Below are 288,358 nucleotides of genomic sequence, written 5' to 3' on the forward strand. Positions count from 1 at the left end.
TGCTATGAGCCTTCTAAAAATGTATTACAATGATGGGATTAGCTTATACGGCAGAAAAAAAAATATTTTGTCCATGGTAGCTTAAAAAAGCAGTGCCTCCTGTGTGAAATTAGAAAATAGATAAAGCACATAATGGCACAAAAGTAGTAAGCAGAAAAGAGGTGCACAATTATAAAGGCCTCCCTTAAACTACAATAATCATGTGCAGGGGTGCCCCTAGCAGACTTCCTTGGGGGTGCAGCAAAGTCTTCACTTCCACATACTGTAGATGCACCTCATCCTATCTTGTACATGTTCACATACAGTAACCTTCTCAAGCCCACGTCACAGTATTGCACACATCTCAAATGATACACAATTAGATACACACTTAGAATGCAGCTTTTTGGAAACAGTAATAAGCCTCCTACATTTGATGCAGTACAATTAAGGTGGTACTAAATGCAGTAGTGCTGTAGTGCAAATAACTGCAGTCTTACAGAACTGTCACTCTGTTGTAACTCTACAACACTGCTTCAGTACTGCAGTTTCTATTTTTTTATAGTACAGTGACTTGTTTTATAGACATAGCTTATTGAAAGCAATTACACTGAAAATGGTACTAGTGAATACATATTTAGAAAAATATCTATTCAGAAAACAACTAATTAAAATTATTTTCTCTTGAAATTTAATGATTCTAGAAGTTGTTCTGTTAAAGATTTTTGCTCTGCACGTTGTATTGGATAATGTCTTCCAAATACAACGACAGTATAGTAATAGAAAATCTTTAAGCAAAAAGGCTACCTTAAAGCTATTGACTACACGGCTGCAAAAGAGGAACCTAGCAAACTTCAGAGAACACGCAATCCCCTGAGAAGCAGTTATTGATGGGTCTCTCCGCGACTGGCTGGAACCAGCTGCCCGGGTTTAATGGTGTTTCCAGTAGTACAGTAGTGAAACGAGGTAGGATGAGCGCCGCCTGGCAGTTCGCACATGCTCAGTGTGTGAGCAGGCAGGCAGTGACGACACGGGCGCCATATTGAAGTGCTGATTTTTTGTCTCGGACGCTGCTTGCCAGCTTTCTGTTTCCTGTTGGATTCAGGAGGAGAAAGAGACGGAGTGAAGAGCTTCAAACATTTCACGCCACAATCATGGAAATCGACACACTTCTGGAGGCCCTGAAAGGTTGTAACACGTAGACGTTACTGGCTCTTTCGTTCCGGCATTCGAAAAAGTGTGAATAGAAGTGGTCGGAACGGGATTAGGATTGAAGAGTAGTAAGGTGTTGAATGTGGCTGTTGTTGTGTATGCAATTTTAGAATAAATTTAACTAAGGGCTATGTGGATACCTTATTATACACTTTAAAACAATAGTCTTCTTTTAGGGAAGTGTTTTGAAGCGTTTTGGTGTAGTCTAGTTGTGTTATAACGTGCACTTTTAACCCAAAACCGGTAACCAACGTTTGTAGCTGTTGTAAAACTACATACTCATATTCAAACATTTTAACTTTAATGGTGTGATTTTCTTCATGTTGCGCCCGGAAAGTTTGAGAATTTCCTGCAGACAGCTGATCCTGATGTGGAGTTTTATTTTGCTAGTTCCTGTCAGTGGCTGTAACTTTCCTTGCAGCATACGGTTAACAGACACCAAGCCTGTGTGTGACTGCCCTGTGTGACCCAACTGCTGTGGCTCTTACTTTCCCCCCCCTTTATCTGGCTTTATGTGTAGATTTTGAGAAGAAAGGCAAGAAGGATGTGTGTCCGACGCTGGACCAGTTTCTATGTCATGTCGCAAAGACTGGGGAGACTATGTAAGTATATTTACTGACGAACCGCACGCAAGAGGCCTAATGTGTCTCAGGAGTAGAGTAACAGACATGGTAACGACTGTCTCCCCAACGGGGATCGAGAGAACTGCAGTTTGGATATACATGTCTCATGTCTGTAGTAACCTAGACTACTGCTGACTTACTTTGTGGAGAAATATCTGATAAAATTAGGTTTTGAAGAGGACAGCCTGCTGAAAACACCGCTGTATACTTCTAAAGGGATCATGGGAACCTCTGGTTTTAAACACCTGTTAGCAAAACAAGACCGTATAAAAGCAGATGCACGGTGCAGTTATGTGAGCAGTTAGAAATTAAACAATATATGGCACAATAGTCGTTTAATTTTCTATCTGATGCGTGGTAGGTGGGAGAAATGCTGATTCAAGTGTGGTTTTGTTACAGTCTTAGGATAAAGATATTGATTAGTGCCCTTCGATTTAAGTTTCCATGCTTCGTTTAGATAGAGGAATCCTAGCATTGTTTAATTTCTCACCTGAGTGAGAGAACCTTTTATTGCTTGCAGTGAGGTATTGCAATATGTAGAATATATGAAGATATGTGTTGGAAACACATTTTTAATGCACTTCTTAATGCAGTCTTTATTTAGAGCACTTTCCAAGTGAAGAACAACTCCTTACACTCTGCAGCATGTCACATTGCACCAAGCTGACCTTTTTTGTATTTTATGCTAGTGTCTTGGTTTTGGTTTAAGTCACGGTGTTGCACTGACTGTGACCTTTGCATTGTGTGTGCACTTTTGTTCCTCTTATTTTATTGATGCCCCTCCTTCCTAGATTTGAACAAATATGTAGGACATGTTTTTGCTCTTTCATAAAGCAACTAATATGGCTAATATGCTTGATATTGTGTTTAACAAGGGATTAAAATATACATTTTCCCTTAAAACACCCCTTCATCTATTATCATGCCCAAAGTGCTTTTTCTTAATTACTGAAATTGAAATTGGAAGTGAAAATAAACTTGGCTTTACAAAATTGGAATATGAGATTTTCTATATTTTTTTTTGGGCCCGTTTACGAAGCTGAGGTGGATCGGTGGTCTGTTCAGTGTTATTTAACAATCTGGCTTTACAACAGCTGAACTGGAGCATATGAGCTGTCACTTCAGAAGTTTGAATTGGTTCAAATTTGAAATTTGTTTATTAATCGGTGAAATAAGTTCCAAAATATTTAAGTAGATTGTAGTGCTGTTACTAAGTCACTGATGATTTATACTAAGCCATGTCCATGTGTAATTATTAAACAACTGTAGGTGAAGGGAAAGAAATATAAATTGTGTGTTGGTGACCCTGGATTATTTGTTATGTCAGGCATAGTGAATGTTATGATTAAGATTGCAAAAGTAGCATGTTGTGTTTTCTGAATACTTTTGAATAAAATGATCAGACCTTAGATTGCTGTTAATTGCATCTCAACTAATTATTGTGAATATTTTAAAGCATTTTAGATGCTTCTCATTATCTTAATTTTAAATTATGCTTTATTAAATAGTTAGAACTAGTTTAGTATGCTGTAGTGCTGTAAAGTAGACTTAAGTCGCATTTAAGCAAATTAACTCAAGATTTATAGTAACTGATTATTGTACCTTTGATCAAGTTCTCAGATCATTTTAGTCCTCATATTAGGATCAATGCTTTATAGTGAACAAAACTAGTGTAATTTCTTTTTTTTTAATTAAACTGTATAGGCCTAAATTTGTTTCAGTTAGGTTGATATACAGTATGTAGCAGTAAAGTGAGCTGCTTACATAGTGAACTGTAGATGTATATCCATATAGGTAAAACAGTATAATAAGCAGAAATCTGGCAGTCCTTTTTAAAGAAATGCAAATGGCAGTTTTTGTTAAGACATTGACTGTTGTGTTTTGCAAGTCTTTGTGGAGAGTTAATTATACAGCACACTTTACACATGTTATTTTGTTTGCAATTATACATTCCTTAATATATAATTCCATGTGTTTTGATGATTATTTCAAGATTTCACTCTTATAAAAATAATCTTGTTCATAAACAGGCAGTTTGTCTCAGAATGAATAGCAAGTCAAAATACACAGAACTGGCCTGGATTTTTTTGTCTAATACAATGATGTTTGGTTTCTCCAGGGGTGTTGCAAAAATATTTTCTGACTCTATACAGATGTTAAAAAAATACACTAGGATTGTTCTGAGGATTACATTGTTTGTAATTGGAAGGTCCTACTTTTGGTTAAGAATGCAGACCATCCTGATAAATGTTCATAGTGGAAACAGACAGTGTTCTAAACGCTATGATTTTTGCACTTGTAATGTTTATAACAATTTTCAGCTTGTGTTTATAGACCTTTTTATCTGAAACCAAGTCTTTCAGTCCATCACTTTTTGACACAAATGGAGATCAGAAGGGTTTTCCACCAAAAATACCGTAACAGTACTGTTCATGGGTCAAAAACAGGTATTTGCATGTGATGAAAATGTAGTTAAAACTGCAATGCATGCTTCCAGTATCTCTTTATTCCTGTCATTCCCTAATCAAATCTTTCACATTAACATGCCAATTTCAAGATCAAAGAAAATTAATATTGTTTTAAAAATTACTTACCGGGCAGTTATCTGTGATAACCTCTGAAATCAAATGTAGGTGATGTGGCCAAGAGATTCTGTAAGTGTGGCAGTTATGAATGTAACCTTAAGGGGATCAAAAATTCAAGGACAGCATTATTGTTAATATTTTAATATTGTCAATATTAAAAAAAATAGAACTAGTCTTTTTTATCTAGTGTCTTTTTCAACCTTTTTTCAGATCCACAGATTTGGTTCTCATTAGCATGTTGTAGTGATAATGCACAAAATAATGTACTCCACCAGGCCGAAACAGTGATAAACAATAGGGAACCACTACCACATATTATTCTTGAACTGTTATTGTGTACAAGATTTTTTTTTTCCCATGTAGAAATATTTTCAATATGTTCACCATTTGCTTAGAGAACTTGAGCATCTTATTTTTAGGATCTGGTGTTTTTCCAAGATTTATGCAATACCTATTGTGTCTCGGAATATCCTTCTTTTTCAGTCTGAAATTGTTCATGGCTTATTTTTCTTTTGGATTGTATTCATAAATCTTTATTGTATACATTTACCACTTATTTTGAAATATAAGAACAGACCTAATATTGCAACATATATGTAAAACATTTAAATCTAGTTAAGTAAATTCTAAATTAATATCCTGTAAGTTTTCATTTCTCGATCTTTTTTTTTGTGGGGGGGGGGGGGAGTTAATTTTGCACAGCACTAAAAGTTTTATAAATATAGTCCATCTGTCTTTTAAGGTACTATCTCAGGAAGAGTCACATGGAACTGGTTAAAGGAAATGACAGCCTAGATAAACTTACCAAAGCGTCTCATGTAATGATCTTAATTGTTTGGACTTTTTAACATAGCCCATGCCGAAAGTGCTCTATGGACTTACTGTTACAATGGTACCTTCAAGCATGTCTTCTTTGAATGCCCTGCTATATGTCTTAAGTATCTCAGTCCCATACAAAAAAGCATTTGAAGTGTTTCAGCTTAGATTTGTATCAGTTTAACTTTGAAATGTTTTTGAAAGGGTGGCGCAGTGGTTAGCATTGGTATCTGGCAGCACTGGGTCCCTGGGTTCATTTCCTGACCTGGGGTGCTATGTGTGTGGAATTAGTATGGTTCTCCCTTTGTTTTCGTGAGTTTCCTCCATGTGCTCTGGTTTCCTCCCACTGTCCAAAGACATAATGGTAGGTTAATTGGCTTTTGGAAAATTGTGGCCCTGGAGTGAGTGTGTTTGTGTCTTTGTGTATGCCCAGCAATGTTCTGGCATCCCATTCCGTGTGTATCCCACACTTATTACTTTCAGGATAGACTCTGGCTCCCCTGAATTAGATGAAACAGTTAGGAAGGTTAGACAGATGTTTTTGGTGGGTCCGAAAGTGTAGAATAACCTTAGTGTCTGAGGATTTGCCATTAATACTATACCACATCATTTGTTTTCCCCGTTCAGTTGTTCTTTCAGAACTAGAGAACATGGCCTGGGCAAGCTTGGTATCTTACCTAAAGTTTGACTAGTAGAATAATTTCAGCTTAGAATACGTAACATCAGATGAGGGTAAATTTAATGATTTTTCAACGATGTCTCTGCGTTCTATTATTCATAAACTAGGAAGGACCAGAAGGGGTGGGGGTTTTTGTTTACAGTCACAGATACAATAAACACAGTTACTATGGCACTGTGTGGGATATTTATTTCTAAGCACTGGAACTCAGTTATTTTAATGTGACATTGTTTTATGTTAGAAACGATTCTTAAAAACTGAAATATGTTGTTCTAACATAAAACACTGTCACATTCAAATTGATTTTGAGTTTCAGTGCTGTGAAATAAAAATATCACGTAGAACAAAATTTCAATGTAGGATTTGTAATTCAGTAAAATGAGAGAATTGGTCAAGGGTCTGAATACCTTTGCAAGGTACTGTATCTAGAATGTTAATTACCCTGTTGCTTAAACATACTGTGCTATATTTGTTGGCTTTAGGTTACGTTTGAATTTAGTTTGTTTCCTTTGTCTAAACACTGGCACTTGTGTATCCCCTTAAGCATAAGGAAATATAAAAAATATATTTTCATTTTAAGATATTAATGACATTTAATTTTAGTATATTTCAAGATTGATGGAAGAAGTTTATAAATTCTAAAAGGTTTTTGCATCTGTGGTGGATTTATTCAAAATTCATGAATTCCTAACCAACCTGTTTTGGAAATCAGTGCTTTGTGATGTTTGAACAAGTATGTTCTCCACACTGATTAGCTTAAATGCTGTGGCATACCTGACCAGATGAATTGGAATTGTTCTTTGTCATGAAGTTTAAGATGTCACTTGTCTATAGTACAGATAGTATAATCAAAGCTCACAGTTCAGGGAAAAAGCATTGCTCATTACTTAAGGGTTTTCCTTTTTTAAATATTTGACTGAAACTAAATTGAATTTGCGTGTTACATTTTTAAGATCAAAGTGCATCAACTTACCAAAGTGGAAGCTTTTTAGTTTTACCAAATCATACTAGTTGGCAGCACATGCAGTGCTGTGGCATTATTATTCCAGTTCTGTACATTGCACTTCACTGTGTTATTTGGGTTGACTTTACTGACATCTATTCATTTATATCCTCTAGCTATATGTTCGTATTTCATTTTCTTTACCGATATCAATGGCTGATAAGCTATTGTGGACAATGCCAATATTAAGCACAAGACTAGAGCATGCATGATTGTGTGTCACTGACAAAGTAAAATAAGGTGTAAATGTTAGTGTACTTCAGTTTTTGCATTCAGTATTATTTATCCATGTCACAAATTAAAATAAAAGCAAATATGTACAATTAACTTTGAATTGGCTTATGGGGAAATGTTTGTATTAGCATAATGCATTATATTATATAACATACATTAAAATGGTATATTTGAAACATGAAAAACAGAAGACCTTTTTGCAATTCATATACCCTGTAAGATACAATTCAAGAGCTGAATTACAGAAGTAAATTTTTGTGGTAGTTTTTCTAAGAATGCATACACTTTTAAATAGATGCTGCAGATTTGTCATTGCTCCTACCCGTGTTAAGTAGATGAGTTACAACTGGTGAGTGGAAGCAGGAAAAGTGCTAGAATCACTTGCAGTATTTGCAAACCTTCATGCAGATTCAGCATATGGAGCTGGAATGAGCTAGAAGACATGTTGGTCAAACTTGGTATTTGCTTCTTTCACTTTCTTCCCAAAAAGAAGCATAACTGCATTCTCAGTTTTAATATTCTATGCAAAAGTAAATCCAGCTGTCAAGTCTACATCAGATCAAGTAGCTGACAGAAAAACTAAATTACTTTTTGCATCATATCAATTGCAATTCCCCATCTCAAATATTTCCATTATTAATAATCACTTCCCAAATCATTTAATTGTATATTGAACATCTCAACACCAAATCCATGGAATATTCCAAAAAGTGTTCTATTAAAGCAACATTCTATATCAATAGATCACCTTAATTTTGCATCTTAATTTATTGTAGTTTGACTGTCTTATTTTGCTGGAAAAATACCTGGGTTTTTTCGGGCCTGCGGAGCACGGTGATTTGAGTCATTTTTGATCATTTGAGCAAAATTTTCTGGCACAGTCCTCACACATTTCTGGATGGCATAGGATGACCTCATACTGTCTTAACACAAGACTAATTGTTGAATTACTAAATATAACAATAGATGTAATAAAAGTTTGATATCCATATAATGAGCTGAAAAGCAACATATTCAGTTGTCTCAATTATTTAATTTCCCAACTTTTTGACTGATCATACAAAACTACTTTTGTATTCAAGAATGTTTCATTACTTTTAAATCTAAATCACTCAAAACTTAAAGATTTCAAAAGGGACTCTGCTGTGTATGTTTCTTGAGACAAAACCATGTTTTCGCATACCCTGTTATTTCTAATGTCCCTAATTTAATGGAGAAGACCCAGTATTATCTGAATAAAAGGGAAAGAAGGGGGTTCATGTTGAAATTAGCCGTGCATGCATTCTCTGTGCTGGTTTTGCTTATAAGTGGAGACAATGGTTTCCATAGGTAAAAAGCGTGCATGAGAGACAATCACACCTAAAAAATGCATGCGGTGTTGGCTTACACCTTGTCTGATTACATGTTTAGAGCACAGTGTTAGGCTGGTGTAATGAAGCTGTGAAGTATAAATGTGGTGTGCTGGTGTTGTATTGGTCCTGTCTGAGCTGTTTAACCTTCATCCATATCCATAGAAAAGATCAAATAGGGTCAAATATCGTAACCTTATGGGAAAAAATATTGAGATATACATTTAAACTAGCTACTTGCAGATCCCCATGACTGAAAAGTGGTGCCGATGTAGCACTATTCATATTCACAATTTTGCATGCCCCAAAGCTTCCATACCACAAGCTCATTTGCGTTTTCACACGATATGTGGTTTTTCCGTTTGAATATGGGTGGGGTTTACGGCACTCATCACTTGTTTGAGGTTTTCTGTCCTTCTCTGTTTTTTCACCCATAGTACTGGTTTTTTCCCCCTTTTGTTGTGTGAACGTTGCCAATTCACATGTCAGTAACTGAAACACTTAATCTAAGTGTCAAGTTCAGAAATCCAAAAGGCTTCTTTTTCTCAGAGGCATACATTTTTGACTACTAGAAATGTATTCGATTCTCAACTATAACTGTAACTAAAAATAACTTTATGGATCTGTTTCATAAAATGCTCGGTTACATAATTTTCTACATCTTTTCTACGTGTTGGACTTCTGTGTTCAGCAACATTGTTTAAGCTATCCTGAAGATTTTCTTACAAATCTGTGAGCACACTTGAGCATATGCATGATATTTGTGACACTTTAACGTAAAATGTATTTTTCCCTCTAAGTGGTTAGTAAAGGTTTTAGTCACTAATGTAACACTGTGCACTGTTCATGAAAAGCAGCTGGCAATCATCATTTGGATGATTTCTCCAAAAATCAGATTTAGTATCTTTCATGTGCAGTGGTGTCTCCCATAAACTCTTCCTATTTTGGTGGCTTTTAAAAAATAACTTCAAGACTTGGATCACTTGCCAAAATAAGCTCCTGTTTCTGTAGCATGTTTTCTACCTGTGTAGATGGCCCAAGATGAATAAGAGCTTGCTATAGCTAATGGTTTGTTTCCTCTTTAAGAGATAGTTGCAACTGGTTTTGAGAGTACAAAGTGTATTTTTTTTAGCCACTGGTGAGGGTTAACAATGATTAGTCATATCTGCTGCCTGTATTCTATATGTGCCATTTTTGTGATTCTCTTGGAAGGGTGGCTTACTCTGGTGACTGCTTTTATCATCAGATACTTGAAAATATTTCCACACTGTGCTCTTTGGAGTCCTGTTTACAGTAGGTTCCTCCTATTGCACACTGCACCATGGTAAGCACACCAGGCAGAAAATGAAATTATATATGCAAGGATAAAATGAACCAGTGTTATAATTGAACAACATTTATCAACTGTGTCATTTTTCCTTGCCTTGACTTCATGCTATTATTAGTATTATTATATCAGTACATCCCATAGCAGTTATATGTAATTCTAATTAAGAAATGTTGACAGTGGTACAAATGAAAGAAAATTGTATGATTCAAGTGTTTCTTAAATGATTCTCATTCTCTGATGACCCCTTATAGGAACCATATAAAGATAAGACTGAAACAGCTGAAAGCCTTGCTCAGGTTTCAGAAGTGAATGGAAAAATAACCATTAATGGAAGTTTATCTAATAGATGTATTAATATATGTTGAATTCTTTTTCATTATATTTAAGTAGTGTTGGGTTTGACATTGGTATAGATCAAAATAATGCTTAGTGCATCATCCCACAAGTATGTACTTATGCTCTCCACTCTAGGATTCAGTGGTCACAGTTCAAGAGCTATTTCCTCTTTAAACTGGAGAAAGTGATGGATGATTTCAGAGCTTCAGCCCCTGAACAGCGAGGACCTGCTAACCCCAATGTAGAGTACATTCCCTTCGAGGAAATGAAGGAAAGGATACTCAAAATAGTCAACGGATACAATGGGTAAGTAATTGTGGCACTTAATAGTAGTCCTCATTTGGTCTCTGCAAGTTTTTTTTGTCTTCCAGAAATATATCACAAACCCTGGATAAGCTCTTGTATGTGATTTGCCTTGTCTAAAGATGTTGTATCATGAAGCAATACTGCCATCTAGTGTAATTAAAAGGTATGCCATGAGATTTATCAATTTAAAATGTAACTTGTATCCATAGAGCTCTGTTTGTAAATTTCCACCTTCCTAAACGGGACCTTATGTTCCTTTTTTAAAAAGAGGTGCAATTACTAAAAAATATTTGTATTCCTTTTGTGTTTTAAGGATTCCCTTTACTATTCAGCGCTTATGCGAGTTACTGACTGAACCCAAGAGGAATTACACTGGCACAGATAAGTTTCTCCGTGGTGTGGAAAAGGTAATTATAATTGCCCTTACTTCAAAAGCATTTCAATCATTTTTAAAAAAAATATGATTTGTAGTTTTTTTCCTTTTATTTATACTCTCACAACCTATTCAAGAAAAACTACTTCAGCAGTAAACAAAACAAGAAAAGGACCTGATCAGATATGATCCAGTAATATTTCAGTATGAGACGTACCAGCGTATTAATGCACCATGACTTTAGAAAGAGATGTAGAGAAGAACTTTTGTAAGCTATAGTACTTAATATATACTTTTCTTGCTCTTTAAGCACTTCAATAAATTGAAAAAAAATATTTAATAAAACTATTACTAGTATTAATTCACTCATCTAATGGACAAATGTGGAGGTGAACCATAGTCTTTGGCCTCTGTCACTACTTCTAGTTATAAACCTTTTTTCTAACAGTCTTTTTTGCTTTGGATCCATTGTGTTTGCGCACAACGAAAAATGTCAACATGGAATAATACAAAAGATGCAACTTTCTTAGCAGGTGGCTTAGGGCTACCAACAAATCTTTTTTACAAGAGGAAACTACGTGTTTCACATAGTATCAGTTTATATTTAGAGACCTTGTACATTTTTTCAAGTCCTAAATTTTCACTGTATCCAAAAAATGTCTACCTCATTCCGTTTGAGACTGATTTTAAAAGTTTCATTGAGTATTACTGGTATTTATCATTTAAATATAAACCATTTGGTGTATAAGATAGTGATTTTAGGACTATTTTCAAGGGGGGGATACTGTGACTTAAAAACGAGCAAATGGGGAACTTCACCTGCAGTTTAAGGATCTATTTCAGAAAAATATTAGCACCTATATCTTAAACTACACGTAGCTATAAGCTCCTGAACAGGTCAACTAGTAAAAGCGTTTCTGTTGTGCAAGTGCAAGTTGAGGTCTGAAGTCTAGGTCTGAAGTCTTTGGGTTGAGCCTGGTTTTATCTCAGTCACCAGCTGACTGGGTTTCTCTAAACAGAAGTGCATGATTGTCTGAGCTCTGCCAAGGGAAGAATAAGGATTAGTCTGCCAGGATCTCTGCTCTCTCAGACCTGTGCTACCTCCTGGGTCGTTGTAAGTGAGGGACACACTTCTCCTCCTGTCAACTCTGAACCTCCTTCATGAAGCTGTGCTGTGTTAAAAGATAAAAGCTTGAAGCTGGCCAACGTTAAAGGACTCAAAGGTTGGCCTGCACTTCCTCCTTCTCCTCTGTGTGTGGTGGCAGGGTTCAGGGCCATGATAGATGTACCACTGACAATTTCAGATTGGGTGAGTTTCTAGCAAACAATAATTTAGCAATTCTAAATAAAAAATGTCTATATCTGGGACTGAGAATATTGCTTGGATTCATTGTTTACAAGTTTACAAAATTAAATATTTACAAGTGTTTTGTTCTGTTCTTTACTTTTAGAATGTCATGGTTGTCAGCTGTGTATATCCAACTTCAGAGTAAGTAAACCAGACAATATGTAAAGAAACCTTTGCAGTGGATTTTGAAATTCAGTGTTTTTTTGTTACGGAGTTTTATGTCCACTTTAACTCCCATTAAACTGTTAATTGATGTGTTTGGGGGAATTCGTTATTCCAAGTTAATAAAAAATGTACTCATCTGTATATTGAGGATAAATTCAATTGATAACTTTTCTTTGCTATAGGAAAAATGGATCCAGTAGCTTGAGCAGGATGAATGGTGTCATGTTTCCTGGTAATTCATCTGGTTATTCAGACAGGTAAGATTGTAACAGGATATACTGTAGCTCTCAAATATTTTGTGAATGGATATCAAGCTGTTTGTAAGTGTATTTTGTTTATAAAACAAGTTTTTAATTAGTGTGGCTTATAGAGTAGAACTATAGTTTTTTTTAGAATATGGTAGTTTGATTAGCTAACAATCTAATTGTTGTAGGATGGTGAAAAAAGTATTCAGTATACTATAGTACTCCATTCATGTAAGCTAGTTTTAAGTGTATGAATATAAATTAGTTGTGTGAAGGTTTGGACTGCATACAGTAGTAGTTTTACATTTTCCTTTTTGGTTTAAGGAATGTAAATGGACCTGGAACACCAAGGCCGATGAACAGACCAAAGCTCTCTTTATCAAGTTCTTTAGCAACAAATGGTTTACCTGACAGTACGGAAAACAAAGAGCCTACAGCAGAGCAGGCAGATAGCAAGCCTCACAGGTATTTGTTTAGATTTCTTTCAATGGCATTTCTGTGTTTAAATATCTGAGCAGTAGAAACCAATGAGATGTATGGTGCTTCTGTGACGTGGCAATATTTTGCATGCCAGACTCTCTAGCTTCAAAGAAACTACAGGCACCTCCAGTAAATTCAGCGCCTTAACAGCTGGGATAGGCATGGGTTGACTTGTCTTGACAGGGTATCATGGAGAAATCTTCATTGTGGCTTCTTGCTCTCTGAATAGAAGATTGATTTGTTATTGGTGCCCCCACCCCACCCCCTAGCTAGCTTAGTTTACATACTAGTACAGTAATCTGTCTTCTTATTGCAACTAATCCTGAGCAAAACATTTGTCCTCAACAGTTAATTTGATTCGTCAAAGATGTAGGCTACCCTTGATGCTGCCTGAGGAAGAGCGTTGTGCTTGAAATGCATTGCTAATTGTTATTGTCTGTATGCATCAAGCCATCATTGTTCTTTTTGCTATTGAGGTACTGTTTATTTAACACTTGTTGAGGCAGTGAGTCTTTTCTGCACTTTCAAAATTAAGTGGCAAGTAATGAAGGTACAAAGTATCTGGCTGTAACCTGATGATTCTGCTCCGAAGAAACCATCTTTTTCTGCCTTATTAATCTCTCTCTCAAGGGTCCCAAACTCTAATGCAAAAGTTAAAAAAAATTGCTAGCATACTATATGTATCAATGCTCTCTTTTATTCGTTTTATGTAGCAAGAACACATGAACAGAATTGCAAGTCTCCACAGCAATTTCAGAATTTTGCATCCGATGCTTTTTTTAATCAGTCTAGACTTGATGCAAGTGCGTGAGATTTTCAGACAAAAGCAGGAGGTTGATATTTGGTCCCATTATGAGACTTGAGAGCTATGTTATTATGTACCATTGCATAATAAAAGTGGCTGAAGGCTGACAATTGATTTTTGGTGTATTAGTATTAAAACAGTATTCCAGTATGGGTTCTTGTCTACATTTTGTTAGGCGCTCAAGCATTTGTTAGCCAGGGCAGTGCCAATTTGCGGCCAAGTGGCCCACCTAGCCTGTATACAGCTGCAGGAAACCTTGGCCTTTGTAAATATGGGGTATTGTAAAAGAAGTGCTCTAACAGTACTTGGATATGATCTTTCTTTTCTTTTAAGCGAGTCACCAACATCAGAGGGAGAAAACACTCTGGGTAGTCCTGTGAAGAACAAGTATCTTGAGGAGGAGGAGGACCCGATGGAGGCAGAGGGTCACGAAGTGAAGAGGCTCAAGTTTGACCAGGAGGAGGAGGCGCTGCGGCCAGCTGCTGCCGAGAGCACTGCGGAAATGCCAGAGGAGGCCGAGTCGTCTTCAGAAGCGCAGGAAGGAGAGAAGGAAAGCAGCAGGGATGCTGAGCTTCAGTCTTCTGAAGAACAAGGTACCGTTGCGTTAAGAAAATTCAAAGTAAATTTGGCGCCTGTTGCTGTTCATTGAAAAATATCTTTAATCAGCCGAAATAGCTTTGCTCCCATTTTTTATTCTGATTTAAATCGTATGTGCTGCTGGAAGTAACTTTTAAGTGCCTAACAAACCTCCAGTAAATCAATATGCGATTTAGTTCAGGTGGGTAGCTGCGTCAGCATGCGTAGGCTGCAAAGGAACAAGTAATAGGTTTATTCCATGCTGAAAAAAAGAAGAAAGAGAACACAACGTTTTGGCCGTGGAGCCTTCTTCAGGTGAAGAAGGCTCCACGGCCGAAACGTTGTGTTCTCTTTCTTCTTTTTTTCCAGCATGGAATAAACCTATTACTTGTTAATATGCGATTTATGTTGTTTGTCCTGGAAGTACTATACGTTCCTTATATGCTTGTTGCTGTGGAAACACTGTTCTCTTCCATTGTCAGACTTTACTTGTTTTTTAGGATTTAGTAATATTGTATGTTCACCTGGTAGTGTTAAGTTCTTGCAGTTGTTTTCATTGTGCTGAGAATACTCTTCGAAATGAGGCAAATAAAGATAAAAGCACTTAGTTTTAAGCATTATATTTGAAAAGTTTCAGTATTTCTCATTTTATAAATTCTTGTGAAGACGTTTAGTAAGTTTGTTCGCATTGTCTTACATCTGCAGCAAATCACATGTTTGTGTGTACATGTACAGTATTCAACTTCTGGTTTTGGAAATGTACTTGAAACTCAGGACAATTGTGAACTAAATTTGCTAGTGAAGCAACTTAAAGGTGAAATACAAACTGTCTAAATTGCTACCATGATGAGAATGTTAATGAAAATGTAAGGTGAAGTTTACAGATACAAATGTATCTTGCTGTTAAAGTATAATTAAGGATAGCCTAAATACTGTAATGTGGAAACACGTAATAAAGGTACACTGTAGAAACTGAGTGAAAATAAGAACAAGAATAAAGTTTATGGCATAGAAAAGCCTGAGCTAGATTTCTTTTGGCAGTAGGTGTGACCCAAACCACAACTGTTGGTACAGCCTTCCTTCATGATAAGTGCTATATAGTAGCTTGCCAGTTTACTAATTTACCTCAGGTGACCATTACATTTTCAAATGAGTCTTGTTTTCTACATTTTTAGAGCCTTCAAGTACGCAGACTGAAACCCCAGCAGGGGAAAGCACTGTAGAGAATGCTGAAAAGGAGACGTTATCTGCCACAGAGGATACCTCGGAGGAAAATAATCAAATGGACCAGTCAGACCAGCCGTCTCCACTAGATAAGGATTTGAGCCGTGAAGATAGGGAACCTAGTGAGAATATTGACCCTGTCAGTAGCAGCAGCAGCAGCAGCAGCAGCAGTAGCAACAGTGAAGAAAGCAGTGAAAGTGGTGAGCCAGAGACGGCTTCTTCCAGCAAATCTCCTGAAACTCCATCGGAGAATGCAATGGAGAACAGTACTGAAGCTACAGAAACTGCAGAAGAACCTATGGAACAAGACTAACTGCAGGAATGTTTATGGTGCAGTATTTTCCACGAGGCTCTGATTTTACACTGTAAAAAAATTATGTAATAAAACGGACCTTTAGTTTCCCAGGAAAAAACTGGTTCTCCAACACGTCTCAAAAGGAGTAAACCCTGAAAGAGTTGCACATCTTTAGAACTGTGAATGCCAGCTCCTTCAGGCCAGACTGACCGCTGACTTTTTAGTTTGGTCAAATCAGTGGTTTGTGTATAGATTTTTATTTGGAATTAAAAGTTTTTAAACTGGAAGGTTATAATTTTGACTTTTTTGAGCTCATTACATTTAGTCATATGGTCTTGTCTGTTTTCTTTTTCTCAGTTTTGCAGGTTTTTCCAAACTTGGGTCATTGTTTCAACATTTACCAAATGTAGGTTTCCCTTTGAATTTCGGATTCATTTCTCACTTGTGAAATACTTAAGAGTTTGAGTGGCGCATTTCACATCATGTTCCAATGTATTTTTTTCTGTGTGCTAGTTAAGGAGTTCTTTTGTATGACAAACAAGCCAAGGTTCCAGGTATATCTCAGTCTCACGAAGGTCTGGCCGATACAGTCCCCTGGACATTTTAACCTGTGAAAGGCCAGGATGGGGAAAAAAAAAACATTCCAGGAACACTTGTCAATCTGGACACTGTTTTGTATTATAATTGGAGGTGCCCATATCAGTAAGTTTCAAATAACATGAGGAGAGCAGTTTTGTCCTTACAAGTTTGAAGCTTGGCTGATTTTAAAAGGTGTTCGACTGAAGCTTTGGTTGTAGAGTGAATGCTTTTTTCCTAGCTGACATTTGCATCCATTAGAGGGTCTACAAATTAGTTTTCCACATTGTGAGTATGTCACTGTAGGTTCCTTTCAGACTTTTGTTTTTGTAAAGGTTGTTATTGCAAAGACACTGCTAACTATTGGAAGAGCAATCTAACTTTACCTTGTATAAGAGTCTAATACAAGAAATATAATTTTAGGGTGAGTTGAACCACCATAATTTATATAAAACTTTTCAACGGAATGAACTATTTTTTGAACATACTACTTTGACAGCCAGTGGTTGTTGAATATCTGAAAACCAGCTCAAAGCACAAGAACTGCTTATAGTCCAAATATTTTCAACATACAGCCACATTGAATACCAAGTCATTTCGCATACAGATCTCCATTACAATGACTGGCTGCCAAATTTGTACCTGTTTCTGCAACTGTACTTTTTTGATATTTAGAATTTTTAAATTTCTGTAAAGTAGATTTTGTAGATTGTAATAAGTGTTCACTGCCTTTGTGAAACAGTATATAATTGTATGATTTCTGTGTAAACTGAATGCTTGGGCTTTCAATACAGTATTCATATAAAGCAATAAATGTTAATGTTATAAATGTGGGTATGCTTTATTTGTATCAGTTACAGACTTTTATTTTACTTGAACTTTTGGCAGCAATAAAAGCTTTTGAATATTTAAGCTTCTCTGTCTAATAGTAAGTTATAAGTATACCTGATAAAAGACTTTTTTATAGTACTGAATAACTTAATATTAATTCTAGCAATCAGATCTATTTAAATGAAAGTATGATTAGAAGATAGTTTACAACTTGGAGTAGCTATTTCCTATATTCATACTGCCAAATTGTTTGGAAGACCACTAAACACAATTTTGTATGGTTTTCAAATGCCACCATAGCATCAAATGCATTTGAAATGTTTAGCACACATTCTGTACATCCTGTAAGTGGTTTACAGTCTTCATTTAACACCTAAGGTGTGGATGTCTCAACCAAATGCTGTTCATAATTTTTTTTTGATTAAGTTGCACAGAGATTCACACAGTTACTCTATAGACATACTAGCTTTTTAGGTGGGTTTTGAAGGTTTATTTTAGTTGGTAATTTTACTGTGATATAATTCCATAAAAAACAAAAGACTCAAAAAGGGAATTAATCTGAATGTTTTCAGGTACTGTAGTTGATGCACTTAATTGAATAGAAACAAACTTTACATTAGTGTGGGATTTATAGTAGTGTACTTAAGGTCAATAGACAATATTCAGTTCCTATTGGTTTAATATATTTTGAAATTTGCTTAAGGTCTCTAGGGAAATAAAGCACCATTTTTCTGAATCTTGGCAATAGAGAGAGTCCCGAGGAGCCATTCAACTGTAGTCTTTGAATGCCTGTCTCTTAGGAAATAATGGAGGCTCAAATGGGGAATTGGCTAACAGTTAAAACAAAATGAGCAGTAATTTGATATGGTCACATAAAAGCCAGCAATTATTGAGTTTTAAGATGCTGACTAGTTGTGAATAGAGACTGAAAACAGGTGATATGGGTAAATTTTAATTAACTATAGTTCCTTAAAATGCTTGTACGTGCTCAAAATCAAATAGATGTTTGAATTGTCTTCACAGTAGTTATCTATAGAAAATTGTATATCATAAATATAAATCAAAAACCTTTTCAAATTGATGGCTGGAACATACATTTCTGGGATCAGAGTAGGTGATTGTTGAGGTATAGCTTTATTAGATGTTCTCTTAAAATTAGATATAAAGTTAAAACTTGCTCCATTAGAGGAACTACCAGTTTTCCACATTGATTATATCAATGTAGGTTCCATTCAGACGTATTTGAACAGGTCTTTAGTGTGAAAACAGCTACCTATTGGAAGAGGAGTCTAACCTTAATTTTACCTTATATACGAATCTAATACGAAAAACATTATTTCAGGGTGGATTCAACCATTATTTTTACATGAACCTTTTCAACTGATCTGAGCATCCTTAGTTGTTACTATACACTGCTGTGAACCATTAAATATGAAAAGAATTCAGTGCCTGAAGATGGTCTGCCATTCCATAATTTTAGAAAACCATTTAATTAAATTATCCAGTATTTTATTTGTTTAATAAAGCATGATCCATCGTAGTCTACAGATTTAGAAATAGTTTATATATTTCTAAATCTATAATATTTAGAAATAATATTAATTTTTCTTCATAACAGTATTTAGCATACAACTTGAGCAGTGTGCCGAAGCATATTTTCCAACACTTTTATGTTAGAAAACCAGATGGCAGTTCTTTAATATTAGACTTTAGTTATCTTACCCCTTGGGAACTCCTTGATTCATTACACACAGATAAGGAGGTTGGAGCTGAGGTAATATACAAGGCTATTCAGGTTTCTCACTAAGTATGTTCTTTATAAGGAATCCATTTCTGCAACATCCATTAAAAATCACTCAGAGGCTACAGCAACCCTTAAACTCATTATACAGAAAAGGCAGTCTATCAAAATATAATATTCTGTACATCAGTGACTTGAGTTGATCAGTGGAGCACCTTGGAACAGCAGTTTGTTTTTAAGATTTCATTAACAATAGAATTAATATATCCAGTATTTAAAATAGTAAATGATTAATGGGCTTAAGGGTAGACAGAATTTTTCCTTTAATTTGGCACTAGCTCTAATTTCATGTTAAAAACTAGCACTTTATTTAAGAGGTGTTTTACATCACCAATTACAATTTTGTCTCATCATTGTGATAACTTACAGTATTTACCTTTGTCCTTTTGTTTGACCTGTATATTCCATATTCTTTGGTTGGAAGTAATACAATCGCAGTATAATATTTTCTGGAATATATTTTCTTGAATTTGTAGATGCAGGTGTTACCTGGTTAAGTTCACTTGTGCTTTTTCAAGAATTCTACATCATCATTGGTGCTAATCGTTTTTAGGTTAACTTGGTGTTCTGAAAAAAAATATTTACAGCAAACAGATCATCACCAGATCACCAAATTTCTTCAGGGGGCTACAAACTGCTTCAAATATTATATCTTAAAGTGAATAATGTAGGCATATCATACTCAGTTCCTAGTTTCTTGGTTTTTTTTTTCACACAACCGCTGTTATAAATCTGTTATATTTAATTGGCCTAATTATTAATTAACCCAGGTAAGTGTTTTATAGGTAACTGTACTTCTAATTAAGTGAAATATTTCGGTTTGTAACTGTAAACGACATTAAGAAAAACCCTGTTTGTCTGAGTAGGAAAAACATTAGATTAACTGTTTAATTGACCTCTCAGGTTGGAATAAAAATAAGAAGACACTCAAGGAATAGAGTTTGACACCCCTGGAATAAATTGAATCATCAACTCAATAATTTGACCTTTGTTCAATATTTAGTGGCTATAAGGCAAATAATTCCCACATTAAAGACGGTAGTCTTGGATTTTAGCTTTGGGCGGTTTAGCTTAGGCTTCTGTAACATATCACTGATGTATAGCCAGCAAGGTAGGAAAACTGATATCAATGAAATATGAAAAGACCATATAATGAATGACAATGCAAAGGCAGCATTACTCTACAGATTTTTAGGCCTTTTTGCAGACTCGTCCTCAATATTGTATCAAAAATGTGTAAATAATTTTGCTTTGCTCAAGTCTTCACTGCAAAGCTGAACATGCAGTAACATACAGTTTACTTTGCACAGTTGCACCGCATAACGAATTGAGCTAATTACATGTGATCTGCATTTTAGATAAATTAAATCCATGGTGGAATTTGACATTGTCAGGCTTTCAATGATTATGCATTACTAGAAGTAGATAATTCGAGTCATAGACTTAATGCACAACCTATCATTAAGCCGTGTCTCATAGGTTACACTTGGCATTATCTTCTTTAAATTTCAGGTTGAAGATGATCCACTACTGTGAGAAATAAAGCTATATGTGGCTTGTATTCAGGGAAGACTGAATAGCATATTCAGTACCTCTGTGATGTATGAAGTGAAGTTTAATCACAGTGTTCATCAGAAAAATCCTCTAAATCATGGTTTGAATAGCCAATGAAGGCAGAAACTTGATGTATTATACTCTTTTGAAGTGATAAAAATGTTTCTAAAAAAAGATGTAATTGCCATGCTTTTAGAAAGAATATAGCTTCTTTCTTGTTAATCAGGGATTATGGCACTGTGATCACAGCTCTTTGGTGACATTAATTTTATCATATTCAAATGACTATTTTTAAAAAAAATATCAGTTAACAAGACAAATCTAGATAAATCTCAGCGCTTTAAGCACTCATGCTAAGAATGTAATATGATTTGGAGGAAAAGGATGGTTTTAAATGTTAAATGAACTGTTACTTCATCCTGTGAGTCAAATATTCTGCATGGTGTTTGGTGTTGGATGCAAAAGTCATATTTTGCATAAAACAATTGAACTGACAGATCTGAATCTTAAATAAATGTTCAGTGACAGATAACTTATTTAACTGTTGCACAAAAATACACACTCTTTGGCAAATAAACTCAAGAAATTACTTTCACCTTAAAATATAAATCAGCTCCTCAAATTAGCCTTGAAGTTCTTACTGGTGAAGTGTATAGCTGTTTGATTCCACTTTCTATACAACCTGATGATGACATAAATGTGGTAGTTATACATGCAAATGTCCCTGTGACCTTTATTGTAGTCAAATCAATAATGGATGAATTGGCACATATTTATTACTTATTCTTCCAATTTTAGATTATTTTAAAATATGTTTGCAATCTAATGCTGTTCATTTTGTAAAATGTTAGTGATCACATCACAGAAAAGATAAACTAACATTTACTCTTATATATATATATTACAGCATAGATTTGTGCTATGCTGCATAGTATAGAGGTAGACTCATTCTTAGCCACTTATTGTTAATGTGAACAGTAGAGACATTCACTCCTTGGAAATAAATGCTATGGTTAAATTTCCAAGGCTTTATTTAGGACCTTGTTTTTGGAAACTGCTTTAACAAATGGGAAAAAAAACCGTATTGTTGCCGGTAGAGAAATCTGCAACATCTTATGTTACAGTTTCATTTACATTTTTCGGATACTGGTCGAGGAGAAAATGTTTTGGTGATATTCGGATAAAGGATTGCAATAAATACACTACATTGTATGGTCCGGTCCTCGTTACCCGGAAAGAATGCAGTGAAGTGTCCTGATCAAATTTGAAAAGAGAAGCTGTACGTTGCAGTTTCTCTACTGCCCAATAGAGAGCACTGTTTAGTTTTCAAACAAATATTAACAGCCTTTCGAAATGAAGATGCAAGACGTCTGCCTGCGCTTGTTGATAAGAGCTGAAATGAATTGTGCCGTATTTTACACTTTGGTGCTCCCTGAAGAGAATTTACATGGTACTGGAGAAAATTTAATCATAAAGCTGAATTCCTAAATATGTTTTTATGCCTTAGTAAAATGCATAAAGAGTTAATATTTTATACCATTGACTTTGTTAGGCGGGCTGATCTGGTGCAACGAATTTAACTAGAAATTCCAATTAACTTAATTTCTGATGTATTTAGTGGCTCCAGGTAAACTCTTCTCTGATTAATTTATTGTGCATGGTACAATATATAATGTTGTCTCTTAATTAAATAACCAATTCTTCAAATGCCAGTGGGGTTTTATAACCCAGTTACTGAGTTCAATTCACTTACCTTTTCTGATGTGATATTTTTCACCAGTCAAGAGAGGAAGTGCACAAAAAATTTAGTCAGCCAGACGTCAGTGAAATATGTTAAATTTGTCAAATATGTTGAATTACAAAGCTGACTCTCCTTATTTGTAACATTCAGTTTCTGTCAGAGTGATTATTTCAATATAACGTGAGAGCCAGATCATTTTGAGTGATATGTTTATGTGACCAATGGAAACAGATGTTTTAACATCAAACATTGTATCCCCTGCAACTTGTCTCAGTGTTCCACCTAATGGTTTAAGTCTGGGAGCCATTGTATATCTTGTTATTCAGTTCTTCCAAGAGAAAAGTATAGTGGCATTTTTGTAAGTTTCATACATAAACAGTTTCATAACATAACGAAAAAGGTATTGACATACATTTAAGCACCTGACGACTCTAATTAAACTTGAAAGAGGTCATTCTTTGGTATCAAAGTATTGTAGAATTAATTGATTTTCATAGAAGTCTTTATGAAGATTGGGATAGCTAATATATGCAAGTCTCCCCTAAGGTTTCTATAACTGCATTCTCATAAAATCAGTTCTACTTGATTTTTAGACAGAAACAGTTCTGTTTCAATGCCAAGATGCAAAGTATGACAAATACATGGGTTAAAAATTCTGCACTGGACTGTCATATTGTAGACAGTCAGTCAGCAGTGGGTGCATTTTTTTTTTGCCAAGGCTGATGAATGTTAAGGGTTTGAGAAAAAGAAGATGTGTCTCTTTATTGCCATTTATAGATGCCTCTGAAGGTTAAGAACCTGAGTACTTAGAGTCTCCTGAGGAATAATTTAAGATGGGCTCAGTGCCTCCAGAAAATGTTAAATTTTATGACTTCATTACAACTGCACTAAAAGACAGAACCTGTGAGAAATGCTTAGGAATTGTATAAAAGAATTTCTTCCAGATTTGTATTGTCCTGGCTAGTTTTTGACAATGATTACTGAAATTCAGCTGTTTGTAGTGGCTTTAATGCCTAAATTAAAATAAACATAATACATTCATTATTAAGGGTGCCAAACGGGAAATGAAGAGACATTCTAATTTCTCAAAGCATTCTTGCAAAACCTAGTATGAGACTAGCTATTTGATTCTCATTTTCATATCTGGTTGAGCACTTAACACAAACAGGGGCTCAAATACTTTAAACACAAACATTTTGTAAATCTCTCCAATTAGGGTGTTCAGATGCTTGGCCTGTTAGCTTGTTTCATAGTTCATATGTTTATTTTAAAATTATTCTGTGTCAAGACTACCCATTGCAGCATTTTCTTCTACTTTTTTGTAGAGCTCAACTTCAGAAACCAAAAGTGTTTCGTTAACTCACCTTGATAAAATTGTTATTTAGGATTTCAGGGAGCAACAAAACTCAGCAGGCAGCCCAGTGACTACAGACATAGTGGACCTAAGTGCATTAATCTATGGTGAGGGCTGACTGACAATAAAACCAATTCTGTTCCATCTGCTCTGCTTTGTTGCCAGGGTTAGAACATATTGAACACTGCTTGGGAACTGAAGTCCCTGTGCCTGATCCTTTGCTTTAACACAGCAGTGGAAAGCTGTTCACCTGGGTCTATTTGAAGAGATTTCTTTGTGTGAATTTTTATTCTGACAGGCTTACAGTGCTTGAAGTGCTCACCAGTGTTTTGAGAGACCACTCAGGGCCAAAGGAAATTTGTTTATTTAATTTTAAAGGTGTTAAATGGTTCTTTTTTGCTTAAAGCAATGGCACTTTTTTTCCCTAGCAAAAAAAAAAAATCACATCAGTACAATCAGCTGCAAAAAAAAAACTAATTTCTTACTGCCCAAGGGATAACTTCCCATGACAATTGTCCAGCGCCATATGGATGTTTCACTGTCATTTACTATCAGGTTTAGCCTCATTCCTTATCACTTCTGTCTTTACAGCATTTCCCATTGGATGTGACAAAAACCTGCAGATTAAATTTAAATGCGAGACAATCGACTATCTCTTTTCTCTCTTTTTCATCTACTTTATCAATCCCTAATAGCATTCTGTAGCTCCAATTTCACATTGCTAGAGTTAATAACCTGCAAACATCGTCTAGCTATAAATTAGGACAAGTAATATGTACAAGGTGCATGGTGCACCTGTAAAGTGTTTGCGGGTTTTTCAGGTGTGTAGGGTACCAGCTCAGAATCAAGCTCCTGAATGCTGCAGGTACAACTTGCTGTGCAGAGGTTCACCTAGAAGAATGATCAGAATTACGGCTTGCATCTCACACTTCTGGATTTTCATCTCTTGGCTCTCTTTCTGAGGTTGAAACATCAGTGATGAAAACAAGGTGTAAATGTCAGTGCAGGAAAGGCTCAGAGACCAGTATGTAAATATGAGGGTATCCATGGCAGATAATTCACAAATTCATTTCACGTGTTGACTTACCCTCATATACTAGCTTGGCACAGAACGTTAACAATTACCTGAAAATGTTATTTGAGCCCTAACACCGAAATAAAGCATACTGGACTTTAGAGGTGCAGTCTAACCCTAATTAAGAGGAGGTGTGATTTGATCAGTGAACTTTATTAGAGAAGAGATTCGCTTGATTGAGGAGAACAACATGCTGGCCGTAAGGATGGGGCTGTCAGACCTCCCCACCCCCTTTAATGAAGGATGAGCCAGAGAGCTGCTGCAAGTGTGATGGTGGAGGGAGGGATGTGAAAACAAAATGCATGAGTGAGTAAGCAAGAAGCATGATGTTCATACTTAGGTTGGCGGACGTGGGCGAGATTAGGTTTTGACCTCCTCCCGAACTTTTGTTTTAAGTTCCATTTGCATTCTAAATAACAATATTGAGTGAGTTGCAAATACACCAAATAAATCTGTCCCTGAATGTCAAATGAAACATGTCTTACAAGACATGGGAAACTGCAGAGATGACACGATAATATCCCTCTGCTAAAGCACATCCGTGTATATAATTTAAGTATAGAGTAAAAACAGGGAGTGACACCCAACATCTTGTATTCTAAAGGTTTCCTAGGTGCAAATAAACGGAATATGTCAACAGAAATGATCAATCTTGGACATAAGTAATGTCTTTTGTTTACAGGTACAAGAAAGGGGAAAGAAAAACAAAATATACAGTTGAGCAATACAGTTGATCAATTAAACCTTGTGTTATATAGGATACTTGATTTAGATACTCTTATACTGTAAATGTATTTTGTATTGCAGTGTGTAAGTAAAGAAAGAGCACACAGAAATGCTTGTAGAATTTGTGAAGTTAAAGCAGGTGAGATTAAGTCACCAGCCGACATGAATCATTCAGTGCTGAAACATTGTTGACTCATTTCCAGCGATCTGTCTTAAAGTTTTTTTTTTCTAGAATCCATCTATCATTGTGGAGTGACTGTCAAATACTTGGCAAAGCCACCAGATCGTAGATCTGCAAATGCACACAAATACATACATGTGGACTATGGGTGCTACAGTATGTAATGTATACAGAAAATGAATGGTGCTCACAGCAGCTGTTTTCAAATGAGCCTTTTTTATCATCTTTACACTTTTTAATAAGGTAAATGCTTAGCTTCAGAGCAAAAGTGGTTCCAATAATTTTCCATCCTCCCTGTTAAAGTGTAAACTGATTTATTAGCTGGAATTTTGAAAAGTTATTTCATACTGTATGCTCTGAAAATTTCTGAAAAGGGTGAAGTGTACAATAAAAGTTCCCCCAGCAATTTAATCTGCAAGCGGGCACCTGTGATTTCTGACTGCTAAGGTAGCAGTCATACTGCTGTAGGGGCAATGACATGTAGGGAGGGTTAATCTTATGTATGTACACATCCTCCTTACTTTTAAAGATGGATTAGATTGTTCATGAGGAACAAGTGCTTGAGTATATATCCAGCTAAACCTTGGGTTACAAAAGAACAAATCGGTAAAAGCCTTATTCGCGGATTGCTACAAATTAAGTTTCCACCATCCAGGTGGGATGTAATTTAGCTAATGCAGCAGACGCTGAATTAATCCAATGAACCAGTCTAATTTGGGGGGTCACCCACAGTGCTTTGCGGGGGCCATTGTGTGCGAAGGAGAAGCTTGCTGTATAGCTACCTGTATCAGGGCTTTGCAGTCCATTGTAAAGAAAGCATGCTGCTTCACTTTTTTTTAAAAAAAGAGTCTAATCCACTCTGAAAGCAATTTCAGCTAATTGAGTGGGATTCTATGGTTATGCTATTGAGACAATGTTTTGAGCAAAGGTATAGTGGTAATGTAGGACAGAGGTCGAGACTGTACAGTCAGTGATGGTGAAATCATTCTCCAGGTACTGTACTTAAGTAAATGGGGCCTGATTAACAGGGATCTCTATTGACAGAGATGAGGGGCATTTACTGAAGAAACAAGGTCAGCTCTCAAGCCTCTTCCTATGGTTTTATGTTGTTGCTGCTGTACTTTTTTTTAAACAGGTGTGGTGGCTGGGTTAGGACCAGGGCAGCTGATTTACACTGCACACAGGGATGCTTTGTGTTAGACGAACAGAGACGAGCCAAAAGGAGAAGGGTTCAAACACAGCCAGGTAGTCAGTCCCTTCTCCTCTTCCCCAAAAGGCAACATCTATTACATTGAATCGGAGGTTTACATGCTGTGAGTTAAGAGAATTACAGTTGAGAAAAACAAAAATTTGAATGTTTTTTTTTATGGAGCCTGTTGTTTTGCATTGTATGTACAAATAGATAGCTCTGATGAATGGGGAAAAGGTTTTTCTGGACAGAAACTGCAATACGTTTATAAAATACTTCACTGATGCATTTCGTTGTTTTTTATCTTTCCTATTTTACACTGCTGCAGCCAGCATCTAAGTAAAAAACAGGTGATGCACTATTGTTTCGATTGAGTTTTTAAAAGCACGATGCACTGGACAATGTTTCACTCTATTTTAAATGTACGCAACATCACGCAGGGGTTGAGAACGATAACAGATCCATATTACAATGTATAAATATTGTGACTGAAATGAAACATTATCAGGTTGTGTCCCAGATTTGAATATTCTGCTGCAATAGAGCAGCATTATTCATGCCTTTTAAAGGTACTGTAATGATGACACTAGACTTTTTCCCCTTCTGCTACTTCAATTAATAACTGTAAAGGGTTTTGTTTATTAAGGTGGCAAGGCTTTTAGTAACCCTTTTTCTGGGGGGCACAGTGCTCTTTGCATTCAGCTGTAAACACTATGAATAGGAGGCTAATAAAGATGCAATTTGTGCAGTGTTGTTTCTGACACCAGCACTACTGTGTCTAAGTGGCAGGGCTGATAGCTCTGCTGTGCATTTGCCTGCCCATTAATTCTGCAAAGGGGAAACTGGTGAAGTGCTTGTTAGGCTGCCGAATGGAAGCTTATTTCATGACCAAGATGGCTCTTGTGAGCCTTCCTGTTTCATACCATTATAAACGACAGACAATGAAGCAGGAACATGGATTCTACAAGCCGGATAAGACTGAATATTTGTCTCACACTGCTCCTGGTGTTAACAAGGAGTAGACCTTGGATACCATATTAATGCAAGATACATAATTCCAAAACCATTATACCTATTTCACTGGTTTTATAAGGGGGTATTAATATATTATTTTAACTTAGCCTAACTACTGATTATCTTTTGACTTTGCAGAGCATATTGACTTTTCCCCATCACCCATTCCTAAATTCACTTTCATTTTACTGAATCTTCTGATAATTCTAGTAGTAATAGTTATTGAGCTCTGAGAAATATAATCCCTGTTGTCCTCCCAGAACCCTACCTTATCAAGGGCCCTTTGGTCATGGTGAGATAAATGAAATCAGACAGGTTTACATCCTAGTTCCTTAAGCACACAGAGAGATATCAAAAATAAATTCATTGGGTGTCTCCTACCCAAATAACCTTCACAGGATTATTCTTACCTACAACCGCTTCATATCTGGCTCACCTTACACACAAACTATACACTCTACCCTGTGAAGCAGCTGGCTTCTGAGAACCACAGTATGAGGGATAATTTTCTTTTGTGGTGTTTACAAAACTGTTAGAGACCCAAATCCAAAATACCTAATTTGAGAGCTTAGTTATCTTCCTTAGATATGTGTTGCATCTATGTTTTAAAATCTCATATGCAAAAGGACAATATATTCATGTAAAATTTATGCTTGTTTCTTCATGTCTTCAGTTTTGGTCATCTTAACACAAAAAAGATTTACACTTTACTCTTTAGAATACACTGTGCACTTTACACTACACATTAGAACAACAGAGATTGAGAGAAGATTTCATTTAAGTGAACAAAATGAGAAAAACAGTTCTAGGAGGTCGCTATGGGAATGGGAATGTATTTTGGATAACCAGAAATGCTTCTTTGCACAGAGTTATGTGTGTCTGGAACTGGCTTCCAAGCTAAAAAGAAAGTAGCTGGATTAATTTTAGATTCACTTTACTACCAAACTACCAGACAAACAAGATGTGTTTAATACCTCTCTCTCTCGTCTGTAACTTTTCTTATTTTCTTAAGTTACAGTACAACAAATAATTGATTACTGAGATTTTCCATTTACTAAATCAAGATGTTTATTCCACTCCATTATTATGAAGAATACCCTTTGCACATTAAATCCTTACTGTTATAAAACCTGAAATAACTGTGAAAAATATCAACAGAAAGGGGTACTTGATGAAGGACTGATGCACACCCTTCTCACATGATACTGTAGGTCTAACATAAACTAGGTGCAAAGGATTGTAAGTGAAATAATGTATTATTGATTGTTTTGTACCTGTCTTACCTGTTGTGGATCTTGTCCACAGCACAGTCTTGTCCTTATCTGTTTATTCCACCATGTTGTTTAAAGGTTATAGAGCCTGTCTCACCCCTAGGTTTAATGGAGGCTTCCTGTCCATCAACAGGCGCAGGGGTGGAGTTAAAGAGTATTTAACCTGGCATCCATGGTGTAGCAAGGCAGGTTTTGTTTAGCCTTTGTCTAGGGTAACCTGAGTGTTACCGTGTTTAATTGGAACACAGCCTGATGTTGGCTTAATTCAGCTAACAGCCTACAAACAGTTTAAAACATTAAAAGTTTACTACTTCTATTTTTTCACCTTTTGTAAATATTTTTTTCTGCACTGAACTCTGCAAATGAACATACAGTTTTTTGCACTTTGCTTTTTTATCTGTTTTTTATGACTCCTGTGACCACCACCCCTGGATTTACTTCCAGTAGTTTTATCACAGGTGGTTTATGGTCCTCTAGCTGTCGAATAAACCGTTTTGATTTAAAATGACCATCTTGCACGGAGAGTGTTCTTAGACAGATCCCAAGTTCGGGATAATTTTAGATTAAAGCTGATAAGAAAGGATTTAAGGTACATGTTACAATGCACGGTCCTTAAACCAAAGCAGAAATAAGGTTCTGAGAAATTTAAATTTTATACTATAAAAAAATTGCTCCTCGTAAATATTTGGAAATATATGGAGACTGGCCTGAAAAAGAAGTTCTTACAAAAGAAAATGCCTGGATGTTATTGTTATTATTATTTGCAAGTAAAAAGACATATGATTACAGCAACTCTATTTGCAACCTTTTTATTGGCATTGCCTATAATACACAGTACTGAAGACTGAAAAAGAAGATTGGAATTTTTTTTTAGGAGATTCCTTTTGTCTCCTACCTTAAAACAGTGCTGAATTGTTTATTTTCTCAACTCAGAAATTTCTCTGCTCATATTTGCAAACATAATTAGTGTTTCTGTGAAACTGAGGACTGCTTTGTTATTGAACTACAACAGAACAATTAAAATAATAAAGTAAATTGCTTGTGTCCATTTATGGTCACTGCAGCTAGCAATTGAAAATGGTGCATTTAAGTGTGAAAATTAAAACTATTGATTATATTCTTTTATATACGTGAATATAGGGAGAAGAATCAATCATTGTATGCACCAGGCTTTTGAGGTAAATATAAAAACCTGAGAAGATAATCCATTCTAAGCAATGGCTGTGAAACATGTAAAGATTATATTTTGTTAATTGAAAACAGAAAAGGTATGCTATTTGCCAACACTGTGTGCAAAACATTTCTGCTTTCAATAACACGGTGCTGGAGATCGACATATTAAGAAATTACGATCCTCATAATTGTGTTTAATGACATATTCATCATAATTTTGCATGCAGGGCATTTAGTGCCAAAGAAGGGAAGTGTAAAATCAATACCATATAACAAATACACAAATTGTTCCTGTCAAAACTGCTACATGTTGTGGTGAGAGAGCATTTCAAGACGCTATTAAATACTCACTACAACCCTATTCTCCCCCCTCTTGCTTTAAAGTTCTTCCCTGGAGAGATATTACCTCTGTATATTCAGCAGTCAGTATTTTTCTTTCTCAGAAACCAGTACGTACTACAGTATATACCTTCTTTATGCTCCTGAAAGCATAAATACAAGTTTCAATAGTAATAGTTCAATTCTGTTTATGAGGTGTCTATTGCTGTTAACACATTATTTTATCATTTTAATATGTTGTTCCCCTCTTGATTGTTACAATGGATAATACACTTCTCTTTTTTCAGTCAGGTATGTGAAACTCCATTTTAAGTAAGCATTTACATCTGTCACTTCATTTTCTTTAAGAACATACTGTAAGGACTGTTACAAACAAGAGAAGGCCATTAGTAACTATTTGATCCAAGAATATACTTGAAAGAAACCAGACTATTGTTTGCAATATTATGGTAGGGAATTCTGTACCATACTCCCACTTCTTTTTGGATAAAGAAATGCCCCCTTTTCTTGATTTAAAGTGACCTGGCATTTGGTTTTTTTTTTACTGTTTGTTCTGAAGAAATCTACTGTGTTGACCTGATCAATGCCTTTGAGGAGTTTGAATACTTGAATTAGGTCACCTTTTAATCTTCTCTGTTCAAACCTAAAAAGGTGCCATTTCTTCAGCTGGTCTGCGGGAGACATTCCCTTAAACCCTGAAATGTATCTGGTTGTTCTATACTTGACTGATTTCACAGCAGAAATATATTTTCTATAACATAGTACCTAGAATTGTACACAATATTCTAAATAAAGTCTTACTAGTTCATTATATAATTTTAACATCCTTTGATTTAAATTCTACTCTTTTAACTGTATATATCTTAACATTTAATTAGCTTCCCCGCAAATTGTTTAATTCCCTTAGTTCAGCTGTCCCAATCTCTACTACAAAACATCAACCTACTAATGTAGCTGACACATTTATCCAAAGCAACTTACATTTGTACCCAATTCTACAGCTGGACTTTATATTGGAGCCATTCAAGTGATTCACCTTGCTTAAGAACATCACTACAGTGGCTCACATGAGATTTGAACCCACAACCTTCCAGGTACGTCTCCAGAACCCTGGTCACCACTCGATGAAACACTGCCCTTGTCACCCTTCTTCTGCTCTTGTGCACCTTGTAGAAACAATGACAATTTCAACAGGGTGTTTCTCCTTAAAAAAAGGAAGAACATGTCTAGTTCACCCTACTTAACATGCTGCTTAACCAGGACAAGCAGACTGAAAATGGATGGATGGTCTGTTTGGAAAAATTGTGACAATGGCAGTGTGAAACAAATATTTTTTCTGGTCTTATGCTATATTTATTCGTGTGGCTGCAAAAACATTCAGTTGGATTATTGTGTTTCCATTAGTGAGTGGAATTGCTGCACCTAACAGATGTGGTTCTTAAACCCCTAGTATTCATACAAATACTCCTTAAGGGCATTTTTATAATATTTTACACTCAATTTAAAATTCATTTATCATTTAATGCAGAATGCATAGCATATATATATACATACTGCATACTGGGAGGCATTAAAATATGGTTCTTATACTCATTTGTTGTGGTTTAAATGCTTTTTAGTACATACAGTATGTTGTGTGCTAAATAATTATTTTGGCACAGCATATGCATATCTGTTTTAGCTGTGAACCCGAATATTTTATAAATATAAATACATATGCCACAAGCTATGATTTTAATTCCTTCCAGTTTAACTAACTGAATCGTCCACAGATTAGTATTGACAGACTTGCTAAAGGCAAAAAACTATTAAAATATCTCTAACACTCTAATATGCTTCAAATCCCTCACATTATGTTGCAGGATTGCCTTTTGATGTTATTGAAATTCTTAAAAAAATGATCTTGTGGAACGTGAGATTTTTTAAGTCTGTGGATAAAAGTCTAGTTTGCCAGACAACAGTTAAAAGTACTGGGTGACACTTTAGTTCAAGAATCTGTCATAACTGTCTATAACCATCATTATTTGAAATGTGATTAATGATTAAATAATAATTTAAATTAGAATGTTATAAAATATTATTTAATACCACCCATCACAGTGTTGGGTCAATGGTATGTTTTGACTATAGTCATAATTAGGTGTTTGTTTCTTATAAGCAATTAATCTACAGTAGAGTTTGGTACACATTTACAATACTATTAAGATATTTAATATCAATTTAATAAATACCATTACATTTTATTATTATAATATATTCAATGTATACAACATCTAGAAATTGCATTTGTAATCCTAGAATTTAAAGTATCAAGAACTGTAATGTAACAAATGCAGTATACTCGGATATATACTGGAATGTAAAACGAAATACACCATCGCTAAGGAGAAATTACTGATAAGGTATACTTTCTTTGAACTCTAGATTCGAGAGGTGTTATATGAAACAAGCAAATACAGTATATAACATTTTTTGCTTTGAAGTGAGAATGATATTTTATCTCTTTCAAGCTAATTTTGAATTAAGAATGTTCTTTGTAATTGATCAGCTTCTACAATAAAAATCAATGATTGATTAACTACTCAGTTATGAGGTAGATAAAACAAGCTTCAACTTGATCTCCTGAGATCAATTTTAATTCACCATTTATTATACAGGAGAAAAGCAATCTGTTATTCTGCATTTGTTATGAGTGTGATTGGTCAGACTCCAAGCACAAGGGACTGGGTGGTTGCAGGAATGCCCAAAGAGACGCAACTATTAGGAAATCGAGCACTCCAGGACAACCGAATGATAACAAAGGAAAGTGATGAGGGATTAAGTAATAATCTGAATACACTCATACAGTACCTCGGTATAAGAACGTTCGGTATACAAATTTTCTATGGCTAATGCGGACATGAAGAATTTGTACCTTGGAATTTGTTGCTAATCCAAATTTTGAAGTTCGTAAGTGATTGACTTTGGTCGAGAACCTTCTGCGAACATTTGAATTCAGCGAAACCGAACAGCTATTTGTTTCTGCGTGGACGCAGAATTATGGTTAAGGACACCATGAGGCAGCAGTACTTTGTTTACGATCACAGCGAAAGCTTTTGCTCTCATTTTCAAAGTGTTTTTTGTGTGTTTGTTTTATATTCTCTGTTCATTATGTGCCCTAAGGAAGAGAAAAAAGACCCTTTAGCATAATACTCGACAGTATGCACATCATTCTAGCCAATCACTTGGATAGCGATCTATTATGAAAGAATGAAAAATGTAAATATGATATCATTAATTATTTTATAGCTATAGTTGGCTTATTTGAGTAGAACTGCGTTGTTCACTGAGCTTGCTATAATGGTCTGTATGGTATTATATGTTTAGAGTGGTTTTGAGTGAACTTGTCTTCAGTTTGGAAAGGAATGGAATTTTCCCCTTAAGAAATGATGGAATTTTTATTTTTGATTTACTATCCCCCGCCTTCTGAACAGATTTTCATGAATGAAATAGGGTATGAGTGTAATTAAATGCTGGCCTGCAGAGCGGCAGAGCTTAGATAGCCTCGGCTGAACAGTATGGAGGATAGCGAACTTGACACTGGAACTGATGGACCTGGCGCTCGATCATTGCAAACAATGATGAACCCACCAGCAGTCGGGGCCAGTGCAAAGCTCCCGGAGGAAAGAGAGGGCACAAACAAAAAGGTTTAGCTCCAGGGCGATATGGAAGGCTGAGAGGTCAGGAAGAAGGACGGTCAGGACACTCATGCTGGGCACGGTCCACTAGAAGGCGTTCAAATGCCAGGCTGAAGGATATACACAACAGGAGGATATTTCTCCTGAGACCAGGCCAGCATGTGCTGTCACGGCTTCGGAGGCTTGCCTAAGACCAAGCCGGGAGCGTCGGCTGCTAAGACTGAATCCCAAGGTATATCCTGGTCTCCCGGTCTCTGGGTTCCTCTCACAGCTGCCTATGGGTGCCATGAACTGCACAGGCACAGGCACAGCTCCCAGATGAAGCCCAGAGAACTGAATCCCAGGAACAATGAAGGCTTTGCTGGGAAGCAGGAAGGTGGCCCTGGAGAGAAAGAAGAGAAAATGGAGAATGGAGGGTGAAGCAATGCTCTGGAAAGGTGGGTAGGTGTATGGCCTGTAGTCTGAGAAGAGATCTGGATGCCAGATGAAGCAAAGGCAATCTGCAGGGAGAGCTGGGAAGGACTTGGAGCGAAGCCTGCTATAACTGCAGAGAGGAGACAGCCCTAGATGATACCTGTGATCCCGGTTGAGTGGCACTGCTCAAGAATAGAGCTGGGTAAAAGTGAAGATGAGATAGGAGAGATGTCTGGGGTGGCAGGTAGAAGTGGACTGCTTGAAGTGAAGGCTGTTTCAGAAACGGAATGGGAACAGTCCAAGGCAAGCTCGGAGATCCCGGATGAGTGAGGCTACTAAGAAATGAAGCTGGGTTAACAGCAAGAGTGAGACAGCTGGAGAGGTCCAGGGTTCCAGGCAGGAGTGGACTGGTAGGACTGAAGGCTGCTTCAGAGGTGGAATAGGGAAAGTCCATGACGAGTACTGAGATCCCCGACAAGTGAGTCGTAGATGTCGAGTTAATGGCAAGAGTGAGAAAGAAGTTCAGGGATATAGGCAGGAGTGGGCAGATCGAAGTTAAGGCTGCTTAGGCGGCTGGCTGAGTAAGGGCAGTCTGAGGTGAATAATGCGGATCAGGAAGGAGAGAGTGAGACAGCAGGAAAAAGGACCAAGGTTCCAGGCAGGAACAGACTGCCCAGAAAAAAAGCAACCAAAGAGTCAGCCTGAGAGAAACTGCTGGATTATGGAGTAAAAGGCTGCTTTGGCAGCACTATCCATGAGTGTCCTGTAACAATGAAATGCTTCTGAACTGTATTGGGGCAGTAATAAAGAAATAATTGGAGTAAATAAAAGGATAAAGAATTAAAGGAATCATGATTGGTGATCAGGAGGATGGGCCAAAAGAAGGTCCAGTTGCAGTGGTAGGTCATGGAAAACCATGTGCCTTCGCGAGAATGGTCTGGTTTCCCAGGGCAACCACAGGCCGAGATACACTGCGGTATGGCAGTTCTAACAACATTTTAGTCTGTTTTTCTACTTGCCTGATTATTTTAATTAGTTTTACATGTTTCAAATGCATTTACCTTGAGATTTCAAAGTCTTTTATAACATTTAGGATGTGTTACATATTGCATATTGTTCAGTATTTCTACATTAATCTATCCTTAATTGGTGATTGGTGAGTGGGTTACAGGAGTTGTCCTACACTTTTTAATTCTCTTCTGTGTGTGAGTGGAAATGTGAACAGCTTACAATGGGCAATTCCAAATCAGGTGGGTATAACAAAATAAATTAATAATTCAAAATGTTTTAAAAAATTACACTTTTACACATCTGACACATCTTTATTACAGAGGGGATGTGCTATTCCAGAATGTCCTGCATGTGTCAAGACAAGGTTACATTATCAAAGGTTGGAAGCTGTTTCTTTTAGGTATGAGGAGTAACACACAATTCTGCATTAGCACAACCCTCCTGTTTCTCAAACATGAGCACCACCACTTTCTCTGATTCAAATTCTGTGGGGAACTTTACAATAGACCTATTATTTTAAATAATCCGAGCAATTATGTGTCAAATTACCTTCCCTGGCAGTTTAATGTTGGGTGCCTTAGTTATTCCAGGTGTGTTTTTATAGTCTCATTGTCACTTTTATAGTGTATTTCAGCACAATAATTATTGCACTCTTAGAGGGATCATAAACACAAGCTTTGTGTAGTATTAAGAGTTCATTGCATCTGGATAGAAAAAAAGTCTTAAGTTTAATAAAGGAAAAAAAGGGTTCAATCTGTCTAATCATTAACACAGTACTAGGGATTGGTAAGCAAATGCAGTCTTTCCAACAACAAACAAATGTAATCAATCTGATTGTTCTGAATGCTAAAGAATCATTAGAAATAAGGGGGAAGGAAAACCTATCAAATAAAGGTCCAGAAATCAAAACAAAGGGTTTAAAACCAAATCCTCCAGATATTCTGTCTGGCAAATGTTCAAGACAAATAAGGACAGAGAAAGATTCACAAAGTGTAGCAGCTGTCTCTCCTGAGCGGCAAAGCTATTTCTATTTAAGCATTCACTTCACAAATTGGTGATTGGGGTATAGGCTTCCAACAAGTGCATTCCTCGCTCCAGTACATCCTTGCACAGCTTCCTGAAGCTAGAGTACCCTGAAGCAGAACAAAACAAATGACATTTAAAAAAATACTGTTTGCTAATGTTGGTTTATTAATACTTATTTGCCAAACAGATGGTGTGGTGTCTCTTCAGCACTAAATGAGTCCTTACTTGTTTCTGGGAGAGTTGTCTAAATACGTGCCACATTTGAGTCATTAACAATTCATCTTTCTTCTCCTCTTCTGTTACATTGCAGTAATTGCATATGTTCAGGTGGGTAGCTGCGTCAGCATGCGTAGGCTGCAAAGGAACAAGTAATAGGTTTATTCCATACTGAAAAGGGAAGAAAGAACACACAATGTTTCGGTTGTGGAGCCTTCTTCGGGTGTAAGGGTGTAATTGCATATGCAGAATATCTCAGAAATAGATGCAAAGCAATATTTGTGCCAGACATACAATACAGTTTTCAGGCAAAGAAAGCAGGAAATAAAAGCATCTCACAGTAATCACTTAAAGCTTTGTTTTTTTCTCACCCTTTTCTAAAACCTAATATATTTGTTGCTGTCACAAGATCTTTGTATACATGGCCTTGTGAGTTAATTCACTATGTGTGAAATGATGGGGGAATTCAAATGGAGGGAAAGAAATCAGAATTGTTTGTCAACATCACCTCAACACTTTGTTACCAAGTTTACAAAGCTTGTGGTTGGGTTGTGCATGATTCCCTGCTGTTTTGAAAGCTTCCAACTATCACTCACCTCAACAGTCTTTCCAATGAACAAGACTTTGAAGAACGCTACTCTATAATTGAATCATGACAGAATTTCTTCTTCAGGATAGGAATCAGTCAGTCTTAAAAAATCTGCCTTGAAATACAGGGTTGGTTTGTGAGGAAACATGACTGTCAACAGAGGGTACTGACATCCTCAAACCCAGCCTATTTCTATTTTTCTAGAAATTAATTTATGCTGGAAATTAAATCTTAGGCAAGATTGCATAAAAAAAACATCTTGTGCTTTCAGTATGTTTACAAGAATGAACATATGCTTTTCTAATTAGCAGATTATAGAAGATAATGAGAACTGAAAAGCCTCTCTGTTAGTGGTTTTACAAGCCTCATTGTACTAGACCCTTTAGCCTGACAACCACAGCGCTAGCTTAAAAAAGTGAGAAAAAAAATCCCTACAAAATGTGACAAATGCTACAATAAACATCTGTTTCAGGAATGTTGCTCTTCTCTGTTTTTGATTTAAAACATTATCTCTTTTTTGAAAGTGTACTCTGCACATTGCTTTGCATTTTGGTTGAATTACTGTGTTAAGAATTAACTAATGAAAAATCAACCTAAACTAATAAAAGTGTATGATACCATCTTACACATTCATTTATAACCCCCTCCCCGCAGAAAACTCCCTCAAGGGATACCCATAGATGTTGTGTGACCATTAGTCTTCCTGGCAGTTTGATTTTTTTTCAGTGTTGCCTATCACACCTGACCTTGACATTTTCTTTTTGGTTTATTGCATCCTGATTCTTATTGGACAACCTACTGTAAAAACGTGGAGTACTGGATCTTCTTCATCAATAGTTAGAAATCCTGTGTTTGTTAACCTGTAATAAATGTCATTGTACATTTGTCTCCATGTTATAGTTTTTCTCCTGTATTACTGGGGAGCATTTTTATTTTGTCTAGGTGTATTTACAACATTCTACCCTCAGCTTTTTGTTCATGGTTTAAGATATTGTTGTAACCCCATACTAACAATATTAGATAATTTTGACAATTTTTGATGTGTTGTGCACTTGACATTTAGATGAGAAATGTGCAGATTACTACTTTATTTTTGTAATTTATTTAAAAGAATGTTTTATCCCTGGTTCTGGAGAACTGTGTGTATTCAGGTTTTCTAGGTCTCTTTAAACCGTCAGTACCTGAAAAGTGCTGGGAGAAACTGTTAAATTGTTCCCATAAAGCCAGTAATGATTGAATGCTGAATGAAGTTGTTAAAGAGTGGTAGCCTGCAGACATACTGGCTTGCAGGACCAGGACTGGACTATCTCTGGTCAATTTTATTTGTTATAGACAAATAAAGATATAGACTCTATCTTATTTTTACCAGTGATCCTCTGGGTTTCGAAATATTTTGCTAAAGAACAGTAAATACATTCACACATAATGAAAAATGAACAAAATTTAAAGAAGTTCATCCAATTGAACACATCTTACACATCTTATAGTTCTCCTTATTTATCTTGGAGTGACATACTGAGAAAAACACCTGTCTTGTAAACTAATTACCTGAAACTGGCAACTTAGCCCAGAATGACAAATATTTCTCAACAGTTTGAAAATAGACATTGTGATCTATTGTTTTGTTATGGTACAGTATCTACTTTAAAAACAGCTCTTGGGGGAGTATGGTTCTTTGGAGATAAATTTACGATGTCTCTTTAATTTTTTTGTGCTGAACTGCCTGGGATATCTGAAATTTCCCTGATTTCAATTATATTCTTACTTTAGTGGGATCCAGTGATATTTACTGTACAATCACCCCTGACTTTGTTCAATAACTTCCCATCAAGCAAACTTTAATTAAACACAATGAATAAATACCAAGATTTTGAAATATGTTTTTTTATGTAACTTTTTTAAAACATCTTAAACCAGATTTTTAAAAGCTTTTACACCATAGGCAAAGGTGTAATTGATTAAGTGAATAAAAATTTAAGCAGAATATAATTCTAGAGAAAGAAAAAAGGCTTTTAATGAAGGTAGTCTATAAATGATGATATAACATATCATCATTTTTCCAAAGCTAACTCCTACAACCAAATCTTCTAACGGGGCATATTTTTCTTTATGGGTTTACCAGGTTTAGAGTAAAGTGATTCTCATCACATGCATTCTTCATATGATATAAGGCTGTCACAAATAAAACTACTGTAGCAAACATACATTTAACATTACTAAGGAATAAACACGTATCATGCTGTTTGCACCACGTACTGTAATTTATCATGTTATTCCCATGAACTGCAGGACATTTCTTGTTTAAATGTGAGTGTGATCTCTGCCTAGAGCAAAATATTACTACAAATTGTAGTTTTAATGTGATGATCGTACTGCCGAATAGACAACTTCTTAAGGCACACACGTGAAGAGTAGCTGTGGAGCTCCCATTGAAAGGAACCAAACTGTAGTTTACAACCTCTTTATTTTAAATTTCTTGCAATGGAAAATGCACTGTATATAGAGAGTGAAGGGGGAATAATACCCCAGTTAAATAAGTAAGACTGGGTTATGACATCATTAGAAGAGCAGCTTACCCTCAAATAATGAACCTTACATGTTTTATTACTTCGGTTTTGAATATGTAAAAACATCTAACCATCTTTACAGTGTAAAAAACTTCCTAATGAACGGGAGATTTGATGTTCAGTGCTATAGATTCCACACAACATAACACAGAAAAATTATCATATTTTAAGTAAGCTCTTAAGTGTGAAAACACATATATTTAAGTGTGAACTTTTATTGATCTTGGAGATATCTACCTCCATTTATAAATCAACATTTTAATGTGTTCACTGTAGAGATGCTTGTGAGGTTTCCTTATGCCAAACCCACCCACATGCGTATTAAGAAACCGTGTATAGGTAACAGTCTCAGCTTCTACGTTGCTAACTACATGCAGGAGAAAGTTCCCTAGGAGAAAGAGCTCCTTGCTCATTGCTTGCCATGTAACCTTCAGCTTTAATAGACTGTTATTGAAAAAAGCTCTTTGACAGCCAGTTAAAAATTGGAAAGCAGAAAAAACAACATACCTCATATACAGTACAGAACTTGAATGTGCTTTGGATGGATAGAGATGTAATCTCTTCAGAATTGCAAATTACAATCCATTTTTGATTTTAATGAATTACCGAAGACACTGAGAATTACACAAGTGAAAGATTATGTATGCCTAGACATTGAATATAATATTCTCAAATCAGAACGATCATTTTCATTTGTTGTTCTGTTGGGTAAAAAGATTTTACGCAAGCAATCAAGATTAACTCAATATTTACAGTCATGCTTTTACTGTGATTTAACGGCTAGCTTTCTCAAACACTATAGGAAATTAGTTTGTTGTCATATGTGATTGTGATATCAATATTCTTCCCCTGGATATTCCTTTTGTTGTTTTTTTATTCTGGTAATTGACCTAAAATTGGCGAACCACCTCACTTGTGAGGAATGAACCAGGGACCTATTTTAAGGGCGCAGATGGAGTGGAGAGAGAGATGCAGAAAGCACACATAGTGTTGTGGGCATCCATGGAATATTTGTATGTGATTTGTACCGAAAATGTTTTGGATTAGATTTTGACCTCCTCAGAAAACTTCTGTTACACGACACTAGAAGGTAACATTTTCCTAGAAAATGGGTACATGTATTTAAAATGTGTCATGATGGCATCCTTCGGCTAGGGTTTGCCCTGTCACATTTTCACGAGGGGTCACGGTTTTCTTATTATTCAATTCCCGCTTTTCTATTTAAAGGCGAGCTACTTTGTAATTGTTTCTCTCACTCCCGGTTTTTACTAGCACTACAGTTCTTTCCGCATTTCTTCACTGAGCTAGATAGTCATTACTCTGCACATACATTGCAGCCTCAAGACTGCCCTATAACCCATTTGGTCCCCTTTTTCAGGAGGCTCACTATTCGGTTTCTCCGTTCCTGAGGCTCACTGTCTTTTTAATGACCCATGAACTGTGCTACAGTTTCTCTGCCTCAAGACAGCCCTTCATCTCAGTCTGGCACCCTTCTCAAGAGGTTTGCCATTCAGTTTCACCCGAACCCAAGTCCGACCAGTGGACCAGCAGAAATTTCAGCTTCGAGATAGCACTTAACTCTGCTCAGTTTAGGCTTTAAACCAGCTCTTCACTCTGTGTAGCAGTCTTAAGATCCAGCATCGCCCGATGCACCAAGCCAGCTCTTGCGCTGCACAGCAGTCTTTGCAGCCTCAAGCCAGCTCTAGCGCTGCACAGCAGTCTCTGCAGCCTCAATCCAGCGCTTCACCCTGCACAGTAGTCTGCAGCCTCAAGCCAGTGCTTCACCCTGCACAGCAGTCTCTGCAGCCTCAAGCCAGCGCTTCACCCTGCACAGCAGTCTCTGCAGCCTCAAGCCAGCGCTTCACCCTGCACAGCAGTCTCTGCAGCCTCAAGCAAGCGCTTCACCCTGCACAGCAGTCTCTGCAGCCTCAAGCCAGTGCTTCACCCTGCACAGCAGTCTGCAGCCTCAAGCCAGCGCTTTACCCTGCACAGCAGTCTCTGCAGCCTCAAGCCAGCTCTCACTCTGCATAGCAGTCTCTGCAGCCCTAAGTTAGCATTTCAGATTTGTCCGGCTCCCTTCACAGGAGGCTCGCCATTCTGTTTCACCGGTATCCAAGGCTCCCTGTTTCCAACCGGTCGACTGTGTTTGGTAGTCTCTGCAGCCTCAAGCCAGCGATTCACCCTGGGCAGCAGTCTTGGCGGCCTCAAGTCTGTCCTTCAAATCCATCCGGCTCCCTTCTCAGGAGGCTCACCATTCGGTTTCACCCTTACCCTTATTATGTTTGGCAGCTATTCCTGTTTGATGACATTACTTTGCTGTGTGCAGCAGCCTCAGCCCTCAGAGTCACCCAGTGCAGCATTTTCAGCTCTTGGCTCTCGGCGTTGTCTGGCACAGCAGACTCTGTTTCAGCATTGCCCAGTGAGCTCTTAGCCTGCTCTCCACATCGCCTGAGGCAGCCGTCTCAGATTCTAGTCTACACTTCTCCTTTTGACTGGTCACCATGTCAACCCTCCAATTTGCCGACCTGCACCCCTGGCACTCCTAAGGGCTGCCCTTCTAAGCCCATTTCGCTTCCTTTTTAGGGGTCTCACTATTAGGTTTCTTCCCTTTTTCCAACCACTGGGCTGTGTCTAGCAGCCTCTTCTCGCCAGGGATGAAGTTAGCCTGACTTCTCCTGGCATCATTGTTCCTTTCCATTACTGACTGGCCAGGGCTGATTAAGTCCCGCCAGTCAATAATCAATTATTTAATTTTCATCTTTCACTTTTCACTCTCCGGTCTCTTACGATTGGGTTCCGACAAATCACCAGCTGCGACATGTAACAATGTAACACATAATTACATGTAATCAAATTATTTACCTGTGCACATAATTAACTAATTAAATGCACACAAACATCATGGATAATGGAATGTCATTGATAATAAGGAGAAAAGTTGAGTTTACCAAATTTAGTCGGTTGACCTAATGTATATAAATAATCGTTTTCTCATGACAGGCTGGCCCAAGAAAGCTAACAATAAACATCATGATCACATGGATACTGACAGGAATTAGTCAGTTACCCTGGTAGCAGCCTCAGTTCTTAATATACTACTACTATTACTACATATTATTATGATGATGATCTAGACACAATGAATACATAATGTTTTTTTCACCCATTGCAATTAATTATTAAAAAAAACATTTGAAGTCCTTGCATTTTTTAACAACACTACTACAGCTACAATTTACTTATTATCGCTACAATTAACCTTAGGTTTGTCATTGATTCAGTCTCTGGGTTGCATCGGTTATGCTGTCGGTGACAGCTGTAGCTTCATATCATTGAGAAATCAAAGGCAGTTAAGAATATTTTCTTTTCATTGTGAAATTTTTCACAGCAAACAATAGCTTCTAGAGTTACTTTGGAAGGATAAATGTTCAGTCCAAGGAGAAAAAGAAGCAGGTCTCATTTTTTTTTTCGGTTTTCTGCTAATTAGTGGGTATTTTTGCATTGGTTATTAACTCAGTACACTGACACTGGTTCAGATTTCAGTACCGTTCCTTTGAGTAATGTTCCGTCATGAAATTCAATAATGTATGCAGTCTGCTGTCCCCTACCTGAACATATAATTAGTGATAATGACAGCAATTTCTTCATTCCGTTTATTGTTGATTTTTATAAAAAAGATTGAGTTAGGTGCCTGCTAATGTTTTCTACTGTATATCTAGTTTTCTTTTATGTTCACTGCTTTTTCTTGTGGTTTTTTTCATGGATATTTTAAGTGCATTGTATGGATTGCCAAAATTTCCAGAGGACACCTTCACCTTCCTTATGTAATTGAAATGTAGAATATCGTGCTTTTCAGAAATATTTTCTGAACTGTAGTTCTGTCAGTATGCTTTAGTAGAAAAGTTTTTCTACTTGTTAAAATCCTTTCCTTTTGTATTAGGGCAGTGAACTTCTGTTGTCAGTTTGATAAAATAAACATTTCTCAGATTCCATTAACAGGAAATATCTGCTTCATGGTATTTCTTTAATAAAAACATGGTTTTAAAGGCTTAAAGAAATATAGTAAATATGACATAAGTAATTCACAATAGCATTCTTGTGTGGATAACAAGGGTATAAGAAAAAAAAAAGATTAAATTAAACAAAAGATCCGTTCATAATATGCTTATATATTTTAGCAACATATTGCATTTTTCCAACCTATAAATGCAGTCGCATACAGATGGCACTGAGATGATATACATATACATATAGGTTGACCAAAGTGGAAGAACAATTTAATTAAAATCCCAGTCAATTAAAAAGATAAAATACCCTTAAACCCTTGCTACAAGCTAAACTAACTGAAATCCGCTTAGTGACAGTAGTACACATCGCTTCTTGTCATTTATATTAGTTACAGATAGCAGTACTAATGAATAGAGCCTTTGAGGATGGTAAAGGGTGCAGAAGGAATCTCAGACAGTGTTTGTGCATTTGCCTTCACCCTTTTGTTGCTGCTACCTAATATCCATGGCAATGCACAGTCTTACTTTTAGCAAGCTGCAGCTCCATAAATCTATACAAAGGTGAATAAAGGACAAATTAGAGATCCTTTCCATTCGGCTCCAGATAGGAGGCTAATTCCTGAATACTTAAAGGATCTTTTGCAAAAGTAGATTGGCATGCTACTCCATGGGAAATTCTGAAGACAAGAGTAACTGTACAGTTCAGTTAAAATGAATGTTGAGTTATGGCTCTGCAAAGCAATAAACGAGGACTGCAATGTCACCTTTGAACTTAACAAGTCCTTGCTGAGTTCAAAGGTTGTGTAGGTATTAATGGTGATTTATGTCACCCTGGCATTCTGAGTATTAAGAATTGTCTTTTATTTGTTTTCAGATTTGGATGCTTTTACTGTCATGGATAAAACCACCAAATCTACTGGTGTATTTTCATTGCATAATGCTTTAATTAACATTGATGATAATAGAACTTGAACAATTTCTCTTTCTTCTTGATTGTGCTTGATTTAAACCATCCACTGTTATATTGATGTCTGATCATTGTTTGAGTACCTCTGACAAACTTTTAAAAATATTCACAGAGAAAAATGCAAGGTGCTCAGGTTTGATATTCTTTTGTAAAGAAGTTGACCTATCTATTAAGGACATACCAATAACATTTAAATTAAGAAATGTATAACTTTCAAAAGTTTTGGTGTGGAAATTCTTTGGTAGATAAATATTCATATTTGTCTTCAAAATTACTTTGCTTTGACACTAGTGAAATAGCAACACTGTTTTCCTCAACTGCAAATCGTGGGGAATATTTCTTCTTTTATGCATTAAAAGTAAATACAAATGGCAAAGTCTTTTCCGATCCTCACTTTTATTGTGTTCCTGCACATATTGTAAAAAAACAAAACCAAAAAACATAACTCTTAAGCTGATTTATGGATGAAGACAATGTCAGTGTTATTATTACAAATTTCTCAGGAAATGGAAGATCTGTGCAATAAAGAATGACTAATCACATTACTGTAAAGTTAATGCACTCTCACAATTACCTCTTTTCATTTAGTACAGCTTGGCTACTGCTATTATATTTATTTTGACAAATTAGTTTTGCTTTTTCCATACAATCTTTTAACTGATAACTGTGCAGCTGTACACCAAATCTGAGATTTGAAAGTCTGACCCAAGGTCTAAGCATTCTTACATATCTTACCAGTAGTGCACTTTGCTATATTTAAATTTCTGGCAGTACTTAATGATTAATAATGTTAAAATTCATAAGTGACCAGCTTAAAGTCCTGAGAATAATCCTATTACCTTGAGGTGTCCTCAAATTCTGCCTTGGATAATAGATTAAATTGAGAAATACAACTCAGAATGTTCATATATGCTGAAGAAAGAATAGCACCATACCACACCAGATGCAGCTACTTGAATAATAACTTACATACTGTATTTCATCAAACAGTAACAAACTTTTTCCTTACTCAGGCCTCCTTTCTACATATTGTCTGATGACTTTTACGAGGCTAACAAATGGAGGTAAATAACTGTGAATTTTACAGTTGTTATTCCCACATTTCCTTACTATACTCTTTTTTTTTTCAGACACACACGGAAACAATCTCAGATAAAAGTAAAAGGCAGCTACTGTTCCTCGAACTCCCTCAATTAGAACTCTTCCGGTATTGAGTTGTATGTGGTTATATTACAAACATGCCAGGATTGGTGCTTGATGTGGGTTGAAAAGAATCCCCACTGTGACAACCATTGGAGAGTTTGTTTTTCAAAGAGCAATTATCATAGTAACAAAGCTTGGAGCAAAGTGTTGTCCCAAAAAAAGTTGCTGAAACCTGACCTTGCAAACAGTTCACTTCATTCCACTGTTTTTCTTCTACCAATGTTAGATGTGTCATTGTCCCTTATGGATTGCAGCTGGGTATTAGCACAACAAAGGGAAAGTAAAAAAAAAATCAGACATACTTTTACATTGGTGATGCTTGACATCCTACACTTGAAAAGCACCAAAAAAAGCACATCAAAGTATTGCAAGGCTTTTGTAATAATTAACCAAGATGTGAATTTATAACTGTAATCTGATTTGAATTGTCACTGTCAACAGCAGACACCAAGGATTATAATGCAATTTGAATGATAAAATAAAGATGTGTTCTGATTAGTTAAGGACTGTCTAAAAATGTGTTATTCCATTAGGTATTCATGGGATTACTGAAATCTTCCTTCAGGACAGTCAATAATAATGTTTAAGGATTACAAAATCTTTTAGATAGCATGCCTGGCTATGATTTTTTCTCAAAGTTCTTTCTGAATAACACCTAAGGAAAATCTGAATTTTTCCTGTTTTTACTCTGTGATTTCTGTGTTGCTATTCCTGGTGGGGAATTTTGCCTCTCTTCTAGTAGTGATGTGTAATAGGATTTGCACATTAACTGTACAGTATTTCATCTCACCTTGTCCGTCTGTGTTTTTTCACTTTTTTTTACAAGTATTATAGATACACTTGTAACAAGTTTCATATCTGTGATTTCCGATGCTCTTTTCTGGTCATTTCTGTTTATTACAGAAATCCTTGGGCTTCCTTAACAGAAAATGTAATACGGTATTGGATCATGCAATAGTTCTCTAACCTGTGTACAACCACATAATGCAGTTGCTGCACTGCTCTCTGACTAGATATTGTTTGCGTCACATATTGAGGCACTAATAAAACTACATATGCTTCTCAGCTCAGCTTCTTAACTTAATATGACTAATTTCCATAGGCATCAATCACAAACCGGCATTACTTGACAGTGTAATTGGATATTGGCAAACCCTTCTTTTATAAATGACATTAATGCTGTTTATAATTTGGTTATATTTTTGAAGGAGTACAGTCTGACATATTTAATGACAAAACAATTTGTGTTAGTATTCTGTAGCTATACATTGAAGCAGTTACTGGCAAGGGCAAGGCATATTTAACCTACTGTATTGTTATCAGCATAACAATATGGATGCACAATATACCATCTATCTAGGCAATCTATACTTCTGACCATCAGGCAGAGAAGTGCCAGAGCTACTCTTGACAGTACAGCTCCCCTGCTTGTGGGAACCAGTGATCAAACCATAGTTGCGACAATTAAAAGTATCAAATCAAACCCATTCCGTATTTTTTTTAAATTAACACCGGAAGAACATGTAAGCTCTGCAGGTACAGGTCCCAAAGTTTGGGTCCAATCGCAGGCACTGTGAGACAATACCACAAAGCACCGTGGCACTGTGCCACACAACATTTACTAATTAAAGACCCTAACGTGACAATGATGATTGCATGAAAAGTCAACTCATGGATACAAAAGTTGCAATAAAATACTTTAGGATAGCATTAGGCTTAGGGTTATAAAAATGTTTCTTATTGACCTCGGGTGTCAGGTCATTGCTGTTGACTCAAACTGTGTCGCTTAGATCATGCTATTTAATCTCTTTGTGATATATTCATCATATGAGACATTCTTCTGTTGCATGTGATTCAAATCAATTGTTGATGCATAGCTCACTCCTAAAGGCTTTGGAAGCTGATTGGATAACAATGTTTTAGAATGCAGAATGCCTATCATGATAGCCTGAATTACTTAACATCTGGTGTCATTATTAAACAAGTAAATGTAATATATCTTACTTAAAACCTATGCTTAAACATACATATTAAGAAAAAAAGAGTGGGTCAAAACATTATATTATTATAAAGTTAGAAACAACTGAAAAGCCAAATAAATCTTTGCAACAAAAGACAAAAATAGTGCTGCAGCTTAAAAGATACAGACCGAGATTTAGCCTATCCTATGTTATTTTCAAAGTTCACATACTGATTTGCTTAATTTTGCTCTGTTTGCAGGCGTCAGGGCTAGAAAACCTCAGCTTGTTTAATGAGTCAAATCCAAAGGGTTTTTTCAGAACCAGAGGCGCCTGTAAGGACTTTCCAGGACAGTCCACCTGTTTTTGTCGTTGTGCTGGGTAACCCTCTGTCCTCCCTCTCCCCACTCTGCAGCTGGCTTGACAGGGAGGAGGCTGCCTGGCCACCTGGCTTTCCTGCTGCTGTTCACCCCTCATTACACCCACAACTGAGAGGCAGCAGAGCTCTCCATAGGAGCCAGAGGGTCAGTCCCTAGTTCACTGTCCACTGTCCAAGATCCAACCAATAATAATCCAGAACATAACAATAACAGTGCTGGAAATAACATCAGTAAGAGCAATAATAAAATAATTACAAAAGTAGCAATGTTAAAACATCTCCTTTCAATCTTCTATTTTACAACTGCTGCTAAATGTATGAGGAAAATCAATGCAAAGTCTATCTTTTCTCAGTCGAGTGAGCTTACAGAAATGTGCAGATAAGCATTGTGGATTTTTTGGGATTTTACTTGCAAGCGCAACATAAACATCAATGTTTTGGGGTGAATATTTCCAGGTTAAAAAAAAATAAGTAGTGTAGACATTTCCTAAAACTAAAGCACAAAGTAAGCAACAATGTAATGATGGTGCTAAAAAAATTAGCTTAAAAAAACACAGGTTTCCATGCAGGCTATGCAAGAGAGCTTGTGCAACATGTGGTACTGTACCAGCGGAAAATGTTAATGGAATGTGAAACAAACAGAAAGCTGAAAACTCAGGTAACAATAAGTAAACCTCATTTAGAGCTGTAGCTTATCTGCTGTAAAGTAAGATCAGGTCTTGATTGCCCATCAGAATGCAAGGAGCTTCTTTGCAGTTTTAATATAAACATCTACTGTAAAGGCAGAGGTGCATTCACACACGGTCAGTTATCTTGCAAGCTAATTCCATTTGTAGGTGTAAGTGACATTGTTTTGAACACCTATAATGATCTGTGTCTGAAACCATTTTTACTTTTTGGTATTGAGAATTTCTGGCTCTGAGTATTATACCAGGTAGTCAGATTAAATTATTTATAATCTCTTCCTATTGTTTTTATGTTAAATGTGAAGTGATACAAAAGATTTATGGCACTGTCTTATAGCAGTAATAGCTCTAAGTGTAAGTAAATCAGTTAGGTGTACTGTACATCTTTTAATAAGATTTCGGAAAGGCCAAAAATACTGTACAAAAATTCTGAAAGTTACGTGACATCTAACACAATTTTAACACAAGTTTAATTCTTCCCTTTTTGATCAGCATTCATTAATGTGACAAATTATTTGGTTATGTGTAAGTGCAATGCCTACCGTTTTTAATCTGGTGGTTAAAATGTTTTCCATCATTGGATGTACAGTTTCACCTTTAAATAATGCAGTGTTGAGCAGAAGCACTTCCTGGGACTACTAGAATTAAGAGTCTTGTAAATTAACAACTGTAGTCTAGCCTAAGGGCTGCGTGTGACAGATGTAGTATAAGGGCTATTAAACTGCAAGCCACTGTTGTCTTAGCTTCCATAAGCAAGTGATAATAACACATGCAGATAGTGAGAGTATCAGTTAAAGTCTGACAAACCTGTGTCGCATCTTTTTTTGGTTTTCTGGAGCGGTTCTCCTGGGGTGTGAGTGTTAATAAAAATAATTAGGTAATTTACACTGGTAAATTGTCATAAATGCATCTGCAGGGAATAAAATAAAAGCTGCTGAAAATTAGCACCAGTCATGCAAAAATAAAAACATCTAAAATATACTTCAGCCCTGACCAAATTATTTTTACGGTATTATTTTTGTCTAGTGTTATCTTGCTGCCATTCAGGATTTATACTGTAGCAAAACACTTCCCTTCAATTACTGCTATTGTATTAGCACCTATGATCTATGTAAAACAAATGCTGTCTAAAAAGGGTAAACTGAAAAAAAAGACTTATGTGGTATATTATAAAATTCTAGGTTATATAGTTAATTACACTGGATTTTTCCTTAACAAGCCTCAGGACTAATGAATGGTATTTTCTTTTAAGGAATTCTGGCTGCTAAGGAAGTGGTTTATTTCTTTTATTTAGTTCTTGTACAGTTTCAGCAATTCCGATTTTCATTCAAGTAAGAGCACCAGCAAAGCGTGACATTTTTCAAAAGAGTATTTATTACTTCACTTCCTTTTTTCTTAAAAATAATTACATTGCTGGGATTTAATACACACATTGCTATAACCCAAAAAACAATCTTGTTTAAGTACATTGAGAATCAGTGTACAAAAATTTATGGATGTTTACTGCTGCACAGTTGCATGTATGCTGGCTGTGATTACATTTGACAACCGTTTGACAATGCCATAAGTCTTTGTTATATACTTTTGAAAAATTAATTCTTTCACGTTGAAAGTTAGAAGTCATGTAATGTTCAGAATTTCTTTTCTAGTTATTCATCTTAAAGATTTGCACTATTACTGATATTTCTGTCTTGATATAAAAAAATATGTTAAAGGAATTAAAGGACACCTATATTTTCCATTCATTTATTCAATTGTAATAAACCTTGCAATACACCTCTGCTAACAATAATGCCTGTCCTAAAAAAATCCACTACATTCTTTACATCGGGGTCATTAACAAACGGGGTCATTAACAAACTGCTATGAAATTGAACTTGAACTTTATTGCAATATGTAACCAGTACATGTACTGGTACAATGGAATTCTTACTTACAGAAAGTCCCTCGATTGTTAAAACAAGTGTAAAAACACAAGGTGCAGACAGTGCATCAAGACAATATACAAACAAACAGTAGACAATGTACAAGTAAACAAGTAAACAGTTTGAATGTAAACAACGCAGACATGTAAATAATGACTGGAGATGTGCAATAAATAAGAAATCATAATGAGGTAGATGGTATAGGTATATGTACTGTTTGATTTTAAGGTAGCATGATTATTTAAACGTGTACAGTGTTCCATTAAAATTAAGTAGTTTACCAGTCTCTGAAGTATTGCTGTAATCTCTAAACGTCTTGTTCACGTGATATTGTAACCTAATGCTGATGGCAAAGTCTAGTCACATACAAACACAAGGAGTGTTTGTTTAAACTTTGATTCTTCTGGGATCAATATATACACAGAAGTATTGACTTTGAAATGGAAGTGATTTCTTTCTGCTCTGGGTGTAAAAAGCCAAGGCATTGTGCTTTTAAAGAAAGATAAGCTAATCACCCAGGTGTCCCAGCTGCTGCCTGACCTGCTGCAATAAGAATAAAATTCTACTGAGTCATGGTGAGAGCATTGCTTCAGGACACTACAATGGCAGTAAGGGTGCATTGTCGATAGAAAAAAGTGAGGATTGTAAGAGTAAGTGTGGTAACAGATACTGGATGTGAGCGACAGAGACTCAATTCATTTGGCTACTGACCACTTCACTTTGCATGTAAAAAGTATAAGGGTGCCTGCATTGTAAACTGAGGACCTTAACTGATAACCCAAGGTTATCATCTCCAGATGCACTTGATGGGAACAAAATGAGGTGCACCTGTGAGAGTATTTCTGTTGCAGGCCTTTTTCAAAGACTTGCTTTATTTCAAAGATTGGCAATTTCCACTTTAAATATATACACACATTTGCATTAAATGTAAACTTAAAAAGTAAAAGGCTTGCACCAAAGGCTTGAAAAGAAAACTGTTGACGAGCTAAGGTGAAGAGTAACAGATTATAATTGAAAGGGAAAAGACTTGTGAGCTCAGAAGGCATAAACACTTTTACAAGCATCTTTTGTAGTAATACAATAACAGATAAACTGATCTGCATATACTTTTTAGCTCTTCTGTTTCTCTTACAGGTCCCTTGAAATATGCCTTAAAATAATAAATAATGATGTCTAGTTAACAGTTAACATGTTATTTGTTTTTAAACATTTACTACTTGGCATGAAAGCTGATTGCTGATGCCTCGTTTATTAAGTTGTCATTACTGAGAAGCGTCAGTGTCTGCACTAACAAATTCTTCCAAAAAAAACAAATGACATTGTGATGCACAATGAATGTAAATGTGTACATCTTGTAATTCTCCAAACCTAATTTATGAGGCATTGACTTCTACAAATTGGGTTTCTGCTCTGCTAGTTTGGAACAAACACCTGATGGAGTCCTTTCCCTGCAACTGCGATTAGAATCTAATATTCTTATGTAAATTTGTAGCTGAAAGGATGCATAAATCTTTAGATAGAAAGTGTTCTGTGAAGATTGGGGCACATAGTGTAAAATTACGTCAATGATAATGCATTCTTTTAGAAGTCTGCTCTGATAAACAGTCATAGGTTACAGGAATGATGATTACTTTAAAAGCATAGCTAATTGACATAATGTACTAGAACTGCATTATCACTGCACAAGCAGACTAAGTTGGCTTTAAATATTGCGAAATTTAACATGGGAATATTTGATATGGTGTATAACTCCATTGCTAGCTCATGGTTTTCTTTTATGACTTAGATTAAATTATTGTCTTCAAATTTAATTCAAGCACTTTGAAATGGGATTGAAGCTGGGCATGCTTCATATAAACTGTAAATTATTGTTAAATGGATTATCTATGAGTAAATATTTGACTTTCCTGGGTAATTGAAGTGGCAGATGACAGGAAACTGACATTGAATATGTTCATGGATTTGATGAAAGCCTGGGGGAGAGACGTCAAATTAAAAGTGCCCTAGAACACATAATTCGTCTTTGTTACAGTCTCAGATAAAAATAATCTGCAGTCAAATTAAATTTAAGGTATTAAAAATGCAATGCAATATAACCATAGGTCAAAGCATTCCTTCGAAATGACTGAAAGCACAAATTGTGAGGGAAATAGGAATAAAATGAAACTACTTACAGTAGCAAGCAATTTGCTCTTCATCTTCAAAGCTTTCAATATATTTTGTTTTTATGGGAGACAAGAAATATGAATTGTACAGTATGTACCAAGTTACTTACACTTTTTCAAACATGTCTGGATTTTATTTCCCTATGACTTTCTTATACAGCGGAATAATTCAATTGATTTGTTTAGGTTTGCCATTTTGTCCTGTAAATTACTGTATGCGAGAAGGAGAAGAATCTTTTCCTGAACTACAGGTTACATAATATGAAAGGGGATGACATATGACAGGGGATGATATGAAACATATAAGTTATGACATTTCATCACAGTGTCTTTATGACAATGATACTATATCTAAATGGCTTTCTACAAGAGTGATTGAAATTAAAACCACAAAACCCCCATGAAAATATCCTTAAAGTTTCTATAGAGCTGTCCCTATCACTGGAGTGAATGATTACGTGGATAGAAGCAGGAAGCTTTAACAGTTGCACATACAGTGCAATTTGCACACTCCTAAACTTTTAATGCTACTATTATAGCTGTTGGATACACTATTGAAACTATAAGAGGATGTTGCAGAAGAACATTATCTTGTAACTGCATTTAACTCACTGTTCAGCATATTTAATTTCTCGCCAATGCAATGTAATTTTGAAAGAGACGTTCCGATTAGGGAAATTTCAGCCTCAGCTCTCAAACTTCAGGGGGTTCTGTTAACGAATGAAGGCAGGATTTCTGAATGGTTAGCCATACAGCAGCTCAGCTTTCAGGAGAGCATTTGTGCTGGTGCTTTGCTGCACCTGCATTCCTCTACAGCTTGCTTGATCAATAAGTATGAGCTGGCATCTGGTTACAGCTGGGTCATGGGAATTGGCTGAGGTCACAAGTCGGTGAATTAAAATAACGTTGTTTGTTTCAACAGCTCACGTCATATTCCCTAATGATTGTGAATACCATTTCTAAAACAAATTCATCTCGTTAGAAAATTGTTTGTGGACAAAATGCATATTATATTGTGCATTGAAAATAAAGAAAAATACAGGTGCAGCTTAATAAATTGTTCACAATAGGAAGAAAATGCAAACAGGAGCAAGAAAACAAGTAACCTTTCGAATTAATTTGAAAGAAAATTAAAACATCATAAGACTGATTTTCAGTCAATGTGTAAATGGCAATCACATTTTTAGACTATACTTCTTCTCTGCTTAATTTTTCATTTATGCTTTGTCCAGAGACCACATGCCCGACAATAAACGAAAGCAGACAACAAGCACACAGACACATTGTCTTATACTCAGTTGTATCTATTCATAGACAGAAAGCTTGTAAACCAGTAATTTCTGTTTTTATGAGTGGGAGAATGCTCTATAAATTACCTCACAGGAGGCAAGTAAAGTAAATTTGAATCAGCTGCTGCTAATAAGGTCAGTCTATGCTATGTCAATAGCAGAAGGGCTTCACTGATGGGGCTTAGGTAGAGCTAATGTTAGACATAAAATCTAGTTAGGAGTAGGTTTCCCCCCTAATTTCCTTACAAACGAGTTGATTGTTTTTAGTATTCTAACACTCCAAAAAATATGGTTACTTTTTCGTTTTATTCCTGTACAAACATACAAATAACGGCAATTTAAAAATGGAAAGTTTCTTTGAATTAGAATTAAGAAAAAGCTTAATGGTTTCTTATTTGACTTTTTTAAACAAAGATGTTTATTATAATGATCTTTGATATTTCTACATATGAGATGTTTAGTACATGACTATATAGTATTTCATTCCCCATTCAGAAATGTAAATATACCATATCATAAATTGATTATGACGTAGAATGTATTGATCAAACAACAAATAATAGGCTGATGCCATGCGATTGCACTCTTGAGGCAGAGTGAGCGTCAGGAACCAGGAGGTGTCTATGGGGACAATGCAAAGGAGGAATGGGAAAAGGGGAGAAAAAAATCAACAAAGATAGACTGGGACCTTAGGTGAAGTGGGTGAGAAAGAGCGAGTGAAGCAAGCATGATTAGAAGAGAGAAAAGGGTGAAAAGAAATCAAAGCGGTTGATTGGAGGTCCAAGGTGGCTGGATGAAATCAACAGAACAAAAGCCAAAGAACACATACTGTAGCATGGCAGGTACAGAGAGCCGGTTGTTTATGGAGAATTTGAGGTTGAAAAGTAAGTGATTCTAGTCCTGGTAAACACCATAAAGATAAGGTCTAGAGTGCTAGAAAAGATTAATGCAGAATTGTGGGCATTCACCATTTATATGTGGGAGAGTTACAGTGCAAGATCAGAATTTGACCTCCCGAATTTCCACCATCTACTTAATTTTTGTAAAAATCAAGGCTTTCTTTCTTTTCCTTTGTTTTGAAATCCCAGTCTCTATAGATTTAATTAACAGATTTAATTACACTTATCTTGAACACTGTTGAATATGTTGTAGCCCCATAATTACATACTTAAATACAACAAAGATCAATGCAAATCCAGAAGACTAAATCATTAACTCCTAATAGTTCCTTTTTTTCCCCTTTTCCTCATTGCAGGACATAGGGATACAAATTCCAGCATATCTTTTAACAAGGATGGTTTTTGATCATTCCAGGAATTGAATTCTCAGCACCACCGTCCTAGCTCCTCTTTATTTACTTGCACATCTGTGCTGCGTTATGTTTCTGTAGAAATCCTTGAAGGCATAATACAAAATTTTTAGCAGTTGTTTCTATTTTTGATAGGGATCTGAATATTACAGATGGAGATATATCTTTCAAACTTCCAAAATTCCTAACCATCAGATGATTCCCTTTAATTTTTTTTTCACTGAGGAACATTGTCTCTTGTCGACCATTATTATATGAATCTCATTCCTTAGCCTCATGTGCAAAATATCACAAAGCACAATAAGCTTTTATATATATATTTTGAGAACGCCTGGATGTGGCTCATTTTTGGAGAGGGCTTTCTTCCTCTTCTTTCCACTATTCTAGTGGAACAGTATATGTACAGTATATTTCCTGCTTTCACCTCCTTTCCTAACCTTTCACCATGTTCTTGTTAAATAATGACTCTGGTCTTGGCCTTTCACAGCACTTCCAATCTGCAAAAAATAAAGAATGCATACTGTATGTGAAAACAGAAAATTAAAGTTTTTTAAAAGAAAAGCATTGCCTGTAGTCTTCCCTACCAGTATATTAGATAACTGTATGGTTGACAGGAGTGACAGACTATTTCGATTTAAAGTATTGGGAATAACCCAGCACGAGGCATGTCCCATGATTCCTGAGGATGGTGAGGTAGTAACAGACCAGATGTTTGTTTAGTGTGCTATGCTATGAGAAAGAAGGTCAGTGTACAGTATGTGACCTCACATTTGTCTTTCTGTGTGTGCCTGTGACGCAAGAGTTAGCATTGTTCCACAGAGCTGGAGCCCTGGGTTTAATTCCTGGGGTGCTTTTTGCAGAGTTTGCATGTTATCCCTACGTATTCCTCTGGGCGCTCTTATTTCGTCCCACAGTCCAAAAACATACTAGTTGGTTAATTGTCTTCTAGGAAAATTGGTTGTGTGTGTGTGTCTGAGTGTCTGTTTTGTGAAGGACTGTTACCCTGTCGATGGACTGTTACCCTGTCCAGGGTGCATCCTGCATTGTGCCCTGTGCTTGCCAAAATAGGCCCTGGCTCCCCCGCAACCCTGTATTGAATAAAGCGGTTGAAAAATGGATGGGTGTGCCTGTGGTGTATTACTGAAGGTAAACCATACCTGGCTAAGTGAGGCAGTCGTAGCAGTGTAAAATCTCCCACCAACAACAAAAGGCTAAATTTTGGTCACAAGTAGCTACTGAGCTATCTGATGAGACAGCAGATTTCGTGTCATGTCAGAAGATCACATACAGTATGCGAACATCTAGTGTTTAGATATTTTGTAAGTTAGCTGCACATAATACTTCCTTGCTCTTAAAACATTCCATATTTGTACTTAAAGTCATATAACAAAAATGTACCCATACTGTATGGACGTCAAGTGACTGATGAAAACTTTGCAAAACCAAGCAATATTGGTAATGCAATGAGGGATGCAGTTAATAGGGACTGAGCATTGAAGCTTTTATTCTAACAATTTGGTGGCATAAGTCCATGTGTATTTCTTTGGTGTCAGCTAAATGTTCTTGTTTTTCTGATTTAACAAAATCAACGGCATACTGAGGGATCTTTTTGACAGCATGAAATGATAGCCATTTCTGGTAAAGTATACTTCCACGAAAGACTCTTTTGTGAACCATCTTTTAAAATTCACAGGTTTAGACAAATAGCTTTTGAGCCTTAAACATTTTAGGCCATGTTTAATATCTGCAGGTTTAGCAATAGACACATCCAGCATTTTTGTGAAATGTAAAATTATCATATATGTCAATGTTAACATTTAAAGTTAAATATGTACTGATACTAATATACAAATTCATTGTTGTTTTGCCATCGTAATCTGAAAAATAATAAAATAATATTCTAAAAAGAAATGGGTTCTTTATCTTAGAAAGCAATACATGTTATTGCAGAATGATCTGATTTATGGGCAGCGTTTGCTTTAAGGCACAAGATAATTTATGAGGTTTCCACTGCTGCATGTCACTACAGCTTGATGAACAAATCCATTGAATTTCTTCATGAACACCCTGTTTAATGAGAAGTGTAAAGTCTTCAGTCCACAAGCAAATAGATTCCCTCGGAAGACAGATACAGCTAATCTGGCAGGAGGAAAGAGAATTTAGATTTTTTTTCATTTCCTTTTCTCACTCCTTTCAAATAGTGAGTCTGCCTGCAATGAATCACATTTCTAAAGTTACATTTCTAGTTGTCAGGCACAATTCATCCTAAGTCATAAAGGCAGGTCACTGGTGGCTAGTAAATTTCATTCCTGAATGTTTTATTTATTTATTTTCTCCAGGAATATTTTATCTCACCCTCAGGATATCCATAACTAAAATCATACATATTCTGGTGTGGATCAAGAAACATTAAATATAATCCCAATGTTCTAATATACTCTAATGTTCAATTGTGTGTATGATGGAAAATCACTTTTAATATTTGAATAACTCAGATGAGGCTTTATTTCAAGTTTTAAAACATGGCAAGCTTGCAGTGTTCCATATGGGTTATAATATAAAACATGTAGACATCTTTGCTAAGCTTTGTTCTGCTTTTCCATTTTGAAAAATATTCCAAATAAATTAACCCATTTATTAGTAGTTTTAGAAAAAAAAGATCACTATTGATACATATTTACCTTTTTCTCTTTAATCTCTTGAATCTCTATTATTTTCAAATGAACATTAAATAATATTAAGACTATTACTTTTGGAAAATGTTTCTGCACATTATCAGACATTATCCGATAAAACAAAATACAGATAAGTGCTTAAGAGTGATTGTTCTGATATTGACAGACAAAGATGTGACAGTCCTAAAATTTCACAGGTAAAATTGCAGACACATTAACTGTTTTAATTTTGTTTTCACACTTTAAAGACAAGAACACTTTCAAAGACACTTAAAATCGATGTAGCTTAAAATCAAATTGAGCGAGCTTAGTTTTGCAATAAAACAAAAGGCATTTATTCATTAAAAATAGTAAGTAGTGCAATAGCTTTGGGAACCCCTTCTTCATTATGAAAATAATTTATTTTAATATATTATCTGCATAATGGAATAAATATAAATTCTAATATATGCAATATTTTGACTTTCTGCACTATATAACAAATCCCCCAAAACAAGAATTCTATGCATCTACATTTCTAGACCACTGCAGTGTCAAAGGACATTGTAATTTCAGGTCTTAAACACATTTATATTATCATTTGTTTTTAATCTGCAATCTCAGTTCCTTATTCAGATTATTGCTAAGTTTACAAGGTAGTTAAGGCAAAAACTTTAGTCAAATGCTTAAACCTAGGAGTAATTTTAGGTTAAATAAGCCTTTCTTCATTTGCTTATGATAATATAACATCCAGTACACTGCTCTGTCACTAGAATGGTTTATTCACCCAGATTCTTACACATTTAATTGCCTGCACTAAACATTGCTGATGAATAAGACATCAGTGTAAGATTACTCATTTACAGTAAGTAAACTTATTAAAGTTTTATATTAAAATTTAAATAGAAACACGTGCTGTATTACTTTGCAACACAAGCATGGTTTGAATTTCGCGCAATGCTTGCCTTTCACATTTCCCCATTAAACGTCTAAATGAAGCGCATGTTAAAATATTAATCACTTGCATTTGTTTTCACGGAACATTTGCTAAGTGGGAGATGCGGTGGTGTGATCTCGGGGCAAACAAAAACATTGCAGCAAAGTAATACTGTCACTACAGAATCACCAATGTTAACAAAGCATAAATGATGTCTGTGATTGTGTGACACAAGTGCTGTGGAATCCCCAGGGGAATGTGCTGAGAGCAATGTCAGAGCCTTTTCCCCTTCATAGTCAGGAGTTTGTTAAATGTAAAAGGTTTGTCTTTTGGTGTATACACCCTGCAAAAGGCAATTAGGATTGGGATGCTTTTATTTATTGCTTTTTTCCCGCATGTTTGAAGGGGGAAGGGGGAGGGTGTGACAAAATACCGCTGCTATACTGATGTAAAACACGATCTACAAAGGTTGCTAAAATAAAACAAAAAGCACATTCGGAATTATTTCCCAAGTGAATTATGGTTTTATTGTATGAAACTAAACCTAATGAATGCTCTCTGTGAACTCACAGATCTCACAGAACCTACATCTTGTCACTTGTCTTAAACACAATCGTGGTATCGTACCACTAGAGACCGAAATAGTTAAATATGCTGGATCTCATACCTTTGTTTCACCAAGGGACCATGTCAACAAATTAAACTTTTTTTTTTGCTAAGATCATTCCTTTAAAAAAAGTTGTGTGTAAAGTATTGCGGATTCTTTATATCATTGAACGTGAAGTTATACACTCTGGTGCAGTTGCCTCTCTTTTGCTTGCAGCTGAATTATTTACAGACCCCTAATGGAGAATGACAGTCCCATTATGTGCTGTCAACCTTGTCTTTCAGAATCGTACTTCGTCTGTTCTTTTTTTTTTGCTTTCTGGATTTCTACAGCTCTTTTAAGCTGTTCCACAACAGTGATTATTCCATTTCTCTTTCTCTTCTGTCTTATCACAACCAAATTCAGATTATTTTCCCTCATAGCCATTGTAAGTATGGCCAAAATGTCATTTGTGCTTTAAAAAAAGCACCAGATTCCTTTCTCAAATTAGCACAGCACTGGGAATGCTATAGGTTTTCTCATTGTCTGCATGGTGTAAGTTTTCCTTCCAGACTCCATGCCTCTAGAGCAGTTACTCATATTACAGATTACAGTGATCACACAGTATCTGTTGGATTTAAAACAAAAAGCTGTCTGGCATTTCACTTTTATCCCCATTCTTAACATGAGCAGATGAAGGCAATTTCAGTTTTCATGTAGAGAACAAGATACGGAGATGTACAGTAATGCTTGTGCTTTAGATGTGGTTCAATAGATGGTCTTTATCTTGTATATGTAGAAATCAAACCTAATTTTCCATTTATCATCTTCTAAAACTGAAGACTTAAAACTGCATTTTGCTAAAGGGTTATTGTCATACACAAATAACCTACAAATACAGCTACAGTGATAGTACTAAAGCCTAAATTGCAAAGGACCCACTCCATTCACTTTTAAAACTTTAGCGCACAGCATTTTTACTTGGCGCCTCTGGATAATTAAAGGGGCTTAGTTGAACTTTCAATACTGTAAGCTGTGATTCAGATGTTTGGCATTTGTCCTGGTGTAGGTCATTCCACCTGCTACCTGTGGGTGAATGCCAAGCTAAAAGTACTGGGGCTGTGAAATTCACCTCTCCATACTAGTTTGAAAGAATAGAAACAGTGTTACAGTACTTTCCACTGTCAATGCCTTCACATTGAGGGGGATCTTTTACAGAACCACACAGACCAGAGTCTTCCCCTTATCAGGTGATAGACAACTGCACTGGAATGTCAGCTTCTTTGTTATGAGGGAATAAGGGAATAAGACCAGGAAGCACCACTGACAATGGGAAAAGATTGGCAAATGAATGTTGTAACAGTTTCATTCATTTTGATAAAGATAAAAATTGGAAATAGCCCGAGCCAAGCATGTGATCTAAACACATCAGAGAAGAATGTCCTAAAAATTGATTGCGGGTGCTTTGTTTGCTTTGCATGCCATATTGTTATCTCCCATTAAAGAGTTTGTACACACTACTCTCCCCAGACATAAATCATAGCAGCCTGTGCTCAGTCATCCCTGCAGAAGAGTAATCAATTACATTCCAGCAGCCTTAGACGAAAGGCCCAAGCTTTCTCTCTACAGTAGCTACACTTATTATAATAAGCAATCTCTTTTTACAATGCATATTCAACTGGTAAGAAGAATTCTCAATCCAATATTCTAACTTTTTAAACAAACAGGAAATGAAAGTTACTAGTGTCCTGTGCACAAAACTGCATTGCACTTCTGCTGTCAAAAAAGTTTTAAGAGTTAATATTACTATTATTATTATTATTAAATTACAATGCAGTAATTACCTTTTTCACATTTTGTCTTATTTATAGTCTGATCTCTACTAACTTAAAACAGGGATCCCTGTCCAGAAAATACCAAATGCATACACTTTAGATACACATACGTGTAAGTGTTTTGCTATTGCAATCAATGTGTCTCTGCTGTTCTTTGTAATTACACTGATTCAATACAAGTCAATACAATTATAAATAGAGTGGGGTTAGGATCAGGTTCTACTCTATTGAAATGAAAAAAGCCAGACAATGGGTCAGGTCAGTAACCTCTGGGTTTATGGTCAGTCCAGTGTGGACATCAGTCACCAGACTGTCCTGTCTGTGATCATGATGGAGACAATGTATAAAAATAAGGTAAGTCTGGACACATTAATTTTATTAAAGTCTCTTTCCTCAAAATCAAGGAATACAAAGAGAAAACATTTTAGAATGATGACTGATAATTTCAAATTCATGCAGATATTTGGTGACAGTCAGATTTTTCTTAAACTACACACATTTACTAATACAGTATCTACAGCACAGTTTAATAGGATTATATTTAATATAGTTAAATGTCAAATTTTGTCTACCGCCAAAAAGATTAAGTTTAAGTCTATAGTTTATATTTGTATTTTCTACAGTAACATACTTGTGTCTGAAAATATTGAAGATAGCCTTGCATTTGTTAATTATACATTTTCTTCTTGAATAGAAGGCATATGGAGAAAAAACTGCAAAAAAATGCTGTTATTGCATTCAGTAATAATCCGGTAATAACTATTGAACACAGAAATTATAACATGATCTAAATTTGTTGTAGGAATGATGAAAAGTGGTCCAAATTGGAGATCATCTGAGATTTCTAAGTACTCCTTGAGATAGACTAGAACTGTATGAAAACACAATGATGAATCTAAGGGGAATTCTGAACCAAATCAATTGTTTTGTCTTAACATAAGTGATATTGATAATGAATACAGAAGTCATTAGTCTTTACACATGAGAGGAGCCTTTCAGCCCATCCAGTTTATCAGGGTTATATTAGCTAAATGACCCAAAGATATCTCCCAACTGTTTTTTGAAAGAATCCAGGACAAAAACTACAAGAGCATGGTTGGATAGCTTATTGCATACCCCCACAACCCTCTCTGTAAAGAAGTGTCTCCTGTTCTCAGTTTTAAATGCACAATCCACAAGTTTCCACCTGTGTTCACTGGTTCGTATTTCACTGTCACTTTTGAAGAAGTCCATAAGATTAATTTTGTCAATGTCCTCACAGTCTTTTCTGTTTAAGCCTGAAAAGATTCAAGGTCTTTTATCCTGTCAGTCTAGAATCCTTTGATCCCAGAAATGTATCCGGTTGCTCATCTTTGGACTGATTCTAGAGCAGCAAGAACTTTTTTGTATGACTTTAACCAAGTTTGTATACGGTATTCTGTATAAATCCTACTAAAAAGTCCTATATAAATAAGCTAAAACCCATAATGGATACTTGTAATGCCCAGCACAGATTAAGCATCGCATTTAACCAACCTATCTCTGATAAGTATTTCAACAAACAGGAGAACTTGTCGGTGTAAGCTCTGTTATCTAGTGCTTGATTAAAACTATTTTAGTGCACAATGTGAGGAAGGCTGTAATATGTGTACAGCCACAATTGTTATGACTAGGAATGTGATCTGTAAATCCTATGTTCTTCAGGCCATCTGTTTTTGGTTCTGTGCCAGTATGCCTTTCGGTCTTTGTCTACCATAGGAGAATGTGTGCCTTAAAGCTGTTTGTAGAGTTTGACTGCGACTTTTTGTCAACTGTTAGAGGATTAGGGCAGGATTAAATGATGAGGGCATACCTGCTAGGTGGTACAGTTTGTGCCAGTTTTGGTCGTCTTTCATTAAAAACGAGTGTGAAAGTTGCATTTCGTTAGTATTTAATCCTTACAGTATCCATACTTGTGCCTGTGTTTAAGACTCCCTAAATAATAGTAAGGCCAGAACAAAAAAGGAGAATAGATGGACTTTATCTAAAGTCTTGTTTTCAGAAGGTATATACAGTGAATACATCAGAAACACATCAATCCAAGCACAACAATCCAAAAGCTCTAATCAATCTTACCAACCTATGTGTAGCAGAATGATTAATAGTCCTATGGTGACTCGGGAGTACAGGTTTCATCTTGCTTACTAAATTTGAAAAGTTTCAGGGCTGATTTGGGCCCATATCGAAACACGAAAGAAAAATTTTTTGCAGGCAATTTAGCACAGAAGTGAAAGTGCCTTTGAAGTGTGCTTTAAAATGCTTCGCTTCTTGTTGCTTTCTGAGCAGAAATTTTAATCTGTTTTCATACTGGGCTGACTTCACACCAGTGGGCTGGGGCAGGGAATGTCATGGGAAGCAAATAAAAATGAAAAGCGTATCTGCAGCCTCTCACAGGCTGCAGTGCTTTTGTCTGAAAGTCAGTTTTATTGTTATATTGTATTTAATTGTATTTAAAGTGATGGAACGTGAGTAGATTATACTCTGGATGCTCAGCTTTTCTTTTCAGACATTTAGATGCTGAGAAAGTTCACCAAAAGGGTATTTCGGTGTAGTCAAGATTGTTTAAAACAGTTTAAAACATTTTAGATACAAGGAGTATCCAATCCAAACTCTCAGTTCAGTTTAGGCAACAGCTGGAGTGTTCAACAAATGTGTACTGAGGTCTTCTAAAATAACTAATTTATGGAATTATGTTTTTATTTGTGAGTGATATACATTTAGAAAATATTGAAATCCACCTGCACAATCTTTTATAGGTTATATAGTATCACACAAATGAAATATATTTTCTAGGTGTGGATTCTGTCTTCCTGTTGTAATTTCCAAATATGCAAATGAGACTAAGGGCTTGTGGCCAGACTGTGATGAACAGATGGCTGCACCACCTTGTCAGTGATACTAACAAATACATCCTGCTTTAGGAGGGATAACTTGTTCAGGATGGCTTTTATATTCCCTGACATGTTAACAAGGTAATAAGTGTCTAATTTGGTTAGAATTCGAGATTTCTTTGTTAGCAAGGAGGCTATTTTTTCCTGTCTTAGGGCTTTCCCTAGATAATAAATATGAAACAACAATACTAATACTAATAGTTTATTATTATAACAGTATAAGAACTGTAATAATAGAATAATACAAGTAACCATTTAGTTTAAAAAACAACAACAAAAGCACTGTAACAACACCCAAATAGTACACAGGAGTAAAATTTAAAAGTTTTAGAGAAAATAGTGTTTTACCTACTTTTAAAATTATTGACTATCATTACATCTTCAGAAGGAATTTTATTATCAGTTCAATGTGCTGTATGACAAGAAAGCTATATTTCCAATTGGTTGGAGCTTGGTAAGAAAGTAAGAAGAGCTGAATTAAAAGAACTCAATGATCTCAAAAGTTAGACTGTCTGTGAATTCATAGTACTTTTAGTTAGTACATAAGCCTCTGAATTCTGGATAAAGCCCTATACAGTACATTGGAAGATACCTCAGTAAATTAGCTGTTACTGTAGTCTAATGTTGTTGTACATATACATTCCAAGATACCAGCCATTAAACACCAGCAAAAGGGTTTTGGGTTGGTTTGGTAGGATGTGCATATTGTCTTGCCTTGCTCAGCATTCAATACTGCAGCTCCATGTCGCTATAAGTCTATTGCCTGTCTACTGCCATAATGCTTTGTGGAGAATTAGATTTACTTTGTAATTTTGTAAGAGGGAGTCCAACAAAAGTGAAAGGGATTTAGTGTCAGGACCACAGTGGTAAAGGGCAGGAAACTGGCCACCTGCTTTCTCTGTCTCTGTTTATTTACAGCCATGAGGGACCAATATCATATTGATAGGCAGGCATGGGAAGAAAAGACTGTTCTCTCACACTTAAACATCATCTTTATAGGTTGAAACTGGTGGTCAGCATATGGTGCACCAAGTACACTTTGTGGTGTGGTTTTGTTTTCATTTTGATGATGGTCCTTCCCCACATTCAATATTGATGTAGCCCCCTCTAGTAGTCCCCACTATCCCCAGAGAATGCATTTGTTTTTCTTGCTCTGTAGATACTGTATGCTCTTTCCTTGGACTTCAGTGTTACACCCTGCTGTGCACATTCACTCTGTGTATGTTTTACAAGGTTTCTGTTCCAAATGGCAGCATAGGTTCAAAAAGCCCATACTTGAAAACCGAGGGGATTTACATTCCTCAAAAAGATTTTAATTGCAAATTGGGGAAATTGCAATGCCCATTTTTAAATATAACAAAGTGAAATGTGGCAATTGTAACACTGACTTGCTGAGCCTTGCAGCTAGGTTGCTTTCCAGAGCCATATTTTGCATCACTTAATTAGGACTGTGCAGTTGAGTGCCTGAAAACACAAATACTACTTCTTAAAAAAAAGATTCCTATTGTCTCTTTTTACAAGCAATACCAGTCCATTTCCTTTCCCAAAGCTGTGTTGTTGAATCCTTGAATATATTATGAGCTCAATATTTTAAGACATGCATTGCAGATTGAATACCCATAGTTAGATGTTAATTTTCCAATAACATGTACTCAGTCATATGGAGGTTATAAACTTCAAAATCTAATTGGATTTTATCGCACCTGAGAGCACTGGGAATTTCCCCTGAATTGTAGAAGTGATCTTTATTTTTGTTAGTAGCAGCATAATCATATATCATGCCAATTCATCAAAAGAGCAACAGCAAAAGATGAATATCTTTTGCAAATGACTTATGGCCAACAAATAATTGTGTTGTGTCTATTCCTGTTTTTCCCTTCTTTTCTTTTGTTGCCGACAGATTTTATCATGCATACAACAACAAAATTAGTCATTTAAATCCCCACAAGAAAAGAAGATAATAAATGAAACTTTGTTTTCACTGACAAAATAAGAAATATAAACAAAGGCAGATACCTGACGTCAATGCCTCTTAAGGCAAATCCAATTATCAGCCACCATAGAAACAGCCTGAACACCTTAAGTTACATACGACTTCACTCACAAGCTGTTAAGTCTGCTGCTCAGTCTGCCATCCTTGAGGGATTGTATATTTTTTGATTAGATTGCTTTCTTCTATGTTATTCAAATTATTTAGATATTGTCTGTAGGGCAATTCTTAGAACAACCCTGCTTTTCAATCAGAAGCAATCAAAGGCAATTAAAAACACAGCTCATCCGGTTAATTAAACCAATGTTTTTTTTTATTTTTTCCCAAGACTTGTTCATTTCCTCTTCATACATGCAAGCAATAGAAAAAGCAAGGTTATGTCTGCTGCCTGAAACTTATCTGAAGCTCGTTTTAGCGGAGAGCTAAAAAGGTACTGTATGCTGGGAATGAAACATCTTGAGTGTTCATAAAGCTGGGCTCCTAAATAAAAAGCATTTCTGACCACAATTAATTTTCTGTCTTGACACAACTTCTTATACAATTGTGCTTTCAGTTAAAACACTATGCAGATATTAAATACACGCCTTAGTAAAAGAACCTGTTAACATAACATCTGCAATGCTGGATATTTAAGAAAAAATCAAGAGTGAAGAGAGCACTCTATAGACCACCTAAAAGGGCCCCCAAATTTGAAGAATGAAAATCATTATACTGATTTACAGGCTACAGGCACAATAGAAAACTTTTGTTGGAATAATAGAGAAACAGAAAAAAATGTTTCAAAAGATCCCCCCAAAAAATGTAAAATAATACAAAATGTTTTTATGACTTCAACAATAAAGGAACTGTAAAAACAAAAGTATGGAGTTTATGTTAATGACGGGGGTCAATAAAATCACATGAAAAGAAACTGTAAAGATGATAAATGAAAATTGAATATAATGTTTCATATATAATCTAGAAGATATCAATAGTACTCTTCATGATATAGAAACTCCTAGAGTACAGAATAATTTCAGCCTAACTGACACAGTAGGTCTACAGGGGCTAGGTGAGTTAAAACTAATTAACTGAAAATCCTAATGGTATTTTCATAGTCATACTTAAGGAAATGAGTATCCTAACTCTCAGGATATGATATGATGCGTGTCTGTCTGTGTTGGTGTTGTCTGCCCTGCATAGGACTGGCGTCCTGTCCACAGTGCCTTGCCTGGTGTCGCTTGCCAGGACAGGCTTCGGTTCCCCCTTGAGCCTGAATTGAAAGCTGCAGTTAGAAAATGGATGGATAATATAATATAATCAGTTTTGTTTCTGTTAATGGTCCAAATTATACTTAGAGATAAACATGAAAAAAGAGATAACCAACATGGATTTAGAAGGCAACAGGATGATATCTTGTGTAGTTGTGGAGGAAGACAGAGCAGAACAACAAACATGGCCGTATCATATTCCAGTCCTCCTTCTGTTTTGTACTTATTGTGAAGGGTGGGTGCGGTCCTCTTTGCCACTATCTATAAAATGCTTAAAACCAAAGTATATAGTCGGTCTGCTTTTCCTCTTGCTACTAAAAATTGCAACACTTTCATACAATTCTTTCACAACAAAAGAAGTTTATAACAGAAGATTTGGAGTAAGGTTAGATGCTAATTATGCCTGCTTCAACTTTCATACATATACTGTATACAGTATATATACCACTTTCTGGACTTCCATTTGTGTATTCCTCTCAAACCCCTCAAGCTACCCCATCTGCACCCTTTCTAAAGAGAGCTGCCTCTCACCTCCTTCAGTTATGACATCCACACTCTCTCCTGCTCTCATAAGTATGAGTTTATCCAATTTTACTGTTGTAAGAATGTACTGTTGTTTTACAGTTACTGTTTTTCTAGCTAAAAATGAGACGTATGCTTTTGTCCTTTACCCCATATCTATATCTTTTCTCATAGTTAATTTCTCTTCTCTGTGTCCATTTGTTAATAACCTCATCAATGGGTTCCTAAAATATGGTCTTGTTCCTGTTTGCTTAAAGGCTGCTGGTGTCAAACAAGGCCAGGTCCCCCAAACTTATCAATTACTATCTGTCACGGATGTTGAAAAGGCATGCCTTGGAATGGCAGGAGAGCAAAAAAGACCCTATGTGTAGCGGCGAAACGGGTGTTAGCCTGGGTTCAGCAGGTCAGACGATGTCAGGTAGAAACCTATGCCCTCAGGCCTAGGAGGAGACGACCTGGTGCTAAGTGGGTCTCAAGACATCCTATTCCTCAATGTTGAGCGAGGAGGAAAGGGTGACCCGGAAATATATAGCCCCAAAGACAAACCGGAAAGACAAGCAAAGCACAGGGAAACTAGGAACAGGACAGAGTAGGAGCGCCCTCTAGCTGTAGAGGGCATGACAGTACCCCCCTTCATGGGTGGCTCCTGACACCCCAAAAATAAAAGAACTGCACAGCACTGGGGGGAAGAAAAACCTAATTTAACTGAAAGGAAACCTCTGGAAGTCCACGGCTGAGAGCTACCCCCTCCTCCAGGGTAAAAACATTTATTGGATAAAGGAAGGGGGGGCGAGGTGGGGCTCCAGGGAGCGAGACAAAAAAATGTACAAAAGCACACACAAACAAAAATAAACCTGGGAGACCAGGGCAAAAAAACACACACAACAGATAGGAACCAAGAGTCCATGGAAACAGGGGTTGGGGACCAGGGAACACAGAAACCAGGAAGGAAGCTCACGGGGTCAAAGTATGGCTCAACATTCTGTCACAGATGTTGGAAAGGTATGGAATGGCAGGAGATCAAAAAAGACCCTATTCCATGAAGTTCTGTGCTAACCTTTACTTCTAGTATTTATATGCTGCCTCTTGCTCATATGATTTGCCATTATGATCTGGGACTTCACTATTTTGCTGACAACACTAAAATGTACAGGTAGCTGTAGACCATATTAGAGCTGCAATGTCTACACTTTACAGTTTATCTGAAAATTAAGACATGGATGTAATGCAACAGAACTTTCTTAAGCTAAAAATGCGACAAGACCAAAACAATGATTATAAGTTTCTGACATTTTCCATTGACAGTGCTGAAATCACGCCTTTGATGAAAAGTAGAAAACATGGTGTTACTTTTGATCCTGTGTTACCTTTTGAAGCTCATGTTAGGACCATCACAAGGGATTTTTCTTCCATCTACATAACTTTGCTCATCTAAAATCCTTGATCTGATGCTGAATTATTGATACATGCATTTATTTAGTCAAGATTAGTCTACTGTAATGCCTTTCTTATTGGGGTATCTTCTAAGGTACTAAATGAACTTCAGTATGTAATGAATTCTGCAGTTTCTGTACTAACTATAAGTGCTCTTCATTAGCACATACCGGCCATCCCCTGTAAACATCACTTCACTTGCTCCTGGTGAAATTTAGAATGTACTTTAAAGCTCTCCTGCTACCGTATAAGACACTGAATGGTCTGGCTCCAAATTATTTTATACGCTTGTTGCACATGTTTAGCCTAGCTTTAATAAAAGATTTGCCTATTCAGGCCTTCTTACTCTGCTGCAGAACAGGCTTCATTCAATGTTCCCCCACAACCCCCCTGAATTGGAAAAACACTAATTATGTTTTGTCATATACAGTATACGGACAGGTTAAAAGGTGTAAATCTCTTCATGTTAGAACAAATGATATTGAGAATAGGTTTGATCCAAGAAAAATCCATAAAAAGTATTTATGCATGAATCTAACAATGTTAAAAATGTAGGCAACAAAATCTTTTACATCTGAACATCACTGTAAGTTTGTTGATTGGCTTTCCTTCACACTGCAGGAACTTTGGTTTCTGAATTGATGTCTCTGGAATCAGTCCAAGCACTCGGCTCATGAATCTTGATGTCATTTTAGATCCAAGCCTTTTATTTTTATGATAAGAACATGTACAGTATTTAAAAAAAAAATTGTAACATTGCCCGTATCCATTTATATTTCTCCTAATATTACACAGGAAAACTAATACATACAGTCCTTGTCTTTTTCAGACTTGATTGACTTTAATGCAGTACTTCCTGTACAGTATATCTAGATACCGCATGTTGAGAAGCTGTAGTAGAGAGAGTAGTGTAGTTTATTGCCATATGTACACATACATTGGAACTCTTGAATTAGTATGTTTAGAACAACGCTGGTCTCATCTTAACTAAAACTAAAAATGCATTAGATTCTATCACCTTTTTTGTCTTCCTTGCACTGGATCCCCGTGGATCTCAGAATGAAATTGAAAATACAGCTGCACACCTTTAAGGGCTTAATCCGCTGGGCTCCTAACTACACCAGTGGAATGCCTTCTTTTAATTACAAAAACAAGGCTCTGTACATTAAGAGTTTGCTTTCTGTTCTAAAACCCATGAGATTTTTTAAGTTAGTCAGTCCTTTTACATCTGGTCTTAAAACTTTTTCACCCTAGCTTTTAATTGTTTAGGTGTATTACAGTACCTTTGTGCAGTTTTTTGTTTTATTGTAAAGCGTCTTGGGGTACTGTAGTATGAAAGGCACCATATACAATAAAAATGAAGAGAATGATTACAAGTACTGTGTGAACTGAACCAAAACACTGTTTCTTATAGTTACAGAGAAAAGAAATCTTCCATTTTATACAGAGGAAAGCACAAAACCAGTACCTCCACATCACCAGTGATTATGTTTTAAAACTAAAAATTCCTTTAGAACCTCAGTCTTTTCCCAAATGGTTCCTACAGTAACTATCAATCAGCTTTCCTGTTAAAGAAATTTGATAGTCTGGGGTTCCCACATGTTTTATCCTTGTTAACTTGTTAGTATTAAGACATCCAGCATGGGTTTAGCTTCCAGTTTCAACCAAGGTTAACAATAATCAAAACTGGCTTCACCTGAGCCACTAGCCTAGCTGCTTTCAGTTCTCAAACTTCTTTGTAACCTAGTTTTCCTTAAGCAGCAAAAGCACAAGCTTTAGTGATTCAGATCTCCCAAACAAAAGACAAAAGGCAATTCTTCCCACATACCTTGAGAGGCAAGCTAATCACCCACAGCTGAGTCTCATCACACAGGAATCCAGCTAATCAGTGTTCCCTTTGCCCACCTGGTAATGTAGTTCCTGGAACAGGGAAGAGGAGGCTAAAACCTAGCAGACAGGGTTAGTGGGTAGAGGCTTCTCAGAATTCTAGGTTCAAAATATCTTGCATCTATAATCCTCTCCAGCTCAGACCCACAGATCTATTGTCCAAAAACATTGAACACTGGAGATGCCATAAACATTACCATATTTACAACCCTCTCTGTGTTAAACTATTACATTATTTGCCTGTAGGCTGAGAAACCATTGTGCTATTCTAGTGTCCTTTTTCTTATTATGCTGCACTGTAATGGGGCATAATCTTTGATCATAACAAATTTCCTACCAAACAGGTAGTATTTACATATTTCTGCTGCCCACTTTAAACTATACACCCCTACTGTCGAGTGGTATATCGTCTCTCCTGGGGACTAAGCTTCCTGTTAAAATACAATACAGGGTGTCCTTCTCCTCCCTGAATGTGACAACATTGCTCTTCTGACTGCATGTCAGAAGCATCTGTGTAGACTATGAAATCCTTGGAAAAATCAAGTGTCACCTTGCCCTAGTCAAATCAGTTAGGGGGGCCACAAATGTTGCAAACCCCAGAATTAAGCTCCAATTTAGGGAGAGCTCCCGTGAGACAAAGAAACGCCCTTCACAGGTCTCGGCCAGTTCTTAATTGCGTCCAGTTTCCTTACTCATGGTTTGACCTCTGCTCAGGTATTATACCTCCTCTAACCTGATAATGCACTTTAATGAGTGGGCAGTTAAACCAGGACACCTGAGGGAATACACAACACCTTGAACCCTGGGTAGTTGCTAATCCCAGCCAGGATTATCTATTGTACCCAATGAAGTATTTTACCTCCTGTTTTTGACTGGTCGTCATACTGTCAGCCATTTCATCACACAGAATCATGTCCTTGTCAATACTCTTGGTAGTTTGAAATGGATGTTAGTGCCCCTTTCTCCAAGGTTTTAATAAAACCACGTGATGGATCTGTTCAGGTTTTCTTCCAGGCCAACTTCCTTCATAATTGACCTCCCCATTCTTCTAAATCACTTCATAGGGTCCTTGCCACTTAGTCAGAAACATGCTTTTTTCGAAGGGAACAAGAACTAGTACCCTATCTCATGGCTGGAAAGTCCTTAGTTGTGTATTTTTACAGTTGTGCTGCTTGTGCTTTTCGTAAATATTCTTTGGAAGTATCACCGTGGTAATGCAGTCCTACACTTGTGAAATGTTCAATCACACTGTAATGGGGTATCAGTTGTTGTTTCTAGACTTCTTTGGCCATATTTAATAGCCTGCTCTAATAATTCTGTTTTCAATATAATAACTCAAAGGAAGAGAACTTAATGGATGCCTGCAGGACTTCCCTAGCTGCAGACATCAGATAGAGAATCAGAAAATCACAGTTCCTGCCAACCTTATCGGCGACCTTGTGCAGCGTGAATTTTAAGGCTTTATTAAATCTTTTGACATCTGTCTGTGAATGGTAGACTGATGTCCTCATGCGCTTTGCTTTAATTAACTAAACAACAGCATTATTTCTTTAGCAATAGTTTTGGAACATATGTCACAGAAAGGTACTACTTCTGGACAGCACAGGGCATAATACACTACTACAAGCATATGATGATCTCCCCTTGATGATGTAATTATTGGCCCCACCAAATTTTTTGCCATTCCTTCAAGCAGATTAAAGTATAGGTAGTGGGATCCAGGGGCTTCTAAAAGCTGGGGAAGGAGCAATTCTCTGGCATTCTGGCAATAATCACAGTACTCTGAAATGTAAGTAACTGTCCAGTGACAGAAAAAAGCTTCCAATATTCATTCCTTGGTTCTCTCCAAGGTGGCCCCCCAGATACAGTACATGACTATGGGCTATATCTAATACTGTCCCTATAAAAGGTTGTAGAACCAGCTGCTGGTCTGTTTCCTCAAGATACCTTTGATCAACATGATATTTTAGAAATTAAATGAGGCTATCTTATCGGTACAAAGGGATAAACTGGATTCCCATCAATTACTTTTACACTGGGTTGTATAATTGTCATGCCCAGTACACCTAGAGGGCACTCTACTTTCCTCCTGTTCCTACTTCCCTGTGATTATTCTTGTCTTTCTGGTGTGTCTTGTTGTGTAGCCTATTTATTTCCTGCTTCTGCTCTGCTACTCGCTCAGCATTGACGTTCGGATGTCCTGAAACCCGCCTAGCACCAGGTCGCCCCACGTCTGCTACCTGAGGGCATAGGTTTCTATATGGCATTTCCTGAACAGCTGAGCCCGGGCTAACCCCCATCTCGCCGCTACGCATAGGGTCTTTTCGCTCTCCTGTCATTCCACAGTTCGTCCTTTCCGACATCCTTGACAATAATATTAGTTAGAGTGGGGTCTCTTAACTGAGTAGTCCCAAAGTCCCATTAGTTTTTGGTGGTAATGGTCAAGATAATAATATCAATGGGCCCCTCTGGAAGGCCAGGTGTTGAGGGGCCTACTTCTTCAATTTGACTCATCTCCTACCTTAACTTGAATGAGGGTGGTATTTATACTCTCCTCACCATCCTCACAAGAAAAACAATCTAAATCACTTAAGGGAAATATTGTTCCCTTAAGGTTCCCTCCCTGATCCTCAGTGACAGGTGGGTTTCCACTATTGTTAGTTGCCCAGATATTATTTTCCCATAATAATCAGGGTAGTATCTCCCTATCATCACAGGTTTTGGAAGGGCAGGTACAACACCAGCCTGGCAGTTTACATTACCAGGTCTAGTCCTTATTTCAACTTTGGCAGTTGGATAGTGGTTGGTATCACCTAATATGCATTACGCTTATGTTATGTTGTTTTGTGAAGGTTTTACTAAGTTTTTCACCACCATTGTTGATCTTCAGCCATTACTGTACACAAAAGTTTATAGTCTTTTTTCCTCAGTGGAACCTGAGACCATAGAACGTATTTAAAAGAGGCTCTTTTTCTCACTTTTCCACATATTACAGTACATATTACAGTCCATGGACTCCTCTCTCCTCTCTTTTAGGGGATAATCACTGGCCTTATGGAACATCTCCTGTACCTATTACATCTAAATTTTTTTATCTTATTCTTATGTATTCCTTCTCAAATTTCTCACTTGATTGGACTCCCAATAGCAGTTCAGTCCTTCCTTGGGTAAAACTTTACTGGATCCATCCATATTCCAGGTCTTTAGGTTGAGGACATACAGTACACTCATATGCTGCTATTTAATAAGTCTCCTATGTCTATGTATTGTTCAGGCAACCTCCTTGTTTATGATCGGTAATTCTCCATGGGTGACATCTTTTCAAGGGCAAAGGCAGACTCCTCAGAAAACAATCCTGGGATGGGGTGTGAACCTCTGGCTGGAGCCATTTTCTAGCCAAGTGAATGAAGTCAAACATAGGCGACCTGGGTTCCAAGCTAGTTTAAATGGTCCAGGTTTGAAACCTTTTGACCTGTAAAGCTAAAATTACCCCTAGGCATACCAACATTTCTGCCTTCAATTTTTTAGTTTTTGGTCGTCAGATTTGGTCAGACCACTGTGTCACCTTTATTTTTACCTCTCTGCAGTCCTTTTAAAAGGCAACAAATACACCTTTGGCTGTAGTCATTTTTATGCAGATAATGGCTTTCCCAGATATTGAGGGGGCCTATTATCATCCTTGCAGATAGTTCCTCTACTTCTAGAGCAAGGAAATACTTTTCCTTTCGTAAATGCTGACGAATGAGTTTCTGCTCATCTCCATGCAGCAGACTTTGATCATGTTGCACAGCAGCCATCTGTTGGAGTGGTGCGGTAGCATCATCACTTTGAAGCATTTCTCAACATTTCCTTCTAGGTACAGAAAACACTCCTTGCACACAAACTGTATTGCCCACATCCTTTTCTCATTGGAACAGAGCAGAGGATTATAGCTTCTCAAACATCTTGTTCCAAAATGGATTCCTCTACAACCTTGCCCTGCATTCTGTCACAGGATCAAAATGTGGTAGAGAAAGGTAAACAAAGGATAAATGGGACTAGGAAATAAGAGGAAATAAGAGAAAATGAGAAATTAGTTAAATGTTCTTGTTCTCTGGCACAATGAAAAGAATGCCTTTAGGGTTTAGATATCGCATTCAAAACCATTTTGGGATTATTGGAATCACTGATTCTGGATTTTTCTAAGTATGGCTGTCATAGAATAATGAATTTCAGATTTTTAAAGAAATACTGTGATGTATAATTTACACATCAATCATGTGGAAGCAATTTCATCATCTTATTTCAAATTAAACCTTAAACCTTAACCTTGATGATTGCACACCTGTTGCCTACATAATGTTAGGATTAGTGATTAGATTTCAAATCCAAGCTTTGTCCAGGCCTTAAAGGCTGTGCTGCACCAACACCTTATTGACCTAATCAGAAAATCAATCAAGACTTTTGGTGTCGTTGTGATAAGCTCCTTCAACAAGAAAAGTTGAAAAATTAGGCATTCTGCAAAATATCCAGTAAGCATCCTAAAATTTAATTCCTTTTAGCTCCTGACAACTGTGATATTGCAATGACACAACCAAGTGCTGAAGCCTTACTGTTTTCACACTTTCTATAGCTCTACTTAAAAAACCCCACCATCTTTAAGCAACTCCAACTGACTGTTTAGTGGCATAATTGCACGTACCTGTAGCACACATGAAGCTTGATCAAGGGATTTGCGATCTCTGAAAGCACTCTGTGCCAATCATTTATAAAGTAGGCTTTCTAGCCCAGTTACCAACATACCAATATGCCATACTAATGCACAGCCTTGTATTAAAATATATATATGGCTACCTGTAAGCCCTCTGCTGCTGGAGAGTAACTGCATGCTTATAATCTGACAAGCAGAATAATGTAGACAACTTTATTCACTGTCTTTTTGTCTTTTTGTTTCTATAGTATCTCAGTAAATAAGAACGGACTAAATGTAAATTTGAACTAAGTCAGTTTTAGTTTTATGTGGACAACTGCCTTCATCTCCTGATATTCATTTGATTTTTCAATTAATTCCAAGAATGCCCCATTCATCATCCTGGTCACTTACAGACCTTTACCTGAATGCCTATTCTTTGTGTCAACTGGCGGTTCTGCGATTGGCTCCGCAGAATAACATGGAAGCCCTGAGGCAGACGATGGCAAAACACAACTTGGTACTGCTGAGATGAGGAAATACAGTAAATGAAAGGGCACATTTTTGTTTCCTCCCATGAATTTCTTGAGACAGTATCAAGAACAGACAGGAATAGCAGTGCTTTAGCAATGTTAATAATCAGCAACCAGTTAATTTTGGAAACATTTCCTGTTGTGCATGTTTATTTTCTGATATTAGGTTTTCGCTTTATAGATACTAGGGTCTTGATTCCAGATATCTGCTGGGAGGTTTTTGCTATTACATGAGCACAAACTGAAAATAATGAAAATACTGAGTCAGTCTGTATAAAAGGATATATTTGCTTTATGAAGAGATGTTGTTCTGAGTTACCATTTAGCACCTAGCTGCAATACAAATATCATCATGCATTGCAAAATGTTATAACATAACTAAGGATGCTGGACTTTTATAAATTTTTGTCCTTCAAATGAAGTTTTCTTTTGTGGTTTGGGCAAGTAAGGCTGTACTTACAATAATAAGCATAATGCATATTGCCTGTCTTGTATAGGTTGTAATGATATTTTTACTGCTATCAAAGTATTCTTGAAATTTACTATGCAGTAAACATTTCAGAAACAAATACACAACTTGTGTCAGATGAACTATAATATTGATTTGCTTCCAGTGGTTTGGGTTTATGGTTTTATATAGTGTTATAAAAAGGTGTATAAAAATGTCACATTTCATTGACTAGTGCATCACATCTGTGGCTGACAGTAACAGCAGGACAGTAAAGTCAAATTTTATGTATTGAAAACCACATAGTGAATTTTCAAGAATAAGAAAATAATGGCATTCTACATAGCAAACTGTAACTTTCAACTACAAAAAGTGAATCTGAATAGAGAAATTGTTGGGATTTCTTTTTGCTAGCATACAAATGCATTGATGCTACATGCTTAGATGATGGTTAAACATTAATATGAGGAAAGTGTACAGTATGTCAAGCATTTGGATGTGTTCATTTAATCTTTCCAGAATTGTGTTTATCTAGTTTTATTAAATAAAAATGAAAATATGCTTTTTAATCATAAAGCATATAGGTAATGTTTTAGTATACTATTTGGTTGAAAAGTTATTAGTTTTGCGGTGTGAGTCTGAGAATGTATAATTCTAACTGGGATAACCAAATATTTTTTAATGTTTTCCGATCATGCACAATAAGAAGCATAGTATCCTGGTTAAGCTTGTTGTTCAAGTACTAAAATCCAAATTCTGAAAATGTCTACCTGTTTTTTCAATTCTGTAGTGAGTGGCTGCCTATTGTTATGGAACCAAACTTTTATTCTATATTTTGTTTGCAAATAGATCTGCTCCTTAACACTACTGACTGCCTGAATCTGACTTTTAAACTGAAACAACTGGCTGTAAATCATAAATTGATAAAGGTGTGTTTACCTACTGTATATAGTTGCACTTTTACTAAAAAAAATGTAATAAAGCTTCCCTATGTTTAGATGCTTTGAGTCCTAAATGCTTTTCAGTGTATCAATGCCATTTTCATTTTCATGAAAAAAATAAAACATTCTTTCACCACTGTTTTGAAAGCGCATCAAATATAAAACAATAATTTAATATTTATCTCATTTTACAAGACATCAAAAGGTGTTGCTATCTAGGAATTCATTAAATTGTAATATTTAGTTCAGTACATCCAATCCTACAAAGCGCACAGTAACTACAATAGGCTCCAACAATAACACAATAAGCTTTTTATATATATAAACAAACAAATTACAGTAACTGTACATGCAAAACCTGTTCAACTGGCTACAGAGTTTCGCAGGCAATATTTCTAACAGGTCTGTCACAAAACAACTAATTTTTAGGAAAATGCTGATAATATGCAGCATCCCTTTTGTGGAACTTTAATACAAATTAAAAAGCTGGTTGTGTACAAAAATCATAAAAAGTACAGCCCAACATGACCACCATTGATTTGTTCGGAAAATCTATTAAAATGTACAAAAGTCCATTCAAAAAGGATCCCAATACTAACTTGAAGCTAAATACTGTTTTTTTTTTAAAAAATAAGCAAATAAAAGTACACATTAACAGTAAAATACTGATAGAAAATACTTGTTTTCAATAAAAATACATACATGTCGGTTGTTATCTGCCCTAGGCAAGCATTCTGTCTACAAATGCAAAAGGGTTTGCAAGCCTAACTCAGGATTATTGGTGAGACAATGTTATGGATATTGATGTATAAAGGCTCCAGAAATGAAACAGTTTTTTTACATTGTATTCAAAACTATGAGTACAAAGGTCGAAAGGTTATTGAAAGCAGATTTGAAAAAAAAAAAGTTTGTTTATGTATAATTTGCCTTCAATCTACACTGGATTTCATAATCTGTCAGTCCATATAACCATCCTTTCAAATTGTAGTTTTTTTTTAGATCAACTTATTTTATATTTACAAAAAACATGGTTGCCACATTTAACATGGCAGGAATTTCTACCCCAACTGGTAGTGTCTTATTTACATAATTTAGAAGGCCCACCTACACAGTGGTTACAGATAAAAGGGAATTGTACACTCTTGTTCCATCAGGGGATCTGGTGCCATGAGTTAGCAGTTCTTGGATCGTCATCCAGTTGTCAAATATTTTCTTGTTTCTCTTTTTCATCATCTTTTTGTGGCTCAGTTCGATGATGTTCAACTCTTTTTTGTCCTCTCCACCTCCTTGCTCCCTCAGACAGTCCAGTCTGCTCTGCTTCATGAACTCCCGCCTCTGCCTCTGCTCCTTCGCTCTCACAACGTGCTGCTTCCTCTCCTCTTTGCTCCAGTAGCGGCCCATCTTCATCTCGCTGATGGTGTCGTCGTCTGTCGTCATGCCGCTCCGTTCCTCCTTTATCCTCATTGCCCGCTCCTTGAGGAGCTTGTCCCTCACGGGTCTCTTGGTAATGTAGCGTGTGCCATCACTCCTGACCTTCACTTTCCACTCCATCTTGGGCTCCAGTGTGCTTTGTGAGCTGGGGTCTCTGCACATGCTCACAAGGCTCATTTGACTCTGGGCATACTCAACGGCAGACTTCTGCTGAATCAGCTGCATGTAGCTCTGGTAGTGCTGGGCATGAGCTGGGATATGAGCATGTTTGTAAGGAGAGTGTGGGTAGGTTAAGCAGGAGCTAGTACTTTTTGAAGGCTTATTGACTTCCGCAGTTTTCCTATCTTTTCCTTCTGATTGCTTGCTGGAGTCTGAATCCTTGGAGGAAGTGCGACCTTTAACAGAGGTTAACTCCTGACCTCCCACTTGGGACAACAAAGGCTTCTGAGCCACACTATTTGCCCCTGTCATACTGACAGCCACCCTCTCACTGCCCTGGCTGCTCTCTGCTGTTCTCCGCAGGGAATTGTCAGGGGACATCTCCAGTGTTAGAGGTGTGCTCCTGCAACTCTCACCGGTATTGTAGGCGCTTGAGCTATCCTTATCTGATTTCTCTGGCAGCTCTGTTATATCCGACAGCTCATGCCTGCGAACGTCGATGCTGGTGTTGTAGTTTCGGAAACCGCTGTTGTGTAGCATCCAGGACTCTCGATACTGCTCCTTCAGCTGCTGCATCTTGTGAGCTCTCACAATGTTGAGGCACTCCAGCTCAATGTTTCTCAGCTCTTCATTCAGCATCTCCAGCTCCTTGTCAACACTTTCTTGGTCACTTTTGTTCACATCTGTTGTACTGGTACTGTAGTAAAGACTGTACTGGTTGGCGCTCTTGACTTGACATTTCAGCTCAAGAAGCTCACGGAATCTCTCACACTCATCTGCAGGGATTCCCAGAAAGTCTGCATCTGTGCAGTCTGCAGATATAAAGGATTCGTTGCTGAACTGCATGTCCCCGCTACCGAGAGTGTCATGGCTGTAGGTCAGTTTCTTGTGGCTCCCTAAGGTATTGGAGGACGTGGTCTGGTCGTCTCCCATGTTCTCTTGCTCTGAGCTCTCATCGTTGCGTGTACTTTCATCGGTGCGCCCCACCCCGCTGTCCTTCTCGTGCTGGTTGGACAAAATTGTCGCTGTGTCTGTAGTTCCACCGTCTTCCTCATGCTTTTTCTGAAACACAGGTTTCATAAACAAAGGAAAAGGATGGACTCAGTATTCAGCATCAGAATCACATGGCTGTACATGAGAACAGGAAAAAAAATGACAAATGAAAGGTCATCTCACTTTGCTGCTGTTGCCTGAAAGACCCTGATTTTTTCAAAATGAAAAGCATTTTTTACCCTGGTTCAGAAATCCAGAGAAGCAGGAGAACTAATACTTGTAGAAACCTACTGTAAATATACAGTAGTGCCACTAAGAAATTTCTATATTGAAGTAAATGATGGGATACAGGGAGACCTGGACCTTGAGAACATATATTCTGTGAATTTCATCAGCTGCTTTTACCTTCTGAATGGAAATGCCATTTGTAATGACATATTTAGGACAATGTATTGTATTGCAAAATTGCCTTACCTGTTGAAGCATGCTGGCAGTGAATTGCATGGCCTGGTGGTGCTGCTGTTCCAGCATATCCATGTGTAAATCATCCAGAAAGTCATTCCTGTCATCATCCATCCATCCTTCATCCAGCTAGGAGAAGGCAATAACAGAATACTTCACTTTCCAAGATCATGAGAATACTAGTGATTCATACTTAACTATCACTGAGAAAAACTGACAATTACTTCAACCACCCTAAATGTTTGAAAGCAAATAATAATAATAATGCAGTGAGTTAATCCTTAAAAAATATATTTTAACAACATTGTACTGTATAGTTTAAGCCTTTAAAATATGACTAAAATGAGTAACACTGTGTCGTGGTGGTTTGTGCTGCTGCCTTATAGCTCTTAGGTCCTGGGTTTGATTGTGGTCTGAGATCTCTTCTGTGTGAAGTTTACATGCTTGGTGGAGTTTGAAGTTTATGCTTGTTGTGAAGTTTATGGCTTGGTGGGTTTTCTCTGGATGCTCTGGTTTCCTCACAACTTTCAAAGACATTCTGAGTAGATTAATTTGTGCTTCCACATTGTTCCTGCACATGTGTGCACCCTGCAATGAACAGATGTCTCACCCAGGGTATAGTTTCAGTCCTGTGCTTCTCAAACAGACTCTGGCTTTTTGTGACCCATACCAAGAATAAGTGGGTTTTGCTAATGGACAGATGACATTAAAAATTGTCCAGCTTCAAAAGAAGAACAGATGAAACCAGACACGTTCTTTTTTGCATTTTATACATCTAATGGTTGAATGTTTCATGTCATAGATAACCCTTGTCCTCGCCAGTAAATCTGCTGAGCTGGAAACTTAATTTTCTGCTACTCTTTTAGTGTCAAAACTCCACTGCCTCTCTCGAGCACGGAGGTGACGGTAGCAATGCTAAATTCCATCTTTCCTGTCTGTCTGTTTTACTGTTGTCAAAGTACTTGCTCTTTACAAGCATAATGGGAAATCCTGTCTTCTGTTGGTTTTTACACTATCCCCTGTTATATTCTCAGTTTCTACAATACCTTTACTTTAACTAAATAAAGGTATCATACTGTATAAGTAAAGGTGTCAGTAAAGGAACATTAACTTCAAATAAGAAATATAATTAATACTTGCAGGAGAACAAATATCTGAAAACATGTTCAAAGGTTAATGATAATTTACACAGGTTTCCTAGAAGGACAGCTATCTTACCTGAATTTCAGGCCTGGCCACAAGAAGAGACACATTTTTACTCTCTTCACTGGTCAGAAGAGCGACTGCTTCCTCCCTGTTCCGCACCTCTATACCATTGATCTACACAGAGAAAGTGAAATATAAAAATACATAAGAGATATTATAATAGAAAGGAATAGAAGCCAACCCTTCCTGAGGAATACAATCACATTAAAATATTAAAAAGCATTATAGTCCTGGTGTTTTACTTACTTGGATAATACGATCTCCCTCTCTGATTCGACCATCTTTAGCAGCGATGCTGTTGGGGTCAATCTAAAAAACAATTTTATAGACACGAAGAGAGTGAATATACTGTATGTAAAACCATCTTTTTCTACCATCTTGTAGCACGCTATAGAAGAAGGCACAAAAAAATGGCTAATATAATATTTATATGATTTTCAGGGTAGAAATAAGAATTCCAACGACCTTATATATATATTCATTTTGAAAAAAATGCCATTGTCCGTTACCATAGTGACAGTAAGATGATAAATGGACTGGTGGACAAATGTCATTCTTTATTCTTTTCTTCCAGTCTCTTGTAAAAAAAATATATCAGGGGTAGCATCCTCGATATAGGAGTAGTTTTGCTCATGGCTAATTTCTGCTTCTGTTGCTTTCTTTTGGAATGTGTATACCATGTTTTCCAGATTTTCATGACAACTCATTTTTCCCCAGCACTATTCTGAAACGCACCTCGCTTACGTAGATCCCTGTGTCATCTTCATCATCAGTTCTGTAACAAAGAGTGAGTCCAAGTTTGTCCTGACTGTTCAGTCGGTACAAGTCCACTTCCTAAAAGGAGGAAAAACACCACTCAGAACACTTAACTCCAACATTTACCTGAACATTAAAATAAATTCTAATCCTTTAAATGTAACAAAAGTTACAATTTCTCAAATATTCTATTGTCACTCACAAGTGCAGGTAATCTATATTGGAGTTATTAAGGTCTCTTTAAATCTTTTGTGAAACTCCGACTATTGCAGTGCTGTCATGATACAGATCCCACAAGGCTCAGGTAACAAGAAAGTATGATTACACCCTCTAATATATCTCACCATGTGAATACAACTGGGGTAGCAACAAAAGACCATGCTTCTTTTTTATTAATGCTTAGGATACTGACCAAAATAAATATGAATAATGTATTGACATGTCTGGAAGACAGCTGCCCAGCTCCAGCAGTCCAGCAGTGACTCCCTATTGAATTGTCAACATGTGTAATTTGTTAAATACCACAACAGTGTTTAAGTGACATGGCTCCATTTGTGACCATAGAAAATAGATAATAGTATAGTATAATCCTGTCACCAACACAGTTAACATTATGTACTTGTTTTAAAACATTTGTTACATTAATTGCTAGTGTACAACACATGCAAGAAGTACTTTTACTTCCTCTTCATCTATAAGTCTGATGTGTTTTTTGATACATTTCCTGTTACGATAAGAAATTTTAATGACAGTTTCAGTGAATTAATTAATGCAATGATTATTGTGATTACTTGGTACATAAACGGGACTACAATCTCTTCTAGAATGACATCTTACGTATATTAAGGAAGACAAATTATTACAGTGCACAAGCTCAGGTATTTTTTCTCATACAAAAAGAAGCACTCCAATGCTAGCCTGTGCAATCGCAAGGCTAAGAGGAATAGAACAAATTACAGGTATCAGAGACTTCCCATCCTGGCTGTAAAAAACAACAACTAGTGAAATCTTTATGACCTGCTTTAGTATATAGTCATTATGGTGTAAAATAGGAACATTTCCATCAACCTAAAATGTAAATCACATTAATAAAAGCTGATGTAAGCATACAGTTTGACGCTCAAGAGGAACAGTGTGACACATGAAAGACTTATAATACAAGAATTAAGTCTGAATTACATACTGTGTCACATCCAAAAAGAAAAACAAACGTCCTGAGAGTATGTGCCTGGGCATTTTTTTATTTTTACTGGAAGCATATCGGCATTTTCTTGGTAAATTATGATTCTCCTTAAAAAAAAAGTGCTTCTTTGCAGCCCATCTTCATGGCTGTTTTATAATGAAAACTTTCCACTGAAGAATTCCATTTGATTTACAAACCAACATATACATAAAATATTAAATTCTAAGAGTCTTGAATAAGTGTGTCAAAAGATTTTTGAGTGTGTTGGACATAGATGGCTGTGAGCTGCAAAGATTCAGTCATTCCCTATAATGAAGCCTCTGGGAACTAAGTGATATTTGTCTTGTTGTTTTGACATTTCCATTACAGTAAATGGAACAGTGGTAGGGTAGAGAGCATTTATCAATAGCAACAAAGCAAACACAAGAGGAAGACATGGGGGCTTTGTTATTGCCTTGACCCATCCATTGATCCTTGTTTCCAAGATATCCAGAAGATTCTTTAGCGGACTTAAGAAATATCATCAGGCCACTGGGAGAGTTCCTAGTGTTCAGCTGACTGTGTCATGCAGCAAGTTCACCTCTTGGCTCTACGCAGTACATCAAAGTCAAAGTTATTAATGCTAAGGTTTAGGGCAAATGGTGATAGGCCAATGACCTTGAAATTTTTATTTTTTTCAGGCTCTTTTCTCTGTCTGACTACACATTGACATAACAGTAAATTTATGAAGGATATGCATACTTAACTATTTTTTCCATACCCAATGCTCCAGGATGATTATTTTAACAGACCTCCTTACAAGTGTACTTTTGTCAACCAAATGAAAGGCATATTAGTAGTTGTCACAAATAAATAATGATGTTACCGTCTAGCATCTGGTAATGGTTTACTATAAACAAGCATCTCAGTTCGTGTCTGGCTTGTATTTAAATCTGTATACAAGGATAAATTAGCCATAGGTTCACAAATAAAAATGCTGTTCAGTGAAAAATATCTTGTGAGCTGCACAGAGTATACAATGTGTTGACAGTTAATCGCATTGCAGCCAAATGGTCTACAAGATATAGCTGTATTGTATAGATATTTAAACAGAATATCTTTATTTTAAGTAACAATGAACCACTGTAGAGACTGGCAATTTCTCTGACACTACCTCATATTCAAGCTCCTCTCTCTCCACATCCTGGTGCATGCCTTCCAAGAAGTCATTTGGGTCATAGTATTCATGTCCTGGGGAATGTCTATAAAAGCAACATTTGACAAAATGTGATACAAATATCGTAAACCTTTGATGCTCATTTCATATTCTTGGAACAAGAGCTCAGAACAGTTACTGTTTATACACAAAGTCCTGTAAATAAAAAGTTACTTTTTCACAGAAAACACAGACAAGACACAGAGACAGAAACAACTAACTTCTGTGGAATAATCACAGCAAGAGCTTGAAGTGTGATGCAGTTTTACAATTAGAGCAATCTACAACTTTTATAAGCAAACACTACCTTCTGGAAGAATTAATATACTGTAATGGGACAAACTCTCCTGAATTTTTTAGAGATCGTTTACTTTCTCAGTAACTGTCATGCATTTTCGTTTCTTTAACCACAGTGACCCAAAGCATTAAAGCATATTTTATTGTACTAATGGAAACAATTTTATAGTCTTATTCCCAGCAATTTATTATCTTGTGGATCCATAAAGAATTAAAAAAAACACACAAAATTTGACAAATAACTTATTGGCGCCAAAGGACGATAATGTACAAATCATTCTGTTTTATGATTAGACAATAAAAACAGTATAAAGGATGCCCACCCCTAAAAAAACAAAACAGTAATTTTAGATTGTCCTGGCACTCTTAAGTGTTAATCTAAGTCAATTTGCAATAGGAAAACATCCCGGATATTCTAAAATGTATTGTAAATACCTATGTCAGTAGCCACAATTTAATGCTTTTTCAGATACAGTAATACAGTATTATGACATATTCTCAGCAGACTTTTGTTCAATAAATTATTATTACAGAGTTTTTGTCTCAGAAAATAACCTGGAGAGTTTTTCAAGACCTAATTTCAAACATTTTATAATTAAAATTAATTTCAATAAAAGTAATTGTTTATAAGGCACAACAATCATAACACAACCTACCTTACCTTGCAGTTCTGACATATACTGTAATAACCAACACTAGTACATTGCTAGAGGCCACAGACTGAGAATTCTAGATATAGCTGTATGAAACCTAATACCAATATAAATTAGCATGAACCATAATTGTACTACCTGCCCTAGGCTTGGCTATCTCCCAGACTGACAAGTGTAATTTCTACATGGAACACAGCATATATAAGTGAATATTCAATTGGACTCCTGGGAGGATACAGTTTAATTTCCTGTTTAAAGGGCCTAGCAATATGTTTGTTAACTATAAAGGATTCAAGAACTGCACTGTTGTAGACCTAACATTTAACAGTACATAGCCCTTAGGCAAGATAGGAGTTTGCTTACAATTCAAAACAGCAACAAATATATACATATTTTATGACATTTGACTATAATTTGACAGTTTTTTTCTAAGATACACTGAATACAAACAGCACAGTAATTCAAGTATACCTCTTTCACAGAATATAGCTCCTTCACAGAATGCCATCCATGGCTTCTATAGGTTAAAGATGCTGAGATATGGATCAGTATTAGAAACCCAGCCAGTTCTACACCCTTTTGGTTTAATGACGACAGCTTCCAACTTAAGTGTGTGAGAAATGATTTTGAAATTGTGTTGAATCCTATTAGATGCAATATAAACAATTCTTAAATTCATGAAGCAGAAAATAAAAAAAGGAAACAATGAAGTTGCTGTAAAAGAAAAGAAACTGCAGTTTTCATGATGCTTTTAAATTCAGTATGTTGCAGTTTTACGGCTAAAACGTTATCTGTTAGACTAAAAAAGTGACCTGTAAATATTAAGGGAAGGCTATGCTTACCCTTCTGGCAAAAGGTACTGCTCAAGAACACCAACAGGTGTGCTGGGAGGTGGCAGTTTTGCCAGGGCCATGATGTGTTCGAAGGTGATGTCCGTCTGTGTGCTCATGTCTGCGAGCTGGGACTCCTGGGTGGCATTCAAAACTTTAGTGCGTGGAGCTCTTCGAAGCACCTGCACCACGATGGGCTCCTTGGCCATTTTGAAAGCTTCCACTGCCTGCTCATGGGTGGCTTTGGACAGATCTTTTCCATTGACCTGGTAAAAAAAAAATGTGCATGCACTGAATCAGTCACAAGCATGGTAATCTACATCTGCTCAGCACTGACGGGTTACAAGGCTGAATGACATTTCTTTAACTTTAGATTGGACAAGGGACAGTAAAATATTCGTCCTGAACTTCAAACTTCAATTGGAGTAGAGCGAAGAGAAACAAAGCTAAAGGCTACATGCAATTTAAATCACTTCTGTGCTCAATAATAAGTTACACCATTGAATTCAAATGAAAATAGCCATTATCAATGATTCTATTTGTGCCTGTTCTCCACATTTTACGATAGCTCAGTGAATGTATGCACACATTTATATGAAAACACTCAGTGCTATGGCTGGCAGTGTCAAAGAGGCTGGGTTAATCTGAGAAAAAAAAACATCAATATTGGCTTTGTCTGACCTTAAGCTGCCGAGTCTGTGAGCAGGCTTTTCAGATTACCCAGTTTAGCACACACACGCGCCACAGATATATTAAAAATGGAAATTTTTACTAACTCAATAATTTACCCAGATTAGTGTTGACCTTCATTTTTCTGCGTATTATATGTGTGATTTGCAATTCTCAACAGAGCTCCAATTAGCAGGACAGGAAAGAATTTACCACAGCAACTAATAATTAAAATCAACAGCATTAACTAGGAAGAACACAGGCGGCAGCCCGCCAGCAGTTGAATTTTTAAGAACACAAATGCCTTTCTTTGCCTTTGATAAACTAAAAGTACTTTGCGGATGATTTAATATTTTGTTATTGTACATTTGGTGGCAAGATGTCTATATTCACCATAGACCAAGGCTTTCCTTTAAGTATGTTTTTCAGGAGGCCAGACATATCAAGCAGTAATGAAAACATGAGGACTTCTGATGACTGCTTTCTGTATGGGGCTCTCTCCTAATTACATCAGGAGACATTAAGCCTCACTATAAACAAGGATATGAAGACAGAAGATATAGTTCAAAAGTGCACAGACACAGCTGCTCCAATCTTAAATAGGCTAAAAGATGCATACAGTATGTGCAATTTAGAACACCGTGCTGTCTGATAAGCTGTTTGAAGGACCTGAACTAGATCTTAAATGTGCCTTTAACAAGCCAACGCATTCTGTTACTTCCCTTCAAATAACCCTTAATTTCTAAGGAGTGGAAGTCCTTTCAAAACTTCTACTAAAATTACTTTATATCGGTTTTGCCTGTATTTTCACATTATTAGAGCACAGAATACTGATAATTACAACAACTTCTGTTGTCTATTCTAGACTGTTTAAAGCAATTTCTTCTTGGATTACTGAAGCATATGTCTTGTGGAAACTGTTTGTTTCCCCTGGATGTTTTCCCAATGCTGGATGTTAGCAGAAGCAAATCATTTGCAACAGATACTACTAACAAAAACTGTCCAAAAGTGTGGCAAAGACCAAGTTTAAAATTCAAAAAGTCAAAGGATAATGTATGATAACTTGCTAATACCCCTCCCTATTTCATAAAGTGAAAGTACTACTGAACCAAATGGGATATTAATTAGCATGAGCCTAGCTTTGATTAATCAAGGTCATTATACAAACTGAAATGAGGTGCCCTCATTTAATAAAAGTAATTTTCTCACTGTGAAAAAAAGTGACTTCCCTTTGGAAATTGACTGAATTCAATATTTTAACCTATGAAGATTAATTTGTGGAAAAGGGCTACAGTATGTTTCTATGAAGGAGCTAATTAAAGTCGGATTTGCCACTTGGCACATTTAAACTACTCCTTGGTGCTTTTACAACTCTTTAATGAAAGATGAAAGGACCGCCACAGTTCCAGCATACACCAAAATAAGGTATCGATCCTAAATTGACTCTTATTTATATCACAATTTGCTTGTACGAGACCAGTAGTAAATTGCTTTTTTCAGTTTTAAATATAGAAGGTACAATATTTTTTTTGTCAATATTCAGGCTTAGTGCAGGCACTGTGAAGCATGAGTGGTGCATTCACAATGATTAAATAAATGCCAATATTAAAATAAGTATGTCCACAAATGTCAATAAACTCAAATGTTCTGTTGACATCATTCCCTTCAGCAATATCTTTCATTCCAAGTTGTATATGAGGGTTTGCCTAGAGATAAGTATGAGATTAGTCTGTATAAGGAACACAGCAGCAGTGTCAATCATATTTCAGATTTATTCCCCACTCCACCTGAAGAGATGTCTACACAACCACGGCTCACACTCATTCATATTCATAGCTTACAGCACATGTATATACTTTCAAAGTTTAATATAATAATTCAATGTCTTTTAAGGATAGACCAATATGTTTCGTCCACTGTTGATATTAATATCTGCAGAAATCATGGTGTAAATGGAAAATGGAAATTTACTGTTAAACTTTGAAGAGGTTATGCAATTGCTAATAACTAAAAGGGATTAAAGCTAATCCATGCCTGAAGGATAATTGGATCATCTATAATGGCTCAACTTGTACTTCCTTAACATTGAAAATGGAAAGAAAAAGTGCTGGCTTAGAATGTAATTAGATATTACACACAATGTCAGGTACAAAACTAGTAGTTTGTTTAGTGCTAGTACCGTATATATACTGTACATGTACATAGACACAGAGATACAAATCCGTTAAATAAAGATATCTTTAGAGAACATACAAAAGCACATACTTTTTTTTTCGCAAGCCATTAGTCTTACTCACCTACAGTATATAATTATACATGTGGATTATGACCTTCAAACATAGACCAACAACAAAAAGTAATTGGGAACTTATCTTTGTTGTTGCACAAGCCAAGAACACAACAAAGTTGATTTTTTTCTCTAAACTAAATGCACTGGCGATAAGTGAACAATGCAGCATAGGATCATATAACAATACTAACAAAATGCTTCTTATTCAAGGTAAAATATGCATCAATTCAACTCAAGCCTTTTCCTTGAAGCTCAGAGGAGCAGCAATGACACCACAGCTCAGCTGTGAAAGATGAATGCCGACTGTGGCAACTTCTTTTTTTCTGCTTGCTCTCCTGCTTTTACAGGCTCACACAGCAATCATGACCCAGGATTCCCACTCCTTTTCAAAGGCACCTACCCCAAACAAAGCACTGCCACTCCCAATGTGGTCAGCACATCTCACTTGACTGAGCACGCTGGAAACATTAAAAGCACATGGTGAAGGGGCAGACTGCTAACATTCACAGACCTAACCTCTACCCCTCAGCATCTTTGTGCCGGACCGCTACGACAGTTTTCTTATAAATAAGTTAGCTCAAGATCTGCAGGTGGTAGAGATAAAAAAAACAGGACTATTACAAACTTAAACTGCAGTCTTTAGGAAATAATAAAAACTACTCTCAGATAGGCTAAAGTACGATGTCTATAATCATATTTATGTTGTAGAATTTAAATATTATATAGGTGAAAACATTTGCACTATCAGCCTAGAAAGTACAATATTAAGATAATTGGTATAGGGTATGTAAATGTATGCATTGTATATAACAAGTAAATCCTATTGCTGATTTTATATTATCTACTGCAAATCAACTCAAACCCAGTGTGAGGATGAAGGAATAGAGCACATACAGTACATCTACACAATACGAGCCTTTGACAGTAGGATTTATTACACCTTATATTGCAATGGGTAGTAATAACTCAGCAGTGTAAAGATACCACTAAATTACAGAAGAGTCATTTAATCTGAGGAGTAACACCTGAAGACGCGTGGCTTTAGAGAAAATTGCCATCAGACATTCACATTCAAATTCAAGCTGGTTGGATCAGATTTGTAACAGTTGTTACTTTTAACATTCTCAATACATTTCTTCATTTTACGGAATATTGTTTAAGTTACAGCAGTTTAAACTGTTTTTGTGATTTGGAATTGTAAGAATAAACATCACTTCTTGCAAGCCATAACCACAAAGTGTTTTTTTGCCCTTTTCCTGACAGATCAGTGATAACAAGTGAATGAATTAAAATGTACTTTTTCAAGAGTATCACAAGCACCCTGATTCTGTTAGCCTAGACCAGTAGTTCGGAACCTTAACTGCAGCCCGAAGTTAAATAAAAATAAAAGTAAAAAACTGTTGAAGTAGTTCAGTTCTTTAAACGTAAGATACTTAAGATCATAAATATGGAATGAAAGAGAATTCTATATTTAACCTTGCATTAAAATTAAGAATACATGAATAATTACACTTATTTTACGTTTATCATAAAATGTATAGGTTTGATGATACAGTTGTACTTACATGCTTGTGCTTCATTTGTGTTTTAAGTGATTTACCTTTTGAAGAAATCTGGCATGTCTCATACCCCCAGAAAGGGCATCTTGCACACCCAGAGAAAGACCCACGGGTCTAGACTGATAAAGCCAATGACGTCATGTAACCCCTCAATACACAGGTGGGGGACGGGAAACATAAAAGCAAACATTGCTTTATTAAATGGCTGACATTTGGATTTCGTTAAATCCTGGTTGTGTACTCTTCTTCCTAAAAGAACAGTAATGAAGTCTGGCTTTCGTTTGCCAAGGCAGGGTCTGAGATTTAAAACTTCCAAGTCTTTTTTACTGGGTGAAGGGATGAGGGAATTCTCAGCACATATTCTTTTATACAAACCACATCGTAGAGTCCCCCTGTTAATTAAGGATATCAGCTTTATAAGATCCTGGTGAAAAAAAAAAACTTTTTTTTTTCTCCAGCTGTAATTCCTCCCCCCACCCCATTACGTCAAGAGAGAAAGACAGACTGTTATTCTCAGCTGGGGGTGATGTTGCATACTGTGTTCCTCACTTCAAATCTGTGCCCCAGTCAAGGTCACAACATCTGTGATATCTCCAAACAGCTCATTATGTTGTTTTAAGCAAAAGCATTGTCCTGGAGATAATTTAAATTACCAAGCAGTGCCACACTTACACCTTCTTGCTAACTCCAGGAATTTAAATCAGGCATAATTAAAATCTGAACACAGGTTGACAGGTGTTCACATTTTAGGTTTCCTTTCATTGTTGACCTAATGCCAGGGTGGCTAAGCTGTTATCTTTTGTTGTTACATCTTTGTTTTGCTTTGTAACAGCTGCTGTTGGTTTTGGAAACCAGGGAATGGATAAGAAATCAAATCAAAGTTCTAGAAATTATTATAGAATAAATCTGTTTAATCACGGTGGTTATTGTAGTATTGTGGTGGTAACAATTTAATGATGCTTTACTAATTGACTTTTTATGAAAAGCCATCTATTGTTTATCTAAGCTAGGATAAGATGGTTTTCTGTTTGTAGATTAACTTTTTTTTCCTTGTTTCCTCACCTTGCAAATACACTTTTAGAATTTCTGTCACTTCAACAGATCACACTCATCTGATACTGGCCAATAAACACAGCTCTCCATTTCAGAGTCCCATTTAGAGTGACAAAAGATCATGAATAGTAAAATGGTAAACGGGGATAGAATTGATCAGTGCAGATCTGAGACACTGGTGAAACAAATCTTCTGTAAAAGAACGACTGAAGAAGTCTTTCATTTCTGGAAAGCCATGAAAAATCCTTGGGAAATACAGTCTACAAATGTGCATTCCAACAGGCCACAAGTGTCGCAAGCTCTTTATAAGATTCTCTTCATGGTTCGATACACTTCTTAAGCAAATTCTATGAAGTAAAGACAAAAAAAAATCTTCACAACTTTAAAGATTTCATACAAGATGTAGAGGCTTTAAGGCTTATTCCAGTACTTTATTGGTGGAGTGTCGGAAAGAAGGTTCAAAATGTAGGTTAATTCTGGTTGCGACAGCTGCTAATCCGCCTTTTATTTTACTTTTAACAGTCTTAAAAGAAGCGATACAATCTCTGTGAGCCTGGTAATGGACTTTCTTCATGCATGTGTGCCATTCTTTTCAGTGATTCAGGGAAACAGTTACTCAGAAGAAATTTCTCCAGCTTATTTAAAACACAGAAGCCTTTATTTACTGTAGTATGCTGTTTTACTGAAGAACAAAGAATAAACTGGCTACATGAAAGCAGTTAATTAGCATGTATATATAAAAAGGCAGCATTATTTATTCCCTCTCAATCTTATTTAGGTGTAGGACACTTTTGTTATCTTTCTTTGGTTTCATTTTTGTTCATTGTGATGACTGACTATTCCCTTAGGTGTTCATTAAAGAAATTGTGTTTTTATACTGACTGAAATCTGAACAAAATTTAGTTCTAAATGACAACAAGAAAAGCCCCTTTTATTTCTACCTGCCAAAACACAGATTCTTGTGTATCACTGTTATCACAGATAATACACATAAAGGAGTGGGTGATATTTTATAATCAGAAATGAATAAACCAGAAATCTAGAAAGCAAATTACATTCCATTCAGTTTAAATAAATAAAATGCTTCTTCTTAACAACAACTATAATAATATAGTTTTAGGCTATATAAGATCTTAGATTACAAACTACACCTTTTTGAAAACAGCAGACTTGCTGTTTCACATTAGTTACAAAAAGGCTTAACACAATTACGTAGCAGGTCTCTGAATCCACTCTTTGATTTCTGGTGTACGTCTTCAAACCTACTTCGTAAAAAAAGTAACAGATGAATAGATGCAGAAAAAAATGACTAGAGTCAGCCTGATGAGGCTAAAATCATAGGGAACAGCTTGAGAATAATGTGCTGTCATCTCTCATTAGCAATGTTATCATAGTCACCACTATGAATATCACATGAACTAGACAGAGAGGAGACCCATTTTTCTAAGGGTACAACACAGCACTTGACAGAAATTCCATATTTTATTTAATCCAAAATTTGTCAACCTGCCCCCACTGACTTGCACAATGATGATTTAAGGACTGTATCAAAGTAAGAGGCGCATCTTCCGGGCAGCAGCTGTGCTGTGCTTTCTTGGAGTCTAGCTCAGTCCAAGCATAGTACGCCTTGCTGTTCTGCTGTCGGGCAAACGCTAAAAGAGCTACTCAATTAAATTTATTATTCCAGTTCAGAAATGACACTGAGAAACGAACACATTACTCACACAAAGCATATGGATATTGCAATTAAGCTCTCTCTGCCTCAGTGCAGAAAAGAGAAGACATGTGATTTGGAGTCACAGGTCATGTCCAGATGTCAGTTTAAATACACATTTGCAACTGTATTAACTCTTAATAACACTGCCTCCGAAGCTGTTAAGGACTCCTTGTGACTGGCAGCTGGGTGAGTACACTGTCTAGAAATGCGTAATGAGAAATAATGAGTCTCTATCATACAAATTAAAAAGGCCTGCTACTTATTCATTTTAATAAGTTCTTAAAACCCGACATCTTGATGTTTTATTCATGATGATGTTGCTGCACAAAAAAGGCCTGTTTCTCAGTCAGAATATTTGTGTACACATAGAATAATTCCTTGTAAAGTATGCTGTGTCATGTTATGAAGCTTTTTTTCTTTTGGCCCACAATGGCTTGTGTCACAAGTAATAATTTATTTCTCATTTTTTTAATTAACCATAAAATCAATTACAACAGGTTTCTGTTAATTATAGTTTTCTCAAATTGCTAATGTCTTGTTCTGGTCTGAAGAACTTATGTTAACTTTCATGACCCAAATACAAATGGCATTTATACATTAATATTTTATGTTCTTAAGCAGACTCAGTACAAAGCAAAGCATAAGATGTATAACAGAAATGAATGCTGAATGATACTAGACCTTTAGTATTATAAGCAAATGAAATCTAAAATCACAGACTCTTTCACCTAATATGCAGTGTTAATGCTTCTTTTACTATGCTACAATTTGTACTTAAAGTAAAAGTCCAGAAGAATATAGTTTTGTGTTGAATGCTTTCATGCACTTAAAAAAACGTCATTTCCTGAGAAAGAAATGATACTTAATGATAAAGTGTTTGAAATTGGTGATGGATATTAAGTTAAAAAATTACAAAACTAGAGGGATGTCCTTTTCAGGTAAATTACAACAAAAAGAGATTAGGAAAACGAAACCACCTGTGGATTTTTGTCTCTTTCACACTTTATCCATTCTGAACACAGGCCTATTTGACTGCTCATGAGTGTTCTGAAAAAGGATCACGAAGCTTGAGTGATAGACCAGGCTAGGCAACAAATGCACTTCTTCTTGATACTGTTTCTAAAGCACACACCTGTTCAAACTGACCATACCTACTGTACACATAGCTCTCTGTAATCACCTTCAGTGTATTGAGAACATCGTTGTCTCCAAAGCTCCCTTGCACAACACATCCAGTGAAAGGGGTGGCAGAGATCTCATTACTCCTGCCTACACCCTTATCAGAAAACACTGTGCTTGCATTTTCCACAGCTACGAAACACATATTGCACAAAAACATATTCAACTTGGTTGTCTTTTCATTTCTCTGTATTAGCCCTCTTGGTATTTACCATTGATTGATATTGAGATTCACTTATAGTAATTCACTGAACTGGCTGTAAAGAAAATATCATCACAAAATACAGTAGAATGCTCATAAAATTAGATAACGGGGGAAAAATGGTATTGTTAACATAAGAATTCAACAGAATAACAGACAATGTGGGGTGAGAGTATTCCATTAAAATGCTGACAAACTGAAAGAGAAAAAGATGACATCATATATCATATCATATCTGGGGCACTCAGAATATCAATGACTAGTTTGTGCTTTCACTTAGATTCAAGCAACTCTCTTGCATTATTAAAGAAAAACACAACCGACACCCAGTTTTTAAGCTTTTGCGCACCCTCACTGCCTCCAAGTTGGAGCCTGTGTCTCTTCTGCCTCACTCGTATGTGACAGTATTGCGGTGAGTAGCAGTCTCCAAAGCCTGGTCCCCTGTGGTTCTCCGCCACCTGCTTCACAATATTAAACAGATGTGGAAATGTACCATCATAAACCTGCCTGTTATTAAATTAACTACATTGTATTATTTAGGCCTCACAAGCAAATTTCTTTCCTTTTTTTTCACCCTGCAACTGTCAAGCCTCATTAGGTGCACTGCAGAAGAAAGCAAAAAAGTCTAATTTGAGAAAATGTTTTTTCTTACAAATAAAGAGTAAGACACAACACAATAGATTCTTAGCATGAATGCTTTATCTCAGAATACTGTACTTATTTGCTGACAATTACCTTCTTCACATCTGCTGAGATTTGACCCTTCAGACGTCTCCTGGAGGGATTCCTGCACTTTCAATTTCTTTCCCTATTTTTTAGTCAACGTTTGAACACTTTTATTTTTCAGAACAATCCTGTGAAATATAACCTTCTGTACAGAAAACTAATATAATGAAGTTAAAAATGTTAGTTATTAAATGTAACTGTCTGACATTTTGAATAAAATTTAGCAGTTGGGTAGACACTATCGTGGTTAAGCCAAAGCTTGATTTTGTTTAGTTGTTTCTCAGAAAATTCAATAGATGATCATTTCTAAATATTTCTTTTGTGCTGCTCTTTTGTGAGGGATTAAGGAGCCAGATACAGTGGACTTACAGAACTGCGGCTTTTTGAAGCATTCATTTCCCAGCCCAATCAATTCTGTTACCTTCCATAATAAACAAAAGTGGGAAAATGATGCAAAGTATGTATAATGGCTATTTTTATTATGGTTATTATTATTTTTTCTTATTGAAAAACACACTAAACTCTTCCCCGAGGTTGATATACTGAATGTGCTCATTAAAACCAATACAAAAATGCAATGAGCAGAGAAAAAGAAAAATGGGCAAATAAAATTCACAGAGAAGAAATCTCTGTATACACAAGCAGAAGTAATACATTATTCAAAGCTAAGTCAGGGGGAAAATTTCAATTGCCAGTTTCTGGTAAAGTTCTAATTAAGGAAGGGACTTCTGAGCCACAGACAGGCGCCACAGTCATTAAAGGGCAGTTTTCTGAAGATTATGGGTCTATAGACTGTCAAACAGAGTTTTCACTGCACTAGCTCTGATTCACTGACTGTGGAACTACTGGAACAAGTATTATGGTGTAGCACATACTTTCTGACTTTGATATAAGCGTGTTGAGTTCACTACAGTAACCAAGGTCAAGTTAATACTGAATCACTTGAGCAGGCTGTTTATTGCCCTTTGGAGGTTTTAATTATCTCTCAGCTGCAAAAAAAACCCAAAACAAAACAACATTTTACAAGATTCTTATATACAGTAGTTCTGGATAGGACATGCAATCAAAAGCAGTAAAAGTGCACTGGGAGTAGGTTTTGCTCATTGCTTAAGCAGAAAAATTACTAAGATTAGACATCAAAATCTAAAAAACAGAGACACCACAGAAATTTGAAGTGCTAGGCAGATACAGGTAGACACAATGGGAGCGGGGACTACATAATCAAAATCCACATTTATGTATGTTATGCATACCATAAAGAGGCATATAATAATGTAAGAATATTGCAGATTTAACAGACTGGTCATCAGGAAAGAAGACAAAACCCCTTGAACTTTGAAAATGTAGAGCTTCTACATTCCACATTTTATTTAGTACACACAATCTCTTTCTAAAAACACTGGCAAGTATTGGCTGACTAACTGGACAGTGTGTGAGGAAGTAGGGCATTAGAAATCTTTTCCGTTACAAACAAGTTTGCTTTAGCTTCAATGCTCAGTTGTAAAAGATGACGATAACAGTACAGCAGTTACTACAATGCAATCAATAAATCCACCAGGAGAATTCAGGTTATAAATGAAGTACTGTATTACTTGGGGAGCAGACACTGTTTTACAGGGGAGAAGCATTCAGCTGAAATTGTAAAAGAATGATCTGCAGCTACGATGAAAGTGCTGAAATAACTATGATTGTTTTATGTATGATTAAAAGTGCAATAAGGTATGTGTGCAACAAGAGAGGATTCCATTGTTCTGCATCATTAAACTCACAGAGCTCTGAAAGGAAATTGTAGGCAGCATGCCAAAGCCCTTAATGAAGAGGATCTCTTTGAATTATCTGTGGGTGAGGCAGGAATAAAGCCTGAGTCCTAGTATATTTGATCCTTTTTGTGCTGCCTGTTACGAGGGTTTAAGAAGCCAGACATACTGGACCTACAGAACTGCAGCTTATTGAAGCATTAATTTCCCAGCCAAATCAAAGCTTCTACCTTCCACAACAGAAAAAAAAATCAAACACACACACAGCTGCCAAAAACTCCAATGGCATGCTACTCCTACTGTATATAAGAATTTAAAAGATGTGCACAAAGATGGTTTTCACACCACAAATGTGTATTTGACTATTTCACAGTTCATTAGACCATATTTTCAGCACAACAGTACCCAGCTCAATGGGAATTTTCTTAATTGGAAATGCCAAGACCTTGCTATTCACCAACAGGAGATTTTCAGGCTAAAGTGATAATGTCAAAATATGACTTTACAGTCTGTTTTCTTGATCCAAATAAAAAGGATAACACATTCTGTTCAATGTGTTATCCTTTTTATTTGGACCAAACATTCAAAAACATGTTTTTAAAAATCTATCAATGTCATTATTCTTTGCATCAACTCACTAGCTTAGTAGTAGTGAGTTTTGCTTTCTTGTTCATATCTAGACACTACTGTTTAAAAACTTGCATTTTTAATTTTATTACCGAACAGTTTTTCAGAAACTCATAGCATCATATAATACACATACTGTACTTTACACAATACAATACAGGTATAGCAACGTGTGTAAAATGAAAACAGACAAAAAAGAACAGCAATAGGTCAACTTAGCACTCAGTCAACCCATGAGTAAAACTTAAAATTATTCATTAAAAGCTCTTTAAACAAATTTGAAAGATGCTGGCAATAGCAGAGTTTCCAATGGATTTGGGCAATGAGTTTCACAGACGTTTTGCTCTACAACCCACTGTGTGAAGCCTTGTCTTCAGCAGAGTAAGAAGGCCTGAATCAGCAGATTTGAGAGTTGGACTATATTCATGCAATAAGTCCTTAACATAGCCTGGAGCTAGACCATTAAGTGCCTTATAAGTGAGATCAAGAGATCCTCTGGTCTCTAGGTAGAGAACAATTTTGTGAGCAATAGTACACCTTTGTCCCTTATACTGTCACTGAGTGCCAGAATTTTTTTTTATTTAACTGGGTGACAATTAATTTTAATGAGACAATATTATCGCTCTCTTTGTTACGATTTACCTAAAGGTTTTCTGGCTGGTTTTGACCTGGCTGAATTTTATTGGAAGGTATAAGGAAATTACAAATCTACAGTCAATGTTACATAGACATCTCACACAATATGGCAAGAAATATTGAAAAAGAAGGCAGATATTACAATGACGCACATTTACCTTCTAAATTAAATTCTTAAATAAAATATTTTGCATAAACAACACACACCATTTACAGCTATGGTTATTTTGGAGAAAGATAAAAGAGATCTTTAAGATTTCTTACAACAAAAGTGTAAAAAAAGAGTGTAGCTTTCAATTCTTGTGTGCAATACGCCTTTGCTTTCTCCCACTCACAAATCAGGTGATTCTCCCCATAGAAGCAAATGGAAGTCTACAATAAGAGAACCAGCATGGTACTATGGACTGAGAGCTTGCCAATCAGTGGTAATAGACAGACAGCACAACAGGTTCTGCAGTGGTTGAGCGTAAGCAGACACAAAAGGTTTCTTACAAAAGAAGATGAAAATGGAATAAAACTGTAAGCCCCTTTGATGCCTTCTAAGCTTGTATTATCTGTTGAATTTACCCTACCTATAACTCATTTACCTTTGCAAAACAAAGGCTGTACAGAAACAGAGAAAACCTTAAGTAATTTCAAGAGAGCCCAGATGATCAAAGCACAGAGATTTGCAGACAAAACACTGATATCCTCTGGTCTCTTGGTAATGTGGGAGAACCAATTTAAAAAAAAATAATGAGTGAAATTTACAAAACACTGATCATGACATTGACTAAATGTAAACCGGAATAAACCACCCCACGCGGTAATGGAAATAGAAATTCAGAACTGCATTTAAACAAAACATTTTCTTTAACAGCAGAGGAAACTGTTGTGTTAATACTGTACATTTCCTTTCAGTAAAAAAAATCTATTCACTGGCCTCTGACAGATTTATAAAGAACATCAGAATAAATTATTTTATCCATGGTATTATTTATAAACCAAACATGAATCTTTGTGTATATAATACTATTCAGAATAAAACACTTTTCTTTAGCATCTGTCATTATTTGTAAACAACAGTCAATTTCACTAATGGTTTTGAGTTAAAGCTCCCCCTACCGCTCTAACACATAGACACAGAAATATTATAGTACAGCTTCCAACACTAGCCTTTAGCGTAAAAACTGTGAGAAATATTAACAAGGAATTGAACAAACCCTGTTTATAACTTATCTCATATTTAATCTAATATCTAATATTTAAACAAAAACAACAAAAGCAAGTAAAAGATGCTTTGTTACACATCTGATTGGCTAAGCTAATGAAACACCCTTTACCCACTTAAAAGATAATTGCGAGTAAGTTCAGTATAGGTTGAACAACTGGAAAAAGGACACTTTGTGAGGAATCTAAAGTTCACGCCAACATTTCAGTACACCAAATGTGATTTTTAACATTTAAAGTAATTAAACATTGACATTTAAAATATCATACTTTTTTAGAAAACAAATGCCTTTAAGATGGTTTAAGATAACAAGATGTTCTTTTGAACCCAAATCCAACATGGTGTCTCAGTTTTAAATGCAGCAACGAAAAAAGACTTGAGCAGGTTGCTTATGATACTGTGCCTTTTTGGAAAATCAAATTAGGTTCTTGACCAAATAAGGTTTTCCAGATCGCCCCTCTTTTGTCAATTATGCAGGTTTAATCTAATTATAAAAAGTGTGTGAATAAAATCCATTAGCGAGTGTCTTGTTAGGCATGTGAACAGAGAGAGTGAGCTGACTTTTCCATGTCATAAACCCGTTGCTCTTAAAAGAAAATAAAAATTTGCTCCATCAGCCATCAGAAGTTAAACATAAACTTTGCTAAAATGTCAGAGAGGGGTTAGAGACACAGAACCCAACATCAGCACTACGTTCTATAGAATGAAGTAGCACAAAACTGTCTGAGAACACAGACAAAAACGTAAAAGGTATCAATCATCATTCCTGTCCTTTCTACTTGCTCCTTAAGTGCATGACCACACTGTGACCCTTCTGCAAGACCTCTTTGGTGGAAAGTGTTAAGCAATTAATTTGCAGTTTAAAACTAAATTATTCAAGTGAACCACATGCGTTACAAGTTCAAAATGTGCAAAATTAAGAAAAGCATAAACAGATTAAAATTCCCTAGTCATTACACTGTCAAACAACACGTGGGTTTCAAAACACATCAATGACTGACAGTTTCACTCGTGAAAAGGAAAGTATTACCAGTCTTCTTAAAATCTTAGCACAGGAAACTGATGATGCACATCTACTGCACAGCAGGTATCACTAGTAGCACTAGTATTATCATTATTAGCACTAGTAGTATCAGCAGAGCTTGCTTACATTAAGGAGCCAGTTACTCCAAGTTACCTGACAAACTTCATACAGCAGTTTGTATTGCTCCTCTTGCTTCTGAAGAGTACACAGACTGCATCCCATGATGAAGGTTATTGCAACATAAATTCTTCTAATCCAGCAAGACGGACAGGGAAGGAAAATAAACTGTTACTTGCTGAGCAGGTCCTTCATGTGCTCTAGGTAAATTAGTTTCACTGCAGATGATCTACACTGGTGCTGCCTGTCTTAGCAGGCTTGTGACTCCAGTGCTTACACTGTCTCTGGCTCTCATTCACTCAGTGAGCACTGCACTCCTGCTGCTGCCTCACACAAGCTACTGAAGCATGCGCCACGGCACAGCCTATATACGCCTGCTCATGCATATTAATCAGCTCTCATTGACTATTCATGACATGCACTGTTACAGGGGGCCATAATTGCTGAGTACGACAGATGAAGTTTCATTAATTAACAATCATTACATCTATTGTGCCGAAACAAAATGACAGGCACTGCAGCATTTTGTAGCTGTTATAAACAAACATGACTTTCACACGAGAGGTCAGCCAGGAGTTTTTACTTCTGCATCTTTGTCTGCGACAGGCTCTAAAATTCTAGATCTGGTTTCATACCCAAATGCACTAAAATAAGTGCATTTTTCAGGTTGTTGACTGTCATGATTATTTAGTACGCTTGCAAAAATGTAAAACCAATGTATAGCAGAGCAAATGAGAACTCTAAGGCAGGTCCATATTGTGAAATAAATCTGGCTATAATGCTAATTCCTCTTCTATTAATGCATGCATAGTTGTTTAAAAAAATGTGTATTCCAAGTGTGTAATATAAATGTACATCAACAATGTGTATATCTCTCATTCTATTTTATGATATTAACATCTTAGGAGAGTTCCAAACACTAGAAAACATATGTTTAAATATTGGGCACACTGTGTAATTTAACTTCATAAAGACTATTTAAGAGGAGTCTCATTTATTATTTTACAGTAATTCTGAGCAGGGGAGGAATGAACAGAATGATTTTGGTGTATCTGCTGTGCTTAAAATAGGCAATTTTTGCACAGTACAATCAGGTTCAAACCCGCTTTCACCTAACAAATTACATTCTGATGAAACTTAAGTCAGGTTCAAGCAGTTATAAGATTCACTTTTGAAACGTGAATGCTGTACAATGGCTAAGGTATTCAAAATTGATATGGGATCTGTTTTTGCCCCTTTCAATTGCTATTATCATATTCCGTTTTGATCTACTCTGGTTTTAAACCGCTGAACAGTATGTTTCTGAGGATATGATAGTTATCTCATTCATTGTACTTGAGTAGGCTGTGGTTGCATTTTCCAGTGTGCAAAGGATTTTGTGGAAATGTGAGATCATTTGCTTAATTAGTACATTATCAAGGGGCCTCAATACTCAGATTTCTCTGTTTTAATTTGTCTTGATAGGTCTGAGCCAAAGTTGAGCAAAAAATAAAAGTAACATTAATCTCTTTACAACACTGAATACAGTAATACAAGTAAAAAAGTAGAATACAGTGTTTTTTGGCACGACAAGCATTTCATTATATTTGCTAAGCAATCTTCACATAGGTCAGAAAATGCCCTTTCTAACACCATAGCTGACAAAGCGATGCCATCTCATCCAGCAGACCCGGCGTCAGCCCTGTCGAGGAGACTTGGTGCCAATCAGTCAACCAACACAAATGCCAATTAACAAACATAACTAGTGCTGAATGCAATTTGAATACAGTTCCAGCCATGCTTATTGCCTTAGGACGGCACCATCCCGGGAACACTGCAGCCCTGTCTAAGAATGCAAAATGATGAACTCATGCAATTACTGACTTGCATTCTATAGCTGATGTCACTTGACATTTCAGTTACGGTCTCAGTCGACACAGATGGAAGGTGGGAAAGTGGACTTTCTGCAAATTTGCAGAAACTTGCTTTCTATGAAGCGCCAAATAACAGCCAGAATAAGTTAGTGTATTTTAATTTGCCATGGACGTGGATCATGATATTTTCAGTGAAACAAAGGGAAGCGGAGCAATTTGCTGATTAAATCCGTAATGAGAGGGAGATTAAAGTCAGGCTGAATTTGTGTTTAGTTTGCATCAAAGAATTGCACAAAAGAATATCAAATTAAAACAAAAGAAAACACATTAACTCATAAATAAATCTAAATATCATTGACATTAACAATTTGCTGCGTCAAGATACTTATTTTCCCAAGACTATTGTTTTTTGTCTTCCAAGGTACAAAAACATCTTGTAAATAGAAGAAGCACCACAGAAGTCAACATTTCACATGAAATAGCCATTATTCACTCAGTTCGTGTTCACAGAACCTCTCTTAATATCAGCTCATCACTCCGTGATGGGATAGGGTCTCTGCATCACGTAAGTTTCATGTCATGAAACAAACAGCACTTACCAACATCATATTTGGAGGGAATGAAGTCACAGTGCCTGCTGAAGACTATTTGGTTGTTGTGATAAACAGAATACTACTTTTAAGTGGAAGAGAACCTCATAAGTAAGAGTGTCTCACTCTTTCAGAGTGCCTCACAAATAATAATGTGAGACATCGAAGAAAAAAACATGCCGTAGCTGTAGATGATTTTGGTGAATCAATCTGTGGCTCTTTTCCCTCTGGACAAGAATGTCCAATTGTTCAAGTAAACATGGTGACAGGAACACACCGTGCAAAGAGTGTCCTTTGGTTGTTAAACTGAGGTCCTGACTACTTGATCACTGAACATCTTATGTCTTTGTAAGAGTTAGCTCTGGTGTTCTACCTAAAATCCACTTCTACAATCTGGCTTTCCTAAAGTTTCCCCTTAATTCAATTTCTTGTTTCTCTACATAAAGTGCTGTATGACTAGGCTGTTGGTGCATCATGACTGCAGCACGTCACCCAAGTGAATGGTAGATGAAGTGGATCCCCTCCTTCATGAAAAGTGCTCTGGGGTTCTTTGAGATAAAAAGTACCGCCGAACAAAACCACAACCACAGTTTTCCTAGGCCCTGGTCTCAACAGGTTAATATTAGTTAGTATTACTGTATTATAAACTATAACAGGATAGCTGTACAGGTATGCCCTACAGAATGATTTTTAGTTGTCTTCCACCAAGAAATATACTGTAGTACTGAAAAAAAAACACTTTCCTTCAAAATTAAGTTTTTAAACTGTATTAATTTTCTCTAGCACAGTTCCATACTTAAGGCATAGTCACATTCTTCCAGGATTCCATCTGTTTTTTATTTCCTTTTAATGATAACCAGAAATCTAAAAAACAATATTATTAATTGCTTTTTGCTTACAGATTTATTACAGATGAAGCAATTATAGATTTTTTCTTTAATATGGAAAGATATGTTGTTATGGAAGCTAAAACAGTGTATTGAATTTTCATGCCTAGTTCTGTACCTACTGTTACCAACATTTTCATTTCACACCCTGGCTTTCTATATACAGTATGATGATCGTAAAGCTGCTCCAAATACATAGACAGTACAATAAATATTACAGGATTAAAAAATGTAATGAGAATGGTAAAATAGCCAGAGGCACCCTTTAAGGATGAGTTATACAATGTAATGCTTGCTATTATTCCTTGTTTTTCTCTTCCTTTGTCACAAGGCCATTTCTTGTTCACCTAAACATTTACCCTGCTGGGTGTAATCACGTACACAGCTCTATCAAACACAACCCAACTAGTACATAACCTTGTAACTATAGCCTAGGGTCAAGCTGTGTCAAAGAGTTATAGAAAGGATGCTGTGTGGCTACAAGTTGATATCAGTAATGTATTTCAGGAGAGACAAAGCTTCAAAATGATCTCCACTACCTCTTACTGGACAATCTCCTATATAAAAAGAAAAGCCCTCTGTTGACGCAGATGGATCTTCAATGTCTCACAGTCAAAACTACATTTCAGAATTTACAGAAAATGCACAACATGACTGATACATTCAAAAAGATGATAATTTGTTTATCAGTTAAAAAAAATGAGGAAAATACACATAAGATATTTTAACTCTTTTCTTGGCCACTATAAAAACACCAGTCCATTTCTGCACCTGTATAGCTTATCTTATAGAACTTTACTATGATATACAGTACCATGATATAAGAGAGAAGACTGAGAAATCCAAAAAGGATTCATTTTAATCCTTTTAATCCCTGGTGCTATCTGCATGGATTTTGTATGTTCTCCCTGTGTTCACCTGGGTTTCCTCAGGTGCTCTGGTTTCCTCCCACAGTCCAAAAACATGCCGGTAGGTTAAGCTAGCTTCTGGTAAAATTGGCCCTCTTGTTATTGTGTGTGTGTTTGAGTCTGCATGTGCCCTGTGATTGACTGGCGTCCCATCCAGGGTGTGCCCTCCTTGTGTCCGTTGGTTACCAGGAGAGGCTCTGGCTTCCCTGCTATGCTGGATTAGATGTACGGGTTAGAATATGGATGGATGTCTTAACCATCTTTACTAAAACACAGTCTTATGTACATTGGTGAACCAAAGAATACCATTAAACAGCCAGGGCATTTACTAGAAAAATCTCAGTTTACCTTGTTCAAGACAGCAGCCTTTGAACACACAATTCAGTAGTCCAGAGACAGGAGCAATAAACACCACTCCAAATATCACAATAAAAAACAATAACACATTGAGAGGTCTGATAAAGGGAGATACTGTACATACAAAGGGAAAGTGTTGGACTGAAAACTAAATGCATGGTATCAACATGAGAAAATTATGGGACAACCAAAACACACGTACACTTAACACGATAAATGTTAATAAGTCTTACTTTGTAAATGCCAAGCCTCCTACATTTATGTTATCTGTTCTGCCTATAAACAAGTAAGGATCAGTAACACAGCATTTAGTCTCAGCACCTCAGGATAAAGTATATTGTTTGCCAGCCTGTGTCTTCTTGTCAACATGCTTCAAACAACATTTTGATCTGGAGAAAGAAGCCAGCATCAGCAACAGTTAATTAGAACTTAAAATGTTCGCAAGCCATGGTGTGACTAACAAGTGAAACTAAAGTAATGATGTAATCTTGCTTGTCAAAGTGAAAATAAAAAGGGGACACAGAAGGCACGCTGTGCCATGGGACCCAAAGTGCCATGTCATTCTCTAATTAACTAGCTGATCCTTTAAACTGTCAAACTCCACCAGGAACAGCACGGTCCAATGTCTTATTAATATTCATATCTGGCCATTTAGAACTGTGATTTCAGTCCCAATGGTTATAGTTAAACAGTTGTCCATTTATTTTTTTAAACTAGCACTGATATAACGAGAGGCCAAGCCAAAATAGAGAATCACTAACGCACTGTTGGAGTCAGGTCTCTGAGGATGCATATTGATTTTTCAGTAATTGCAAACATGAATCTATTGAAAAAACAGTTATTTAGTATAACATTTGCTAATCAGTGGTGGTTTTATATTTCCTACTATGAAGCTCTACCACTCCTTTGTTTATACATAATGGACTTTTTTCTGATTCCTTTTCCAGTTGTCAACTAGATGCAATATTTCACACAGGCATCACACCCGTCTGATATTAAAATATATTTAGAGGCTATTAAGTTGGGTTTGTTATTTACATGACCAAAACTGATATAAACTGCATGTTCCATAAAACAAATCTGCAACACATTTAGCATAAACATATAAATTTAAACCCTTCTGTTTAGTGTCTCCTCTCAATCGTTTAGCATCTTAGCTACCCTGTTGTTAGAACAGCAAGTTAATTCATGTTGACCTTGGCATTTGTCATGCAAAGGGAGAATGTCAGCCTATCAGTTTTATCATCAGTCAGTCTGGCCAACAAAAAGTTGCTGAATGTTCTTGAATTTAATGTCTGCTGGGATTTTATGATCTGGATCAAAGAGTACACTTATTAAGCCAAAGAGGGTGACAATTTGGCAGCCCAAAGGCGACATGTCAGGAGATAGAAGTGACAAGAATGATGGAAGCAAGACAATGAATTTTTCATTCCTTTTTAACTACATACTAGGGACAGTCATCATATGTGATACACAGTGCTGTATATATTTTCTGTATGAACCCAAACTAATTGGACAGATGTGATCAATCTGATTTCGTTATAAATGCCATTTCAGGCAACAGAAAGTGCAACAACGACAGTAAATTACAAATGACTTTTTCTACTGCAAAGAGTGTTTTCAAATCAAATCTACAAATGACTTTTTCTCTTTCTTCAGTATGTATTTTACCCCCTAAAATCTTTAGCTAGTGGAAATAGGATGCAGTAATCTTTAGAACTCTCTATCATTGCAATCTTCTTTCAGTTGACATTGGCTCTTGACTGCATAGTCTGCTTATTATATTCTAATCTAAAGAGGATATGAGAGTACAGTATGAGAGCTGAATGAGGGACAGGGCCCCTTAATATGACCAAGTCTGCACTGTTTTAAGATTGTTTTTCTAATGGGGCTACACAATTATTGTTTTTCTGGAGTTTCAGTACAAAAAATATTAACTTAATGAGTTCTATAACAGAATGTAGTCCTCCCTAATGTATGGTTCAGTCTGTCCACTACTTGGTTTTTTTGTGCATAATTTATCAGGCAGCTGTCAAATTCAGGCTGTTGTTCAGACTGGATCCCAGTTCCCTCTAAAAAAAAATGGAACACGTGCCAGTTGAATTAAACCCTACACAAAATTCCAATTGGGAAAAATAAATTAAAGTTGTATCTTTCCATAAAATACATCAACGAATCAATCTGTGTGAGCAGTGCAGAACAGTTTGCAAATTAAGTGTTATTGTAGGATTTTTAATCTATCCATCTAACTAGAATGTTTCAGTTGCTTTGTGACACCTTTACATGAATGCCAATACTGTATATGAATGCAACTCAGCAGTATTTATTTTATTACTATCTAAATTATTAAAGTTTTGCAAAGTGAAGTTTGACATCTGTAGATTGTGGATTGTCATTGAGTTTTAAGACCCGCAAAGTTTGTTGCTCATGTACTGCAGTACAAAATGGATAGAAATGACTATTAAGACTTTACTTCAGCATCAAGTATATATAAATCACAGTAAAATTTAAATTGAATGCAATTAATTTATGAATACACACTTTTGTCAAAAGTGGTATAAAAATAAAAACTATACCACACATTCAGACATGATGACTGAACATAATATTAGGGCTTGACACATAACAAGATGGTGAAATATGCTTATGAAAAAAATACAAATTCATCTCAATAGAGGAAAGGAATTCAACATAAAATAATTAAATTGATGAAAAAGCACTGTACTGAACAATATAAAGGAATGAATAGAAGGTGCTCCTTAATTACATCTAAGTGACAATGGGGTCTGTTTTTTGTGCTTACGTTTTCAGTATTCTTATCAAAGAAAGTAAATACTGTAGACTACCTTCAACAAAAGGCTATATCACTGAGTAACACAAACACATTTAATCTCTCTTTTCCATCCTTAAAAAAGCTACATACTGTATACATTCTTTGTGCACTCTCACAAAGATTATGGGGGTCTTGAGGGGGCTAAAAACAAGCTGGTTTAATACTCTAGTCTGGTTGCTTTTTGTGAAGAAAAGCTTCCCATTAACACATTATCATGAGGTAAACAAATGATCCTTGCATGTCTACTTTGCAGCAGTCTGGTTATTACAATGATGTCACTATAAATGAGAAAAATGAGAAAAAGAAGTAATTCTGGGTAAGCATTGGCATAGGAAAACAGCACAACTGTGGTTTTCCTAAGGTAGCTTTAATGCTCGCACTTGTAACTGGTTTAAAACGTACGCATTGCCATAAATCCATCTGGTTTTGAGATTTTAAGTAAAAAATTGCAGGACACAGATGAGTCTGGAATCTTCACTTCAGATTCACTCTTATTTAGACTACATTTAGAGGAGGCTGGATTTCACCTGAGGGATAAAGATAGATTTGAAAGTAAAATATATTGAGGGGGGTGATGACAGCAAATGAATCTAGCGGCTGTAAATGTAATTTCCAAGCCCAGTTGACAGATTTAATATGTCTTCAGAGCTGGCGGTCTTCCAGTCCATAAAAGAAAGACCCCTGGCCAAATGAGAATTTGAGTGCATAATTGGTGCACTAAAACCATGACCCAACCTTTGGTACAATAAAGAGAGAAAGGTAAATGCCCATAACGAGACATAAAAACTATTTAGAATTAATTACCTAAATGCCATGACATTCCTACTGCAGGTACTGTAACTTATGCTGCCTGTCAACACAGTTATTCCATTAGAAATTATGAAGTTCACATTTCATACACTACATACTCCATAGCCCAAACAAAATAAAAATTTCAGTCCCTCTACCAAGCACAAATTACAGTACATACCCGTTGCTTGATAGCAGATTCTCCTTGATTCTGTTTAGTGCCCTGCTGTCTTATACTGGGTTTGTAAATATTGACCAACATGTGGATGGAAGTTTTGATTTAACTGGGGAAGACAGTATTTAACTAATTTTAATTTCAAATCGGCGAATATCTGGAAAACTGTTCTTCAACTTGGCGGTTTGGTCTAATCTAATGGCTTCTATTAATCTGTGGGCTCAGAAGTGCACCATATCAAGGGTAATGGTCTAATTCAATCACCATTTAACTGAGTGATCTAACAAACAGTACAACATGTCATCTTTTCTTTAAATGTAAGATTTTTGACAAGAATTGTTGGTCACACTCTTTGCTGCACACACCACCTTCATTCAATGCACATTCATTACATTATGGTGTTCTTGGAAACTGAAGGGGCTTTTGACAGATTAATTTAATTTTATCCCAGTGGATGATGAAAGCCTGGTAAATAAAATAAGTAATATCTCACAGCTGAATATGCTTAAAATAGGTGACTCAACTGCATAAACAAAAGGTATACAAGAAATCTATAATTTAATTTTATACTTCTTCTTGATTCTCTGTTAAAGGAAATATTTCAAGAAAAACTATTCTCTGCCTCAGTTCTTAAGCCTTTGGGTGAGCACAGGTGCTAAAAAATATTTGAAGAGTAATGGAATTTATTAGTGATTAAATTATTCAATTTTCTATTTATAATTAATTAAAATTATCAAGCACACAGGCCAAATAATTTTGGATTTAAATGGAGTACAATGTACTGTGGAAATGACTAATTTTGATGACAGACTGACAGGTGCACTTTTAGACTACACCTACAAAACTGGTAGGACTGTAATTTCTTTCAAGAAGCACTCAAAATAAAATAGGAAAACTGAATAAAAAACAGTAAATAACATTAACAATCAATGAGGAACTACTTTCATGTAGCAAAGAGTGTTTCAAATCAAATCACTAGGCTGTCACAGTCCATCAGACTTGAAAACCTCAGCACAGTACATCTGCTGGAAAGTAAACTGCTGTGCAAGAAATCCCATAGGAACAGGCCGTATGTATTGGGCTGCCAACTGAAGAGTCATGATTCAGTCTGGCAGGGGCAAAACTCTGACACATTTGCCTTTAATTGCCTAGTTCTCTTGGAAGAGACACTCCTGGGTGACACTGCTTCTACTGCAACAAAGGGTAACACCCATGGCTTTCTGTGGTTGGCAGGACTATGAATACCTAATTACCTAATCTGCTCTTTTTATGAGCAGACAAGGGAGCAATGTGCAATAGGAAACAGTACTAAAGCTCCCTGCATTTTTAGGATTAGTTTTTCCCAAAATTCCATATGTTCAAAAATGAATTTAGGGCAAAATTAGATTTTTATTTGTTTTTTTTCTAATTCATGTATTAAATTTTGATGAGGGCTTTGGTTAAATATTACTAAAGAGTTTCATTTTATAGCCAGATTAATTTGCCTAATGCATAGAGTACAGCTCCTGTATATATTACCTCCAGCTGAATGTACTGTACCTGCTTGCAGAGCAGAACTGAGTTATGCATCTTGTGTGAAACACCAATTTTGCTTTCTCGAGAAACAATGAAACTAAAGTAGCTGTCAAGCAGGTGGTATGTGTGAAATGCTGGAAGTGCTTGACAGAACTGCTTGTCAAAAAGGCACTACTTGTACTGAAATTAAGTGGTCATCTTAAAGGGAAGCACTTTTCACTCACAGATGCTGCTGTTAAGTCGATATAAAACGGTTTACTTTGACTCTTCTTCTAAATAAACAGCTTCAGGATGCTCTTATGAAATACAGACCCGAAGAAAGACAGTTTCTGTAATGACAAGGGCTCTGACAAGTGTAATAAATGGATCAACTGAATGCAGGCAAAAGCAGAAAGGCATCATTTGTGACACTTACCTTTTGGTAAAAAAAATTATTCCCATCCAATGTTAACTGTTCCATGAATTTTAAATTGAATAAGTTAGGACATATTTTTCTGTCATGTTATATTCTAGGCTTCTATATATAAAATTGTTGAACTGACGTCAAAAATGATATACTGTATATATATGCATTTTTAAAAAACACCAAGACCACTACAGGGTCTGAGCTGGAGCCTAACCTGACGGACATTTGGTGAAAGACAGGATTCAGCCTGTGTGGAACTCCGGCCCATTTAGGGGTGCGTATGATGCACAATTTAGAGATGCCAAATAACCTAGACACTACAGTATATCCTTGAATTGTGGGAGTAAACAAACACAGCTTTAAAGATGACACACAAAATTCACACAGCAGGCCACATACAGTACATCTATATTATATGTATCTACTGAACTTGGAAGTCAGATTAAACCCTTTGTTTCTTCTACAGGTGATAAGATCTATTAAAACATTTCAAACAACACTGTTACATTCATTAGCTATCCCTTGCTGTCAATGATAATTGTGCTCCATGAATCTGATCCTGAGGTGGAGCAGGTGTTGCGACACCTTTGGGTCTCCTGATGTTCTGGCCTCCTTCCCAGATTTTCCTCCTCAATCTGTTTTGGTGAAGGGCCATAATCTCCCATGAGTTAATACTGATGTTGGATTTCTTCATGTTTAAACATGTTTCTTATGTCCGGGTTTTGTGTAACTGACCTAAGCTGGGAGAAGAGATGTTTCTGATCACAGCTTCAGTGTTTGTGGTGCTTAGGAGAGATAACCAATTTTGGTGTTCACCCACTTGAAAAGTACAATCTTCAGCACACAGCATTAGTGATATGACTCAATTACTTTCAAGAGTCATCTTTATGCTATCCATGATTCAGCACCTTGCTATGAACAAGGAATGATGACTGGATGGTCAAAGAAATTTGGTTTCAGTTTTGATGTTATTATTCTCAAACATCTGCTTCCTCAGGGAGTCAAAGGCTGCACCTACAGATTTCAGAAGATGCTGGATTTCATATATATTGGCATTCTGGGTAAGATAACGTCTAAGAAGTGAGCTACATTCTTCAGACACTCATTAAAAACCTATATCGATGCCATAGAGATGCATGCATTTGAAGCTTGATGATGGAGAACTTCACTCTTCTAAATGCTGTGCAAGTCCCTTCTTCTCATACAGGGATCAGATTAGAAAACAATAGTAAGGAGTGTACATTTTCATTGTAAATACACAATAGTATAGTATTTTCTGACAACAAGAAAATTAAAGATGTTACCATAGAGAAAACATGCATCTTCCGTGTGACAGTTTTCTAGTACACGGCCATAAAATATACTGCTGGCAGGCACAAGTACAACTTAAACATTTTTATCTTAGCAACAGTAAAGTAGAGAGAAGATTTTAACAACTGATGGAAAATTCTTTTCTTCAATGAAAGACATTTCTTCATTTACAATCCTGTCACACAGTGGTTGCAAACAAAATGCTTCTGTAACCACATTGCTCATGTAAAGTATAATCTTGCTTGTCTAGGTTTACCTAAGAGGATCAATTCACTATCTCTTCAATTCCCTGTTTAAATAAAAATTCATAGAAAAACCACGCCACACTTAGCAATGGAATAACTATATTACATAATCATAATGGAAACAAACACCTCACTTGAACAATGTCCCACACAGCTTTACTTTTCGTCTCTGTGTTGATTAGACTATAAAGGGTGATAATATTCTCACATCCCAACAGAAACAGAACACAAATATAAGCTGTACTAAGACTTAATCCAAGAAGGGGCAGAGTGTTGATTTTAGAAAACTTCACATACATTGTCCTACTTATATTGTCTTTAACATCCCTTAACAATTAAATTCATTGTCTATTTACTATTGAAAACATGAACTTTGAACTCCAACCCCACACAAGATAAATATACAAATTAGCACACTAACAAACATTTATTTAAAAGAACAACTATATATGGAAGAATGGAAGATGATTTGAATAATCTATTTTCCATCCCCCTCTTTAAAACTTCTCCCCAGCCAATCTTTTCTCTAAACCAAGAGAAAGCTTTCAGCTGTCAAACAAATTAAATTTCTCTTTCCTGTTATTTGAAGGAGCCCCTGCCTTTCTCTCTCTTAAGATGTTGGTGTGGTGACAGATACATCTCTTATCTCTGATCCAGTCATTCATGCAATTGTGTACATTTGCCTGTTAATTATTACTATTTGTTATAATTCTGTTTGTCATGTCATTACATTAATGCAAAAATCACAGACAGAAATCCTTTGATCAAAAAAGCACTTCTTTCTTTTAACAGAAATAATCTATTCAAAATCGTGTTCAAACTGAGAACAATTTTATGCAGCTAACAGGTCTTGCTATTGCCACTATAAAATGGAAGTATCTTATGCTTCAAGGAAGACTGATAAGGAAATGGGAAATTCACACACTGGCTTGTTTCTTTAGTGAAACACAAAAGATCCTAGTGATTCTCCTAGCTAGTCTTTCAACTAAAACATGCTGCTTTTATGGCTTGCCCTCTTAAGGCCCGACCTCTTGTACTGCCATTACATGCCTTAATGCAAACACTGCAATAAAAAACGTAAAGTTCTTTGATATTTACTAACCACACAAAACCATGGATTTGTTCCTTACACACTGCATGAGTCAATATAAAAGTACGACACCTAAGTAATTTCACATACATGTGCCTATTATAATTTACAGTTAAAGGAATAATTTATTCATGTCATTTAGCAATTAAATTCATTGTATGAGGAAAATTGTCCATCTCCTTGCAGAAAAAAAAGCTATGTACATTGATATTAATATGATATCTGATACAGTTGGTTAAGTACCATGGAAAATCCTTCAGCTTTGCATTTTTGTGATACAAACCTTAAAATAAAATAAGATATTTAGGTCAACCTTGACTTTTTCTCCACCCACTGGAAAAGTAGAGCTACCATTTTTTTCCCTTTATTGTTATTTATGTCATACATAAACTTCCAACTCTAGGCCAGTAAAACACATTTATTTTTGTAAATAATGCCATGTCTACAAAATCTGATGGATATAAAAAATGCAATGATTTTCGAGTGTTTTACACTTAGAATAGTAAATCTTTTATTATAATGGTAGATGGTGGCACAATGTAAAAGATTGCACAGCCTCCTAAGGACAAAAAAGAGAACAGTTTTCATTTTTACCTACAGTCAATACAAACTATATTAATGAAAAAAAAACTACTTGAATCCAGCCTACAGCCATTTCAGATCCAAACCTTAGACATTAAACCACAACCACATAATGTGGCGAATGCACACTGTTTACAGCATGATATTGGTAAGCTTATCTCCCTTGAATAATAAAGCATTTATTTACGGAAGGCATGGGATATTTATCAAGAACATATAAAAACAATAAAAGGAAATACATTGATGTGCGGTTAATGTCAGTATTGTGCTTTTTTCCCTTAGGGGAGAAACAGTATTAAAAAAGAACACGCTCAAAATGTTATTAGTCCTTTTCCACGTGCTCAGCCCATTTGTAGATGTCGTCAAATTAATAGAGGTCCTCAAGTCATTGAGTCATTTGTCACTGGTTAAATTGCCCAGGGCAAAGTCTGGACATTTGCTCAATGCAAATGTTTCTGACTTTTTCAAGTACACCGTTGGGACAGCAATGACCAGTCAATATGGTTCTTCTGCAGGACTCACAATGTGAATGTGAACTGTCACGTCACAAAGCTGACTATGAACAATCACTATAGTCAAAGTATACCCTTACTTATAAAGGACTGAAGACGTTCTACTAGCCTTTTAATATGAATGGCTAAGACAATACAAACCTTATTTAAGTGAAAAGTAAATTCAATAATCCAATTACGACACATCAAAGACAGATTTATCAAGCTCACCCTTCCAGTTCCTGTATAGCACGCAGATATTTAAATGGAATTGCTTTTAGGCAAAAAGGAACTAATCCATTTAGCAGCATCAAAAAAATAATTTTGTAACAGCTGGCATTTATTGAACGTTCAATCTTCATTTTAGCCATTCAAAACTTACTTTATCACTGCACCAGGAAATGACATGGACATGCCCACCGTGCAGTGCTAGACCTTTTTAACTAATAAACTAATAACTAATTTCTAACTAATAAAAGGACTGGTGGCAGCACAGCACAAAGGCGTGAGACCAGTCAGAAAGAGCTATTATCAGGAAAATATTCAGAGTGTATAAGATTTCCAAAGATTATTTAGAACATTAGATTTTTCTGTGTACTGCTATGTGTTGCAAAGAAGAAGCTAAAATTTTACACAGCACGTTTCACTGATCATCTTAAGATGTTGTTCTCCTCCCAACTGTTAGCTGATGTGTGGGGAGCGTTCTGGCACACTATGGCTGCCGTCGCATCATCCAGGTGGGGCTGCACACCGGTGGTAGTGGAGGGGAGCCCCCATTACTTGTAAAGCGCTTTGAGTGGATTGTCCAAAAAAAAGTGCTATATAAGTGTAAGCAATTATTGTTATTATTAAGAGTTTGGACTGTAAAGTCATATGACTTCATCTTGTAATATAAGTTTCTGAAATGATAAATGTGTTTATTATATATATATATTTCTTGTCTCTTTGCAATTATATATATATGACTGATTTTTTCAAAAATAAAATTGTTGATAAATTTGCATTAAAAAAGATTAGATAAAATTGCATTACAAAGAGATGAAGAAAATTCATTTTGTACAGAAGGTAAAGCTATTTTTATAAGATTATCAAACATCTGTTCTGAGAAAACAGCGTCATGGAAATTCTTGTATCCAGAAGCATAGGGTACAAAGCTGGTCTACACCCTGGATGGAAAGCCATCCCCTTACAAACGTGACAAACACTGTGGTCTACACATGGCATAATGGCTGCAGAAATAGGAAAACGGGCCCCAAATCCAGGTTTTTTCAAGAGAATGCAAATATTTCTTATTAAAAGCTGAACTGTTAGACCTATTATTAGCAGGGCTAACAGAAAAGTAATTCTCTCAGTGCTATTTCCAGCACAGAAGCTGCACAATGTAGCAAATGTGTTTGAAGATAATAAGGCTCTCCAATTTTGCTCAATCTTCATTCCCCCCCCCCCAACCCCTCCCAAATTGAGTCAGGGAAATGGACGTCTGCTTTAAAAGAGTCTGGGCCTATAATTTTCACCCAATCTAAACTTCATTTATACTAAGAGTTTGCAGCAAATACTGTTATTATGGCGACACAATGCCCCTGCAAGGCTCGGGGACAGGAGGCCATTAAACAAAGGAAGGATCAGCGTGAGGTCCTTTCCATCCTTCACCCTTGACAAAAAAGGGAAATAAAACATCTTCTGGCAGCAGAGAAAAACAGATGAACCTTCAGGTGTAATGACGAGAACACACTGGGAAAATGAATCCTGGAATAGACAGAATGCCACACAACCTTTACACTCAAAAGGACCTCAGATGCACCTGAGCACAGGAGCAAACATGAGAAAAGAAGAGGCAGCCAGGTTACATGTGAAGAGAAAAGTTCATGAAAAAAGCAAACAAACACACACGCACACAAGGATCTTTCCTACACAGAGCTTCAAACTGTGCACAGTGAGATAAGGAGGCTGTAACAGCCGCAGGGACTCAGCTAAAAAAAATTGATGTCCCCACAGATAACTCCAGTCATTGTCTTTTTAAGACAGGCAATGAAAAGGAATTAAAATATCCAGGTGCTCAGGTTTTCAAAAGGCTCTGCAGGAAAGCCAGTGTGAAGAGGTGGTTAGCACCTCAAATGACATATGAGAAAACTAATCCACCATCTGCACAACAAAAAAAAAACCAACCCAAATCAAATTATTGATTAGATAAGTAGAAGGAAATGCCCATGTACTGTATAACTGTGCAACTGAAAAAACCAAAACAGAAATCAGTTACTACTGTGGGTCCACTTGATTTTTTTATGTAGTACTGCCTCCTTGGCAGTACTACAAGACAGTAATAGAAGGCTCCTCTGATCTCAAAATCAATTTAATTAACTCCTGATTTCACTGAATCAAAACTTCTACCAGCTGTTCTGAGGCTGCACAATGTCATGAGGATATATTCTAGCAGAAGTTACTGTAGACAAACTTGCCTAAGATGACTATAATGATCTCAGGTCTTGGGATTTTGGGAGGTGGTTTTCTGTGATGTCTGTACAGTGGAATGTACTGCTACTACTTCCAAAATCCCCTTGTCTTGCCCCTAGAACGTTTTGTATAATATTTTCTGAAGCATTATCAGTGTGTTAGGCATGAACAATGTTTGACACTATACTGTAAATAAGCGCCGTCCTTCGGATGAGACGTAAAACCGAGGTCCTGACTCTCTGTGGTCATCAAAAATCCCAGGGTGTTTCTCGAAAAGAGTAGGGGTGTAACCCCGGCGTCCTGGCCAAATTTCCCATGCCTCCTAATAATCCCCCTCTATGAATTGGCTACATTACTTTGTTCTCCTCCCCCCCCCTCCCACTCTGACGGCAGGTGGAGCGACGCGCCGGTTGGAGTATTTCTCAGTCGCAGTTAATGGCAACGTCAGCTCAAAGATTTGGTTCAAGCCACCAAATGGAGACTGGTGTCTCGACAAGCGGACCCTGCTGATGCGGGATTAACGCTAGGAAAGAGAGAGAGACATGGACAATGTTTGTGTGTTGTCCTGTCATTCTTTTAGATATTTAGCTTTGGCATACATTTCATGATTTGTACTGTATCTACAACTGATCCATTTAATTCTTTTGACATATAGACACTGATATCTTGGATTTCTGTTCAGTTCTGTTGTGTGCCTTATAGAAAGCAACACTCATTTTCAAAAGAATTTTCAAGAGAATTTAGAATTTTGATGTCTACACTTTAGATCCCCCCATAAGCACTTAAGCCTTGTAGTAGAAGACAAGAGAGGCAAGAATAAACAACAACATCTAATCATTTTATTGGAGTGGCCAATGGCACTTGCAAAATGTTCTATATCTGTTTATGTTGTGTGGGCAAACATCCCAGCTTTAGAAAGACACGAATCATCCTGATGGATGTATAAACAGTCAGCAGCCCCAGGGTATGAGGGTAAATGATACAATCATGAACACAAGATGAAAAACAATTTTTTTTAATCCCATCAAACCAGGGCAATGGGATAATGTTGTTTTTTTATACAAAAATGAAAAAGCCTTCTCTCAAAATCACTTGGGCTCCAGTTGGGGGAAGAAAACTCAAGTGATGGCAAAATTGCTTTGATTTAGCATTTTCAAAACATCTAGTCATGGAATGAATCAATCCCCATTTTAAAGTGAAATTTAATGCATCTTGTACTGAGTGTATCCACTAGTCAATTTAGAATTGAAGAGTTTTGAAAGCCTATCTAATGCGTATTTTATTGGTGTTATTACTTAGACACAGGGAAATTCTGTCTCTGAAACTAAATTCTTTGTTTTTACCTATGGAGTCACAAACATTATTGGTACTCAGTTGTACTGTCATTATAAATATAATACTTAACATAATCATTGCAAACAAATCAATGGTGCAGTTTTAAACACAAATTAGACAAAGACACAACTGTGTGGGTGCTGGCCTAACAAATAACGTTCCTTCATTTTTTTTCATGCAATTGACAGAAACCTTTATGACTTAAACCAGTATGTGACTGTACATTCGTCACAAGGCTTTTTAGGGTCTGTTAATAAACTTAACTGCAATTAGCAAATTAAAGCCATAACCAAATCATACCTGCACTTAGCAACACCCAAATAGCTTCTCATGTTGAAAGGTTTTGCTTAATGGTTTAAATGGATTCCATGGTGGAAAGAAAATAAATACAGGAATAAAATACTTTTGGCAAGGCAACTGCACCTTTTCATACATGTAAAAAGACAAAATTAGAATGTCTAAATTAACTCACAAATCTATAATAACCAAACTGTATAATGGACAGTACAGTTTCGCTTTCATTATCATAAACACATTGTTATATGTTCCACATATGAAGAAGCAGCTAAAAGAGCAAACTGATAATGAGATGTTTTGTCTTTTAAAATAGAACTGAATAAACCAGTACCATTTTTTGTCATTGTTTATGTTTCAATTCATACTGTTCCTGTTCACTTGAATATCAGAAAATCTTTCATCTTTCTTGCCTATATTGCACTTCTTTAATAATGAAATGAAAACCTGTTGAACATTTTTTAAAAAGTCTAACCATCCAGACCAGTTTTATGAAATCAATTAAATGTGGCATTTAAGCCTGAGGAAAGGACTGAAACTGCACATATAACACAATGTAGCATGGCATTTCCATTCTGGTTTTAAGTTTCTTATCATATGTAACTGTCCATTCTTATTTTTTCTCACCTCAATATTTTCAAGGAGTACAATGTCTTCTTTGTATGATGTTTTTCTTGTTACCTTTTCTCCAACATACAAAGCCACCTCCTTGTTGTAAATTGGGAAAAATATATACTGTATAAAACAAAAGACTAGTGGAACCATACTCCTATCTCCATTGTTCTCCGTGGATACTGTAGCTGATTGACAGAGATGATTCTCCAATTCCCCATCGTATCTCTCCAAGGGATGAAGCGTAGTGAATCATTAGTTTGTACTTGTCACTCAAAAGGTGACACCAAGACCTTTCTGGTTCTTTGAACTGTCTCTGGGATCAGTAAAGGGTGAAGCTTCCCAATGTACCTACATGCCTTTTGTTACGTTTATTTAATCATTAAAGAAACTGTACACCTCACAAACCTTCAACACCCAAAACACTTAAACTCAGTTGAAAATGTGGGCTTCTCAGACTTTAACGTTTTGATCACTGATTTCCTCAACCACATTTTAGAGTGAAGCCATTATTTTTTTAGTTCTCTAAAGTTAGAGATTTATGGTGGTTTTAAGTCAATCTTTGCACAATGTGCATTTAAAATTAACATTATTTCTGTAAGTTTTAGGACTTCTTCTTTAGGACATCTGTTCCCCTGGCACTAAAATCCCATGCCCTGACAATCAGGCCTTCCCTTATCTTTCGTATTCAGTTCTCTTAGTTATAACACAATTATAATAATGTGAAAAGTCAATATGCATTCTTCAACACTAAAAGAAAAAATCTATTTTTACTGATTAATGATATATGTGGAAAGCCATTATGTGCCAATCAAAGCTTCCAGTGCTTTTAAATTAATTAAAGGTTTGGGGGGGTTAGGGTCATTTCGAAAGCAGTGACTCTGACCTACCAAAAGTATTTTAAGAACTGATTACATTGATTAAATCAAAGCTTTTTAGTCAAAGGAATGCCTAAGAGAAATGACAGAGAAAAATAATGTCATATTTAAAATGCTTAAAATGTTAACAATAACTATTGTTACTTCGGTAAAAAGATAACAGGCATTTTTGAAGTTAAGGATATATAAAAACTATTGTAACTGAAATTATCACTTCACCATTTAATGACTCCCAAACTTTACAAACACATTTGGAAGCAACAATAGCTATGAGGATACCATTTCTTCCTTCCTTTTTCCTAAGATAACTTTAATTTTACTTACTAGCTCAAATTATGTAGAAAAAACAAGAATGGAAAATTATTCTCTTTGAGGTACAGAATAATTCGTATTGCATTTACAGCTGTGGAGTTAGTTTTTAATTTCTACTGCTCTGCTTTTGTTGAGATATCCTGCTGACCTCCATGAGTACTCTACCATACTGGTTTTACTTCCCTCACTAAAATAGCACATTATTTACATCATCTATTGTCATTTTCCTTTGGGGACAGCTACAACTTTGGAGCATTGGGGAAAATAATAGATGAATTTTATTTGAGTCTGGTAAGATTTTGAGCATTTGTTTTTATGTATGGACTTACTGTATAAGGGGTTATTACCAGTGGCAGAAAGGTAGCCTGGGGAAGGAGACTAATGCTTTCATCAGGGGATATACTGTACAAAAGAAACCATTAGCTACAAAGATTCAAGAAAGCCCAATGTCATAGAACACCTTTCATACCATCAACACAAGAGAATTAAGACATAAAATGTTCGGTGCGGACTTGATATTCTGTACACTCAAACTTGAGTGTACTAATTACTGACCACTGGAAGCTAAATTACAAGTTGTGGATTAGACATAAAAACACAGTGCTTTGCTGCAACAGAATGACCCAATTCTTCATCTCATCGGATTACTGAGCCCACAGAACGGTGTACCTTCACCCTTAGCAGTGCCACATGGAAGGAAATGTAGAACTGCTATGCATGTCTCATGACTAAATTCGCTTTTCACTTTTAGGTTTACCAGTCAGCTAATAAAACGTAATAAATCAGATCACTTTTAACACTCTCTTTACAAGTCTCAGATGAATTTCCACATATTACTGCAGCAGTTTTTGGGATCCTCCTCTGAGGCAATTATCGATAAAGGCAAATTACCTACTTAAAAATTAAGGTTTAAACAGTAACTTGAGCACATTAATATTGTTAAGGTTTATGACCCAATGTTTTTAAAAGCTTTACAAAAAGTAAAAGCAATACTTGAGTGACATGTTTAAGTAAAGCTAAGTAAGCATGAATAAGAGAGGGTTCTATTTGCATTTTAAAATTGTAAATATTTGTTTTAAAACAAGGTTTAACCAGTAGACTGACAAAGTATTTTAAAATGACAGCCTAACAGCTCAGTCTATAAGTGACGATAAACACATTCAGTAAACACTGAACACGCTTTCAATGTTATAGATTTTGTCTTTACACTTTCCCATGTACCCTAGAAAATAACTTTTTTAAATTCTGGACACTGTAACTCTGAAAACCAGCACTAACTGGCATTGTTCTACTAGTATGTATTTCCTTATTTTCATTTGTAAATAGTATAAATGCAGTCCTTAAAGAGGTATTAAAACTGCAGATGACTCCTTGTGTAAAATCAATACTTTTCTAAAACGTCAACAAACCTACTGAAAAAGACACACAAGAATCTCTTGACAACACCCGTGGGCTTAACAGGCTGAGAGTATTGTGATACCTGCCTACAGCGAGACAGTCGCCCGTCTGCAGATAACTGGGAGTACCACGACACTGCAGGAAGTCATTAGTGCTGCATCTGGGACTGTCTCAGAATTTGCAGTAATTGTGAGCAGAAGAAATTATTGGTGCTCATTACTATAAATCCACAATGCTTTGATGCTGCTTTCACGCTTCAGAAGACACCAATCTCTAATGAGGTGAACAGGTGAATGCCAAAAGAAACTAAAAAAAAAGAAAAAAACAAATGGTGTCCAAAGCAAAAATAATATCAGGCATGCCATTTTTACTTAGCAAGGGTTTTAAAGCTAAAACAGCAAAATTTTAGCATAGTTAAAATTAACACATTGAAAAGACTTACTGTAATTATGAAACTGCACAAACCCTTCTACATACTGTATGTACCCATATATATATAAGTATATATAGACAGAATACTGCTTATTCTTCAATCTATTTTTTGAAAACTACTTAAAGAATATTATTAAAAAAACTTAATAGCACACTTTTCACATTCTACTTAAAGATCCAAAAAAGGGCATGCTAAAGAATACAAAGGAAAGTATTTATGATTCATTAGCTATTGTAAGGAATGCATTGTATACCAAAAGCGGTAAAGCTGAGTGATGTTTAAGTTTTTGTGCAGGTCTGCATTGACCTGTTAATTTGAGATGGATATTTGCATTTGCTATGATAATCCATTAGAAAACAAAAATAAATGTTTTATTCATTGTAAGCTGTTAGAACTCTATCCTCAAAGCAAGCCTGGCAACTTCCTGGTTGAATGGTATTAAGTTCACAGACTGATCAAGCATTGTACAAATAACAGACTGTTTTTTACATGTGGGACAAAAATTTGGCTATAACCTGCAACACTCTATATTTTCACATCTGTTGGATGCAAAATAGGTACTTTGACAAGTGGTTGAAGGCTTAATCAAACAAATTATTTTTCTCAAGAAAGAAAAGCACAATACCTTTACAGTGTACTGTAGATACTGTAAAACTTTCTTTGGAGTAGCCAACAGACCAAGAAACCAAAAAGGACTTATTCCCTTTAATGTTAGCAGTTGTTTGTTCATAAAGGTACAATCATTCCATGTCAGGTTTTAACAACATAACTCAAACCTACAATAATCACCTATGTTATGCACCTATACCAAAGGTTAAAGTACCTAAGGTCCCCTACCATACACAATCAGCATTGTGCTTTACTGTATATCAAGTATGTAGTAACTCAACAGTATTCTCTATAAAGAGAAAAGAACACTCCAGTTTCATCCATTAGGTTCTGTATGGTATTTGGTTTAAGTAGATGGACAAAGTGAATATCTCTCTAATGAGTTATGAGTGGCAATAAAACAAGTACCTGTAGTTGCAGTAAGCAAGGCCTATGTCAGTTGTCAAGGAAACCTCATTTGTTACTGTCTGTTACTATGGTGCCTCATCTCACAAAGTGCCTAGTGCACTTGGTACTTAAGAGTGCACAGTTTTTAAGATATTTCTTTGGGTCACGACACTGTTTTTGCAAAAGTTCTTTTCTTTCATGCTTAATAATAAAATGCCAACCATAAAGTACAAGAGTGGTGAACATGCTCTTGATATTTAATCAGCCTATTCCAGGAAACATCAGGTACTAAATGTCACCTCTTCAAAAATCTCAATAGCCTGTTTAATTGATGCCGATAGCCTTCCATTTTTCTGCTGATTCAAGAAAACCGTCTTTGATTTCATTTACACAATTTGCTTATGATTCTCAAAAGAACAGTTGATTCGACTATTCTGCACTATGCCATTACCCACTGGAAAAAGTATGTAAACTATCTGAGGGAAAAAAGGGGGTTTTGTCAACAACAAAGAAGCACACAAAAACGCTGACCATGATGCTGGAAAGGCACTAGGTAATTGAGGATTTTATTGTGGACGATTTTCTCTGGAAATCCAATCTGTCAGTAAATAAGTGAATAAATAATCATCAGTTCACTCCCAAAATGGTAATAAAATGTATACATGAAAGTTTATGTCACATGAAACCCTTTTAATGTAAAGATAACATTTATTTATGATACCAATTTGGAAGTTATTCCTTTTGCCACACTTTTTGATTACACGTTTGAACACATTGGAACACAAAACCTAAAAAAAAACTCTTGTGTTATTATTGTGCAATTTATTCTGCTTATGTCATTAAGAGGCACCGTATGTGTCTTATGAAACTACTACATCGTTGCATAGATATGTAAGATGCTGCTCCATTACAGTTAATTTCTCCCACTTAGCATGTTTTAGCAAAATAACAAAGAAATGACCGGTCGCTGAAAGAAGCAGATCGGACTTTTAATTCTCAGAATAGTGGATGTCAACAGAGCACAGAACATAAGAGGGGCTACAAACAACTGGAGGCTTTTCCAACCACCTAGTTTGTTTGATAGTACTGTAGCTAATTCATCAGTGGATCACATCCAGTAAGTCCTTGACAGAAGTGAGGGTATTGGCCTGATTACATTTACTGGGTAGCCTTCCAGCTACCCAGGTACACTTACCCTTCCCAGATATACTTTACCCTAGGTGTACTTCTACACCTCTTCTGAGATCTGTTTTTACATTCAGTCATATAGTTTATTCTGGTTTTTTAGTCCAAGATTTTAAAAATGCCAGGACAATACCTCCTAAAAATCCATCATAACAAACTGTAACACAAGCCAAATATGTAGCATTCAAACAAGACAAAGACGTCCATACAAAACAAAGAAAGGGGGATTATCTTTCCCACATTTTTCAAAAGAGATATATTATGCTGGACTGCTAAAGCCACATGGGAGCTTAATGGAAAGCTCCTAATTAAATGAATAAAATTATGGCCAAAAATCATGCAATGGAGGGTGCAGAATGAGATTATTCTACTCTGTTAAAGCTCCTTTTTGAAGTATAATGAGTCTGCAGCTCAGGTAAATTACTGCTTTTGTTCTAACAGCATACTCTGTAATAAGATTATCAGTTAAAACCTGTGCTACAATGACTGATGAAGGTGTAATAGCAAACAGGGGCCATCTCAAGCAATGCAAGAAGCAGCTTGTTAGGGATAAAGAAATAAATCTTGGAAGAGAAAACAGAGATTAACAGTCAATTACATCAGGAACCATGTAGCTCAGAATTAAAAGAAAATGTTTCCTTTAACCAATCAACAGCAGATAAACTAGGTTGCATCTATAGTGTCTGGTTCAAAATGCCATAGGACACTCTTAATAGAAAAAAACATTTAGTCTTTTAATCATCTTGTAATTAATTTACTTTCATTGTTTGAAGGTCTTTTATGTTTTATAAACGTTCCATCTGAAATGTCTAATCTTGATTTTTTTAAAGTCTTCTTTACACTTTGACACTGTTGTATTAAGTAAAGTGAATGAGTTGACATTTTTAAATCCCAGACTAAGAGGATTAGGGCACAGTTTAGCAGTAGCAGCAGCAGCAAATCATTGCTTATAATTTATATCTATCCAGGCAAAAGTGATACTGTTTGAAGTTCCAGAACAGGTCTTTCCTATGCACACAATGTACACAGACCAAGAGTTAAACCAATGCACACAGTTGGGCCTATCTTACATTTATTAATGGCTGTTTTGGAATTATAACCAATGTGAACACTCCATAAACTTCTAGTTAAACTGAGAGAAAGTTGGATTAGTTGCTACAGATCTAGACCCATTACCACTCATGAGATTCCAGGCCACATTTTGAACATCACTACTCCTCTCCTTAAGCAATGCACAGACTCAGCTGCAGAATTGGGCTCCTGCATTACTTGGGGATTAAGCAGTAATGGATTAGAATCCTGTCCAAGGGGGGTCATGTAGTCTTACTTTGTTTGATGCTGCAGCAACAAGTATAAATCCAGACCCAAAGTGCCAAATAGTGTCACAAAGTATTTACATTATACCAAATTGCACTAAGCATATATTAACATCCTTATCACTTAAATAGTTTTGTTTATACGTATCCCAGAACAACAAGGCATAGGAAATAAATTGTTCTATAAAATGTTTGCATATACACTAAAACAATCTTTTGCTGAAAAACAGTGAAAATGACAAATATTTTTTTCTGATTTTAGTGCAAGACTCTGTTGTGTCCAAATTTAGTCAAGAGAAAAACATTTTCATGAGGGCCTGCTGATTATACAACTTAGTGTTTAATGGTGCTGTTTAGACCACTGCTGTACATTTGAGATCTCTGGCAGGGTGCTGTGACTGTGAATGAGTGAGATCAGCTTTTAGGGCTAGTTTCTATGAAGTAACAACTCTCTTGGCTCACAAAGGCTTGTTTGCATTATAATTCCACAAGCCATGCAACTTAAAGAGTCTGTATCAATAATATTTGTTTTTAATAGTACAGAACTAAGAAATGTACATTTTCTGTTCTGCTTGCTCAGATAATCACTCAGTTTGTGCTCTACATTTACTCTAGGGATAACAAACAACAAAATAAAACCTTTCAGAAAATCCTTTTGCTCTGAGACCCCAGACAAACATGTTGTTTTGAAACTGGTCCAGATGTAATTCTGGACACAAAGCAGAAGAAAAGGCAATTTTCTTCAAAAAATGTGAAAATGTAATTCTTGGTTAGCAGAATATATAACTGTCCTTAGATATGCGGATCAGAATACTGTTTGATTAAACCTGTGAAGAGGGTGTGGAGATTCAGACCTGCAGGTTTTCATTCTACAGGAACAATTAATTAACTGATCTGATTGTTGGCTTAATTAGCAGATCGTTTTGGTATATTCATTATCTACAAGCAATGAGCAACCAAACAAGCAAGATGGTCTAAACAGCCTCTTTTCATTTACAATCCTTCTTATGATCTTAGAAGCAGCATGTTTGATAACTTCTTCAGTGAATGCATGTGGCATACGCATGTCACCCATACCCCAGCAGAGAAGAAAAGCCTGAAATACCTGAAATGTTGCATTAAAAACACATTTTAATTGATCCCTATCCTTTAAAAAACTTAAGAGTGCCAAGATAATGCAAAGCAGGTTTGTTGTTTCACTGACTGAAGGCTTCTATGGTGTTATACTGCCCTCTACTTGTGCACTAGAAATACTCATTTTTATATTTATGAATCTACCATAAAAGCTGACTAAAACTCAGTGTGATAGTATTAATTTTCACCTTATTCTCAACAAAAGAGTACAAATGGATCTATAATGTGACGATGACAATATATGTTAAATATGATTTTAGTATAAAAAACGAGGTTCTAAAAATGTTCTCACCAAAGGAATTGGATTAGATTAATTGAAAAGAATTGGAGGATATTAATTTAATAAAATGATTAAATATCTTAACCCTCTAGTGTAATTTGCCAAATGTTCCATATTTTCTTACCGTACCATCTGCAGGAAAATCACAAAGATATTTAAAGATACTGATGAACATGATACTAAAACTAAATATCTAGAGAAACGCTGTAATTCTAAATTTTTACAGCTTGAATACTAAACCAAGAAGATCTGAAGAAAGATCTTGGGGGACCTAAAAACAAAATGTGTGACTGGAGACTACACATGAGGGGTTTCTAAAGTATGTATTAAAGCATTCCACATCTGTAGTGTGTATTATTTGGATCATGGTGTTACTGTCAAGGTCAGGGATTGGATGGGGTCTTGCTTTCTTCTCACACATTACAGCAAAAAACACCTTGTGAGAACAGGTAGGTTCCTTGTTTGCTAACTTGGCCTACACAGAAGACTGGAGCCAGAGATGTTCAACTTGCCCAGTTTTGTACCAAACTGAGAACCTGTGCAATTAGTTTCTACAAGTGGCTTAATACCCACTCTCCATCCTTCAGAAGATTTGTGGTGGCCTGTTATTTACTTGCAAGATTCTCCTTAAGTCATAAATCTGACAAAAGCCTCCTCTTTTAAAACACAGTCAAAACAGCTGGAACGATATGGAAAGACCTCTCTGGCACCGGTTTAGTGAGTCATCAACTGGTTATTTAAGCCTCTAGGAAAATATGATTGCAAACAGTGACATTGTGTTCCGCTTTTGACCTGTAATTAAATATCTATGTGATATTTAAAATAATTTGCAAAAGTGCTTTTCTTTAACACTGCAGTTTTCATGAATTGAGGTGTCCTACAGCTAAGAGTTGATTCTAATTACTGTTCAATATTATACCAATTTTACCACCATATGTTTTGTCTATTTCTACATGGAAGATTAATATATGCAATATGTTACACATTATAAGAAATTATAAGAATGACAAGGAGAGCCACTAAAGAGAAACATATTCAGGATAATACACTGCAGACCTCTTCATTACAATGAATTAACCACTGGCATAATAAAACAATATAAGCACATATCCACTCAGTAAACCCCACAAGTAAACAAAATTTAGGAATGTAGCACTTGAGACTACACTGGAAGGCAAATTGAGCATTATCAATGAAACTGACACATTTAGCTCAAAAGGAAGGCCACCTGTTCAAACAAGGATTTCACTCTAAAGAAAATGAAAAATTCCACCCATTTATACAACCATTTTAACAAAGAAGAAAATGGGTAAGATCCAAATACGTTTAACAGCTGTTCATTGTATCCATCTATAGCAGCATACAGTGCCTAAAAAAGTCTACACTCCCCTTGGACTTTTTCACATTTTATTGTGTTACAGCATGGAACTGAGAACTTTTGCCACTCATCAAAAAAAGCACTCTATAATGTCAAAGTAAAAAAAAATCCAGACATTTTATTAAATTAATTAAAAATAAAAAACAGAAAATAATCGAATGCATAAGTATTCACCCCCTTGCTTTGACACACCTAAATTACCTCTGAAGTAACCAACTCTTATTATTTCAGAATAAATACACCTGTGTCTGGGAGCTTCCCCACTTAATTAGTGCATGTTTAAGGAAACACTACACCATGAAAACCAAGGAACATTCCAAGCAGATCCGAGACAAGGTTCTTGAAAAATACCAGTCAGGGAAAGGATATAAAAAAATTTCCAAGGCATTGAATATACCTTGAAGCACAGTGAAGTCCATCATTAAAAAGATGAGAAAATATGGAACAACTGTGAATCTGCCCAGAACTGGCCGTCCTCCAAAACTGAGTGTCCAGGCAAGAAAAGCCGTAATAAGGGAGGCCAACAAGAGGCCTATGGCAACTCTAGAGGAGTTACAGTCCTCCATGACAGAGATGGGAGAAACTGTGCATGAGACAACAATAGCATGCGCACTTCATAAATCTGGCTTGTATGGAAGGGTGGCAAGAAGAAAGCCTTTGTTGAAGAAAACTCATATCACATCTCGGCTGGAGTTTGCACAAAGGCATGTGAGAGACTCAACAATTTGGAGGACGATTCTATGGTCTGATGAGACCAAAATTGACCTTTTTGTTTGGCACAAACTTAACACAGCACATCACACTGAGAACACCATCCCTACAGTGAAGCATGGTGGTGGCAGCAGCATGCTTTGGAATGCTTCTCTGCGGAAGGGTCTGGAAAACTCCTGGAGGAAAATGTGCTGCAATTCACAAGAGCACTTGGACTTGGAAGACGAATTATCTTCCAACAGGACAATGACCTGAAACATACAGCAAAAGCCACACTGGAGTGGCTTAAAACCAAAAAGGTTAATGTCCTAGAGTGGCCCAGTCAAAGACCAGACCTCAATCCAATTGAGCATTTGTGGAATGACTTTAAAATTGCTGTTCACAAACAGTCCCCATCCAACTTGATGGAGCTTGAGCAATTTTTCCAAGAAGAATGAGCCAAAAATTCCAGTGTCAAGATGTGCAACACTGATAGAGACTATTATCACCCAAAGAGACTCACAGCTGTAATCTCTGCCAAAGGTGATCTTACCAAGTATGACCTCTGGGGGGGGGGGGGGGGGGGTTGAATACTTGTGCATTCAATTATTTTCTGTTTTTTATTTTTAATTAATTTGGTAAAATGTCTGGATTTGTTTTTACTTTGACATTATAGAGTACTTTGTGTTGATGAGTGGCAAAAATTCTCAGTTAAATACATCATGGTTCCATGATGTAACACAATAAAATGTGAAAAAGTCCAAGTGGGGTGCAAACTTTCTATAGGCACTGTACAGTATATCTCAATACCAGGTATTGTTAACAAATGCAATTCAATTCAAATTTAATATTGCATTCTGGTTTTAAAATCCATAGAGAAAATTCAACTGTGAACGAGTAGTTATAGAAACTGTGCAGCGACGTGGAAAACTGCTATACTAAAACATTTAATCTACTCAATGGTTAAAGGAGTACTTGAGGCACAATCTTAATTCCTGTTACATACTGAAGGAGAAAAGCACCAATGTCTTTTATTCAATACTATATTAATCTGCATTGTGTCTTTCCAGACGGCTTTCAGGAGCAAAGAAAACTAAGTAACCGCTTAAGTGAGAAATCAGCTTTTTGTCTTCATTACACAAAGGAACCAAGTGCTAACACTTTCTGTTTCTTCACTGCAGGGACTTGACAACCAGTAATTTTCTGATTTCAGTGTGACCTTCTGCATTCTTAAAGAATCATAGAGTTAAGCAGCATGCTGCTGGGGTAATTACCCTTTATAGCCAGACAGGCACCAGATAGCTATCAGGAGAGCTGAATATGTTTGAAATGTCTATTCAAAACAAATGGCATGCAACAGTTGTAGAGCACCACCTAACTGAGGCAGACTCTGCTGATGTAAACAGAAAGGTAACAATTCTGTTCAATGAGTCAACTTCCATAAGGAAAAATCTGATAAGACCAATGTGGAACTGATGGCTGGAAAATGGCTGACATTAACTTGTGCATTACATGTTTAATAGACCAGTCTGTCTGTCTCTGGAGTTTATTGTTATTAGAAAACCTTTCACCAAATGGAGTGGTTTTCATGAGCTGGAAAACAGTTCAACATTTTGCAGTCAGATGCTCACATTAGGCCTCTTTTGATGGGCTGTAACAATATTCTGGCCATAAACCCTGAAATGGACTGCTGCTCTCTTTCAATACATTCTATGTTATTTCAGGTTTATAATTTCACTTTTGTATATGGAGCATTTATGTTTGCTGGATTTGTATGCTATATGATTGCATTAAAGTTTATGTACAGTAAATGCTTACCATGCTACATTGATATTGCATATTTGGGGTTTTGCATGTTAGGCACACAAGTATCTTATTTTCAACAATACAGTGGTTATAGGTAGCACAGCTAATTTGTTGTGCACTCTTTCATAACTGGGAGAAACTAGACACTTCTGAACTGCTCCAGGGATCCTATGGACAGTCTATAGAGACTTTAATCTGTTCCTGTGGTTTCAGTACTGCACCACTGGATTAGATTGTCATCCAGAGGCACCATGTGCAAACCACTTTTTTATAAATTGAGAGATAAATTCTGGAATCTGTGGAAAGTAGCTGTAGACATTTATTTCTTTAATCAGAATTTAAATAAGGCAATAGCTAGAAAATTCAGGTGGGTAGCTGCGTCAGCATGCATAGGCTGCAAAGGAACAATAGGCTTATACCATGCTGAAATGCTTTACTCCAGCCCTCACACCTGAAGAAGGCTCCACGGCTGAAACGTTGTGTTTTCTTTCTTCTTTTTTTCAGCATGGAATAAATCTATTACTTGTTCAATAGCTAGAAAGGCTGTCATTAAAGCTACCTACCAAAAGTAGTGAGCAGTTTTAAGATAACTTGATTCACAGTATAATGCTAGCAGTAAGGTCACTTAGTCACGCACTGTGTTGTTTGAGGGATGACACACACAGTGGAAGCTGCAATCACGCACTTTTCCGCTAGGGGGATTCTTGTTCTTTATTTGACTGTCCAAAACCCTCTAGATGAATTATTAAACTTGCAGATCACATACATTTCTCTGCTTCCTTTTGATGAAAATTGTACTTTGAATACCCAGAAAATTAAGGGAAGCAGCAAATTCAAATAAGGATTTATTACACGTAAAAATCAGTTTTGAAACACTAAACCTTCTATTGAAATATTGCAGCTTAGAAATAATACATTGAATACCATTGTGTTATTTATACATATGTCCTTGACCTTTGCATGTTTTAAAAGTAAGTTGTAATATTATGTAGTTTGTAGTATAAAACATTACATACTATTTAGAAAGACTCAATAAAACTTATGGCTGTGTATAGTATCAGAGAAGAATTGCAGGCAAAAGTTTAATCCAATAAAATTATAAACCAAGTTTTCTTAAATTTTCACTGTTAAATCACAGATTAACTGTTTTTGATTTGATAGAAAGGTATTTTATTAAAAAGCAACAGTGCAAGACTCAATTCTATAAGCCCATCATCAGCTTGCTAAACTGTTTCTACACAGCAGACAGGAAACACCTGGGGACTTAAGTTGGCATAAGAGCAGATTCCCCAATTTACTTCAGAGGACAAATCCTGTGAATGCTTAACAAATATTTGTCTTCGCTGTTGTACAACTGCTTAGATTTTCAGTCTCCAAATAATATTAATAAAGCAGTGCAATATTAGTCAAATCTCAAATACACAAATCTCCATTCCTTTAGAATCCAACTCCAACTTATATAACATGGTAAGACAACATATGGTATCTCTATTAAGAATTACTCAGGCCACACATCAGTTCCTTGGCACATTGTGTCATAAGTAAAATGTGGTTCTGTTTTTCCTCAGCCTGCATTAATTCATCCAAGAAATCTCTTATATTTACATGCAGGTGTTCACATTTTGACTGAGCTCTCAGTTTTGAAAGCTTTTGCACACTTGAACATGAGCACTCCTTTAAGCACACTCAAGAAAAGCAGTTTTAGATGCAACATCACCACATTGGCCAGCCACAAATGTCAAAATGTAAACAGCTCATTTTGGGAGAGGCATGAAAGCTGTTGTAATTATGTCAGTGGTATAACTGGTCATGAGAAAAAGTCCTACACATTGGTCATGATCTTAATCTGAAGCAAATTCCCAGGAATTAATAAAACCGGAGTTCATTAAACCACAGCCGAGAAGGAGAAAGTTTTGTTTCATTTGGCATACTGAAAAATCTATGTTGCTTTAGATACCACAGGCCTTAGATAAATTGTGTTCAGATGCTTGGAATTAAGAAGGAACACATCAAAACAAAGCAATATACGGAATATTAGTTTTCTCATGTGAGCCATTGTTTTTCATCAGAGGTTGCTTAAACTTTTTCATATCTTCAAGCAAGTGATCTCATGTGAAAGTTGGTTACATGTGGTATCAGTTTAAAAATAACTTCTGGTTTCCAAACTATCCAAACAAAAAAAGACATTTTTCGACCTTTACATTTCTGCAGTACACTGTAAGAACCTCTACTCTTCTCAATCCAAACTGCTCGTCAATGTTTACTTATGCTATTTTTATTAAATTTCACAGTTCAGTGTTCAAAAAGGTGAATATGTAAGACCATTAACAAGTTTTGTCATTCATTTGTATTTGCATAACTTATGCCTGCAGTATTAAACTGGAATGACTTTGTCAACAAATGTTTTTTGAAATTGTTTTCCCTAATTACTGAATGGCAAAGATGAACACTTAAATTACTTTGTATCATTTTCATATACTGTACATCTTTCAAAGGGAAAATTACAATGTACACTTTGTGGCCACTTTATTGTTAAAACCACAGTATACGCCAATTAATGTTTAAGCCACTTTTGTTTGGACAGTAAAGAAGCCTGATTCACAGGTTCATTTAGAGCAAGCAGTCAGGAGTGAAACACAATATTAAATCTGTTCTGTATGCAAGTTAGCACTTGCGGGCATGAATGAAGTTATTCTTTAACTCAGAATTACAACTTGTTAAACAGAAATGACTCTGATGTTTATGATGGGAACTACTACATCTGTATCATAAAACTGCAATAAGACACGTGCAACAAACAGTCTTACATCTGAAGTAGTGAAGTTTTCCTTTCTTGGATTTTCAAAGGTTCTTTCCAGGAATGCAGTGAATCAGTGAAAAACTACAAATAAGTTTAACTTTGATAAGTAGATTCCTCTTCAAACAATGACTTCATATCAGCAAACATGATATCTAACACCCATCACTTCTAAGCTGGTTTACATATGATCTTTGTATTAAAGGCTCCATTCTGTTGAGGCTAATCCTTTGCTCAATATACAGGTATCTAGGACTAAATGTTGGACTACTGGTGACCATGTCTTTTCTTTTGCTGTCCCTCCTTAATTCTTTGAGACACAAATCCTTTGATTCTTTTCACATCTAAACTTAAAAACTCACCTTTTTATTTAGGGCCTATGTCTAACCATGTATGTTCATGTTCCATTCTATTTTTATTGTACCTTTTCTCTCTTTTTCTTTATCGCAATGTATAGGCACCTTATAAATAAAGCACTAATAATATAATAATACTAATAAAGTAATATTAACAAGGTAATTGTTTCCAATACTTATATATCACCCAAATGTAAATCAATTAACGTAAATATATGACAATCATTTTTCATCAAATTCTTAAGACTTGCTCCTATATATATATATAATCCTATACATAATAATAAATGCCAAGTATAATAAATTTCACCCACTTCTTGTAGCTTAAATTAAACAAAAACACTTTGACTTTCCCACAATAATATTTTCTTATTACTTTAATATTACATTAATTTTTTTCTCTTTACAGATAAGATATGCTTTGTCATTTTTAGCTGGATTTGCATTTTCAAAGTTATGGTTACTGTCCAACACTCTGGAATATTAGCATATTTTAATGAGAAATTTGTTTTTTAAAAATTGTTTTAGATTCCTGTGAAGGAGTGAAGATGTTTTATATAAATCCAACAATGACCTGCAGTTTATTTCATGATTGGCAGATAGTCTTTGAGGATATATACTGTATGTACTCTACATTGCTACTTTACAAATTTCTTCAAGGAAAGAAAAAAAGAAACATTGACTAGCTTTCCAAGTCTTAATTAATAATAATGCAGATCGCCTTAAAAAGGGAAGTCCATATGAACTTGACTAGTCTAGTCATCTCTATGCATGTTTTGAAGTTAAATTTACTTTTTACTTTTGAGAGCAAAAAAAAAAGAGATTGCAAACTGCAACCTCATTTGAGATCTTTATGCCCATGAGTGCAGCAGTTCTTAGGCTATCACAGCCGGGTTTAAGCCTAGCTCTGATTAACAAATTAGTTAGCTTCTAAGCAGATCAGGTAGCAGTTGGAGGAGTCATTGACCCTTGAAAGCAGGATTAAGACTCCTTAAGGGCACTTATTACAGACCACTTACTCTATGTGCAAATCATGTCAGGTGTGCCCTGGTAGATTAGCAAAAATCTCTTTATAATGAATGAAAGAATACTTGGTCTTCATCTGTTCCCTTTGATGTAAGATCAGTCAATTTCAATAAAAGGAATTTTGAAGGACGAGACTCAGTAGAGTTCCAGCCAGATACAGGGTGCTGGGCAGATAAGGGGAGGTTTGGATTAACTGATCTACACACTCTGTGATTTAATTTAATTAAATTTATAAAGGGAAAATTATGGCCTTACTGACAGTCAAAGGTGGGGAGTACAGATTTAGAAGTGTTGTTAATCTAATTGAACTTAGTGTTTTGGAAATGGTCCAGCACTTTTATAAGGTCAGACATATCAGGAAAGGTAGATGAACAGCCCACAAAAGTGAAGTTCTGAATATATTACAGAAAGAGTAACACTGGGAGTTCTTTTCTTTATTCATACAAAGTAAACCTGGCTCAGAAATTTAGGGGTAAGCTTTCAATATTAAACTGACAGCATTGGCCCCTCACTTTCATCAAAGTAGCTGAAAAGAGAGGATGAGAATGAAAACAATTACCATTGCTTTATGAATTACCAATGCAAAGCACCAAAAATATGTAATTAAACTGTACATATGTAGCATTGAAAAAGAAACAAAATCTATAACCACAGCGTTAACAAAAAGTATTTTTTTAAAACAAAAGAAGGAAAAAAATCTTAAGGTACAGTACTAAATCCCAAGAGCAATCATTTAAAGCTTGTCTAGGAAACAGTAAAGAGCAAGACTGACAGACACATTCAAGATTGCTGTAACAAGCAGGCTGCATTTCTTAGCCTTGACATCACTAAAAAACACTAGAAGGGGTCCCAGAGTTCACTGCTTAGTCTGCCTGGGACAAAAAACAACTGCTGTGCTTCAGAACTGTTTTCCTTTCCTGTTCTTGCCTTACTATTCCTCAAAAAAAAAACCTACAATAATCCCTGGCTGATCAACAGCACTGTTTGAAAGCTCCTTTCTTCCGTAGCAATGATTGTGTTTATTAAAGAGTCAACATGTTTTTAATTTTAAAGCCCCTTTAGTAAAACTTACTGGTGTCTGAGTCATTGCAACTCCAGGGATTGGAATGTTCTAGAATTTATTTATTTCTACTACTCATTTCCCAGCTGGGCTCCATGACTGTTATTACACACAGCAGTCAAGGTAGAAAAAAAAACGTCAACAGGCTTAGTGCAGAGAACTAAATTTTGTGGTTTTTATTACTGTCTTTGTCTCTAAAGCATTTTTGTACAAATTTACATTACAATGCCAAAACTAATCCCCACAGAAGAAAATCTCCTATTGCTCAGTAATTTAGTAATTTCCTTTCTAGTTTTTAATTCTTGGTACCCTAGCACCCTTCCAAATTTTGTTCATCCTCTGTCAACTGTGTGATGCATTCTGGTGTCAATGAATTGTAAGAATCCCTCAACTTTGTAGATCTTTGTTTTAAAGGGGGATGATTGTAATACAGTATATCAAATAAAGAGTTCTCAGAGATTTCTCCTTCTGGACAGAATGGTAAATAATATATTCATCTGTACAGTTGCTGATTGTTGTGTTATCATTCTTACAGCTCATCATAGGATATTACACAAAGTTACAAATAGGAACAAATAGGGTATCCATACACTGTAGGACAGACAACACAAAATGTTTCTTAAAACAAAGACTTGGGAACAGGCTTCCCAGCAAGGAAGCTGAGGCCCCAACTTTGGGCTCCTCCAGGAGACAGACAATTAAGATTCACTTAGCTACCTTAACACTTAACTACCAAATCGGGACGATGGGACAAACAATCTTTTTTATCTCCAGCCTTTATAATATTTTCATACCTTTTATTAAAACCCATATTGTTATAGGCCTTTCAATACTTTTCAAATTTTCAAAACCAACAAGGAATGCCACTTATCCTTGAGTAGGATACAGCTAAATTTATTTATTCACTACTTCAAAAAGCAGAACCCTAAAACCTAATGATGCAATGATTACACTCATTCTCAATGCTCAATCCTGCAATGTGGCCAATTATTCAATGTCAGTGCCTGAAGCAAATTCCTTTAAGCATTGAAAATTACTGCATGCAGCTCAAGCTATTAATGTATTATTCATCAATATTAACTCTAACCATCTACACTATATAGAATGACTAGAGCATTTTTATGAACAGTCAACAGCATTAATGATACATAAAGTACACAGGTGAGTATCCTCTTTGCTCTCACTAAGCCAGCTATAACTACACACACATCAACAGTTGCAGCAGGACATTTTATGGTCCTTTATAGAAAAGAGCTTGCTCTGAATACCCAGTCCATATTACAAAAGCAGATGGTACTGACCATGTGTAGCTAATTATCCATACTATCTGCATGACTTGGCCTCTCTCTATGGATTACAATCTAGCTCTATTCCTCTGGTCCTTTGTCACAATGCTGTTTAAGATCCTACTGTTGTTAACTCTGCCACACCATATGATGAGTTTTTAATAAAAGAAGCCCAAGTGCTTCTCCTTTTAACTACCATTATAATTCAGCTATTAATGGAAACAATGTTTTTTGCTTGGCAGGAAGAAGGACTGCTTTCTACTGATGAGGTGTTTCAACTCAGTTTTTATTTGGTATTAAAGAACTTTTTTTTGTTCACAGTTCAAACTTTTAAATTCTTCAGAATTAGCAGGCAGCTGCCTAGAGGGAAAATATTTTCTTTTTTCCAGGCCTAAATCATTGAAATATTGGGAAATGGAAGCATCTGGGTTGTGCAAACAAAGCAGTCCAGTTATTCTTTTAATTCTTAGCAAGCAGAGGACCTTAGGCACACTTGATATAAACACAATCCAAATGCAGACATTTGAGCTCAAGATTACCTTCTATGTTTCCCATCTCTTAGTGAACAGACAGGGCAGTGACGCATACCACATACTGTATATACAAAGCCCAGCCAAAACTCAACAACATCACCACTTGTTTTTCATAATGTGGTATAAGGACTCAACATTAATATGTACAGTTTCCCAGCATTCCAGCTGCAACTACGTACAGTACGCCAGTCTGTGGAGTAAGGGTATGTAGTAGTTTGAGTAGCTTTAAACATTATATGTTAAATATCTCTGAGCATCAACAGATCTGATGAACTCATAAGTGCATTGGTGTACATTTGTAAGACTCTTCAAGGTTTTTTAAATGTTCTAGAGTAAAATAAAAGAGAACGTTTATTTAGAAACCACACAATGAAGCTGTACATGTGGACTGTGAGATGTTTTGAAGCCTGACTTTCTATCTTTGAACAAAGAAAGGATAAAAAGAAAAGAGGCCTTTGGAAGATCTTGCTTCACATTACTAATGCAGACAATGCATTTCTTTGTGATGTCTTGGATTGCTGACTTGATTTATCCTTAGGACTCGGAAAGAGAAGAGGTTTCAATGATAATCCTTTTTGTAAAAACTGAAAAAAAGGTAAAGGGATACTGAGAAAATACTAATAGGGAAGACTTCATGCAAAGGACATTTTGAGCTCATGTTTGGAGGCTCTAACGTGGAAGCCTTCTGAAACATTCACTATTGCTAGACGAGATGCATACAATTTCACTGGTAGATTGCAATGTGAAAAAACATTCATTAAGTTTTAGAAACATGGTCCATGCTCTGAAGGACAACAACAAAATTTACTTCAGTTTCACATGTTTGAATTCACATTGTCTTCAATAGCATTTGTAGGTTACATGAAAAAGGGGATTTGTGGTTTTGGTTTGGGATATTAAGGTCTGGAACAGAAACAAAGTAGGATGTGTTGCTTTTGAAACAATATACCAAAGACGCCCTACTGTTTAGATGGATATGCATCAAGGAATTAAAACTTTTTTTTCCCCAAACATCTTACTTGGTCTTACTGAATTGCACTTAAACATCTGTTACATGCAAACACAAATTATACCATTTGCTAAAACACAGCTGATGTCAAGGAAAAAGAAAACTACTTTAATAGCAGTGCAGGGTCAGACAGGAAGACCTTCTCAGCATGCATTTCTATGGACTTCTGTTTAAGTAATAGCAGAAGAAAGATGCCAACCTCTCAAAATAAGAAGGGCACAATACATTCTTGTTGCCCCAAAAATCAGACATAGACCTCTTTACTTTTGATAATTTCATCTTGGTTTCGTAGCCGAGGTCACAGTTTACTTTTTTTTTTGACTCCCCCAGATTTCTTTATTTCTTTGAGGTTCTGCCATTGAACCAGAGGCGTGGAGTGTGGGAGTGTCCTTTTCCTAGCTGCCAATTGAAACCTGCTTGAGACATCTTGTCTACTTGAGTGGTCAGATCAGAACTCCATTCAACCTCCTGGCTGGCTAAGGTTTTAAACATCCCAGCTACCTCTTCTTCCCAAAAGAGTCAAAACCCAAACTACCTGATCTTTTCTTGCACTACTCTTTTGAAGTCTATCCTATAATAGCCATTAGATTTTTTAAACCTTTAACTCAACACAAACTGGGATTAAAATTCTGGCAAGTTTATTTGCTCAACTTATGTTACAGTTGTAATAATTAAGGACGGTCTAGAAGTTACTGTTTAGAAAGGATTATGCAAAGCAGTAAGTCAATATAGGTTAAATCTCTATTACAGCAAGGCCAATACCGCAAGTAGGAAATTGCTTATAGTAAATGCTTCTTTTGTCCTCTGTGAAGAGAATAACAGAGATAGCATCAGGTTCTGGCAGTAATGATGAGCATTGTTTGAGTGACATAATGGTTTGCAGTGTTGTAGCATTCTTACATTGTGAAAGACAACTGAGAACATGAGCTGCAAGTTACAATCTCACACTTTTCCAGAACAAGCATTGGAAGAGTTTGTCACAACAAAGTTTCTTGAGATGGTATCAAATGTGCTAATAAAATTCTACACATGAGTATACAGTATGTATAAACAGAAAGGAGGATAGATCATAAAGTATAAAATGTGAAGCTGTACTTACACTCCAGATCAGGGATTTATAGAAAGGATTAAGTTCTTACCTATAAAAAAAAAAAAACAAGCCAGTCAGGCATGATTTCCCAAGAAGCTTTATGTAGAATTATGTCTAGACTCTCAGCGTTTCATAAAATGTTGGTTCTCAGAAGGTGTTTTGAGATGCCTAAAAATTATCAACATGCATTAGTAATCATTCAAGATATTTCAACAGGAGACTGCTAAAGGCACTGACGTGACTGTTTCTGGTTAATAACAGAGCAACACTGCCCGAAACATATTGGCTCATAAGCAGTACTCCAGAGATTTAATAATATTTAATTAATCTGCCTCCAGTAGATCACAAAACAGTCAACAGCTGTGACACATAACATAAAACATTATTCTGTCTTTTAGCTTAACGTCTATCATTTCAAACTTTTCTTTTTCCTCCACTTAACCTGAGTCCTTTTCACCCAGGATCATCCTAATTACGCTCCACCCATTTTCTAAATTCTGGACATTTCAAAGCCTTAACCTAATAACATAAATCTAATAACATTTTGTGTCCTGGTAAAAAAATACTAAAAATAGTTCACACAGTTTGTCAGCCCGCCATGGATAAATACAGCTTTCGTACAAAGGTACTTATTACATTTAAAGTTTTAAATTACAATGTCATGATTTATGTGCAATAGGGAAAATAAGTAATACATATTACTGTGAAACAGACATGAAAAACAAATGAAAAAAACTATGGAAGGTTTTGCAAAGCAAATATTTTAGCATTTCAGAAAAAATAAGTATATTTTTCTTAAGTCAGTTTTCAGCTACAGTACTTATTACTTTTACAGTATTGTAGTTATTTTCATGTTAATCCAAAGGAAGTAACCCAAGTGACTATTTTTTTTCTTTGAAATCCTTCTATATATACACATAGCTTACAGTAAGTTTGTCAAGCATCATGATTATAATTAGTAAGTTCACAGCACTCTCTTAGCCCTTGATATGATTAGCTTTTATTTCTGAACTGGGTTAAACTAAATCAGTAACAAACTTTGAATGTAATTATTTTATTCTTAAGATTTTACACATGTGCCAAATATAAATCTTTTGCTGTTCACCAAAATGTTAAAAACCATTTTGGTGCACTTGTTCAGGAAATGTTGGTCCACAGGAAAGACCATACTTACAGTAAGTAGTGCATAGTCCACCAGCACTACTTAAGAGTAGCAACCTGATTTTCCTTGGAGGTCTCCCATTCTAGTACCGACCAAGCCAAATAAATGAAGTTTTCATAAACAGTGTATACCATTATAGACATTTTCCCCAAAATATATACAGTGTATGGTTTTGATGGCTGGACAAAAATAATTGCTCTCAGATGTGTGCTAGCCTTATTTTCAACTTCAATCTCATCTTATAAATGCAATTATTATGTTGTATTTGATATAAAAATCTGATATCATGATTGGATGAATAAAATGATGTAAGTGCCAATGTGTGGTCTAAAATGTAACTGCTGAAACATCCACCATAATAAATAAAAAAATGTAACTTCAAATAGCAGAACTGCATTGCAAGAGACACCCCCATTGCTATACAGTATATAGCAAAATAAAATCAGAAATTTGTTGAAGTATTGTTTTTTCTTTCCTTATACAAGTGGGGGTACGCAGTTTGCACCCTATTCAAAAGACATTAAAGCGCTCTTGATTTATTGTGAAAAGGTGAAGCTTCTATATAATTCCCTCTCCTTCATCATGACCTAGGGTCTGGGATTTAACAGGTTAATTCCTAATCCTTCTTGCTAACATCAAAGAGGGATTAATTGACAAAATTAAATGAAGCAAGAACGAAGCACAGGAACATAAGACCAAAGCACACAGCAGTGCTTCTATCCTAATTTTACACGTTACTAAACAAATTTTCCAAAAGCTAATACCAAGCGTACCGTGAAGGTTTCTTGAGGGCTTTTGATTACTTCTATGGCATAATGAATATAACTACATTTTACTGAGAACTGTGATCTCATTTTCAACAACTTAGAAAGTAGGTATTGAAGGTATGCTTCATGTATTTTCAACACTAAAGCAAAGCACTGTTCTTAACAGTCAGTTATGCAGCCATTTTAATTTCTAGGACTCCCAGATAGCTTTTCATTGCCTTAAAATAATAAAAGCACCAACTGCTATGGAAAAAAAACATCATAACTTTAAATGTTAGATGCATGAAGGTTATTCACCCAAGAAAATGGGAGAGTATGAGTTTTGAGAAATTCATACAAGCAAATCCAAATAGAAAAATGGAAAAAATAATTTGCACGCTTTGGCAATGTCTGACCTAGCTATATTTCTATCCAGATTCGGCCAACATTTATTTTCCATCTTTAAAACAAACCAAAAGCTTGTCTTTTGTCCAGCTGTTTTCTCTTCATGGCAGCCTGAGACTCAGATAAACCTGACCCACATATGTTGGCCTGAAACTGGGGGAATTCAGGCACCAGACTTTTTATTCAGATTTAAAACACATTGACATGAAGTCTAGGCCTGATGCATGAAGAAAAACACTTTGACAGTGGTGTTAACTAAAATGTTTCTAATGTTATTAAAAAATACGGGAAGCTGCAGAACACCTCTGATTTTATTTTCAATTGTATTGATTTTATTTTCTATACTCTTGTGTTCTGTATATGTTGCTTTTTTTAATACATTTCCTGGTTAGCTTCAATACTTAAAAAGAATGAATGATTTGGTGACAAAGGACAGCCACTATGTCATCCCTATGCCATCATGTGTACAGGCTGTGGGAGGAAACCAGAGCACCCAGAGAAAAGCAGATGGACATGGGGAAAATATGCGAACTCCACACAGATAGCACCACAGGAATTGAACACAGGGCCCCGGCGCTGCCAGTCTGCAATCCTAACCTCTGTGCTCAGTCCCACCCCACATGCAAATATATTGTTCCATAATTATCCTAATAAATATCACAAATTACTTGTATTTCAAACAGGAAAATATAAAAAAGACTCATGTTCAGTAAGGGAGTCCACTACTCCCTTATATGGAGCTGTAAAGTATATATTTATTCATCTTTCCGAATTCCCCGAATCATTATGAAATATTTTTCCTGCTGTTATGAAAGGTGGTGATTAAGTGGAGGAGTGGCGACTAAGAGAAAATGTGCGTTACTCTGCCGAATATGTGGGGCACTAGCTGATACATGGCTTTCCAGCAGAGGCAGAGAATAGGAGCATTTCACACTCTCCTTTTTAAGAAAAATAACTACCCTGCAGGCAGATAGCTGACAGACTTATGCCCCTGGATTTTTAATGCTGCTTTGTTGTGTTGCAGTGACACATAAGGGAATGGACATTTCTAATCCACGTCTAACCATGCAGGGCATCAACCATTAAGATAAATGGACAAGTCCTTGTCTGAAACTATCCCTTTTTGTGGGATGTCTAATCTACATCTTTTTAGCTATTTTGCAAGACACAACTTACAACAAAATGAATAAAGAGGAAATATTTTACATCTGGAAATCTGATAAAAGGGCTTTTTTCAAGGGTGATACTCTGAAAGCAGGCTTAAACCTGACAACAGTGGAGAGTCTTTGATATGACAAGTCTTGTATTAGGAGGTGGACAGAATGCAGAAGCAGAGATACAAATCTCATTACTTTAAGGTGCCTTCGCCGCATATAATCAGCTCTGGGAAGGATACCAGGCTTTTGGCAAATGTGGTTTGTCTACAGGTTTAATTTTAGAGTGTATTAGGCTTTGAACCACTACGTCAAAACTAGTCAGTTTGCCTAGGTTGAAAAAAGAGAATTCACAACATTTGCAAAAGGAAACACTTCACACCTAATCACACCAAGCTGAGGCTGAGGTACATATAATATACTGTACCCTATATAATATAACTTACTTCCCAAAGTTATAATTTAAGTAATGTTGACATTATCAGTAAAGTATCCACCCATGCAAGATAAATACTATCAAACATTATTTATACTGTACATAAGAACTAATCGTCATTCCATATAAACAACAGAACATGCTAAGAACATAAAACATATTTGGCACAAAATAACAGAATACATTCATATAATGAAAAAACACAAATGTCAGAACAATAACGGAAAAGAAAGTAAAATTATCTTTTTCAAAAACTCTTTTTTCTAAAAAACGTTTTTCTTAAATTTTTTTTTCAAAAATTAATTCTAATTGCCTGTACAGAAATGGCCGTTTTAACCAAATTATTATGCAGATATATACTGTATAAATCACTCATGTATGTTTCCTCTATTCTGTACCAGCAATTTTGTGAAAACACACTCTTAGACACATTTGCATCTTCTGTAAAAATATTGCTTTGAACATGTACAGAAAGGTTTGCAGAAACACTTCTGAAAGCTAGTTCTTCTTTCCTCACCTTTTATTTATTTCTGTTTGTTTGAATGAGAAGCAAAAAAAAACAGAATACAAAACAGCACACTTGGCTATCTGCTTTTCCACTTCAATATTACAGTATAGACTCTGTGGAGTCAATACAGCTGTTTCCAGTGGCCATAAAGGCAGCTTTTAATTGAATCTGAATGCACAGCACAGGCTTTTAATTTTACCCTGCTATACAAGCACGCACTGGGCACGCTCTGAGCGACATTGTGGCTGTCTGAACTTACATAAATGGGCTGTTACAGCTTGTCAGACTTGACATTGCTGTGCTATCTATCCTGCATTAGAATAAACCTAGAACAATTGAGTTTGGCTATTGAAAAATGAAGGGTTGGTGGAAGGGGGAAAGGACAGTCTTTGTGAAAAATTATCTCTGCTTTCCTCCTGTTCTAAAAATCAGTTTTGTGAGGCAGAATAAATTAGCAACATAATGTCACAATTTTGTACCTTCGAAATTATCTAGCAAATGCTGCTTGCATTTTACTTACAGCTGTTTGAGCCAATGTGCTAGAAATGAAAGTGTTGACTCAAGTGTAGTTGTATTTAAGTTTCAACAAGCCCAGCCTATTTAAAACACAATTTAATTCAGTGATAATTCAATGAGGTCTTCAAAAGACATTATGACACAGCTTTTTTTTCAGGGCTCTCTTTTCTGATTCTTTTCAATACATTGCATGCTCTGAAAACAACGGAAAACATTGCATGGGCATGCAATGAAAGCCAAGAGCTGTGTAATTTCTCGATTCAGTAACTTACAAAGACTCGTCGATACTCATATGGATTTCATTTCAACTCTGCTGTAGGTAAGACAAAGGGAAAAAGGGAAGTTGAGTGCATTGAGTAAACATTTTAAGAAAACCAGCAAACCTAAATTTAAAATCTGGGCCCCCTACTGTACTTAATGTGTTGGTGGTGCTGTGAAAAGTATTTTTTTAAAGTATGTTGAAATCTGCAATCACGCAGGGCTAATAACAAAAATGCTGAGCAACTGTTCAGTTATTTTAGAAAATGTGGGATTGTTTGGCAGTGACAGTAATCTTAAGAGAAATTGAAATCAACCCTTTTCCATCAACTGTAAACCGCCCAATGGTGATGGTGAAAATGTATGTTTAACCCTCCATGCACCAACAAAACATTATTTGTGCAAACGCCTTTACTAAAAGTCTGAAGAAAAAAAAACCAAGTTGTTGCACTCATTTTTCAAAGAGGCACTGTTTTAATAAAAAGAAATCTAAACACATGTAGCAGGATGTAACTGTGATTTATAGCTGTCACAATTAAACATTTCTCTATTAGTATATGTTACTGCCTTATCAAACAATCCCACATTATTCCATTATTTCTTAGTGAATTGCATAGCAGTTTCAAAATGGAAAACCAAAAAAGCACACAAAAACCTACACACAAGAATCAGTAAATAACAGATCAGCAAATCATTTAAAGTGTAGGGAACGCTTTACAAAGGTGGGAGGGGATGAAGGGGTAAAGATTAACACACACAAATAGCAGCTATTTTGCTTAATATTTTCTAAGGTTTACAGAAAATAGGATGACAGAGATTAAGTAAATAACACCTTTAATGTTTTATCAAGAGTGCTAAAAGGAATAAAGTCAACATAAAAGCCTTCGGCAAAGTCATTTTTTACTCGCATTTTTGTAAAATTGCATCTGGAGATGTTTAAATGTCATTAAAATATGCACTGGGTGAACTGGCGGGGCTCAGATTACTGCCAAAAATGGTCTGTGAACCACAGATTCCTTGTGCTTTTCTACATCACCGAGGTTTGCTTTGAGGCCCTTATCTAAACATTTAGCACATCTTTAACAGTCAAAAAACAGCTTTTTACGATTCATATGTCTGCATTGTAATGTGGTACACAAAAGTGATGCCATACTAATTTATTCAACTAGATCTTAAACCAGGAAAAAGAAAAGCAAACCAGTCAAAAAACAAGCAGAAAGCGCTCTAACTTTCTTTCAGTTTGTCTCAGCTATACCAGTGCCAAGAAAAACAAGGTCCTAAGCAATGTGGGGATTTGATTTCAGCAGTGAGGCATTGCAGGAAACAGTGTTCCTCTGAGAGGGGAAGACAGTCTGCATGTCGGCGCACTAAGAAGAGAGCTAAACAAACTCCATTCTGTTTTCGGATTTCAAATAACTACGACGCGAAAATGTAAATGTTTATGGGCAATCATTCTTTGATCATGAAAAATGATAAAAGTGGTAAAAAAGATGGGCTGTTAGAAAATTCCAAATCTTATTTGGTAATCACCGTGCACTAAAAATTCTGCAATTCCACTAAAAAAATCTGACACCATCCAAATTAGGTGCTGGAATCCATTAGTGTTAAGTTCTGTTCTAATGTCTAATATTTAAACAGGGAGAATTCACTGAGGTTAACATGCTAGTTTTAACAGAAAGACTGATGCCTTTTGCATATTGGCTGCCTTTTTGTGAGGCAGTGAGAGTCACTTTAAAAAAACAATATCTTCAGGTTTAATTTCAGAATATGAAAGCCCATGTTTCAGGGTAGACTATATAAAAAATATAAACCGAGTGCAGCTTACATTACATAAACGTCACATACAGTAAAAGACAGATTACAGAAGAAGGCCATTTCAACCATCTATCTCATTTTTCTGCCTGCCTTACACTACTACACTATAAACTATAGGATTGATCTAGAATGTCCATTATGTTACAATCACACAATTTGGCGATTTTCTATCAATTTTCATTTGTTTATAAGCTATCTACATCAAATTTAGCTTGACTCAGCTTCGACTTTTAAGTGCCTATGCTATGATTTTTTTCTTCCTGTTATTGTATTGTAATACAAAATAATAATAAACTTGATTTTATATAGCGCATTTTAAGGTATAATCTGAAACTGCTTTCCAGTAGGTATAAAAAAGGATAAGGATAGCAAATTACAAAATGAGCATACGAGAAACACAAGCCGTTAGAGGTGCAGCGGAAGATACACAGTTACTAGAAATGGAGCAGACACGGACACTAATTAAATAAAAGTAAAAAATCTGAAAAGAAAGGTTTTGAGTCTAGATTTAAATGCCCTCAGGGTAGGTGAGTCTCATATCCCTGTGAGTTCCAGAGCTTTGGGACACAGCAATAGAAGGTCTTGTCACCCCTAGAATGTAAACGAACTTGAGGGACATCTAGAAGACCAGGGTCAAACGAACAAAGGTTGCAAGGTGGGAGTAAATAGATAATAAGTCAGATAGGTACTGAGGTGACAATCAATGTACGGCCTTATACAGAACATGCGCATGAGGATTTTGAAGTCAACTAGAAACCTGATAGGAAGCCAGTGCAAGGACTCCCAGTGAAGTATAAAGATTAATCCTGAACTTATATCACCTATGGTTCTATTTCATTATGGATTTCAAATACTTTTATACATACAAAGATTACAACATTGCAGGGCCCATTTGTATATGTGGCATGTGGTCATTTCAAACTCTTTGTATTAATTTACCATTTATTAAATCATACATGTTCCGATCCACTTTTTTTACGCAGGTTAATTTATTGTTGTGGAATTGGCAGAATCTTCCTTTTATCTTTCTTTCAGTGGAACTACTATTTACAGTGCCTCTGGAACTCCTAAAGGGTTTATTGAAACTCTGAAACAATGTATGGACATCCGTGAAGATTTCCGATCCAACTGTCATACACAGCATATGCTCTTTTACCTGATCATGAATCATGGGGGATGTGAATGTACTTCTTTACACTCAGGGTTGTAAATGACTGGAACAAGCTGCCTAGTCATGATGCTGAATTCAAAAAATGGATCGGAGCCTCAGAACAATAAGGTATTAGCAATAAGACAATTTTGATGGTCATACAGTATATTATTTTACAGTATATTACAATTTACTGAAGATGAGTTACCCATTTAGGGCAGTTCTTTGTTTTGTCTCATTGAGTCTTCTGCATTTTACAGATTATATAGACTGCAGTACAAGTTATGCACCGAAAGCCAAAGAAAACTTTAGAAATGGATTTTAACTGGGATGGACCTCTGAAACTTTGGTGCGATATCCTTCACTGAAAAGAAATGGATATGTGCTATGTAGAAAATACTGTAGATTTCCTGTATGTTTTCTTCAGGTTACATTTCAAAGTATGATAAACCAGAAACATGAGTATAAAAAAGAACCTTAACACTGCTCATAACTTTGTGATGTCAATACTGTAAAAGATAATGTTCCCATATGTGTCTAATTAAGCTGATAAAAAGGCAAAAATGGTTCAAGCTGCTGGACAGCTATATTCTTATCATTCGTGCCTGAGAGACGTGACTGTGAGAGAAAAGTCAATGGATTTTTCAACAAACCCTTCTTCTGCTGTCTGTTAAGAACACAACTGAAAATAGCAGGACAAGCTACAGTAAATCTATCAAAGATGCACGTAAAAAACATTTTTTCTACAGAAGACAGATTTGCTTTTCTTGGCAACTGGGTTGTAATACAAGGTCTTCTTAGAAACTGATAGCATTACAGCTGCAGGATTTGGGCCATTAACGTTACTCATTGTTAAACCTTCACTCTTTTGCTTTCTTTTTTCAAAGTAAAAAGGCAGTTTTAGAAAGCCTATACCACAGGTTGGAGATTTAACAAGATTTAACTACACCCACTTCTCCCATAATGCAGCAGTTATAATCATACATATTATGCAGATGTTCTTGCCATAAGTACAGACAATGCAAACCATATTACATGAGACTGCACCAAAAGCCCAATTGTACTTAAAGGGTGCTTTACAATATGGGTTCACTGCTTTAATGGCAAGAATCTGATGTCTTCCATATTTCACTGAAATTCCAAATTAATTGAACTTCTGCACTTTGCACTTTCCTCTGACAGTTATAAAAGAACAGAGACATTTTGGGGTTACTCACAGTTTAAGTGGATGCCACAGAAAAAAAGTTCATTTTCTGCAAATGTTATGCTATTGAATGCAGTTATCTGCCAAGACCCATCACAAGACAACACTGCTTTTGTTTTTTTTTCTTCTTTGATTTCTGACACTGTAAACACTGTTAGCTAAATTCCTCTATCATTCTCCTTTGACGTTGTCTTTTAGCTGCATTGCAGCAGCTACTGGTATAACCACAGCCAGGTCTAGATTCATGACAAATCAAGACAGAACGTGCCCTGTTGAGAAACAGTTACGTAACCATCACCCTTTTTCTGCTGCTGCTTGAAAAACATATTTTTAGCCCGGCATCTAAATTGTGTCAAGACAGACCTTTATTGCTGTCAAGGTGAAAATGTCACAAAAGCTATTATAAAAACATCATAATAAAGAATGACCTGAATAAATGCGAAATATGAAAGGCATATGAAAGTTCTACTAAACAATGAGCACACAAAATTTTTAAATTGATAGATATGTTCTCGTTCCGTAGCAAAACTTTAGAATTACTGAAGACAAAATATGCCAGGAGCTCTAATAAAAGAGACTGTATACTAGGAAGACTAGCATACCTTGCGCAAATAATGACTGCATGCACCCTAAGCCATTAGGCTTTTACATTCGGACTTTATACAAACTGAATCCAAATCCTCAAAATGTAATGTCCTAAACAGTAATGTACTTAACAGCTTGTCAAAGGCATTTCTCACATTTTTCCCCAGGGTGCTGATAGATTCAAATGTAAATCATACAAGGTCTGCACTGTTAAAATAGGCCCTTCTTAAATCTGGGCACCAAAGTAGAGCTACAGCATATTATACTTCAGTTTTACTTACTTGAACATGGCGAAATTTCACTGAGTTTCTATTATCAAGGGCATGGGACTGACAGAAGGTGTAATTTACTAGAAACACTAGTGCAATTAAAGAAAAAAAAACAAGTATGCAGACTTTTTAATTTCCCTTCCTTGCTTCCTTTTAATCCTCACCTCCTGGTTTCTGGCCTCTGTTACTTTCACATTTCCGTTCTGTGTTCCCACAGACAAGCTTCTTTGCCACAGGTCATGTCTGCCTTTCCTGTATGAGCTGTATTTTGGCATATCATGGCCCTTTCCCCATTTGATAATCTTAATGAACCTTTATTTCAAAATTCCTTTGGTGCCAACAAAAGATAATAATAGGATAGCTAGGATATAAACACACAGGGTGCAGCAGTATTATTAGAGTACTGTGTAACATGGCTGGGAACAGATCAGTCAGCACATTAAACTTCTAAAGGTTAGACATCAAGATGCCTTGTTTCACACAGAAATATTAATGGGATGCCCACAACAACAGAGAATGATTATTGAATTCTGTTTTTAGCAGTGGCCTTGGTTTCCTCAGATATTCTGATACATGATCTACAGTAACAGGTTGTGGCAGGAGTGAATAGCAAAATACATCTACTAAATGTCAAGCATTCGGACATACACAGCATACTTCTCCATTTGCGACAGCATTGTTCAGAAAGATTGATCAACCATTTTTAAAGAACTTGTTTAAGTCTGAAGAAGTTGATCAAAAAAGTTAAGGGACAAACTTGTAGCACTATACAAATAGAGCAGAGCTACAAAAAAAATCAACAAGTTACTGATTGTGAAAAAGGAGTCCTCAGCTTCAATAACAGCGGTGGATTAAGGGAATGACTGATTACTATGAAAAAACTGAAAATGTAGTGCTTTGTATTACGATGACTGTAATTACACTGACTTCAACTAAGATATTAATTAATTAGCCAACTGCAAAGGTCTCAAAAGAGTATCTAAACTGATAGCTACTTCTTTGTTTCTTAATTGTGCTTGACTTTCCTCTAACAAAGCACAGCAGAAATTATGCTTTAGCGTAGCCTTGGAATCGTTTTTAATAAGATCATTGTTTTAGCCTAATTACTTCACTGTCACTTCACTAATCTGTGCAAAGAAGCACAATGTAATGTTACATTAAAAATCTATATTAGTATTAAGTTAAACTATTCATTCTCATTACACACATCAAGGGAATTGGATTATCACTAATTTCTATTCAATTTTCTACCCATCAGTTGCCTTTAAATGCACATAACATCAATATCAGTAAGAACATTTTCAGTCTTTACAACAGATAGTAATGTTAACTATCATGCCAAATCTCTGTACCATATAGGCAACGGTAGATAGGAAGAGAACTCTAACTAGAGTTGACTCTAACTGTCAACTCTAAGGTTGACAGTATTGAGTTATAGATTAGGAAGGGATTACACAATGAAAATACCATCCAAAACCAGGAAAAGACAGACTCATTTGTGTTATGGTAGTGGTAATCATACAGACAGTACTATTTACAGACTCATTAAGAACATACAGTAAGTATGTAAGAAAGGTAACAAATGAGAGGAGGCTAATCTGAAAGAGATCACTTCAATATAAGAACTGCACTGAAAGACTAAGAATTTCAGTATTATACTGTTGCAAATTAAGACAGCCAAGGATGCTGTGATGAAACTGGAAAATTTAATGACAACACCAAAATGACCGTCATCTTTGACAAAACACCATTTTAAGCAGACTTTACAGAGTAAACTCAGTTTTATGCTTATCTTTCAAACAGACATTAATGTTGAAATATAAAAACACAGGTGGTCCCTAAAACAATTTAATAATTGTTCCCTGGACCAGACCAAAAGACTGTGCTATTCACAAGCACATGCAACTAAGAAGACATCACGTAGTTCACTCAAATCTTTCCTTTATATTTCTTATTTCAGTGAACGTCTTCAAAATTAGTCTCTTCATTTACTGTTCTATTTTGCGCTTCAAATGTCCTCCATAGTTTTTAGACATTAGGAGCAGCTTCGCCAAGCATGAAATTTACCCTTCAAAATTCAAAACGTCATGTTATTAAAGTATAAAATCCTTGAAGGTCTTATCTCAAAAAGAAGTTAGCATGTTAAAAAATAGAAATGAATGAACTGCTTTCTCATGGAAAATTCTAATGCATGGTATTTTTTTCAATATTGTATCTAGAAAACAAATAATTTCTAAATGACAGCTTTCAATGTTAGAGCAGATTTTAAGAAAAAGAACTGGACATGTTTCACTATGTCCAATGATGCTATTTAAATTAGTGTGACTGAAATTAAAATCTGAGGCAGTGTGACATGATTAAAAGGAAAAACGTTTGGAGTGCTCCAGGTACAAAGACATCTTGACACAACACTGCAAAATAGGACAATCATGATGATAATATCCTTGACATGACACGCAAAAAAGGAAACACACCGTTTATACCAAATATAAGCTGTCATTAAAAGGAAAAACCTTTGCAAAATGCACAGAGAAGAATTATAAGCCACAAATGTATATGAGCACAGAGAACCGAGGGTTGTTCTCATGAATTAAGAGTGCCATGGTTGCAGAGCACTTACTGTAGAACAGTTGATTGACAAATCTTGGTTTCCAAGTTCAATGCCAGACTAAGACATGTTCTGTGTAAAGAATGAATGTTCTTGTCTTATTTACAGTTCATGGGTTTTCATTGGGTTTTCCCATATGCGCCTAACTTCTTAGTGTATGCTACTGGTGTAAACCAGTTAATTACTGACAACAACTTGTGCTTGTGTATGTCCAAGAGCCCTTGTACTTCGCAGGCAGTGTATTGTGTGACCCTTTTCAGGTATTGGTTGAAAAGACTGACAGTCACAAATTCCAGCTTGACTACTAAACTGTTCGACTGCTGGCATTAGAACAAATTTACTTTATATTCAGAGACTTAAACATGGAAAAAGACATTACTTGCTCCACAGTAACATATTCTTTAGCAAGATCCAGAAGGGTCCTCAAGGTTCACGATCCATGCCAGTCTGTACCCTCTCCTAAAGTGCCCATTTTAAGAGTGTTGCGGCCTGGTGAAATTAATTTTCACTGCGTACCCACCCAGAGGGTTACAGGGGAGCCGGAGCCTATTTTGGCATACAACTGGCACAAGGCAGGATACACCCATCATAGGATGCCAATTCATTGCAGGGCAGGAACCATTAACCTTAATTCACAATTCAAACTGATTTCATTTGCTGCACAACCTAGAAGCATTAGAACAGCAATTTCATGTTTAACTGTATTATAATTATTGTTGTTGTTAATAATAATACTCGTAAAATGCAAAAAACAGATCTATATGTTTAGCTCCTTACCAAAAATTATATTACCATATGCTGACAAAGCTATTGAACATAATTCATGAACTGAAAGAGTCACGGATGGCTTGTCTTGCCCTATCATACCAAATTACCTCTTAGTAACTAAAAAATAAAATTTCACAGGCAATTTAAAATGTATTTCTAGACATAACTGTCAGAGCAGTCCTAACATTCTGTTCTGTATGTTATTACAATGACCAACTGAATGAGAACACATAGAATATTTGGGTAACATAGCCCCAGCAATTAAAATGATACATTATATATTAAAATTCTAAATGTTTAATACATTTATTTTTGTTGGAGGTATTAATCTGCTTGTAGACCTTTAAAGAAATATTTCATTATATTAATTACCTTCTTTCTGTGGCCTGATAAATTTTTAGAACAGTGGAAATACATATACACATAAATGCACCCTAATTATTAATATTCTTAAGCATACACAAGCAAAATAGCAATACCTTCTAGCCTAATCTAGGCAGACCAGGCAATGCTGTTATGATTCATTACGAATATAACAAAATTGATTAGAATTAAATAAAAGAGTCTCATTATCCAATCTGTAACTCATTCTGTTACAATTATGTTTTTTTGTTCCTATTTTACTTGGCGTATGAATAAACATATAAACAGCAGTGTATACAGTACATAATACAGTACATGTATCCAAATATATGTTGAAATATGTCTGTAAGTGTTTGCTAAATAAATAATACATTCTCCATAACAAATCCACAACAAAAGGAGTTTAAAATCCTACAGAAGCCCTAAAAATGGCAATAGAATGGAGCACTGCTTAGAAATTAACATTTATAACCATAACTGCAGGGAAAACCTACAAAATCTCCAAAAGGCTTAGACCACCTGATAACATTATCATACTGTATGTTGACTGAGATACCAATCAGATCTGACCTATGTCTGCCCTCTCTGGAACTGAATTATGCCCATACTATTTACTGTACTATTACTGACCAATTCAAAACTACATAAAGGCACTCAGCACTAAGTGTTTCTTCAAATCGATGAAAGGAAAATAGTTTCTAATAAGTGAACTGCTGTTTTTTATGTTGAAGGATAAAATAACAACAGACAACATAACTTTCCACCTATGTTTACCCTTACCTCATATCAGAGCATCTCAATAACATTCTCTATTCATGCTATTAAATGCGGCCAGCCAAAAACAGATTACTGAAACAGTAATGTCATTATCTTTTTCAGTTTTGTGGTTTTACAACACAACTTTAAACTTCAAAAGCCACAGTGGTATAAAAGACGAACACTTCATTTTACAACACCAGATATTATGACAGGTGTGAAACTTTGATACAGTATGTAGGAAATCCTAGTTATTTTCTAGTCAATCGCTTTGTTCTTATAAGAAAGGTTGCACATGAGGATGGTATTAGGTCCATCAGGTTTTATATGGAAAGCTTTTTTGTTTTTTATTTGGAAAGCTTTGCAAATTTGTGCACTATCTTTGTACAGGGGGTATGCTAAACTTCTCTATATCGTTTTAATTTTACCATATTTGTCTCAAAATCTTAATTATAGACAACCTAGTATGTATGTGGGGATGTGCATGGCCTATAGTAGTGGGTATGTCTCTGAACTCACAACTTGTAGATTGTGGGTTCAAGTCTCTGCTGTTGACACTGCTGTTGTACCTTGAGAGAGGTACTTCACCCCAGTTGCTCCAAACCACTCAGCTGTATAAGTGGTCCCTGCATTTCTGGGGGTAACCCCTACTGACAGACTCACATCCCATTGAGGGGGGGTCACATGCTATCTATTCTGCATAATACCATGGAAGTCAGGATAGGTTCTGGCTCATTGAGACACTGCGATTATGGTATGGAGTCTGGCATGGACCTTATTTTTACCTAGAGCTTAGAGTAAATAATATTTACATGTTCCAGGCATTTATATCTATTTATGTTTAATAAGCAGCACTGTATTTTAATTTTAAAACATGCCAGAAGACAGTTTTGCTCCACAGCATTCTGAGCTGTACTGAGGTCCTTGTTTGTAGTGGCAAATTTCCTGGTGCTGACTTCCACACTAACAGAAGAGCATGTGTTGGAAATTTGCAGGCGGTTGATGTTGATTAAGCTGGGCATGACATTTTGAGACCTCTGCTGTGTCTGACTGCAAATAAAGACATCATCCATTAGGGTATGAATTTTGCAGATCATGGCATTAAGGATAGGTTATTAGACAGCAACAAAATCTTGAATCAGAGAAATACCCTACACTGTACATTGAGGAAGCACAAGACAGTGTATATAATTCAGATCTTTCACATTCTGACAAAAACTTGTCCAAATACATTACGATTACTACGCGATCATTTGACAGCATATTCAAAAACAAAACACAAAAAAATCCCTGATGTTACATGTTCTTATGAAATAAGACAATATCAAACCTTTTTTTTCAGTGTCAACACTGGTTTGATAATAATACATTACAGCACAAGACAGTTTTAACATACTGTATATTAGAGATTTTCTGACTTTTTACAGGATCTACAAATATCTTCTGAAATGTGAGCAAACTATTACTTCCAAATTTACTTTTAGTTTTAGGTCAGCTTTTAAATGCTTTACAAAATGCACAGACATTAATTTTGTACCTCAGACTGCATGAATGTGGTATGGACTAAGATTTCTGAATATCACTGCCCTGAATAAGAACTTAAAAGAAAGACTATCTATATACAGTATTCTCTCTTGGTTGCAAACTGACCTGAAATTTCATTCCTATTCTATTACTTAGCATAATAAACATGCATGGCTATATTTATAATGTACAACAATAAGATGTGCTTTTCTTACTAACCCTTGAAAGTCACCTTGAGTATTAATGGCATGGACTCTAGGGTGCTAGAGTTAAGTCTGGGCTGGGACACATTATATGTAGAGTTTCTATGTTCTCACTTTGTTCATGTTTTCTCATGGTATTGCTGTTTCGTCTTTTCTCCCAGTGATATGTAAGTACAGTAAGCAGATTGGCTGTGCTAAACTGCATGGTCAATCCAGCACAGGAGATCAGCAAGTGTCTTGTCAGGGTGGAGGATAAGTTACTCATTGATTTAGAAAAATTAATCATGTAAAGAGGAGAAAATTAAAACTAGGCCAAAAAGGCCTCAGTATGGTACCCATACTCAGATATGGAAAAATGCAAATACATTAAATACATTAAAGGAACAAGTAATAGGTTTATTCCATGCTGAAAAGAGAAGAGAGAACACACAACGTTTCAGCTGTGGAGCCTTCTTCAGGGCTCTCTCTTCTCTTTTCATCATGGAATAAACCTATTACTTGTTCCTTTGCAGACTACGCATGCTGACGCAGCTACCCACCTGAACCATTAAATACATATACTGTACATAGTTATTACTTAAATTACTTAAACTTCATTCATCTTTCCGTAATATTTTGTCCTCCTCCTTTCTCGAATGTTTACATAAGCAGTGCATAAGTAAATGCCTATCTATAATTTTCTTCAGTTTCACAACTGGAATCAAAATTGCCTCCCAAGGCTTATTGCTGTGGTGTGGATATCATGAAAACCTGTTCACTGGCATAACATCAAACATGTTTCTTGTCTTTCTCCAAGTTCAAAACTGGCATTTTCTAGGTCACCAGGGACCACCTCATTAGAACTGGTCCACTGAACTTTACATTTCCCCAATCTGTTTTTACTCAGCAGTTGGGGGAATATGTCTTACTGTGTACTGAATTATAGCACAGCCGGATTGGTTATTACATGCAGGATATTTTCAAATTCAATTTTCACAGAATTCTTGCATATGTAGATATTTTAAGCTCAGATGTTGCTACTGTCGACGCTGTGAAAGTAAGCATAACTTGGTTCATAGTAAATTACAGTGAAGTCAATTCTTCAGCCCTCCTCTCATTCCCCTACACTATCTCACTACGACAGTCCTAAGAAGTAGTTTTCTTTTATGACAATGAACATTTCCTGAAATTCTAACAGATTTACCAGTTAAGAAAACTACTCAACCAAGAGGTCTGCATGTAAAATAAAACACCAGACAGCAAAAGCTAAAGAGACATATGTTTCCAGTAACTCTTACCAGAAGTAGATATTCGCCATAACAACAAAATTAGAGTTCATTAATATTCCACTGTTGGATGGAAACAATGTTGCAAATGTTCAGCTGCAATTATTAGATTTTGCCCTTTTTCTCTCAGCTTTTCTTTTTTCCTGTAAATTACTGCAATTATGTATCTGACCATGCCAAATGGAAGCAAATGCTCACTTTAATTATTTAAAGGTAATTTTGTGATTTTGTGTACCAAACAGGAACTGAAGTTCAAAAAACATTGACAGTATTCCACAACAGGCCTTGTTTTTAGTGACTTCAAACTTCAGTGACGTAACACATTTTTACTTAATACAGAAAATGCAGATTTTAACAAAGCCAAACAGATGAGGCAGCAATAGGTAACGTTTATTATAAATGTATAAATTTATAATTTTAGGAAAATGCACCAAACTGCTTTAAAAAAGCTCACCATTAATACAATATATCCCACATTTTGTTAAAGCTACCGCATTCATTTATTTACACCTGTGACATTACACAAATATGCCTTTACTTATATGATATCAGGGAGCTATGAGAGCTGTAAGTTTGAAACACAAAATACTGTAATAACAAAAAACACATCAAGCTAATATATGTTACTTAGCTGAAGTCTAAACAGTCTTTTTAACTACTCAAAGTTTGAATTAGATGAGTTTGGTGGTCTGTGGAAGTCTGTCACATTGATCACAGTAGACCACACAATCAGCCCAGTGAAAGGCTTTGGTGAATGTAAGCATGGGTTCAAAACAATTGTAGATGTGCTTAGATAAGCATAACGAGGGAATGTCTCTTCAGAACAAAGCTTGGACATACCAGCAACAAAGTGTACATATCTGAGCTGTTGTGAGCACACAAAGGGGTTTAGCCTGTGGTACCACCTCCACATCCTATTTAACAACCAGTGCATCTACTGAACTATGGAGAGGACAAAAAAAGTTCTAGTGAACAATATTATTACTAATACTAAACTTTACTAAGATGATGGCCAAAGCACGACGCCTTAAATAGAAATTAATTGTACTTGTATAGTATTAAAACTACTGAACTATTTGAGTTAATAATGAAGGTCTGGGAAAAAGACAATCCCTCTCTTCCATCAGTAAACTCTTTACCATATCATTACAGATAATTTGGATGCATGGGTTTCTCCAAAGACAGTCCAAAGACATACAGTATTGCCAGGTTAATTCGTTTCTGGGAAAATGGGCATGTTTGTGTCTGTGTGCCCTGCGATGGACTGGCGTCCCACCGAGGGTGTATCCTGCCTTGCATCCATTGCTTGCCGGGATGGGCTCTGGCTCCTCATTACCCTGTATTAGACAAAGTGGTTAGAAAATGGATGGATGGACGGTTTTTCTTGCCTGCGACTACTGCTCCAGCAGCCTCTGCCTTTCTTTACCATATTCTACCACTGCAGTAGCCCCTTGGTTCACCTTTCTCAGGGGTGCTGGACTCCTTGTGCATACGGCCAGGTGTCATCACTTCAGATAAGTGCTGAAAGTCAAGAGACACTCTAAACACATTTACAGTACTTATACGTTTTTCCTGACACTCTCTCTTAAAAACATTAAGGGGTAAAATAGAACAAGCAAAGATCTACTTACATGGTTCAAATTTTTTAGAAGCGAAAAAGATATTACCTTTCAAGCTTTCTGGAGATCTGCTACAGTAAAACCTCTCAACTCGAAATGCCTGCCTTATAAAAACCCATCATCTACATGCACATACTATATATGCTTGAACTTAATACCACTAAGATTGTTGCACATTAATATCGTCTAAAGCTTCAGTTACAGCAAAATGTCTTTAAGTCTCATATTTTCCAGTAATAGACACAATGATACCCGGGTGCAGACTTTTTACAGCAAGTAACAAAGTTTTAAATGTACATGTGATATTTCCAGCGAGCCCTTTTCTTCTTTTTCTTTTCTTTCTTTTTTTAACACAATACTCTTTTCAGGAGGTGCACACCAACTGCAGACTGGTCATTAGAACTGAGCTGAAAACCAAATGGTCTCAAGCGTGGTAATGTAAATCAGCCTTTGTCAGTTCCCTAAAGACGGAAGACGTGGAAATTCTTTTGGCACCTATCTTGGAAGAATAATTACTGTCTTAAAAAAGGCTAAAACGTGTATAGTTTATGCTGCAAGAGATTCTTTCCGAAGGAAATAACATAAACCTGCTAAGGTCTCCTTCATTTTGTATTTTTCAAGAGTCATAGAGAACATAAAATTATAGTCATATTATACAGTATTCAGCAGTCCCTCTGATACATTACAAATTGGAAAAAAAATATTTCACCAGTAAAATGTAATTATTCGTGAAGAACAGAAAATGTGAAGGCAAAAATAATTATTCTATTTCAAATAATACTTTGGAAATGTCAAATTTAGGAACTTTTCATAGATACATTAAAAATAAAACATTAAATCATCCTTCTTTCTGATAGCTGTAACAACATTGGGGAACAAAGCATACATTCAGATTAAAGAAAAATAATTTGTTTGGTGGTTGATGATTTTCATTAAACTAACATACTTGGGACAATCCTGTAAAGATTCATACAAATTTGTGCATTACGTGATTTTTTGTGTTATTTTAGGAGACTGTAGGGTTTGATACCTAGTTCTTTTTGACACAGTCATTACACCCTTGTTGTTAGTCTTATGCTGTATTTACACTGCAGTTAACTTCAAAGAGTACTCCCTGAAAAAAAAGACTACCACCCCTGTTCATAAATTTAACAAGCAGATTACCATCCATAATATCAATTCAAAACAAGCCATGCAAAAAGGGACTTAATAGACAGCATTTAACATACTGCTGGTAGGTTTTATGAAAAGAGAACTGACAAACTGTTTGACTCAACAACAGGCATGTTCTCTTGGGTTATCCAAACAAAAAAAAAACTCAAGAGAAGGCTTTAGTGTTCAGTTATGTCATAGCCTATACCAGACTGTAATGTTTTCAGTTACTGTAAACCATTCAAATTCTCAAAGGAAAGACTAAACACATTTTAACCCTTGTGAGCTACTCAGTTCATGTTATCCATGTTATTCAATTCAGTGCAGAAAAATGGCTTTCAAAGGATTTCACGGATATTTTAAGTTTTGAGGCATAATCTCCAATTTTTATAAGAAAGTAACTTGAGGTTTCAGTTTTTAGATATTCTTTTGATTCCAAATAAAATGATAATATCTAAATATAAATAGCCTTTTTAATTACATCTATATTGTTAATTACAAAATCTTTTCATCTTTTCATTGACAGAACTGACATAATGTGACTGAAAGCTTTAACAAGCATTCTTTGTTTTCAGTTGCTGAATAATTTCTAAAATTTTGGTAATGAAATATATATATAATATTAACAGAATTATATACATGTGATGATAACTAACCTCTACTATTACTGGATCTTAGTAACAAAACTAATCCTGATCATAGCCTGAACCCATACCACAATACTTTTGAGAATGTAAAAAAGGATGCAAATGAGAGAAACCCATCTTGCTTGCATGGAAGTTACAGTACTTAAAAAACATGTTAATAGAATTTAAATAGATTTTGGTCATACTTCCTAAATTGGGACCCAATGTTTAGCTTGACCAGGACACAAGTATGAAAACACAGTACTATACATACAGTAAACAGCTGCACATATCAGGCTTTAATTACTGCATCCTCATTTTATTCTAGCCTTGTACCACAGCAAACAGGATCAAAGCATTGCTAGTTCAATGCCTTCCTGTTAACAGGAATTGACTCTGCTGTTCATGATTTTAATACAGCATTGTGAATTAATTAGAGATAGGCGAATGCATAGTTAAAATTTGGCATATTCAGAGTGAATAAAAAGCTGTATAAAATTAAAAGGCTAAGTGAGTTAGTGAATCATGTGTTTGTGGGTAAATGTTGCATGTCAGTTCCAGCTGTACAGGCCTTGACCTTGTGATAGGAGACATTTAATCAAGCACAAACACCAACACAACCAGGTTTTTAACAAAAGCAACAAAAGCAAACAACAATAAAAGGTATGATGTCACTCAAGCCAAGGCTAATTTGAGAACTGTTTTGTATGAAGTTCTAAAGTGGCTAGCCATCTGCGCGCATTCTGTAAAAAAAATGTTAGCATGATTTAAATCAGTTTGTATTTTTTTCAAAATACAATTTAATGTAATGCAGAATGTAAAAATGTTTCTGCATAATTACTTTGCCATTGAAAAATAGCTTAAACACATATGTCGTGAAAGCATTTCATACTGAAAAATACACTCTACAGAAGGTGTTCTCCCTTCCCCCAGAACCATCTTTAGCTTTAACTCATTTCTTGTATATTCAAAATAAATTAAATTCATTATAGCAAAACCACAGCTTTAAATTCAGTCCCCATACACTGTAGAACCACATTAATCAAGAATGATGACATCTCAGAAAATAAATTTGAAAATCAAACCAAACTTCAATGCTAGGAATCAGAATCTGTTTCAAGTAATTTCAGCACGATAGCACAAAAACTAGTATGAGAAACCAGTAAGTATTTTCGCATCTGACAGTATTTACTATTTGGAGTCTAAAGTCTGCCCTCCTAGAGCTACTGTATCATATAATTTTATTTATGGGCCAAAACAGAACTGGTTTCCGCCTACTTCTTTCAGAAACAGTTAGTCACCCAGAACTGCAAGGATACCTACTGTAAGTCCTCGTTTTAAAATGATATTTGTGGTAAATTCATAACGCAAGTATACAGTATTGCAAGATCTAAGTATTACATGTAAAGCTTTTATAAACCATATGTAAGTAATCTTAACATTCACTACAAACAAATCAGCACTTTCAGTTACAGTACATCTTCCAGGTTTTATTTGCAGTCTCTTTGCACACAAGGGAAGACTTGAAGTCAAAGCACACCACGACATTGAAGGAACCTCATCCTTTCCCCTTTAATAACCTCCAAGGCTAACCTTGTCAAGGCTGACTTTGTGGGGCTTTTCAATTATGGTAACAGACTATGCTGAGTCATGTTTGGCAATAAGCTGTAGGAAAGGCTAGAGAGCTGATTCAACTTTATTTCACATTTTACTGTAGTTACAGTACAAGTAAATGGACTCCTTCAAAACTCATTGTTTTGGCATCAGTTTTCTTACTTGCATTTGGTTTAATGTTGTAGATTTCCGAAGGATCTTAATTTTTTCCATTTGATGCTGACTGCATATGCATTCTTGAATGAATTTTAGGTGTTGCTAAGGTAAGACATTTCACAAGTGAACACGGTCAAGGCGTTCTGACATGATGACTGTCATCTGTCAATGTCTTCAGTTCAGCTCTGCAATGTTGTGCATCGATTTTTGATTCTAACAACACAATGATGGCTCTACTCTCGTCTTGTCAGTAAGCAGCAATCATTAATTCATGTCAGATAAGAATAAAGGAAATATTTTGATTTTGAAAGAAAAATATAGTTAATCTTGCTCAACAGGCACTTGTTGATATAATAAGCCATGTTCATGTGGATAATATCTTACATTACACTAAAGTTAAGAAAACTCTTATTGAATGTTGTTGTCTTCATAAGGCTGGCATGTCACACATATTCATATAATGATGTTAAATATTTTTAGAAATTTGACTGTTAGATATAGAGAGTATAGAGTGACACAGAAATCTGTCAGTCCACGTTCATGATAGGTGTACAGTAAGTAGATTATTGTTCAGTGAAATCTACACTGCAGACTTTTCAACAAAACACTCTCAGACATGGCTAATCTCATCTTGCTCTGGTTTCAATATATTCCTAAAACTGCAAGGAATATTTGGTTCCTCACGCCTAATGCGACTTGCTGTAAATCCAATCTTAACCAAGTTAGAAGTTCCAGTTGGAAATTTGGCAAGTATAGCATTTAATTGCAGCATCCAGCAATTTTCCCCACACAGCAAAACTAAATTCTGCTTCATCATAATAAAAGCTGTTTAGCGTTTTCAAACAAAAAGGCAAACAAGCCAACTTTGCTAAAAACTAAAACTGAATTCCAGCCAAAAATGTTATACTTTATTTAATTAGACCCGAAGTCTGAATTAAGTGATTTTATTACCTTATAAAGGCTAATTACCAATCTAAGGGAAAACTGATGAAAACAACTCAATGCTGGTTTCATGAATCACTCTTTCAAAAAATCTGAACCACAGATTTTCATATACAGTACATTTATTTGGCATAAGTATAATACTAATCCATGTGCCAGCTCTGTACCTCTGTAGCTTTAGTATTAAGAGCTTCCTTTCCCCAACCGAAAACCAATGGATACAGTAAAAAAAAAACTACTGGCTCTGGGTAAACAGTGAAAGTCCAGTTAAAATAACATAACATCTGTATATGGAGCCAAATAAAACTGAAAGATAGAATCCTGTCGTACAAAGTCTTTTGTGTCAATAACCAACTGCATTTAAAAGCCAAAGCCTTTAAGGCAGTCCTTTCTTCCTTTAAAAGGAGATGAATTTTTTTTGCAATTTTCTCCTAAACCAGGTTTGTAAATGAATACATCATAAAGGAACAGTTTGTTCTGGAGATCATTCTGTGTATCTCCAGCCATTAAATGAAAGTTTTGACAAGGCCCATGTCATCATAGAAATGTTTACAATATTAGTTAAATAACTAGAAAAAAATCAATTTAGACTGCTTCAGGTATTTATGCAACACATCGCCTAACAAGATACTGTATGAAATCATGTCATTCAGGCAAATTGCACATTGGCTGTGATTTCTCTTGGCTTTTACTTGATAAACTACGGGGAGTGAGAATAAGAGGTGCTTTTTTACACCGAAGTCTGTAGGAGCCTGGACCTTGTTACACAGCCATTTTGACAGCTGATTCCATGGCTTTCAAGGTGAGGTCCTTGGATCATTTCAGCTACTAACAGCCCAATGAGCTGAATGGATTGAGCAGCACTCCTCTGTAACCACTCTCATGTTCTCAACTATATAAGTAAACTTTAAGATGGAAAACAACAAAAGCAAAAATGTTTGCCCCAAACATGTTTTTCTTCACTTTCCTACAGTTGGTCTACTGCGTGCTTGAAATCACGTATTTGCTCTCCTCGATGCGTGAAAGGCAAATTTGAATAAGTGACTTATTTTCCAATGTGTTTCAGGATAAGGAGGGTAGGTATATGTTTTGGTTGTGGTGACTTGTAGGAGCACATCTGTTTGTGGGAGGCATTGGATCAGGAGGAGGAAAAAAAAACAGAACAGCTTTCATACTTTCTATATGCATACCTTTAAGAATAAATGCAGCCCAATAACATGTGGTTCTCATTTTCATAGCTAAGCACAAGTGATAATGTTTAAAAAATATTTTCACAAGCAGCCATTTAAGCTCCTTTAAAATAATAAAAAGACTGAAGAAGTACTAAACTGAAGCTTAATAACTAAAATGCAAGAAGAATGAATGTAATTTTGAGAAAAAAAACATCCTTATTTCAAGAAATCAGTTTCATTCCATTGAAAACTGAGTCAAAACAAAAACCAAAGTATTTTTTGATCAACTGCCCTCTGTGTAGTCTTACCTTTTTATACTAGGAGTGACTAGACACATTGTGTTATAACTGTGTTGTCAAATGGTATCTATAAAGGAAAAAATCTATTTAAGTTTTTCCCTTCCCTTCTAAAAGATATTAAAGTTCTAACATTTTAAGAAATAAAGAATTAATACTGTATAGGCGTGTGTTGGAGCTCACATGAATTGCACAAACATGAACTTAAGAAATCAGATAAAAACTAAGCCAAGATGTGCCATGGGACAGCTGCAAAGTAGAAAAAAAGCATCACATTTCTTGGCACGTTGTCAAAGAATTTGATAGTCCAACGTTGAGCAACCTGCGCAATGGCAGCTACTTGAGAAGACCGTTCCATTAGAAATCATGGAATCATACATCATGTGCGCAGCTTTTTATGAATAGAACTACTGAAAAGGGCCTTAAGGAGGACATGAAAGTGGTTATTTTTCTCATTGTTGAAGAAGCATTTTGAAAAGGGCCGGTGAAAAACCGCAAGAAAGCTCCAGATGTAAAATTACATTGACTTGCGAAAGGTCCATTTTCGACTGGATGCTTATCCTCAACTGTTGGCATAGCTTCTCACTCAAGCAACAGCTGCTAGACTGATATAGCTGGTCCACCGGAGAGGATGGCTTTCAAATCAACAGCATGCCTTTCGTCTCTGTTCTTTCTGCCTCTCCCAAATTTTCCTAGATAATCTTTTTTATCAGTTTTTGTATTGCAAATGCTAATGGATCTGATGCACATAAGGAAGGCATTGCCTTGCCTTATGAAACACGCAGAATGAAAATAATCTTTTCTATAGCAACCTTGTTTTCTCCTTGTTAATGATGTTTTCCGATGCCAAAATGACCTAGTATGAAATAAAGCAAATAGTAATATGGTGCTAGTTAATTCTTTGTTTAACATAAACCAAGCTGCATTAAGTTATTAATGTGCTACATTCTATATTAACCACCAAATGCCTTTCAATTAAACTGAGTCTTAAAAATAAAAAATCCAATTACGAAAATGCAAGGTTAACTACTTGATATCAGTTTCTTCAGTCTAATGGCTCAGGTGGTCACGGTCCGGATCATCTTAAGCAGTGTTGTCATCCATATCTTACTTTCTTTTTCCATTTCTCAAAAGGAGAACTAGTCCAGACAGAGTAGGGTGGCGTGTGATGGGAAAGGGATCTGCAGCATAAATCTTGACTGAACTGAAGTGATAGTGACCTTGCGGCACTGGGAAGCTGCACAGAAAGGAAGGAGACCTAGGCTCCTAATAAAATTACAAAGGAACAGTTGTCAGACTGTTCAAACACTGTCAGTAACCTGATGCCTGCCACAGATGTGAAGAGATTTATTTAACGCTGCTCACCTTGTCCAGAGAGACCCAAGCTAAATTTGAACTCCTTCGGGCCCCACCTACGTTGCCCCTCCCTTAGGCCGTCATACCAACGCTGCCTTTCTGCATGATGAATGGCCATCTTTCCCTTGTTCTGTTTCGTCTCAGACCTTATGATTCATTCTTCAAATTCATGACAGGAGGGCTTCCCATATGAGGCAGATATTAATACAATTCCCTGTTATCTGCACAAAAGGATTCTGGGGGAAGAGTCAAGCAAGACGAGCACACTGCAAAAGTACCAAAATAAATGCACATGCCAAACAATCTTTTTGAGGTCTTGTGCAGTGTGGTCTCTTTAAAGACAACCCATCCCCAAGAGCTTGCCTGTTTCGGAACCTATTAGTTCACACCCTAAACTTTCCAAATTCCTCGCCCTTTCCTGTTTCTTCTTTCACCCATCTCATTCGCCAAGCATTATGTTAAGTTTAACCAAAAAGAATAACAAAAAACGGGCGGGGTCACAGAGGAATAAGAAACATAGTGTCAGACAATTAATTCAAATAAACACATCTTTCAAACATCAAAGGCATTTATCTAGCCTCCTACTGTACTTGTCCTCCTACAAGAAGCAAAAAAATGCTGGGAGTTGACTGCCAGAAGCTAAGACGATTTCAGAAGCCTTGTAATCTGACCTGTATTAAATCAACAACATGTACTGTATTCTCTCAACCTTGTATCATCAATTTACACTTTGGTGCCTGACATTTTATAAATCCACCTATAATTACCAATCTTTCATTATACGCGACAGTAATTTTTTTTATAGGTTAGTAATGCCTACCTACTACCTACTGTTCAATAAAACAATGACCAGCCTGAAACATATGTTGACAGAGCAGACTTTGACCAAGATAAGTCTGCATTCAAACGCGCTCACAAAGCAGCATTGTCCAGGTCTGACCAAAGCTGGTTTAAAAAGTTGCGGTTGAATTACAGTACTTATTAATTTCCAGGAAGATTATTCCTTGCAGAGATGCTTCTCCTCGCGGAAGGAAAAAGAATCTCTTTCATGTTTGGAAGCATGACTAACTTACAGGGATATTCTCAGCCACCTGCACAAATCAGTCACCGCTTCAGCACAAAGCACTCCCACAAGGAAACCAGAATGCTTACGCCAGAGGGGGAAATAAATAAATAAAATCATTAAAGCACCTGTTTGTTAACACATTCCTTTTACAAACCGTAGATGCAATTAAATATGGATGCGCAATTTCTTTGGTGGTGTATGGTGTACCAATTACATAGCACCCATGTGCAGCTTCGAAACAGTTGTCAACTGATTAAAGCATCTTTATTGACATTGTGACATTGACCCTAAAGCACTGCCCTGTCACAGCTGGTGGTCTGAACCTTCATCTGGGCATGTCTTTCTGTTATTTTTCACCTTGTATTGTATCCATCATAATGCAACAGAGCAATAAGCATTCAAAACCTCTTAAGCTATATTGTACATTAATGATACATTCCAGCACTACGTTGAAAAAAAATGTTCTTGTGGAGGACCACCTAAACATATGTTTATCTATGAAATACCTGTATGTTAAATATGTTTACAGGGAAACTTTTGCAGGAGCCTGTCAAGGATAGCTGGTGAATGCTCAAGCCTAGGCAGAGAGTTGTTGTCTAATTCTCTTTCCATATTTGCAAGCATTGTGAGAGCCAAGGGATACAATCTTCCAAACAGACCATCCTACTGAAAGCAAAAACAGACCACTGGTGTCGAAATGCAGACATTCCATTTTATGTATCTGAGCTTTGAGACAGGCTGGACTATTATGCTACTGCTTTCCTCATACAGAACAAAAATGATAGAAAGAGTTCATGTGGTCTCCTTCCAGAATCACTGCCCACTGTCAATTGTGCAGTTTATATATTTTCAGTATTTCAAAGAATGTCAGTTGTACACTCCAAAGTAACATAAATAAATGTACACCCTCATTAAAAGTGACTTTGAGACAAGGTCACTTCTATGAATATTCCATTTTAAAACATAAAACTTAATGATCAGGAAACTTCCCTGGAACAATATTTAAGTTTACTGAGCCATACATTGCAGAATGCTTAGACTTTTGCATTTTGCATATACATTGTATTTTGTAAATTTGATGGCATTCCTTGCTTTTCTTTCCTTCATTTGCTTGCTAGACACAGCTGGTCTTGTTTTCTCTTTTTTTTTCCAAAAAGGAAGTCTTGAATCCGGTAGAAGGTAAAACATGAAAGTAAGCCTTGAATATGAATGAATTTTGCCAAGAAATAAAAGACTCTAAAATAGGGCTACATTGACAATGAACCCTCCTGATTGAACAATGTTTCTATTTGCACACATTTCCATCATAAAACAGTGCACCAGACATTGTTTCTGTTTTATTTGTGTGTGAAAGGATGGTCAGTTAAATGCTCCTAAAAGTGGGAAAAAAAGGCCTTTCGGAATTCCAAACCACACACATCTTGTCAGAGAATCTAAAACAAACAGAGCTTACCATTATGAAGAGTCCAATTATTTTAAAAAGTGAGAAAAATAATCATCTGTCAGTTAAACAATAATGCCAACATGCTTAGCTGTCTAAATATGAAGTTTCTCCATTACCACCAACACTTTAAAAAGAAGTTCAGATCTCAAAACTGCATTGTTCCATTAAAATATATAAATCTTCAAATAAATATGTGGAATACAAACCATAGTTTCTGTATATTGTGAATATTGTGCAAATTGCTATGGTTTGACTTGCAAATCACAAGTCTTTCCAAGCTTTTCTTTTTTAACTAATTCAGAACTACGGCACATGAAAACATACTGTATCAAATTGCATTTGACCGCAAGTCATATTTAAATTTAATGTGTGCACACAATGAGTAATAGTTTGGTTAATATTTGAAAAAGAGCCAGCTTACCTTTCAGTAGAACAGGCACAATTGAAAGCAATTCCCACAAATGACATCAGTACGACAATTTTTTAGCCACTTATTTGCTAAGTTCTAAATCAGCTTTTCATGATGACAAGGAATATTACCACACACTGACAGTCAATTTGTTCAGCATGATGCCTGAAGCATGATATGATCAGCATCTGTCACTGCAGCCCCTGGACAGCAGACATACAGCTTGAAACCAGTAGCTAACTAGTTTTGCTAGCTCTACATATACGTTATCACAACAAAGGACTGTACACCAGAATTATTCATTCTATTTATTTGTCGTGTAGCACAACAGTACATATACAGTAAGTGGCACAGAGGTGGAAAACGTCCAACATTTACTGTTTCAGATTAATAAATTAATTACTTCAGACATTTATCTCTTAAAGCAATACAGTAAAACAGTAAACATGTAAATGCTTCACTGAAACAGTCTGAGAACTTTAGTTCCTGCGCTGGACACAATATTTCATATAATGTTTGTAAACTAACTGCTAGTGGTTCATCATGAGGAATATAGTTACCAGAAATTCTGTAAAGGCACATGGTACACAAATGCATTTGCTTCTTAACTATTTTTGGTTATTATTGAAAAATTATTACTATTCTTTTAAAGATTCATTGCTTTAATTATTGGGTGACAGGTATCAATATTTCTGTTAAATAATCAAATAAGTGTTTCAAAATAATTAGAAAACTATAGTAAGTCTATAATATTTAATCGATTTCTTTTTAAAAAAGAAACCAATATCAATTAAAATAAAGAGTTAAGATTCTGTATATGTGATATACTCTGTTATCTAAATAAATTTGCTTTTACAGTGAGTCCTATTAAAAGAAAGTCAAACTTTAATTTGCTGTAATTGTCTACATGAGTACAATATTTATTGCATGTCACTAAAATGTTCACAAATATAAATAGTATAAGACCAAACAAAAATAAAAATATATATTTAGGATCCTCCCCAAATACATTACAGTACATACTGAAACATACATGAAACATTTTAGTTTGGACTGCAGAATTAATATAGATTGTAGCATACATGGTAATAAACCTTCTTGAAAACAGATATTATGTAGGTGAATTTCCAATAGCACTGTCACTGGAGCCAAACAAATGTACATGAGATCATAAGTAGAGCAGCTGCCACACCACTGCTAGATTCAGGCAGTAAAGAATGTTGAATGCTGACAGATCTACATAATAAAGCTTTTCCTCTAGTAAAGGCCACTAGCCACAAGTAAGGTCACCTTAAAAGCAACTTAAGAAAAGGCATTTTCTGTGCTTCTAATGCACTCTATTGTTGGAGATGAAGACATCTAAAAGACTGTTTAATAACCCCCATATCAAAAAAATATTATTATTATTCAAAGAAACCATTTGCCATGTATATGTCTACATTTTAAAATACAGACTTTTAGACTGGCTTTTGATCCTGTAATGGATTCATCTATAACAATTGTTCTTTTTGTTTAGAAGAAAAAGACAGCTCTCAGCTGATGGGTTTAATCTAAACTGATCTGAAATAAACTTTAGGTAGCTATATTTAAATTATATATATTTTTGCTTTTTACTTTGTATAAGATTGCAATTAATTTACAAAATATTTTATATACTGTATAATGATCACATACAGTATACATACACAGTTCAGCCTTACAAGCTTTAAAGATCAGTAAGAAATAAGCACACTAAAACAAATATTTTGCCAAATCCATCTCTAGTTTGAATACTTAAGAAGCTTGATTAACGCATGTGTAGCACCAACAACAGACATAAATCATTACCAGCCTCCTTTCCAGACAAAATCATGTAGAGGAAATGCAACAGTATTGGAAACAACTAAGGGTCTGATAATCACCCAATTATCATTTCATTGACAGCAGTTAATTATGTACTACTTCAATATTTCACACCAAGAGCTGTTAATTAACTAGAAACTCAGAGGGATGAGGGCTTTATACAAGGGACCGCAGCTGCAAAGAAACATGAGACCATTGTTGACGATATGTTTACCCACTTATTGTGATTGATTTCAAAGAAAATTAGCCCTAATTGTGCTTCTCTATTTTCAGTTTTACCAGCTTTTAACAAAAGATGTAAGTATAAATGAATTGAACAATCAGTCTGCCATTTGAAGCTTATTATTTTGAAGTTCAGTAATGGAAAAACTGGTGCAAATTTTTGAAGAATATACCTTTGATTAATAACAAAAAACACCTTTGACTGGCGTTTTCTTTTGCCTTTTAATGAAGTGATTTGCTGTAATTTACCATATTAACGTGGTCGTATCTGAAAAATGAGAAATCTTGGAATGCTAGCAGCCCTTCTTTTGTTACCAGTAATCAGGTACAGATGAAAGAAGAATGTTTCGTCGTGCACTGGAAAAGGCCCAAGTTGTGCTGCTTAATGCCTATGCATGGTTGAATTTTCCACTTAAATCTACATGATGTAATCACCTACTCACGGTACCTAGATGTGCTTTACAGTAGCCGATTATAGCTGACCTAATTAGGATTCCCTTTTCAGGAAAAACAACTATTTTGCCTACAGTAGAAACCTTAAACAGCAAATGAATGTAGCGATGGTCACGTACTGCAATCAGGCATGGATTTTATGAACAGTTCCTTGGTTGAAATCACTGTGTGGTTTAACCTTTTTTTTCAGTTTTAGTTATAGGGACTTGAAAACAAAGATCTCCTTGTCCCACTTCATTCAATGGAATTTACTTAAAAACCACAAAGTACCACGTTTTTATGTGCTGACAGTCATCCAGAAACTGATTACTTTAAAACTTAAATTTGATTTAATGTACTGCATTAGCTGAGGCAGAGCCCACAAGGATGGGCCACAGAGGTAGTACTTTATTACGAGACTACAAGACTGGATGAACGGACCATCGCAGCTCAGAAAGTATGCCTCGGTAAAGGAGACGCAGACTGCTTGGTCTGATGAAATCCAATAAAGGTCTCCACAATGGTATATTTCTTGCTTCCACATGCCAAACAACTTGTGATCTGTCGGAGAATAATTGCACGATCTGTTCTTTCCATTTCTGGTGCCAGTTACAGAAATAACAAGGGGAATGTGTGACATATGCACTAATAGACAAGCTACAGGGTAGAAAATGAACTGTGAAGTAGATAATGTTAATTCTTTTGATGATAATAATAAAGAAGATGATGATTATGATAATGATCACCATATGCCATGCTTTTTATATAGGGTATTTAGAAAGCTAGGCAACTTTTTCAAACAACTTTATCATGGAAATTGGGCACCCTGAGCCAGTTAGACTATGGAACACACCCTTGCAGTCAAGGACAGTGACAATACATACCAAAGGATGTCACACTGTCTTGAAATGTCTGCAGCTAGTGACTACAATTGTTTGCATGTATTAAAGGACATGATCCACAGCTGCATTAAACTGTTCAGTGTCCACAGTCACTGGCCACGGGATATTTTCCATTGTTTCTATACATATAATATAGAATAATGTCCATGATACACAATCTTAAACTACATAAGCAAAAGTGTAATGTATACATATGCATTGAAAGATGAAAGCCTTCTGCAGGATAATCTGAAAACTTTCTTTGCTTACTTCCCCCTTAGTCAGCCATAACTGAGAAGAGCTGATTTTAAAAGTGAGCGATAACTTGGTCCTACCAGATCATTTGCACCTTCTAGAGACACCACAAGCAGAGTAACGCATACAGGATGGATAGGTGTTAACACAAGAACATAAGAAAGGATAAAAATGAGCAAGGCGATCTGAGGATATCATATAAGTGCTCCTTGAATGAAAAAGTGGTGTCAGTTTTGTCAACCTGGCTGGGCAGCAGACTCTCAAAATCATTTCAGAATGCCATCACCCCTATTACCAACTTAAACCAACATGTTTGCCATTAAACTTCCATTCTGAATCTGAATTCCCTGCAATGGCATACATGGCATTAAAAGAACATGGGCATGGGGTACAGAACACTACATTTACATTCCCCAAATCAATGTACCCCAACACCAATAACACATTTTACTACACTTTAACTCAACATCAGTTTATACTGTAGTTTTAGCTTCATGGATGACAAAAATAAATTATCTGCTGGCATTCTCAATGGGGTAAAATTGTTGCAGTTAACAGACAAAAAAGTGTTTTCCAACACTTCAAGGTTAAGCAATTGATGGGATGATGTTCAGTGATTTTCCTGAAATTAATGGGGACAACAGTGTTTTTTTTTCTTTCTGGAAGACCCGGGCCTTCACCTCAGATAATGTAAAATGCCAATATGCAAACACAATATACGTGTTTTTAAAATGCAACATGTTAGCTCATATTTTGAACCAACATCAACTGGCCCAGATGAAACCAAAAGCTAATAGTTAAATATATAGTCTTTCAAACAGTTTAAATCAAGTTAAAATAAAACAAATGGCACAAAGATAAAATCTGTACAAAAATCCACCGGGAACATTTAATCTATAATCTAATATTTTCATTACTTTTTAGTCCACGATTATTTGTATACAATTATATTAAAACTAATTACAGTATGCAATTTGTTTTGGCACCAAGCTCCTCCTGCAGTACTTTGTCTGAAAATCTGCAACAAAGAGAACACCCTTTTTCAAAAGTAAAAATAAAAACTGAATTAGAATGTAAAGGCTTTGAAGAGACGTTTTTATTTTCTTTTTTACTAGTTTGACAACCTGAACATTCGGCAGTGTGTTTATGAGATTTACAAGGTGATGGTACAGCCCAACAGTTACCATCTTCTTAACATCCTTCATTGTGTGTGTTTGCAGTAAACGGCTTGTTTGCATTTACCCTCAGCTGTGCACCAGCAGCCTAACCAGCAATCTGAAGAGTAGCTTCTAAAAGAAAACCTACCAACAGAAAACAGAATGTGCTTCATTCAACTAAATATATTTGCCAAACACAGATAGGAGAACATCAGAAATGACTTGCTATAGGTTTACTTTAATAAAGCCTGGAATAATGTATTGATGGCTTTGATATTTCATTTACATACCCTGAATTATAAGTCAGAAATGTAATACAGGATGAAATTTATACATGCAGGGCCTTGCAAACATTTTCAGACCCTTCCTATGGTGTCCCATTTTTGTGAGATTACTAAATGGTGCACACATGCTTTTTTAAAGTTTAATATTTAATTCTAAACCTCAATGCTCAAACTGAAAACTTCTACAGTAAGTGTAAGTCACGGCATATCTCAGCACAAACTAAAGGAAAAAAAAAGTTAATTACGTACATATTCAAATCTGTGTACACAATATTTGGTGGTGCATTTGGCAGCAATTACAGCTGCAAGCCTTTCTGGGTAGGTCTCTACCAAATTTGCACGCCAGCTTTGTGCAATTTTTTCCCTTTCCTCCTGGCAAGATTTGCTAATGCTCTCTGAAGTTGCTTGGGAATCACTTATGGACAGCAGTTTTCAAGTCTTTTAACAGAATTTTAATAAGATTCAAGTCAGGACTTTGAGCAGGCCACTCCAGACATTCATTTTCTTATTCTTACTCCACTCCAGTGTAGCTTTTGCCCCACGTTTGTGCAAAAATAAGACATCATGCTGACACCACTATGCTTTGACAGTAGCGTGAGTGATGCATGTTGGGTTTGCAACAGATGTAGTTGGCACAATATTGGAAAATGTTTGCTAGCACTCACATACTGTATACAGTAGATTTCCATCAGATGATCAGGGTTGGTGATATGATGAAATGATATTATCAAAAAGTTATCAAAAATAAGTGCACAAAGGTTTCTTGCACACCTCTCTACTACTGCTTTAAATATTTAATGACAAAGTATCCTAAGCCTTGCATTTGAGAGCAAAGGTGAAAAGTTCTCATCTTCCAAGATGGATAATGATCCCTGAGAGGTGCACACAAATGAAAGAGATCGCCACACTCTACAAATTGTTCTCAGTTCAGTGCGAAAGGAAACCTGTGAGGACTGTTGCTTTCTGCTTGGATAGTTAGCCTCAATATAACTGTGAAACGGCTGTAGTCAATGACATATTTTTAAATTGCTTTAACATGGTGGATATTTTGCTGTGAAAGGGACTTGGCAAAAGCCATTTCTTTAATGAAAAAACAGTCATATGCAGCATGCAAAAAGCTGAAAAGTTTTCCTTTTCCTAGATAAGAGGGAAAATTACTGGGTCTTGAACAAAAACTATTTTTTAATTCTACCTTTCAATAATATGAAAAATAAATACAAGAATCTGGGTGAGCTAACGTGAATAATGATGTATTAGGCTATACTAATACCCATTTCCATTAATATTTAAAGACTTTGAGAACTCATCGTCCATGGTATAAGCATATTTTTACACTTTTAACACAGCACTAAAAACAGAACACAATGATGGGAGTAGTAAATGTTACTTAGCCTTTATTATTATAAATCAATCATTAGTAATGCCAAGACAAAGCAATATTAAATGGGCATCACATAGTGTTTTACTATTTTAAATATAAATCTGTAAGCTTTACAGATTTCATTTAAAGGTCTTGTGTAAATACTCTCAAGTACTAAGATTTTTACCTTCAGGAAAGGGGAAAAAGCAAACATACCTTTTGGTTTTATGAGGAAATGTCTGAACAGAACAAGGAGCCATTCATTCATTGATTTTCAGAAGCATAACTTCAGCCTTTGCCCTTAATCATAACAGTAATTTACTGAGAAACTGTTTTTTGAGGATTTGGACTTCACATATTTGTGTACTGATGGAAACTAACCTATTTCAAAAAAGAAGTGTACAGCAAAACCCTTCCTTCTGCCTCACATACTGTAAATGTTTATAATGAGTACATTCTTTCTAAAATGATATAAAAATACTGTCTTTTTTTAAAACCTTAATGTCATGGCTTAGAGTTTAAGTTTAAAGTAGGAATTTATTTACCGGCATATGATAAAATGCGAAATTTTAAAAATAGATAGACAGGAACACATCCAGTAATGTATATTTTACGCTCTCTGATTATTTGCATTGATACACAGTCACCTTGTGATGCTGTGACCATGTTTTTGGCTAAGGAATACCAGACAACATAACTACACATAGTAACATGCTACAATTGGCAAACACTGGATTTGCCACATGGCAATAACTTTGAAATTAGCTAGGAAAATAAAAACCACAAAAGAGGGCAAATAAAAAACCCATGTAAAAAAGATGACCCTAGGCTTTGAAAAACTACTTGTCACAAAGTAAATGTAACTTGCAACATGGGCTAAATAGAAATGCTTTAGATTTTGTTGTCCCAAAAGAGAAGTTTAATCCAAAAATAATTTGTTGACTGTTGGTTCAACAGTGTACAAATGAGCATATTGTATCTGGAATTACCCACAGCTTCTTGGAATTCATCCTGCATTCTTAATTTATTTTGCTTGCAAAAGCTCAGGTTAACACCCCTATCAAAATAATCTATTACCATTCTAAGGTACAATCAGATATCAAAACTGCTATTTTTGTAGCCCAAGAAAACCACATTGTATTAAATATGTCATAATCACTTCCATATAGTGTAACTACACAACACTTCAAAAAATGTAATTGTTAAATGCAATTTCTTCATGCTACTTGATTTCAATACATAAAGGTAACATACTGAATGCCAATGTCAATTTAGAATGATGTATAACAAGAAAAACCCATTAGTGATATCACTAATCAAACAATGAGATGCTTTAAGGTAATTATGACAAATCCACAGTTTTCTTTACAGCATACAGTACCAAAGAACTATGTATACAAGGTGCCTTATAACAAACCACTTGTTCATCATCCAGTCATGTTAATGATATTGGGTAATAATATAAATAAAGAAAAATACTTGTAGGCCACTGAGTTATCCAACTTGCTCTATTATCCCTCATAATATATCTGATACTTCTGAATGTATTATTAACATACTGTACAGCAAACCCTGTTGTGTTCCTCCTGCAATATTCCTGCACAAACCATTAATAACATTTGAAAATTATGAATTTAGTAATTTAACCACCTTAAATATGAAGAAAATCTTCGGGTTTACAAATGGTGCACTAATAAATACTGGGTTTATTTTTAAAGTAAAAAAAGTCAAATGCAGACTACTACAAATTTATATTAAAATATAACCATTTCTATATTTATATAACTCATTTATACTGTAAGGCATCAAAATACTGTAAGGCAAAAAAATGTTATTGGTTCCATAAAAATATCCAAACATCCCAATATGCATACAGTATATAATCGAAGACTTGCAGACTTGGAAAGATTCATTTTGAAAGAAAATCAAAAAGAAGAAAATACAAGAGAATTACTTGTCAGGCGCCATGTGAAATGCAGAAGTTTGGGGGTTGTATCTGTCTATTGTTATCAAGGATTAAGATAAATCCCATTGTAAAACAGAATTACAGCCTATTATTACATCTGCTAAATATAACCGTCATTAAATTCCCAACTCGCAATTGTACCAATTTTAATGGGAATCAGGCCAGAACTTTCTAAACTGCTGCTATCTCTATCAATTAAAATTGTTTTGGAGATTACTCCAAATATTCATTTTAACGCCAATGAAAACACCACAGGCAGTAAATAGGAAGGAGCAAAAAACACTGTCGTATAATACACACTTTTATCTGTTTCCTCAACTAGATGAAAGTACAAACAAAGCTAAAAGTCAGTGAAGTTTCATACTGTATACTGAATGCAGATATAAAAAAAGATTGTAATAAATGGTGAAAAAAAAAGATCAAAAACAAAATAAAAAGACTGTCTTCCAGCATGGATGTAATCATGGATGTCTTAAGGAGACAGAAAGGTGAAGCCCTTTCTCTTGAAAAACTGTATGCAAAGGCAAAGAATGCAGTCTGGATGCTATATTTAGACAGTACTATTCCCATGGCTAAGTCAGTCTACGCATTCAAGTGTTGCCTAGCAAGGCACACATTGACAGATATGTTTGCTATAGAGTGCACTGTGTCATATCCTCCTTCAGGTGCTCTACTTTATGAACTGCTCTAGATAGAGAGCCACTCTTGAAATTCTATAACATGGGCTTCTTACTTACCTCCATAACCCTGTCGTGAATCTGTAGTCCCCCTTCCTTGTCAGCTGGCCCATTCTCCACTATTTTGGAAACGAAGATGCCTTCATTTGAAGAGCCATCCTCATTGTCCTTGAAAAAGAAATCACATTGCAACTTTGACTTAATTTACAGTCACAAGAACAACTCTTCAAGGCTTCTGACTTCATTCAAAACAATACTGCAAAAAACATTAACGACAAGTTTCTAGCCATTGCATTTGAAAATCCTGCTGAGAAGGAATCACAAAGATAAAACGTTTTCTTGAATGAGACAAGAAATAATAAAACCATCTTAGTAATAAATAAAATAGTAACGTTTCTCTGTACTACTGGACTAGTGATGTCCACACATTTTGTAAAGTTTTCTTGAATGAGACAAGAAATAATAAAACAATCTTAGTAATAAATCAAACAGTAATGTTTCTCTTTACTACTGGACTAGTGATGTCTACACATTTTGGCACAACATGGAACAAAGAAACAAAACTAGATTTATCTATTTACACCGACAGTTAAATTGACAATATTGAAATTAAATTCAGAGGAAGTTATTGAATTAAAAATATATAACAACAGAAAATAGCCATGTGCCCAATTTAACATTTAAATAAACATCCTAAGGACACATTACAGTAAATCAGTAATACTCAATGAAATAAGAAATTAAGCATGTTCTTGAAAATGGACACCCTGGAGTCCCTAAAATCTACCGCAATTAAAATCGCTCTTACCAGCTTCAATAGAATAAGCTTGACCTTGTGTGCACTTAGATTTACTTGAATAGAGTAAAAAGAGGAAAACATTTGTGAGCGTTTAAAGGTGTACTACAGTACAGTACTGTATATGCTGATTTACCATTTTACTGGAGTGCACAGAAACCAAGTTTAGGCATGCAAATTTGCTTTGCCTATACATTTACTCTACTGACATTCATTTCAAAGAAAGAAAAAAAAAACTAAAATAACAATGACCTAACTATTTTTACAACTGAAGGAATCTTTTTGTGTAAGAAGAGCACGTGCTACATGCCATCAATATTATTGAACTAAGCTGGAAAACAGCTGAATGGCATGCCACTATTCTGCTCACAGGTTACTGATGAATTTGTCTCACATTGGAAAAAAGAATGGGATTTAATGTATTGATAACATGTAAAATAACTTTTTTTTTTACCTCAAGTATTGTGCCATGTCCTACGCAGTATGAAATCCATACATTTACTTTTTTTCATTTTTTTTCCAGCAGTGTTCACAACAAATATAATTTCTTTAAAACTTGAAATGTGTTAGGAATGTCACAACATCATCTCATGAACACAAAGACACACTGTCATGTGTGTCTGCCAGAGCTTGAAGGAATGAATAAAGCAAAATGCCTGTGCTGCTCAATGCTTCTACAGCTCATTAATTAATTAAAAGCTATCAAGTGGCACTTGACAATGAACCCCATATAAAACTCTAGAGATTTTATAAATACACAGGTGACTGCGAGAGAGTGCAATTTAGTTTGTTAACTGGCTTTAATAAGAGTGATGGCACATTTTCAGTTCTTGGTGTGATCTACTACATCCAAGAAGCTAGTATCCTTTCCATGAAGTCTAAAAGTCGTAATGAGAACTATAACCTTCCAGGACAAATGGAACAAAAATGGATGCAAGGTGCAAGGTGCAAAGATGCAAGGTCTTAAACTGTACATGTCTTCCTGTTACAAAAATACAGCACAGCTATTAATACCAAAAAGTGATAGTGAAATCAGTGCATTGTTCCCAAATGCTTGATTGAAAACTGTCCATTTGTTCATCAAGTGGACTTACTTGTGGATGATACAGTACCTCTTAATTTTACTGAAGAGCTTTCATTCTTGAAAAGAGTGGGTAAGATATTTTTTAATTGAATTGATTAATGGATGCAACAGAGTGCCAATACAGTCAACAAAAAGAGTGGCAGAGGTGTTAGCAGGTTTACAGGATGCAGTTCTGGATCCGGAAATTCTGCATCCACTGGGCTCTTAGTTTTCCTCTCTACCAAGCACAAAGCTCCTGACTCCAGTACTTAAACTGTCAGGGACAATCCTGATGATGTGGAGGGCATAAATGTTTGTTATATGATTTTAAGCAGAGGCATGGCAGGCTTCCTAAAGCAATGCTCTTTCAGTAAACCCCCTAGGAATGCATGACATGACACAGCATGGCATGACAAGGAATGAGGGATGGACCATTGTTACAGCCTGCTCCATAAAAAGAAATGTTTAATCATCCAGATTCCTTCACTTCTATGTTTACTGTGGCATGCCACCAGCATCTCGATATTGGCATAAAAGAGCAACTGTCTCAATCACTGGCTATGCCACTTTATTGTTTAGTATTCTGAACCCTAATGTACATTAGTTGAGACAGGCCAGGTAAAAATAAATTTAAAAAAAAACATGGAACAGCTATATTTATACAGTCTCACCTCATGAACACACTGCCGTATGGAAACACTTTTAACATGGATTTAACAGAGACTGAAGCAGACTTTTTTCTTCTCTGATGGTCATTACACATATAGTATCACATAGATTCTCTGTAGTGATGTCTCTGTCAGCTATTCACATGACTAGTTCTGATCAGGAAAAAACACATTGTTGCAATTAACATACCGCACAAGGTCTGCCACCGACAATATTAAATCCCAGAGATCCGGATTCACGATGAAGAATGACTTTGAGGTTTTTTGTCTCTCCGCCCTAGGGACAGAAAAAGAACAGGTGCTTTATGGCTCAACTCTAGTCTGTTAAAGCTGTTTGGTAAGGCATGATGACAAAAGTTATCTCCACTTGACCAAGTCAACTACATTAATGCAAGCAGAGGAAAAGGGCAGAGCAATACAGAGCAGTAATGTCTTAAATGGTGGACATCAAAAGATTCCAGTAAATCTGGTGGAAGCAGATACATTTTAAACATTCTTAGGTTAAAGAGATGTTAAGTGACCAGCTGTATTAAGGGTAAACATTGTTTTGTTCATTGTATGAAGGCCACCCATTCAATACTTATTTATGTAACAGCTATAAGCCTCAGTAATGCAAGGATGACAAGTGCAACAGTATAAAATTGCTGTGTCCTGCTTTTTTAGTGGAACATAACTACAGCTGTCATCTCTGTGAATCATGACATACAGTAACTAAATATAAAGCAGGTATTAATGGCCTGTGTGTGTTCTGCTGCATGCTTCCCATCTTAGCTAATGGTAGTGTTGATAGAATTTTCAGTATCTCAGATCACTGTGGGTTACACAGTTCTTTGTGTTATGCTTTTTTCTCATAATGAGAAGTTACAAATGGAGCAAATCAGAAACAAGCGTTCTTAAGGGTGGTGATAAAGCCATTTAACATGTGGCACCTGTTAAGCCAGTTCCATGAAATGGTGCAATGATTCTTGTTTAACTGACAAGTTTTGAAACTAGTTTTTGGCAAGATTAAAACTTTGCCATCCACAATACTGCCAAAGAGCTTTGGGGTTTCTCAAATCTTCTGGCTGTCCAAGAGAAGCTTACTCTAAAGCTACATTTTTTTTATATAAATAGAACCCTCTGCTGTTGGGCTGAAACATATTTATTTCATTTTCCTTTTACATTTCGGTACAATGCTTTTTATGTGTATTGCAGGCTGATCCACTTGGAAAGGTGCGACATGGTATTATTCATCAATAAATGACGGATCAATGGCCCAGACTAAAAATGAAATGTAATAAAATGAAAAAAATTGTTCATCCTGCCAATCTCATAATTCTCCACCCATCACCTTTTGCTTGTCAGATCATTCTTGCTTTTGCTCCTACCTAAAGGAAATTACAACGAAGCAATGGACTTGCATTTGATGGGTGGGCCAAACATTTGATTTCATCTGGCCCTCAAGCAATGCAGTTTGAATGACTTATGAATCAGGCAATATTTTAAAATATCAGACACTCTGTTCCTAATGTTACACTGCCAATCCTGTCTTCTGGTTTTTATCATAACCCATCTGACAAGATAAGGAAGTTATCACACAACCCCAGGCATTCACAGCCATGGTATTTTTTAACATGACGGCTGTAGGGGGAAAAAGTCACATTAAATCTAGAAAAGCTCATAAATGTGCGCATATCGGTTCAAATATGACTCAACCAGTACAAGTATTAACACAAACTCTCGGTCTGTAACTCTCCCGCCTCCTACAATTCCTTGCACTCTTGTCTTTCTTTTCATTTTGCCACATGTGCATTGAAGTTGATGCCAAGTGATCATGTTCATGCTGCTTGGCTGAATTTAAAGAAAAAAATGTAAAACTAACCACATCATCCATGTAATTTTTTTTTTTTATTCCTTGCCTTTATTTTTTAAACGCACTTTCATGGACAATTTGAAAAATAAATCCTTAGGAAAGTATTCCATGGATTACAGATATTTTGCAATTCGCGAAACAAGATAATGCTCCATCTTCCACAAACTATCAATCCTAACTAAACAAAAATAGTTGAGAACATATTCTTTACTTTCACAATTCCTTATGTCTCAGGTTGTATTTTAAGACTTGAAAACTTATTTTCTACAAAGTATTCCACATGGATTTGAAACCTTAAATAGACCCATACCCATGTGTAGGAATGTAGTACATCTGAGTTAAAAACATTAACACTATATAGGCTGCCAACAGCAAATACTGTGTTTTAAGATATGGAACCATTATTCCCTATTATAAACTATAGGATCATGCCATTTACACAATAAGAACACAAGAATCTAACAAAGACAATTGGTAACATCACTAAAAGCATGTGACTCTCTGACAAGCAGACCGATTCAATTAACATTTTTAGCTGTGAGACGGTCCTTGGGGAAAAAAGAGTGCAACACTGCCAAGATGAAATCCCTAAGAGACTAACATGGAGTGTTTTCTTTGCCAGAAGAAACAGTGTATGTTTATTCTATGGAATGCTTAATACACAGCTCTTAAAAAACTAAAGATACAAGTTTTTTTTCTGGTATACGGCCTAAATATTGGCTCCTTTTATTAAAAATTCATAATATATCTAAGGTACCATAAAATTAAATGCAATTCTTTCAGCCTTCAGCATTTGTCTTCCTTTTACAGTATAATGTTTAATTACTATCCATTCATCCATTTTCAATAGCACAAATGAACAATTTTCAATGGTGAGCTACAGTCTAACATAAAGCAAAATGGAACTACACCCTCAACAGGACTACAGTTCATTGCAGGGCACAGACATACATTCACATTCAGTAGACCAATTCAGAGATTGCAATTAGCCTAAAAAAACATGTCTTTTGACTGTGGGAGGAAACTGGAACACCTAAAGAAAACCCAGACACAGAGGATAAATTTGCAAACTGCTCACAGAAGGTGTCACAGTGCAGAATTAAACCCAGGACCTAAGAGCTGGTACCATAAGTACTGTAGCTGCACTAACTACAACACCTTTCAGCCTCTCTAATGCAAACTAGGCTTCCACCCATTCATCCACTTTATCCAGTACAAGGCTGTGGGAAGCCAGGCCTAAGCTTTCGAACAGGCGCAAGATAGGATACACTCTGAACGAGTCCAAGCAGTACAAATATAGAGGATTAAAGCAGTGTTTCCACCCATTCCTCAGAGCACTGTCTCTCTTGGTTTTTATTCCAGGGGATCTCCAGGACTGGGTGTGGAATACAATGGACAGAAAGTTAAGCATATGTAATCAAACTGAATAACTTAACAAATAAAGTAACGGTTGATAATGACTGTATTTGGTTTGCCATCTTTTTTAAATTTGTTACAATGCTTTGAAGAATGCAATGAAGAAAGTGCTGTATAGAAATCACTAAGCTCCATCCAAATCATTACAGAGGCTTGGCATAAATCAACAGACACCCTCTGATATTTGAATAAATCTTTCAAATTGCATATCTTATTACCATTAACTATTAAGACAGGCCAATAGAAGCCTCAATCACACCAGAAGGACACGGGGAGACACCAGCAGGCACCAGTAGGTTCTACTGTTGACTGCTGACAGGGTCTATTTCAAGAAAAGCCAAAACACAACCACTCATGAATATTCTGGACAACAAAATCCTAGATAATGAACACACAATGTAAAAAAGACATTTGCGGGCACTGAAAACGGTCAGTGTAACGGTCCGCTGTGAATGTGGCAGAACACACACAGGTGTCCAAGAGAGCCACCAGACATTCTCTCTTTGTCATGTGGTACATTGGACCTAACACACTGCAAGATGCCACTTACCCATGAGATATCGTATTCACCACATGGGAATAATTTCTGAAATTCAACTAATTTTTGTTTGAGACACATAATGTATAGTACCATATTCAAACAAGGTATCTTAAGTTTTCCATTACACATGTTGAAAACAAAATTAATCTACGAAGAAATAAATAAAAAACGTAAATATGACTTTTAAATGCACTATAGAGAAATAATGTATAGTGGGGCGGTGGGGTGGTAAGTGGAAAGTATCGTTTCAAGTGAGTATCCATTGCGTCACGACGTGCACTGTTAAAATGAGTTCAACTAAATAGTGGAACCCTCACCATATTTATTGAATAAAAGCAAAAAGTCTGACTCATGAATGTATATTTTACTGTAAATTGTGCTTCCAAAAATTGCTTTAAAAAGTTTCTAAACGAGCTTCAATATAAGAATATCATCAAAAAACACATTAACATGTTATTATAATTTGTTTTGCTTCTAAAAGTATCAAATTATTAAATAGACAGTATACATCATACAGTATACAGTACTGTATATATACTGTATTGTACTATAAAATCAACTAGACAAAAACTGCAAAAAATTGTTATTTACCCTGGTGTTAAAAACTACATTATTACTGCCCATTGATTTTAAATACTAAATTACGATGCCTTTTTAATTTGATTACATACTGCACGAAAATAAAAATAAGCAAACTAAGAAATAAATATTATTAACTGAAGCAGGATTACAAATTCTCACTTGCAGTAAGTGCGTCAAGGAAAAATGCTCAAAGAAAAAAATGAAGATAATGAGCGCACAAAACCTTTCTAGAGGCAGAAAATGACTGGTTTTGTTAGTGACGTTAGTTAAGTCTCTATAAGGTAAACCCAAGTCGAAGTGTGTACAGAGATTAGCAGTAAATATTTGCCCCTCCCCCAATAAGTGCCAGCTGGCTCTGACCGCAGCTGACAGACATGTCTCCAGGCAAAATGGAAAAAAAAAGTTCCGAACTTCTGACCACCTACTAACCCTTCCAAATGCTAAAAACCTTGGAAATAATTTTAAATAAGTTAAAAAGAATACACCCGCCATGACCACAGGAGACTCTAAGTCTGCTTTAAGAACCCATCTCAGCTTGGATCACTCCTTAAGCATCTTAACAGAAAACGCATCACTTCATTTTTCTTTTACTTTTTAAAAAAAAAAACTTACTAAGCTCATTTGTGTACAGATGTCCTGAGTCTAAAAAGGCGCAGTCTCGGCGTTAGAGAAAATGCGCATTTAAAGAAACGAGGGAAAAAAGTACCAAGTGCTTCTTTGCATCATTCTCTACTATTTATCGAATACACTTACCTTACATGGAGGAGCAAGGCTTTTGGTCAGAGAGTCGATCCTGGCACTGTATTCTGTGAATTTCTTTTGGTACTTCAGTGCTGTCATTTGCAGCTCATTATGAACTGAGGACAGCTGAGCCAGAAGAGACTTCTCTCTTTTGCTCGATTTCAGCGATTGCTTCTTGAACTCCTTATCCAATCCTACAATTTTAGTTTGCAATGTGCTATTATGAGCCCTAAGAGCCTTCAAACAACAGTGGTTGCCTAATTTCTGCTCTTTATAGATAAGCATCAAACCACATCCATTTTCACAAATCCCGACAGGTCTGTAATCACAAGTTTCACGCATATGGGCATCCATGTCTTTAAGGTTCAGCACTTCGTTGCATCCCTTATTCCTGCATTTAGCTGGGGAATAATCACACATCTCTGCGTGCTCTGCGAGATGTTGCAGTTTAACCACTTTCTCGCAGCCCCGGGAATAGTTGTCACACTTTATGTCCAACTTGAGAATCAGATTTTTCAGAGGGAGAACATGGTTCAGCTCCTTAGTAGAGATCCTTTGGCACTTCACCGGGCAGCTGCTTTGCTGGACGACCCAGGGCAAGACACAGCCAGCGCAGAAGACATGACCACACGGAGTGGTAAGCGGATCCTCCAAAACTTTATTGCACAAGTTACATTTAAAATCTGGGTCCACAGCCCCATTAAAGCGATCCAGCTCAAATCCCATGTTTTATGTAACTCCAAAAACAGACAGGAATTCCCAGAGATCACAGAAGAAGCAGTTGCTTCTTTTCGCTTGTCATTGGAAGGACCCAAAACGACTGACTGACTGCAGGCTCTTTACTGACTGAACTAATTGCCCGAGACTTCCTTAGAAAAAAAAACTGTGGAGGAATTCACTACCGTAATCACCATAAGACGAGGGTACTTAAATTCTTTATCCCAGCCCTTCCACGCCTTTTACAGTTAAATGGAATGAAAAAAAAAACAACTTTTGATGAGGTTAAAAACAATAATATTCGTGTATACATTTAATAAAATACAGTCTATGCGTCTTTTTTTCCAAAACTTTATAAATCGTAAACTTTTTGTTTTTTACTAGCAGTGTAAAACATTGATAATTTGCCAAGCTCATAAAACGGATTTCATTTCTAATACAGTTCTGATTTGGAATATTTTGAATATGTTGCGCAATGTTACTCTAATGGAAAACTTCCTGCATTAATCCAAAGCAATAGATTTATATTTAAAGGAACTAGCTGTCTTGCCATAAATGTGACGCACGTCTTGTTCATACTGAATTGAATATTACGTGAATACTAACATGAATATGCAGATTAATTCTTGACAAAGCATCTGAAACCGTGAGAGCTAAAGGGGAAAATAAACTCTAGGAATTAGACACGAACGCTTTTGAAAGGAGAATATGTTCTTTTTGTATTATTTTTTAACGTATTACTGATATCATGCATATGAGTTCTACTCTTACTTCTCACACATGTCGTTGCAAAACAAGGACAAGTACTTTATCAATATATTTCATTCAACGATTAGTATGATTTGTAGACTTTATAGTTCTGCAAGGATAAGGCTAAATTACATTTGTAAAAATCAGATCACAGTAATAAAAGCAATGGGCTACCACTAATAAATTCTCTCACATGTGAGATTGTCATTATAACAGCAATTAAAATCATATTTACTGTTTAATTCATATATACAATACATTGCACATTATTTTATAAATACAAATATATGAAACTTTGTATTACAACTAAGATGTAGCTTCATATTTTATCTATACATTTCAAAACCATACATTGCAAGGATGTATTATGTGTCTCAATGTGAGAATAATGTCATGCTGTAGTATAGTACAGTGTAAGTACTGTACAGTATGTTATATACCATATAATGATCAAGGGAATGTCCAAGGTAAACAATAAGTATTCCCCTAAGTTGACTATAGAAATATGACTTGAAAATACAGAGTAAATGTAATACGGCTTCTCTAAAGGCAGTTTGAGAAGGTATTATTTTGCGGTACTGGGCAATCATCCATAAATTGTGCCATTCATGCCTTTGTCACTGAGAAAATGCATGAAACTGATCAAGCAGCTGTGTTGTGTTGGTACAGAGCAGAACTTCCTTCACTTCAGAAGAATCATTTGTGACTAGGGGTGTTTATAATGACCACCTGAAGTCCTCTCTGCATTTGCTAAGGTGAGGAAGCACAACAGTTTTTTAACCTTGAATTTAAACCAAGAGAAAAACAGTCATACACAAAGTGTTTTAGAAATATCTATAACAGTAGCGACAATGACATCTTAATGTTCTTTATATACCTCAATATGTTTGCTAGCTATATTTTTTAAGATCTCCTGATGACCAATGATACAAAACCTGTTGGAAGGATCTTGAACTATAGTATCATCTTAATAAGGGTGTTTAATACTTATTTTCATTATTTGAAAATGCCCTAAATGTTCTCTCTCAAGCACAAATATAAATAATTGCTAACAAGTATTTGTTTTTAAGACCAAGGCATGTCTGAAGATTAAAATGAGACTAAATGGAATCTTCTGTCTCTATCTATTTACAGTAGACTCTTAAATGCATTTCAGTGCCGGCCAAATGATCACATTTATGTAGTGTGACAGGAATTGAAAAAACAAATTAATCCACATTATCTTTTAAGATTATGTTTGTTTGTTTTCATTAGGTTCACATAATGATCCTTCCTTGGCCCAGTTCCCTCAGTCACAGAGAAGTGTTATCAAATGTTTATTTTAACAAGCACAAGCAAACTACAGCTAAGAGAATTATTTATAGATACATTATGAATTATTTCATCTGTATGAACATGTTCACAACCATGCTTGTTTCCATAGGCCTTTCAGTACGTCTGCAGATTATTTTTTAAAAAGATGGCTTTTTGGTTTCGTTTTTGACAATTGTCATGAATTGTTTTTTCCCCCATTATTTTCCACCTGTCCATTAGGATTTTTATGTCTAATAACTCACATCCTGTGACCACTAGGGTAGAGTCTGTTTGCAATCTAGGTCTGTGACGGTATCTTCAAACAGCAGGACAAACAGCAGGACAGAGTCCTTGCAAATAGGAGGCTCAAGGAAGTTGACTGTCTGAAATAAGAGGATAAGGTCCTCTGCGCACAGTCCAGAGAAACTTGGCATGGGGGATTTATGGCCTTTACAGAGCTTTGTCAAAAAGACATAGACATGCAACATCAAATTCACTGCACAAAAAAAGTATCAAATGTGACTGAGTGACTCAACTGGTATAAATATGCTTTATTCAAGTGCACCCTGGCCTGTGTGGATTTGGTGATGTGACTTTAGGCCATGTTACTATAACTGACTGTTAGCGCTGTTAGAGGTAGCATTATGTATAGTCATCTTAGGTTTCCTCAGCCTACAGTGAAACAAGAACTCCAGTGATTTATCAGATCCCCACAGACTTGCAGTGTAGAAGTAAGGACCTTGTCTTTCTTCCAACTGGTGATGAACAACCTGTACATCACTGTGTAGGCTGGATACCATCAAACAATAAATGTTTTAATGGATGGGCAGTTTGGAGGAGCCTATATCTACTTCATGTGCCCCATTTAGGAACAGGTATAATCATAATGTAGGTTGGTACTCACCTACGTACTCTCAGAGGTGACCAATAAAGGAAAAGAAAGAGAACTAGCATATACTTGGTGAATTGAATCATGTGACCTAAAAGAAAAAAAAAATGAATAAAGGCAGTTTGTTTCATTATGTGATATTTTTAACCTATACGCTGGGTTTGGGACAATGTCTTATTTGATTTTTTATTTTTAGTACCTGACTGATCTGAGGATCTCTTCCAGCCATTTGTTTTGAAATGTCATTGTTAAATAGCAGTTTAGAAGGAGGTAAAAAATTAATTTCCAGTTTCCACTCTCCTGTGTAGAAATACTTCTACAACCCTGCAAACATCTTTCTATCTCCCCTACCTCCACCATTGCAACTGCCTCCCTGATTCATTCCTCATGTGTGAGGGAGGTTGTGGCAGTGCTGACCTTTGGCTGGAGAATCTCCCATGTAATTGGAAAAAGAAAACCGAACATTTTTTTAACTAAATTTTCATAGACATGTTATCATGAAATCTATCCAAAATCTGATTTAAATGTAATTCATCCTATTGGTGTTCTAGCAAGACTGGCACATACAGAGACTAAAAATGTGAACATTAACAAAAGAGAGTATAATGGTGTCATGTTTGAACTAAATTATAAATTATTATAACTATTATTATTGCACTGAAAGGTTAGATGAAATATGGGGAAAATGAAGTAAAATAGGTGTTTTATCGAAACTTAGGATTAGTTTAATAAAATAATGTAAGTAAAATTAACATATTTCCATATTTTAGTTCTGTAATGCATTCTAAGTTAAAATATACTTCAAAAAATAATTTTAGTGCACAATTACCAGTGTATTGTGTGCTTTTTTGAGTCAACATTTAGTCGTTTTTTCGAATTATATTTCTTATTGTAAATGACAGTATTTGTATGTCTAGCCTGTTTGGATCACTGTTTTTTTAGCGTGGCTTATGGTGAAGAAAAGATCTTCCCAATCTAGTTTAATTCAAAATGCACCTCCACTAAATACAGGAATTTTTAACCATTTTCCAGCTCTGCAGGCAGTATTACAGTCATAAAAGCATTTGAATTGTAAATGATGAAAGGCCAATTCAAAGGGCACCCCAGTTGTGTTTGGTGAAGGGACAAGAATGGTAGGCATACTCGAAGCTTAACTGCCCTTTGTGCACAGAATCCAGCATTGTGCAGACATTATATTATGTTACAGAAAGAAAACATACTTTTGTATGTTGTCTGGACCCAGAGAAATCAAATTACGTGTGTTATTATACCTGAACGATTCAATCCATATGTTAACTATTAAAAATAATCGATGCTCATCAATGACTTGGCAGTAGATCTTGGGGAACACTCATTATATGATTTTAAACAGCTCTGATTATACACATAGTAGGATAGATGTCCTTACACTGAGACAATACAATATGGTACCATGAGATAATTTATTGTCTATGAATGTAAAATTATCTATCAAATGAGATGCCTGAAGTATTGAATTAGTAAAAAAATAATTAAATGCATGTGAAATGGGCAGAAGAAATATTACAATTTTGTATTTGATACGTATCCTTGGAGGAATAGGACAGTACAATGAGAATGTCTGTAAAATGTAAGTAAATATAAACAAAGTGTTACTAATGTACTGTAAATATACACTGTAAAATCACAGTTAGCTACCTAATGAGGCTGCTAAGAACATCATGAGCAAAGAGTTGTCTGACTCCTTATAAGAATTTTGCTTCTCAAGCCACACTAAAGAAAAGCTCTACAGTATAATTTCCTTTTCGTACTGTACACTCTATATGATATTATAATCTATATCTTTTACTTAAAGATCCTCTCTCAAAGATAGTTGAAACACTCTGAGTTGCCGTTTTGGCATCCTGTGGAGGCAGAGTGTGGAAAGTATTTGGATCTGGCCAGAACTAATATTTGCTTTGATTTCTCAACTAAGCTTTAAGTTTTGATTTATTGTTTATAAACCACGAAATTACAGGCTGTCTCCAGCTGATTACTCTTGAAGCAATACCCTCAAATAATTTAATGACAAAATCAAATGTATTTGTTTAGTGTGGACTGGTTTTGAAGTTGATGCTGAGTTACATTAAATGCATCTGCTACTGATGAAAAAACTAAAGAATAGTAGACAAACATTGTACACAGAGCCTCCCTTTTAACATAAACTACTGTGTGAGCAGTCATTTATACAGGGGAAAATTGTTGCCTTGAGCAATTTTAGATAAAAAGATATCTATAAATATTTTGTTTTAAATTTACAAATTGTCTCAGAAAGGTTTTAACTAACTTTAAAAACGTAAAACAAATCTTGGACAAATTTCGTTCTTTAAGGGATTTTGCTTGTTCTAATTTGTACACTGGCATTTCTGGTATATACAGTACATAAACAAAGTAAGATCACCTCTGGAAAATGCAAGGTATTTCCAAATCCTAGCTAAAGAAGTGTGAGTATTGCTTTTGTAACAGCAGTTCCCATTTTGGTAAGACCTAATCTAAAGCCTTCAAACAAGGTCTGTATCACATTGTTACTGAAACCACCCAGACAACCTATAAAGTACTGGCTAAATTTTCCAGTTTGCTGCCCACTGTGATGATCTACATAAAATGTGTAGGTTACACCAAAGAAAAAAATAAAAATAAAAAAAATGTTTTAAAAAGCAAGAAAAAAGAGTAACAACTGTATTCTAATTCCTGTTTCTGTACAGTATGTAGTACACAGAAAGAATAACTGTTTAACCCTACAGCCATACATACTGTAGTACTGTAGTAACTGTTACATTCAAACAAACATGGACTTTTGATGTTGTTCATGTGGTGAATGAAGAAAATACTTTCTTCCCCCTGAGACTTAATTTTGACCATTTGATGGAATAATTTCAGAATTCCAGTTCTCATTTGGACAGATGACCCTAATCCAGGCTTAGTGTCATTTGGGTTAATTGTGGTCAAGCTGGCTGTGTTGTATCTTGTAGGATCCTAAAGGCTGATTTTTAAGAGATCCTTTATCCTTTTCAAACTTCTAAAACGTCAGATTCTTTGTTTTTGATACAGGAATTCTATCTAGACAACACTTTTACTTTGAGTTGCTCTGTGCACTGAACCTGTCTGGAATGATTTAATACAGTATGTCAAAGGAATCATAAATAATGGAATCACATAATAGAGACTTTAACAGCTTTTCTAGCATTCTTATCTAGTTTTTAGATGATATTTTCTCTGAAGACAAGTGTAGTATATATTAAAACACTGTCTCTTGATTGTGGAAAAAAATCAGAAGACAAAATGTATTGAAAAACTAATCTTAGTTTTGCATGGGTACAAATTCTTTGGATAAAATAAAGAGAAGAAAGCCAAGTCTTTCTGTGTAAAAAGGGACAGTATACTGTTTTGCTGCTTTGATAATGTTATTTCAAGGAGAACAATTGCTGCTCTGACATTTTTTTTTCCATTGAGGTGAAAGCATTATACATTGACAAATATTACTAATGTAATGAGGGTTTTGGTGCCACATTTGCACAGAATGCAAATACAGTATATAACAGTGATATTATATATATTGGTATAGAACAGAATCTACTGATACTACCCAAGTCATAATTATTATTACTACAGTATGTATTAAATAAGAAAAATACACATGCTGAATTATTGTATATTATATTGTTGTATTGTATACAGTATGTATTTTATATGTGAAAAATACTGGTAAAAATCAATATTTTTTTTTGAACATTTAGAACTGAGATTGGAAAGTTACCAGGAAAACCAAATATTCTGTTATTGGTGGAAAAAGAGCTCCGACAATAGAAAAATAAATCTGACCTTGTGAGCGAGAGGCAATTTTGATAGCTAAACCAAAACAAATGTGATTTTTCCTTTGTCTTTTTGCTCTGAGCAGCACCAAAGTTACAGTGTACATTGTATTAGGTAGGAATCTCTAGCTCTCTCCAGGACCAGGGTTGGAGACCCCTGGCTGAGGACTTTAGCCCTCAAGGGTCCACGAAAAAATGTTAAACTGATCCATTATGTCTTAATTGTGCAAACTAAGCCCTTTACCTTGGGTCTTTAGCTATTGTTGACTTAAAGTGATTTAGAAAACATTTGCAAAATCAGTCTCCTGGATGTGGTACAAACTTCAAAACTGAGTGTTCTGAAAAATGAGTCAATAGCTTTTTATTGCTTATTATCATAATTCTTTAGTGCACAAAGTTGCATTGGCAGAAAGGTCTGAATGTGTCATTTATTTCAAAAGAAGTCCTTTGCAGAGTTTATTATTTAAGTGATAAAATCTTCTTGGTCTTCACCTTAATGTTTCAACAAATCATGATAATACGATACTAATCAAGCTATATTTACAGCATTGATGTACATGCATGTTGTTTTGGATTTACACCATACCACAATCATCACCATCCTGCTGTTTGTGAAGAACATGAGGGCCATAGGGGATACTAATTACTTTATAATGTGTCAAGTTTGTATCTTGAAATGCAACATATCAACATCTGTTCAAGTGCATTTATCCATGTACCATATACGGTATACAATCTTTTGATGAAAAAAATGGTTTTTTTTTACTCATGCAAAACAATATGAACTTTTTATATCATTAAAAGAAAAATCAGTATAGTACCATTTTTTTTTTCTTGGGCTTAAACTACATACTGCATTATTCTTTATTATTGTTGTTTTGACACAGAAACAGCATGAATGTAATCATTTTAAGAGAGCCCTATTATAAACTTTCCCAGTCTTGCCTTTTAAAGTCTACCTTCTTAGTTAGAAAAACAAAAAACAGCTGAAATTAATATAACATGATTTGGGATTAACTGAGCATGAGAGTTCTTTTAACTGCTAATGTGAGAAAGTGGATATTGGTGAAGAGTTTGAGCATGCCTGTGCAAATCACAGGCCGTGTGATTCTATTATTCTCAATTGAAGAGAGGGGGGTTAAGCATTGAACAAATAATACATGAGAGAGAGACAAGGCATTACATGTCTCACAAGGGATGCTGATGAAAAGCAATGTGGATTAAACAGGAAAAAACAAGTAGAAAACAGATCCCAGCCAGGCATTTTTTGTTTCTTAGAGTCGTATTTTTTTCACTCCAAATTAGATTTGGAGTGAAATAACAAAGGTCCTGAGTTTACATGGGGCAAAATGACATTTTTAGCATGATTTTTACACATTTCAAATGAGACTAAGCATGTAAAATTGTGTGTTTATATTTTTGAACAGCAGATCTAGTTGTTATTTTTAACTTTAATGATAGTCCAAAAACATTTTCCATTATCGCAAATGTCAGCTGCTTCCACTAAATATCACTCACTTCTGTTTTTTTATTTTTTTCGGAAATAACTGGCTGTTCCTTATAACGTACCCCACTGACTTTAGCATGGCCAAATGTTTTGAGACTTAGCTCTCTGGTAACAATTCCTTCTCATTTTGGAGGGAATGGGATATACAGACTCTCTCCTCTGACACGCTTACCAGTGGAGCCATTCATCTTCTGACACATTGCAAGCTCCATAATGCTTGACAGAAGAGTTAGTGTAACAGGGCTCAGTGCGCTGAGCGAGTTACAGAATTGTTCAATTAGCGAGTGGTGCTGTGTGTGCTCAGAGCCCTTCTTTGGTAGGCAGAGCTTGTTAAATTAGTCTGGAGTAGTAGTATGCCTTTCACTCATATCACAACAAATGCACAGCAAGTCACAGAAATGTGTATTCCACGTGGAGCCAAAAGGACCTAGGCAGACTAGTGCCAAGTTAATCCCAGGAGAGATGGCTCTACCACCTGTGCATCTCTGCTTGTGAAATGCTGGTTATGGTAGATTTTGAGTAATCACCTTTGTTGGTTGAGGCACTTTGTAGCTTTCATCCAATGTTCATTTCTATTACTTAAGGATTTTCTTGAGGGCGACATGGTGGTGAAGTGGTTAACACTGCTGCTTCAAAGAGCTGGGGCCCTGGGTTCAATTTTGTACCTGGTGTGCTATCTGCATGGAGTTTGTATGTTCACCCCATGTTTGTGTGGGTTTCCTCTAGGTGCTCCAGTTTCTTCCTTCAGTACAAATCAAATCCATTCTGATAGGTTAATTGGCTTCTAAGGAATTGTCTGGTGTGAGTGCGTGTCTGTGTTTGCATCTGTCTGCCATGTGACGGACTGGAGTTCCATTGAGGACGTACCCTGCCTTGTACCAATTGCTTGCTGGGACAGACTCCTGTGACCCTGAATTAGAAGAAGCAGTTAAAAATGGATGGATGGATTTTATTCACAATTAATGCTAACTAAGGCACCATATCTCTAAAAAAATAAATATCAACATAAGCAAGGATAAGCGGTGTCCACTGAAGCAGTGGAACAGTCAAAAGTTACAGATTCAAATATTCATTTTGGAATGTCAGTATCTCAAACTAAGAAAGTCAGATACAAGAATAACAGAATGAACTTCAAACTGAGAATGGGGTAACACATATTGGTAAAACAGTGAGATAAATAGAAATTACATTCTTAGAATATGCATTTTTTACACATTTAAAGATTTGAGGGGAAGAAAATAATATTTTCAAGCAGTGAATGCAGCAATTTCTTTACAAATTACCTACAAATTATGTTCTTAAGTCTCAAGGTGTCATGAGGCAAATGAAATAATAATCTGATAATTTAATTTAAAAATAATTGGCTCAAGCAGATTGTAAAATATATAGAAATTTTAAAAAAATCTAGGTCAACCTTACTTCAGTACCTATTTACTGTAGATAACCATCTAAAATAATTTGCTTGGGGAAACTCATCTCAATTTCATATGAACTATATTGGAAGACTAAAATCTGACCTATTTTACATATTGCAATACCTTCTCCCTCTTGCCCATAAACAAGAAGAAATTCAAATTCATTGTACACTAATGAATTCAGGTACAGCACTATTTACAAATAACTACTGTACACATTACAATTTCCAAACAACCTCTGGGGTTGCCTTATATACTGTAGTGTACTATAGATACAAAAAAATTGGTACTTTAGTATAGTTACAGTACATAAGACTTTTTTTCTCAGCACCAGTGCACAGAACATAACAGCTTTAATTTGTGTCCTGGAAAATGTTTGTTTTTAAAGTACTGGTGTTAAAATTCTAAGCAAAAAGGTCATCTGGCAAAAAAACAACAACAGCAACAATGTTTATGGGTACAATGTACCATACAAGACATCTCAAATTGTGTATATTCTTAAATATTAGAAAGCATTCTATAAATATTCTGAATTATTCTATATTGTTTTCTAATGTTGCATGTTATTTTGACCTATGCAGAGATTAGGTTATTGGAAAATTATTGACATCATTACAACTGCAACAGTGCCGTAACCTAAAATCTACCACAATGAACAGCACAGTTCTAATGAAAAGGTGTTCTTCATCAAGGAGCCTTCTTCCAATGTTAATTTCTATTACTTAAAGATTTTATTGAGGGCTTCAACATAACAAAATTATCACTATACAGTATGTGGGGACTACTGACTAAAAACAAACGAGGAGAAATTGTGAAAGTGTGGAGCTAAAAAGTGTGAACTGTTTTTTGGTGACTAAACGATGCTGTAATTAAGAAAATTTTACAAGCTAAGAATGAACTTAGCTTAATAAACTGGAGTTTATTATATGCCTTTAAAGTAAATGTGCTATGAAATATATGACTCCTTAAATACATTAAGGAACTGTACATTAAAAGTAAAAGTTCAAACATTTGTTGTTGCAAAAATGCACCTTGAAAGCCATTAGAGCAATTTAGTTGCAAGACACTCTGAATGTCAGAACCTGGTGAGTGTTAACAGGCTAATTGCAGGCAAAAAAGCCTGGAAATGCAGGAGTCAGAAGTCATAGTCATTATTGTATTTATGCTCAGACTGTACCCTGTGAGAATTTCTATCACTAATAATTTCATTTTTCTTGGTTAGCAAGGAGTGCTTTCATGACGTGCAAAAATACTGTGCTGAAAGGCAGGTTTTTTTAAAGAAGGATCTCAGGTAATACAGGTAGCCTGCTTTTCAGATGTGCAACCAGCATGCAATTTATCTTTGATATTATTTCATATTTAAGAATACTTAATATGTCACCGTGTTCCAAAAAATATTGCAGCTCTGGAATCAGTCCAGAGAAGAGCAACTCAATATATTCCTGGAATCAAAGGGATTCCCTTCGCTGACTGACTGAAAGAACTGAATCTTTTTAGTCTTGAACAGAGAGAAGATCAGAATGGCACCTGATCTAAGTATTGAAAATCCTCGAAGGCATTTGCAAAGTCAATCCAATGAGTTTCTTAATCAAAGGTGAAACATGAACTAAAGGACACAATCATAGAAATGATGTACTTAACGTGTAACGTACTTATGCAAAGCAAAGGAATGTGGGAATATGGAACAAGCTGTCCAATACTCTGGCTGCTTTTGCAGACTGACTGGACGAGATGCTCTGATCAATAAACTATTAACTCTTCACTAGTGACTGTTTTGTAACATTTCTTGAAAGCCATTAGAGCAATTTAGTTGCATTTAGGTACTCTAAATGTTAGAACCTGGTGAGTATTAACAGGCTGAAGGCAGTCAGAGCCTGGAAATGCAGGAGTCAGACGTCACAGTCATTATTGTATTTGTGCTCAGTCTTATGCTTCTTATACTTTTATATTATCCTTGTATAAGGTTCTGAGGTTCTGTCTTGAAACAAAAACCAAAATGTTTTTGCCAGATGTTTGCCAGATGCATATACAGTACTAAAGTCTCTATTCAAAAGAAAGTCATCATTAATCAGTGATTTTGGAATTTGTCATTGGCAGGTAAGTGGCTTAACAAGAAGGAACAAGTGTGGTAGTATTAATATTTCATGTTTAATAATTATTTTTTCTTACAGCTACAGTATACTGTGCTCTTCATCCCAGAGGATCTCAAAATAGAAGAGATTTGTACAGACCAGTATATCTTCTACATACTGTACAGTAGGATGTCAAAATAGCTCTACATATAGAAGGAGACCCACTTGATCCATCAGTGAATTGCAGCTTCCTTCTGGGTGATGTGCAGCAGCTATTAGGCAACATCAGCTCCAATACACAGTAGTAGGCAAAATGGAGAAAAAATGCGTTACCAACAATAAGCTCAGAGTGGCATTTAGCCAGGACAGTGGAATTAATATCACTACATCCAGAAACAGTGCCATGGGATCTTTCAAGTCTAAGTTTGGAGGACATGGTTGTTTAATGTTTCATCTGAAGAATGGTACGTCCCAGAGCATGGTTTTCTAGTCGCCATACTGGGACATTGGACTGAAAGTTATAGTCCAGATAGAAGTGTTTCATCTACTATACATGTACACCGTCACCTACATTTTTCAGCAACAGCCTAGTTTTAATAAAGGGTCTCCATCCCCATTGTTGACCAGGTCAGCACAGCCGTTCTATGATGTGACGAAACCAGGCTACATAGTGGCAACACTTGGTATTGAATAGTCATCCAACATTGGGAAGCTTTTATTTATTAATCATGTAACATAATAACCAAGGTATCATCAGGTATATCATAGAGAAATGGAGTGCCAGTATTTCTTCTGTATGTGCCCTCACACCTATAAATTTCCAAATTTAATTTTGTACACTCACTTGAAAAGGAATTTAGGGAACATCTGGATATTTAAATATAATGCAGGGCATTGACAGAATCCCAGGGTCCCCAGAGTGATTTCTTGTAAGAATTATGCATGTATGTATGTAAGATCTGCATCTTGTAGGCAGCATGCATTCTGTGGAGTTTCATGATAGAATTAGTTATAGTGGCTTCCAAGGGACCAGTGTGCTGTATTAGAAACAGATGATTATTTTAGTAAAGGGACACATTAAGAACATACAGTATACAGTACTGTACAGTATGAAAACAGGGAAAAGAGGAATATTGTCTACTACTGTGGTGCTAATGAGTATAATATACAGCTACTAAACTTTTTTAAAGTATTGTGCTTATTATTTTGTAATAATTTAATAGTTTAATTATTAATGAAATAATAAAGTAATTGTTGAATAATCATAAAATAAACACGTTAATTTATCAATAATATTAAGTATAATAAACAGCAATAATTTTACAGAATCCTAACGTTCATGAATATTAAAAATTTTAAGGAACTGTTATGAAACTTCAGCTGCCTCATCTGTTGAGCAAGTGGAAATAAACATTAAGGAATTAAAATTGTTTGATGATCAGTTATTGACACTGTATGTCTTTTCAATGCAAGTGCTACCCATTGTTTGACTCAAATACTGTACACGAATAATCATACTGAAGCCAATGTATTTGGACTTTATATGTCCCAGTATGTGTATTAAATCATAATCTCACCCTTTTATAGTTTCCATCAATAATACTTAAGGAAGTTTAAGAATCTAAATTTAAAAAATTACATTGCAAGGCTGGACAAAATACAGATGTATAAATGCTCAATACTGCAGAGTGGTCAACATGAAAAATGTGACAACCAGTTCTCACATTGTTTTGACAGTGCTGACAACATATCCTACAAGGACATTTCTACTCTTATTGATACAGTATATTAACAGCATTCAACAGTGGGAGGTCCTTCTTTAATGTTAAATAAATACTGTTTTAAGGTAATTGTAAGATACTGCAAATATCCATCCACCACCAATGTATTACCAGACTGGAAATGATTTACCATGTTTAGGATGAAAGGAAAAAAGCTGAATGATCACAATCCAAATGAGTAAATAATAATGTGAAGAAGAACAAGAACCTTAGTTTTTCCCAGGAGGTCTATATGGCTGCTGGTCTTCTGAATTAAATATTATGTTTAATGTATGTAAATTTATGTAAATTTAAACGCTTTTCTGTAGGAGGGTGAATTAAAAGAATAAGGAAATGGTTAATATTGATATTGTGCAAATTGAATACTCCATGGTTATACACCTTCTTGGCAGGACATACTGTATTTGAATCAGGCTCAACTGACAGTAAGATTCTGTTCATTATGTCCTTTAATTTGAAACACACCTTCATATTCTCTTTGCAATGGGGTTAGCAAAGAGACTGTAGATACTGAACCAAAACTGTCTGAAGCTTTATATGTCTTGTCACTGTTTCACTGCATAGATGTTATGTAATAATTTTCATGCCACTTCTAGTACAGTATGCCAGGACTGGCAAATAATCCACAGCACTGTATCTCGCAAGAAATATGGATTTTGATTGCCTTAAAACCACATTTCCCAAATCGAACAAGCACGAAGCACAGCTGCAAAAACAGGAGGTCAAAGCCTTAAAAACAAAGTAAACTGAATGACACCTTCTTTTTCACGGTTTACTGAAATGAAAAAAAATACTGCTTTTAAAGCTGCTCACAGAGTGGAAAAACAAAACAAAACATGAACAAATCTCTGTGAGAAAGAGAATCTGCTGCATGAAGACGAACATGTTTTGGCCAAATTTGTCAGGGTTTGGTCCCTTGGGAGCCCAGCAGGATGCAGCAGTAAACTGTATGGAATTTATACAGTACCTGTGTTGTCCTAATTTTATCTTTGAGTGGAATGAGATGTCAAACTCTATTTACTGTCATATAAGCATGAGCTAAAAATAAAATGACAACAGAAAAAGGCCCGAAAGCCTTTTGGTAACACAACATGTCAGTATTTTTTAATGTATACTATAACTGTTGATCTTTAATGAGGAGGCAAAGCCTTAATTTTACGACATACAGTAATGTACAGTACCCATATCCCCTATCCCATACTGTATAATATCTTCAGTGTATTGTTAAAGCAGAAACTCCTTTATGATAATATTTGAATTCTGTTTCATTTTCTATAGATCACTGGCAATGGTATTTATTAAATTGCTACACTATTTCTTACAACAATTTCTAACCTGTGAGTATTGCTTTAAAGCAATTATCTAATTTAGTGTAATTATTTATTAATCCTTTTAGTCTTGTTTGTTTTGGAAGGTTCTGTATTTTGCTCTCCCATAATGCCTTCTACCTCTATAAAGACTAAACTTTAAGCCAAATAAAATTTCACTGAATATAAAGATAAAGAACAAAATCTGTTGAGATTTATTCCAGATCCCCACATTCAAAAATGATGCATTACATTTGTACTTTGAATGTTGTTAATGTTGAGAGCTCAGATATTTCTGTTGTGAAACAGTCATTTTTAAGAAAAACTGTGAACACATGTACCAATTAAACTTAGTGTGGTTATGGAGATGGCAGAGGATATACAGTAGTGTTATGAAGTAGCGGTTAGGGCTCTGGACTTGTAAATTGGGAGGTAGTGGGCTTCACTCCTGAGTGGAGTACTGCTGTTGTACATTTGAGCATGGTGCTTAACTCAAGTTTGTTTTAGTAAAATGACCAGCTATAAAAAGTGGTACCCATACAGGTACAGTATAAGTGACTTTAAATACAAGTGTAAGTTGAATCAATTACAGTAATTACTAATCAACCATGAGAAAACAACAACTTAAACCAAAATATTGTTGACGTTTGTCCAACAGCAAAATGGGTCATTAACTGGAAAGTGGGTAAAGATGTAGAGAATGTCTGCTGTGTGAATTTATGTATTTATAATTATTACATAAATATTTGGATCTAGATACATATCTACTATAGACAAGATTCCAAATAAATAGAAGGATGTTACAGGCTATTTGATTTCATTTCTGAGAAGGCATTTCCTGTATTTGTTTAAAATGTTGGACTGAAGCTGTTATTCAAAACTGCAGTTTTATAGTAAATTTGCAATTTGGCTTTGCAAACAAAAGTAATCTTTTAATTAATGAAGTCAACTTAATTTTAAAATACAGAAATGATTTTCTCTCCCAATAACTACAAATGAAGTTTAGGACATATTTAAATGACAATTAATGTTCTTACTATAATAAGACAAAAATCCATCCTTCCATTTTCCATCCTATAATCCATCCATTTTCCATCATATATTCAACTTATCCTTCAAATACCTTGCATAAAAAGCCAGTATTAAAACTGGCTCAGGATGTATTTGGCAGATATTCAGTGCGAATTACTGTAGCTTAGTTTACAAACTTTTGTCTCTATGACAATGTGGCTCGATCTTCCTAATCTTTGTTAATTTTTTTAAGTTAAACACATGACTGCTTACTATAGTTTCCATAGACCTCTTTGACTTTGAAAAGAATTGTTAACATAAGCTGCTTAAGAGGATATAGAATGTAAAAGAAATGATGGGGATCCCAGGAGTTGTCCTCACAAGTCATAGGAAAGTTTACTTAATGAATCATTATGCCCTAGATCACCACAATAAGTGGTTATGAACAATAAATGGCTATATACAGTATACAATATATAGCTGTTCAGGTGGGTACCTGCGTCAGCATGCGTAGGCTGCAAAGGAACAAGTAATTTTCGGCCTTCTTCAGGTGTGAGCACCTGTGACCTGTGAGCAAGGCTCCACGGACGAAACGTTGTGTTTTCTTTCTTCTCTTTTCAGCATGGAATAAACCTATTACTTGTTCCATTGTAGCCTACGTATGCTGACACAGCTACCCACCTGAACTACTATACTGTACATATTGTATATATCCATTCATTCTTCATAACTACTTAGTCTACTACATGATTGTGGTGATTTAGGGTATAATGATTGGTACGAGGTAAGTTACACCCCGGATGAGAATCTGCTCCATCATAGGGCACATGCAGAAACATGCAGGGGGGCGATGAAGACACACCTAAACTTTAAGCCTATGGGAGGAAACCGCAACACCTAGATAATACTCATGTGAACATAGGGAGCACATGCAAACTCTCTCCAGAACCAGAATCAAACTAGAAACCCAAAAGTAGTGATAGGTGATGCTAACTGTGCCTTCTGTGCATAACTATAAAAATGTATTAATGTAATAGGACCTAGATGAGCAAAATGTTAACTGCTTAGATGTTGGGAATGTTAATTGCTTAGATACAGTATGGGTGAGGGCAACATACTGTAGCATAACTATGCCAAGATAACACAACACTTTAACATATCAACAGTAGATCGTATCAACACATATACATATGGAGACTTCCTGTTGATTGCAACACAAATAATAAAATATGCATTAATGTCAGCAATTCAAAAGGAAGCTGTCAGTTTCTATTCACATATCTCCCTTCGCAAACGAATATAATATACATTAATGCATGTGTTCCTCACAAGAGTCCCTCAGCTTGCATTAACATATCTTCCTTTGTTGAACAAACTCTTTTACTCTAGAGCTGGCAAACACTTTTACAATTCAGAGCTTGGTATGCTTGAAACACCAATTTCTGAAGCAAGGGGAAAATTAATATAAATTATTTCATTCATGAATTTGCATTAGAAATTGAAGCTAAAATTTATGCATGAACTTCACTTGTTTAAGAAAGTTGCAGGTGGGATTTGAAGACAATGATTACATTGTGCTGAGCATAATACATGAGCATAATACATTAAGCCCCAAGTGGGAGTAAATTTTGTGCTAGACTTTTTTCTTCCTCCTATAGCCAAATAATCATCTGCTGTTGTGTTGTAGGTATTTCAACCAGCTTACTAATTGCTTTTCATCATTTCTAACTTACGGACTATTTCTGAAATATACAGTTGTTTAGATCATATTGTACTTGTTTCTTTTAAGATTATCCCTCACTTCATAAAATAATCTAATATTGCAGGAACAAAATAGCACTCTTTTCAGTACGCAATGAATGAGAAAAATATGTTTGCTTTCATTACTTGTTGGATAAAGTGAGAATATGATCAAATAAATACAATATTTGTTTTTTTTTTACATGTGCTAAAAATATTAATATGTGAATTGAAATTCCACAAAAAAAGATACATTTGGACAAAGCCTCTTATTGGTATTTCCATCCAAAATACTGTAGGTCTTAAACTAAATGTAATCTTGTTAGGATAAATAGAGTAACACAAGGTTGAAGTAAGGCTTGTAAGGCACAAGATCTAAAGCTAAGGGGCTCAACAGGTGTTTTAATTTAAAACAATCGGGATGTGCTTAATACCAAGAACAGAATAAATTCTAAAATACATCTACAATCTACAGTAGGACCTTATCAGTTTATTCACTTCTACTGTCAAACCTGTTTGATAAATATTATTTCAATATTTTTGTCAAATTATAATTAACGTGATGAAATGAGAAATTGAAAGGGATAGCGTACTTAATATCTTAGTATTTGGTGTTAACTCACCTCACTAAGTAGATTATAGCCTTGGTAATAAGGCTGACAAAGCCCCGAAAAGATTAAGACAATCCCATGACAGTGATGCATACTCCTTCAATGTCGGAGATATTGGTTTGTAATAGTTCTTTTTTTGATTGAGTTGGTTTGGATATGTAAGATTTCAGAGGAACACCAGACAGAGAATAAACCATAGCATGGATTGAATAAGAACCACATATGATGCAGGTGATGGAACACTCACCAACAAACAAGTGACAGTAGAGTTAACAAACCCTGGAATTCTGTGGTTTGCTGCAGAAGATGCTATGCCTTCCAGTAAAGAGTAATCTGAGGTACAATTAACATGGAAGTAGTTTAGGGACAGAAGTGAATAACCACTTGCTGATATATGTTGATGAGATGACAGCATGGCTGACTGAGAAAGGTGTAGAGGGTAATAAAAGTAACGAGACTGGTAAGGGTAACTTCAAGGTTTATTAACTGAATGTGAAAGCACCAGGGTGGTCCGTACGCTGCAGATGAATGAAAGAGGACAGATTCCATGTGGAACTCGTAAGAGAAGAAAAAACAGCAGCTAAATAAATGTTTTAAAGTGATGCCCATCTGAAATTCTGGAGCGCACATTGGAGCTGGATATCAGTGGAGAAGTAGGGGTGAGAAGGCTGGAGGCAGGGGCTGTGAACGGCGTGGACACTAAGGCCAGCAGGGGTTGAAAATGAGGAGCCCATGTCCAGAGCAGTCTGTGTGCTTACATCTTGGGGACTGAGTGAGTGATTGTCAGCAGAGTGAATGTCAGCACCCATGGGGGGCTCTTATGGGCACAGTGTAAAAGGAGGATTAGGGAAGCAGGAGAGACAAAATGATGGAGATTCTGCAGGTGTGATGGTTGGAATGTCTGCTCAGAAATGAGGAGAAAGAGTGGATGTGAGAGTACAGCGAGTGTGGATTGTGAATATTTGGGAGTGACAACATCAGAAGCAACAGAAAAGAAGAGCAGACATCATGACAGGTGCAGGGGGCAGGTTGTTGGTGGAGAGATGGATGGTGAAGAATTGCTTGTTAGAGGTGGGGTGAGTTAGCAAGTGGCTTGGAGGAGGAGATGAGATGGGAACAGAACGACTTACAATGGAGATAACATCTATTAACTTTGAGTGCGAGAGACAGTCTGTGATGAGACCAAATCACCGAATGTGAGTAAAAATGATTGCAAAAGATACTTTCAAGGCAGAAATTTTTTGTATTAGAGAGTTTAACTGCACGGTTACAATTTGACCTCCTCCTGAATTTCTATTCAAAATTGAAAATTTGTTTACTACTGTGATGAAGACAATCAAAAAAGTACAATTCAGTGTACCTAACTTTATTGCAAATTTATTACTGTACTAAGAACTTCAGCCCATATATGCACTGTCAATGTCCAATTCAATGCAAATTCAGCTGGTCGTATGTCAGTTTTCATTGTTATGTTTTAAATGCTATAGTATTGATGAAGCACTGGCAACTTAAAATGTAATTTACATAGCTCCTGGAGTAAAGTCCCCAGAGACAGTGAAGTGCTAACTGAAAATAGAAATTAGGCATTTTAAACTAATTAATGCACCTACATGTCTGTGGTTGCTTGACTTGCCTGGGGTACATTAATACCAAGAAGATTTAATTGTCGTTGAGATTAAAACAAGTCTTAGCTCTTCTGAAGTAATTGAACTAATTATACAAATATTTGAATTCATGTTCTCAGATTCACAGTACAATTCACACAATTCTTTATACCTGCCACTTTTTGTTTACTCCATACATAAATGCCATTGTTGTACAAAATAAATAACTAACCTGTACAATTTATAAGACTTTATACATTTGTGATTTATGTGGAATTATGCTGAAAAAAAGACATAAACATTCAAAACACACCAGTGTTAGATTTAAACTATTTTGTACAAAGAAAAAGGTAAACCACAAACATTCTAAATTGTTTTAAAGACATGGATTACATAAGGGATTGTGTGAAAGCATGTACAGTACAGTATGTGCAATTCTAGAATTGAGAGATCCTCAGTAATATGCAGGTAGAGGAATATTAATTTCTTTAACACTGTACTTAAATATTTACATGAAATTACAAGCTACTTAAATAATTCCAGCGCCTTTAGCCTACCACAATAACCACTCTACCTCTCTTCTTTCAATGACACACCTTTATACTGTATACACAAAACCCATTAATAAAACCGAGGTGAAAGTCTGTACTCTGCTAAATAAGCCCCATGTGTGGGAATGCATGCTCATCAATTATTCAATGATTCAATTAGTGTGAATACATCCAAATAAACTAATTACAAGAATTAACTAGTAATTAGTTACAAACTAAGTACAAGTTGGTAAGCTGCCATTACTGTCTTGTCCTAGGGCGGCCTGTCACAGTATACATCTTGTCCTAGGGCGGCCTGTCACAGTATACATTTTATTCTTCCTTCTAGCTCACGTCTATGACCCTAGAAAACCCTACAACCCTCATTCCACTCCATCTTCATTCTTGCAGCAGCTCCATGGCTCATCCTCCATTTAAAAACAGATATCCAAAAGCCCTGTCTTTACAGATATGTTGTCATTCTCCTCAGCCAGGTGAGTTACCCCAATAATGGGTTAACGTATAAAAGCTTCCTGGCTGTACACTGCAGTGCATGTATATTGTCTAGCATGTGGTGTTTAGCTTTGCTGCAGATTGATTTTTTCATGTTTGATGTTGGTGGGAATTTACTTTCATCGTGTTCGTCCAGGACTGCAGTTACTTTCTCACCTTCATCCTCACCTCCACTGAAAACAAATGGCTCTCCTTCCACTATGGCCCCTGCTCACCAACTCCCACTCTGCCCAACAGGTGCGAGATCAAAGTATCAGTCTGCAAGTCTGCTCCGGATCTGGGTATCATTCATCCTCATCTTGTCCCTAGCACTCAGTGCAGGCTGCTATAGAAGTGGACTCCCTCACTATTTACCACTCCCCATCAGTTGGTGTCCAGTTTGTCTGTGATGGCCCTCAACTCTTCCATCTCCCAAATCTTCCAGTCACTAATGTAGACTATATTGCTTCTCTTTTTGGATATTTAGTTCAGAATAATTTCTCATCTATTTCATCTAGCCAACTTCAGCAAGTGTCATCTCTCTTCTGGTTTCTGCGTCAGGCTACTCTTGCAGACCACCACAGACTTTTCTTTTGTCCACTACTAATTACTGTACCAATCTTAAAATGCCTATAGTAGCATTTCTACCCAGTAGCTTTCTTTTTGCTTCTGAATCCTGCTACTATTCTGGTAGCCTCAGTGTCTTCCATTGCTCACCACATAGTTCTAATCTCAAGATGAAAGTGCTGTTTGCTGCTAGTGCTGCCACCTGTTCTCTGACTTGTGTTCTGTCACCCACGTCAGTGTTTCTCAGGTGCTGCAAATCTGAATCTACTCAATCCTACAAGCTGAAGCCTGGATCATACAGTATGTGTTTTTCATTTTTTCTTGGATACACACGTTCTGCCTGGTTGCACCGAAAACACAGCTGGACCAACTTGCTCTTAGCTTAGTATTTGAAATCTGCATTAGTGTTTTGAGGATTCCTTTGGTGAAATGTGACTGCACTGGCTGGAGATATTTTTTTTCAGCCAGGCTAGTTAAAGCCCAAGTATTAAGCATGCTATATCTTTATATCCATTGGCTCCTTTCATCATTACTAGAATTTGACCAAACAATTGAAGTGGTGTTATTGAACAGAAGTCAGGTGAAGGTCAAATTCTAATCTTGCAATTCTGCTTCCCTATGTACAGTATAAAAGCTCCCTGGCTGAACACAGTGTTGTGTGCGTCCTTTTTAGCAATCCTCCCTCCACAGTTGCAGGTCTTCTCCTTAGCACATAGGTTATAGTACAGTAAGTGAGGGATGGGTGTGACAGTGCTGATCTCTGACCAGTGTGTCATTTCCTCAGCCAGGTTAGTTAAAACCAAACAATTAAGAAATCTATTGCTTAATTTTTGTTGGCTCATTTTTGTAATTATTAACATTTGACAATGGAATAGCTCAGTATACAAACCACACCTCTTCTTCACTTTAATTAGGGTTGGACTGACTACTGAAATTCAGGTTGGGAAAATATAAGATGACTCTGAACTAGAGGAAGACTCCCTTTATAGTGGCTTAGAAGTTAACATTGACTAATGATTGTCCGTTTTTAGAAGCATACACTGTATACAAGTCAGTAAAATGGTGGGGGATACAGTGAAAAGTGTAGAATTTTAATCAAACATATTGTAGTAATTTTAAGGTGATACTATTGCATTAGTTGAACCTCACTTAGAACACTGTCTATATCTAGTTGCTACAATATTAAAAGATATTTCTTGCCTAGAAAGACATCAAAGCAGAATAATCAGAACAATTCCTAGTTGAAAAGGAATGTCATTCACAGGTCAGTCAAAAGAACTGAACAGGAGTCAACCCAATTAATGAACGTATGCACAACAACAAAATAAGCCCATGATGGCAGAGCTGAAAGCTTCAAGGAAGCTCCTAGGACTCAGTGGAGGCACTTTTTACTCAAAGGTTGTCTGGAAATTGTCAATCCATCTCTTTGAAGCTAACTCAATGGAATGATTTAATAAATGATCAAAAAGGTACTACTAGCTAAATTAGATGGATAGGTCAAATGGCCTCCTCTCATTTGTATTAATTTTAGGCTCTTGTATTAAGCGAACTTACTAACACAGCTCCCATCAAAGGCAAAAGAAAACCTTGCTCACTCAATATTATTTCCAGCCAATTGGCTCCAACCTTTGGCTCCTCTTATGTAGCAATTTGATCAAAAATGAATCATGTTGAAAAAGAAATGGAAAAACTGTGTTTATTCCTGATCATACAGTACTTCGAAACATGCAACACCAATGCAATATGTTTTCTTTTGCTGAACTGATGATTAGAGTCATTCTGGGAGTTTCTTTTTTTACATTCTTTGTTGAATAAGACAAGTCATATTACAGTGAATGTATTTATTTATTTTATGTGGGATTTAGAGATAACTGTGGGCCAAAATCTAGGAAACAGAACCCAGGGCTGTTTTTTTATCAGACTCAATTGACAGAAATATGACTGAGTATGAATAACTTTGATGTGATTAAACTTTAATGTTTAATGATGTGCAAAGGAAAATTAATAAGACCAGATGGTTTTATGTGTAAACAGATAAAGAGGAAGAAAACTGTCTGCCTCAGAACTGAGACAATAATACTCTGTGAAATAATCTCTAATAACCAGTCCTAGCAATCTCCAGCATCTCAAAATATTCAAAAAACCAAAATACCTGTTGTTCATGCTACCATTATCTAATTAGTTTTTTTTTTTACAATTTGCTCTAATACTTGTCAAACAATAGCCTCCCTAGTTTTTAGTATACTGATGATAATGTCTGATATTCCCTGGGATCACATCAACTGTCATCTTATTAAACTATTCCCATGTTGTCTAAGAAATTTAAGTATAAAAATCTCAACAATGTGCAGGAGAAATAGTCTCTCAGCAACTTGTTTCAATAAGGAAATGATTCAGTATATTTATGGACCTTTTCTTTAGTTTTAACAAAAACTCTACATTATTATACATTTATAAAGGATTGTTCAGAGCTGGTGATGCAAAGAATAAAGTAATATACTGTATATTTTTATATTTTAGCAAAATCAACAAATCAATGGGCAGTATGGTGGCACAGTGGTTAGCAATGTTTCCTTGCAGAGCTGGGTCCCTGAGTTCAATTCTGTACCTGAGGTGCTACAAGTGTGGAGTTTGTCCGTATAGTACCCTTTCTTTTGTGTTCATTTGGGTACTTTGATTTCCTCTCACAGTCCAGAGACATACTGGTAGGTTAATTGGCTTCTGTGAAAATTGACCCCGGTGTTAGTGTCTATGTGTCTGTACAGTATGAGTCCTGAAATAGACTAACATCCTATACAGGGCGTACCCTGCAATGTGCCTGTTAGAAAATGGGTAATGCGCAGTTAGAAAACGGATGAATGACAATGTAAATGTGAATGACAAATTTAATTTTAAACTTTTAATTGTACAATTTTTTGTACAATAAACTTATGAAACCTAAAAATCTAATAATTACATTTTAAATGACAAGGCAAACTAATCAGTAATTTCCATTATACTGGTTTGTTTTTTCTTTTGTTCAGTAATTTTCACCAAAGAGTTAGATTAAAGAAATTATAGGTTTAGGTAAGTTAGAACATACTATGCCAGTCCAAAAAACACAAATGTTAGACCACAATGTTTGCTTTCCAATGGCCTGAAGCACTTTACAGTGATGAGTAATGAAAATTAATGATAGTATACTCCTAGGAACATTATTCATTTTCTATAGAGCAGCATTCTTAAGCATGTCTAGGTTATTAACTTAAATCTGAATGTTTCTTTGCTCAGAAATTGAAGTACATCTTTGATAAAACTACATACATGTAGAGCTCAACATTACTATAGCATTTTCTTTCAACAGCCAATTATGCCTGGTTTCTTTATTTTACATGACTACTCATTAAGGTTGTAGAAATAAATCACGCTTAATAAAATCAAGACATTTCCTCACAAAACAAAATTGAGCCAATGTTATTGAACAGTTTTTATTTTTTATTCATTGAATTTTCAGTAACTGAATTTAACAATTATTTATCAGTTTTCTAGAATTCAAACATCATCTTTAATAAAACCCATTATACATTGCTAGGCCTGAAAATGTCTCAAATAAAGCAGTCTTCTCTTTCAGAGGAAAATGTTTCTCTGTGCATTCATGTGCATCTGTGAGAACAGAAATTAAGAACAAATGTAAACCTTAGACAGTTACCTAATTTCCACATCAAAAATATGTTTTTAAATGTGAACTTTAACTTGAACTTTTATTTATCTCCAAGATGTAAATTTGAAACAAAACAATTCATGCACATTTGTTCACATTTGTATTTAGGGCATACATATCATGACATGCTCATAAAAAAATAGCTTTGAATATAATATTAGCTGACCAAGCAAAAGATAGGCTTGGAGGAGGTAAGATTAAATTTAGTTTTCAAATTATTCAGGTTTCAGGGGCAAGCATGGAAAATTCAAGCTCCATTATTTGTCCAAGTCAGTAAGAGTTATAATAGTGCTTTTATGGCCAGACTAAATGGAATTTAAAGTATTTTTCAACAGCGCTTACCATAATTTCTGAGCTGACAGTTTTTTGTTCTAAGTATTTACTATGGAGCCTTAAATCATTTTTTATTGCTAATTTATATGCATTTATTTTTACAAGTTCTTTGGGTAGGTAGATTTGGGCTGGCATGCTTCCATAGCATGCTTTAAGGTATGTGCAACATATGGAGGTAGCCATTAGGTGTATGAAACATATTATATTTTATTTCAGCACAAATATACCTTAGCTGTACCTACTATACTGTAACCCGTATCTTGGCGTTAAATTTGGCTTGTTAATATTCCAACTAAGAAACAAAATATTCTCATGCCATTATGTTGACATGGTGTCTAAAAATTCTTTGATAAACAATAGTTTAAGGGCGAAAATACTTAGCAATACATCTCCAGGTATTTCATATTTCTTTATGAGCTTCAACCCTAGTCCTGGAGAACCCCATTCCCTCATGTTTTAATTACTCAGATCGATTGAAATGCAGAGCCTGTAGCTCTCCAGGACCAGGATTGGAAACCTATACAGAAATCACAGTTCAAATGCATTACTCTGATATGAAGAATTCCCTCCTTACTTAAAGGGCTAGAGGAGGAGGGTAAAGTGATATACACTATATATTAATTGTATATATAGTATTGTATTAGGTCTTATCAATAGTTTCTAACAGCTAAAAAGAAGTTTTAGCAGCTTCTAAAATCATCCATATATCTTGAAAGCACCAGCAGGTCTAGCAGGTTCCTCACCAAATAACTTTGTATCAATTTAAATACAAAAGGTGAAGAGATTTTTCTTTATATCACAATCTTTGGAACATTGGTAAAAGTGGTGATATTACAGAGCATCCTTATAATATTATATATATTATATCTTTTGCTTTCTTTTCACTTTAGCTCACTTTTAAAGAAGACATTTGCAATATCTTGTCAATTTCCGTCATTGCAATTGAATTCTGTCTTATTCCATTTGCCTTTGTACACAGTATAATATGTCATAGAGTTAGGTAGCAACAGAGTCAGAGTAAGGGATAGTGGTATGGCTAGTGTTAGGGTTATTCAAAAACCTAAGTACAGTACTTGTAGAAGATATTATAGAGATAAAATTATATCTTAGACCATATTTAATTGAAGCATTCACCAAACATCTTTCCTTTTCAGTTTTCAATTTTTTTTTAAATCAAATATGTATAATTGAAATTTTGTCGTGTACTCTTTGCATGGAATCACATACACTGTTAATTGCCTGACTACGTTGGGCATGCTGTGTTTTATGTTGTTCATGCTGTATTTTATTAGCCTTAAACAAAGAATAATAAACTATAAATATACTATAAATAAATTAGAGACTGTCCCACTATTTTAGGATTTTAAATAAGCGCACATCAATATTTGGTCTAAGTGTACTAATATTTTGTTATGTTTCCCAATGTTTCCTTAGTGAGAATGTACAGTACCTCTTCTTTTCATAAAGCTGGAATTGCATTTCAAAACTTGGTTTGAAACTGGTGTGGATATTTTGGATTCTCCTGTATAATCCATTACTATAGGTTTACTATAGTTTACTAATGGCTGCCCATTTTTTGCCTAATTTAGTTTCTTTCTATAAAAAAATGTCTATAAGCCATGAATATTAATTTAAACATCAATGGCATACAAACCCATTAATCCTATCTGAGTAAAACTCTCACTCTGCCAGGTATCGCTTGCTAGGGAAGACTGCAGTTCCCACGTTTTTCACTGATAAGCAGCAAGCTATAATTATGCCATGTGAGCTTAATGTTGACAGGCTATTTCTCATCTTTCATCCTCGTGTCAAGTTCTAAGAACTTCAAATTCATGTACTGTAACTGTATTAACCTTTTGAGAAACCCATTACACGGAAAGTGTTTTCCTACTAAGCATATTTCAGAAAAGTGGAATTGAGCGCTGCATATAATGTACTGTACAAAGTCATCAAGGATATTATTGTTATAATTTATTTTAGAAAAATAATTTCCAAGTTTTCTTTTGTTGATATCACTGCTTTCCTACAAGTTCAATCTTCTCCCGTAATATACAGTACATCTTAAATGCCCTGTGGAGTTTACTGTTGGTGTTGGTGCTTGAGATTAAATGAACAGATTTTGTTGAGGATAACATTTGATCGATTTCTATAACATATAAACCAAAGGTACTTCATGTTTCTTAAACATCAGGAAGATTAATTTAACCTTTAAAATTAAATCACTGATATTCTCCATTCAAACTAGTTTAGGTAGCTTACCTTTCTGTGAGTGTGGCAAGTTTTAGCACTTTATTTCAAATCTCTGTAGAATACTTGAGGTACTGTGATAGAATCACTTAGGGTATATAAAAATGATGAGCACTGATGTGCCCATTGTCATAATTCAAATTATTTTGTAGTAAATAATCAATAACATTTACAAATTTGTCTTATCTTGCACTTGATATTGTGGAATGATTTAGTATTAGAACACCATCTCCTACTGTTGGCAAAAGTCATTTTTGAATAGAGTTTTAAATGCTCTACAACAGAGGTGTTTTAAATGCTGTCATTACAGCAGCTATGTCATTAACAGTGACATTTCTCAAGGCCAGACTTCCGGATCTCATTTGAATGTCAAGACTGGAACTCAAATAACCTTAACACACTCTCCCCCTCCCTGTTACCAGTTAAAAACAACAAACAGAACACCACAAATTCACCATCTGTCTGCTTATTTATCTTTTTTCCCTTATCTTGAAAGAGCATTTCACTCATAAATTACACCACCATTAAGTAAAAGCTTATTCCAATGTTTGTGTATCCCTGTAAGACATTTCCTTCACAAAACTAACAATGCACAAACAATATCAGTAGTGGGGGCTTTTCTGCTGTAAAAATAATAGGCCCTGGTCAATGTGACTGCGGCACCAACATAACACTGGAGATAACAAACCAGCTGTGTCCTGACACAAAGCACAGTTAAACTTACAGCAAGTCTCCTGCATCCAGACACATAACTCAAATTACCACCAAAACCATCAAACTGACAAATGCTAAATTTAGATATTTGGACTTGTTTTGTTCTTTGTGTATAGTGCTCAGTTTTACTTTAGATAATAAGGTCCCGCATAAAGAAAGAAGAAATGTTCATGTTCAGAACAACACCAAAAAGAGCTTGTCTTGTTCCCTAACATCCTGGCTTATAAAAACAGCGCTGGTACTTTGTTTTGTGTAGGGTAGTCATGGTATATTGATGGTGCTGCCTTTCAAACATAACAGAAGGTTGCCATTAAACTGAAAAATAAATTGTTGCTGATACTGTATGTTTATTTTAGAGCACTCTAATCTGAGTTCAAAATCTAACAAAAATCATTGGTGCTAGGTTTGAATTTGATTATTTGTAACACAAAACTTAAATTGCTAACTTAACTTACTTAGCCTGCTAAAATTTCAATTAAAAGTCATAATTTTCAATTGTCCTCCCTGTCAAAAATAATGAATAGCAATCTACTACATAGTGAATAAATGTTTTATCTCTGGATTTAATTAAACGTGGATAATTAAAGCTCAGAATCTTTTTTAATAAAACACACAATACATGTATATTTTACAAAATCTTTCAAGGGATAATAAATGCACCTCTTTATGTGCTACCTTCAAATATTGCATTTTACTGTATTTGCATTGCAATTTTTGTAGTGGTATCTTTTTTTGTGTGTAAATAACATATAGTATTGAACAGTTTTTCATACATATCTACACCACAAAAAAGGAATCTAATGTACTGTAACAGTTTGATTTTGTGTGAAGCAAAGCAGCATGTCTTCTCCTGCTGCAATGTTTCAACATTTAATTTCGTATAAACTGTATAAACAGTATAAATATAGTCCAACAAAACACACTGGCGCAATTACTGAACCAAGACATCAGTGGAAAAATAAGGAAAATGTTTTACATTGACCGGTGAATGTTAATGATTAAATGCCACTCTAATTAACATATTTAATATCTGTGTTATGGTCTAATTGAATTGCTGTTCTGTCACTAACATGCCAAGTACAGTACCTCCATAGCAATGCCAGCTCCAAAATACAAAAGAACTTTACATACTTTCTTCAGTTCACTCTCATTGAGTTTTATGACATAACATTTTCACACTTACTGGTCTTTGAGCTAAAGGCACAACAAACTTTGTTTTACTTTTAAGAGAAACAAAACAACTGTGCACTAAAGGACGGGTGAGGAAAGCACACTGATATTTTCCAGAAGAAGGAAATGGAAGACCCAAAATCCCTTTTCATTCACTCATGATTAGGAGGTTGAGTACAGTGACTTTTGTGAATTTTTCCAGATGCTTCTGCTGTTGGCAGCACCCAGAGCCAAGACTGGACACCACATGACTGAAACACTATTTGCAAGACAAAAGTTAATCTTTACGTAACTTACACAAAACTTGCAGATCCATTTAAAGGGAAGAATTATTGAAAAGCCTAAAAAACGTTTATGAAAACCGCAGACTAATCTAAGTCACTAACACTGCAAGCTGTCTAAGAGCAATAAAGACAGAATCCACTGGTGAAATACAGGGGCAAAAATGTCTTGCAAGATGTCTGAATAGAAATAACATACTTTATGCTCTAGGCTATTGTTCAGACATATGCAAGAGACATAAAAGGAATAAGCAACTTTTCTGACTTCAAGCATGTAGCCAGGGAACACAAATAATTCCATGGGTGTCATACTGTAGCTTGAGTCAAAATATAGGACTTTTTTTAAAGTGGGTGAATAGTTAAGACAGTTCTCTACTTTAAATTTCATTTAAAGCATTACTGAAATGCCAACTTGTGATTGTATTTTTTAGTTTTACTGTTAATATCACTTTCCCATGTTATAAAGCAGCAGCTACAAGACATATTTTAAATCTCTTCAACTTTATTTTTTTCATACAGACTTTTCACATTCTGAGCTTTCATATCACAATATTACTAAAAAAAGATAGTTCTGACAGCAGTTACTAAGGAACAAATCATAAAAGCTTTAGAAAGCAGGTCAGTTAGGTTTCGTGGAAATAAACATGCACATTTTCAAGCAGTAAATATCTATAACAGTATGTTACTGTAAGTCTCTGATTAAATAAAGTGGAAACAGCTGTATTTTGATTGATTGCACAAGTGGTAAGCAAACATTTATGCAAGTTTGTGCACTGTAATTATATTGAGGTTATGGGGTTATCTTTGCCAGAATATTTAGATGATTATTTTTAAATTAAAAGAGCACAGACTTGTGGTTAAATACTGTCTCTCTTATTTTTAAAGGAAAACTACCGAAAATTCAGGACACGTAAGCTATTCACAATAATGAAAGCCAATATTTCATTATAAGCTTCTTACGTCAAGCCTCTTATATAAGGCAGAAACTGACATTTATTAATTTGATCTCGACTTAAACCATGCCACATTCCAAAGGGTCTAAATATATGACATAATGTTCCTAGCGTATTTGCAAATTAGAATACTGCTGAAAATGCATGTATTGTGAAAAGAAAAAAAAAACTTTAAATACTTTCCTTCCCAGAGAGACTTTAGAAGATTTTTTTAGTTTGTAACTCTGTCGTAGCTGTGAGTTTCATGAAAATTTGACTATTTTTAACCAAACAACAAAAGTGATTTTAGGTATATACACATTATGCAAACTAGCCTAAAGAAATATTAGTAAATACCTTTATTTCAGGTTGGTCCACCTCCAGCAGCAATTACAGCTGGATCACATTACACAGCATTGATTTCACTAGGTGTTCAGAGAGGTCTGTGGAAATATGTGACCGCTTAGCTGTTGATGCAGCTCTACTTAGAATGTGAACAACATTTAAATAGCTTCTTGTGGCCAGAGTTGTTTTATCTGTACTGCCTGTATATTTTTGAAGGTGCCTGATCTGACACATTGGTCAGGTCTGATGTTGCCTGCAGTGAACTGACAGATGCCTGTGAACCCACAGTCAGATCTCTTATAAGGTCAGCCTTCTTTCCCGCAGAACAGGTCACTAAGGAAAGGCCTGATCAGTCCACCACTATACAGTACCCAGGAATCATGGAATATACAGTACCAAGTTCTGAGCAATTCTTTTTCACTTTGGTTAGGATGGCTTAATCCCATAGAATATACTATTGTATAATATTTTAGTATCCAGTCTACATTAAATTATGTAGAAATAGTTATCTAGATTAATTCTGTAAATAAAGTATTCCTGGATATTTTTACATTTATTAGCATTTCTTATTGAATTAGAGGAGAATTGAATTCTTAAATTCTCTTTACATTTTCAAATATATTTTTAGAGTGGAGCTGTTGTCCCAAAAAAAGGATAGAAATACAATAGGTGGATGCTCTTCTAATTACCGCAGTAATTAATTAGAATAAAATAGACAAATAAGTCTATGAGTATGACAGGGTTGGCAGTTGTCACAGCTGAAGAACCAGATAGATGTGTAGTGTTCAGCTCATTGCTTCCATATATAACCAATTAACTGTGCTTTAAAATTCTGTATCACCTCTAAGATACAAATTGCTGATTTAATTATCTTTTTTTTATGCTGTGTATTGAAAGGAGAGAAAGGGCTGTGTACAAAATGAGGGCACACAAGCAGAGTGTAAAAATGTGGATAGCTAATCTATCATCATTTCAAAGTGTAATACACATTATATGTACATGGACAAATAATACAATTGGAAGTTTCTCTAGAGTATAGTTAATTTCCCAGGTTCAGAAGTAAGGTACATTATTTATATTTATTTAGTACATTTAATTTTAAGTACAAATCTTTCCCATTGTTTATTCAAAATGTGATATGCATACAGTTATTTCTTCTTTCTTTTAGTAAAACAAACATTCTTGTCTTTTACTGCCTCTGCTCTGTTGGAATGTGTTTAAACATGACTGAAATAATTGAAAAAAATCAATCAAAGTATTCTAAAAAATCCCAAAAGGTTAATATTTCCAAAGAATCTCATTTTTGGTGATTTGCCAGGCCATGGAAGAGCCACAAATGTACTGTCGTGATGCTGGGTGGGTTTTGAGCAAACGGTCAGCCACAGTCTGTGGTGTGCCTTGGCTTTGTCAGTTTTGCTGGTTACATCTGTTTTCTTAAATACTGTCACAGGGGTATTTTTTCCAGACAGGACTCAGTGATGATGGAGCTGTAGCTCAGTTAGGCCTTTATTTTTTTGGTTAAAGACTCATTTTTATAATATATTGCTGCCAGTACTTATTACATTTTACCTTGTATCTGAAACAAGATTTCTATCCTATTAAGGATAATAAAATTAGTAGAATTTATTTATTTACCTGTGATACCTCTAAGTTTATGAAACACTCATTCATCTTAGCAAGTATTAAGATTTAACAATTCATGCTAAGTACAGTAGTATTCTGAATTAACCCATTTAGTTTAAAGTTTAACTTTCTGACCATCTGTAATGCACTGCTAGCTGATGCTAGCAAAAGTACATGATGTACATACAGTACACACATATATAGACACAATGTTTATTCTGGTATTCTTTTAAATGAAATTTCCTAATGTAGAAATTATGCCCTACAATTACAACTTGAATTTGGCAACCACAGTGCTGTTTCTATCTGACATTGCATGCTAAAACCACTTCAGTATTAAACCACTTCAGAACTACAGACTTCAAGTCTCAGTGGTCGAAACCCAATCATTAACCTTAAGATTCCTTGCCAGTAAAATTGAACATTTCCACTGCTGTTTGGCAACAGATATCCAATTGGTCAAAGAGCGACATTGTGCAATTTGTGCACAAAGATACAATATTAGAGCTTTGCTTGGCATATTTCAACCTTTAAGGTTAGGGATTTTGTTTACTTTTGGACAATTGATTAAATTTTATAGCACTATATACTGTATACATCTATACATCAGAAGACATCTTAAAGCACTTTACACAATCCTTTAAAAATAATAAATGACTGAAATGCAAACATAACTGTAAGCCCAGTCAAACTAAATGTCCTCATTCAAGTTTAAACATATAGCAGAAATACTATGTCTGATAGACTGATGTCTATGGAAAGAGAGTTTCGTAGTTTGGGAGTGAGACACCTGAAAGAACAAGTTCAAGAAATAGTAACGCAAAGTAAGGATATACAAAAGATGTCAGCAATACCAGAGCACAGTGTTGGATTTGGGATGTAAAGCTGAATCAGTTAAGCAAGATACTGTGATACCAATCCATGCAGAGCCTTGAAAGCAAGCAGTAACATTTTGTACTCTATGTATTACAAGGAACCGATGAAAGAATGACTAAATGTTTTCACAGGCCTTGTGGATCATTATCAAGAAAAAGGTATTAACTAATTTTTACTATGTTTAGGTTAAAATGTGGACATAATAAATAGATGCCGGAAAACTACATTGGATTAAAGTTTGCAAATGGATTTGAAGACGAGAATCTGCAGTGAAAGGTAATACCTTCCGGAGGTGAGTAATACTTTGGTGATTCAATAAAAACTTTATTCACAAAGGAGAGTGCATGGATTTTACTGTCTGAGGCAGTGTAAAAAAGTAGAAATCATGTCCTAGAGAAAATTCTTTACTCGAGGCAAGGTGGTAAACCAGCTTTTCTTATAGCAAGCTGGTTAAGAATTTACAGAAACAGATTTCATTTTTAAAGCATGAGGAGAGCAGTACAGTACATGTCTCTATATACAGTATGTGTATCCTGTATATAAAGTGGACACTATAGAAGTGCTGTAATGTCTCTTCATTATGAGCCTAGTGTCCCTTGGGTGTCTGCTAAAAGAACACCAAACATCATGCTAACCAAAGTGGATGAGTGAACTAGACCTCTGACCCAACAGTTTGTAAACTCCCAGCTCCATACAGTATGTGTGAAGTATGGTCACATGCGCAAGTTGAATCCAGAGCAATGTAGCCACGTAATGTTTAAAAGGTCTTTCTGCTACACACCACAGGCTCAGAATAGGAGTTGCAGAGACAACCAGCACTAACTGGTAGATAGAAATTTCAAAGGGATTTCTTCTCCATGGCTCACACTCATGTTCTCGTTTTCACCCATTCAGAAGGAAGCAAGACACTGTTTTACGGACTGAAAGATGCAAGCCTACTTTTTCGGGACATGTGTGTTCCATTAAAAGCTTTTTAAAATGTCTCTTCAAGTCTTGTGGCTTCACAGTCTGCTTCAGATCAAGATCATGTCTTCCTGAAACTGATTTATTTCTACATTATAGCTGTTTATGAAACATAATCGACCATCAGAGTTGTCAAAGTTGTCAGGAAAAAAATAAAAAATTGCACAATTTCTTTAAGCCACTGAAAATGAACACCTTGCAAATAAGAAATGCCCTATTCAATACAAGCATTCAAAATGCCTCCTTGTCAATGAAGTGAATACCACAAAACGTTTTAAGTTTCAGCTTCATTCCTATCATAAGTGCTTATAGTAGAGATTGATTCTGTTCGTAATAAAAATGAAGACACCATTTTAAACTTACACATATTACATTTCTTTGTGGATTTGACAGTAATAACACTTGTTAGGGGATTAAATGCAGATATTACCTATCCGTGGTAGGATGTGATCTTTTACATACCTTAAATAATAAAAAATAAACAAAACAATGATATCAAGAAAGGAATAAACCTATTTCTATTTCAGCCAAGGAAATGTCTCTCATGTCTCTTTGAAAATGTCGGTTTCATATATCTACCCTTTTTAGTACCATCTGTGTACGTGACGGTTCAAAAGATTAATGTCCTAATGCAATACAAATAAAACAGCATCACTAAGCCCATCAGCAGTAGGTCAAAGGTCAGTGGGATGCATGATGCAGGTTTTCTGTGGTTTTAAGAGAAAAATGCCAGGAACTTCTTAAAAAAACCATGTCTGCCTGAGAGCGTTTGAAGGCCATCAACTAATTGAATTGCAGTGACTTTTTACATACCTTTGAGACAGTTCTTCATCATTGTGTGCTTCATTCTGTGTGGCCCATTACAAGCATAGTATTTAGTTTTATGTCTAAGTTCACGTTCAGAAAGAACATGTAATTTAAATTTAGCATTATGACATGTAGGACTGATAGGTACTGTAAGCTGTTATATTTGTTATTATTTCACAGCAATGTATCTTAATTGATTGCATCAACAGTGTTGGTATTCCTTATGGCGTAAGTGAAGAGAATAAACAGATACCAATTCTTTTTTGTCTTCAAGGTAAGGATGTTCAAGGAACTTACTGAAATAAAAGAAGCTAAGCACCAATATCAGTTTTAACCTGGAATGTAAACTAACACAAGGGCATTTTTAAACATGGCATGCTTCAGAAAACCTGATGAGAATGCTTAAACTTTTATTTACCATCTGAAATATTTGGGCATGTAGTAGTCTTCATATTTCCCTTGCGTGAGGAGATCAAAGTGCATAAACAGTCATTGCATTATCACAACTGACATCTGAAGCGTGGTCTGCTTTCTTTTGGTATGCTAACTTTAACAGAGCAGAAAATACATTTGTCAGCATAGCTCCAATTATATTGGAGAAATGCAGATGCTCAAGAATTTGATTTGGAATTATATTCACATACAAGGAACGTAATTATAAAGAGAATTTTTAGTTACCTAATATATGATACAGATAAAAAATAGATCATATGGGGATACGAATATATGGTTCTGAGTGATGACAGACACTATTGCAAAGATGATATCTAAAATATTTATAGAAACTGATAATTAATGGTGTTCTAGGGTACAAGGGCATGTACATTATGCAAGAATGAAAATAGAACAAATATTTTTGTATTGCCTTTAAATAAAAGGTATTGTTAAAAATCAGTTGAAAAGAACTGATGGTCAAGAATTTGAAAATAGATCATGACATTTGCTTTATGTTTTGTTTGAAAGTGCTACAGAACTTTCCAGGGTGATTTTGAACAGATATATTGCTGAGACAGTTCAGGTGTAAGTGCTGAAATGTGTTTTGAAAAGACGATGCTATCTGGTAATCCAGCCCACCCCCAGAAAGCCCTATCAGCAACTTTCCTGACAGCTTACTAATAACACCTTCTGCAGTTTACATAACAAAACCCAACAGAGTGCCAAATTTTAATGTGCACCATAAAAAAGGCTTAATCTTTTTTTATTAGCCATGATGTAAAGAGGCAGTGTGCTATTGACCATGATGGCTGACTTTTGGTGATTCATTTTGTTGCTATTGTTACCATGCCTCATTCTTTTAACAAGAGAGATCAGCAGAAAAGAGAAAGGGGAAACCGTAAACTTAGTGATATGATTTTTCACAAATCACGAGATTTGTGATAGTATACTGTATATTTTCTGAGTTAAGTAATCTTTACCATGTGAAGATACTGTATTTCTGATTATTTGTTTTCATTATCCATTCTGTACCTTGCATTGTATTTTAACATTTAACTTTGTTAATTTTTCTATGTATTTTTTAGCTATTAGTCTACTCTATTTTTTGCATTGTGCAATTGTAGACATTTGGTTATGGATACAATATATAACATTTTATTGTTATATAAAGCAGTTTAATAATACTGTCAGATGCCAATAATATAACCTTAACATCCACATTTGTATGAAAACACAACAGGTGGCTCTAGACAATAAAACCCACTAGGCTTGAAAAAACTATTCCACCTGTTTCACATTTCATTGTTTAGACAAATTACCAGACAATAAACACATTACATTTGTTTTTTAAAAGCACGTCTCTGCACAACTAATCTTCCACAAAAGTTCTCAGGTTTCTAAATGTCATCTTTGCTCCACATTAGGATGTGGGAATATGTCTGAAAGAAAAATAAACTGGAGCTGCTGGAGTGTATTGCAAAAGTGACATGTACAACTTTAGCAGAAATGTAAACAAACTCTAGACATCTTGGGAGTTCTAAACAAAAGTGGAAATACAGACACTAACCCAGTACAGCTTCCAGCATTCTGTTTTCATTTCCATTGGCTTAAAATGCAAGCAAAGATTTTTAAGAAGAAATCCAGGATATAACCTAGTATATTTCCTTTCACCTTGAAAGAGCAGAATAAATCATAGTCTCAGAGGTATAAGATTTTTTTAACAGACCGGTAAGAAAACTATTTTAAAAAGGTGGAGGTCATTAACTTTCTTCACTTCTTAATATTAAATGATACTAGCTATTAATAAATTCAACTATTAACTTTTCTTTTGAAACTAACTGGCATAGACTTCAATGTTTCAGTCACTTACTGTACCTGTAAATAAAATGAAAAAGATGATGTACTGTATCTCTGTTACGTACAGTACGAACAGTATTAACAAGTTGTCACACCTGAGTTAAAACTGTTTGCAGTACCTATTCAATTTAGTTTTAGAAGTAAAAAATAAATAACAATCAATAGTGTTTAAATGCTTGTAAAAATAAGGTTTTAAAGAACCTAATTTTACAAACATTAAAGTGAGTGTACCCATATACCACTGTTAGCATGTTACAGAGTACTATTCATCAAGCGGTTTCAAAATTATGTTAACTTAAATTATACCATTATATTACTGTGTGTATAAAAGACATTATTCTGCTTTCTTTCTAGCTACAGAGAGCATGTCATACATAATGACATGGTTTGTTGATGAAAGAATTAACACTTTGCCAATTTTTACTCTGTGCTTATTGCAGTTTTTTTTTGTGGAAAGTGAAATTAAATACCCTTAAAGCACATAGCACTTTCTGAAATTTACCCATTTGAAATTTCTGCCTATATTTTAACCCATCAGAGAGCAAGCCTTAACATTCACCGGCAGAGAGAACATGAGATATCAAAAAGAATTTGAATCTGCCTCTAGAAGCTGATCCAGGAATACCAAGGCAATATCGCATTGCCTTATCATCCTGGGTATGTGAAGCATCAGCATTCACTTGCTCCAAATCCAAAATCAAAATGCTTATCTCCCCATTGCACGGTATACACACAGATAGAAAGCTGTATGTAGGACAAATGGGATGTGTCTCTTCTTGCTTTTGAGCTGTTCAGGAGGATTTTATCAGCTGCTGAGATTTAGTGGTTGAAGGCATGAAACAGTCTTTCTGTCGACCAGTTTTAACCCTAGCTGTACTGCGGCTTTCGAAAATGAATAGCTTAACCTGGGAGAGAAACTGAATTTGATAAAAGCAAGACTGGAATCTTATGGATTGTGCAAAAATTAATATAGAACTTTCAAAGTCATGACAATCTTTATAGTAACAAGAAAGTGACAGTAAGCAAGAACTGTTAAAGGGTGAGGACTCTTTGGAAACTTCTGGAATAGAGTGCCCAAGAAACAGAGATGTACAGTACATTCATATTTGGTTTGAGCTTTGAGCTGCTTTGAGCCATAATTTTGTTAAATACTTACATAATATATTTCATTTTCACCTTATAATTGTTAACTTGGTTTCATCTCACTTTTGCGCTGTTACAGTATTTACATTTTATATCTTAATGTGTATCTATGGCACCATTGCACACTTTTCTAAAATATAACTACAGTAGTTTTCACCTCAGAACAAGGGTTTGGGATAAATACATGTTCTGCATCTGATTCATCCTGTCATCCTTTGACTTTCGTACATCAAAAATGTGCTGTTACAAACTTTCTGCAGATTTTGCTGTGTAAGTTTTTAACAGAGACTCAAAGAGTAAGAGAAAATAACAGAAATACAGTTCTTACAATATACAGCAGTTAAAGGTGCTTTGTTGTTATTCAACAGGTGATTTAAAATGAAGGAAATAAGATATATTGGGAATGTGGTGGAATGTTCGTATATAACTATTCAGTTACTTTTTATAAATTATGTAATAGACAGCATTCATGTGCTCAATATTCTCAAAGTGACTCCCCCTGCTGTTTAATTGCAAAAATGAAGGGCCAAAACTGAGTTTTATTTAGCTTTCTGATTAATCTGAATGCATTCCAAATATAATCAGAAACATGTTGAACATGTTTAACAAATTTGATTTTTTAAAATATGTTTGAACAATTATGATCTTAATATCATCAAATAGACTTAGACATTTTTTAAACAACAAACTGTTATTATTAGTGCGTGAAGAAGAAAGTACCCAGTCTGCACAGTATAATACAATAGCTGTTAAAATTAAGCTAAGAATCCTGGCTATGCTCACCTCATAAAAACCATGAAGGTCCTGAATAGTGTGGAAAACATACACTCAGTAAGAATGTAGAGCTCAGCATGGCTTTGCATGTAACAGGATCCAGTAACAGTACCCTTGCACATACACCGTAAGTCCAGTTTTCTTGTGAATGCTAATGGTGAGGAAGATAAAACAAACATAACATTAAAACACTACCTTATTGCCCCCTGAAGAAGATATCGGCATATATATTGCCGTCGTGGTAATACATGGATTCTTCAAGCCATAAATTTAGATCTGTGATATTTACTAGGTATGTTATAATTAACAAATGTTGAAACTGAATCATAACATAAGTGAGAGGAAGTTAAAGAGATACTTTGTAGTACAGACAGTTCGAATGAATATGATTTTCTGTCTGCAAGCCTCAAGAGAATTTTGCGACAATATTCAAGATGTCTGGAATAAGTATGTTATTATATTCTTTAATTGAATACTTCATATCAGTTTCTACACAAGTAATAGGTTTACAAGGAATGTTTTTTTTTCAATTAAAATAAGTACAAGACAGCCATAATGATGAAAAATTATAATGCATTAAAGCAAATTAAAACAAACATTCATCTTAAAATATGCTCTCTTAGGTAAACAAATCTCTTTTAGGGTAGATACAGTTGACAAATATGTTCTCAAACAGTGAACATAATGAGTTCTTTAGAGCAACATAAATCTGCTTTGTGACAGTTATTTAAATGTAAACACTTTGAACTTATAGACATCTAACATAAAAAAATCTATCATTTTTGAATTCACAAACCTAAATCATCAGCTACCTCTTTTTATTGTACATTAACTAGGGCGATTTCTGACTGCTGACAAGGTCAAAAGGCCATTTTAAGGAGTTAAGCAGTATTTTTCCATATCATATCTATTTAAACTGCAAAATTTCACCCGCAAAACAAATGCGAATTTAGCTTTCCAATGGTAAGTGAAACTCTTGCCCTGTCACAGGAGAGAGAAAAAAAGACTGATAAGAAACAGCTGGATAGCTCATACAGGAAGAAATGGAAAATAACTTTGAACTATGTGGACAATAGATGTTAAATATAAACATATGCAGCCCCACTTTGCTTTTGATCCCCTTCTAGATTTAAAAAGTGCCATTTCTGCACAAGAAGTAATCATTTTCAAATGTGCTGTCAACTTTGTTGTATTACATTGTTAAACAGACGAGATTCATGCACTTTGCATGATAATATTTTTTTACTTAAGTTGACTAAGAAGTTATTCCAGTTCTTCTTATTTATATCAAAACCAGAATTAATTGATGTGCTTCCAATAATTATGAGTCTGTAAAACCTCAAGTCAGTACATCAGCGCATCAGAAAATAGTGTTCCAAAATCATGCTTAAAATACCCTTTTTGATCTATTGTATTTGAATTTTTCATTAGCATACTGTGGTTGCTTTACCAGAGTAAACTTTTATTACAGTATATGAATAACTAGCACCTTTTCCACAGTGAGTTATTGAGGCCTTTATCACTGATTTTATATTGATTTTATATATAATTCCCTATTTGGAACTGATAATTGTTTAAGACTCAACTTACATCTATAACTCATGTACTGTAGTACACAAGCTTTACAAACTTCCTGCTCTGACCTACAAGCCTGTAAGAGACATCAATCCTTATACACTGCAAATGCCACAGATACAGGAGGGTTATCAGTCACTTTAAAAGAGGCAAATCTCTCACTGATATCACCATAGGTCTGGTGTTGCCAGACGAGCTACAGGAATCACCATTGTGCCAAACAAGGAGACAATCCTGCCCAGGTAATGGCTGTCATGCCCCAGTAATGTTCTACTGTTTGTGAAATACTAGTCACAGATATCTAAAGACCACAGGTTTCAGCCTGAACTATAGGATTGACTGCTGTGATACTTGGCACCCTCTGTTTGATGCTATTAAACTATAAATCTTATGGTGTAATCTGGGAAAACAGCAAACAAAATTATATTGTGCAGACCATCTACTATTTTAAGGTATTCAAATGCAGTATTACTGCATTAAATATTAAGTCAGTGCCTTTAGTTTCATGGAGAATAAGAGATGCCTTTTCTCACACTAAGGCATTTAAAATACAGTTTGATACAGATGGTGTCACTTGTTGACAGGCTATCGCATGGCTTTGAATTGTTTTTTCAGCAAGATAACTGAATTACCTGAGGTTTATATGGTCTATTTGCAATCTACTCTACTGCCACTACTGTTCATTTAATACTAGACTCTAGTTGGAAAATTTTCATATAATTAGACCAATTTTGTTTGTTTTAATATCTTCATGTACATATACACATGTACGTGTAAATTAATCATGGCATGTATTTACAGTTATTAAGGAATAATATACAATTAAAAAACTAGCTGAGAACAGGAAACTACTTAATTCTGTAAGAATAGACATCTTTACAGTAATTAATTAATGTATTCTAAAAGTGTAAATGTTAATGCACAGTTTGACTGAGCTCAAGTAAAATTCTAATAACTTTTAAAATAAAAGAGTACCAGCATGTTTTGCTTGGTTTTATCTGTAAAGATCTTTCTTTTTATTCCTGGCTCAATGTCATGTTTCAGTTCACCCCATTTGCGTTTAAAATACACTTTTCAGCTAAAAGCTAGCTCAAATGCCAGCAAAAGAAGACTGACTGCCAGACTGTCAGGGTTAGTACAGAAAATTCTGGCTCAGTTTGCTTTTGGGCTGGTGGACACCTGCCAGATTAGAGAAAAAGAGAAAAAAAGAGGAAAAAGGAAAATGTCTGCAAAATTCTATTTGTGTCTTTGAAGGTTTCTATGCTTTTGTGATCAGTACTGTACTGTATGTACCAAAAAGTAGTTCCTTACTCCTATATCCCCTAGTAAAACACCTAGTAGTTATTCCCTAGGCAGATGCTCATTTCATGAAACATTTAGTGGGGTTAGACATGTGGCCTGGTGTCCTGTCATGTTATGTCTTTAAGAAATTGATCAGGGCCCCTCGTCAACAAGAGTGTTCCACTTCTAAATATTTTTGGTTTGGTTGTGGCATGTCTTTTTCCATTAGGTAAATGGATGGTAAATGTATTACCTACAGTAATGGCATCCCTCCCCACAAGAATGTGGCTATGAATCCATGTTCCTATGCCCAAACAGTAAAAAAATGTTATATTGTTAGATTTGAAGGAAGATTGGAGTTGATAACCGTAGGTTAAATGCTTCAATTATCATTGAAAATATTCTTCAATTATAATTAATATAAAATAAAAACCAAAACAGATCATGTGTTGAGGTTTGGGCACTGGCTACACTGAATTAATACTGCACATCTACTGAACTTGAACGTGAACTTTATTGCCATATGTAACCAGTACTTTTTCCTGGTACAATGGAATTCTTACTTACAGAAAGTCTCTCAATTGTTAAAAAAGGTGTAAAACACAAAATGCATACAGTGCATCAAGACAATATACAAACAGTAGACAATGTACAAATAAACAAGTAAACAGTTTGAATGTAAACAATGCAGACATGTAAACAACGACTTCAGATGTGCAATAAATAAAATTACAATGAGGTCGTGTAGGTGTGGTCCGAGGGGCATGGCCAAATGTGTTCGCCAATCACACTGCTTGTGGCTAGAAGCTATTGAAGAAAGTAGTGGTAAATGTCCATATGCATCATTTAATCAAATTTCCTTCGGGATCAATAAGGTCTTATCTATCTATATGCTCTTGTATCTCTTGGGATTAAGAGCTCATACCCAGGGTGGTGACTGTCCTCTGTAATGGCAGGAATTCTACCACGGCAACAGTCCTCGTAGAGCTGTTTAATTTCTGTGAGACCACAGCCGATGATCTTCTGGGCCACGTTCACCATTCTCTGCAGTGCCTTTCTCTCTCGAGAAGAGGTGTTGCCGTACCACATGGTGATCCCGTTGGTGAGGACGCTCTCGATGGTGCAGCACAGGTACTGACATCCCCCATAGCTTGAGCCATTTCAGGAAATAGAGGCGCTGCTGAGCCTTCTGCAAGATAATGTCTGTATTCACAGTCCAGGTTAGGTCATTAGAAATGTGAATTCCCAAAAACCTAAAGCTGGTGACTGTTTCCACTTCCGTTCCATCAATACTGAGTGGGCTGTGAGTGTGCGGCCTGTGTCTCCAAAAGTCCACTACTTGTTCTTTTTGTTTTTGTTTACTGATGCTCCTAGACACATCATTAGTGATGTTCCTGGGTTTATTGGGTATTTCGGGTCTTTCAACGTCATACACCCTCCCCCAGGTGGCCCAGTTGAGGCTGATCAGACCTCTGCTTGTGTTTAGGTGGCACTAAACTAATCCCCATGGATCTCCTCTCTTATGCTACAGCCATCTTGAGGCTCTTTCTGCTGCTTCAGTTGTTTTGCTAAATTTCTTTGACCTAAAGAATTAAGAAATGATTTTAAGTCAATCTAAAAATCTTTATGTCTGACATCACCACAATAGACTCCAATAAGCCTCTGGTTTATGGATAAAGGTCAAGATCTTGCTTGATTAGAAATTCTAAATATCTTTAAGGAAGGTAATTTCCTTGTACATCACATAGAAATGAAGAGTAAAAGATTTGTGTTTGGTAAATGAGTAGTACAGAGGCCACTGTAACCACTTAAGAATGAAAATTTTCCATTAAGATGACTGTGCCAGGGCATCAATAGTTCCATTACTGCTGTTTTTGCTACTATTTTACTGATGATGTTACACTAAAGGTATTGAAGAAAGTACAGACTAACCAAAATCATATCCTTTAGGAGTCTAGCTGTCTGCCTTTTCAATACTTGCTGAATAAACTTTTTTTAAACAGACCCAAGAAGTGAGCCACAATAAAAGGAGCCAATACATTAGCTTAAGAGATTATATAGAGTATCTCCTCCTTACTAGCAGAATTGCAATGTGACCTCATGTAACCCAGTGTGAGCAGCATACTGGCATACTGTACTGCAATGTGTGTACTTCAGTCAAGCAAAATAATTTGAACACTTTCATGAACTTTGAAAAAATAATAATAAATATCATCTGCGTTCTTATATTCCATTTAACACATTTAAAATAAATATGCATATACTGCTCAACAAAAATGTTAAAGAATATCCCTAACTATGCAACCCACCTCCAGCGTTGACTACATTTGTAAAATATGATGCGGCTCTGTGTGGGTAGTAACTCGGAAGATTATAGCAACCTGATTTTTTAATAATAATGTTGCTTTGCTGTTACTTTCAATGACACGCCAGAGAAACAAATAATAATTTTGCCTCTAGTGTGGTCTCTTATGCCTTCTTTCCCATAGTCCCAAAGACGATCTGCCTACTTGGCCATTATGTTACATACTGTTACATACTGTGGGATTAAAATAACAATTACAAAAGGTGATTCCATAGTCTCTAACAACCTCTTAAGCAAACAGAAATGAGTAGTTAAAAATTCAGCAACTGCAGAGTTGCATTTTGTCCTGAATGCTGATAATCAGTGCAGTGCATGTCCATGTTTTTGCTGTGTGCTTTTTATTTCTCCTGTCATTTTGACTAGCAGCTATAATAATATTTTAAAGGACAAAGATTTTCAAATGACTGTTAGTGGGTATCAAGTACACCATTAATTATGTAATATTAATATGAATCATGTTCCAAAAAATTCATTCATGGTTCAATTATTACGATCTTTGGCACATGTTCCTCCTTAGTAATGACTTGTTCACCATGTTACCAAATTACTATCTATCCATTTTCCGTTTCTTCCAACTCATGGGGGAGCCTGAGCCTATCCCAGTAAAGCAATGAGTGCAAGGCAGGGTACCATTGGACAGGATGCCAGTCCATTGCAGGGCAGACACAAAAAATCCTGGAGCCAATTTTCTTAGAAGCCAATAACTTAACAATTCAATTAAATGTTTTAGGACTGTGGAAAAAAACAGAGCACCTGAAGGAAACCCACGTGAACACAGGGAGAACATGTTAGTTCCACACAAATACTGTAGTGCCCCAGGTTTGGAATTGAACCTACTGTAGGACCCCAGAGCTGCAGGGTGCCAAAAAAACTCATGAAATGCACCACCATGCTGCCCACCACATTACCAGTGTTTAGTAATTTTTTCCCTTTGTAGGGTGCTGCAATATTTAACTGACTAAAAAGAATACATAAATTATCTGTGAAGATGGACAAACCAGTAGAGATTGCCTTCTCATGCTGTTGTTTTTACACTACAGCTTACAGTACATGCTGGAATTGCATGCAATCACTGGTTTATGTCACCCTTTCCTCACTTAAAAATAACCCCTTTAATATCCTGTTGCCTTGTTCAACACAAATAAGGCTTCTATTTTTTTGTGTTAAGGTTCAGAATGATTTGTAAATGTCAGTACAACATTCTGTGAAATTCAAGATCAGTCAGTATTATTTTGTATGTCCGACATTGTACAGTATGTCCTATGTGTGCATTCAAAGTCCTCATATAACTCAATATCCTACCTTAAATTACAAAAAATAAACATTTATTGACCTACACTCTTAAAAGGAGCATTGCGCTCCAGAAGATATCAGATAGCACCATCCATCAATCCACAGACCACAAAATTATATATTTGATAGTACTTTAGTCAGGTGGTTGTAGGCTTCTGTATCTGGAAATCCACAAAATTTATGGTGAAGGAGACTGTCAGGCACCAAATAATTGAATGTTAACATTAAATGCAAGCCCACACTTTTAAGCAGGGTTAATGTGTACTAATAATAAATCTATCTTGGAAAAATCAAAAATACTTTTCCTACCCTTCTTCTGATTATCAGTTCTGGTTAAATAACCTTAAATGTGAAATGATTAAATTAAATCAAATGTCTACAGTCAGTTATTTTTTATTAACATACCTGTACTGTACATAAATATACTGTAGCAAATCTAAATATTGAATCAAAAGCATGGAGAAATAATGGAGATCTTAAATGCAAGTAAAATTCTGAGCTGACAATATATAATTTAACACAATAAAAGCTGATGTAAAATCTATAAAAAGGCACAGTGTATATGTAATATATTTTCAAAAAACACTGTGGTTTCAGCTCAAAAAAATGAAGGATGAATAAGTAATCATCATGCACTGCACTTCATACAAATTATGCAGACAGCTCCATCTTGGAAATAACAAGTTGTGAACAGGTTTCACAGTTGTTAAGTGATCTCTAATGATCTCAAATATGTTAAAAAGAATATACATGTAATATACAGTAGATACAAATGCACACATTTATACAGTATATCCATACACATAAAGGGACTTATAAAGTAGGGTTCCCAGTGTAAACCATACTCATCATGGAACGATAGAACAGATTCCTATGGGTATTGTCGGTAGCCACAGAGCAGCTACAGTATGTGTCCTTGTATTTACAGTATGTAAACCAAAAGTTGTCACTTTAAACCAAAGTTGTACCTTTTGGTGTACATTATAACTGTCCATGGAAGCCTCCATCCATAACCATCCTTTCTAAACATTTTATCCAATACAGGTTCACAGAGAGCCAGAGCCTATTCCAACAAGCAACGGGCACAAGGCAGGACAAACCCTGGAATGGGACACAAGTCCATCACAGGGCACTCACACCTAGGGCCAGTAGCCAATTAACCTACCAGTGTGTTTTTGGACTGTGGGAGAAAACCAGAGCTCCAAGCAGAAACCCATGCAAACACAGGAAGACCATACAAGGTCAAAGCAAGTAGCACCCCAGGAATTGAACCCAGGGCCCCAGAGCTGCAAGGCAGTAATCCTAACTATGGTGTTGCTGTGCCTGCCCCTATGAAAACACCTTACAGCAATTTGCAATTAATTAAGCTTAATTAAATCCGAATGTGGCTTTCATAATGGGGGTTTTTGAAAAGACCATCTAACTTTGTAGACACCCCATAATGATATAAACTATGCACTGTCGTATACAAGTATACAATACAGTTTTTATATTTTGCATTGTTTTCATTCACTCAATCTTAATCCTTCCTTACACAGAGATACAATTCTATATTCTCATCTACTATTGGAATTATATCTATTTTGTTTAAAACTCACAGTTAATCCTGATTAATCCATATTATTTAGTACAAAAGGTGTCCTTTACACTTTATGGATGCACAGAGAGTAAAAAAAAATGTGTTAATAATTGTCATACAGTACAGTATATCATACAGTATGGATGAGTTGCTATACCACCTCATATTGGCTGCTCATTTCTATTTTACATTGACCTGTGTTCAGATTTTTTAAGATTCTTATGAATGTGAATTAAAATTTGCTAAATGACAAACGTGGTTTCTTCTCTCAAAAACTCTAAAAGCTGTATTAGCAACAGTCAAATTGCTTATTTTAACATAACTATGCAGCTCCTGAAGTCTTGGACTAGGATGTCCAAGACTTTGAACAGCACTGTAGCATCAGTAACTACACACAATTATGTTATTTATCCCTCAGTCACAGGTACAGTACTTAAACTTCATTGTCATCATTCTTACAAATATGATGTTAGATGAAGATTCAGAAGTTTTTTCAGGAGGATTTTGAAATTCCACAATATAAATTGGATTTACACAGCTTTACTAAAGTTTCGGAGGATAGTATGTTCCATAGAAGTGTTCGATCACTTCATTGTACTGTACATCACTACCTGAAGTAGAGAGAATGACCCAGCATGTGGTATGCACTACAGTACAAAGATCAGAAGGTAATAGTTAACATGGCCTTTCCCTCTGTATAGTATCCCTTAGTTAAAATAATATGAGCACCAACACAGAGTATAGTTATATAACATTAAGTGATAGCAATATCTCATGCAGTTTTGCTTGGATTGCAATGAATGGTCTGATATCTCCATGGATATCTAATGGGATCAGTGCCACAATCTACCACAGCTGTAAGTGCAACTAGCCATTTAAGATATGATATTTATAAGATTTACAGTAAGATAAGATATTTAGAGATTTTTTTTGGTAGGTTAATACATAGTTTTGAGAAGAATTTTAAAGTAATGTTTTTTTTAATTAATGGATCCTGTGCAATGATTGAATTCCTAATCCACAGGAGGTACAGTAATGTGGTTAATTCTCAGATTTGTAGTCTCAAATGAGAGTATAGTATGTCCTAGCAAATGAATAAGGAAACATACAAGGTGCAATATATGGTGTCACTCTTGTTGTAGAACCCATTGAAATATAATGAGTACAGTTAATTACTAGCAGTTGAAATAACACGTACTGTATATATTTAATTGGAAAACTGGTTATAGAAGAACATTTGATAACATTGCCTAACGTGAAAGGGAAGTAGCTTAAGATGTTCCATAGCAGTGTTTCTTTTGATTATTTTTAAATACAGATGTAGCCATTCAAATGCGTGGTAAAACCCCATAACGCAGGTTTTGAGCTACAGGCTGTCGCGGTACATGATTCGCTGGCCAAAGATGATCGACAGGTGGCACTTGTGGTGCATTAGCTGTTAATGAAATGATTGTTTCATTTGATCTCTCTACTGTGCATGTTGAAATCCGCTTAATATGGAATATTAATATGGAATTTTACAACCAAAGGGAAACTTTGGTAGCTGAGCATAATAATGTCTCTTAATGTCATATCATCATAAAATATATTAATTTAGGAATATAATATATTATACATACTGTATGTGGCTGGTAGTGGTAGCTTTAATAAAAAGTACACAACAGTATTCTACTTTCTTCATAAACATTTTATGCATCAAAGTCTTTTACTCAGTCACCCACTGTGGTTATTTTGTAAAAGGTGTGACGTGCTCCTTCTGACTGTATTAAGTTTATATATTTTGTAAAAAGATAATGTTTTAACCTTTTCTATTAATACTTGCTGTCATTATTTCAGTAAAAAAATGTGTACTTTTAAAATCTGCTTAATAGGGAATATAATATGGAATCGTGTAACTAAAGAAATAATTTAAGGATCTAAATATAATATATTTATGTAGTTGGTAGTATTACTCTAGTCCACTTTCTTTGTAAACATGTTTTACTTTTTCTTTGACTCATTCACTCATGATTAGTTTCAAAACATTTTAAGCTGTGTGTTCCAGCTATGTTTCTAAGTGGCCCCTTGGTACAATGGGTTTGGTGGATAGGCCTCCAGGAGAGCAATTATGTATTGTTTTTTATATATCCCAATGTATTCAATGTTAATTTATATTAATGATTAAATAAAAATGTGAATGAGCAAACATGAATACTGTCAACAGTGAGAGTAAAAAACAGTTCAACTGGTTTAATTTAATTTAATTCAATTCAAAGTACATTATTCAGTGGGGCAATTTAACACGACCCTTTACAACAAGCTTTAAGACAAAATTGTATATATTATGATTATAATCGAGAATAACAAAGTGGTATTAAAAAGACCACTGAAACTATAATAATATATCTGATCATTATAAACAGTATTTATCTATTATTGATAAATAATAATTTAAAACATCTTGTATCTTTTTCAGTCATTTGTTTTCTCCGGTTTTCATAACCTTTGCTTTCTTGCCTATTTTTGAGACACAATGTTTTAGATGTCAATCACTTTGTGAAAAATGACAGAGCCTTCAAACCACACAGGCATTTTAAAGATCGTGATTGTCGAAAATTTTCTACAGCTTTTAAACAATATGTAGTAACTAGTTGCGTTTTTAGAAACCTTAGTTGAATAAAGCAGATCCCTGGTGGAAGCCACTTCATAACAGAAGAATACATTATGCAACATTTTTTATGCATCTGTCAAAGCGTTCAGAAGTCTCTCAAAAACGTAAAAATTCTAACATAATTATCACGTTCCAGGAAGCAACGGGAGGTAGGACCCTGCGCGTGGCTATACTGGCGGAGTCAGATTGGGGAGGTATCTAGTAATCCCAAGTGGTACGGTGCCTAATTATGAGACGAAGTTGTGGTCTTGGACAAGAGCTACTGTAGGAGTCAAAAGCCAGGAGGGTTCCAAGGAGGCAAAGTACAAAAATGAGAGGTGGTCGTGGTCTAGAACAAGAGCTAGGAGTCAAAAGCCAGGAGGGTTCCTAGGAAGCAAAGTACAAAAACGGGAGGCGAAGTTGTGGTCTAGAACGAGAGCTAGGAGTCAAAAGCCAGAAGAGTTGTATTGGGGTGGGGAAAAAACTGCTGGGACAAGTAACTAGTACTGAACTCAGGGAGAAGACCTCAATAGTGAGCGAGGTAAAGGAGAAGTGTTAGGGTTTAAATAGTGGTGTAGTGTTAATTGGTGAGCGGGCGTTTAGAGAGACTAGAGCTCTTTGGAAATGCGGGAGCGCTTGCATGCTTGCATGCAGTTCGTGACAATAATATGGTATGGCACGATGGACAACTGATTCCTTTAATTTTTAAAGAAAAAAAAGAAACAATAACATGTCCCTGCCTAACTTAGACATTGCATTACTTTAGAGGCCATAAAAAACAGGTGTAGATAGTTAAAAAACACTTTTTATGCACGAAAAATGGTTGATTTTTCTTCCTCTTAATCAGCTTAGAATGTTTGTGTAAACTGTAAATTTGTTGTTTACTATTTAAACGTTTAAAACACTTTAATTTTGTAAACGCAACACATGTTAGATACACAAAAAAATCACATTCTCCCCTCTCCCTGTGGTGTGAAGCAGACCAGCAGGTCTTTTAATATTAACATGAATGAATGAACCTCCAAAAAGAATGGAGGAATTGTTTCGTGCCAGCCAACTAGCGCATTATCACCTAGGGGGAAGTAGGGGGAAGGGAAGTAATTTCACTTTCCATCAATACACACTCCCAGTAGTCAATGATGCTGCTTTAGCCAAGTAATTCCTGGTTTAAAATTCCATTTTAAGAGAAGAATGTGATATTTTGTTTATATATTTCATGTTGCGTTGGCAAAATTATTTTAAATTACAGAGTTCACAAAGATTCTAAGCTGATCACAAGGAAGAAAAATCACCCGCTTTTCATGCATACTAAGTTGTGTTTATGACTAATAATGTTTTTTATAGATTTTAAAGTGATGCAATGTCTAAGTTAGGAAGGGACATGTCATTGTTTCTTATTTTTATTTTCTTTAAAAAATGTTTAAAAAATTAGCTTTCCTCTTTCACTTTGACGTAACTGTAATGGAGATGTAGTATATTTGGGTTGTTTGTTAGGATCTTTGATTTGTTTTGTGGAGCCAATATTTTTTCCTTTGTTCACATGCGCTGCACTTGGGGGTGTTTTAGTTTGTAGTGGTCCTTTGCAATACAGGAATGATGGTACTACAGTTTGTATTATGGGTAATTGTGGTATCCATCGTGGCTTTCAGTTTAGAGGATTTTACTCTGTGCCAGACTTTGAGCAGTTTGAGAAATGTCGCAAGGCAGATGTTTTATCGATAACGAGTTTTAGTCTCTCTATTTACTGTGGATGTATCCGATGTTAAACTGAAGAAAGGATACAACCCCCATGCCCCAGGCAGACAAAGGTGATAAAGGTGATAAAAGTCCATTCAAAAGGGTACAGTGTGTTAACACAAACTCTACAGAGCCGTTTTTGAGAGCGAGGTGACTTTTTGCTCAATTACATGAGAGCTACAGTACAGTCAGAGAGATTTTAAATTCTTTAAGCAACATTTGCTGTTTGTCAATCTTTGTGCAGTACATAACTTCTGAAAAGGTACGTTTTGCTCTCGTGAAAACTCAGTTTTTTTTTTTATAATTCCGAAGCTTGGATGATATGCCTCAGGGATATACTGTACTGAAACAGTAGCGCACACGGCAATGAAAGGCAATGTGTTCATACTGTGTACTGTATAAATATACTGTACTGTATATACAGTATGATATCATATGGTTTCAAAGCCACTACGGCACAGTATTATGAAATATTTTTCTTAATCAAAATTTAAAGTTACATTTCTTGTTGCTGAAATTTAACTAAGACAAAATATAGATTTTCTTAATGTGGATGTAAACCTGAAAGAGGCGTTTGGAACAAGCTATAATAATAAACTATTTCTATACTGTACATCCGGCTATGTAAAAAATGTTGCCAAAAGGATCACTCTAAAGGTTAACTCCAAGCTGAAAAAACAAGACTCAACATGTCTTCTCTATAACTCTTCAGTTTACAGCTCGTTCATTGGCATTCATAATTATTAATAATATATTCTGTACTGTAGCACGCTACATTACAGTCCATGAGCATTCCATTGCCCATTTTACCGCTATAAGGACAATAAAAGTTTAAAAAAAAAAAACAAATATCAAAATGTTTTCAAAATATCCACTGGTGATATTTTAGCTGCTTAGTTATATTATCAAGTGGTAAATCAGAACAACCTTTTTTACAATAACAGTAAGTAGTGACCTTATCACGTACAGTATTCTTAGAACAAGATAAAAAATTATAACTTTTTATGAAGTATAGTATATAAACTTTATAATGTTAGAACAAGCACGTTAAAACCATAACACACTGTAAGTCACCAAGTTAAAGACTTTGATGCATAACATATTTATGAAGAAGGTGGAATACTGTTGTGTTCTTTTTTATATTTACCTACAACTACCATCTACTGTGTGTACATTAGGTACTGTATGTATTACGTTATACTACTGTTTTTATTTTCTGCTACCAAAATTTACCTTTGGATTTTCTCTATGTGGATGAAAACGTGAAAGAGGCACATCATGTTCATAAGCTACAGTATAATAATAAACTCTTTTTATATATCCAACTGAGCAATCTTGTTTTTATAAAATATACCAACTTATGAATTAGTTCAATATTTAAGACGCCGTAATATGCAGTTTAAAAAACTTTAAAACGGTTTAAAAAACTATAATTGGAAAAAGACTTTCTCTCAGCATTGATGACGATTCGAAACCAGGCATTTTCTCGCAACAGCCCAAATATTTCACACACCATGTTAAACTTTCACTGCTCCACCTGGCGGTTTTACAAAGTACTGCAGCTCCACAATTGAGTATTTAAAAAAAGTTGCGGTACCCCGCAGTCCCTGAACTGCAAACTACTGCAGTATCCCGCACTATCCCCCATTCTGAATGCCTGGATCTGTAGATGAATTAATCACCTTTGAATCCATAGAGGCATAGGTTAATGCTTAGCACAGGATAGTTCAGTTCACCTTGTCCTGCCCTGCCCTTTGATGATGGTTCTCAGAGCCCAAGACCCTCATGATCAACAATACCTACCTCCACCTTCTCTGAAGCTCTCTTTAAACCATTCTGTCTGGGCTTGGGCAGATAGATTTCTCCCCCTTTTGCCTCCTCCATCTAAGTGTCCCTAGGAAGGTCAGATAGCCTACTGATAGTTCTGTTGCCCTTGACCTGCCGCAGTCTCTAACGCTGGTCCAGAGATAAATGGAAATACCAACCCCCACCTTCCCTACAATACAGGTCAGGGTCAGAGCTCTTTCTGGTCTTTGTTTGTTAAATTAAAATGATGGAATATAACAATTTATGAGAAGAACAACAAAAAATGTAGGGATATTTCAGCCAAGAATTAGAGCTTATACTCTAAGCAAAAGCTCATCTTAAGAACTGTCTCCATGGTAATGAAAATGGTTGCTCGTAGAGTAGTAGCTTTACAGTCTACTAATTGCTATCAGTCAGTCCAGTCCACAATTTGGCCTAGGAGCTATTAGGTGTCTTTGAACAGACAGCTCTGTACTATGATGAAAATGGAAAGTATTCACATAGCCTGTAGCTGTTCTATAAAGTGTACTTGCAAAGTGCTTCATTTTATTAATCACAATGCATAAGGGATCCAGAATTCTGTTCCACATCTGTCTGAGCCCTTAACATTTTCTGCAGGTATTTTAAATCAAAGCTTTCCAGTGCCACAAGACTGCTCTGATTTAACTTTTGTTAAGTATAAATTATAAATATAAATATATAAATATATATATAATAAATATATAATTTTATACTTTTTGCACACTTGTAAGAAATTATCTCAACTGGAATCAGTAAATTTTGATGTTGCATCAATTTCAGTGATGCAGATCCCCTTTCCTGTACATTTCTACCCACAGAACCAGCTGATTCTTCACAAAGATTCATTAATGAACTCAACATGAATAAACACAATTTTGTGGTTGCTGGTGTTTTGGTTCTATAGAAACTGTTTTGAAATTCCTGTAATGCAGGTCTCAGCATTTTGACAGCCATCTCCCTTTGATCTTAATCCTGCTGATCCACAACACTGAGAGTAAATGGTACTGTCCCTTTATAGCAGAACTTCCCACCAGAAAGTTCTGTGCACACTTAATTGAAAATGTACAGAAAGTACACACTTGTCTCTCAACAGGTGCCTGACTGTCTCCTTTAATCAGCACACTGCTTGACACTTTATTTCTCCACCTTTCCATCTTTCAGGCAATGGGATGACAAACTTATAAGAGATATAGCTTAAATACACTTTAATCATCCAGCAGAAAAGAACAACTTTGTCCTCTATAGTACTCTTGGTTTTATTAATTAATAGTAAATAAGGGTATACAGTAAATACACTTCAAATGAGCCGAATGAGTACTTTAGGAGCCCCAACTATAGTGACCAACAGCTGTTAAAGCTTTGTGTCAGAGCCAAAGTGCATTAAGGCATGATGGAGGATTTTCTCTTAGCCTTGCCTGGTAAAAGTTATTCGTACTCGTCATACATTCTACAATGTTATGTTCATTTGATAGAAACCAGGTGTAGCCAAAATGCACCTTTGCAGGAAGAAATAATAACATTAAGTCAGATAAACACCAGCCCATGGTCAAAGCTTGAAGTGAAAACTGTGTTTTTTTTAGAGATATGTTTTCAAGTACTCATTATTAAGACTGTGTTGTAACTGCATTATTCAAATTTTGAACAGTACTTAAAATTCACAACGGGCTATACTAATAGAGCTGAGGGTTAAAGATATACTGTACTTGTCATAACATATTATTAACATTAAAAGTAGTACCTCATGAAATCTCTGATTTTTCTCCTAAATCTATGGACTACGATCTATACATAGGCTATTTCACTTAAAACACTGTATATTTATTTTTTTCCCTCAAATGTGTAGTAAATGTGTCTAAGTGAACATTATAAGCATTACAAGAGACAGTTTCATAATGGGTGTTAATAGGGTTGGGTTGTGCTGATTACTTCTGCTGGAAAGCTCAGTTACACAGTTAACAGTTAATGAGAAATGAATACACTGCCTGCTCTTGCTTACCTTTAGAGTGCAGTTGATCAATGCAATGATTAATATAGCTCATTAATATTTTAAAGGCCTTGACATGTTCACAATTGCATTGTGATTATTAAATTATGTTTCTTGGATGGAAGGCTCTAAAGCAAATTGTAAGCCACAAAAAAGGGTAAAAAAAATTAAAAATCAAAATACAATTGAATGCGTTAATTATCTCATATTACTGTCTGATTAATGGCAATGGGATAAAAGAGAATCGGTGGAAAATAATTGCATTACTCTTGCTAATTAAGTACATCCTTCGTTTTTAATTGAATGCTCTCATTGGAGAAACATTCAACATGTGAAAGTGTATAATTTGTTCAAAACACTCTCCAAGAATTAATTCCATACTATTTGAACAACAGTAAGTAATGCATACATAAAAATGAAAAAGCAAACATCCTGTATATAGCAGCCTCCAAATTTGTTCATACTCTAACTAAGAGTTGAAAAAGCAAAAAAAAAATGAACGTGTACATGAAGATCTTTCAGCATTAATTAATTAAAAAGTATGTATGAAATGCTTGATATACATTTTTAATGTTTTAATAAATTGTGATTTTTGTTAATTTAGAGCTCATATATTGTTGGGTCATGTGGATATTTCCACAAAACTTCAGTAGGTTTACAGAACCTTGAGAGGTCAGAAAAATAATTTCAAGTAATTTTTCTACTGAATTATACTGTAGGGCAACTGATAATCATACTTCTGCTTACACAAAGATTTAAGTTTAGTATCTTAAGGATTCTGGAAAGAAAACATATTGGCTAGAAGAAATATTCTTTTTTTACTGGGATACACTAAATATAAAGCCTCTTTTGGGAATTTTGAATAAATCTTTTAATCATTGGGTTGGTCAATTGAATGTCTAACCAGATAATCTTTTTCTGGCACAGATAGCAGGAACCTAAACCTCAGAACTACGTATGGGAGGGTTTTGTGTGTGTGTGTTTTTTTAGGAACCACACTCATTAAAGAAATAAGATATATAATCAATGTTTAAGATGATTTATGCTAAATTTAGAAGTGTAGAGGATACAGTTCTGCTGACTCTGAAAGATTTTTTTAAGTTCCTCTGTTCCACATCCAGAGTCAGTAGAATGTTTTTGCCAAAACATTTGGCAGATTTAAAATTGAAAGGGCAGCATATATTAGACAAAAAATAGATACACTGAATCTAAGAAAAAAGTTGCCTTGTGTTCGTTCTTTGATGTTTTCACTGGACAGCTATAAATGTAATCCCACTAAAAATATTTAGTGGAACGGTGTTACTTGTTGTGCAATATTTCAATAATATTTCCACTTTGAACTTACTTGTATCATGGACTTGTGTCTGGGTCCGCCTGGATCTGTCATGTCTTTTAACATTACTGTATCTTTACACTCAGCAATGCCCCCTGCTGACAGTTATAATCTGTCTTATCTACTAAGAAAATAGTCTATACCATGTAATGTGTTCTCAGACTGAATACTGAAAACGGTATAACTTTTAAATTGACACTGTAAAAGGGATGATAATGACCTCAGATGTCAAATTGTCCTTTAAGGAATAGAATTACGTTAATGAACACCACCGTGAGTCATGTACAGTACATACATTGCATTCTTGTATTTTGGAAATGGTAGTATCCACATCTGTTTTTACTTAAGAGAAGGTCTGAATGAAACACTTTTAGCATAAATAATGGGTTAGTTTTATTTTTTTCAAGATGACTTAAAGATTGAGAAGGAAACATTTGTGGCATTTTGGGAACAGGGAAAATAAATACGTTAATTATGGCTGCACAGACATGATTTCCTAAACTCTGGAAGACGGTATTTAAAGAGGAGGGCTGTGTAGGCAAAGTTCAATATAAAAAGTTATAAAATGGTTTGTGCTAATCTGTTTTGTTCTTTTGTAGGTGAAGAGCAATGCTGTTTCATACCACTGGAGGGCACTGACAGAACAACACACTGAATTTTGATACAATTTCTAAACACAGACATGCCTAAGATGTACAATATGGAGGCAGCATAGCACCAGAATAAGCGTCACAAAACTGTGTAGCACTGGAAACTTCTGATGTACAAAGGCGTTCTTTCTGTTCTGGACAGAGACAAGAAAGCAAATGGAAGCAGTAGAGTGAACATTGCTCATTAAACAATGATAACACAGTTAGGCAAGGCTGGTTTACCGTGAGACACAGGAATTAATTTACAAAGGTGATTAGATGCCACATTGAAGGACATGGAAACAGGTTTTAGGCTTCACCTGGCTGTACATTGGACAGCCGTCTATGAGACCCCTGTACACTTTTCTGAATAACTAATACAATAGATATGCTGATGGAGGGCAACATGTCTCATGGCTGACATTGTATCTTTTTATCTCAGGGCAATGCAGGAATCCTGCTAGTGTATGGGAATTTAAAATGTCCCTGAAATTTTGGTGATGTTGAAATATCTTACAATATTATTGTACTATATACTTTATAGATACTATGGAACATTACTTTTTAAATATCTATGAATCTTGACAATTGTAAAAACAAATTTCAGCTTCCACATACATACAGTATTTGCATACATATACATGCATAATCTGACATAACATTGTTTTAAAAATAAAATTCTCAGATAACTTAAATCATACAGAACTGCAGGATACTTATTAAACAATACTCTTGGTGGTGCTATTAAACAAGGATGGACCTCTTTACCTTTATACAAACTGAAAGTGCACAAAATAATGAAAATAGATGCTGCTTTTATTACAAAATTTCTATTAAAGGGCAAAAGCCATTTGTGTTTGTACTGTAAGAGCTTCTAAATTTCAATGCAGTTACACATTTCTGGAGGTCAGTTGATTGGAATTACAAAAGAAATTCTAAAACAATCATCTTCTTAAAACAAAACAAAAAATACAGGGATTTTGTCTGTTCTAGGTTATATTCTAAGCAGTTCATTACACCAGGTCTACGACAAGGTGGGAATATGTCTTTCCATTAAGCTCACAAAGTAAAGAATTGAATTGGCACAAAAACCTGGGGTTTGCTGTTCAAAAGGGAGACTTCTTTTTTCTGCAAATAAAGCCACAAAATGTACTGTAGGTCTTCTCTGCTTAGTCATTTATTTAAATGGAAGAAGAGAGAACAAATGTTTGCTTGAAAAAAAAAGGTTCAAAAGCTTTATACATACATAGTACATGTAGGAAAAGCTTAATGATTTCAAAGACTGTTGAAAACTGCAAGAATTTGGTGAAATCATTTGCTTCATAAATATAAACAACATTAAATAATATTATACATGTAATATATATATAACCAAGTTGTAAAACCATCATAAGTCATTAAGCTCATGTTTAGTGTATTAACATTAAAGAATTTCATGTGACTTTGTTGCCCTGCTTTGTAAAGAGTTATTTTTGTTGGTTGAAAATATTGGATTCAAAAACAGGAATGTGAACCTACAGAGCTAAAATAGTTTCTTTAGTGTCTGTGGACTGAATCTTAATCATGGTTTCTGTTTTTTTTACTCCTCATTTCATATAATATTAAGCACTTTCAACTCCTACATTTCATTCAAATTCTCAAAACAAGCAAGGTTCTCATCTGCCTCACCTCATCTACAGCTTTCTCAACCTTTCAGTTTAATCCTTTTGTAAAACTTGGTGAAGAAAAAGATGCAGTAATTTTACAGCATTACAGATAGACAAATTTACGGTATGTTTACAGTACCTCTTTTTACAGATACATGTGTCATGGGTAACTGAAGTTACTCACCAACAGTATTTTGTTGTTAGTATTTTACAAAATGTAAATACAGTATCAGTCATTAGGACAGTATTGAGAACCTCTACCAGCTAAAACAATAACCAGACAGAAAAAAAAACAGTGCCAAAGTTTTTTTCTCTGTGATGCTAAGTCTTTGACCTATACTTGCAAAATGTACCTGTAGGTGATCCAAAAACATGTTAGCTCTAATACGATCCAAGATTTAAACAAAGATTGCACAACTGATTAGTACTGATTAGGAAGTGAAGAAACACTTTTGTAGGAAGATAATCAACTTGATACAGCGATTTATCTTTCCTAACATCACCACCTGGTAGTTATTGAACTATCAGTGTGAAGCATTACCCTGTGAATCATTTGCTAAATTGAAACCTTATACTGTACACAGTATGTCATAGGCTGCATCTGCCACGGTTATAAGTGTTGATAAATCAACATCAGTTAACTGGTGTGCAAAGAAAAAGGGGAGGAAAAATATCAATACATACAGTATATATATTTAACACAAAAGCTATGACATTTACTCATAGTGTCCTCTGAGTATTACTTTGATTGAGGATACCTAACAATCTTTGTAATGTCCATTTGTTTCTTGAACTTTTTAGATGTAGTGTCTTTATCTTGAGATCCCTTCTCCCTGAACAACATTTCTTAATACAGTAAAAAAGTTTTTTTTGTTCATGATCTGTACAGTTGCATTTATTATCCAGAGCACAATCTGGCAGACACAGGGAAAGGTGGGATCACATTTAGGATGGCTGGAGAGGAATCCAATCCATCACCCACAAAGGAAGGTTAGAGATCTCAGTTAACCTAGCCAGCATGTCTTTGGAATGTGGGCAGAGACTGGAGCATTCAGAGAAAACCCAAGTGGGCACAGGGAGACCATACAAACTTCACAGTGAAGGTGCTTAAGTGTTGCACAACCATTCTTTCCTCCCATAGGAGCTATTGCTGTTAATCTGTTGAGTAAGTACATGTATAAAAATCCCAAACATAATCAACAATTTGGTCCTTCTCAACAAAATGTTCAGATTTTTTTCTTTTTTATTTATATCAGATTTATCAAGGTCTATTATTGATATTTGAAGAAAGCTGAACGAAACAAAAATGAGAAATGAGACTATTCTTCAAGACAGATTTGCCCAGAAACATGAAGAGCCAGATGGCTACAGTCCAACAAGGTAAAACTGACTGTTTTAGGATATTTACCAAGGGGAATTTCTGGATAGACCACCCATCAGCTTTATTTGTTGAGGCCCAAGGACTTTGGTTTATCAATTCTCTCTGAGTATTTCAGACTTAGTCTACAAGGATCTCAACACCCAGAGGCAAGATCCTATATTTCTGTTTTGAATGGGTTTGTTGAAACTTATCCTTGCTATAACTGAGTATACTGTATATTCTTCTGAGTAGATCAATATCTTTACAATCAGTTTCACTTATGGGGCCTGTGAAAGCAAAGCACTAGTTATAAACAGTTGCCACTTCTGCTCAGTCAGCAGATGATCCCATTCATCTGCTCTTAGACTGAGCTACTGCAAAGTCCTGTACCAAAAACATAAATATTCTGCTACGTCCACCCCTGTTGCCAAGCTGAGAAGGAACAGCCGGTTAATTCACTGCAACCTGTCCCCCTCTGCAGGTTGCTGTGGAAACCAATCACCTGGAGACTTCGAGCACCTGGAGACATTTTTCGACCACACCCGTTCCAGATGCTTTTCAACATAGATATCAGAGTATTGTTCAATGGTTTCCTTAGCTACAGTACAGTACAGTATGTCCTTGCTTTATTTCTGTTTCTCTGATGAAGTCCTTCTCCAATTCCTAACCTCAGATTTGTTTTCTGACCTTGTTCCTGCATACCTCCTTGGTCTGCTCTCTATGTTAATTTGGTATTGGAACCTGCTTGCCTTCATGGAATTCTCTCCTTGTTTAATCCTTGGTGTTTGCTGTTCTATCAAGTTTCCCATCCAAGCTTCTCTTGCTCGAACAGAGACTTTATCCACTTCTCTTGTCTACATGCACAGCTCTGCTACACCTCTGAGCATCAAGCTAGCCACAGCACCAATTCTGCCTGTGTGCTTTATTTAGCTAGTCTGTCAGCAAGCAGCCTGCAACTCGACTCCAGAGTGCGCACTACCCACTCAGCCTGGTTCCTGTGATCGCGCAGCTCTGTGCAGTTCCCTGTGTGCTGTCTGCAGGTTCCCTGACCCAGCTGCCCAGGATTGGGGTTCTCTTTACACTCCAAGAACGCACTACTAGTTCCATTTTGGTAGAACGACATTATATATTCAAGATAAGTTTAATTCAAAACAATGAATTGTCCACATTTTGTCTAGGAAGGTAGACAAATGTGTGCCAAGTGAACATTTAAATCCTACTGAGGTTGTGTTGGCTCATGATTCAAATGTATTATATTTCAAAAACTAAACTGGTAATGAAGAGACTAAAGAGCCTAAGATTTTGCAATTTCTACTCTAGTAATGCTATTTGGCTCCTATTCCTTTTTGTAGTATTATGATTTTATCTACTTTTTTTCTTTATTTATAATAATGTAACATTATAATGATGCCATGGTATTACAACAGTGCTGTATATAGGTCAAGGAGGGGTTTAGTGGGGGAGAATTGAACAAAGTTCAATGCACTGATTTTGCAGTAGAAGGTAATGTCACCCCCATGGAACTATTTTGAACATCTCCTTGTGTCTTGGAAACAAGAGCTATCCCTGAGGGTCAGTAAATAAATCCTGACATTCCTAAAAGACGGAGGAGCAATTTTATAAGAATTACTTGGCAATTTAGGTTTTTAAGACAACAAAACATGAAAATAGTAATCTATGTTTAAAGCAGGGTGGGAGGTGAATGAACACAATACCAGCAATAACTGTAGGTATGCATGGCGGGCAGAGTGCTTGGCAGTCTATTATACTTGGTCATGCTTGGATTAACAACTTGTAAACTTCCTGGCTCATATGTGCTTAAGACTATAAATCTCTCCTTGCTCTGTGCTCACCCTGCAGACATCATTTACATTTATTTATGAATTAACCCACTGGAAATCATTTCAACTATATCAATAAAAATGGAGGTTAGAGAAAGATTTACAAAATTATTTTTACACAGAAGCTACACAATATATCTATCAAAACAAACTTTCAGAAAGCAGGTTTTATATAGAGTAAGACTGGCAGATGATGTTAAATTAGATGGTTTTTGGTCTTAATGAAAATAAAAATAGAATTTAGCATTATATCCCCACTACTAACTAAAACATTAACATTCATCTGTCATTTGAAGGCATCAGAAAGACGTCCCTCAGACATAATCAGATAAGAAGACAGAGCCTGGAATGGAATAAAATGAAACATGGATCCATCATTTTTCATCTGACATTTGTAAAAGTGCCACCTTGGATGGAAACTAGGGGCATTCTCAGTTTTCCTGATATGGGGTAATAATTACAACAGCCATTTTTTGCCAAGCTTGCCTTGTGGCTGGAAAGCAAACAATGGCAGCTGGTAACCTGATTTCCATGTTTTCAAAGCCATTGGACATGGCAAAAGCTATAAATTGCTGGAAACTTTTTCATCCTGACAGCCATGCTTGTACTGCAGATGCTTTCTCTCAGAAATTTGTTTTCTTTGCTTAAACAGTATTCTGCATTACTGTTGTGTTGAACACACTAAAACAAATCTTAATTCAAAAGCCGGCAAACAGTTAATATTCTAACTGTATATTGAGTGCTTTAATCCAATCAACAGACAACAAATGCCTCTGGGTGGTATTTTTACACACAGCCTTCTGCTTTCAAACAGATCTCATTATGGGGCCCACAGATGGGGCTAATTTTATCAAATTATTTCCATTTCCACTCAACATATTGCAAAAATTGAGTGCTGTTTGTACTAAGGAGTAAATTCTAAAAGACAGATTGTCCAAAAAGTAGAATTGGAAACTTTGTGTAAATACTTCATGTATTTCTTACTGAACATATTCAAGTTAAATCGCCTTTCTTGATGATCTAGAAATACGTGATAGTCTACTTTCTGTGTTTCACTGGATTTTTAAAACCCAGCCTCATCCTTCAAAAGGAGTCTGAGATTACACCCAGTAGGTGGCATTGTAGAGACAAAGCACATTGTATAATGTTTTAGATACAACGATATTATGTGTTCTTATTAAGAAAATCCTTCCATGGAGATAATCATATTGATGGTGGACTCCTTTGTAAATGTTGTACAGTACATCTCTTAAATATTCAACCAAAAAGTAGAATATTAAAAATATATCTATATTAGAGCATGAGGAAAATCTTGGAGTGCAGGCACATTGTTTTTTTCTGAAACAGCTGTCTCAGAAACTCACTTTACATTTATCAATATAATTCATAGGTATTTCCATATTTTTGTCATGATACTAATTAAGATTGCAACAATATACAATTTCCACTAAAAGTTCAAGGGTATAATTTCTGCAAGTACCTAAGTAATGCAGCTCCATTAAGGTATAACCAAACATTTTCGAACCACCTTTCCCAATTCAGGGTCATCGGGGAACTTGAGCCTATCCTGGCAAGCAACGGACACAAGGCAGGCTGTAATGGATGGGACACCAGTCCATTACAGCCAGACACAAACACACACATACTCATACTAGGGCCAATTTTCCCAGTAGCCAGTTAACCTACTAGTATGTTTTTGGACTGTGAGAGGAAACTGGAGAACCTGAAGGAAACCCAGGCAAACATGAAGAGAACATACAAACGCCATGCACATACTGTAGCACTTTAGGTCCAGAATTAAACTCAGATCCCCACTGCTGTTAGATAGCTATGCTAACCACTGTGCGACCCATAAGAATAACCAAATATTATTATTAATACTGTAGATTTAACTTCCTTAATATTATTTTCCCTCATGAGTGGACTTAGAGTTCAACAATATACAGTAGTGTTCATATAGTGTGTCCTTACCATCAGATATTTTCACAATATCTTCTATTCTTTTTGGGCCGTCCTAAAACACTTAACTTTAAATTGCCTTTTATCTAGAAACGTGCCTTTGAAGCTACAGTCCACAGTGCCAATAGAGGAATGTGGAATGCAGACTTTCAATAGTTTTATTTAAAGGTTTCTCCCTGGTTTTGCAATGGCCCACCAGATCTGTCTCATTGCCATGGCAATTTTTTGATTCAATGACAGTCTTTCTTTAGCAACCTAGAAAAAGCATCCATGTCTAATTCAGAAAATTTTAAATATGCCCTTAGAAGGTGCTGACCCAGAAATTAAAACATTACTATGTCATTTCAAACAAGGTAAATAGTCAACAATACCACTGTTTTTTCACTGTCTTTTTGATTCCTACAAAGTTCATTGGAATTGGTTTAAAATCTTTATTGTAATCACAGCAGTTTCTCATTTGTTTTTTATGCAATAAAATCTTTCTTCGGACACAGCAGTAAGGTTGAGTCACTTGAACTTGAAAGAGAATACTAGAAAAATGCGGTCCTATAGTACTTCTGATTTGCCTTGCTATTAAGACAATCCCTCCTATGATATAAGTCAAACAACGAGTAATTCACCCAGCACAACATGTCATGAACAAGCTATTATCAATCTTTTCTTCCTTGCAGAGAGCAGAGCACCTGCTTTAATGATCCAAACACATGGCACTTTTTGCTACACATGACTTTCAATCTACTATTTGCAGTCTGGGTCATCTATTTAATGTCCTAGATTCAGTCTCATAGCAACTGTTAAATCAAACTTACTGAGAGCAGCCCTCAAGTTCACAACAGACATTTCAAGGAAGGAAAACAGTCAACAAAATATACGAGAGCAACTCAATGTCCAATTTACCTTTCATCTTTCAGGTTCTTTAGGTGACTATTGTTATCATTAGCTGATATAATGGGACTAAGATACAGCTTTCAAGCAGTGAACCATGTCTTTGTCTTGATGGCATTTAAGTACAGGCCATATACTATACACTCAAAGTCTTGCATATTGTAAAACATTATTTCCACAAGAATAACACAAGAAAAAAGGCAATGTAAATGTAACCCAGCTGTTCTTTGAGTTCTGAATAACCCCATGTGCTGAGAATGGATTCCTTTGTTATCTCAGAGATTCTAATGGGAAACTTTTTCAAGATGAAAAGGAACTAGCTATTGTATTAAATGAATTGCACTGTGGTTTTTACTAAGAGAGTAATTGACAACATGATTCAGGCTGATGAGACACAAAGTACTAAACATCATTAGCATAGGAGATGCTGAAATGTTATAGACACTAAAAGCACCTAAAATAAACAAATACTGTATATCTCTATATTCTGATGGTATCTACTTCTGGTGAAGAAAACTAGAAATATTATGTATAGACCATTAACAACAATATGTAACACAGTATGTGCTTACTTGAAAATGTTGCATCCATCCTCAAAACAAAAGTGACAAAACAGAATCAAGTAATAATAGACCAATTAGTCTTACTGTACTTCTATTACATGTAACGCTATGGAAAAGATAAATAGAACTTAAGTTGAAGATTTTGTAGGGGATAGTCAACATAGTTTTAAAAAAGTATCCTACAGTGCTTATGTTATTAATTACATAATGTACAGTATGTTATTAGTGTGACAAAGGGCTGGTGCACACTCATCACACGACCTCTGATCATTTAAAAAACTTTTTTTTCACTTATTCACCTGTTACCTTGATCATCCTGAAACAAAAAGTCACTTTCCTGGTACTTTTGTAATGTTCAAATTATTTTAATTCAGTTTATCAGTATATCTGTCATACCTGTTGTAAATCCACAGTCTTGTCCCTATCTATTTGTTCGACCATGTTATATAGCCTGCCTCACCCATAGTTTAAATAGAGGCTTCCTGTCTATCAACAGCAGTCTGGGGTGGAGCGCAAGGTATTTAAACTGGCATTCATGGTACAGCAAGTCAATCTTTGTCTAGCTCAGCCTGAATGTTGTTACCTGGGCTGTGTTTTTATATACATACACAGGTGTTTGTTAATTAGCTTGTTAACTGTTAATTGGAACTTTTCTTGAAAAACTGCAGTGTACTGTTGTTGAATGTCTTTTTCTCTGTAATTTGTTTTCTGCAGAGAGCACTTCAAGTAAACACAATCCTTTTTTTTTTACAAATGTTTACGCTCAAGTGGTTTTCTACATTTTAGAAAACATTTGATAAAGAATTAATTTATGATCTGAAAGCATCCAAGGCAATACATGTGCAATATACTGTATGGAGAGAGTGAAAAATTGGGGTGATTTAATCTGGTGTTCAAGGGTCTGTATTAGGAGCATGACTTTTCCTGTCTTAGACCAATAATCTTCATTCTTGCATAATTAGTAAATTAGTTAACTTTACAGTTGATACTAATATTAGTAGATTATAATACACTGCAGAGGTGGCAAAGGAAATTCAATAAGAAATTTTAACACTGGACAAACATCTAAGTGTTACATTCAGGAAACAGAAATATAGACTAAAAACAATGGAAAAAATGAAACAGGTTAAGCTACCTAAGTATTTCTATTTAACACATTTTTCTCCTTTGATAATTTGGGGAAGCAAAGCAAAGGGCAAACAAAATATTAGGATACATTCCTTTCATGCATGAATTATCATACCCTCAAGCAGGATATTTTTAAGTTTTTAAGTTGATAAGTTCAAAATTTCACATTCACATGAGTGGAGAACTGGCACCTGAAAGATAATGAATTGCCATGTCCATGGAACTGCACATTAAAAATTCAAGCATTTTTTATTTGTTTTACTTTTCAAAAAAGTAGCAAAACGTTGCATACAGTACATTCCAGCTGGGCATTATAATATTTTTTCATGCTTATTTTCAAGAAACAAATTACATCAAACAATATTCTTGTATGTAACAAAATACTTGATGGACAAAATTCCTTAAAAACAAAAAATGATTAAACATAAAAAGCACATTAGCATTGTTCTAACATTTATGAATTTGGATGATTTTAGCGTCGAGTGTGGAAGATGGCAAACAATACAATAGCTCAAGACATGCACATGTACTGAGTTTTCTAAATGCAAACTACTGTACATCAAACCGCACCTGTAGACATTCCTAACATAACCTTTCTTAATCTCTCGATTGTTTATCATTGCAAATAATTTAGGATTAATTAAATTATTTAGGATTATTTAGGATGAATTAATTTAGGATAAATTTTAAATGAAATGTTAATTGTTTGTTTCTTTGGGAAAACAAATCATTGGCAGCTACAGAACCAGGTGTGTCCCCAAAATGATTTTTTATTCTTCTTAGCTAGGTACACAAAAATACAATATTAGACAAACATTAAATTAATGTTTGGACAAACAGAGTTGTTGGTACATATTTAAACTGCAAGTTCTGTTACCAGTGATTCGTTGCTGGTGATCTCAGCTGTTTGGAAAATGAGTTTGATCATATGCATGGGTCATAGCAAGTGAGAGGTGGTTTTAAGATTTAGGCTCTGTGGATTTGGATGATCGTAACGCGATTCTGTGAATGACACTGAGTGGAACTTGAAAACAGGGAATGATACTCTCTCAACATGCAAGGTACAGGAGGGAAAACCTTAGAAGGCCTCCACAATAATTTTGTTGGAGTAACATGGTGTGCAGAGTATTGCAGAATAATGGAGAAGTGGCAAGAACTCAGTAATGAGAGAAAATAATTTGGTCCATGTAGTTTATTTTGTTGCTAGCAGCTAATCAGGTGTTTCTTATAGAAGCCAGGGCATCAGAAATGATTAGTTAGATTTAGACATCTACAGTACAATCCTTCATGTAAAAATAAATCCCTCTTCTAAAAAAAATGGGTTGACCAGCAAGACATTAAAACATCTTGGACTTAAATAATTATAGCAATGCTTCAGATTATCAGTGTTTGATGGCCATGATCTATAGTTACTTTGTGAATATATTTTTTACATTAGTGTAAACACGGTGATGTTTTGGCTTGTGTGTTGAATAAGATTTTCTTAGTAAATCTCTGCCCTGTTCATAGCTGTAGAGTAATTAAATAATGACAGACTATTTGTTAGGAAGTATTGCAGGGGAAAAAAAGAACTGAGACACAGCTTCTAATAACATTTTTTAGGTTTATGTAGGTCAAATGTTATAGTAGCATTGTATTCTGTTCTTTTTGGAGGTGGCGGAGGAGTGTCTTATTCACTTTTTTGCACCTCCTAGCAAGCCCTACTCAACATGGACATGGCACTCAAAGTCTATTCTTTTAGATTACTGAAGTTAGTTCGGACTTCCTCAAGCATCCGTCATAGAATCACTGGCAACCCAAGGCTATTTACCCCCAAATGTATTAAAATTATTCCCATAGAAAAGTTACATATTCATTTCATTGATGGTGCTACACTGAATTACCTGTATTATGTGGGTGTCTGAGATCTCCCCAAGTACACTTGAAGATAAGCTTCATAATGAATAAGCCACTATTGTTCAACATTTTGCAAGATTATAGATAACCACATCATCCATCAATACAGAAGAGCAGAGTTTGTATTTTTTAACAATCAGTTCTATTAATATTGAGAAAGAGATCCATCTGTTGCAATTGATGTTGTCAGCTTGCTAATTACCATGGCATACCGTGAAAGAGTTTGAAGTATGTGTAGTTATACAATGACAACATTATTATTAGTACTTTATATTTTAATGTGTTGCCATGTGTAGAATAAAGCCCATGTTTTGCAGAGGTCTGTGTTTAACTAGCTTGTACTGGTTTTTACCTGGCTAAAAGGATATTGTATGAATTTAGAGCAGATTTCCAGTGATAAAAGCAATTGGTTTTGTAAATCTTTATGAGCAACAAACACTGCTGATGTGATTTTTTTTCAAATGAGGGCTGCCATGATTACTATGTCATCTTATTGGATTGCTCTCAAATAACCCAGTAGTTTTACAACTGCATCTGAGAGGTGCTTTCAACAACAGTTATAAGATCCAGGGCCAATTTTAATTAAAAATGTTTCAACATTTCTACAGTCAAGTGATGCTGCAGTTCCTTTTCAATCTACTCATAATAGTTACAGGTGTATTTAATCATAGGAGCTTCTCAGTACCTTCTCACAAACCCTTAGTCTCACTAAAGGTTGTATGACTGAGAGGACGCCAACAAGCTTTTAAATAATATTGTTTCAAAACTTTTTTTCAAAACTGGCATGTATTTATTGTTGAAAGCTCATAGGATAACACAGGTGTTGTTTTCATTTTTTTTCTCCCAAAATGAAAGCAAACAAAACCCTCTCAATTTATCATGCCTTTTGTAATGTTAAAATTGCTCATAAATCTCTGAAATAGTCAGATAATGTGTTAAAATTTGACATGATTGGGGCTGAAAACGATTAGTCCAAGAAGGTAATAAATAGAATACTTGAGTTGTTAAAAAAATAAATGGATGTGTGAGAGGAACATGAATAAGGAAGATATTATTTTTGGTCCATTTTCATGTGGTTAGAATAAGTATCTCTTTTTCCTGTTCACAAGAGTATACCAAGATACTGCATGTCTTCCTGTTAAAGCTATTGTACATGTTAAAGTTTAGGCAACAGGAGAACAACACTTTCATCAATGAATGTTTTCTGCACATATAAATGTTTAAATCTTAGTTTTTTAAAACAAGGTTTAAAATTCACAACACCATTTACCTGGAAAATACTGGAGTTGGGGAAGAATAAAAACCTGAGAAAACACTTCGTTTTGCATAATGTATTTTACTAACATGTTACATAATGACGTTTTCTATAGAACCCACAAACCCACTGTGCTTTCACTGTGTTCTTTTGGTAGAAGACACATTGTAAAGCTTTTTGAGATTCTGTGGACTATGAAAAAGCACTCTAAATCAAATATGAGATGGGCTGATTGGGTTCTTTTAAAGACTAGCAGCTTAAAGTTGATACAGTAGTTCCAAACTGAATGTGATAATTTGTAAAATATTGTAAATACAGAACTATACTATTTATGCTATGCAGTGAAATAGCCATGTTTTTCTCAGTAAGATGATAGAATCTAAATCCTAAAAAAATGAACGAATTAGCAATTAAATTTACAGTGCATCTTTTCTGCTTTGATATTCTTTCTTATCTTTTTAATGCCTCTGTAGTTCACATATAACAAAGAACTTTGCTAAGATTACTGTTCAGTTTTAAGCTCAAAATAAATGGCAAAGAGCTAATATCTGTCTATCATACATAGGGTATATACAGTACAGTAAAAATACTGGTTATATCATATTCCATTCCATGGGTATTCCATTACATACAGTATGACTGAACTACACAATTGATATGCTAGTGTTCCATGGAGTGTGGGATAGGGGAGTACTTCAATACTTTGGACTTATAGGCAAAATTATATATTTTTGACATACAGTATGTGTACTTCTGTTTTAAAAAAAGCTGTAGTATAGTAGTATTTTAATCATAGGACGGTAATTAGTCTTTACAACTAGCAACTCCTATGCACATTAAATGCAAAAACATCCACAATCTATAATTACCATTACAATATCAAATTAAATAGGAGAAACTGATGTAGCTTGCAATGTGTGATTTACTGTAAAAAAGAAAGGTGGAGAGTTACAAAATGAATTATAGACAGTGATTACAATTCATAGTATATCCACATACTGTATATTGGAAAATACAGTATTATGAAAATAAGAAAGTAAGAATGATTATAAATTAGAGGATCCCACCCAGTCCATGTAGCTTGTCTCTTTGCTGATAATTAATTGAACTGAGCACTTAAACCATCTGTTTCTTGAATTAAGGCCCGGTATTGTTTTGTTTTACACAACCTTTTAAGTGAAAAAGGGATTTCTGTTCTTGGTTTTAAATGCATTCTTCTTTATGCATTTAAACCACTTTCCAGTTTCCACTTGTGTCATCTGGTTTGTATTTCAGTGTTGATTCTGAGGTGTGACTTTGTCAGTGCCTTTGAATGTTTTGAATACTTCCATCAGGTCCTTTCATAGTTGTCTCTGTTCAAGCATAAAACTTATATCCCGTCAGGTTTGGACATTCATCCTAGGTCTTTCTTATACTAATTCCAGAGCAGAGTTTTTTTCTAACATGGTGATCAAAATTGAAGAATAATCTTCGATTTTTCTCTCTAATTCTAAGAATTCGAAGATAAGAATTGCAGAATATAGGATAAATAATCTTTAATTACCCCCTTGAGGTGAACACAACTTTTTGAATTAAATTGAATTAAGAAGGATAAAGAAAAGTACAGTGCAGGTGAAGATACAATATAACACACGATATACAAATTTTCTTAGGTACAGATGTATCAGTAAAAACTATGGTACTTACAGTACACACTCATCTAATGTAATATATTTATCAGAAACAAGTTGACGGGAATGGTAGTAATAAACTGAAGAGATGGTAAAAATGCAATTAAATACACCATGCCTTTGAGGTTTTCTGGACTCAGATGTGGAACCTTATGAAGAAAGTATTGAGTCACATTTTGTTCTTGTGATCGTAAAGTAAAATTTTAATTACAGTTTAACTCATTAGGATATGCAAAGTAAATTAATAAGAAACCTAAACCTCAAAGTATCCTCAGAAGATTTGCTCATGAAGACCAAAATATAATTAGCAAAAGGGAAATGCACTAATGACAGTAAATATGAATTTGTATATGAATACAGTCCAAAGTATTGTGCATAAATTCCTGATTTAAAAATTTTAATTTTGTTCAGAAATTTCAAGGTATACACGAGCAATGTTGTACTAGATAATCCATCACATTTATCAATAATACAACAATGAGGGCCTCATTGTCAAGTGTTCCTAATCATTAGCATAGTTTGTTCCTTTCTACACATCCAAAAAGCTAAGGACTATTTTCTATGCTACAAAATACTGCACATATCCTTCAGGATTAACTATTATCTTAAAACAAAATGGTTATGCTTTCAGTGTAGGATCGTCACAGAACTGTGCGCATATTGTAAAATGTCATTTGAAAAACATTACATAGACTTTAGATATGCATATTGTATTTGGTTTATAAAACTGTTACTATTACAATGCAAAACATCACTGAATAAACAATAACAAATTATGAAAGATTAACTTCATTTGGACTTAAATATATCAGTATCAACTAAAGGAATATCTCACATTTTAGAGTGACTCCTAACATACAGTATGGGATATTTTGAATTGTGTTTATGGTGTTGAAAGCAATTTATTTTTGTTTTCAGTGATGACTGTTTTTACTGCAATGTAATATTTTCACTTCTCTGAATTTCCGAGAGTCCTTTAGCTTGTGACTCTTGATCTGTAAATAAAATTGAAACTCCAAATCTCAGGTACATATTGTATTCTAGTATTCCACAGAATAGAGTGTTGAGGAAGGAGGTAATTTAATTACATCAAGAAGGACTTGTGTCACAGGACCCAAGACATAAGAGTATTTACAATTAAAAAAAAGTTGACATGACATTACAATTTGACATTGTGTAAAAGTACTGTATCAGACATGCATTTTCACTCCCCAACATGAATATTTTCTTATTAAATGTCCTTTTTATGGTGAATTACACTGTATAGTCAAAAATATACAATACATTAAGTACAAGAATCTTACAACAGTACGTAGCATATAAAAATAGCAGTTCAATTTTAATTTATACACATTTGATACAGAGAAATCAAAAACACAATTACCATTATGGTGTCAGATTAAATAGAAGTCAATGGTTAAATCAACTGAGGAATCAGTGGTTTGTTGTTTATGACTGTGAAAGAACCTTATGTAGATGCTGATTTAAACCATCTACATTTTATATGCTTCCAATTAGTGCAGATACACCCTTTTTGCATTTATGAAGATGCCTATTTAAAACCATCTACATTTAATATGCTTCCAATTAGTGCAGATATATCTATTTTGCATTTCATTGGATGTATTTGTCCTTATTAACAAATCAGAAAGCTATTTTCAGTATGTACAGGTTTCCATCCATATAGAGTTATTTTGTTACTTTGTAATTCTCTTCACACTGTTTATAACAAGTGTCTGGGTGGCAATACAGAACGTTATTCCTACATTAATGACAAAGAATAAATCAAGCTTTATTTCAGTAGAAGATCAAGAAAATGAGCCTCCAGCTGTTGTCCTAAGTTGTAGCACATCTTGTACTGTTTTAATGCCTGAGAGAACCAGTGAGAGCATTTAACATTATTAATACAATTCAATTTAATTACTAAGCAATGCAAGCAAAGATTTATCAACAGAAGCTGAAAGTGCAAAGATGTTAATGGATACATAAGAAAGAATCTCTTCTTGGAAAAAAAACTCATGCAGCTTCATTTTAATAAGTAAAACACATTAAGAAGAAGAAACATGGTTTTAATTCCTGTGTACATCAGTAATTCATTTGTGTAAGTACATGTACATTTACATTTTTGTAACAGGGAGGAATACATTTCACAGCAAAGCTGACCTTCATCTTTCACAAACCTTTCTCAGTTTCCCAGTTTGCCTTGTGGTCAGGATGTTATGTTTATGTAGAGAGTTCTACCTGTTCCAGAAAAACAGTGGTTATGTTACAGGGTGTTATAGGGTAATATAATTTGTGTTGGGATTGAGGGATTTTTTGTAAAAGGGAACAGTCATTGTTCTGGTTTAAATAGAATTGGAAGTTAAAGAAAGGGAGGGATAGAGCATTGGGACTGTAACTAGAGTTGTGTGAACAGAGGTACAGTATATATCATAATATATATAAAAATGATATACTGTACAGCATACTACATATTTATAAATATACTGAGACACAGGTAAGCCTCATGTTTTTACCATGTGAAACTCAGGAGAAAATTACTAAATAAAAAAAAAACATGCTTTAAATTCATTCGGATAATTAGCATAGTTTCTTTACTACCTGTCACATTCTTTTAATGTTGAAGTAAAATGTGCAGTACAAGTTAATCCTATGATGTAATAGTAGAAAAGTATGCTCTGCAATGTAGTTTCTCGTGTGATATGTGATTCTTTGTGTGAAGGTGTGTGTCCTTTCTGCACATTAAATTATAACCAAAGTAGCCTTTTCAACCAGCATGCCTGTTTATAAAATAATGTAAGATTCTTAGTAACGTTTTCTCATATTCCCACTGGAAGTACAGTATTCCACTTTACAAATGAAGTTAGGATATTAACATGAAATGTTAATATGGTATTCTTGACAAAGAATGGCTGCCATGTAAATGGTGAGGTTCCAATCATATGTTTAGTATACAGTTACAGGAAAAAATGACTTGCCTCCACAGGTGTCATAACAGTTCATATGCAAATCTGCTGTGGGGGGCAAAAAGGCACTCTTTTGCTCTTAGGCACAATTTCATCACTCTTACTGTATACTATAAACTAGTTGAAGGAAAGGAGACCCCAGCTCTTGAACTCATGCTTTTGAGTTCCACTACTGGTGTCTAGAGATAAGATGGCATAATATAGTACTTGATAATCAGAAGAGGGAGTATATTTGCACGAACCTGGTCAGGACCTCTCAGAAGGATAATTAATGGCAGGTGTATTGTCAATTCTGAACAAGAGGGGTTTTGTACTTGCAAATAGATAGTGTAGTTCCTAATTACAGAGAAATACATATTCAATAAGTTATGTGACACTATGTTTTCTAAGAGGAGCTTTGAGAGTGCACACATTTCACTGCAATCAATAAGGGGGAAAGACTACCACAAATAACCAGCAATTAATGCAATGCAGCTGACACAGTCCTGAAATTTACTTTAAGAATGAACTTTATCTTAACTGTTAGCAATGTACAGAAGTAAATAGTTTAATATGCAATAATCACAAGTATAAACTTTTAAAGTAATTAGAAGAAACTGTTGTATTTTTAACACCCAAATGTACAACAGATTTTAATTTCAAAGTTAATTACTTTTCCACTTCATCAGATTTATTGGGAACACTAGGTCATGGCAGTTTAGTATCTACTGTATGGAGATGAGCCAAATTAGACATTAATTACCATAAATAAAGAAGACAAAAATAAACTGTCCAATGCTGATCTCTCATTAAGATAAAACCTTATGTCATTTTTAAAATATGTAACATATAATCACAATTAGTAGCAATACGTTAACGAAGATGGTTAATTAAGCATAGTTGGCAAACAAAAGCTAGAATGAAGTACTTAATATATTCAATACAGTAAGTATAATATAATAATTTAAATATACAATTTCAGTCCATGAATATGCATATACAGTATACAGCATTTGTTAAATACATCTGCTATTCCCCTGTGTACTGTATGACAGAGCATTTGGAAAGCAAATAGGATGATCATTGAATATTTATTGACAATTTTCCTCACATTAGATTAGAGGGAGTTGTCAGTTATAGATTTTCTTATGGGATCTCACCAGAATTGATAAATGCTTTGACACAAGTGATTGTATTGTGTGTGAGGTGTTTACCATGTAGGTCACATATCAAAGTCATAACCTTGAAATTTCTGAGGAAATAAAAATCAATCCTTAATGGAAAATTCCAGGCATACACACAGCACAGAGCCATTTTAATGTTGAAGGGGGAAGTAAGAAAATACTCTGTGTCAAAAACTCAAGAACAAATGTAGCCTATCTGTAAGATCCACAACACAAGGCTAAAACAGGTGGAATTATTATAATAAAAATATATACTGAATGTTCAACTTTTACTTTAACTTCAAGGATTATAGACCCCTTACCATCTCCATCATGAAATTGAATAATCTTCATGGCTCATTAATACTGAACAGGATTCTGAAAGCTGTCTGTTTTCTCTATGTACATCTGATAAGCAGTTTAATCAACTTCAAAGACAGCCACTAATCACACTCCTGGGATATGCACATGGTAAATGGCTGGACTTGACTGTAATATCAAACAAGTCATTAAGTCAATATCCATCTAGGCATATTCAGCCATAATCAGACTTATTACAGATTGAATAAAACAATGTGTAATATCATACAAAATGACATATTAGAATACTGACTAAATGTATTCTTTGAAAATGGCATTCTGTCTGCACATGCTGTAACCTATTGTGCCAATAGTTGATAGATCGATTTATGATCCAATATACTTTGCTGTGGTTTGGCGTGCTTTGTTATATGAAATCCCAGCTGGTTCCAAGACATACATATAGAAGGACAGGAATGCTAGATTTGGAATGCGCAGCCGAAAGCATTTTACAACATTGTAATATAATAAATTATATTATGAATAAAAAATATATGTAATGTATCTGAATATATTATTTTGTCTTCATTAATCCAGCAAATAGACTGCTTGACATAATTCTCTTTAAAATACATCACCAAATAAGAATAAATGTTGACAACTAATTTTATTATCTCTGTGTTTATGAAACAAGCAGTGCTGTACAACAGCATCAAAGTCTTCATTTTAAGTCTCCAACACAGTCCTAAAAGGCACAATTTCTTTCAATGCCATATTTCAGCTCATTAAAGTCTTACCTTGACTAAGCTTTTTTCTTAGTTTCTGAAGCCATAAACAATTAAAGTCATATTTAAAACCATCATTACATTGTGTTTTAAAGTGCTGAAGCATAATCACTTGTTGAGGCATGGTGATGCAATGGTTAGCATTGCTACACTGCAAAACTAGGGCCTTGATTTTAATTCCTGGGGTGCTATCTGCATGGAGTTTGTATGTACTCCTCATGTTTGTGTGTTTCCTCCTACTGCTCCAGTTTCCTCCCATAGTCCAAGGGCATGCTAGTTGGTTAACAAGCTTCTGGGAAAATTTGCTTTGTTGAGAATGTTTGTGTGTTTGTGTCTGTGTGTGCCCTGTGATGGACTGTTGTCCTGTCTAGAGTGTATTCTGCTTCATGCCTGTTGCTTGCTGGAATGGGATCTACACTGGAATCTGGATCTACACTGTATTGGATAAAGCTGTTAGAAAATGGATGGATAGATTTTCAGTTGTACTTCTTACCTCGGTGTTATTAATTTTCACAGTCAAACCCACAATGGCAAATCGCTGTCCCTCTGCTGTGGTGTTTTTGAATGCTCTTGAGTATCTGAGCCAACTTTAACTCTGCTTAACATGCAGTAAACCTAGTTACAACATTTCATTACATCATATTGTTATGACCTCTTTTTGATATAACCTTAATCCCATCAGTTAAGTATACAAAGCAAAACTAGGTAGGTATGACTAAATTGTTGTTAAAAATATTCACTTATTCTGTTAGTAATCTACCAATCTCCTTTATGTATTTTTTTGTATATGTGATTAATAGTCCTTCCAGAAAATCTACTTGGATAGAAGGTAGATCCAACAAAACCCAGAGAAGAGAAATAATTCCATCTCAGCTACTAATACATTGTATATTTTAATTTACATGAATTAAATCCCATCTGAATAAAATTGCTAGTAATTATACAAATTAAGACACAATATCTTCAGACCAAGTCAGACCAAATGCCTCACCATTTTCATTTTGAAACAAACAAGTTTGAAGGTTTCCTCTAAATGCTTTAAAACTAACCTGCATTGTTTGTTTCATATGGAAATATAACTGCAACTAAATTATTTTCCCCGATAAACGCCTGCCACAAAATAGGATAAATACTGAACCCAATGACAAAAAGAAACTGATGCCTGTAAACAACACTTTAAAGCTTACAGTTTTATCCCTGTAAGTAACAAAATGTTTTAATTTTTTTAGAATGGTGTGTGCTTGTCATTGTCATATCATAAATAAGACAGTGTGTGTAGGTACAGAATTATAAAGTTATTATAAAGAAAAAACTGTAGAATCAGAGAGATAAGTGAAGTATAAGAAAGATGGATTTTGAACGTGCGTACTGTAACGGAAACTCTGCATGGATTTCTTAAAGACTTTGTGGGGGTATAATCATTTTTTTGTGTTTATGGTTTTTTAAACATACTGTATATTCTAGATATATTTTAATGGTAAAACTGATAAAAAATGTAATTGAGTCCAGATAAACCTAGAAGTTTTTCCTCTATATCTATATCTGAGTAAGCATTTTCAGTTTTTTAAAATATCCCCTGAGTCCCATACTGCTGACATCCAAATACTGTAAGGACAGGCTGGTTTTATTTACTACCCGAAACAGGACTTACTTGAAATGGGATTGCATAACACTAGAAACCAGATCAAATTATTGACTTTAGTCTGTAATATACATTAACTGTTCAGGTGTAATTACAGTATTTGAAAAATGTCATACCTGTACACCATTCCTTTGTTAAGTTAAAAGAACAAAGCATACATACTGTAATTTTTAGGTTCTATTTTGGAACTATAAAAACTCCTTTTTTATTGCACATTATTACAGAAACTCCCAAAGCTAAACAACAAAAAAATTAAAAATGAGATTTTCCCAGAACTGGAAAGTCAAAAAGCCAAAGTAAGAAACATATCAACCATCACCCATTTCCCTTTCATTCTAGTAGTTTCTCCTATTATTGTTACAGATACAGTATATACTATTTCATCCTTAATAGCTCTTTTGCTGTTGTAGTATGGAAAGATCTTTTATTTATTTTAGACTCAATCACAATGTTACTTTCAATTTCTTGGCCTTTCTAATATTCTTTTCACCTACAGTATGTTTGGAATTCATTGTATTCTGTTTCTTTAAGTGGATCCAGTTGTTTTTTAATCTTTTTATGAAGCACTTTCTTTTCCTTTATATTTTCCTAATTGATTTGTTGAACCATTTGGGATACTGTTGTTTAGCTTTTGATTTACTCACTCTTGGGGCAAATTTGCTCTGTGCTTTAAGCATTATAAGATGAAACTGTTTGCAGCCATTCTCCACTGAGCTCTCATTTATCTTATCTCATTTGACCTCTTTTAAACTCTGTCTCATTCCTTCACTTCCACAATCCACTCCTAAAAACTGTAAACTTTTGCTTTGGTCTCAACCTTTATAGTTTCAAAACATATTTCAAAGCATATCATTTTATGATCACAGCTCCCTAATGGTTCACTCACTTCTGTTTGCCTCACTCTTTCGATTGTTTTAAAAGACAAAATCTATAAAACCAATTCCTATTGCAGAAAGCTGTCATTAACCATGTGTACAATTTCAGTTTCTGACGCTGACATTTCTGTAGGTCAATATACTGATGTACTGCACTGTATATTCAAAATATGAGCAAGCAACTATATTAAATTTTGGTGTTAAGAAGTTTTAATTGAAAGTTATTCCCGTGTCATAGAAAGGATGTAATAACCAAATGTTTACAAAGTTTTTAAGACTGAAATATGCAGAAAAGACAAATTTTGAATTCCTTCTTTGCTGAGCCCATTGTTTATCAAAGGGTGCAACATACAAAGGCAAGTAACTTTGGCTGGAACCCTGCTGAGGTTCAGTCCTGTCACCTTGTAAAAATTGCTTCAAACCTTTTTAAGACTCGAGGACTGCTTTGCCAAAAAATTGTCATCAATTTTGCAGAGCCAGATTCTCTGGGTTGGAAGGCTGTTACTTCAGTTCTCAGCAGTCGAGCTGAAACATCTGAAGAATGTCTTGAACGTGTCGCCAGTGGCTTGTCTGAAAGGTAGATAAATCTAAATTGATTAGAAAAAGAAATCCCCATGGCGACAGGTTTTAGCTGCTCTGCTGTTTTGTTTATAGCAGAGAAGAGATGTGAATTGCTACAAGGTTTGTCAGAGACAGACTCATTACAGAAGCGCTTTGAAATTTCTATGGGACAGAATGTAAGCATTTCATCTCAGATAATAAAAGAAGGAAGCTTATTACCAAGAGCAGTTTTTTGTTTGTTTTCCCCTATTTCTTCCACTAGCAGTTAGCCAAATGTGTGAAACCATGGCCATTGACCCAGGAAGCAGGGAAAAAAAACTTAAGCAAATACAGAAGCAGAGCAGCAGCTTGATTATTACTTGACTGGCCTTGAAGGCAATCAATATTGTCAGCGAGGCCTCATTTCTCAAGACAGATGTCACAGAGATGACTTTGCAGAGCATTTTACCACAGGGCCACATTGTTGGTAACATAAGGGCATTATCATAACAGTTGATGTCAGTCTCTTTTCTGGAATAAAACAGTCCAATTGTGAAAGGAATGTTTTTTTTTTCTTTGAAATAATATTAGCAAAGAGCCAGGCAGAGGTGCTTTGCGTACTAGAAGCATTCAATTTAATAAATCCCAGATCCTGATAGTGTCTTACTCACTGTTCTCATGGCAAAAAGAGATGTTATTCAGAATCCATTGGTACTTTTCTAATAGTTTCTCAAGTCAGGTGCAGTACCTAGGGACTGGAGCACTGCTAATGAAGTGCCCATCTGTAAAACAGGTGACAAAAATAAATGAATGAATAATTACATAATCTTCTAGACAATGTGGGGAAGTAATTTAAAAGGCAAACCCAATGTTAGGATGTACAATTAAAAGGGCAGAATTCAAATCAAGGGATGTTAAGGTAAGGTACAAAATATTACAAATATATACATAATAAAATGTCGTAATTGTACATTACATTAGCAGTAAGGCCTCATATAGAATATTTTGTAGTATTTTGGTAACCTTACTATAGGAAAGATATAGCTGCACTGGAATCGTTTTAGAGATAAGCAACCAGATACCTGTTGTGACTTAAAGAATGTCCAGTACTGACAGATTGAAGAAACTAAACCTTTATAGTTTTCAACAAAGAAGCATACAAGGGGACCTGATACACGTATTCAAAGTCCTCTTTGTCAAGACTGTTGATTTCTTCAGAATGAACAGTGAGGCATGAAACAGAAAACACAAGTTAAGACTATGGGTAAGTGCATTTACTGTAAAACCGAACAAAAATACTGTACTTCTCTACCCAAAGGGTTGTGTGAGTGTGGAACCATCAACCAAGCCATCTCTTTTAAACCCATAACTTTAATACTTTCAAGAATTGTCTGGTTCAATTTTTTGATAAATAAGCCACTAACTACTGATCAGGATAAATGGGCCAAAAGAACTTTTAAATCATGGTTTTGTATTGAAAGGATATCAGTGCACTGGGGGTCTGTTTCCTGTGTCTGTTTTTATTACTCACACTACACATAGTCAGAAATGGTTATGCAACTGAATACTCAGCTACTGGATTCAAAATGAGGTGATCACAGTACAGTACCTGTTATAGTAGTCTAACTCTTTCCAGTTACAGTCCTATTATGTTAAGCTAAAATTTGGGGTAAATAGAATGAGCTTAAACATAGAGCACTGATAGGCATAGCCTGTGCATCCTTTTTAAACACAAAGTCAACCTCTAGAAATGCATTATAGTGTTTTATATGGATTTCCTATTACTGCTTGCTGCAATCCATATCTACTCTAATTGGACATATTTTGGCATGCATTATTAATCTCATAAATTGAAGCTACAATCAATATGTTTTGGGAAACTGGTCCAGTTGGACCAATACCTATTATTAAATGAAGAGTGATAAAGAATTTTTTTTTGCTTAATTATGTAGTTGTTAAAATCTTTAAAATGACAGCATACTTACAGTACTGTATGGTTTGTTTTAGATGAAGCATACATATGGGTTGTTTTGATGGGGAACTTATCCTTTGTTGGGGAATAAGTTAATTTATTTAACTTTGCATCTAACCCCCAGAGTGGCATTATTTGATGATTAAACTTTTAATGCACATAGAATAATTTGACTTGGTTACACTAGGATCTATACCATTGATTTCATGTGTTCCTGTCCTGATATTTGCTAAATATTTCCTTACTTAGTTTAGTGAAAGAAATATTTCCAAAGCCAAATTTGTATTCCAAATATGTTTTTGTATACATCATGTCTTTTAGAAAATGAAAAACACCTTGGAGGATTTTTTTATTTAATGAAAACAGTTTTCACTCCGCCTCAGTTATTAACTTACAGGAATGTAAAAACGAAGTTTACGTTCACCTTTAAGAGGCAAAAGACAGCTGAAGAGGTGAAATTATACAAATCATGAGCTCAAAGATACTGTATGTCATACGGAACACTCCATGTTTGATAATGAATGTTCAAGTTGAAAGTTATTTATGTCAAGGACACCACGGCCAAGCATTCACTTTCCTGTGCATGAAATCAAACCTAATGAAAGTGTTCAGTTTTGCATGGAGACTGTATTTTCATGCAAACACACAGTAAGTACAAAAAGCTGTAAAATTACAGATTCTTTTATCCTTGACTGCTTTACCATTGCACATAAAGCAAACAAAGTGTGATGTGCAAATCCATGAGACAAGCAAATAAGCGAACAAGGAGGAAGGTGGCAAAATATACCAGTGCCGGTACTAAATGAGTGTTCTAAATAATGAAGTACATTATACTTTGCTCAGTTGCCTGTGACCACTTTCATGAGAGCAGTGTAGCAGAACGGTCTTCTACAATTTTCATCATTTCGGTTCAATTCTAAAATCTTATTATTTTCTTCAATAGGGGGGGCTTCTAAACAAAATAAAACACATGTCACTTGATGGGCAATAATTTGTGCAAGGAGAGAAAAAAACAACAAATCCTTAAAAATGTGATTACTGTATATCTACTGTATATTATAACGTTTAATATCTCAATGCAAAGATAAAGAAGCAATTTTTGTCTCGTTATTTCTATGTTTACCATGTTCATTATTCTGGAATCTTAAATATATCACTTGCCTAGTTCAGTATCAAAATGAACTACCTCCTTTAGGCTCAAAATACAGTATGAGCACTTTCATTTAATGTAACACTTTCTTCACATGGTTTGTTGCTCTTTGTGCTTTTGACAGGTGAAAATGGCCAAAAAAATATAATGTACTGTAATAAGAAATTTGCAGGATAAGGCACTGCTATAGGTATCTTATTAAGTGTTATATGATTTGACAGCTTGTGTCAAAATATGAACCCTAGATGCAAATAAAAACATAGACCCGCTGCCTCAGCATTCCCACAAGATATCATCCAGAGTAGAGTGTTGCAGCAAAGGAGACCTAGGGACATAAAAAAAAATGGAAAAAATGTCCAGTCATTATATATAGATTTATTCCTCTAGTTTTTGCTCCAGTCTGAGAGATGGATCTTTATATATGTAGCTTTGCTATGTGAAACTATCTTTCCTTGTAGAAATGCAATTTATACAATCTGACAGCTTTTCAAACCAAAATGCCAGCTGATATAGACAAAAAACATTCAATAGGTAAACTAAACTGCAATCAAAATTAATTAAAAAAACGAAAGCCCTAAAACAGCAACAGCAAATCAGGTGTTACTGTACATCAGAGGCAAAGGCTAGACTGTAGGATATATTGGGCTAGAGCTGACCTTTCACGAGGCTGGGTTTTTCTAAAGAGTAGTAAAATGAATTTACTTCTTTTTGCTTTTCTGTTTAATTGCATGCAATTTACAATAATTAAACAGTATCTATGTCACCTTGAGGCCTTATTTAATCAACTTACAGAAATTAAGCGAAGTTGCTCCTGGTCAGTACTTGGCTTCCTTTCCTGGGAATCATCCAAGGAAAATCAGACTGCTGCTGAAAGCGGTTGGTAGAGTGATTGTAAAGTAGTTCTGTCTGGAACACAAATCACAAAACCATGCCCCTGGTGTGATGACAAGGGACAGTAAGTGGGAGTTTCTGTCTGTGGTATAAGATGTTTCATTGTGGTCTTGACTAATTGTGGTCAATTAACATGACCTTCTGAAAATACCATATAAATGACCTTTACATTTCTGTAGACTCTCAGTGGTCATTAAAGATCCCCGGGCATTTCTCAATAAGAGTAGGGAGTTATCCCGGTGTCCGGGCCAAATTCCCCCCCTCGGCCTTTACCGTGGTCTCCAAATTGTCCCCGTATGATTGGCTTGCACTTGCCCTGCGATGGACTGGTGCCCCATCCATGGTGTACCCTGCCTTGCGCTCGTTGCTTGCAGGGTAGGGTCCGGCTTCCCGCGACACCGTGTGGTACAGTATAAAGCGGTTTGGTAAATGACATGACATACTGTACTGTATATGACATTTCTGTAGAGTACTAGGGCAGTTTTATAGGACCTTTTAGCTTACAGTATGTTCATAAAGAAAGTTCTGCTGCATCATTCAAAGCCTAGTACCCTGGCTAAATTGCAGTCTGGAATCTCCAAAACTGGTTTATCTGATTTTCATTTTGGGTCATGGAAAGTTACTTGGTCATCTGGTTTTCATTCTGCTTAAGATCATAATGAGCTGATTGTGTTGCTAATGGACTTTCCAAGGTTTTAGTCATATCTGAGATTATGCTGTGGCTCTCCATTTCCAGGAGAAAGAATAAATGTCCAATAGCTTGATCAGTTAAGCTTGTTCATTTGTACTGGTGGGAGATACCAGCAGGGAATAAGTGGCCACAAGAATTTTCTTGGTGATAAAACAGTCTGCATTCCAATTCTGGAGCCTGCAGAGTACATTGTTGATCTTTCATGCTTTACACTGCAAAGTAAATTAAACATATTGTTTTCTTTTTAATTATAATGATACTAAAAATCCATTTGCATCTAAAACCACAGTTTTGCATACATGGTCTGTAGCTGACAGGATCAAAGTACTGTATGATCAAAATTGAACTTTGGCCATCAGTTTGAAATCTCATATTTATTCTGCAGATACACAAAGCAAGTACAAACAAATGGCTGAGAAGTGCCTGTTGTGTTACTGCCACTGACATTGTACAAAAAACACCACTGGGAAAAAAAGGAATATTTTTTTTATCTAAGGCTTTCTTCAAAAAACAACTCAAGCAACTAATTTATATGGCTTAACTCATTCCCTAATGGACAGGGTGCACCTCTAGCAGAACAGTACTGTTAACATAGCAGTGTATGATCAAAAAGGTCCTGTAAGAAGGGGAATTGAATTTGCCTCTTTGTGCCAATAAAGGTTACAAGAAAAATGAACTCAGTAGTCTGCTAAGTTCCCACCAGACTTAACTCCAAGTGAAAACATGATATCATTTTTTTTTGGCTCAGTCTAGAGTGGTGACACTCAGCTCAAATGAGCACTTGAACAGCAGAATTATGTGGGTTTAATTGCCTTCATACGCCAATAGACAGTGCTCCCTGCAGGTCAGCTAGACACGTATTGGCAGAAGGGAGCAGGTATGTCTGGTTTTGCGCTGCTCATCCTGCTGGTGCTCCCGCTGTTCTCTTTACCTTTTCATGAGCATGATGTGTCTAATCCCACTGACTGTTGCAAATTAGGAGCAGTGGCAGAGGTGCTGGAGCTGTGATAGCAGAGGATGTGTAGGAGGTACTGTAGCATGACACACATAGCACTGTGCATCTCACATAAAAAAACAACATTTATAGAAAATGGTTAACTTACAAGTTATGCTATTTTGTGATTAGAAGGAGTTCTTCTCTTCAGTTTCAATACTTTCACATCAGGCTGTTCCTTTTAGTATTGCAGCGCTTTAGTAAGAGTGAAAAAGTTTTCAATGAATTATGATAACTATCTGCCGAAGTTCAATGATATGTACTGATTATAATTAGTGTCATTGCAGAGAATGCAGAGAACAAACAAATGTACAGCATCTAAAGGGTCTACTGAAATAAACGAAAAAAATAAGTGTTGCAAGGATGGTGGATAAACATGCTTTTTCAAAAACAAATCTAACACAAGGCTTTGTGGCGTATTAGATAACACTGGTTTGGCAGTAGTATTCTTCTACAGCAGTCTCATTACATTTTTTTTTTAATCTTCAGAAGGACAAGAACAACACTGAACTTTTCTTCTGAGCTAGACTTTATTAGTTTTATATTTTCAGAAACAAAACAAAGTAAGAACAAAGCAGGGTGACAGAACAACTTCCCTTCCCCACACGTCTCCTGATAACCATTAATGATTCTACCCAAAAGACCCCTCAGAAAGAATTAGACAGCTTTGATAGAGGTGGAGCGCCATGAGGATTTGACAGCAAGCTGCTCTTCAAGTTCAACCATCCCCCACTAAGCACCATAGGTGCTAGCAATCGAAAACCACATACAAATGATATTACAGAATCCATTGGTGCCAGGGGAGAGAAAATAATGCTGAATTTTAAAATATAGTATAAAAGATGAATCAAATATGAGTCGCATTCAATCCAATATCTCAGCTTCCTCAGAGAAAAATCTGGGCCCTGGCCATAACTGTGTTAATTATATCAGTTTTTGATGTGTATTGAATAAATGTGTATAGTGTAAACAATATTTGCTCCAATGAACCACACACAAAACAACTAATTTGTTGGGCAGTTTTAGTTTCTGACCTCTGCTGGTCAAATGTAAGAGGTCTTTATCTGAGGGAGCAAGCAATTTACAATAATAGTTGTACAACTGCCATATACTGTATTTGTCATAATATTATCTTCGATCTGCAAACTTTACAGTTTTACTCTTTTTTTTATCAGTGGCACTTGTTGCTGACATCAAATTAAAGTTTCCACAGAGAACAAACAACATTACAGCCAAGTTTTTTTTAAATTTTATTTCTTTTTATTGAGAGCAACCTATTTATTTATTTAAGCTGTCACTGTTAAATAACTGTAATACATTAAATCAGCCTGAAAATGTCCACAACACTGATGCTTAGATATCCTATTATGTATAACTGCAGGCAAAATAATACAATGTTCTCATGTCATTCTTTTCTATTAAGAAACAAATCAGCATAGCTCATGGAAATACAAAATATTGTTAAAGGAAATGCCCTTTCAAATTATCTGTAATGAGGAAAAATACAATATTTTATTTTGGAAAATAGTTTCATTCTATTTTATATAATTAATTTTTTGGAGGTATTATTGTTTTGGATATTTGTGAAATATGATGAAATCATATACTGCACATTGTAATAATGTGATCATTAACAGGAAGATTGTGATATAACCTGTATAGGCCTGTAAGTATAATTAGCAACAACCATTCACTAACACTTTAATACAAAAGCAATTCCATATTTTTTAACCTTGTAAGGGTATTTAAATTTTTGATTATGTCAATATCTCCAAAATGCTGGACAAAGGCTTCTGCTTATTTGGGATTTAGTTTCATTTTCATTTTTCATTGCTGTGAAATTTCAGCTTCAACAATCTGAAAATCACAAGCTCTGTGGAATAAATAAACTATTTAATTATATACAGTATCCATCTTCAATTTCTATCACCCATTTGTGTTGTGGCTCTCTTTATAAACATGCCGCTTTGAATTAATCAGAAACAATGACAATACAGATCCAAGGAAGGATAAGGTTACCACTAAGAATCTTAATTAAAAGAAGATTTGAGTTCACATTTTTTTATTTAAGATTTATATAAGATTGATCATGTAAAAACTCTGAGACAATCTGACACAATATTTACTAAATTGTGAAAAGCAGAAAAAATATGTTTAATTCTTTTTTTGAAAGACTATAGAGGAAAGAGCCTTGAGGCTTTTTTTTTTCGTTTCAATAGCTCAGCTAGAAATCAAACAACAGAAAGTATTCATATTGTTATACCACTGGTAGATGGTTTTATCCGGGGTTAAGGATACTTTTATTGACAAAGAGACTGCCTCACACCTTTATGTTGTTTTCATTTATGCTAAAGTCTTTTAAAAATACAGGACTACAAGACTGCTATGAAGTTACATGAAAAGTTAAATTGTTGATATGTTCCAGATTATAATGTTAGGAGAATTAAGCATGTACAGTAAATGCACATAATCATGTCAAATGCATTTCCAGAATTTAGCTGTTTTGCCACCATGGGATGTTAATTTTGGCTGAATTACTTTATATCATCTTTGTTTTGTTATTCCTCTTATTGTATTCTAATCTTACGGAGCAGCCAGATGCATCAGTTTGCCTGAAGAGTTTCTCACTAACGCCTCGCACCACATTATCTGTGGAGATAGAGGTGATCCATCTTGTGGGAAAATCCATGGTCTCTGGTAAAGCATTCACACGACCCTGTGAGGATACAGAGCTAACTCTACAACTTAACAACAACCCAGATGCAATGAAAAATACAATACCATGCAATTCACCTCCTCTAATGTTCATCTCCTTCCATTTTATTTAATATTAAATATTGAAAAGTATCCAATACAGGATTGTGGGGGAGCTGGAGCATATTAATTATTTTTTAGTTATATCAATGAAAGTTTATTCAATGTACTGTAGGGGTGGGTCAGATTGACTGTACAAGAGTACTGTGTTTTGTCATAAAAGAGGGTTATTTAGCTCTAGAATACTCTGAAAATGATAGTATGCTTGACATCTTAGGAAAGCAGGGACAATTAACCGTATTTAGACTGCAAAAGTCTGATACCATACTTCTGAAAAGAAAAGGCACTTGATGCCTGTTTTCCATTTCTTCTGAAGATATTCCCAAAATACTTTCTACAGTTCATGGTTGTTTGAAATCCTGCCTTTTAATTTGTGCTGTAAATAAACCAGAGCACTCAATGCTTACAGTACTCAAATGAGAAGAGTGACATTGCAAATTAAGTAAGCAGTGCATGTTATCTTTCAACGGGAAATGAAGAGTTATCGAACATGGATCCAAATATCTGACAGCTTTAACAGCAACATCTCATTTGTTACCAAAACAGTTCTGACAATGTTTTTATGAGTCCTTAACAGATACCAGTCTTATTTTCTACTTCTCTAATCACTTTGTTCTGAAGTGTTTTAAATTATGTACACTTTAAATTCCATGCTCAATGCTCTTAGTTAATTGCAAGTGAAGTATTACTACTGAACCTTAATGTTTTGTTTCTTTGCCACATCAAGCCATATCTAATCAACAGAATAGACTTACCCACTTTCCAATCAAGAGGTGTAGACAAAAATCAGTGATGAAGAAATGTAATGTAAACTAAAAGTTCAATGTTTTATAATGAGCCTCTACACTAGGTGCTTCAGATTGAAATACTTCTTTTTCAGACAGATGAGAAAAACTCCACACCTTCTTGCTTTTGCAGATTATTTTTTTTCAACAGGAAATCTGTCATTTGCTTTCTTTAGTTTGAGTTTTAAACCTTGCACTTACAATGTCACACAGCAGGAGATTATACTGGTGATGTGTCATTAAGTAGTTCCTATTAAATGCAATTTAGCCATCCATTCTGACAACTTAATAATTGCAAAATTAAAGATTATTGATTGCTCCAAAGAATTAAGCAGCAACTTCAATCAGTAAACAGGGAACTTCTAAACTGAGGTGGATACTAGCATATTCTTTTATAAATGAAAATACTTGAAAATCTGGTCATCTTCGTTAAAATGAGTGTCACAATCAACAGATATTTTTCTTGCCTGTCCTTTTGCAGGAGTACCTAAAACATGTAACTGTCCCAACGATAATATTACAAACACAGTATTACATAAATAATGTGTAGATATCACAAAAAATGTATTTCACATTGATTTTATGCTTAATAAGTGTAGATACACAGCAAGCATAATTACATGAAACTAGATGTATTCATTGTGATATACTGTAGTACTTTTTCTTTTCTTTATAACAACATTTTTGTCAAACTAATAAATCATTTCATAAAGAAATAACATATTAAAAACAAAAACAAACATTTGTTCACTTTATTATGTAATTACCCTTCTGGTCATAGGCCGTTGTTTGAACTATCAGTATGGATATTGTGATAGGGCTTCAATTTCAGCATTGATGTGAAGTAACTGAAGTGTGATGTGCCTGTGTTCAGAAGTGTTTTTCTTAGTCTTCTTTTACTATTCCTAATAGTGCCTGCTGTGTTCTTTTTACCGATTTTCATCTTCAGTACCATATTGGTTTGCAAGGACAGGGCACACCAAGAGCAGTTTTTGTAAGCATAGGACATACAAGTTTAAATAGAGATTGGCTGAGGGTTGGTTGTCCTATTTTCAAAACATTAGAACATCAGAAAAGTGACAGATGAGAGGAGGCTGTCTGACTCATCAAGCTCATTTGGCTCTGCTTTTCTGTGGTCCCATAGGCAGTAGAATTTGTTCAGGGAAAACTATACAGCTATAAAAATCCCTTAAACCAACCCCAGAACCAATTTAAGTGCAACCAATCAAGCCTAACCCTCATAAGCTCATTGAAGAGCTGCAGAAGAGGGAGGCCATTTGGCTTATTTTATTCATTTGGCAGTATAGCCTTTGGGAAGAAACTGGAACAGGAGAACATGCATACTCCGCTTAAAACCGGCACTCCGAGCCTGGATCCTGGAGCTGTGAGACAGTGTTACTACCCAGCTTATCAGGGTTCTGAACAAACATAGCCACAGTCTTGTAGATGTCATCATTGTATGTTTATAGAGGTTTTTGAGAGACAGGCTCCATAACATATTGTTTCTCACATCAGACAGCAAGAAAACCAACCAAAAAAACTGTCAATCTTAAATTAAGAAATCTAATAACAGAATTCTGTAATGTTTTTCAACGCTTTTTTATTTCATTTAAAAGAGTAAGAAAATGTGTTGGGTTCCATTAAGCAAATAAGATTAGTATGCTAAAAAGTATCAGAATGTACTCTATTTATATTGTAGTGACCTGCAGTATAATAAAACCCTTTGATTCAAAAGCTAATGTCTATGTTTTTCTGCAGGAAAATGCTTTAGACATAGTAGCTCTATTTTGTCACTAGGCAATACTATTGTCTGAAATACAACAATGGATTTGAATCTTTCAAGTTGATACAATGTCAGAATCTAGCAAAATTATGTAAATAGTATTGGTGCAGATTTATGTTCAATTACAGTTTCAGTTTAGAATAGCACAGAGATGTTATCATGAGAAAGAGAAAATGATTCTCTGGCTAAAATCATTTGAAGGACATCTGTAAGGTGGCAGTTTCAATTAATATGACCAACATCATTCTGTCGAATTAATTAAATAGATTTAGTATAATCATTTTTTTTTTAGTAATCAATAGTCATAATAGTATATGTGGGGAGTAATCACAGTTTCACCATAGCTGCTCATTAACCAATAATGTCTCCTTAGCTGCAGTTTCAGTTTAATCGGCTTTTCGAAGAGGAGACTGTTGGGGTAAAACGATGGGCAAGGGAAGCTTTCATCCATCTCAGAAGCTTTGCCTCGAGTAGTGTTGCTTTTTACCATCTGCATCTTCTTTGAAAAGAATGCTGCAGTCTAATTAGACTTGATTTAGGCTTTGCCTTTGGGTACAATAAATAAAAAAATAAATACTCAGATGCATTTTATGTTTTCAATCAGTGCTCATATTTCTTCTTGCTGAAGAACTGATCAGATTCTAAACATTATTATGGGAAACAACTGTTGTGAAGCCTTACGTGAGAAGTATTTCCTTGATGCTCTGTACAGCTTGTTATGTGCATAATCCATACTATTAATTATCCAAGAATAATGGGTAAGTAATTAATGATTTGCTTTTAGCCAGTTCATTTTTAATAGCATCAGACAAAGGGATTTGTGTACTGGAAAGAAAAAAAACAAAAATGGGGTTTGCAGTAATGCTCTGTTGAGTGCAGACAGCACTTCCCGTTTTAACAGCAGTGCTTAGGAGCTCATGGGGAGTCTCTTGGCATCTGCACTGCATGACTTTGTTGAGTATCATCAAGTGTGATGCGCTTGTGTTGCAGAAGGCTCTAATAAAGTCCAGTCTTGCCCAATTGCAATGCAGTACAAATTGACAAAAAGGGTTCCTGTTTCTCTTTCTTCACTATAAAGTCCTGAAAAATCACAAGAAGCCAACTTGCTTTTACTCCCTCTCCCTTTCAAATAAATTCAGCCTAGAAGAAAGACACCAATACTAATCTTTCTTGTCTAATCCTAAACTGCAATATTTCACACCTGCAAAATTGAAAAAAGAAATACACAATATCAATGTGATGCTTTTCTTTTTTAAATCTTGATAGGATATAATATTGGTTAATAGACTTGCTGACCAAGCACAGTATGTTGACAAGCTTGCAGATTTGATCTGTTATGAGCCTGATGGGAAAATCTACAGTAACTACCCTTGTGACAAGAGCAATGTGCATCTTATGAAGCAAAAGTAATAATATGGACAGTACAAAAGAACAAACAGACTGGAAATCAGTTGTAAGAATTGGTATGGTGTAATATTGGAATAAATTCTGTTCCTGAAAAAAATTATTTGGCTCTTTTCTACTCATTTTAGGTAACTGACCAATACATGTAGTAACTGAAAGAAAGAAAAAGTCAGAAAGAAGTAAGAAAAAGTGCATTCTGTATTAATGTCCTTCCAACTATTAAAGGTATATGTGGTATTGTGGTTTTAATGGTATAAACCAATTAAATTAAAGCAGACAAAATATTTTTCTGTTACATATGACACAGTAGAAACAAGCTGTTTTTGCTTTTTGAAAAGTAAATCAGATATGCTTAATATTACAAATACATAAGGTACTGTATATATGTTATTAAACATGTTGCTTCCTCTAATTTTTAACCTTATTTGAAATTAATGTGTTCAAAAACATCTCAATTAAATAATAGCTAAAACATTTTTTTCTAGTTTTTATTTATCTGGGCTAATTAGGTCTTAAAATAGAACATCTAGTGCATAGCCCAGATGTGTCTGCTCAGTACCAGCACAAAGCTCTGTGATATGGCTGAGTTGGACAGAACTATTTGTCTGTAGAAGTCAAACAAAATGTTTATAGTCATACCACAGAATATGCCCAGGTGTATACCATCGTATACCTGTTATTTATGTTTGACAGCAAAACAATTGCTTTTTGGTGGCCCAATTTTCAATATATGATTTATTGATCCACTTACTGTATGTGCCTCAAAATGCACTCTATTTTTGCAGATACTGTAATGCACGTGGTTGTAACCAAAGCTTTTAATTTCAAATCTTTTTTTTCATTTCAACACAACTAAACCTTTCATCTTTTAGACAAAAAACAACCATGAGAATTAGATGCTTGATATTTTACCTTCTTTTGCTGTAATATCCATGGGAATTGACAACTCTAATACATATTTGTCACAGGTGGCCATATTTTGCTCATTATCATTCTGTTTTTTTTCCTGTATTACTGAAACCTTGCTTATTTTGGGACTTGTCAATGTAATATTGTTTACATGTTACACGTACCTTTTAATCTTTTGAATAAGTTTTTCTCTTTCGATCAGTTTTCCATGTTTTATATCCCATGGAAATTCAATTCCACTTCTAGACTGTGTGTAAGGTGATTCTTGGCCCAGCCTTAATAACCAAGATGCAACTTATCAGCAATTGACTGTGGATGGAGATACTGTATATAAAAGGAGCCAACAGAGTGGGAGTGAGTGGCTGAAGCAGTCAAAGAAGGAATTGGAAGCAGAATGTGCTTTAAAATAGTAGATACTTCATATCCACAGTCATATCCATCCCTTTTCTATCAGCTTTAATCAACACAGTGTCACGGGGGAGCCAGAGCATGTCTCAGCAAGCAACAGGTGTTATGCCATGCCCCTGGAGGACTCATCATTCCACCTCGCATTCCAGCATGGTTCCCAATTAGCCCATTTACCCCAGCTTATTTAATGCTGCTTCACACTCTCCCCTGTGCTCAGTATTAGGTTTTCCCTGGTTAGAGCTACCTCGACTTCTCGCAAATTACTTTTTGGTTTTTGGCTTCCTGACCCTGGGTTGTTCTCCGACTACGTCTCCTGGTTTTGTTTTGGTACTTTGGATATTGTTCTGGCTTTGACTCTCGGCTTCCTCACGGCTTACGGCTCTGCTTCTGATTTTGTACTTCTGCACCGGTTTGTTTACCTTTGGCTTTCGGACCTCGGACTGTTTAATCGACTACGCCTCTGGAGTTCGTCCTGGTTTTTCTGCATAGGGTCCTCATTAATATTCCCTGACAACAGGCACAAGGCAGGATACGTCCTGGTTAGGACATCAGTCCCTCACAAGATACAGACAGACAAATGTGCATACATGCTCACCAGGGCAAATTTTCCCTTTTAATTTACCAATTATCATAGATGTACTAGTACTGTATGTACAGTATTTAGACTTTGGAAGGAAACAGCAGTAACTGGAGGAACCCAATATGATCACGGGAAGAACATTCAAATTCCATGCAGATAGCACCCCAGGTCGGGAAATAAACTCAGAGCCCCAGAGCTGCTCACATACTGATTATAACTTTTTATTGTGAAAGCTCCACCATGAAATTGGAATTATTTTTGAGGGCTGTAGATTAAATGAAACTAATTTTAGCGGGATTTTTTTAACTTTTAAACTTGTCAGGTAAGACGAGACTTGAGCTATACTGTAGGTGTGACCTATATTGAAGCACTTCCTTGGGGAACTCGGCAGTTGAGGCAAGGCATGTGGGCTGGGATTGTCTAGCTCATATGGAATGGAACTGGGAGACTGCTTCTCAAGGTCAAGGAAAGTGCTGTTTGATTTTCTTTGGGTTTTTAAATTCTTGTACAGGTTATGCCATGTAGAGGTATGAGACTCACAGTAGCACAAAGAAATGAACTGATCATGAAATACAGAGAATAAAATGGGTAAAAACTATAGGGATGTGGTGTGTGTATGAGTGTGAGTGAAATTTGCTAGTGATGGACTAAGATCTCAGACCATCAGCTTGGTTTAATGGTAGATAGCATTTGTCAAGGATTTATCTTACTCTGCCACAACCAAGGAGATACGTAGATAGATTTTACAAATACTGAAGTCAACTGTACCAGCAATGTGTTCAGTCAAAACAAATTAGCCAGTTTCTTTTTGGAATTAATTTAAACATAAGGAATTATTATATTGTTTTATCCCAGAGGACTTCAAATTGCTATACGTATAGAAATAGATCTACTGTACCTAATCTACTGAGGAAGTGCAACACTCACCTGGGTAATGCAAAGACTTGACCTTTGTCATTTAAGAAATACTGACAATTTTAACACTAACAAATACATAAAACACATAATAACCACAAAAAATCCAGACAATGAACAGAAAGCTCAAACTTCCTTATGCTTTTTTACAGTTTTCTTGTTGAGGTAAGAAAAGTATCAAAATCTATCATAAGAATAACAGAATGAGTTGATATGTGAAACAATCAGGCTTAAGTACAAAGCTCAGTCTCTTTCAAAGCATTGAAGAAAGGGGCCCCAGATCCTGTGGAATCACTCCATATAGAAATGAATCCGGACATGGTTTTACATGACAACATGGAAACAAGGATTTATATTACTTGAAGTACAGTACTTTATCTCAGACCCAGTCTTACTTAGCTTCTGACTTGTGAACAAGCTGTTGTACATGGCAGTAATGTTGAAATTTCTCTCTGCAAAAAGCAGATTTTAATTTTTGTTTAATTGTGTTTCTTTGGTGGGACATTATTTCAGCACCCTGGAGAGTTCCTTGCCTGTAACAAAAAAAAAGCTACTGTAGGAGCAAACTTGATTGTTATACCTCTGTCTATGTTGGTGGAAAGGTGGGAACTAAAAATGAACCTGGAATGAAGCATAAATTCAGGAGTACCTTGCCTTCAAAGAAAAAGGGTGTAGTCAATGTCACCAAATTAAAATTACCCCACATCACTTCATGAATCTCTAATAAGTAAAGTGAAAGCTCTTACTGGATTATGCCTTATTTTTTATTATCAGTCTGCTTTTGATAATTTGGTCAAGATAAGGGAAAAGTACAACAAATGAACCCCAAACAATTGTACTTACTTGCAAATAAGTATTTGAGAGGTGCAATAAGGTCCCATATTCCATTTCATGTTAAACAAACAAAAAAGACCATGCAACTCAGTGGATCTAAATGTAGTTTAAATATAAGGACAGGAATCTAATGATTTTGCACAGTAATTTCCCAGTTTAAAAATTTATGTTACTTTATCTTTAATGTAAAAGTTTTATTTTTTTTACACTGCATATTCCTTGTGCCGTGAATCTTAATGCAATATTCTCTCATTTATTGAAGGCTTAAATTAAAGTAGATTGTTAAGAGATGGAATCTGGATTTTTGAAAAGTGTATAATAAAATTAAAAAAAACACTTGTGATATGAAGCATGTGCTTTTAGTTTTACTGGTTTAACTGGCTCACTATAAGCTACCCTGTACATATTTATGATCAATTCTACTAACAAATACCATTTCATATTAAGAAGGATTGTTTTTTGAGTGCCAGCATAGCTAAATGCAAATTAAAGTTTTAATTGACTTGTCTGCAGTAGCTGTGGCAGAATGTAAGACTTAAAATGGCTCAAACTGTAGCACAGTGGGGGAGTGTTTTTAATGTATTGGCTGCTTTTCAAATTTGGAATTGCCAGTTTATGACTACAACTCCTGTACCACATGGGGAAAATGAACCTATAGACATACACCTCCAACGCACCCACCTGTTAGCAATTTGCCATTTAATACAATATGTTAAAAGCTCCACAGTTCCTCCTGGAAGTTATCTTGGATAAGTCTTATAGGTTGGTGATGTAGATAACAACCTAGGGAGTTGTGTTTAGAGGGTTATGATCAATGAATGAAAAACTGGAAAAAAAATCCCAAATAAAAAATAAGACAGAGCTGAGATACATGCAGTATGCCAGCCAGGTAGAAAATTTTGGGTAAAGTTTAAGAGATAAGGTCGTTTTATGTATAAAATGAAAGGGGACGTAAAGAGGAATGCAACTATGAAAAAAATATTGCATTGTAAATATTCTATTTGAGGAAGTATTTTAGAGATTGTATTTCCTAAATCAAGCGTTGTGGAGTTAACATATTTTTTATACTGAATTAAGTGGGTGGCATGGTGGCATAGTGGTTGGCATTACTGCCTTGCAGAGCTGGGGCCCTGGGTTCAATTCTGGACCTAGGGTGCCATTTGTGTCGAGTTTGTATATGTTCGCATTGATTTTCTCTGGTTGCTCCAGTTTCCTCCCACAGTCCAAAGACATACTGGTTAGTTCTGGAAAGACTGGCAAGGGGTTGAGGGTGTGCATATCTGTATTTGTGTCTGTGTGTGCCCTGCAGTGGAGTGGCGTCCTGTGTCATGGACCCATTGATTGCTGGGATAGGCTCAGACGCTCATGCCCCTGGATGAAATTGTTAGAAAATGGATTAGTTAGAAAATGGATGAAAGGATGGATCCTCAATTAGAAGACATGCCCCATTGTACTTTGGTCCTTGTCCATCAGTATCAATGGGAAAGGTCATCCTTGCAAATTTGCAGGCACCTGTTAGGTTCCAGGTTTTGTTGTTGTGTTGAAAAATGAAAGAGTCCTGGAAATATCAAGGTATTGTTCACTTGATTATATACTGCTGCTTGGGGAATCTGTCACAATGGGCTAATGACAAATTTCAAGCTAAACATGCGGCTTCTGATACACAGGAAAATTTGGCTATTTTATATCATGGGACTAGTGTTTTTCATAGGTTATCTTAGTCAACATGATAACACTGTGCAATTTGCAGATGTGCAAAATTAATTTTAGCAAACAGAAACATTAATGTAAAAGTGTCATTTAACAATACTTACAGTAAAAGGTTCATTTATTATTACTGAATTACTGACTTCTGAGCAATTCAAAAAGTGTTTTGTGCATCTTGACAGGGTTGAATATTCATACATGTTGACATTTTATCTTGACAGCACAAGAATAATTAATACTTTTATTACAAGGGACAGAATGCATAATTAGGAGGGTTTTACCATTGACCAATTTGCAGTTCTCCAAGAATCTTAATGTTACAACTGTAATTTTCCCAGAAACAAACATTTACTTTCTGCTTAATCATGTATGCAGTGCTAGCCATTACTGAACACGTCAAACACCAGGAAACCATTCCCTCATCTCCAAGGAAGACACAGCTTTGGATACAAAGAATTATTAAGAAGGGGGTACAGTATCTTGCATTCACAGTGCAGGGCCTACAAGCTTTTTCATACAGAATAAGTAATCCTCCTGTTCACTTCCTTGATAATATCATTTACAAAAATCCAGAAAAATCCACTTTTAAAAGAAAGCGAATAAATATATTCATCTAGCCGTATTCCTCCTTCCTGGCATGTCTGATTTACTTTAAAGGCTGATTTCCAATAGTTTGTTTTATTATGTTTCCTTTATACTTATTTTGCCCATGGCATTCTCTTTCTCCTGCATAAACTACCTGAGATGCCCTCTTTGAATATCTCCCCAATGACATAACGTACAAAAGAGAACCTCAAAACTAATCAGGCATGCATAGTCCCCATTGAGACACATTAAAGAGTTCACTAA

The 288,358-nt window shown here is 35.5% G+C and overlaps 2 protein-coding genes and 1 non-coding gene across 5 annotated transcripts; 1 reads left to right on the forward strand and 2 right to left on the reverse strand.

Annotated features, from left to right (window-relative positions):
* Positions 1-996: 996 nt before the first annotated feature.
* Positions 997-17,368, forward strand: ppp4r2b (protein phosphatase 4, regulatory subunit 2b). Of its 2 annotated transcripts, none has more exons than XM_088915832.1 (9): positions 997-1,167; positions 1,712-1,793; positions 10,282-10,615; positions 10,766-10,859; positions 12,277-12,314; positions 12,521-12,595; positions 12,908-13,048; positions 14,202-14,461; positions 15,620-17,368. In XM_088915832.1, the coding sequence occupies exons 3-9, from the start codon at positions 10,572-10,574 to the stop codon at positions 15,979-15,981; spliced, it is 1,014 nt and encodes a 337-aa protein (XP_088771958.1). In that variant the 5' UTR covers positions 997-1,167; positions 1,712-1,793; positions 10,282-10,571; the 3' UTR covers positions 15,982-17,368. The 2 variants fall into 2 exon arrangements, with proteins under 2 accessions (XP_088771958.1, XP_088771957.1); XM_088915831.1 differs by having other exon boundaries at positions 1,027-1,167; positions 10,282-10,452.
* Positions 17,369-77,642: 60,274 nt separating this feature from the next.
* pdzrn3b (PDZ domain containing RING finger 3b) lies at positions 77,643-189,498 on the reverse strand. 2 transcript variants are annotated; one of them, XM_088917292.1, is made up of 10 exons: positions 188,684-189,498; positions 183,730-183,816; positions 181,073-181,180; positions 87,949-88,202; positions 86,115-86,202; positions 83,758-83,856; positions 83,269-83,331; positions 83,035-83,136; positions 81,829-81,945; positions 77,643-81,423 (listed from the first exon to the last, which is right to left on the reverse strand). In XM_088917292.1, the coding sequence occupies exons 1-10, from the start codon at positions 189,395-189,397 to the stop codon at positions 79,876-79,878; spliced, it is 3,180 nt and encodes a 1,059-aa protein (XP_088773418.1). In that variant the 5' UTR covers positions 189,398-189,498; the 3' UTR covers positions 77,643-79,875. The 2 variants fall into 2 exon arrangements, with proteins under 2 accessions (XP_088773418.1, XP_088773419.1); XM_088917293.1 differs by lacking the exon at positions 183,730-183,816 and having other exon boundaries at positions 188,684-189,492.
* On the reverse strand, positions 157,438-157,542 carry LOC148835215 (U6 spliceosomal RNA). The gene has a single exon (XR_016091168.1). It is a non-coding gene; the product is annotated as a U6 spliceosomal RNA (small nuclear RNA).
* Positions 189,499-288,358: the final 98,860 nt, after the last annotated feature.

Source organism: Atractosteus spatula, chromosome 5, assembly GCF_055471065.1.
Source record: "Atractosteus spatula isolate fAtrSpa1 chromosome 5, fAtrSpa1.hap1, whole genome shotgun sequence".
NCBI classification, from domain to species: Eukaryota; Metazoa; Chordata; class Actinopteri; order Semionotiformes; family Lepisosteidae; genus Atractosteus; species Atractosteus spatula.

What these genes read in the sequence shown, in the direction of transcription:
- pdzrn3b (XM_088917292.1), bottom strand. Translation starts at nt 189,397, where the DNA reads ATGGGATTTGAGCTGGATCGCTTTAATGGGGCTGTGGACCCAGATTTT. An exon ending in GAGAGGAGCTTGAATATGAG is followed by an intron (nt 83,857 to 86,114) that starts GTAGTGTCAGAG and finishes TCCTCCTTTTAG; the next exon opens with GAAGTGGACTTGTACCGACT. An exon ending in CTGCCAGCATGCTTCAACAG is followed by an intron (nt 81,424 to 81,828) that starts GTAAGGCAATTT and finishes CCTGTGTTTCAG; the next exon opens with AAAAAGCATGAGGAAGACGG.
- ppp4r2b (XM_088915831.1), top strand. Translation starts at nt 1,134, where the DNA reads ATGGAAATCGACACACTTCTGGAGGCCCTGAAAG. An exon ending in TGTGTATATCCAACTTCAGA is followed by an intron (nt 12,315 to 12,520) that starts GTAAGTAAACCA and finishes TCTTTGCTATAG; the next exon opens with GAAAAATGGATCCAGTAGCT. An exon ending in TCAGTCTTCTGAAGAACAAG is followed by an intron (nt 14,462 to 15,619) that starts GTACCGTTGCGT and finishes CTACATTTTTAG; the next exon opens with AGCCTTCAAGTACGCAGACT.